This window comes from Pecten maximus, chromosome 10 (genome assembly GCF_902652985.1).
Source record: "Pecten maximus chromosome 10, xPecMax1.1, whole genome shotgun sequence".
Taxonomy (NCBI): domain Eukaryota; kingdom Metazoa; phylum Mollusca; class Bivalvia; order Pectinida; family Pectinidae; genus Pecten; species Pecten maximus.
Window position 1 is genome coordinate 27,936,536 of NC_047024.1, and position 272,110 is coordinate 28,208,645.

The window sequence follows — 272,110 nt, forward strand, 5'->3', positions numbered from 1 at the left end:
ATCCCCCCTCCCTCCAACCACCTCCCCTCCGCCCTTGCCCTCCCCCCCCTCCGCTCCCCAACCCCCTTCGACCCCTCGACAACCCCTCCCCCCAGCCGTCGGTCCCTCCCCCCCTCCCTCGCCCCCCCCTATCCATCGGCACCCCCCCGCCCTCCCGGGTCCCCACGGGCAATACCCTCCCACGGCCCCTTCCTCCCCGGCCCTTATCCTCCACCCCCGCTCCCCCCACCGCCCCTCCGCCGCCTCCCACACTACACACAACACTACATACAACACTACATACAACACTACATACAACACTTCATACAACACTACACGCACACAAAACCCCAAAACTACATACCAACAGCTACCATACAACCCCTACATTACAGAAACACTACATACAACACTTCATACAACACTACATACACACCACTTCCTCCAGACACTCATACAACCTTCACTACCCCACCACATTCATACGCCTACAACCCCCACTACCTGTCCCACCACTCCATACAACACACCACACGCTCCCCAACCCCACCACTCCATAACACTTCCCTCGCCGGCCGCACCACTCCATTCCCACCACTTCACCCCTACGACCTCCCTCCGCCCTTCCGCAATCCCCAGCTGCCCGTACCCTCCCCCCAGACTACCGTCCCTGCATGTCTCCGGCTACCCCCGCGCGTCCTGCCCCATAACGCCCTCCCCCCCCCCCCTACCGCAGTCCCACGCTCCTCCCAATCCCTCCCCTACCCCCCAGCCTCCCCACTGCCCTACCACCCTAAACCACCCTCCCCCCCCTCCCTGCCCACCCTCCCGACCCACCCTCCACCTGACGCCCCTCCCTCCTCCGCCCCCCTCCCTACCCCCACCCCTGCCGCTGAGTAGTTCCTCCACCACGAACGCTCCCTCCCCCCCTCCCTCCCCCCAGTCCTCGCCTCCACGCCATCCATCCCCATACCACTCCCCTTGCCTCCCCCGCCTCCCTCGCCCCCCTTGCCCTCCGCCGCCATACCCGGTACCCCCCGTGCACATGAACAGGGAAAAACAGACATAAGAGCCAACAGCCTATAAACCCCTGTCCCGGGCGCTCTCACCGCCCTTCCCCCGCTACTCCCCTCCCCTCCGCACGCCTCCACCCAAACTCCCCGCCCTCCCTAATGCCCCCACCCCCCCGCTCTCCCCCGCCTCCCGTCCCCCCCCTAGCCCATGCCCCCGCCTTGCGTCTCCACCACAGCCCATGATTAGGACCTTCCTCCCCACCGGGAGCCTCAAACCCTCCCAGATCGCGTAAGGTGCGCCTCACTGGCCCGATCTCCCCCCCCTCACGTGACCTCACCCTCCCGAGCCTCCACCATCCCCACCCCCCCCTGACCTCCCCCCACTCCCTGCCCTCTCCCTCCCTTCCCCCCCTCTCTAAACTAATCAACGCCCGGCTCCCTCCCACCCCTCCCGCCCCCCCCTCCCCTCCCCCCCCGCCCCCTGTCGGCTCCCGCCGAGAAGGCCCCTCCCCCCCAACCACATCCCACCGCCTTTCCCTCCCCCCCGTACTCCCCCCCACCTTCGGTCATACCCCCCCCTTCCCACTCCCATCCGAGGATACACCGACGTCGCCAACCATCCCGACTCAAGCACCGCTCGCTCTTAGCCAATCGACCGGGCCCCTCGCCCTGCCCGCACACCCCCGCTGTTGCCCTTCGCCCGCGCCATACCACTATCCCCCCTTCCTCCGCCCTCCCTGCCCGCGCCCCCCCCCTCCCGGTCTCCGCACGGCTCACCATCCCCCCCTTCCATCACAGAGCCTTCCCCTCGCCTGTGCCCCCCCATTCCTCGACCCCCGCGTCCCCTCAGCCTCACCCCCGCCTTCCGGCTGACCTCCCCGCCCTGCGGCCTCGGCCGCCCAGGGCGTCCCTCCCCCACCCCTAGCCCCTGTCCCTCCTACCCCACTCCGCGCGACCCGATCCCAAGAGCCTCCTGCTACCTGCGCCCCCCCCACCTCCCTACCAACCCACACTTCCCCCCCCACCGCCCCTGGTCCCGCCCGCAGCTCCTCCGACCTACCGCCTCCCCCTCCCTCCCCCCCTTCCATCCCACCGGCTCCCTCAGCCCCCCTCCTTCGGTCCGCGCCCTCCATTCCTACACGCCCGCCCCTCCCTCAGCCGCTCGCGCCCTTGATCCTCACCCGCGGGTCCGCGTCCCCCGCCTCCAACAACCTGTCCCACCCCCCCCTAGACCCTCCTCGCGCTCCCATGTCCTCCCCCCGCTGCCCTCCTTCCACCACTTCCTCCAGACAACCCGCCCACATCCCCTCGCCCTCGGGGAACGCACAACCCCTCCACTCCCTCCGCGCCCCTCCCTCACCCACCGCACACCACTCGCGCGTCCCCCCCCCGGTCCCCTCCCCGCCCCGCTTCCCGCTACCCTCACACCCCAGCCTCTCACCTCCCACCCCTTGCCTCCCCCCCTCACCGCCCCCCCGTCTCCCTCTCCCGCAGCCCTACCCTTCCCTCCCCCCCCTCCCTCCCGCCACTCCCGTGAGCCAACCCCGTGCCTCCCCCCGGCCCGCTCCCTCCCCCCCTCGTACGTCACCCCCCCTCGCGCACCCCCCCCTGTCCTCCCCCGACTCCTGCGCACCCCCCAGCACTCCATACCACGGAAAGACGCCGGCGTCCCTCCCCTACCAATACGACAAAACTGCATCCCAACAAACACTACATACAACACTTCATACATCACTACATACAACACTACATACAACACACGACACTACATACAACACTACACACAACACTACATACAACACTACACACAACACTACATACAACACTACATACAACACTACATAAACCAAACCGACATAGAACACTCCTAAACCCCGCCCCGCACGACACTCCCTCGCCACACTACTACAAACCCTCCCCTGCCGCCAACCTCCCCTACCAACCCCTACCCCCACACTACATACCACCCTCCATACCCCACTCTCTCCCTACCCTCACCCCTCCCCCACTTCCCAGCCGCCCCCTACACCGCGCCCAGAATGACCCACCTCCTACATACATACCACACGCCATACTTCACTTCTACACTACCTCAACACTCCATACACTTCACTATCCACACTACTTCACTATAACCACATACCCCTCACTCAACGAACTTCATACCATATAACTCACACAACGACTACATACAACACTGCATACAACACTTGATACAACGTTACATACAAATTCCTTTTTGCTATTGTCAACCGTCATGTTTTAATCACCATTATCTTTAAATGCTGTCACGAATTGACTTGAGTTCAAGTAACGCATTATGATATGATGGTGTGACTTATCTGTCATGAGTAAAACTTTGGTTTGTCTTACCTAAGGCGTTTAGCCGAACGATTATGATATAATATACATTGTGTATCTTTTACTAATGAGTATGTTAGATACATTTGGTCCAGATCTGGAGATCCTGTCTCTTAGTTTTCAACTTATTTCAACTTGGGAGATAATATTTGTAATTATAATGCGGATAGCTATGTTTTCACAGAAGAGTTTTGTTTGTGAGTCAGGAAATGACGTAATGCTATCACACTCTGTCTGTCGTCACCAGATGACCAGCGTTCGTTATTCGCCGTGCATGCAGTCGGTTCATAACATATTTACATTTTCAATTTCTACACAAACATTCATGAACGAATTCTTATGAAACTTTACAGGAAATAACCAATCTATCTGAGGTGAGGAATCTTAATCACAAATAGTTATCGTTTAACCGTCAAGTCCAAACTTCCATATATGGTAAATGATAGTTCAGAAAAAACCCCAAACCCGAAACAAAAAACAAAAACAAAGGCATATATACATTCAATTCTTATTGACAAATATTTACATTTTATTGATTTGATTTAAACATATTATTATTATTGTTATAAATCAAAGGATAGGATTGATTTCAAGTTATAGCAACATTATTAAAGCCCTTTTCAAAATAACTCAACATTTGGCTAAAATGTGAAAAATTGGAGGTTATCAATTGAATATTTTTGTAACATTGTACAAACATGTAGTTGGCGGATATTTCAACTTGCATGCTTTTTACAAGTATGGTCCGCTTTCCTGTCCTGTATAATTGTGAAAATAAAGTGTCTGAAAAAAGGAACTTTTAGGCAACAAAAGCATATATATAATACACACGCCTGGTCTAAGGGCTTTTACATATTAGTCTTTAATTTTCTATTAAAGTGTCTGGTAACAATTGCTATGTATTGAACAATGCTGATGCTTGTGTTTACCAAGAGTGATCATCACTGTGATGTTCCCAGTTAATTGATATATTCTAAGGTGATTATATGATATAATGAAATGACCCAAAGTCTTTATCAAGTTCGACCCTACGCCCCTTATAAGTGTTCATGTATAAGCAAACTAAATCTACGTTGTATTGAATTGATTGTCATGTTTCTCAATCACAAAAGTACATAGTAAATATTAAGGTATGGAAAACAATAACAATACATCCCGGTGCGGCATTGACACCAAACATTAATCTATATTGGTTCTATATGACAATAATGTTCTCTCTCTTTCCTGTCCTTCCTGGATTTTATTGTAATCAAGAGGTTCATGGGCCTTAACTGTCACCTAAGATTTGAAACATTTTATTTACTCAAATTTGCCAATAGAAATCAAACAAATGATAGTCAAAAATGTGATTTCCCTATATAAACTATTGCAAAATTTACTCCCTCCACAGGGACAAATGTGTGACCTCAGGGTTATAAAATTCACGATTTTGGTAAAGCACCTTAAGACCCTTCCATCTATGAAGAGTGTTTGATTAAAGTTTTAGTCAATTTGACCATTTTTGGCTCCGCCCCTCAGGCCCCTAGGGATTGGGGACCATATTATTCACAATGTTTGTTGACCTCTAGCCATAGAAGCTCCCTGTCAAATGTCATTGAATTTGGTTCCGCGGTTTTGGAGAGGAAGTCAAAAATGTAAATTGTTTACGGACGGACGACGGACAAAAGGCGATTAGAATAGGTCACTTGAGACTTTGTCTCAGGTGACCTAAAACATATTGGTTAATGTAATACAAAACTCATTGGTAATATATTTATATTCATATTGCTTTAACAAGTTGATTAAACACATTATCTTGTGTTTGATAACTTATTCATTTGTATTTGATATAGACCTAAAAAAAGGTAACCTTCATTCAAATCTAAATGGAATGTGTAACACTCAATTGTGTAGTATTACACTACAGTACCTGAATGATTCAAGGGAGAATACTCCAGTATATTACATGACATAAGGTAGCAGTGTACAGTACCAGTAAAAATGCCCAATTCTAAGAAATGAGTCACACGTTTCAAATATGTAAACATAGCTGGTTTACCCTACTCGTTACCTTTACAAAAAATAAATGTATAAGTTAGCAACAATTGTAATACAGCAATGACAAATACATACACTCTTATTTTCACTTTATTTGTGTTTGGCCTGAAAGGTTTTCTGCTTTCTTTCCTCGACTGTTAGGTGCAATTTCTTTGCAAAAGTAAAGTGACATTTTCCTGGTGAACACATTTATGTATAATATTTTTTTGAAACCGGTATATACTACATACTGAATATTCAATACCAAATAGCGTGTACATTTTGATTTTTTTCTCTATTTTTTTTGCATATCATAATACAGGAGCTATCTGCTTAACAAAACTACCAGCGATGGCCAACCTATGCTACTGTGGTCTGCTACAATCAAGTGATCCAAGGGAGATAGCTTAAGTATCATTTTAGTTTTCAAGGGATATAAACAGATTATTACACATCATTGTATTGAAGCTTTTTAGTCTACAATATACTGATAGTTTTATAATTGACTAAAAGTTCTTTCCAACTTCAATTTTTTGTTGTAGAGTTTTCTGAATACACCATCTGAAGTCTACGAATCTGATGATTGCAGAAATTACTCTTTTCCTCAGCTGAAGATTTACAAGCAGTTTGTAACAGTCAGTGTCAATTTCTGATGCCTGCGTTGAAATGAAGTGATGTCATCAAATGATAAGTTGATATAGCAATGAATTGTGCTGAACATTTGTGGTTTCATTGGGAAACCATTAATGTCGAAACATCAGTATAAGTTAAGTGTCCCTTCAGGAATCGAACTGGTATTTACTCCATGATGATTGACCCATTGAATTTAGAATGCTCAAAATCAACATACATAGATACACCACAGCTTTCCTCTGTCAGACCTCTGTGAGACATACTTAGATAAACCACAGCTATCCTCTGTCAGACCTCTGTGAAACATACATAGATACACCACAGCTGTCCTCTGTCAGACCTCTGTCAGACATACATAGATACACCACAGCTATCCTCTGTCAGACCTCTGTGAGACATACAAAGATACACCACAGCTATCCTCTGTCAGACCTCTGTGAGACATACATAGATACACCACAGCTCTCCTCTTTCAGACCTTTGTGAGACATACATAAACACACCACAGCTATATACATACATATATACTTATTACATCCCCTTTTCACTAACTGTTAGTTCTTATTACCTCCCTTTGACCATAGCAAATTAATATATTCATAAAAGATATTTCATCACCATTGACTTAATTTATACACATATTTCTTATACTTCTTCACTATCAATTGTTTTAGTTTAATTCTACTATTGTTCTGTTTATATTGGGGAAGACTTATAAAGGCCTAGCCTGCTGTCTAACCCATTTGTATAAATGTAATACAATACAATATGTTGAAATGAAATGATGCATTCATTTTTTTACATAGAAAGACCAAAGCTATCCTTTGTCAGACCTCTGTGAGACACAGATATATACACCACAGCTATCCTCTGTCAGACCTCTGTGAGACACAGATAGATACACCACAGCTATCCTTGTCAGACCTCTGTCAGAACTCACATATAGACACACCACAGCTATCCTCTGTCAGACTTCTGTGAGACAAACATAGATACACCACAGCTATCCTCTGTCAGAAATCTGTGAGACATTTACACATTGATACACCACAGCTATCCTCTGTCAGACCTTTCGAGACGTACATACACAGATACACTATGACTATTCTTTCAATGGCAGGGTTCCTCACCTGACCTTTAACCTCTGACTGTGCTGACATCCAGTAAGCCCCGATGGCCGCCTCATAGTCATTGAGTGTTTGATAGCAGATCCCACAAAGCGTGTAAACTATCCAATTTCTGTCTCCTCCCTGTTCCTCATCATCCTGAATCTGTATGAGGTGATGTAATGCTTCATCACGCCCACTAGTGTCTCCAAGCTCATGGCAACACATGAAGTTCAGGAACAGGAGATATGGTAGAGGCGGGATATCCATGGAACTTGGACGTGTAACCCTGGACAACTCCAAACTGAGATGAGGAAGATGCATGTCACCAGGATGAAATATGGCATAGGTTGTGTACATTTTCTGGAGTCTCTCTAATGTACAGCCGTGAGATCGATAGTAGTGATGTTTGTACAATGTGCGTAGTTCAGAGTGAAGTTCATACTTATAATTGAAGTATGATGCCAATTTCAATATTCTTCTGCTCATCATTAGGCATCTATTAAAGTTTCCAGTCAGAAAATAAAAAGTTGCCAAATACAACATGTCTGTGCCCATTAAAGCCTTGGGGGTCATCCAGTACTTGCATTTCCTTAGGCTCTGGTACTTGGCTTTGTTACCTGCAGAAGCCCCGTTTTCACATAGTTCTTTGGAGAATATTTGTGATGCACGATATCTGAGGCTGTCCATAACACTGAAATATGTGTAAACTTGTTCAAAATCTGTCTTTGATGTAGATAATAAGTATAATGCCCTAGTGCTGGTGAATGTGGTACCTTTTGGTAATTGACTGAGCATCATTATATCTTCCTCCATAATATTTTCTTGTAAAGTCAATGGGCGTACAAGCTCAGCCTGTTTAGAGGTGTTAGAAAGATCCTCCCAAATTGAAGGTGTATAGAAGTTTCCTACTGAAAGACACATCCATTTCAATTGACAGCAGCTTGTCCAAAATGCCAAGCAGTATCTGTTGATGCTGACCATGAACTTTCCTCTGGAACATGTTGTTGGTTGGAAAGAAGTAATTTGGACAATATCCTGCTCTGACGCATGCAATCAAAATATTGAAGCAAAACCAAAAACAATAGAAAATGTTTTTGTCCTGCCAGAATATTTGACTGGAATTCTCTATTGCATGAAACATGATTGTTTTTAGAAAGTAAGAGCACAATATGTCGTCATCCTCAATTTTTTCTTTCAATGTCTTTTTTATTTGCCTTAAGAAATATTTCATCAGAGTGTATACTTTGACTTGGATGTGACTGAAGGAATGAACTAAAGATCTTTCTGCTACTGCAAATGAGATTCTCCATTGTAATGATGTATCTTCCGAACATTTATCTCCAACTGGGACAAGATGGAATCCACTCTTTACAATCTTGTCTATTAATGTTTGATGTGGCCATCCATACAGACGTATACGTGTGATCCATTCATTTGCTTCCTTTGGCCAACTGTTACAAGCAAAACAATGAACTGTATCAGTTTCACCTCTAATTGTAACACTTGGTCCATTAGATTCAGGTTTTTGACCAGTGATGGTAGCTAAGTAAGTGGAAAATTCCTCTCTGAAGATATCACTGGAAATAAAGAACGATTTTCCTATTTGAACTAAAGAATTGAATAGGGGTTTGTTTAATATCAATGGGCCTTTTATCGGACCTGACTCTAAGTGAACATAGCCGGGGCGGCAGTCTGCCGGTCGAATGTACAGAATGCATTTATGTGTCTCATGTTGAGGAACACACTGATCAGGATACAGTACTGCAACAGTCTTGTTTACAACCATTTGGTCTGAGTCTGATCCAAGTAGAGCGCATCCTTCGCCAAAACTGCCAGTAACAATCACATCATGATCATCAAAAATGGACAAATATTCTTCTAAGGCAATTGCCGTCTTCTTGATGTTAATTATCTCCTTTGTCCCAGTATAAACTCTCTCCAGGTATGTGGACAGGAGCAGTGACATTCGTTTACTCTCCGTGGAGTCCATCATAGTTGACTTCAGTTATCTGTTAAATTATATGAAAAAATAAATCTTTAACATAACGTTGTTACCACAACACCAGCTGAACACTGAACATACATATAGTTTACATTATATAACGCATTAAATTGACATGTAATTTGTTAAGGAATTTACATATTGTTATTAAAAGCCTTTAAAAGGACGAAAACAATCATCAAAACATGTTTATGTTGAAATCGGTGGCCGTGATATATTGTTCTACAAAGAAAACACATGTAAATGTATGTTTTACACCTGTTGGAATGCTTACCTGGATTCATTAATCTAGGTGTGCTGTTTAACTCTCCCAGACTGCATCATGTTAACTTGATCCACGGTTCAAGCCTTCAGTTTGTTCTTGACTGAGACAGCGTTTGGCAGTTTTGATACTTCGGGTGCCTTTGGGCTGATGCTTAATATATTCCATATAAATTTAGTGTACTCTTTAAGTGTATTTCTATAGATGAAAGTTTAAGTTTGCCTAGGGGACTTATATGGTATTACACCAGTCTCATCATGATATATGTAAAGTAGGCTGGTTATACTTTTGCTGCATCAACTTTATATGCATTGCCAACACCAGATAGCGGATTTCCTTGTTTATAGAGACAAGCTGAAGATAGTTTCCGTATCAGTTAAAGCACCAAAAACACTCTTGAACACAATCATGATAATACTTAAGTTATTGAAATTACATGGACTTGTACCAGTCAGTGTAATAACGTCCCTCATCACAGTGTTTCCATAAACATACTCTTATCATCCGGGAAACAGATACTAACGAGATAACTGGTGTCAAGCTGGCTCGCAATAACTCTAGTTCTTCCTTGATATGTGTAAACTTATTCGTACTTCCGGTTCTGTTATCGGATATACTTGTCTGGTGTAGCGTTAACTCGAAAACCAGCAAATGTTTGATACTGAAGGTAAACACAAATTTTAGATGGGATAGTAGTTATAATAAGGATGCGTTGAATGGGTAAAACAATAAGCGATATTATAACATTAGATAACTGCATCTGCATGACTAGCCAATGTATATTAGACATAGACTATAACAATGTAATATTTTATGCCAGTAGTAGTATTCTTGATGCTTTGTGGGGTTCTATTTATTTTTCAGGGTATTGTATACTACATCATATTTCAGCAGGTTGCATACGTGCAGTAACAAATGATACGATGGTACAGATTATAACCTATTGATGACTGCAACTTTCTTTATTATTATATATATCATTAGTCTTTATTGTCATATTTCAATGAAATTCTTTATAACTGATCTACTATTAATGAAACCAATTTATAACTGAATCATTCAGAAACTGTCATTATGTGGTGTGATATTGTGCATTATAATATTTGCCATAATAATTAGTACTTATGGATTAAGCAATTAATACTAAAGGAATATTTCTATGGTCTGTGATTTTTAAACAATCTATATATTACGTTGTCATGTTCAAAATTGATTTGTAACAAAAATCAATTTAAATACCTGGAATTAAGTAAATGTTGTATTTAATGCTTTATTTGAAGAGCAAACTGCGCATGACTACTGTAATATTTTGATAAACTGAAGATGACATGAAAGCAGTGCGACTAGCAGTGAATTACCATATCTACGTGAAGATTGTAGGGTGACTCTTGGACGTTTAGGGAACACATATGGTAATATTACTAATGTTTGGTGCAGTAATTAACAAGCATGCACATTATATATTAAAGTTTACATAGACTACACTTATGCAGTATACATATTGGGGATCAAAATAATTTGTTAAGTTTTTATTGTGTAATGTTAAGAGGGAAAATTACTTTTTTAGAAAGTATTTTACCTATGGAAACAGGAATGGATCTATATTGTATGTGGAAAATCCTTGTCGCCCTCAACATAATTGTATGGCAACACATAACAATGAAATCAATGCAATGCTCCAAGTTTGAATCCATTATAACAAAACCTTCTTTAGGATGATTTACTCTTTCTTGTCAAAACACATAGTCCCATTGATAAACAAAAATCATATTAACATATTAATGATCAACAAATCATGATCTTTCAATTTAAGACTGAAGATTCAAGACATGGAGATGGCATTCTGAGAAACAAGAAATTCTGCTTGATTTGAAGGCAACATCTTTGTTGGTAAGTATTTTTCTTGGAGCAGCCGCTTAATGGAGCACAGTTGTTTATTTAAATGTAGGCCTAGGCAATTCAAACTAGAATCCATATGGTATAGGGTGTCACAACTCCAAGTATAGGGGTCAGAGGTAGAACAGGTTTGCCTCAGGTCATATACTAGTGTATTTATCTTGGATATTTGTTTATGGCTCATAAAATTAAAACGGCTGAGTCGATGGAGCAAAGCTATATACCTAAATGTATCCAATCCATAGTAGTTGAGGACTTTGTTCAGCTACAGTCAGCAATGAAATGTTGACAGTTGAAGAAAAGTGGATTAAAGATAGACAGAATGTTCAAATTAGTTTTATAGCAATTTTTTCATTTCTCTGAGCCTGGCAAATATGGTGGTAGAGGCGTGTAATGTAAGTTTTGATTCTTTGCGATTGTTTTTGAAATCCAAATGTTAAACAGCACCCTCAGCGATATGGGCTTGATGATTTTAATATATTGCCACAGGAAGGGGTCCTTGCTGATCTGTTACTGTTTAGTTATCACTATTTCTTGTAAAGTGCAGAAAGAATTTTTCTCAAACTTCATATGTATGTTTCCATTAGCCAAATTGGTTTTGAGTCTAATCCTGAAAAGAAAATGGTCGACAGTCGAAGTTTTGTATTGCTATTTCTAATTCTCAGAATGTTCTTTTCAGATATCTCTTAAGATTTCATATGTTGGTTCTTATTGTTATCGAATCATTTACATTTACTGTGCCAGAGAGTTAAGAGCGTCCGTCTATAGTTTGAGGGTCCCAAGTTTGAATCCCAGTCAGGTTGTTTCATCTTTCCTCTCTTGTTATATTTGGCATCCAACTCTTTGTGAAATAATAAAACTGTTCAAAATTGCATCAATGACGTCTGATCTTGGTTTTATTTAAAAAGGATATATAGAGCTTTCACATTGTCGTTTAGTGTAAAGACATGGAAAGACACATTCTACAGACACTTTGTTTTTGCCCATATTAAAAAGTTTAAAATGTACTTGTTATTATGATTATTATGCAACAATGTTACAATTTTGGTTTTGAAAAGACTATGGCTGATAAAGGCCCTTGGCCCTAGTACTGAAGGCAATAACTACATAATACAAATGTCTGATTAGACAATATGAAGATCACCAGAGGAATATTTAGCTGAACCATATAGGAATAAAACATTTTCAAGGTCAAAGACATTTCAAAACATACCATTCCTGGCAGAAACCTGTGGACACGGTAGTTAGAATGAAAATGAGTATGAAACTTTATAACATAACTGCCTGATCGACATCAAAAGCAGTCCAAAGTACATGCTCAATTATTATAATGATTGTGTTCTTGTTATTTCTTATTCATATTCTGATTCAATATCATTTTAAACAAAGATGGAATGGAACACGAAATAAAAGAATATTACAATAAAGAAGTCAAGCTAAGACCGTAGAATCCAATTTCATATTAAATGGGGTACAGGTATTGTCACAGAAGAGAGTACAAGGTAACCTCACTAACCCAGATCAGCAAGAACTATATTACACCTATATATATATATGTATTACCTTGTGTAGCGCCATAGCTATTTTAACCGTTCAAGAAAGTTTCCCCTTTGCTCTGACCACTTCTCTTAGTTATTTCTCACCACGCTTTTTCGTTATCATTTACAGTAGATTCTCTCTTTTTTTCTGCGTGTTTTTCACTCTATGTTTATATAAGTTCAAATTTAATTAAAATTGGATGTTCATTATCCACTCAGTAAACTACGTATGGACATGTTCATACGGAGTTTACGAAGTGGATAATGAACAACTAATTTTGATTAGATTGTATAAGTTCGTGCGTGAGTGCAATGCTAGAGTACGAATGTTAAGGAAAATCTGATATAACATGTTTGTTTCCGTATTTTTTTACTGTCATGTAGTATTTTTAAGGTTCATATCAATAGCAAATTAAGTGATATTTTACAAGCATATAAATCACTATTTTGGTTCAATGGAATAGATATTTACTTGACCATTATTTTTTTCATATGCATTAGGTATTTTGACATTAAATTCATTAAGATACCTGTTAATTTAGGTAAAACATGCGTAAAATTCAAGTTTCAGGAGAACACAGAATCAGACATATTCCCAAAACAACCATGTCGTTAATCTCACTAGCATCTATTGCAGGTAGTGCGAGCGTTTGCTTGACCAGATTTTACTTTAATGGCGGCTGTGAATCATATGGCATTATTATGGCATATAGGGGCTTAGGGTAAGAATTATATATTGCATATGTGTACTAGACACCATATAGTCTCGTGATCCTATTTAAAATAGAGAGGTGCTTAGCTTCTAGATATGGTCACCGGTACAGCCTGATAATATCGCGATGTTTTAAACACAAGGAACACTCGCCATCAAAACGACCCATATGTCCCAACTTCCGGATAGCTTTCCTAATTGTATAACAATATTTTGACTTATCATTCTATCTAATTACCGGTTACGCGGTAAATTCGTTTTTCCTTCCAATTTGTAAAGTTGAACAAACATGTCCTATTGAAACGCCTAGGGCGATAACTCCAGCGAGGTCTTCCGAGTGACAACAAAGTAAACGAAAAGGTAAGAGAAGCTCAAATACGCAATATATAATTTGTAACTCCAAGCATATGTGATACGTCCCTGATTAAATCTAGAAGCATTTGACGCGTCATTAATATCTATGTCCCTGAATACATATATAATGTAGATAATAAGACACTATAATTTGAAATACACAGATATATCATAGAATGTTATACATTTAATGTGTTTTACCCTTTGTAGTCGTATTATAAACATAAAAAAATAGGCATATTTGCTGATGTTCAGGCGTAGCTACTATCTTGAATCAAAACTACGCGGTGACAGTAACTTCCGGTGAAATTATAAAAGACTAAACTATTCGATAACCTTATTACGGGGTTCTATCGAGGGCCAGCTTGACGTTAGCAACGAGATATGATATAACGACTGTCTGATTGGTTAATTGTTTAACTTCCTGGCTTGTAAACCTGCGCTCTTGGATATAAACAAGCGTGGTTAGATACTCGCATGGGCGCGTTTCTTCGCCTGTAGACATTCCTGTCTATACCGGAAGAACCCATCTGTACAGTAGTGCGTTCAATACCGCATATAATGGTCGATGACGGCCTGACAAACCAGGGGCGGATCAAGGATTCTATGTTAGGGGGCGTTAGACAAATCATTCAGGCTAGGGGTCTGGAGCCAACCCAGGCCCCCAGAACCATTCAAGAAATCCGATTCCCCCCCATGATAAACTGTTTAGGATGTACTTAACAAGTGAAAAAGGGCGTGGGTATCGACAAAGTGTATTATCATAAAATTCTGGGAGTTTCTGGACCATATATTTCAGGTGTTTGTTTTCAGTTTTTTTTTGTTTTATCTTCAGGATATTATTTTCCATGATTAACTGTTCTAAGGTCAATAAATTAAGGAGGGGGTCTGGGGGCCATGCTTGATTTTTTTCTGATTGATGTTTTTTTTCGGATTTACTATTGAATATGGATCCGCCTATGCAAACCAAACATCAAACATGCACGTGACTTGTACATTTACACACATTTTTGTTACGATATCTGTATGTCAAGTACAGGTGTAATGTAGCTGTGTGATTTGTTTACGTATTTGTCCAGTGCATGTTTCCTATAGAATGTCGACAACCCTGTCCCACGTAACATTTACATGAACTTAGCACTTGGTCAACGCACCTGCATCGCTTGCTTCTCAAGTTCTCGCACCAATCTTCGCCACTTCCTTAGCTTTCCTCTTATCCTCTCCAAACTTAATCCTCATTCTGTTTCAGGACATACGTGTGAGCGGTCCAACAACATTATCATAGCTCTGGTTGACCTGTCGCGTTCGGTGAGTTCCTGTTTTGTTGTATGAATGTTTGTCTTGTCTATTGTAGGTTTTCCTCCCATGTAATAAACTATCAACATCGAACTACGGAAGCCAACTTCATATGTGCCTGTTATGAACGGACCTGTGTGTGTGTGTGTGTGTGTGTGTGTGTGTGGTGTGTGTGTATGTAGTAGCCTTACGTAGGGCCTACATGGCTTACTGTGAGGACTCTGCTGCATTTGGTGGGAGCTCCCTGATGTAAATGTTTGGATTGACTAGGACGAGAAGAGGAACTCTTATGGCGAACCTTTGACTGCTTTTGTGTTTATCATCTATTATAGTATTTGTTTCTTATTTGTTATGAGTGGTGCGTAAGTAGTGTAAAAGTTATCCATGTAAGAGAGTTGTCAGCTTGCTAGGCGTCTTAAATTGATCAGATTAGATAGTGAGATAGCTTCATCATCATACCGATAACTACTCCTGTAATTACTATATTTCACTGCTTACGCTTAATTTGCTTTCTGCAATCTTTTATTCACAAATTAACTGACTTGATGAAGACTGTTGAACATGTTTATCGTCTTTATGTGACTGCCATATGTGTCCTATGTGTATAAGATTGAGCTTACTGTGTAGTTATAATTAGCATATTTTACAGTTACACAACAATACTTTTTAAAGTACGGCGTCGTTGGTCTCGGTCTATGGTGCTGTTGTAATAGAGAGGGTCAGCCCGAATACAGCGTTCCGAGACACCATCGGCGAGACAAAACCCAGTGATCGTAAAGCATTTTAGGTATTTTATTCCACTGGCCAGTGGACATTCCCAGCAAACACTCACTGCTGTTACAGTCAGCTGCAATCCAAACCCAAGTTCGTCGGATGTGGAGGAGTTAACAAGTCACAAACCAATCAACACTAAACTTAAAGTTAACTCAGGTTTATTAAAGTAAACAGATGAAATGGTATAAACACAGTATACGCATATTTGAAGTGGATAGAGTGTTATTTGTACCAAAGCCTTAAGATATTCGACGGTAAATACTACCCCCCCCCCCCCCCCCCTCCCCATACACGCATGTTTCATGGTTACTAATTGAGCCTATAGAGAACAGTTATTAACCTCTGGCCAACACCTCATACAGCAGAGCAGATCCCTAGCCCTCCCACTATCCAAGCCAACTTTAACCTCAAGTAACGTGCCCTACACCCCAATGTACACGAATTTGGTGTGCCACTGTCAGAACATGTATAGTACTGATGGTGAGCCTGGTTGGTGGGGAGGACATTCCCTCTGTGGTGTTGGCCGGTTATCCGGCCATGCACGTCTCCGAGTATAACTGTGTAGCCACTTTTATATCCCAGCTCCCTGGTCCTACATGCAACCAGCATCTCTACATCACATACTCATTTTGATTGGCCAAATCTACGGCATATGCGTAGTGAGGTCAGAACGTCTTCCGGCAATTCAACAAGATCCGGTCGCCTCAAAAGTAAACATCCCTGTAAATCTAGACAGCACCGGTGATAGCGGCTAATACACAACCGGAAGTATACGCGGAATGTGTAACCCCATCGAACTATTTTGTTGCAATAAAAGTATAGTACTATTAAAGGGACACACAGTAATAACGGTATATCTACTAATACTGATAAACTATAGTTAGGCTAATGACCTGTTTTCCCACACTTTGTTCCGTCGTCTTTGGTTTAGTTTAAGTTTCAATTTTAATTGTTGATTTGTTTTGCAAATTTGGCTAATATTCCAAACTGCAGTACCCTGGATGTTTGCTGTAAGTTAATTTTCAGACTTGCGATACAAGACTGCATGAATGCTGTTTATCATTCCCAATAAAATATAGGCCTAAGTCATTGGGGTTATTTATCAGTAAATAAATACTACCCATAGACACAACACAGCTATCCTCTGTCAGACCTCTGTGGGACATTCATACATAGATACACCACAGATATCCTCTGTCAGACCTCTGTGAAACATTCATACAAAGATACACCATAGCTATCCTCTGTCAGACCTCTGCGAGACATTCATTCATAGACACAACCCAACTATCCTCTGTCAGACCTCTGTGTAACATTCATATATAGATACAACACGGCTATCCTCTGTCTGACATGTGTGAGACAAACATAGACATACCTAGGCTATCCTCTGTAATACCTCCGTGAGACATACATAAAGATAAACTACAACCATCCTCTGCCACATCTCTTTAAGACATTCACACATAGATAACCACAGCTTTCCTCTGACAGACCTCTGTAAGACATATATACCTCGATACACAACAGCTGTCCTGTCAGACCTGTGTGAGACGTACACAGTCACACCACAGCTATCCTTTGTCAGACCTTTGTGAGACGTACATAGTCACACCACAGCTTTTCTCAGTCAGATAACTGTGAGACATTCACACATATATACACCACAGCTATCCTCTGTCAGACCTCTGTGAGACGTACATAGTCACACCACAGCTATCCTTTGCCAGACCTTTGTGAGACGTATATACACAGATAAACTATGGCTATTCTTTCAATGGCAGGGTTCCTCATCTGACATTCAGCCTCTGACTGTGCTGACTTCCAGTAAGCCATGATGGCCGACTGATAGTCATTGAGGGTTTGGTAGCAGATCCCACAAAGCGTGTAAACTATCCAATTTCTGTCTCCTCCCTGTTCCTCATCATACTGGATCTGTATGAGTTGATGTAATGCTTCATTACGCCCACTAGTGTCTCCAAGCTCATGGCAACACATGAAGTTTAGGAACAGGAGATATGGTAGAGGCGGGATATCCAAGGAACATAAAATTGTAGCCTTGGACAGCTCCAAACAGAGATGAGGAAGATGCATGTCACCTGGATGAAATATGATAGGGAATGAGTACATTTTCTGGAGTCTCTCTAGTGTACAGCTTTGAGATAGATGATACTGGTGTTTGATGTACAAACAGCGTAGTTCTGAATGAGATAAATATCCGCAGTATGATGCTAGTTTCGATATTTGTCTGGTCATCAGTAGGCATCTATTAAAGTTTCCAGTCAGAAAATAAAAAGTTGCAAAATACAACCCGTCTGTGCCAATTAAAGCCCTGGGGGTCATCCAGTACTTACACTTCCTCAGGCTCCGGTACTTGGTCTTGTTACCTAGAACAGCCCCATTTTCACACAGTTCTCTGGAGATCATTTCTGATGCTCGATGTCTGAGGCTGCCTGTAGAACTGAAATATGTGAACACTTGTTCAAAATCTGTCTTTGATGTAGATAATAAGTATAATGCCCTACTGCTGAGGTGAGTGGAACCTCTTGGTAACTGAGAAAGAATAGTTAAGTCTCTTTCCATAATATTTTCTTGTAAAGTCAAGGGGCGTACAAGGTCAGTCTGTGCGGTGGTGTTACATAGAACCTCCCAAATCGAAGGTTTATGGAAGTTTCCTACTGAGAGGCACATCCATTTCAATTGACAGCAGTTGTCCAAAATGTCCAGCAGTATTTTTTGATGCTGACCATGTACTTTCCTCAGGAACATGTTGTTCGTTGGGATGAAGTAATTGGGACAGAATCCTGCCCTTACCCATGCAATCAAAATATTGAAGCAAAACCAAAAACAGTAAAACAGGTTTTTGTTCTGCCAGAATATTTGGCCGTAACTCTCTATTGCATTAAACATGATTGTCTTTAGGAAGTAAGAACACAATATGTCGTCATCCCCAATTGTTTTTTTCAATGTCTCTTTTATTTGTTTTAAGAAATATTTAAGAAGTGTGTATACTTTGACTTGGATATGACTGAAGGAATGAACTAAAGATCTTTCTGCTACTGCAAATGAGATTCTCCATTGTAAAAATGTATTTTCCGAACATTTATCTCCTACTGGGACAAGATGGAATCCACTCTTTACAATCTTGGCTATTAATGTTTGATGTGGCCATCCATACAGACGTATACGTGTGATCCATTCGTTTGCTTCCTTTGGCCAACTGTTACAAGCAAAACAATGAACTGTATCAGTTTCCCTTACTCTATTCGTAACACTGGGTCCATTGGATTCAAGTTTTCGACCTGTGGTGGTAGTTTCGTAAGTGAGAAGTTCCTCTCTGAAGATATCACTGGAAATAAAGATTGAATTTCCTACTCTAACTGAAGAATTGTAAAGGAGTAAGTCTGATTTCTGTCGGCCTTTTAGCACACCTTTCTCTAAGTGAACATAGCCAGGGCGACAGTCTGCTGGTCGAATGTACAGAATGGATTTATGTGTCTCGTGTTGAGGAATACGCTGATCAGGGTACATTACTGCAACAGTCTTGTTTACAACCATTTGGTCAATGTCTGATCCAGCTAAAGCGCATCCTTCTCCATAACTTCCAGTAGAAACTACATCAATATCATCAGACATGTTCAAATATTCCCCCAAGACAGTTGCCCTCTTCTTGATATTAATTATGTCCTCTGTTCCAGTATAAACTCTCTCCAGGTATGTAGACAGGAGCAGTGACATTCGTTCACTCTCCGTGGAGTCCATCATAGTTGACTTCAGTTATCTGTTAAATTATATGAAAATTAAAACTTGAACATAACGTTGTTGCCACAACTATTTCACCAGCTGAACACCTAAAATTACATATACATGTAGTATACATTACATAAGTCATTATATTAACATACAAGACGTTTAAAAGGAGGAAAACATTATCTAAAATATGTTATAAATAAAATACCTAAAAGTGTATGTTTAACATCTAATGGAATGCTTACCTGGGCCCAGTTGATCAAAAGGTGATTAGCTTAATCACTTGATTAGTGAAAATTTCATGTCTCATTTGTTGCAAAACCAGTGAGTATATCATCTTTAAACTATGCCAGTTGAAAGAGAATTAAGAATTACAGAATTTCATTAAGTTTTGTCAAGCTAGTTCGACCAGAAATTATTTTATCAGGATTTGAAAAATGTTGTTAAAATGTGATTAGCCTAATCACCTTTTGAACAACTGGGTCCTGGATGCATTGATCTAGGTGTGATGCTAAAATCTCCCATACTACATCAGTGTAAACTTGATTCGCGACTCTAGCCTTCAGCTTGATCTTGACTGAGACACTGCGTAGGCTGTTTCGGTACTTTTGACACCTTTGGACTGATGCTTAAGTATATTTCACATGGATTCGGTGTACTTTAAGTTTATTTCTCTATATGTTAGTTTAATTTAACCACGGGGCCTTATATGGTATTAAACTAGTATCCCCATTATGTTATAATAAAGGTCGGGTCAACTTTAAAGTAGGCTGGTTAACCTAATATGTATGACCAACGACAGTGGGTTGATTTCCTTGTGTGTAGAGCCAATCTAAAATCGTTTTCAGGTTAGGTAAAACATGAATTCTCTAGAACACAAGCCTGATAATATTTAAGTCGTTATAAGTACACGGACTTGTACCGGCCAGTGCAGATGTGGCCTCTTCACTGAGTGTCTCCATCAACATGCTCTTATGGGAAACAGATACTTAATGAGATATGTACGTATCGTGAAACTGATCGTGAGTCAGTGTTGATATACATGAGGAAGTATTCTTTCTGCGTCTGTGGTGATGTCTTCCGAGATTTAGACCCCCCCCCCCCCAACCCCCGCCCCTTTATTTTAAGGATGGACATCCCCTTCCCCCATGGGTCCATTACAGTAAGCTGTGTAGCAATATATGAACTGCAGTGAGATATTGAAAGATTGTGGTGAAAGCTGTTCCTGAATTGAACATTTTTCCATGGACGCCTCACTGTTGATGTTGTCCTCCATTATATAAGCACATTGACTTCGACACTAATTTTTCCTTGTAATTATTTCCTTATTTACAATGTTGTATGTGCTCAATAAGCATTTCAAATGAAAGTACACATTGTCCTATGTATAACGACGGCCCTCTCAGGTCACTCGCATATTTAGTTAGATCAACGAGGTATCTTGAATCAATGGAAAAGGTATATCAATATGCATCTGAAAAGTCCTTTGCATCTGATTGATTTTAACGAAAAAACCCGTTGATTTCTTGTCGGGGAAAGACCCAACTGCGGCGTTTTTTGTTTTAAAATCCAACTTTCCCCTATTTATCACGGAAATCATTCAGATGTACAGCAATATCCACATCAATGAGTTAATTTCCTATCCAAAAAGTCTCATTTCATATTTTTTAAAGCTTGATACAAGGTTGCATTTTTGGAAAATCTACGATCGATATTAGGCCTAATATTCCTGTCCCGATATTGGAACTATGCAGTGTTTTAGTGTAGAAAGGCGCCATAGAAACGAATAACATCGAACACGAACGCAACGAATTGAAATTAATTAAATGTAGTATTTGAAGTTATTTTTCAAAGACATGATGTATTACATGGAACGTATAATTTATAAGTATAAGTTTGTACGTCTAATATTTTTTCTAAAACCACGGCCTTTTTCGTTGCCTTGACAGTCCAGTCGATCCCGGCTTCGATCAGGATTGCGGTGACAAAGTGAAAGTAGAGTTCTTACGTTTAACATACAGTTTCTCGTTAAACTTTATCTATAGCTAATATCATATGATGTTGCTGTACTATTTCTCATCAATTAAAACATCGAAAACTGACAAAAACACTGCAAAATACAAAATGTAGCCTTCGTGTCAGGCAGTGTATACACTTGTATAACGCGGAACCTGTAAACAATGTGACGTCATCGGAATGATGCAACAAAGTACACGTACAACAATGTATATTTTACATTATGAATACTCTAACTGATATCTAGGACTAGACAAATTTAGTTAAGTACATGTATTTATTGAAAAGTAGGTTTTGCGTTGATTTTCAAGTCCGTAATACTGTACTTGACAACCTACATTTTTGTATGTATTTGACATACTTTACAGTGTATGTACATGTATGTTAGTGTTTCTCAGTCAAGTAGAGTAATGCAAATCTGTTGTTTGCCATGGTAACCAAACGAAGACCTGAAAATAGGCAAAACGTGTTTCGTGTACTACCTACTATTCTGAACTAATTAAAATGAAACTACACGGGGCTAAAATGGACCGTATGGGGATATGAATGCATTTTGTTTTTGGTGGAAATGTTGCTTGTCATGGTAATATTTGGACACTACATGCAGTCCTTGGATCAGTTTTAGTCGAATGTAAACGAAGCTACTTTGAAAAATTCCCCTATTGGATTATGACCGTTGCTGTCTGCATATGAGATTAGACATCAGAAATGTTATTACTATCTGTATATATAACCATTAATTACAATTTTTTGGTCTATTATTAACATTTTAGCTCACCTAGTCCGAAAGACCGGGATGAGCTGATGGCATACCCTGGTGTCCGTCCGTCCGTTCGTCCATCTGTCCATCTGTCCATCTGTCCATCTGTCGTCTGTCGTCCGTATCAATTTCTTCCAACAACTGTTTCTTTCTGCAAGTAACCACTGAATCAGATTTGAAATATATTTTATTTGACACGAAGCATCCATAGATGATAAGGTTTCGGAATTGTATAAATGATGAGGGTTGATTGACCCTCCAGGGGATGGAGGGACAGGACCAAAAGGGGGCAATTTGGCTATATTGCTATAAACAAATTTCTTCTCATGTATATAGCTCATATTCGATTGGTACATTCCATAAGTGATGAAGACGGGGCTGCGATAGCTCAGTAGGTTAGATCGCCGACAACTTAACCTCAGGTGGATATCCGCGGTGCGTGATTCGACGCTGTGTTTCTCGGGAAGCTGAGAAACGGACCGGTGTGTGCTTTCGTGATTGTGTCCTTTAGCAAGACATTATACTCTAATTGCTCTGAATGGCATGCGACAGGCCTGTCATGTGTTGGTCAGTGAGGTAGTTATAAACTGCCCCGCCTCAAAATGACCCTTGTTCACGGGGCAGTAATAATAATAATAAAAAAAAACCACACAAATAAAGTTGATGAAGATTAAAGATTGTACAAATCATGGAGTAAATCCTCATGGTGTTGAGGGTGAGGCCCAATAGGGAAAATATACAAATTCTTTGAAATCATTCTTTTACTGTGTGAATAGCAGAATTTGTTCAAAACATTTGACTGAAGGGAAACCAATTTTAGGATTATTTTCCAAGTTCTATTTGAGGCAACCTTGTCTGAAAGCCAACCCCCTGGGGTCTGAGGGGCGGGGCCAAATAGGGAAAATGGAGCTCATTGCTTAAACAAATCTTTTGCAAGAATGAACGGATTCTAAATTTGGTATGAAGCATCTAGGGGGAGTCAAAATTTGCTATTAATGTTGAGTCCTTTTCAAATTAAATTGATTTCAATTAAACCTTATAAAATAATATAATTACAAACTTTGCACACATGTTTTTTTTTCATGGCATGTTTTTGTATGTCCCTTCTCTCTGAGAGCCATTAATTTCCATAACTTTTACCAGGGTTATGGCCCTTGATGTCACTTAATGAGGCATATCCATATCATAAAAAAAACAAACAAAAAAACGAATATCAATACTACACAGGAATGTTAGGAAAAATGTAAAGATGTGCATGAAGGCTTTTCTGGGAAATTTTGTTTGTCATGGTAACCAGGTCACTATACAAATGTTCTGTGTAATGACTAATACGTCATCAGTCATTGGACCAATTTTATTCAAACTAAGTCAAATTATGTAACTTATTAATGTCTATTATATAAGATATCAGGTGTTTCCAGGATCGTTACTATGGAAAGCTAATGGAGGCTTCTGTTTGTTCAAAATTGAAATATTGTCCGATAAAGCTGAAAATTGGTATCTAAAGGATTTGAGTGAGGGCAAATATCATGGTACTATTTTCCAAAAGATATATGCCATTTAGTCATGGCAGCCATAAGAAACTATTAAAGACATGTTCTTTTTTCTGGACTACTCCACCAATTTCAATGAAACTAAACAGGGATGTAAGGGACCACGTGTAGATGTGTTTGCGTTTTATTTTTGTTACTATGATAACCAAGTCACTTCACAGTATTTCAGTGTTACTTATGTCTATAATTTTAGTCATCTTATGTTCTAGAAACGTTTCTATGATAGCATAATAGAGGCTTCTGATTGGTCAAAATTGAAATATAGATAATTGAGTTGAAAACTGGTATATAAAGGTTATGAAGGATGTCAAATACAATGGTTGCTAATTTCCAAAACGATACATGTTCTATGGTTGCCATATAACCATAAGAAACTCTTATAAGATATTTCATCTGGACGGCTTCTACAATGAAATCTAACCCTAACCCTAACCCTAACCCTAACCTCTAACCCTAACCCTAATCCTAGGGACCACGTGTAGATATGCTTGCGTTTTAATTTATTTTTAATTTTTGGTCACTAAATACAGTTTTTTCTTTTATTTAAACTTGATCAAGTTGTGTAACTGATTAATGCCTGTTATTTAAGACATCAGGTGTTTCCGCAACCGTAACTATGGAAACATAATGAAGATTTGGTCAAAATTGAAATATTGTCTTATTAACCTGAAAATTGGTATAAGTGTTTTCAGGGATAGCAAATACATTGGTGCTTTTTTCTAGAACTGTGTATACCATTTTGTTGCAAATGAGGGTTAGAGGTGGTATATTAGTTAGCCATTGGCTTACAGTTCTAGTTTTCTTTGGAATCAGAAAGCTTAATGTTAGTTAAAGTATCGATTGCGATGCAACGTAATGAATAGCAAATCATAGACTGAGAAAAAGTGCTCGTAATCATACAACGTAAATATTTTGCCATAATCACTGAGGATCCAGGTTAGTGATACAGACCCTCTGGGTGGCTTGTTTTTGTACATATTTGTACAGATATATACTCATTCAATTCATTTGATGACAAAACACAATAACACTACTTACTACTTGCAATAGTTTTATATTCAATCGAAATAAGATAAACCAAGGTTATCTTTTTGAAGTAAGATTTGAAGCTTATACCTAAAACAATAGCCATCCCGAAAAGGTAGATTTTGTCTCCGTGTTACTAATAATTTTCCCCGACGAGCCGGTAATAACCTGTACAAATACATGATCGCCATAATCCACCGACAGGACAACCACTCCAGTCGCGCTTCCCCAGTCGTATTTGTCCGCGTCCGAATCTATAGCACCAACTGGCGATCCGTTCACCATCAAGCTGGTGTGGATATCATGATTGCCACCATCATTTGTCTCTGAGGTAATAGACCACGTAAAGACATACACACCACTCCGTGGAACTATATATACGCCGTCACCATTGTTGTAGCCAAGACCCACGTCCAAGAGCACGTGACCAAATATTACGGTTTCGTGTTCATGAACACTTACATCGTGTACCATGGATGTACTAAACGCCACATCTAAAATAAAAGAATTAATACGCGCTTACGGTAAAATATATTGACAGTTAAGTTGACAAATAATCGCATCTTCGATAGCCAAGGTTTTATTTCGTATAAGCTTATTTGTGTATATAAAATGAACTCTTGGCTAGCGAAGGCAGATATTAACTGCCGGTTGAAGTATAAATTGTTGTATACTGTATCCATACATTTTACGTATGTTATTGATTTTATCAGTTGTACAATTATCTTCATAAAACAAATAGTAAAATATCTTTATTGCTAAAATGACTTGATATTTTGTTTACTTGTGGTAGAAGCTGATCGTCTCTTGTCCGTTTTTGAATTTAAACCCTCTTTTGGTTTTTGTTTCGCTTCCTCCAGTTCGGTTTCAAGTGTTTGTATTCGTTCTTCTTTCTCCGCTACCGATGTCTGCAATTGCCGAATGGAAACTTCGTGCTTGTCGAGTCTGTCCATCAGTGAGTCGTACAAGTGTTTCATTGCTTCATCTTTGGTTAGATATCTACAAAACACATTAATATAATGTTATTGTTGTATTATTTGAACCAGTATACACAATGTAGAGATTCATTTGGTAAACATCATCGTAAATACATTTTTAAGCATATACTGTTTACTTTTTAAAGTCGCAAAATACCATCGCCTATAAATGATTTAAAATAAAATTGGATCGATGTTGATATATTCCAAAACCCCTCCAGATGGACGCACAATACTTGGAAAAGTGTCAATAGTTGACAATTCTATCTATGATTAACTGCTACCTAAAATGTTATATTTTACTTAATTTGGATATCGCACTACAAGTAATTAGTACGACCTTATACTGTGTCATACACATATTCATTTAGATGCGTTGATATATGTCTTTCAAACGTTTAAAGGACGATAAAGATACATGTGAACGCCACCTTGGTAGGTTTGTGTAACCCGGAAACGACAAATTGCATAACATAGTGTAGGAAGCAGATGAACAACAAAATATTGTCAATCCACTGGTAAATTTGTAAAATAATGGCAATGTAATGGAAAGGTTAGCAGATTTGATGCCTTTTATAAACGCAGGACCCCGAGTGTGCATGGAAAACATTCGAAAACAATGTGGAATTCGTTTTCTGAGGTCATCTGAAAGGTAAGGCGGAAAGAGGAATTCGCATTTCTAAGGATATGGATTTGTGTTTTTGGAAATACACATGTTTAGTTTCAAACCACTTCCGTTCATCAGTAAACTCAGAGGTATGTCAACTTTAATCTTTGCAATAGTAAAGGACATCAATGGCTGTGAAGTCACATTTCGGGAAGACGAAAACTGAACATGATTATTGTCTGCAAAATGTCACGAAATGTGTGTACAATAACAACCTAAAACAATTGTTATTCCAGAAAGAGTGTGTCACATATGTAGGTCACATAATGGCCCCTCAAGGAGACAAGCCGAGTTATGAAAAGACAAGGACTATTCCGAAGATAGAACGACAAAATAATGTCAATGAACTTCAAACATTTGTGGGATTTATCCAATATCTCGCGCAGTTCTTTACTCCGTCTTCCAAACGCCAATGTTCCAATTCTACAGCTAGGCAAACACTGGGGTGAGCAACAAGAGGACAGCTTTGTAAAACTAAAAGAGCTGGTCACACCAATGCTCAGAACCAACAGAAATATGGCAAAGGTGACAAAGAGCCTCTTGCTATTACATTTTGTTGTACGAAATTCTAGCAGTATGTAGTTGGACAGACAGTAAGACTTTAAAGTGACAATAAGCCATAGATATATAATATTCTGAAAACCTCACCTCAAAGTGCCAGCACGATCGGAAAGAATACTGTTGTCAGTACAGCAAGGCAAACTAACGGTATGTTATCAACAAACCGGGCAAAACCTTTTCTTGCACATACACTTAGCCGTAAACTCGCCCGGTGTCAACCGATGCCGTCAGAGAAATAGAATGGCCAGAGACAAAACAGAGCCTGGTGGCATTAAATGACAATGGTCGTTCAGATACGGGTATTCGTGCAATGATGAAATCGTGTTCAAAGGTTCAAAGGTGGTATTGCCTAAAGGACTGCGATAGGAAATGCTTTGCCGTATTTATAGCTGTAAGATTGGCGCACGAGAAAATTTATTTTGCTTGGAATGTAAGCTCGAACCAATGATTGCATCGGTAAGCATGGGAAGTGTGCTTTACTGAATTATACATGCATTATTGAACATCAGCCTAAATGAACCGCTCATGGAATAAACTCTCTAGATCTACTGGAGTTAAAATGTTGTATATCCATTTGTCACCCTTCAAAACGGCGAAGTTATAATTCTGTCAGCAGACAACACAATCACGCAACTGAAAAGCCAATTTGCACATTATATTGGATTAGCGGTAATGTTACAGTGGACAACAATTTGGGGTAGTTGGCAGCTTCGCAGCATTTTCGACGCAGGTTGATCGTCTGAATACATATTCACAGGGGATCGAGGATCGAACAGACATCCCCTCTACAACTCCACTGCTACATGTTAATGTGCCTATCGGAAATGAAATCGCCGAACGACTGAACTACGATCGAACCGCAGAATGACTGCTTCGAAAGTTACATCCAGGATTACAAGTCGTGATGAAACGTAATGATTCTTGTGTTCCTGTTAGCGTTGTCATTAAAACACAAGTGACTTAGATCATACACCATAGAGACCGCCTCAGGTCATTTACCCGGAAAATATAGTGTTCAAATACTGTGAACTGTTTGCACATAATTGACAGGTGTAGCTAATTGAACTGGTTTACTTTTGTTGGAAGTGTATGCTTTTCTAAACAATTTCGGCTTTAAAACACAATGAACATAGAATTGTCTTCACGTATATCATATTACATTGGTTCATGTAAAAAGCTTGTCGTTTTTTAATTTTCAAATTGTTAATCTACCATTTCTAGATTGCAAAATTTCTGCTTCCCCTACCATCAATATTCATTATCATGTCAGACAACAGTAATTTCAGTAGCTGTTTTCAAGGGTCTCCATAAAATTACTTTAAGTAAGAATTACATTTTCGTTATTATTTCGTTTTTATCTGATATGATGTTGACTTTGTATATTCTATGTCTTGACAAAGGGTCGGATTGCCTCGAAAATATGTCAATTTATTTGTCCGCCCTGTTCTGTTACATCATTAATCATACACATATATATCAGTTACACACATCCAAAGGCCATGTGATGTTGGAATGTGGCTTTAGAACAGGGATTTTTTAAATAACGACTATAAAATAATCAAATAATAATAACTAAACAATTAAGTTGGAAACAATGGAGAATAATCTTCCTATTTATTTATTTATTTATTTATTTATTTAGTTTGCTGTGCCAATGTTTCTAAAACATACATGTATACAGGCCAATGTTCAGGTTAAAATTGACTAAAGATGGTACGGTAATCACATAGTTACCTTTCGACATCTTGTTGAGATTCTTGACCAGATTGACCAGATTGACCGCGAGCCGCAATGATGGGGGGAGGTATGACGAGAAGAATAACGAAGACCAAATATCGAGCCATTGTTATTGTCTTGTGTCATCTAGAGGCGATTCATTGTCACACAGCCTTATATATATGGATGGGTCAAATACACCGATAAGATAAAATGATATCTACTGTACTTGTTTTATGCTTAAAATTTTGTTACTAAAAACATGTAACTTATGTCTGAATCCTCCACAAACATTTACATTGCACATTGATGAAAAGTATTCGACCAATGTACCTTTTGGTAAAAATGACATTTTTTTTCAAATATATATACCTTTTTGTAAAATGACAATACATATACCTTTTTGTAAAGATGACAATACGTGTACCTTTTATTCAGGTTCTGGGAGATATGTTGCAGTTTTTTTAAATACTAGTAGGTCAGTGCCCATTATCGGAAATGTTTAACAAGGAAGTAATTTTCACAGATGTTCGGCTCGTTTCTTTTCATTATTACAAACCGTGATATAGTAAGGCTGTGATCTATATCTACTTCAGTCTTACAATAGTTATCTCCCTTACGCTGTATTTTTGCCTCCATACATCGTGCGCGGTGCATATCTAGACGTGTACCGGACGCAGGTTGTTAGACCTCTATCTTCAGACCTTTGTCTTCCAGGGCAGATTGTGTGACGTCACTTTGACCTACGTCGGCCATGTTGTTATAATATAGAACAACGCTTGTCTATCGAGCGAGTCTATAAATGAAAAAATGCATCCCCGACCTTGTTTGATAGGCATCCAGCTGTAAACTACTCTTTGTGTTATTGATGACTATAGTGCGATTGTATAAGCGTGCTTCGCTCTTTAACACTTTTGATTTGGTTTTCTGTTAATGACGTTACGTTGGAAATTTTAAATGTCTTGGGCTTTCTTCATATAGTTAGTTTTTCATCCCTGGTATTTTTTTTAGTTGTTCCCCTTTGAACACTCTCTAGACTGGCCACATGTCTCTAGAATATTACAATTACTAATTAAATTGAGGTTTATGATTTTGGTCCACAGGATAGGTCGCAGTTTCAAACTAGGGGAGATAACCTCGTATTTGAATTTAGTGGAGACATTATGACAAAAAACTTAGGTGTTGGTGGCAAGTCTGAACACTCTCCAGCTTATCGATTTCTGTTATACAGTGAGGGTTTCATATGCTCGTTCCAGACCTAGACATGATCTGATTAAGGCCTTAAAAACAGACATAAATATGTACTATCTTGGTATTCGTAAGATTATCTAATTAGTCCAATAATCTTGTTTCTTTTATTAACATCAGAAAGGGTATGATTTTACAGTTCAATTCATCATCTGTTATGATCCCGAGATCGACCTTCTCGTCTCTACTTTTCAGGAGTTCCACATTTCCCGAGATCCTTCTCAGCTCTAGCTTTCATGAGTTCCACATTCTCTTGTCCGTTCTTGGTATCTTTGTATAGCAAAAGGGGACCTTCACTCAAAGTTTTGCCTATGGTCATAACTTAACATTCGTATAAGTGAATCTGAGTAACTATGTGTTGGACCAGCGTTGTATTCTGTCTAAGTCCTCCTGTAAGTTAACGCGTCAGGAATATCAGTATATCTTAGTCTCGTCAGAAAACAGATATATCGGATGATAATTTTCCATTATTTCTAACTAACACTGGTTAAGCTAACAATGCGTTGATTTCCTGCTGATTTCTTGTCTCCTTTCCTGTATATTGCCAGTATTTGCTATATTTTCCAAGCTGAAGGTTGTTTCCTTTCTCTTTACGATTGGTTAAATAACATACATTGAGGTGTTGTCAACGTTTCTGCGGTTTCCTTTAGTGCTCTAGGGTGCATATAATCTGGTCCAGGTGGTTTAGTTGGGTTTAAATTCAACAGGACGTTTAGAATCTCCTCCTCTGTAATTTTCCTGTTCACAAAGCCATTGTTGATTTCCTTTTCGAGTAATTGTGGAATTTTATCTATTGGGTCGTTCTTATAAAAAAAAACAACAAAACAACAACAAAAACGCTCAAACGTCTGCGAGGGCGTTCGCCTTATTCTCATCCGTCTGCGATCCTGACGTCATTTCCAACCTTTACGCGTAGTACTAATATACCCGACTAAGGTTTGGACTTTGAGCTTGCGTACTTCCAGAACGTTTTGGGATTTAACTTAACTTCCTTCGCTATTGACTTTTCATACTCTATTTTGTAATTCTTTATGAGGGGTTTGACATTGTTCCTCGCTTTTGTACATCCTATCTATTTCTGCTCTATTATTCTCTTCATTTATCTCTGTCAACGTCCTATGCTTCTTTTTCATTGCTCTTGCAATATCTTTACCCAATGGTTCCTTAGCAGAGTTGTTTCTGAGTGGATTTTTCGGGATATTCCTATGCATAGTCTGGGTTAGGATACAAGATTTCATAGCTAGCCTCCACATCTCTGTCTCCTGACAGAGGTTTATCCCAATTGATGTTGAATTCCTGCCTAAGTGGTTTATAATTTCCTTTGTTGTCTGGACAGTTGCATTTTGACGTTTTAGTATTAGCGTAGGATTTATCACAGATGAAATCGAAGAAGATTGTTCCATGATCACTCTTCACTAAACCACTTTTGATTTCCTTGTTTGAGACAATGCCTTTCTCTTTAGTAAGTTCAAGATCCAAAATACTAGGTTCGTTATTTCTCGGGTTGGCTCTGTCATATGTTGTAAAGGTGCGAGTCTTTAATTGATTCAATAAACCCCTTCTCTATTATTTCTCGTTTCGTTGGCGTCTCACCATCCCAGTTGATATTCTTCAAGTTGAAATCACCTATAATGACCAAGTGTGGTGATATTAGCTGGCTAACTATGCTGGTTATCTGTGTAATAATCTTTTGTTTTCGTCCTAACTGTATTTAGGGCTTTTGTAATTATATATATATATACATGTATATCCGTATATTTCTTCGATCAAGATTAATTTTCATCAATAGATTTTCCTGACTAACTTAATCTGTGGCTAGTAGCTTCTTATTCGCTACAACTGTAGTAGCGCCGTTGAAAAACGACAGAGAGAACTATTTTTTTCTTCAATGGATCCCTCAAAAGATGACACACTTGTATTTTTTTTATGAAATTGAATCGCACCTGGTGAGCAGGTAAATCTATTAAAGATCGCACACGAGTCGAAGGCAGAATGGTATTGTATTATTTCTTATGATACATCAATTGTAGATTTGTATGATAAAAACACGGGGACTCGGCATAACCTTGATATTTAAATATTTAAAATTTAATTGGTCATATAGTAATAACGACAGTACAGGCAAGTAAATTGTCGCATTTTCGAGGCAATCTGCACATTTATCAAGATACATGTATAAGTAAATTACAAACGATCACATACATACAACATTGAACAGTTGTTTGTGTTAGTGATCCCCTCGGCCGGTAATTAATTGCAAAACATCTTAGATTTTGTACAGATGGTATGAATAAAGTCATATACACTGTATATAATATATATATCACAAAATAGTACTTCACAATCCAAGGTGTTAAATTTTGTATTCTGTCACCTTCAACATTTATATATATAAAAAAAATTATATAGTAAAACAAATAATATTATTATACCTCATGTTTATAACAGTGCCTGTGATTAGCCGAAACGCATCACGTGGAAGGGGATAAAACATCATATCTCCCTGAGGCGCGTGAGCCAGGGAGATAAATATCATACAGGACCGCGTGCCCCCATGGCGACACCAACATTCTGTTGCGAGGAGTTGTCTCCCTTCCAGTTATTTACAAATGGCAGACGAACAGAAACGCAAACGTTTTCGTGCAGTCGAAGAAGCAGAAATAGATAAAATTATGCAAAACAAGATTGCTCAGAACACGAAAATATCAACAAATGTACACGCCAACTGTTTCAAAGAGTTTCTAAAAGAAACTGTCAATAACACTTTGACTTGGAATCGTATCAATTGAGCGACCGGGATCACAGGGGTTTGTGATAAAAATGATATTTCATATCTTAAGTTTATTTTTGAGTATCATCATTACTGATTATTTTTCCATATGATAAACAATGTATGGCCCTGGATGCTCAGCTCTCATATTTCCCTCGGGCAAGCCCTCGGGGAAATATGATACCTTCGGGTAAACAAACCTTCATATTATCCAGGGCCATAAATGCATAGTGTCCTCATGGAGGAAAATATATTTGAAAATAGTGAAAACCGACACCTGTAATAGAGATATTTTGTGATATTGAGTATTGCAGAGATTCCGTAAATGGCATCACTGGAACAGACTGGTATCATAGTGTGTGGGTGTTTTCTGCTGCAAGAGAAAATTCAATTATTTGCTACACTTACTACATTGTTGTAACATCAGGAATACAAGTAATTGTCTCCCTTATGCTGCAAATTATTGCATGCGATTATTCGTTAATGTTTAACTCGTCAAAGTGAATCAGTACTGTAATGATGGCCACACACAAGATCATAAACCGAGATTGTATCTGTAAAGTAATCAACACAATGTAAACGACGGGGAAAATAAATATTCCATTCCGTTATGATTGATAAACAAGTTAAAAAAACACCAGCAAAATAGAATAGTTACGTCACAATGTGATCATCACAAAGATAAGGACCCAGAGTGGGCGGTTCTATTTTAATTTATTGCAAAAGATCATAATTATTTTGCATATTCGCTGTATATGTGAAATCGTTATAATGACGTCTCTTTAAAATAATGATTTTATCACAGAACGCAGTAAACACTTAAAAATTAAAATTAGATTTGTATAACCTTTTGGTGTACTCTCTGTTTACATGTAGGTGTATATAGGAAGGGAGCGGTTTCCGTATCCGTCGGATCTTCATGCTAGTCTGATCAAAGTCACTTAACAGACGGACGCTAATAGACCAGGCAATGACGTTATCATGGCTTAATCTGCCGTTTTAAAACTTCAATGACCTGAATGGTCACCTAGGGTAATATTGATATCGATCGATAATCGTGTGGGAGAAACCTCAGCCTCTCTATCTTACATTGTTGGCCAGCCCCTGGGGTACCTGTTGTTATTCGTTATGCTATAGAAAATATTTCTGTAAAATCAGAGATGGCAGCAGTGGCGGAGTTGTTAAGGTGTCCCGACACTTTATCACAAGCCTTCCACCCCTGGGTTGCGAGTCCGAAACCTACGTTGGCAGTTGCCGGGTGCTGACTGTAGGCCGGTGGTTTTTCTCCGGGTACTCCGGCTCCCCTCCACCTCCAAAACCTGGCATGTCCTTAAATGACCCTGGCGGTTAAACAAAATAAACTAAACTGTAAAATCATATATTTTTATCGATCTCGTTTGCGGTTATCCAAAATTGATCTTCTCGGGTATACACTCTCATGGACCGATACAGTACTATGAACATACCTATGTTAGAGTTTTAAATATTCACCAATAATCCAATGTACACTGATATCGATCGTAGTGGGGTTGTCATCGCGATACATGCATGATATGTTGGAATCTAGAACATGAACCGTGATGTGAGAAAGGGAAAGAAAATTACCAAGATATTTTAACAATAAAAAGTTGAAAAAATAGATAAGCTTTCCATATTTCACGCGTCTTCCACACCAATCAGTTGATCATTTCCAAACAACAGTAATTGAGTTGGAACTAGAAGGTTTAATATCCTTGTATTGCAAGTACATGAAGTTCAGAAATTTCAGCACCGTCATCATTACAAGGGCTGTCAACGATATTTCTACTGACCGAAAGTATTTGAGGGAGCTGTGATCCATCCTCAACCTAAATGCACTACCACTAAGGATAAAACGTCGTAATTAAATGTATATTTGAACATCTGATATTAAATGCATGCTAGGAATTATAAATGAATACTGGAGGGGTAAATGTGCACGTGTGTAATTGATTTATTAGTGTTATAAATGTTTGTGTGTGGGCCAATTACCTGTACTAAGTTATTTATGATTAAACATGTAGACCTTTATAAATTGTTCGTTTTATCACATGTCAAATGTTATCGCTAATAAGCATAACAATTAATATCTAATAACGAAATTGAATATAACATGTAAATTTGCCGTCATAGTCAAGAGGCGTTTGCCATAGGCCTAATTCATCATCGCGATGATATACTCGTCTATAGTGCACGAGAACACGGGTGGTCCCTTGTCGGTCTTGTCACAATAAATACTTGCAATAATTTCCACGACAATGCAGAGAGTGAGTATACCCGGTGTCAATTTCGTCCGAGTCGGATACACAAACATGTTCCTAGACTTTTAACTAAGTTTTCTGTTAACTCTCACGCTCTCATGGCGATTCGTACCTTTTTAATACCCGATGGATGAAAGACCACCCCATTCAATCGTACATGCGGTGATATTATTTAATAGGCAGTGTTGAAAACTGTGATTTCGTTAATACGAGAAGGTTGACAGTGTAAAACATGCGAGAGATTTCTCCCGATCGTTCCTCCCCGAGGGCTGCTTTAACGACACGCTGACATCGGGTGGTATCGGGTTTCTAGAAGTTAGTTTTGAGATCGAGAGGTGCACACGGGTGCACGGTTACTCTAACAAGAACAATTGTGGTATCCGGCTGTAGTAATTTGTTGAAGAGCACGTGATCACTTACCGAGGAGTATGAGATGCAATGTCATCTACTGAGAAATGTACATGCAATTGCATCTATTGAAGAAAATGTGACATTATCTACAGGAGAGTGTGACGTCATCTACAGAAGAGTGTGGCGTTTTCTGGTTAAGATGTTTGACGTCATCAACTCACCTACGGAGGGGAGTGGTATCATCTACTTAGTAGTCATGTGATGAGGAATGTGACGTCATCATTTAGAGGGTACATGTTAATTAATGAAAATTGGTGATCACCTACTGCGGAGAGTGGACTCATCTACTGAAAATCGTGACGTCGTCTACAAAATGGTGTGACGTCATCTATCGAGGAATGCAGGGGGCGTTGCATACATGTATAACCAAATATCAATATGACGTCGACGTTATCTACTGAGGGGTGTGAAACCATCTGGGGAGTGTGACCTAATTTATGTTGAAGTGTGACGTCATCTACGTAGGTGTTATACAGCATTTACTGTATTTATTGTCGGATCCAAATTAATAGACGAGAATTCAGTTCTGTAATAAACATGATAAATCTTCTACAGAATGGTTTGAATATTGATAAATATAGACAGAGTTTAGGGCGCGTGATATTTCAAAAATATAATCTTTTTTTTGTCCAATACCAAGACCGGAAGGTAGACGCAAATGTATCAGGCAGTCAAACAGATACCATGGTTTTGGGGGCCTATCAATCTTTACATAGTAGATGTAGCATGGCATCAAACAAATATTTCAAGTGGAATATCAAGGAAATAATATTTTATGGACCATGTCAAACAAACAAAGTAGTAAATGTGACATATCAAACAAACCAAGAGTAATTAATGGCGTTTTTCAAACAAATACGACTAATTGGCCATGTGTTGTATTTATTTGGACCTCAAACCTATTATGAAGTTAATGGGCCATATTAAACACGTGCAGTTAATTGAAGCATGTCAATCAAATAATGCATTAACTACGGTTGGACAGAATGATGTGATTAATGGGGCATGTCAAACATAGTATACAATTAATGGGGCATGTCAAATATATATTACAATTAATTGGATACGTCAAACTTACTATTCAATCAATGGAACATGTCAAACATATTAGATAATTAATGGCATATTTCAAACATATTATATAATTAATGGGGCATATCACACATAATGGAGCATGTCAAACCGATACAATTAATGGGACATGCCAAACATATTATACAATTAATGGCGCATGCCAAACATACATGTATTATATAATTAATGGGGCATTTCACACATATTATATAATTAATGGGGCATGCCAAACATATTATATAATTAAAATGAGACATTCAACTAGTGTGTTTTAATTGAAGCCTGTCAACCAAATGTGTATTTAACGAGGGGTTGTAGAATTCATTATTTAATTCATTTGGCATGTCAAATATATTATATTCATTCGTTGATAGGATACATCTATCTCATTTTAAAGTAAAACAGGCTGGTTTGTAATTTTTCATCTGTTATCTATAAATTCCATTTCTGTGGTCGTGGTTGATGTCAAGCATGATATCGCCTCGGGGTTACATAACACAGTTATGACACCAGTTTAATAAATAATATATATCTAACATTCTACAGAAATACTATCACAAAATCTCCCGGTGACAGGTCATTAGTCAGGTCTTATTTAACTTGATACTATGGTGTTGGAAATATCAAGGTAGCTCATAACATACATTCGATCTTAAAAAAAATCTTTACATCATTTCTAAATCATGTGGTTTGTTAATTCAGTTTTTGTGGCGAAATTATTTTTTCCCAAAATGTTGGATGTCATACTAAGCGCAGAATGTGTGTCTATGCCTTAAACAAATTATTGCTTATATGAGTGTATGCTTTCCCATATATTAACGCGCTAGTATACACGTGTGTGTGAAAAAAACCAAACCCATACTATAGACGTGTGTGAAAAATAACCTTACCAATCGTGTACACATGTGTGAGAAATAACCTTATCGATCGTGTACACGTGTGTGAGAAAATAACCTTACCAATCGTGTACACGTGTGTGAGAAAATAACCTTATCAATCGTGTACATGTGTGTGGAAAATAACCTTATCGATCGTGTACACGTGTGTGGAAAATAACCTTACCAATCGTGTACACGTGTATACAAAATAACCTTACCAATCGTGTACACGTGTGTGAGAAATTACCTTACCAATCGTGTACACGTGTGTGGAAAATAACCTTACCAATCGTGTACACGTGTGTGAGAAATTACCTTACCAATCGTGTACACGTGTGAGAAATAACCTTACCAATCGTGTACACGTGTGTGGAAAATAACCTTACCAATCGTATACACGTGTGTGAGAAAATAACCTTACCAATCGTGTACACGTGTGTGAGAAATAACCTTACCAATCGTGAACACGTGTGTGAGAAATTACCTTACCAATCGTGTACATGTGTGTGAGAAAATAACCTTACCAATCGTGTACATGTGTGTGAGAAAATTACCTTACCAATCGTGTACACGTGTGTGAGAAATAACCTTAACAATCGTGTACACGTGAGTGAGAAATAACCTTACCAATCGTGTACACGTGTTTGGAAAATTATCTTACAAATCGTGTACACGTGTGTGGAAACTTACCTTACTGATCGTGTACACGTGTGTGGAAAGTAACCTTACCGATCGTGTACACGTGTGTGAGAAATAACCTTACCAATCGTGTACACGTGTGTGAGAAATAACATTAACAATCATGTACACGCGTGAGAGAAAATAACCTTACCAATCGTGTACACGTGTGTGGAAAATAACCTTACCAATCGTGTACACGTGTGTGGAAAATAACCTTACCAATCGTGTACACGTGTGTGGAAAATAACCTTACCAATCCTGTACACGTGTGTGAGAAATAACCTTACCAATCCTGTACACGTGTGTGAGAAATAACCTTACCAATCCTGTACACGTGTACGAGAAATTTGTAGATTTGTAGAATACAAATGTACGTTGGTTTAAGGTATACACGTACTACTACAGGATGTCTTTCAACACCTTGGTGATATTGTCTAGTTCAGTAACGTAATTACTGTCTGAATCCCTACATGTCATCATTTAAAGTACAGCAATATGTACCGAAAACCAATATATAAATAGATGAATCATTCGATCAACATTCGGTATTTTACGGCTGATGGGGGCTAGCATATTCATTGTATAGGGATTAAGTCGAGGAGACTAGCTGCCAAATACGAAAGACCTGAATTATCCAGAAAAAAGTTTCCCTGTTTAAATCCTAAGTATCTGATGAAATTCATAGAAATCGTTTAAGGGAGTTTGACAATCTGGAAGTAAAATTGAATAAAAGAAAGTAAGTACGATACAATAAATAAACATATGATTAAATTAAATTTCACTACTCTTCCTTAAAACGGATATAACAGCGCACTGGGCTGTCGTACCGTCCGGTATCGTTATGGAGTGTGCTTGAATGGTCACGTGATGAACAAGCTGGTATAAAGACACTTACGAGTATAATATGCTGAAGTCTGCACCTACTGACACCTCGCGTGTGTCTAATTCCACTTCAGCTCGTCCGCTCTTAAAATGGAAACCGCAAAACTAGGATCGGACCACTAGAAATGTCAATACTAGCTGTTGTTAGATAGGTCCTCGTGACAGTTAACTGCTCGTCTAATTTCCTTCATTGTTAATTATTTATAATTCATTAGGGCAGACAATTTGGGATCCAGCCTTTTAACAGGTGCGCCCAGTCGATGTCTGACAGTCGGCATTGTTTGTAGGAGAGGCTGTGAGTAAATCAAGCACTATGCCCATGGTATATCTAGTATCTCTCTCAGAGGTTAAGTCAATATATTCCTTCTTATTCTGCTCCAGTTTGAATTACAATAGATATGCTCGGTACGAAATCATAAGCAAATTTACTATGATCAAGAGATTTGCACTTCCTCGCACTTTGCGCGATAATATAATTATACAAATTATGTGCTACCGCCAATTTCCTAATATTTCACGCTTGTTGAAAAATGGTAAACAGTTTTAAAACTGTTTGGAGACTGCTGCACGTGAACACACGGAGAGTGAATTATATGATTATTTTGGGCAGTAACTCACATGTTGGTCTGGAAAAGATGACACATGGGATCATGTAGTGTGAATTACGTGAGGTATTGAAAGGTGAGGTACATGTACGTGTACACGACTGGTAGTTAGTCACGTGGTCATTTTAAAGGACGTCATACAACATGTAATCATGTAAAGTATGAGTTATTGGAACATTCTAAAATAAGTCAAGTGGTCATGTGGTTGTGATTTTACCTGAAATTTTAGCACGTGAGTCTTTCCCTAAAAGGAGACACCAACGATACTCCAGAACTCCCTATGATATATATGAATGCCAAAGAGAAGCGATCTGTATGTGGTCTAATTGTATTCGGGAAGGCTATTTAAGAATGCTTATTGAATTAACATTGTCACACTGCATGTAGGGACGTAGGAGTAGTATTATCGTTAAAGGCGACCAAATTTGGGTCCTTCTCTTCTTTCCAGCAACTTTTTCCTTCCTAATGTCTCCCTTGACATTGCCTCACTTTCGGCCTTTAGTTAAGAAATCGTTCCTGTGATGAAGGCTTTGAGTTTTGTTCCCTGGCCGAAACATTTCAGAGTCTACAATTAAAATGGTAACTGCTACTCCTGCTTAGCGCTAAGCATTTTTGGGAGTGGGACGACTTGTTCGCCCGTAGTCAGTATAATGTGACCTGGTGAGGTATCATGGGGTATCATAATAAAGTCGACACCCGGAGTTCCACGCTATCACAAGGAGACAACCACAGACATACCACAGCCTTCCACAACACACATTCACCAAACGCATGAATCTCGCACACAGGGGAGCCCGCTCTTATTAACCTTTGGTGTTAATAGGACGTTAAACAATACTAATATATCCATACATGAGCCATATATTTTGAATACGTCCCAAACACATGTACGTATGATATGGAAGTGTTTCTTAGTGGGTCACAGTAATGATACATCATGGCCTTCATATTTGCTCACATCACAGATGACACAGGATGTTTTCCACTCATTAGATGAAGGCTACCCTAACGATGTCTTAATTTATCTGAAAAGCTTCTGTGACCTGATTGACATTACGGTCAGATGTCTAATGCTATCCTGCTGTCTAATTTGTTTGATTAAGGATATGGACACTTTTAGATATCATCGCTACCTTGGTATAACGGGGTGTCGCCTGTTTTACTAACTGCGTACTCGTTTGTAAAAGCTGATGTCACTTCCGGTTTGATATTTCATAATTGGTGTCCTAATAATGTCTTTAGTCGTTTTTATCGGTGATGATTTTTGACATAGACTTTGTAATACATTCTACTACTTATATAGTTTCTGATTGATGAAGACAATATTTTGGATGGCCATCATCGTCATATAATTGGTACTTTTCTACGTCCATTATGATATGAAGTTCGGTTCACGTTCTTTTACCTAGTGGTTATGTAGTCAATATCCCGGTTAACATTTTGAGAACATGGACTTACCTGCATTTGACCTATACACCTGGTGTAAAGTTTTTTTTAATCATAGTTTGCCCTCAATTTATCTATTTTCTTTTGTTTACACAATGCCGTAGTGGTCTCTTGTTGAAGAAATTACATACGAAAATATGGCTAGTGGTGGGATGATGCCTCTGCTTTAAATTATGATGTATACACCTGTACCCGACCGACTTTGTTTTAAACAAATATAACAGAAGTTTCAACAGTCGTCAAATCATTCTGCAACTTTAAGGGTAATGTCTTTAATTACTAACATCAAAGCCATAAATATACGTAAATGTACGATATTTTCATTTTCTAGTAACAATTCTGGGTAAAATCGACGTAAAGATAAAACGTTATCGTTCCTTTACACTGTAGTATACTGCATGAGTTCACTGGAAAACATTGCTGCAAATTAATTTCAGTTGAGGACCACTAAAACAACAGAGCGAAAACACACGACATCAAAAGCGGCTGCTAAAATTATCACCTGACGTGTCGCAGAACATGCACTTGCATTGGCAGATCGTACAGAAATTACAATCTATTTGAATTCGGACATATTCCAACGTGTAAATCTTTGTCATTACATTACTTCACTTGCCCTCGATGAAACTTACGTTTATTGTGGCTTTACAACCCATAGAAACGCTAGCAACATTGGCGTTTTCGTGTTAAGCTATACAATTAAGCGATGGAAGACATGTCCCTTACTAAGATTGATCTTTATTTAAAACGTTAAGATAATATAGCGCTGGTAAACTCAATCAGCCAGCAGCTGATAAAGTTAAGTAATGGTTACTATAATTATTCATGAATGATTTTTTTTTTTTTTTTCAAAATAGTTACACCGCGTATCATAAATTTAATTAATGCCATTGGTTTTGTTTGAGATACAACATAAGCGGAATGATAAATACACGCACGTGTCCTCCTTCAGTTCGTCAGTGATGTTAGCGCAAGTGTTGAAATCCAGAAGTGTATATATGACAATCAAAATTGGCCTAAATACAAAATGCAATGAAATCGTTCAGAAACGTACAGTTAAATATACATGTTCTTCAGGTGACGTTTGGTTTGGTTTGGTTTATTTTGTTTAACGTCCTATTAACAGCTAAGGTCATTTAAGGACGGCCTCCCGTGCGTGCGACATGCATGCGTGTGGCGAGTGCGTATGTATGTTTTGGGAGGCTGCGGTATGTTCGTGTTAAGTCTCCTTGTGATAGGCCGGAACTTTTGCCGATTTATAGTGCTACCTCACTGAAGCATGCTGCCGAAGACACCCAGCAGTACCAGCGAGCAACACGATTACTACATGTATGACTGATACCTAGCAAACGACGAATAACGACGAGAGCGATTTATGGTGATAAGCATGTTGGTGACTGATATGCAAAAGTCTAAAACATATATATAAAGTTATATATCTAAATGAAATTATGTAATGCTACAATAATTTGGGATTGGTAACTGTTGATTGCACGCTTAAAGCTTTGCACGGTATCCATAGTGGTACAAACTTACAACGCGCATGGATATCCGTGATGTCGGAGGACGACGTACAAGGCGCCAATCTTCAAACAACGACAACGACAATGACGACGACGATGACGACGATGACGACGACGACAACAGCAGCAACAACGACAACAACAAGGACGCAACGACGACAACAACGACAACAGCAGCAACAACGACAACAACAGACGCAACAACAACAACGACGATAACAAAGCAGCAACAACGACAATAACGACGACGACAACAACGACAACAACGACAACAACACAATGACAACGACGACGGCGGCGGCGGCAGCAGTGGGGAAGCAGTAGTAGCAGCAACAACAACAACACAAGGATGCCCTTCTACTAAATCTCGATGACTTTTACATGAAGAACGACTGATTTCCATTTATTGGTGAGGTTTATTGGTTTTTTGGTAACTCTAGTTATTCATTTTTTTTATTTGTCCTATCGCTAAAGATGAGATCCACATTGTAACTACTTCTTTTTTAATCTATACACATCCAAACAACGTTAAGTCGGTGCATACCGAATGTGAGAGATAAAAAACAAAGGGATATAAATAAAGATTACAAATATTAGATTTCACTTCAGTGTCACAATTCTTGTGTATCAGGGTTACATATGTTGAGGGTATATCTCTCCTCTCTTTTGAATGCCTGGGAAAGTCGAGTACGTTCCACTGCGAACCGCACTTGTAGATACTGAGATATGCTATCATGTATTAGTCACTTTCATCTCTCAAGTCCATTTAAACTTTGTTAACATAATGCTCGATCTGAAAGTGTCCGTCGGGAACCTCCACAGTCAAATGTTTAAATAGTCATGTTGACATTGTACAATTTGTTCCGAGACAAAAAGACAAAAACACTGAAATGTTTTCTCGCCCCTTTGCCCGTTAGTTTCGAGTGTGTAATCGGCCATTTGTATTATGAATTGACGATTTCTGTACTCATGTGAAATAAGTGTCCCGTTATACGACGGGGTCGCCTTACTTCTATAATTACCCCAACAAATCTAGATCATCTCTAGATCATTCAACAACTTCTTGCCAGTCAGCGTAACATTTACTTTTCCTCATTCATAATGAGACATTTGCATCCTATAATTATATATCTTATGCCCTGGATGATATCTCACAAAACATGTCAACCAATTAAATGTTTTTTTGATTTTATATCGGTGATAAAAATGTTTGGAGGAGTATTTTCATTTGTTGTGTTAAGCTTACAATACTTGTACGATGAGACACGAAGTCGATCACTGATCTGTTTACGAGTCCACTACTATCGTGGACCCATCTTGTTGCTTTCGGCCATTCCCAAGTATCGAGGATACACTTATTACCATACAGTAGAAGGTTAAGGGGTCAGACAATTTTGTCAAACATACCAGAGTGAACCCAAAATTTACTTCTTAAATCAAACAGTCGCATTATCATTGGATTTTCAAAAGAATTGTTTCAAACTGACGCTCGGAGGAATATCGTATACGACTGACAGAGCTTTTGTACACGGATATAGTTTCTACCGAACTCTCTGTATCGCACATTCACGTTCAAGTTCACGTTTTAAAATGACTAAATGGCATATAATTATATCACTGAGCTATGTTTGAAAACAAGGGACAATGGAATAGATATATGCTTGTCTACGTAACATTCGAAGTGTCAAGATCGTCATTTAAAATTGTGATCATTTCATGTTGCAAGTTCTTGAATGTATCCAGCTGAAAAAAAATGAACGAATGAATTCAACATTAATACAACTACAGTGTTTCTCTTGGATGTAAAGGGGAAAAGTCATCATACCTTGGAAGTTCGAGTTCCATACAGTGATGTGAATATGTGATATAGAGATATAATATTCATTTTCTAATTGGTGTTTAAATACAAGATGGATCATTCGAGAAAGTTCAGCACCTCTAGTATTGGTTGGCATGGAAATAAGTTATTCGTGGAGATTTTGTCTGACATTATCTTATCTTAAATATTGGCAATGTTGCCATGACAATAGATGATGCAGCTTGCAGAGTGTTTCGCTACGTTGGAGTTGAAATTAGTGACGTTTACATAAACTAGTGGCAAAAAGGTAAATGGAGCCCATTTTGAAATAGAAATTGTTCTTTATCCTTCATATTTATCTTGGGTATGAATTAATTTTGTTAAACGTATTCAGTAATGAAAAAGCGCACTTTAGAGCAAAAGTTGATTATATTTTAGAAAGCCCGTCTACCTACAGGTTAGTTTTTGTTATACAATGGGAAAAGAGTAATTTTTAACGAGGGCATCAATCCAAATTCTATTTCGTCTTGGAAGGAAGCAAATTGAAAATGAACATTTAAAAATTACATAGAATAAACTGTATACTAGGTTTGTATACTCATCTCAGAAACTGCGGCGACCGGTGCCTAAGCTGTTTGTACATAAAATATAGTTATTGGCAGTATATTCTAAAGATGAAAGATATGTTTAACAATACAGGATCTGTAAATTGTTTTTCATTTCCGAACTAAAGTTTGTGAAAATTAACTACAAGTAAAAACAATGAAATTCCATCTGTACTTGTTAAAACTATCCAACGATATCATGTGGGTCGCGTTTCTAAGTTGATGTAATAGAATTTAGCTTTTTTCCGTTTACATACAGACGGACTTAAAACATGAAGTGTATGACTGGTATCAAAGCAATTTGTGTGACAGTAATGGTTTGTTTGCCCCTAAAGTCTGGCTATTCAATGGTATGTTTTACCATAACTTTACAAGTCTATGATAAGCGGATGAATAAATTTCTTCTCGATTATAGCTGCGTCAATCACCATAATGAACTTCCGTTTGAAAATACCTGGAGTATATTTTTAGATTTCACAGATTTTATAGATGGTTTTAAACATTTCACCTCAAAGAACTGATCTTGGAGCTTACCTTTAATAGAGTTGATGACCCATTGTGTGGCTACTGTGTACAAGTGTAGCAGCACGCTGGCGTGTTAGTCGACAGATTAGGGGCTATGATCAGCGTAATTGTAGATGGTATCAACCCATTAAGGGGAAAGATTTTCAGATTCAAAGCAACCCGTGTGTCTTTACTAGCGTCAGAAATACTGTGGGCGTCCCAAGTTTCACTCCTTTGAAATAAATACTAACAAATAGTCAAAAGTGTTTGATACAGAAAAATAAAGTATAGGTATTTTTCAGATTTTTTGCCCGAATTGAAAACATATTTGATGTAACAAATTGTATGAATCAGTAGTCATTTATCCAGAACAAATCCTGGAGATTTCAGTCAATTGAAAATAAACTTAGCATTCATGGCCGTCTGCTCAGCGCCAGCACGTGGCCACAGCATACCGACAATACGGGAGAGGGACACCGGCGGCGGCTATTATTTTGGTCCTATCCAGGAGACACTAAGGCAGCTAGTCGCATTCACGCAAGTAAATTGGCTTCCCTCTATATTACAAAAGATATCCTAAAACCCAGTTAGATAAATTCCATCGCAAACGAAAAAACTGTTTAGCATCGATAGCTTCTATGTTTGTGTGTAGGTGTCAGTATTTGACAGTAACAACTTATAAACGATTGTACATCAAAGAGAAAATTAAGTCAGAAAAGGAAAAACGGTGTATATTTCTTTCCTCCAATTCGTCTGGGATACACTCTTATATTTCAGGTGGTGTGCAGAGTAAGTCAATGTCTGTGAAGCTACTTTGGATAAACAAATGGAGGGCGGGAAAGTTTGTGGTCGACACAGACAGCAGTAAGGAATAATAGAATCGAGTGTGTTTAGTTCAGCTTCCGATAAACTCTAAGGAATATTATTGGGAAAAAAGTGTTGAACGTATCAACGAATCACTGATGTCAATTACCTTTCTGTCATACACACAGAGGAAATATACCTGCAGTCATCTTCGTTTTTTTCCCTTCTGAACACCCCTTAGGCCATTCAGCGATTGATAACAGAAGAAGACGAGTCATTGATGGACATAGCCCATCATCCTTAGCGAACGGAACGAAACTCAGCAGACGACAGTTCGTTTGGCGGGTAATTAATTCCACATGAGTTCATATTAAAAAGTGCAGAATGAATACAAGCATGAAGTGGACTCTTATTATTTCAGGTGAGTATTTATTCTTTCAAATTTAAATACCAGGAAGAAAATGCCTGATCGTGATGTTTATTTCTACTGTAACAGCCATGGAATAGGAATGCGATTTTAGTATTGTTTAGATGTTTTAGATCCTTGTTGATGACTGTGCCGTGACAATTACTGTCAAACGGTCTGGGGAACTTACTAATGACCCTGGCTTCCCATAAACTGTTAGGACACGACAGTGTACTGTTCCTGAGATAGAATCTTCTAGACAGTAACACAGGAATCAGTTTGTTGTACTACTGATTAATCAAAGATGACAATAATAGTTTTGACGTCATTAATATTATTGCAAAATAATTGTTATTAAGAAAAAAAACCATTTCTGTATACTTGTAAACATCAAATTTCCAAATAGTGATTTTTTGATAAGTTATATCATTTTATGAAAATTGATTGAATGTTTGATTGTCTTTAAGTACAACCATTATGTTCAAATAAGCATTAAACATCTGCAATTCTAAACCAAATATTCAATATTACTCTTATAATTCATCTTTGTTCTGTCACTAACATATATAAGAATTCCGTTAAGCAATGTAAATTATGTCTGATATATTGAGATAATTTAGTTTGATTATGTCACCATTGTTAATCTCATATTTGTAAGCATGTACCTATAATATTTATATATCGACGAGAGAATCTTATTTAAGGACAGTATTTTCATTCTAAGTTGATAAACAAATAAACAAAACAATGAACATTTAATTCTGATATTATTTTATCAAACTGAAAGAAATTATGAAATTATAAACGGATTTATATATCACATCTGTGTAACAGTGTATCAATGCACATGATTTGTTTTAATATCTGATGTATTTTATAACTATAAATCTAATATTAGATAAGACATGATAGAGCTTAGTCCTACTATAGCATTAGTCGCGACATGGCAGAATGTTTTACCTTCCAGAGTTTGATTTCAAAAGATAACTTAGGAAACAAATCGTATCCCTAGCTTCATATTCCCCACCAATTTTACCTTATTTATTTACATTGAATGATAAATTATATCTTTTTCTTATTAAATTATTTAATTTTCATTGGGTAAAGTACGGTAACAGATCTTTGTTGGTGAAGCTCGCTTAACATAAGATACAAGACTGAAATGGATCTGCTTGCTGTCATCTCCTAAGATGTTGTTGTAAGGCAAATAATGATGTCTATCTTTTACACTGGCATAATACTGCGAGGAACAACGTAATATCTATTTTCTGATACCAAGTCAATAACTGTTCACATAAAATAATAATAAATATCCGGAAGTATTGCCTTATCATCATTGATATTTCTCTCGCTAAACCACCAATATATTTGACAAATGTCTGTCGCAGGAAAAAAAAGAAAGTTGTAGGTGCTTTAAAGGATTTTAAGATATACCATTTGGCTGTATTTAACATTTGTATCATGAAATTTTAAGTATGTTTTATATTTATTTTTATCGTTTTTAACACTGATTTTAAATGAGAAAATTGCAATATCGTGCAAAACATATTGCCTGTATATAAATTTCTTCATCAACTTGCTAATCTGGATATATCACTCTCTTACAAGTTTATTCGTAACAGTGAGAAAGTTACATTACTGGTGATAGTGAAAATGATAGCCCTGTTGTATTTTCTTTTATAACCTGAAATAAGGCTCGGAAACGGATATATAATTTTTGAGGACGTTTATTATCATTTGGTGTCCTTGATTTATATTTCTGTGATTACAAAGGATTCATCTAGTTGACAAATGCCATCCGGAAGGTTTACATAGCTTTTTATTTATAGCTTAAGATTAACCTTTTCCCTAGGTTTTTACGAAACTTATAGTCACAAGGATGTTTTTGTGATGTGTATTGTGGATACTGTTGTGAGTAACTGTTCATATCTGACGATAATGTTTGAATACAAGTTTAAGATGTGTTTTTTCTTTCGTTTTGGTATTCCGTTGTTTATGCTTTATTCCCTTGTGCTTTAGTGTTTCCCGGCCAATGTTCATTTTGACTATCACGCTGTTTCAGTATGCTTAAGGCAATGTTTCTTTCCTATTGTTTTCGGTGTATCTTTGGTTCATTTTGACTATCACGTTGTTTCAGTATGCTTTAGACCATGTTTCCTTTGCGTTTGTTTAAGTAATCTTTAAGCACATCCCCTTTGTTTCATTATATCCTGGTTCATGTTGTCTTTCCTTTCGTTTTGGTTTTTTTCTTAGCTGTGGTTGTTTGGCGCTTTTCCTGTTCTTGAAGTTCATTTTTGTTGTCGCAGGCTTTCATTATTGACCAAATAATCTATTTCATTGTTGATTCTATTATATATTTCATTATTGACCCTATTGTCTATTTCATTGTTGATCCTACTGTCTATTTCAATATTGACCCTATTGTCTATTTCCTTATTGACCCTATTGTCTCTTTTATTGTTGACCCTATTGTCTATTTCATTATTGACCCAATTGTCTATTTCATTGTGGACCCTATTGTCTATTTCATTATTGACCCTATTGTCTATTTCATTATTGACCCAATTGTCTATTTCATTGTTGACCCTATTGTCTATCTCATTATTAACCCTGTTGTCTATTTCATTATTGACCCTATTGTCTATTTCATTATTAACCCTATTGTCTATTTCATTATTGACCCTGTTGTCTATTTCATTGTTGACCCCATTGTCTATTTCATTATTGACCCTATTGTCTATTTCATTGTTAACCCAATTGTATATTTCATTATTGACCCATATATCTATTTCATTGTTGACCCTATTGTCTATTCCATTGTTGATTCTATTATATATTTCAGTATTGACCCTATTGTCTATTTCATTGTTGACCCCATTGTCTATTTCATTGTTGACCCTATTGTCTATCTCATTATTGACCCAATTGTCTATTTCATTGTGGACCCTATTGTCCACACATGTCCGAAATTTACTTATGTATAAAGATATTTCCCCTTCAGTTGTTAACATGTGTGTTGGACTTGAATTGGGGTGTGCCACTATGGTACATTTGCATTTAGAGGCGCATACAATATGTAATGGTTGTCTGAATAGCTTTGTCATTTATAACGATCATTAATATCATAGCGAGGCAGGTAAACGCTTATGAATATGCATGACCTACATATTTTGCTGTCTTAAGAAATTTTCGTAAATTTTTTATATAAATAATGTAAGTTATTCATTATCGAAAATTTTAGCAAATTCTACAATTATGATGGCACAATGTCATTTACAGTCCTTTGAATCACACTTCTTTCTGCTAAGTTGATATTTTCGCCTTGATATGGTTTAAATATGTGAATTTAACATTTATCACGAATTACATCGTCAGAATATAAGCAAAATCAGGGAATAGGATTGACATATTTTTGGTGTGTGAAACGGTATCTCCACAAGATAAAGACTGGTAATGTGTAATATTTTAGACGCGTTGATTGGGTAACAGGTGTTGTACATAGAAAACTTACTTTTACTATGTGTGTAATACATGTATAACGCACACTGTTTATATATGCAGTTGCTTCGATATTTAGGGAATTGATCCCGATATTACGGATTATGTGATATATATCGACTACATATAAAATTCGAGTTTTCGAGAAACCAGTTTTATGACGAAGTTTAGAGGTAGTGATCATGATCTCATTAATATTTCTATTTTTAATTTTCTTGCTTGATATAAAGATTCAGACCTTCCCTGCCCTTTAAAATTTCTTTGGTTCCATTGTTACCTATCCGATGTCATTTTAAGAACGTGGCATATTCTTAATTTGACCTACGTTTACGGAAACACGCTTGCTCTTTCGGAACACGTGGTCTTGTTCGCCAATATTGTTTTTCGTTATTCTATTTTGTTCATATTCTGTTTGATATTAAATAAAATACGGGCTTCTTTACATGTATCTCTTCTCCTATAGGCTGTCTCCTTTGTCCTCATTTTGAGAATGTAATAGGACACTAATTTGACCTAGAATTCTATGACTCTTGCGGAACACCAGGTTATCTTCTCATTGTGCTTTTTTCCGTGTTTTCATGCATATACATATTTTGGTAAACATTTTCCCGTCATTTTTAAAATTTTAGTTGTAATAATGATTTTGTTTTTTATTTCGGTATTCTTTGTTTTTATTTTGACTTGTATTACTATTGTCAATTAAATATAATTTATTTAAAGTATCAAATTGTCATTGAGACATGGGCTAGTTAATCACATATTATAATCAAGTTGATGCAGAAGTCAAACAAATACAATACTGCATATTCAGGATATTTCTCAGATGGAATACGACATTCTTTATTCATTAAGATGAAAACAAAAGGCTGTTAAACCAAATCACGATAGACATCAGGATATCACTGACGCCCTTAATTTGACTTGTTTTGTTTGAACTTACTAATCTCAGCGATGTCACATTGACGCACAAAAAAAGGAATTCCCCGGAGAATAGAAATATAAATTACCAATGCTCAGTATCTGAAACTGCACATAGATGTTTATAATAATACAATTTCCGTGATGAAGACTCCCGATAAGTCTGCTCAATGACGACTGCTATTGGCTGATTCTCAATTATTTAAAAATTAAAAATGAGTTGTATTTTCATTTTGCAAGTAATTAACTGGCAGGGAGTATTTAGAGTGATGTGTTATATAGCCCTTGCAGATGTTACCAATATTAGAATAATTCACTCGTCGCCAATAGATTTTTATTTTCTTTCAAAGATACATGCACTGATATTTTACGGAGTTCACCAATGTTCTTAGTTATCTGCTTAAGCGAATCGAGTGTTTTGCTCAGAAAGGTTATATTGTCAGGAAGTGAAGTATTATGATTTTCTCTCGTCTGTTAAATTTTTATATCCGTTGTCCATCTGTTCATTTGTCCATCCGTCCATCGCACTATACATTTGTTTTCTGTTTACCGATAGATTGATGGAACTCCACAGGTATATTGACGTTCGAGATACTTGTTCCTTAAATAACCCTAGATATTGCCTGTTATGACAAAGGTCAAGGTCATTGTTAGCAGAAATAGTAATACTTTAGTCACACTCCGTGTCATCACTCTGTCATGAATTTAACTTCTCATGCGTATTGACATTATACATACCGTCAATAAGCTAAAATATTGGCGTAATTGGTCAAAGGTCAAGGTCGTTGTTACAAAATATCGAAAATTACTATCACACTAACTACTCTAATCACAGTAGCGAAATCATAGTTTCAATATCAGAGTTATCAGATAAATGCACTTTTCCAAAAATAGAATTTCACCTCACGTGCTCCGTCTTCTGCTTACCCCCGTATATGTCACAAAACTGAATACCCGTGTGATTGATAAGAGGTCAAAGATTAAGGTTACTATTATCCTAAAACTCCTGATCATTACTCTAGTGGCTGTATTCATTTACATTCATGGTTGTAAGCTAAACATAATTATGTTTGACAAGTGTAGGTTTCAGCACCAATTGTCAAGGTCTCCATTTCAACCTCGAGGTGATTAACAAAAAGATTTTATCTGACAATTGTATTTGAGACAATGTTTTATCTAACAGTGATTGATCTGAAAGTGATCTACCTGACAATGATTCATGTGACAATAATTTATCTGACAATACTTTAACAGACAAAACCTCATCTAACAGTAATTTATCTGAACATGATTTACGTCAAAGTGATTCATATGACAGAAGTTTATGTGAAAGTGATTTATTTAGTGACTTATCTGGCAGTGATTTATTCAGTAATTTATCTGACAGTAATTTATTTAGTTATTTATCTGACAGTGATTTATTTAGCTATTTATCTGACAGGGATTTATTCGGTAATTTATCTGACAATGATTTATCTGACAGTGACTTATTTAGTGATTTATCTAACAGTGATTTATTTAGTGATTCATCTAACAGTGATTTATTTAGTGATTTATATAACAGTGATTTATTTAGTGCTTTATCTAATAGGGATTTATTTAGTGATTTATCTGAAAAGGATTTATCTGACATGGATTTATCTGACAGGGATTTTTTCGGTAATTTATCTGACAATGATTTATCTGACAGTAATTATCTGACAATGATTTATCTAACAGTAATTTATTTAGTTATTTATCTAACAGTGATTTATCTGACAGTGATTTATTTAGTCATTTTCTGACAGTGATGTATTCAGTGATTTATCTAACAGTGATTTATTTAGTGATTTATCTAACCGTAATTTATTTAGTTATTTATCTAACAGTGATGTATTCAGTGATTTATCTTACATGAATTTATTCAGTAATTTATCTGACAATGATTTATCTGACAGTGATTTATTTAGTCATTTATCTGACAGTAATGGATTCAGTGATTTATCTGACAGGGATTTATTCAGTAATTTATCTGACAGTGAATTATCTGACAGTGATTTATTTAGCAATTTATCTGACAGTAATTTATCAGACAGATATTTATTCAGTAATTTATCTGACAATGACTTATCTGACAGTGATGTATTCAGTGATTTATCTGACAGTGATGTATTCAGTGATTTATCTGACAGTGATTGATCTCACCGTGATTGATCTGACAGTGATTTATTTATTGATTGATCTAACAGTGATTTATTTAGTGATTGATCTAACAGTAATTTATTAAGTCATTGATCTAACAGTGATTTATTTAGTGATTTATCTAACAGTGATTTATTTAGTGATTTATCTAATAGGGATTTATTTAGTGATTTATCTAACATTGATTTATTTAGTGATTTATCTAATAGGGATTTATTTAGTGATTTATCTAATAGGGATTTATTTAGTGATTTATCTAACAGAGATTTATTTAGTGATTTATCTAACAGTGATTTATTTAGTGATTTATCTAATAGGGATTTATTTAGTGATTTATCTAATAGGGATTTATTTAGTCATTTATCTAACATTGATTTATTTAGTCATTTATCTAACATTGATTTATTTAGTCATTTATCTAACATTGATTTATTTAGTCATTGATCTAACAGTGATTTATTTAGTGATTTATCTAACAGTGATTTATTTAGTCTTTTGTCTGAGAGTGATTTATTCAGTTATTTATCTGACAGTGATTTATTTAGTGATTTATCTAACAGTGATTTATTTAGTGATTTATCTAATAGGGATTTATTTAGTAATTTATCTAACAGTGATTTATTTAGTAATTTATCTAACAGTGATTTATTTAGTAATTTATCTAATAGGGATTTATTTAGTCATTTATCTAATAGGGACTTATTCAGTAATTTACCTGACAATGATTTAACTGACAGTGATTTATTTAGTGATTTATCTAACAGTGATTTATTTAGACTTTTGTCTGAGAGTGATTTATTCAGTAATTTATCTGACAGTGATTTATTTAGTGATTTATCTAACAGTGATTTATTTAGTCATTTATCTAATAGGGATTTATTTAGTAATTTATCTAACTGATTTATTTAGTAATTTATCTAACAGTGATTTATTTAGTCATTTATCTAAAAGGGATTTATTTAGTCCTTTATCTAACAGTGATTTATTTAGTGATTTATCTAATAGGGATTTATTTAGTCATTTATCTAATAGGGATTTATTTAGTCATTTATCTAATAGGGATTTATTTAGTGATTTATCTAACAGTGATTTATTTAGTGACTGATCTAACAGTGATTTATTTGGCTATTTATCTGACAGGAATTTATTCAGTAATTGATCTGACAATGATTTATCTGACAGTGATTTATTTAGTGATTTATCTTACAGTGATTTATTTAGGGATTTATCTAAAAGTGATGTATTTAGTAATTTATCTAACAGTGATGTATTTAGCTATTGATCTGACAGGGATTTATTCAGTAATTTACCTGACAATGATTTAAGTGACAGTGATTTAGTTAGTGTTATCTGACAATGATTTATTTAGTGATCTATCTAACAGTGATGTATTCAGTGATTTATCTGACAGTGATTTATTTAACAGTGATTTATTTAGTGATTTATCTAACAGTGATGTATTTAGTGATTTAGCTAACAGTGATTTATTCAGTAATTTATCTGACAGTGATTTATTTAGTGATTAATCTAACAGGGATTTATTTAGTGATTTATCTAACAGTGATTTATTTAGTGATTTATCTGACAGGGATTTATTTAGTGTTATCTGACAATGATATATTTAATAATTCATCTGACAGTGATTTATTAACATGTAGTTGATTTATCTCACAGCTATTTATTTATTGATTTATTGTGCTTTATTGAGTGATGTATCTGACAGTGATTTATTTAGGGATTTATCTGATAGTAATTTACCTGACAGAGATTTATTCAGTAATTTATCTGACAATGATTTATCTGACAGTGATTTATTTAGTCATTTTTCTGACAGTGATGTATTCAGTGATTTATCTAACAGTGATGTATTCAGTGATTTATCTGACAGTAATTTATTTAGTGATTAATCTAACAGGGATTTATTTAGTGATTTATCTAACAGTGAGTTATTTAGTGATTTATCTGACAGGGATTTATTTAGTGTTATCTGACAATGATATATTTAATAATTCATCTGACAGTGATTTATTAACATGTAGTTGATTTATCTCACAGCTATTTATTTATTGATTTATTGTGCTTTATTGAGTGATGTATCTGACAGTGATTTATTTAGGGATTTATCTGATAGTAATTTACCTGACAGAGATTTATTCAGTAATTTATCTGACAATGATTTATCTGACAGTGATTTATTCAGTAATTTATCTGACAATTATTTATCTGGCAGTGATTTATTTAGTCATTTATCTGACAGTGATATATTCAGTGATTTATCTGACAGGGAATTATCAGACAGAGATTTATTCAGTAATTTATCTGACAATGACTTATCTGGCAGTGATTTATTTAGTCATTTATCTGACAGGGATTTATTCAGCCATTTATCTGACAGTGATTTATCTGACAATGATTTATTTATTGATTTATCTGACAGTGATTTATTTAGTCTTTTGTCTGAAAGTATTTATTTAGTGATTTATCTAACAGTGATTTGTTTAGTGATTTATGTAACAGTGATGTATTCAGTAATTTATCTGACAGTGATTTATGTAACAGGGATGTTTTCAGCAATTTATCTGACAGTGATTTATGTTACAGTGATTTAGTCAGTATTTTATCTGACAGTGATTTATTTAGTCATTTATCTAACAGTGAATTATTCAGTGATTGATCAAACAGTGATATATCTGACAGGGATTTATCTGACAGTGATTTATTTAAATATCCGAAAATATATTATATTGCAAAGTTTTATCTAATCATTTATCTTAATAATGCTCTATCTATCTATTTTCTTTCTTTCTGATAACACCTATCCTCCTACCTTTTAAAACAACTACTTACTCACGTAATACTTTCTTGAAACAATGGTTAATCAGGGATATTACTTTATCAGACAAACAATGGTTAATCAGGGATATTACTTTATCAGACAAACAATGGTTAATCAGGGATATTACTTTATCAGACAAACAATGGTTAATGAGGGATATTACTTTATCAGACAAACAATGGTTAATCAGGAATATTACCTTATCTGACAAACAATGGTTAATCAGGGATATTACTTTATAAGACAAACAATGGTTAATGAGGAATATTACTTTATCAGACAAACAATGGTTAATGAGGGATATTACTTTATCAGACAAACAATGGTTAATGAGGGATATTACTTTATCAGACAAACAATGGTTAATGAGGGATATTACTTCATCAGACAAACAATGGTTAATGAGGGATATTACTTTATCAGACAAACAATGGTTAATGAGGGATATTACTTTATCAGACAAACAATGGTTAATCAGGGATATTACTTTATCAGACAAACAATGGTTAATGAGGGATATTACTTTATCAGACAAACAATGGTTAATGAGGGATATTACTTTATCAGACAAACAATGGTTGATCAGGGATATTACTTTATCAGACAAACAATGGTTAATCAGGGATATTACTTTATCAGACAAGCAATGGTTAATGAGGGATATTACTTTATCATACAAACAATGGTTAATGAGGAATATTACTTTATCAGACAAACAATGGTTAATGAGGAATATTACTTTATCAGACAAACAATGGTTAATGAGGGATATTACTTTATCAGACAAACAATGGTTAATGAGGGATATTACTTTATCAGACAAACAATGGTTAATCACGGATATTACTTTATCAGACAAACAATGGTTAATGAGGGATATTACTTTATCAGACAAACAATGATTAATCAGGGATATTACTTTATCAGACAAACAATGGTTAATGAGGGATATTACTTTATCAGACAAACAATGGTTAATGAGGGATATTACTTTATCAGACAAACAATGGTTAATCACGGATATTACTTTATCAGACAAACAATGGTTAATCACGGATATTACTTTATCAGACAAACAATGGTTAATCAGGGATATTACTTTATCAGACAAACAATGATTAATCAGGGATATTACTTTATCAGACAAACAATGGTTAATGAGGGATATTACTTTATCAAACAAACAATGGTTAATGAGGGATATTACTTTATCAGACAAGCAATGGTTAATGAGGGATATTACTTTATCAGACAAACAATGGTTAATGAGGGATATTACTTTATCAGACAAACAATGGTTAATCAGGGATATTACTTTATCAGACAAACAATGGTTAATCAGGGATATTACTTTATCATACAAACAATGGTTAATGAGGGATATTACTTTATCAGACAAACAATGGTTAATGAGGGATATTACTTTATCAGACAAACAATGGTTAATGAGGGATATTACTTTATCAGACAAACAATGGTTAATGAGGGATATTACTTTATCAGACAAACAATGGTTAATGAGGGATATTACTTTATCAGACAAACAATGGTTAATGAGGGATATTACTTTATCAGACAAACAATGGTTAATCACGGATATTACTTTATCAGACAAACAATGGTTAATCAGGGATATTACTTTATCAGACAAACAATGATTAATCAGGGATATTACTTTATCAGACATACAATGGTTAATGAGGGATATTATTTTATCAGACAAACAATGGTTAATCAGGGATATTACTTTATCAGACAAACAATGGTTAATCAGGGATATTACTTTATCAGACAAACAATGGTTAATCAGGGATATTACTTTATCATACAAACAATGGTTAATCAGGGATATTACTTTATCAGACAAACAATGGTTAATGAGGGATATTACTTTATCAGACAAACAATGGTTAATGAGGGATATTACTTTATCAGACAAACAATGGTTGATGAGGGATATTACTTTATCAGACAAACAATGGTTAATCAGGGATATTACTTTATCAGACAAGCAATGGTTAATGAGGGATATTACTTTATCATACAAACAATGGTTAATGAGGGATATTACTTTATCAGACAAACAATGGTTAATGAGGGATGTTACTTTATCAGACAAACAATGGTTAATGAGGGATATTACTTTATCAGACAAGCAATGGTTAATGAGGGATATTACTTTATCAGACAAACAATGGTTAATGAGGGATATTACTTTATCAGACAAACAATGGTTGATCAGGGATATTACTTTATCAGACAAACAATGGTTAATCAGGGATATTACTTTATCAGACAAACAATGGTTAATCAGGGATATTACTTTATCATACAAACAATGGTTAATGAGGGATATTATTTTATCAGACAAACAATGGTTAATGAGGGATATTACTTTATCAGACAAACAATGGTTAATGAGGGATATTACTTTATCAGACAAACAATGGTTAATGAGGGATATTACTTTATCAGACAAACAATGGTTAATCAGGGATATTACTTTATCAGACAAACAATGGTTAATCACGGATATTACTTTATCAGACAAACAATGGTTAATCACGGATATTACTTTATCAGACAAACAATGGTTAATCAGGGATATTACTTTATCAGACAAACAATGATTAATCAGGGATATTAATTTATCAGACAAACAATGGTTAATGAGGGATATTACTTTATCAGACAAACAATGGTTAATCAGGGATATTACTTTATCAGACAAACAATGGTTAATCAGGGATATTACTTTATCAGACAAACAATGGTTAATGAGGGATATTACTTTATCAGACAAACAATGGTTAATGAGGGATATTACTTTATCAGACAAACAATGGTTAATGAGGGATATTACTTTATCAGACAAACAATGGTTGATCAGGGATATTACTTTACCAGACAAACAATGGTTAATCAGGGATATTACTTTATCAGACAAGCAATGGTTAATGAGGGATATTACTTTATCATACAAACAATGGTTAATGAGGGATATTACTTTATCAGACAAACAATGGTTAATGAGGGATGTTACTTTATCAGACAAACAATGGTTAATCAGGGATATTACTTTATCAGACAAACAATGGTTAATGAGGGATATTACTTTATCAGACAAACAATGGTTAATGAGGGATATTACTTTATCAGACAAACAATGGTTAATGAGGGATATTACTTTATCAGACAAACAATGGTTAATGAGGGATATTACTTTATCAGACAAACAATGATTAATCAGGGATATTACTTTATCAGACAAACAATAGTTTACGATATGTATTCTTCATATACTTAATCTAACAATGCTTCTCATTAAGTATAACAACTTAATCACCAGTCATCTAATCAGTAACACTATAAATCCTCTCTCCCCCGCACTGTAATGTTGACTATGCCGTCTGTGGTCAAACACAAAGGCACACGTTTATTGTACAGAAACTCAGTTTGATTATTCTGTTGGCAGACCAATCATCAATTACCGTTTACATCCTAATTAAATCGTACGTAACAGGACAGTACCATTTTTGATGTAGCATTTAAACTGCTCTTGTTTATCCAGGAATAGCAGTTGTTTATGAGTGAGTCAGATAAAAAGGTTTGATATCACAAATGTGACTTAAGTTTAAACTTACATGGAAATAGCAATAAGGCAGATATAAGTATCTAATTGTTTGTGTAGATAAAACTGAGGACGGATCTTGCAAAAATGATTTTAATATTTCTTTTTTTCATGGATCGAAACACAATTTATCATTAACACTACGTTGGAGTATCAATTTCAATTAATTACTTACGTATTATACTATTCATGGTTTAAAAAATTACAAATGAATATCAGTAATATTGTAAATTGATTAAGCTGTCACCTGTATTGTATTTGAGCTTATTCAGTTTGAAAAAAAAAATCCAGTGACATTGAGGAAATCATTTTCAGTGAACAAATATTGAGCAGTGTAACCTATTATTCTGCTATTTTGTGGTATGTTTTACTCAATTCCACGGCGACATTGATGGGTACTCATATTGCCAGTATGTTGACATTAAGAGCTCCTTGTGTTAGAAAACATACAAACACACTTAAAGGCCTTGCTCCATTAGGCTCTGATCTCACGGAGTTATTTGATAACTTGTATGTTGAGCAAAATTGATAATAAATCATCGAGTGACCAGTTTATAAGATATTCACAATCTAAGTCGTTGTTGACTGTACATTATCGAATTCTCAATATGTATAAGTTTACATTTATTCAACTTACATATTCTTAAATATTAATATTGTCATATTTACCTGCATTCATTTTTTTTAATACGACATGGATCTGATGTTAACCTATTTTCATGTTAAGGAAATAAGCGATGAAATGACACGTAGACTGTCAATAATATAAAAGTAGGAATGTGTTTCTGGTTCCACGATGTAAATGGAACGAGTCTAAGATTCTGTTTATCACCTATCAAAAATTTGCTGTAAATATTTAACATCTATGCTTGTATGTCTTTTTGGTGGGTATATATGTTGGCAAAAGAAATTGTGATTTTTTTTTAATACCAGGGACGTAGCTCCACGAAAATTGCATTCGAGAGTATGTGAAAATGTTGATGAAATTGGTTTGAAAGAGAATTGTGCATTTGGAAAGTATTATCATTTACTGGCGGAGATAGGATTAGAACTTCAAACAGAACTGTAAAATCGCTGTCTAAGTTTCGGCTGTAAAAACATCATGGTCTCTGTGTTGACAGTGGGCACTATGTTATCCTAAATAGACAACCTGTCTTTAATTAGATATTTGGCAATGACCGAAGCTCATCACTACACACCGTGTAGTATATTCTTGCAGCGCAAATTACAACAATAAATCTCAAGGGTTAGTGTTATACATGTTCTGTTTACAGATTCTGAAACATGCCAACGTAGTTTAGGGAATGATCTTGGTTATTTACATTAGTCCATTAGCTTCATATCTCACTCCTCGGTCAGTTACCATCAGAGAGATTCAGCATCAAGTCACGAGTAATAATGACATCACATTATCATGACATAAAATGGATATACTTGTTTAAAAACCATTTTCACTTTGACTTCTAATAGATAAATGTTAAAAAACCATGAGAGAAAGCTAAACCAAGAAACATGGCACTTTCGTGAAATGCAAAACATGGCAACGCTTCAATCCTAACGTTGAATACCGACATGTATCTTAATCGTAATTCTAACTCTAATTCCTTGTGAAGTCCTTGTTATGCCATGTCACCAAAGCGACAAGGGTATTCAGTATGAGCATCTATGTAATAAATGACTACAGTTGTAAAGAGTTATGTTTCAATACGTTTTAATGCATCCTTTAGAAAAAGCTCCAGATGAAATGTACTATGATACAATGTTTTTCAATATATAACCGTAACACAAATATCAAATGAGTGTTCAAATGGTTTTCTTAAAACACAATATATACATGTGCCACCGGTTTTGTGCTTCAAGAACATTTTAAACATAGTTTTGGTCTGTTCTCTTTAGACCTATCTTTCGATCCCCCTCTTTGACTAATGTGATAATCTACACTCTTTAATATACGATCTCTTTATAAAGTATAAGTTCCAATGTCTTTGATTTCTGTTTTATTTTCGGGTTCGCCACAATAAGGTCGTCTTCCCGTGTCTCCTAGGGATGCTGTGTAACGTGCCAATTTGTAACAACTGTTTTTGTAATAATTTTAGGATGTTCTTGACAGGATATTATTTGGAAGTATGTTACGATAATACTTATAACAAGTACCTCCCAATTTGTTACAAATTAATTCCAACAAATTTGAACGCTACAGTGCTCGTATTTTCTGTCTATTGTATATCTTACTTTCATGCTTTTTTAATTGTATATATCATTTCACTTTAACGTCCAAACTTGATGTCCCTTCACTTTAAGATCGCACCTATATTTTCCTTCATTCCCCTTCATCCCTCTTCATGTCCCTTTATTTTACTGTCAATGCTCAGTATATGATATACAACAATAACGTGTACACTGTCCGTCCCTCTGTATACCGCTCCTTCAATTTACGTCAAATCTCTGTACACTGTACCTTCATTTTATGTCCGCCCCTGTGACTACAGCGCCTTTATCTTACAGTCGTCCCTGTGTATACAGCCCCTTCATTTTACAGTCGTCCCTGTGTATACCGTCCCTTCATTTTACAGTCGTCCCTGTGTATACAGCCCCTTCATTTTACAGTCGTCCCTGTGTATACAGCCCCTTCATTTTACAGTCGTCCCTGTGTATACAGCTTTTCATTTTACAGTCGTCCCTGTGTATACAGCCCCTTCATCTTACAGTCGTCCCTCTGTATACCGTCCCTTCATTTTACAGTCGTCCCTGTGTATACATCCCCTTCATTTTACAGTCGTCCCTGTGTATACAGCTTTTCATTTTACAGTCGTCCCTCTGTATACCGTCCCTTCATTTTACAGTCGTCCCTGTGTATACAGCCCCTTCATTTTACAGTTGTCCCTGTGTATACAGCCCCTTCATTTTACAGTCGTCCCTGTGTATACAGCCCCTTCATCTTACAGTCGTTCCTCTGTATACAGCCCCTTCATTTTACAGTCGTCCTTGTGTATACAGCCCCTTCATTTTACAGTCGTCCCTGTGTATACAGCCCCTTCATTTTACAGTCGTCCTTGTGTATACAGCCCCTTCATCTTACAGTCGTCCCTCTGTATACAGCCCCTTCATCTTACAGTCGTCCCTCTGTATACCGTCCCTTCATTTTACAGTCGTCCTTGTGTATACAGCCCCTTCATTTTACAGTCGTCCCTGTGTATACAGCCCCTTCATTTTACAGTCGTCCCTGTGTATACAGCCCCTTCATTTTACAGTCGTCCCTGTGTATACAGCCCCTTCATCTTACAGTCGTCCCTGTGTATACAGCCCCTTCATTTTACAGTCGTCCCTCTGTATACAGCACCTTCATCTTACAGTCGTCCCTCTGGATACCGTCCCTTCATTTTACAGTCGTCCCTGTGTATACAGCCCCTTCATCTTACAGTCGTCCCTGTGTATACAGCCCCTTCATTTTACAGTCGTCCCTCTGTATACAGCCCCTTCATTTTACAGTCGTCCCTGTGTATACAGCCCCTTCATTTTACAGTCGTCCCTGTGTATACAGCCCCTTCATCTTACAGTCGTCCCTGTGTATACAGCCTTTTCATTTTACAGTCGTCCCTCTGTATACCGTCCCTTCATTTACAGTCGTCCCTGTGTATACAGCCCCTTCATCTTACAGTCGTCCCTGTGTATACAGCCCCTTCATTTTACAGTCGTCCCTGTGTATACAGCCCCTTCATTTTACAGTTGTCCCTGTGTATACCTCCCCTTCATTTTACAGTCGTCCCTGTGTATACAGCACCTTCATCTTACAGTCGTCCCTCTGTATACCGTCCCTTCATTTTACAGTCGTCCCTGTGTATACAGCCCCTTCATCTTACAGTCGTCCCTGTGTATACAGCCCCTTCATTTTACAGTCGTCCCTGTGTATACAGCCCCTTCATTTTACAGTCGTCCCTCTGTATACCGTCCCTTCATTTTACAGTCGTCCCTGTGTATACAGCCCCTTCATCTTACAGTCGTCCCTGTGTATACAGCCCCTTCATTTTACAGTCGTCCCTGTGTATACAGCCCCTTCATTTTACAGTTGTCCCTGTGTATACAGCCCCTTCATTTTACAGTCGTCCCTGTGTATACCTCCCCTTCATCTTACAGTCGTCCCTCTGTATACCGTCCCTTCATTTTACAGTCGTCCCTGTGTATACAGCCCCTTCATTTTACAGTCGTCCCTGTGTATACAGCCCCTTCATTTTACAGTCGTCCCTGTGTATACCTCCCCTTCATCTTACAGTCGTCCCTCTGTATACCGTCCCTTCATTTTACAGTCGTCCCTGTGACTACAGCCCCTTCATTTTACAGTTGTCCCTGTGTATACCTCCCCTTCATTTTACAGTCGTCCCTGTGTATACAGCCCCTTCATTTTACAGTCGTCCCTGTGTATACAGCCCCTTCATTTTACAGTCGTCCCTGTGTATACAGCCCCTTCATTTTACAGTCGTCCCTGTGTATACAGCCCCTTCATTTTACAGTCGTCCCTGTGTATACAGCCCCTTCATCTTACAGTCGTCCCTCTGTATACCGTCCCTTCATTTTACAGTCGTCCCTGTATATACAGCCCCTTCATTTTACAGTCGTCCCTGTGTATACAGCCCCTTCATTTTACAGTCGTCCCTGTGTATACAGCCCCTTCATTTTACAGTCGTCCCTCTGTATACAGCCCCTTCATTTTACAGTAGCACCTTTATATACCAGTCGCTAAATCTACATTTCGTCCCTCTGTATAATGACACCTCGCTATAAGGTCGCCTCTGTCCAGTATCTCTTCACTTTAAGATCTCACCAGTGTATACTATAACTTAGGTCTAGATTACTCTAATGTTGCTCCTTTGCACATTGTCCCCTTACTAGACATTCATCTCTTTGTAAAGTATCCCTTCCTGTTTCGTTTGGCCCTTTGTAAACTGCCCTTATCTTAACGTTCCCTCTCGCTATAATGTCACTATGCTATCCCCTCTGTACACCATTAGTATGTTTGTAAACTGTCCTTGTTTTAACGTTTCCTCTCGCTACAATGTCACTATGTTATCACCTCTGTACACCGTTAGTATCTTTGTAAACTGTCCTCGTCCTAACGTTTCCTCTCGCTACAATGTCACTATGCTATCCCTTCTGTACACCGTTAGTATCTTTGTAAACTGCCCTCGTCCTAACGTTCCCTCTCGCTACAATGTCACTATGCTTTCCCTTCTGTACACCGTTAGTATCTTTGTAAACTGTCCTCGTCCTAACGTTTCCTCTCGCTACAATGTCACTATGCTATCACCTCTGTACACCGTTAGTATCTTTGTAAACTGCCCTCGTCCTAACGTTTCCTCTCGCTACAATGTCACTATGCTATCCCCTCTATACACCGTTAGTATCTTTGTAAACTGCCCTCGTCCTAACGTTTCCTCTCGCTACAATGTCACTATGCTATCCACTCTGCACACCGTTAGTATCTTTGTATACTACCCTTGCCTTAACGTTCCCTCTCGCTACAATGTCACTATGCTTTCCCCTCTGTACACCGTTAGTATCTTTGTAAACTCCCCTCGTCCTAACGTTTCCTCTCGCTACAATGTCACTATGTTATCACCTCTGTACACCGTTAGTATCTTTGTAAACTGCCCTCATCCTAACGTTTCCTCTCGCTACAATGTCACTATGCTATCCACTCTGCACACCGTTAGTATCTTTGTATACTACCCTTGCCTTAACGTTCCCTCTCGCTACAGTGTCACTATGCTTTCCCCTCTGTACACCGTTAGTATCTTTGTAAACTGCCCTCGTCCTAACGTTCCCTCTCGCTACAATGTCACTATGCTTTCCCCTCTGTACACCGTTAGTATCTTTGTAAACTCCCCTCGTCCTAACGTTCCCTCTCGCTACAATGTCACTATGCTTTCCCCTCTGTACACCGTTAGTATCTTTGTAAACTCCCCTCGTCCTAACGTTCCCTCTCGCTACAATGTCACTATGTTATCACCTCTGTACACCGTTAGTATCTTTGTAAACTGCCCTCATCCTAACGTTTCCTCTCGCTACAATGTCACTATGCTTTCCCCTCTGTACACCGTTAGTATCTTTGTAAACTCCCCTCGTCCTAACGTTTCCTCTCGCTATAATGTCACTATGTTTCCCCTCTGTACACCGTTAGTATCTTTGTAAACTCCCCTCGTCCTAACGTTTCCTCTCGCTATAATGTCACTATGCTTTCCCCTCTGTACACCGTTAGTATCTTTGTAAACTCCCCTCGTCCTAACGTTTCCTCTCGCTACAATGTCACTATGCTATCCACTCTGCACACCGTTAGTATCTTTGTATACTACCCTTGCCTTAACGTTCCTTCTCGCTACAGTGTCACTATGCTTTCCCCTCTGTACACCGTTAGTATCTTTGTAAACTGCCCTCGTCCTAACGTTTCCTCTCGCTACAATGTCACTATGCTATCACCTCTGTACACCGTTAGTATCTTTGTAAACTGTCCTTGTTTTTTACGTTTCCTCTCGCTACAATGTCACTATGCTTTCCCCTCTGTACACCGTTAGTATCTTTGTAAACTGCCCTCATCCTAACGTTCCCTCTCGCTACAATGTCACTATGCTATCACCTCTGTACACCGTTTGTATCTTTGTAAACTGCCCTCGTCCTAACGTTTCCTCTCGCTACAATGTCACTATGTTATCACCTCTGTACACCGTTAGTATCTTTGTAAACTGCCCTCGTCCTAACGTTTCCTCTCGCTACAATGTCACTATGCTATCCCCTCTGTACACCGTTAGTATCTTTGTAAACTGTCCTCGTCCTAACGTTTCCTCTCGCTACAATGTCACTATGCTTTCCCCTCTGTACACCGTTAGTATCTTTGTAAACTGCCCTCATCCTAACGTTCCCTCTCGCTACAATGCCAGTATGCTATCCCCCTCTGTACACCGTTAGTATCTTTGTAAACTGCCCTCATCCTAACGTTCCCTCTCGCTACAATGCCAGTATGCTATCCCCCTCTGTACACCGTTAGTATCTTTGTAAACTGCCCTCGTCCTAACGTTTCCTCTCGCTACAATGTCACTATGTTATCACCTCTGTACACCGTTAGTATCTTTGTAAACTGTCCTCGTCCTAACGTTTCCTCTCGCTACAATGTCACTATGTTATCACCTCTGTACACCGTTAGTATCTTTGTAAACTGCCCTCATCCTAACGTTCCCTCTCGCTACAATGTCACTATATGCTATCCCCCTCTGTACACCGTTAGTATCTTTGTAAACTGCCCTCGTCCTAACGTTTCCTCTCGCTACAATGTCACTATGCTATCCCCTCTGTACACCGTTTGTTTACTCTCCCACAGCCATACACGATTACAGTGGAGGTACGTCCGACCTCCCCTCACGATTCACATAGCACTAGTAACACGTGTTTTCCTGATGGTATCTAAAGTCCCTCCAGCCTTTATACCGGTACATCACAAGACGATTTAAACTCCACATGATCCAATAACAATTGACCCTCAGTGTTCATAACATAGTAACCTCGACAAAACTCTTAAGGGAAGATTTTTGTTTATTTTCTTTTTCTTTTTGTACTCCATAGAGTGCATACTTATCTGATTATAATAGTGGAATATCTTTGTTACTTCTAAAGCTGTTACTGACAATTGTCTTACTGACATTAACAGTTTAGTACTATTTAGTAATAACACGTGTGTGTACTGTATGATATATTTCAAACGTATTATAATAATACGATTTTAATTTGTTACAAGCCATTAAGCTTTCTATGCTTGCTATGGTTAGACCAATGACTTACGGTATCTTTAATATTATTACGTCCACACTTTGAACCGGTGTTTTTTGTGGGGACCGTACCCAAGCGTGAGACAATTGACGGTGAAACGGCCAGACAAACAAGCCTTTGTGTATTACGCATGACGACATGGCAATAGCTTGTGATTTCGATAGCAATGTCGAACTATTATCACACTATTTAAGATCAGATTTTATCTACAAATAATTATCATAAGATGGGGTTACAGGTATTGATTATTTCTACAGCGTTATTTATTCACGAGGAAGTCTGCGGTTTAATGTTAGGTAAAAAGGCGATTTGTTGGAGATAAATAATCCTTTGAAGTTGTGTTGACAGTTTTATAGGTCATTTACCTATTTAACCCAATCCCTTCGTTTGACATTTTAGGACAATCAACACTTTTCGCTTTTATCTTAAATTTGGCATTTTACTAGGGCGAATATTGATATTTAAACTAAAGGGAAGTTAGCAGTGTAAGGTAAGGTATAAGTTACCGATACCCCCAGGCTTGTCAGACTGGACTAATAGACGCATGTGAACTTTTCTATACCACCCAGATGCAGCTATAAGAAACCATACCTCCCAACTTGAAAATTGATTCACAATAAGACTATAATGTCTTTAGAAGTTCTTTTATTGTGTGTGAATAGAAATTGGATTTAATGAAAAGCTGAAACAAAAAATAAAATAAATCCAAGCACCTTTCATACGATAGTTATGTTGTTAGATAAATCACCCAAATCTTTACATTACATAACTACCGGAAAATTTAATTTTGGCAAAGTTTGATATAATATTCACGCAACAGAAAATAACTTGTATCGCCGTGTATGCTGTAGCATTAATTCTATATTGTTCTAATTTTGGATCAAAGAGAAAAAAAAAAGAAAAATGATAAAATAAAATGTAGATAAAATATATATATATATAATCAAAAGCATTTCAATTTGACGTTGACGGCATATTTCTATGTTTAATGGTCTTTAAGCGATGTTGAACATATTATCAAGAAAGAATGAATTTCACATACAAACTCAGATAATTCTGAAATGAGTTACATGCAAAACAGTGGGTTAACCAGGTTTATATTGTTTCAAACATTTTAAAATTTAAAAGTTACTTAACATCATGGAGTCTCAAATCCAGTGTACCGTGGAGCAACAAACACAAGGTCTGTACGTCACCATATTGGTGGAAATCATTAGGAATTTATTATTTAAAAAAATCTTAATAGGTTTTGATTATGAATCATTGGAAAAAGGACATCTAGAGGTGTTCAATTAATAAACTTGATAGATATAGCGTATATAGCTTGAAAAATCAATGCAATGTTTGGAAATAAGTATCATTTGAAGTTTTATAAATTATTATTGATTTATAAATTTTAGTAAGCAACGAACTTCAAAAAGTACTGTGTCTACCAAACTGCATTCCTTTGGAAGTGTGATCATTCAAAACATTATAAAAAACAATGAAAAAAGAGCAAAGCATTTTTTAAAAACAAAATTAGCAAAGGTTACTCAACTTTTTTTTATTATCGAGCAAGTTTTGCGGAAGATTGTTTAAAAAAGTTATTTCAAGAAAAAGAAGATGTCACTATTTCCCTGTTTGGGGTGATATCCGGTTCCGTTTGATTTTCACTTCCGGTTTTGCCCTTCTTTTTAGGAATATATTCTGTTTCACAATTCATTCAAAACAAAATCGCTGAAATGATATGAGAACTTTGATATATCTTCAAATCCGAAAAAAAGAAGCACGCAATCTCCATTTTTGCCAAGTTGTACTTTTAGAATTAAGATGAAGTAAATACTTTAGAATTCCCGCTTGCGCATACATCAATCATCCCATTGTGCTTTCAAGGGTATATCTTGATATAAGTTATTGCGATGCATGACTAAAACTTTCACCCTATATGAGTGGCAGCCCTAAACATATTTGATGATAAGCGTCAACATGATCCAGATCGAAATTCCGAAGAAAGAACGCTAGAGCACGGTATATGCCATTCGTTTTGTAAATACGAAATTTGATTCTTCAGAAACAAAGATAAAGGAAGTTGTAGTGGTGTTCAAATGCTTACAAAACACGGTGTTCTGTCCATCAGAGTAAACATACAAGCCACTTTTTCTTACCAGACGCGAAAAAAGCAAGGGAACTTAGCAAAGAAGTTTCCTGTGTGTTGACAGGCCGAACAGAGAATGTAGATTCTACTTGACTAGATTTAAATTTACGCCAAGATTTTTTTATTTTGACCTGTTTGTTTCAGGATTATGGAAAAGCTGGACTGAAAATATTAGAAACAGCAAATGACCCTGTTAATTTAAATTTGTTATTGTTTCAATTATCGTTCTGTTCTGTAAACATATATCAAAACTATTTGAACTATAATATACCAATGTTAAACTAATTGTGAACAATACCTTGACTGCAAAATATCACTCTTAAACCTATTGTAAACGATGATTGAACTACAATCATACCATGTCGATTGAGCGTCAGTGGTGTTTATTTTACAATATACACTTAAATGAAGATGTATTTTTTTAAATTTTGTTAACAATTACCCAGATATTCCTAGCGAGTCTGTATCACAAAACCGTGTTAGGAATTTGTGTCTGACCTATAATTCATCGCCATGTTTAGACTTTTGTTAAGACACCATCACAGATGTGGGTTTGTATTATATAGGAATCATTTTAATGTTTATATAGTTTTTTTATTGACGTAAAACTACTCGACATATGGATGGACTTTATCTTTGTTGGAAATCGTCCTCACTTGTAGACATAAATGTGTTGACAATGTAATTCCTTCGCTCACGTTTTTCTTTATCTTTCCAATTTCCAATAATTGTACAGAAAAACCTGATATACCAATAATAAATCTGTGATATGAGCCGACATGATAAACTGCCATTATATTACTCTGTAACCAGTCAAAGTTTTCCTCATATCCTTACCATCTATCTCTCTGTTCTAACGAGGTGAGTCGTCCGCTTCAACACGTGGCTAGAAAGAAACCCTTGCTTCTTTCAATTATTTATCAACCCATGTGCTTTCAGTTACATTTTATGGTATACACGTGCACTTGTTAGTTGGTAGGAGACTTTCTTTGAAGGGCAATTGTTTTAAATGATATTGAACCAATCGTAACTGTTATATGATGGCAATGATATATGATGCTGTGCTATAAGAAATTGTTTGAATGACATGTGTCCTGAATCTTGGAAACACAAGTCGATACGGAATGACAAGACTTAAATAAAACAAAACAAAAAACTTTGGGATTTAATATATCGTGCAACAGGTTTCTACTTAAGTAATTAACACATGTGTTGTTTTTTTTTTCTTGTATAACAGTTTATATATCAGATTAAAAATTAAATAAATTCCCAAACTTTACTTACTAAAAGAAATGTGTATGACTTGTGGAGTTTGCTCAAAGCATGGATTATTACTGACGCTAGGACCATACAGCAACTTCTGCTACATGTTAGAATCATCTTTTAACTACATAACAGAAATATTTTAGCTCATATTCCTTGTTAGGTGACAGCATAGGAAAGATGAGTCGTTATATCTTATAATCACCATTTTGTATTTCAAAAATGTCCTTAGTTTGCTAATTGAATATTACTGAAACGATTTTAGATTTTTGAATCTTCATTAAATTATGAAATTTATTGAATTATGGGTCATCATCAAGATCATGATGATGATGATGATGGTGGTGGTGGTGGTGGTGGTGGTGGTGATGATGATGATGATGCAATCATCATCATCATCATATATTTTACAACACGCTAGGTGTTCCTTTAACAACCTTGATAAACCATCCGAGTGGTTTTGTATGTACCTGGCATAGCCACAGGTAGAATTGTACGAAAGACTAACAGATGATATCATAATCAAATACAAAAAAATTGTAGTTTATACAGGGTGTGTCATGAAATTGATAAAACGGTAAGGCTGTTTCCTCCTTCTAGAATTCGTCAATGATGCCAGAGGCCAAAAAAGTGTAAAAATCCCTTAATGTCACTTTATTTATATCAGAAGTATCGCATCCTGTAGGTATTATGACGGTATTATGACATCCTGTAGGATGTAGGTATTATGACATCCTGTAGGATGTAGGTAGTATGACATCCTGTAGGATGTAGGTAGTATGACATCCTGTAGGATGTAGGTATTATGACATCCTGTAGGATGTAGGTATTATGACATCCTGTAGGATGTAGGTATTATGACATCCTGTAGGATGTAGGTATTATGACATCCTGTAGGATGTAGGTAGTATGACATCCTGTAGGATGTAGGTATTATGACATCCTGTAGGATGTAGGTATTATGACATCCTGTAGGATGTAGGTATTATGACGGTATTATGACATCCTGTAGGATGTAGGTATTATGACATCCTGTAGGATGTAGGTATTATGACATCCTGTAGGATGTAGGTATTATGACATCCTGTAGGATGTAGGTATTATGACATCCTGTAGGATGTAGGTATTATGACATCCTGTAGGATGTAGGTATTATGACATCCTGTAGGATGTAGGTATTATGACATCCTGTAGGATGTAGGTAGTATGACATCCTGTAGGATGTAGGTAGTATGACATCCTGTAGGATGTAGGTAGTATGACATCCTGAAGGTATTATGACATCCTGTAGGATGTAGGTAGTATGACATCCTGTAGGATGTAGGTATTATGACATCCTGTAGGATGTAGGTATTATGACATCCTGTAGGATGTAGGTATTATGACATCCTGTAGGATGTAGGTATTATGACATCCTGTAGGATGTAGGTATTATGACATCCTGTAGGATGTAGGTATTATGACGGTATTATGACATCCTGTAGGATGTAGGTATTATGACATCCTGTAGGATGTAGGTAGTATGACATCCTGTAGGATGTAGGTAGTATGACATCCTGTAGGATGTAGGTAGTATGACATCCTGTAGGTAGTATGACATCCTGTAGGATGTAGGTAGTATGACATCCTGTAGGTAGTATGACATCCTGAAGGTAGTATGAAATCCTGTAAGTATTATGACATCCTGTAGGCAGTATGACATCCTGTAGGTAGTATGACATCCTGTAGGTATTATGACATCCTGTAGGTAGTATGACATCCTGTAGGTATTATGACATCCTGTAGGATGTAGGTAGTATGATATCCTGTAGATAGTATGACATCCTTAAGGTAGTATGACATCCTTTAGGTAGTATGACATCATGTAGGTAGTATGACATCCTGTAGGTAGTACGACTTCCTGTAGGTAGTATGACATCCTGTAGGTAGTATGAAATCCTGTAGGTAGTATGACATCATGTAGGTAGTATGACATCCTGTAGGATGTAGGTAGTATGATATCCTGTAGGTACTATGACATCATGTAGGTAGTATGACATCCTGTAGGTAGTATGACGTCCTGTAGGTAGTATGACATCCTGTAGGTAGTATGACATCCTGTAGGTAGTATGACATCCTGTAGGTAGTATGACGTCCTGTAGGTAGTATGACATTGTGTAGGTAGTATGACATCCTGTAGGCAGTATGATATCATGAAGGTAGTATGACATCCTGTAGGATGTAGGTAGTATAACATCCTGTAGGATGTAGGTAGTATGACATCCTGTAGGTAGTATGACATCCTGTAGGATGTAGGTAGTCTGACATCATGTAGGATGTAGGTAGTATGACATTCTGTAGGTAGTATGACATCCTGTAGGTAGTATGACATCATGTAGGTAGTATGACATCCTGTAGGTAGTATGACATCCTGTAGGTAGTATGACATCCTGTAGGATGTAGGTAGTATGACATCCTGTAGGATGTAGGTAGTATGACATCCTGTAGGTAGTATGACATCCTGTAGGATGTAGGTAGTATGACATCCTGTAGGTAGTATGACATCCTGTAGGTAGTATGACATCCTGTAGGTAGTATGACATCCTGTAGGATGTAGGTAGTATGACATCCTGTAGGTAGTATGACATCCTGTAGGATGTAGGTAGTATGACATCCTGTAGGATGTAGGTAGTATGACATCCTGTAGGTAGTATGACATCCTGTAGGATGTAGGTAGTATGACATCCTGTAGGATGTAGGTAGTATGACATCCTGTAGGTAGTATGACATCCTGTAGGATGTAGGTAGTATGACATCCTGTAGGATGTAGGTAGTATGACATCCTGTAGGATGTAGGTAGTATGACATCCTGTAGGATGTAGGTAGTATGACATCCTGTAGGATGTAGGTAGTATGACATCCTGTAGGATGTAGGTAGTATGACATCCTGTAGGTAGTATCATTGTCTGTGAAGGTTTATATATACGAGTGACATCGTAGTCGGTAACTGTTCACCCGGAGCCAAACATAGGCATCTCTATTGAATGGGAGAACATTTCAAATTGGATCTCAAGAATAGGAAATATTTATCAACAGTAGAATATACATAGAATTGTTATCATTGCTATCATTGTTAGTACCTCTTAGAGTTTGTTTTTCATTAGAACTACTTTGATTCTTGTACGACTAGAAAGTACTGCATGTCGGTTGAGGAACAAACAAAGATTATTGGGATGAATTTTATAGGCTTCAAAACACTGATTTATATATACTATATAAAAGTGACGTTTTTTATACATCGTATGTTTAAAAAGACAATTCACTTATTAGAACATTCTGTTTTTGTTTCAGTTTTTGCAGTAATTGAAAGTTTGGCCAAGCGTTTAGAAGACAATGTTGTTCATCTTGACCTTCGTCATGGCGTTGTCAGGGGCTTCAGCAACCATATTTCTTTCATAAGTAAACCCACAACGAGGCCGGGGAGGTCATGTGATAAGCAAGTTGTTCTAAAATTAGATTTCTCAGGTCCATATAAAGAGGCAAAAATTGTATTGGACTATGCTGAGCCCCCTAGATTGTGGACACTCGACATATCGGATTCACCGACAGGCGATGGTTACGGCGATGATAACGGAACAACAAGCAATATGGCGGAGACTCAAATTCATAATAAACAGTTTCGTATTTATGGAAATAATCTGCCTGGTCACATGGACGCTTCCGCAAACGGTGGATTATTGATAACAACAGTGGATAATTTTATACGGAGAGGAAGTAAGACGAAAATAAGTTTTAGTGATGAACGTGTCGAGTGGAAGTCGGGCCCTCACAGAGATAACCTCAAATCTCGTTTCTTATACACGTTACGAGGGCAACAACCCTTATATGGGGAAGTTGATTACAATGTGTATGTTGGGCTCAACCGAGTTGTGGCGGGGAATTTTAGAAGCGGAAGTGGATTATGCAGCGCTACAATTACTATGTATTCATCTGGTAAGTGTTTTTATTTCTATTTTTTTATGATCATTTGCGTTTGTTTATATTAACATTCATACCAAAGTGATCCCATAGTTAAGAACATTACACATGGGTAATATATATATATATATATATAACTTAGCAACAAAAATGACGAACGAAGACAACTTTTTGACTCGTGCCCTGACCGGGCCTCGAACTCACGATCTATGACACCCAATATATATATAGTTCGTGTCATGCACAGATATTGTCCGGATTACACAAATGTATGCCATGGCTGTATAAATGTTTGTTATAGTTGAACCGATCTGTGTAATGTGTGTGCAAACTTTTGTCAGAACGAGCAGATCTTTGTCGTGGTTGTACAAACGTTTGTCCTGAATGAGATCTGTTATATGTTTGTACAAACGTTTGTCATGATGAATGAACAGATTTTTGTCATGGTTGTTCAATCGTTTGTCATAAATGGACAGATTTGTGTCTTGGTTGTAGAAGCGTTTGTCATGAATAAAGCGATCTGCAATATGAACAGATCTGTGACATGGTTGTGCAAGCGCTTGTTATGAATAAACAAATCTGTGATAGGGTTGTACAAGCGTTTGTCGTGAATAAATAGATCGGTGGTATGAACATATCTATATGATAAATACACAGCCGTTTGCAAAACAGGGAGTTGTGTATCACGGTTGTACAAATGTTATCATGACTTTACGATGTATTATAGTTGAAGCTATCATAACAACGGGCGATGACTCATGTTCATCATTCTACTTATCATTGTCCTGATGAACAAGTGTTTAATACACATTTACACGTACGAATGTTTTTGTTGTTAATGCGTGTACACATGCTTTTACTCTACATCTCATTGTTGAGATCAAGCGAATAGGATGTGTTCATACCAAAATGTTCAGTAGATATATAAGTGCATTATAGCCATCTGGAAATTAATGTGCTTATCATGAACTAAAATATAAATTTGAATGCCCACCGAATAGACATGGGAATAAAATCAAACTTTAACCGACTTAACGACAATAAGATAAAATTATATGAAACTGTTGTTAAAATCATCCCAAACTATTTATTTAATGGATGTCATATTATTAGATTAACAAGGAAAAAAAGGTGAATTTTGATTTCCTTTTAAATGTTAGATCCAGGATTCATGATAGGAATATACACGACGTCATTAATAAAGTGATGTCTATTTGATTTACATCGCTCCAGTACATAACCTTACATAAGACAGTAAAATAAATCATTTACATATGTTATATGAGAGACTATAATGAATAATAATATATTTTCATAAAGATATAAAATGTGTACCCCAGTTAACTAGTGACTTAGATTTCCACCAATAAAAACAATTGCTTCTTCTTTGTAAAACATAAAAAAACATGTGTTATACGCCATCACCTAAAATTAATATTAACTTATCTGAATCACCAAGCTCCATAAAATTCAAATATATGTAGGATGCACATGTTCATTGGTGGAATGAACAACATTTTGAGTATATATAGTCTGTGTACCCACAGCTTGGTTAATGTATGCATTTGAAGCATGTATTATTGGAAAGTTCTTAGTGAAATTAATTACAGCAAGTTCCACCGGTTATGTACCGTTGCAATGAGAGACTGTTTTAATTAAGACCAATTTTCAATAGAATGCCAAACGAACACCTGTAAAGATGGATATTTCTAAAAATACAGGAAACATACCAACTCAGACAAAAGTGAAGAAATTATTTTGAAAATTGAAAATTTGGATAGAATTGGTTTCACACTGAAAAATATCAGTGTTTTAAAAACATAATGAGTGACACCTTTTTACTGACGTCAGATAAGTTTATTACTGATTCATTACAATATCTATTATGACTATTTGTCCTTGGCGAGTGGCTGAATCTTTATAACATAGTGACATTAGCTTGTAGCTGATATCGCTACTGCGTTAGGCTAAATTCATTACCTTGATGTCTCGAATATAATAGTAAACCTTGTTCTAAGAAGGCTTGCTGTGAAACACCAGGAAAAAACCCCGTAAGAGTGCAGTGTATCAATTGACGATTATTGCCTTGAATCACAAAATAACGCAGAGTCAATCATTTCTGAAAAGTCCATTTCGTTTTTGTTATTTTTTGTCAAAATGCTAAATCAGAATACTATCAGTCTTCAAAAAGATTGTGTTTCAAACAATATCATAAAATATGAAGCAATAAAAACGAGTACATTCTATATTGAATTGGAATACACATGCTCAAAGTTTAACCTAGATATTTGTGCATTGTTAACCATATCAAAGTAAAACCTAATTATTTGTACATTCTTTACCACATCAAAGTAAAACCAAAGTATTTGTGCATTGTTTCAAATACTGATTTAACTGCTATGTACTTATAAGTGCCTTAGTACGTCAATTAAATAAAGGTTCTATAAAATCTTTATTTTCATTCTACTCTGAAGTTTGGTAAAATAGACGCTCTACATTATCTATCAACGTACTCTTGTACCGACTGTTGTTTGTAAGTACATGTACTTACGGGCGACTGTGGTAAATTATTTAACTTTGAAGCCGGCTGTAGTATGAGTATTTCACAGACTGATGTATATGGTCAACTACTGCACTGGTTCGCAGATCCTAATTTCGTCAAACGTTCGTAGTTTATGAATAAACTTTTTTACTATGTTTACTTTTCTGCATGATAAGAAGTTTGACTTTTACTGTTCTTCTTATACATTTAATGGTTCCTTTGTAATCACCCTATATATATATATATATATATTTCTCATTATCCACTTTAGTCGATCGTTACTTACGAAATGGCCAGAGGAGACAGCTTATAACTAGGCTGTATGATAATCATGACGATTTCAATTTACCAATTAATTTTCCATTTCTAGATTGTAACATAACTGTTTCCTTCCCTAACACATTCTAGGTGATTCGATATTGCAGGACTTGTTCACACTATTACCATTTTTTGACAATGTCGAGTATTGACGGAAGATAAAGGTTGATAAAGACATTTGGAAATAAATTGAGAGTCGACATCAAGATCTCATTGTGAAATATTCTACTTCTGATATGAAGTCAGCCATGTTTGATGCTCGTTGATATTCCTCGTGGTTCCTTTGACCCCATCCTTGTTCTCACTTTGAGAATGTGATTTAATCCATATTTGACATAGGGAGACCTCGTTTGATTCGCCATGTCCTTTTCCCCCTATTCCCATTTTGCCTTCGTTTATACGATTTTGAGTTAGAATATTGAAATATATATATTTTGATGAATTTACCAGAACATGGATTTGACCCAGATTTTCATGGATGGTATCGTTGATGAAGTAGCAGATGCTTATTAGTTCCACTACCGGTAAAACCGGGAAATCATAGTGCTATAGGTTTCCTCTCTGTCCGTGTTGTAAGTACTTACATGTACTTAACGCCAAACTTTGTCAGCGGTCTAGCAGCTTTTTGATTTTTGATCAATTAAGTCGACTGTGATATATAATTGTATCATTATGTCGACTGTGATGTATAATTGTATCATTATGTGGACTGTGATATATAATTGTATAATTATGTGGACTGTGATGTATAATTGTATCATTATATCGACTGTGGTGTATAATTGTATCATTATGTCGACTGTGGTGTATAATCATATCATTATATCGACTGTGATGTATAATTGTATCATTATGTGGACAGTGATGTATAAATGTATCATTATGTGGACTGTGATGTATAATTGTATCATTATGTCGACTGTGATGTATAATTGTATCATTATGTGGACTGTGATATATAATTGTATAATTATGTGGACTGTGATGTATAATTGTATCATTATATCGACTGTGGTGTATAATTGTATCATTATGTCGACTGTGGTGTATAATCATATCATTATATCGACTGTGATGTATAATTGTATCATTATGTGGACAGTGATGTATAAATGTATCATTATGTGGACTGTGATGTATAATTTGTCATTATGTCGACTGTGATGTATAATTGTATCATTATGTGGACTGTGATATATAATTGTATCATTATGTGGACTGTGATGTATAATTGTATCACTATATCGACTGTGATATATAATTATATCATTATGTCGACTGTGATGTATAATTATATCATTATGGCGACTGTTGTGTATAATTGCATCATTATGTCGACTGTGATGTATAATTGTATCATTATGTGGACTGTGATATATAATTGTATCATTATGTCGACTGTGATGTATAATTGTATCATTATGTCGACTGTTGTGTATAATTGTATCATTATATCGACTGTGATGTATAATTGTATCATTATGTCGACTGTGATGTATAATTAAATCATTATGTCGACTGTGATGTATAATTGTATCATTATGTCGACTGTGATATATAATTGTATCATTATGTCGACTGTGATGTATAATTGTATCATTATGTCGACTGTTGTGTATAATTGTATCATTATATCGACTGTGATGTATAATTGTATCATTATGTCGACTGTGATGTATAATTGTATCATTATATCGACTGTGGTGTATAATTGTATCATTATATCGACTGTGATGTATAATTGTATCATTATGTCGACTGTGATGTATAATTGTATCATTATGTCGACTGTGGTGTATAATTGTATCATTATATCGACTGTGATGTATAATTGTATGATCATGTCGGCTGTGATGTATAATTGTATCATTATGTCGACTGTGATGTACAATTGTATCATTATATCGACTGTGATATATAATTATATCATTATGTCGACTGTGATGTATAATTGTATGATTATATCGACTGTGATGTATAATTGTATCATTATATCGACTGTTGTGTATAATTGTATCATTATATCGACTGTGATATATAATTGTATCATTATGTCGACTGTGATATATAATTGTATCATTATGTCGACTGTGATGTATAATTGTATCATTATATCGACTGTGATGTATAATTATAACATTATGTCGACTGTGATGTATAATTATCATTATGTCGACTGTGATGTATAATTGAATCATTATTTGAAATTTGATGTATAATTGTATCATTATGTCGACTGTGGTGTATAATTGTATCATTATGTCGACTGTGGTGTATAATTGTATCATTATATCGACTGTGATGTATAATTGTATCATTATGTCGACTGTGATGTATAATTGTATCATTATGTCGACTGTGATGTATAATTGTATCATTATGTCGACTGTGATATATAATTGTATCATTATGTCGACTGTGATGTATAATTGTATCATTATGTCGACTGTGATGTATAATTGTATCATTATGTGGACTGTGATGTATAATTATATCATTATGTCGACTGTGATGTATAATTGTATCATTATATCGACTGTGATGTATAATTGTATCATTATGTCGACTGTGATGTATAATTGTATCATTATGTCGACTGTTGTGTATAATTGTATCATTGTATCGACTGTGATATATAATTGTATCATTATGTCGACTGTGGTGTATAATTGTATCATTATATCGACTGTGATGTATAATTGTATCATTATGTGGACTGTGATGTATAATTGTATCATTATGTCGACTGTGGTGTATAATTGTATCATTATGTGGACTGTGATGTATAATTGTATCATTATGTGGACTGTTATGTATAATTGTATCATTATGTGGACTGTTATGTATAATTGTATCATTATGTCGACTGTGATGTATAATTGTATCATGATGTCTACTGTGATGTATAATTGCATCATTATGTCGACTGTGATGTATAATTGTATCATTATGTCGACTGTGATATATAATTGTATCATTATGTGGACTGTGATGTATAATTGTATCATTATGTCGACTGTGATGTATAATTGTATCATTATGTGGACTGTTATGTATAATTGTATCATTATGTGGACTGTGGTGTATAATTGTATCATTGTGTCGACTGTGATGTATAATTGTATCATTATATCGACTGTGATGTATAATTGTATCATTGTGTCGACTGTGATGTATAATTGTACCATTATGTCGACTGTGATGCATAATTGTATCATTATATCGACTGTGATGTATAATTGTATCATTATGTCGACTGTGATGTATAATTGTACCATTATGTCGACTGTGATGTATAATTGTATCATTATGTCGACTGTGGTGTATAATCATATCATTATATCGACTGTGATGTATAATTATATCATTATGTGGACTGTGATGTATAATTGTATCATTATGTCGACTGTGATGTATAATTGTATCATTATGTCGACTGTGATATATAATTGTATCATTATATCGACTGTGATGTATAATTGTATCATTATATCGACTGTGATGTATAATTGTATCATTATGTGGACTGTGATGTATAATTGTATCATTATGTCGACTGTGATGTATAATTGTATTATATATCGACTGTGATGTATAATTGTATCATTATGTCGACTGTTGTGTATAATTGTATCATTATATCGACTGTGATGTATAATTGTATCTTTATGTCGACTGTGATGTATAATTGTATCATTATGTGAACTGTTATGTATAATTGTATCATTATGTCGACTGTGATGCATAATTGTATCATTATGTGGACTGTGATGTATAATTGTATCATTTTGTGGACTGTAATGTAAAATTGTATCATTATGTCGACTGTGATGTATAATTGTATCATTATGTCGACTGTGATGTATAATTGTATTATTATGTCAACTGTTGTGTAAGATTGCATCATTATATCGACTGTGATGTATAATTGTATCATTATGTCGACTGTGATGTATAATTGTATCATTTTGTGGACTGTAATGTAAAATTGTATCATTATGTCGACTGTGATGTATAATTGTATCATTATGTCGACTGTGATGTATAATTGTATTATTATGTCAACTGTTGTGTAAGATTGCATCATTATATCGACTGTGATGTATAATTGTATCATTATGTCGACTGTGATGTATAATTGTATCATTATGTCGACTGTGATGTATAATTGTATCATTATGTCGACTGTTATGTATAATTGTATCATTATGTCGACTGTGATGTATAATTGTATCATTATATCGACTGTGATGTATAATTGTATCATTATGTGGACTGTGATATATAATTGTATCATTATATCGACTGTGATGTATAATTGTATCATTATATCGACTGTGATGTAAAATTGTATCATTATGTCGACTGTGATGTATAATTGTATCATTATGTCGACTGTGATGTATAATTGTATTATTATGTCAACTGTTGTGTAAGATTGCATCATTATATCGACTGTGATGTATAATTGTATCATTATGTCGACTGTGATGTATAATTGTATCATTTTGTGGACTGTAATGTAAAATTGTATCATTATGTCGACTGTGATGTATAATTGTATCATTATGTCGACTGTGATGTATAATTCTATTCTTATGTCAACTGTTGTGTAAGATTGCATCATTATATCGACTGTGATGTATAATTGTATCATTATGTCGACTGTGATGTATAATTGTATCATTATGTCGACTGTGATGTATAATTGTATCATTATGTGGACTGTTATGTATAATTGTATCATTATGTCGACTGTGATGTATAATTGTATCATTATATCGACTATGATGTATAATTGTATCATTATGTCGACTGTGATGTATAATTGTATCATTATGTCGACTGTGATGTATAATTGTATCATTATGTCGACTGTGATGTATAATTGTATCATTATGTCGATTGTTGTGTATAATTGTATCATTATATCGACTGTGATGTATAATTGTATCATTATATCGACTGTGATGTATAATTGTATTATTATGTCGACTGTGATGTATAATTGTATTATATATCGACTGTGGTGTATAATTGTATCATTATGTCGACTGTGATGTATAATTGTATCATTATGTCGACTGTTGTGTATAATTGTATCATTATATCGACTGTGATATATAATTGTATTATCATGTCGACTGTTGTGTATAATTGCATCATTATGTCGACTGTAGCCTATTATTGTGCTATTAGGTCGAAATCGACATAAGTGGCTTTCATTATTAGACGATGTTGTCCACAGAAGCTACCGTAGTTAATGCTGAATATCTAGGAGAGTTACTCTGTGTTTAATTGAACTACGAAATGTATCCAACCTGTTCTTGTTTGCATTTACCAGTGTTTGAAAGGCTTCAACCATTGTATAAAAGTGTTAAAACAACTTGAAATATTTATATAACCCACTCAGTGTATACACCGCTTAACCCTGCCTGCAGAGTAGGAACATCCAAATGTTGAGAGCCTAGTTTAAACAATATCTTTGGAGTGTGCATTTGTTTGACGGAACAGATTTGTTTAGTCTGTAGGTCGGGTTCGTTTTCGATAGCTTGCCGATAGACTGTATAAATCTGTTTCCGGTAACTATCCAAAGGATTCGATATGGTGACAGAGCAGTTCAGAAAGTAATAATTTCAATTATATATATATATACCCTGCTGTCTAATAACGATGGATAGAGCAACCCCCAGTAGTTCTAAAGGAACTTTAAGGATGATTATCAACAGAAAGGTCTAGATACTATCTTCGATTTGTACAACGAAATTGTGATGATAATTAATATTTTATCATAATTTACTGATTTTATTGATTACATACGTCTTTATTGACTGGCGAATATAAAAGACTAAATAATATCAATAAAAAGCAAAACACTAAGTTCGGCACATTTTCTCAATAATTGAATCTTTCCAATCTTTCATGTTCGTATTCCGAAATTTTAATTACATCGCACTGCCTCAAAACTATAAATAAACAAATAGATAAGTAGACTAAATATAAAATAGATAAGTCAGTAGACTAAATATAAAGTAGATAAGTCAGTAGACTAAATAGAAAATAAATAAATAAATAAAAAAAGCTCGCCAATGGGAAAAAAAGCCGGGGTTGAAAAAGAAATCACCATACGGACATTTTCAACTGGAGTTTCAATAAAAAGAATCAGTGCAAAGTACAAAATTAGTAAACCCAGCAATGAACAACCAATTATCGTAATTAGTCCTAAATATCCAGTCTTTCACGTCGTCAGGTGTTTTGTTTTACAAATGAATCTTATATGTGTTTATTCATAATTTACATTACATTACATCATATTTCAGGCCTTAATTCTGGTCGATTGCAAAATTGTTTGAAGTAAATAATTGTATCAATTTCTACAGAATGATCGAAGTCCTATGTAATGCGATTCATGTCTCGACACTTTATCACTAGCCCTCCACATCTAGGTTGCATGTTCGAAACTCGCATGGGGCAGTTGCCTGATACTGACCGTAGGTCGGTGGTTTTTCTCCAGGTACTCCAGCTTTCCTCCACCCCCTTATTAAACTAGACATGTCCTTAAATGACCCTGGATGTTAATAGGACGTTAAACAAAATAAACCAAACCAAACGATTAATGTTTTATGAGTTTTAAGTAATGCACTATGTACTATAGCAAATTCAAATCGGTGATTGAATGATTTTTCAAATTACGAATTTTGAAAAATATAAAAAAAAAAAAAAAAAAAAATACAAGTAGTTTTTGTTCTTTTTCCTCAAGTGTTAGCTTGTAATTACTATTCATGAAATTTAAAGCTTAAGTTTCATCCTAAAATATAGCTACAATTGTTTATAGTAAATTCATGTATTTTAATCTTGTTACGAATTAATTTGTTAAAATAAGACAGCATATCAAGCCTAAATTTAAATAATATACTTCTTTATTAATTTAACTATTCCCACATTACTCGTGAATATAGATAAAAGAATGACACAAAACTATACATTCATTTTATTTTACATACATACGTCAAACATCAATTCAGTGTATTGCTTTTACTAGATTTTAAACACAAAAGCGCCATCATACATATATCACCTTCAGGAATAATTATATACTAATTCATATCATACCAAAATAGTTCTTTTGTTTGATGAATATAGATATCCTTCCAACAAAATATAAAGGGTTGGATTTATAACAATGTGTCTTTGGTGGAATACATTCTAATTCCCAAGTAAATCATATTAAAACAACCCCGCAGCTCATTATCATATAAACGCCGTCGCTCTATTTCACAACGTGTGCAAATTTACCAAATCATCACACAAAAAAAAAAAAAAAAATAGATAAATAAATAAAATATATGGAAATAACAATTGAAAATAATTTTGTCGTGTATAATTCAATTAGGTGGAAAATATTTTCGATTCGCTGTTTCAACGGGCATAAATATATTTAAACAATATTTAGTCATTCCGACCTGTTTCTATGAATATAAACACCAATTATATGAAAGACAACATTCCTTCTGTGAAATTGAACCTTCAAAAAACACGTGACCATCACGGTTTAGGGGAAACCAATGTTATTGTGTGGAAGAGATCAAAGGTCATGGTCATTAAGATATTTTCGTACTTTTAGTTGGTATATTTGTTTGTATCTATGATTACTACTATCTACTATACCGCTAAAATTATTTTTGTATACAAAATAATCCAGGACCTTCTAGTTGTACAGGTTGGCGCGTTACTAGTTGATTTATTAATCGTAATGGGCTATGAGGTCAAAGTTAAAGGTCATTTAAAGATATGCAAGTGTGCAAAATTAGTTAGTTGCCAGGAAGCTTAAGGAGATTTAATAATTCCATCAATTTCAGACGATTATTCAAATTGTGTTTACATTGTACATATCGCTGTTTGATTTTCAAAAAATAAATATCCTTATGTTAAAAATTGATTTTGGGATAATTTTACATTATTTTGTTTATTACTGAATGAAAAAATATTTACTAAACGACACATATACTGATAATGTAGTATACTAAATAAAAAAAAGGGGTTTTAAATAGTGTGAAATGTGATGATACAGTGTAAATTCTAAATATTACGGTAGTCTATTTTCCACTTCCTGTGATCATTGTGCTTGGTTCTGCGAGGTTTTGGTTGAAGAGAGATAATCACTATTGGGTTGCTCGACTGTTTGGCGGCGGTACCTCTGTCGTGTATGTGGCGGTAACTCTGCCAGCCTCTGTAACAATCCACCAGTTCTACCGGAGTCTGTGTAGCTAGTGATCGCTACATGTCGTCTCAAACCATTCACGATGGTTTGATGTTTACTCTAGTTACGGAGAAGTCGTGATATATAAATTTAAACTTTATTTATTCTACAACAATTGCGAAATAAATTGTATCAATTTACATTAATCACACTTACTGGCCTGAAATTGGAAACACGCGAGGGGTTTTACTGTGGCAGGAAACCCCCAATTTGCCCCCATACCTTTTCACGTCTGATCGGGGAACTGAAACCCGACCGCCTAGGTAAAAGGCGAGTCCTGTTATCACCCGACCTGTCCTGGTGCCTACACCATTTTTGTGACTCTATTCTAAAGTAATAATATATTTACACGGTAAATTAAATTGTCAGTATACCTAGTTAGGAACAAAAAGTATAATCTAAAGAAAGACACACTCATATTAACATGTATACACATTTATTTAACTGTTGAAATATGTGTGTTTTAAATTAATCAAGCGAATAGGATCGACGAAGAAGACACTAACTCTCTCGGAACACCTGTTTGTATTGATTTTTTTTCAAGGTTTTCCATGCAAATCAACGTAATTGATGATATTTTGCCCTCACTTAATCAATTTCCAGGTTGAATAATGGTTTCCTTATCATGTCGGTATTCTCTGTTGTTTTTATAATACTTTTCTTTAAGACAATATATCAATCAACAATATATACATAATCCTAACGCTAACGCGCTTAATTCAATTTATCTGCAATCATGTGATAATTATTCGATAATATCTTTCCAAAGAAGGCAGTTTGTTGTTCAAGTATTTCTCCTCTATTATACAATTATCGTCTTTTGATAAGGTCAATACATAATTAATTAACCCGAAAAAAATCGTTCGAGATTTATTTTTTCAGGTTAACAAAATATGTATTAACTGCAATCAAAAGGTTATACTAGTTTTATGATAAAATAACTGTTTTGAATTTAGATAAGCATGCAATGAATGAAAGTAAGACTTGTACATATAATTATCGAGACTGATTTGTAAAGCATTTGTAAATATTTGTTATTACATCTTTTAAACACCATACAATCAAAAGCAAACTAATGCATGAAATGCAATATTTAACACTCCTAATCTTAGAAAGTTCAATATTCTAACAATCAAAGTCATTGCTTGTCATGTTTCAAAAGCGTGCAAGATATTTGACACGGTTAGCCATACCGAGGGGAAGTAATTCATAATTAATCTATTTTTAGAAACACGAAGTTAACCAGCTTTTTAATCAGCTTTTTTTGCACGGCCGATCAATTTGACTTTTTAGCAGGAATCCTGTGACACTTTTTAGCCGATAAGAAAGTGTGAAAAATATGGTTTTATAATAAAAGACGAGGTGTCTTTTAACCGCCGAAGAACAGTTTATGTTTCCAATGCTGGTTGTTAGGGATCATTCGGAATACACGTGTAAGCGTTTTTATCGGGTAACATAATGCATAGAATATAACACTTTCGTTATATTGATTTTTTTTCACGAACTTCCTTATTGCTGACGAACTCGTCAAAAGGTAATACATGTTATGATAAATTCAATATTACAAAGCACACCCTTGCTTGATGGATTCATTATCTCGGTCATAGTTACTGCCACGAATAAGTCACATCAGGTTCCTCACATTAGTGCACCGACAAATTTTCCTAGCCGTTACCCCTTGCAAATAATATTAATGATTAAATGAAATAATTCGTTTTGCGTGATAATATAGTTAATATATGCAAATTAGTTAATCAGGATAAAACAAACGCTTGTGAGCTGTCGGCTGTATAATACGCCCTCTCCAGAAGTGATAAACATTTAGCAGAAACTGTAACTCATGTTTACAATGATGATTTGGGTATTTTCGGATCATTGCTGATACACAAACGAGTGACTTCGCGGTAGGTTTGTCTGCTCGTTAAAGAGACACATATTAAGAGGCGTTGGCATGCCTTCCGCTAAAGTGGCTATATGTTCGTCTCCGTAAGGACCAGGAGAAAGCCACACTCGAAGACGAATTACATTAACTCTAGGGCGTTTGTGTTTCATGTTCCAATGTTGGGAAAGAGAGGTGCTCCGAATTCTAATCGGTACTCGCAAGTCTAAGAAAATAGCTTAAACAAAAAACAAAAAAAGAAACAAAAACAAAAAAAGAAGAATAAGAAGAAGGGGAAGAAAAAGAAGAAGAAGAAGAAAAAGAAGAAGAAAAATGTTGTTAATTTTGCTTTTAATTTCAAAATACAGACCGCTAAGAACGAAATGTAACTAGAACTTGCAATGTTGTTATGGTCTATTTGGTTGGTATACAAAACATATATCACGGTTTAGATACGGTTACAAGGCGCTCAATGTAGTATTTGTCCTGTTTCTTTCACTATCATTGTCACGATGATAAAGCGGAAATATCAAATTTCATTATATTATTACAACATTAATTAACATTGTAACAAAAGTCATTCTATGACAAATACTGATATAGATTTGCGGCTATATCAAAACGCCAATATATCTGTCACCGAAGGCCTCTCTGAGTTGTCTGCTCCTGTTTGTTCGTCTGTGAATATATACACAGAGAGAATATATATATTGTAACATGGGTGGTCTATCTTTTTTTAAATGCTAATTATTGAAGTGTATTGAGAAGCGAATTCGTTCAAAACATTTTAAATTCTCATGATAAATGTACCTATTGTCATCGACAGTGGGATGTTTATCAAGATAAAGAAAGATAAAGAAAAAAAATCACGTTTTTTTTGTTCAATGTATGCCTGCTCTTTCGTCATTGAAAGAAAATCTGACATTTGTAATTTCTATTCATAGCCCCGCTTTTTCTCTTTGCACCATGCTGTAGCATCTTCGCTGTCAGATTGTGCAACTCCCATCCTTACAGCTACTAAGCAGTTTTAAGGCGACATATCCAGTATGTATATTGCTAGATTGATTCGGACAGGTACACTCTGAGAGTTCACTCTTGACAAAGGAAAAACATGCCTGATGAAATTTCTATTGGGGTACAAAAGTTTCCGTATGAATCTTTCTTTCTCGTGCAAAGTGTTACGAGTACATTCTCCCGCATTAAAACAACACGTTCTAAATGGAATAAATGATAGCGTGACACATTTTGGTTAAGGACATGCGTCTTTTTCTAATTACAGAGGCAAATTTCTTACAAAAAATATCTGGTTAAGGCGACACGTTTCTTGCAAACTTCAATACGAATTTTCTTAACACTTTCTCTGGTTAAAGCGACAAGTTTTGCCACCATCCTTGCTAACATCCAGGGATTGTATCATAATTATATTGTGGGGATTCCACCTGGATATAAATAGTCAGTTTACTTTGATTGGCTCGCTAGCAATATTTATACGCAGTGATTGGTTACCCGCTGACGTGATGTCATCATTCGTAGAAGTACCATTGGGGTAATTATTTGCAAAGAAAATGTGATTGATAAAACCAAAGAGATCCGAATGTCCATACATGATTGTACGGTGGCGCTCTTGTTTGGTTGTGGTCGGAAAGCGACAGACTCCACAGTGCCACCTGGCCAACAGCTGACATGTTAATTGTTGTTTAACACCAAATTATATCGCTTAGACATAAAATTATCATCATAACTACGCAAGCTTCAACATACCCATCTATCTCAAACTTTTCTATAACTTTTTGCTAATAAATAATGCTGTCGGTAGACCATTTAGATTCTTGGGTATATATAGCTTAATATCAAACTCTGAAAAGTGCCATAATACTTACATGTGCATGTATGAACAATCTTTAAAGCGACACATGCTCTGGTTGCAAAAACATTATAAAGCTATTCATTTACAAAATGCCCCAGCTACAATACACAAACGATAACATCCATCAGTATTGGGTAATGTTTTTGCCAAGTCAGAATGCCGGTAAGACTAGCATTGAATGGCGTGTCATATTTAAGGGTCAAAGCCCTCTGAAGTTACTCTAGCACGCGTGTTTACCACATTGTCTAGTAAATATTCCCATCTCATATTGTTTGTGTATGAACTCATGCAATCTCTCCCATCATGATGTCATAGAAAAGTTAATGCAATGACGTCACAAACTTTCAGATTGTATTTTGACATCATAATGGCGAAGAAATATATCTCCATGAAGAGATAATATGATTGCATATATGACAAAAAACCCGTAGTTTTTGAAATATTAGCAAAAAATGATACATTTTGTTTTAGGGATATCTATCAAAAAAAGTTCACAAGAGTTCGCTTAAATATAAACATATAATATATATAAATCTTTTATAAAATGGAAACTCGTGCAAGATCCTGTATATTTGTATAATTTGTATATTAAATATAAGCTGAGAGCTATACTGGTTATACATAACGGGTATACACTATTCAAATATTCATTGAAATATTTTTTGTGATCTTGTCGTCTGCTTACACAAATACCACCTTGTCGTGTTATAACCGGAACGTATCATGTCGTATTGTTTGGAAAATGCAAAGAAAGTGAGACGGGCCCGTAAATGACACATTCCTTGCCTGACGTGTCTTGGTCGCAGTAACGCTTGACTGGGACTGACGGCGGGGCCTAGACAATGCCGACGTAATATGGAGGCCACGGACAATGAATCGAGCTCATCATATCTTTCTACGTTTACTGTTTTTCTGTTAAACACCGGATGGTTTTTATTGCCTATGTGCCAACATAAGTCAGTCTAGAGGTTCCTATGGGAGAATTGATTACAGACTAACAAATATCCCACACATTAATGGCGATGTTAGACAGCGTTAAAACGTTTTGAAGCATACGTGTGAACGGTAGCGGTGACCGTGTACATACTTGGGATTAAATACCACAGGGATTTTGGAGGAGTGTTAAAAACGGAAATATTACTTATGACACGTCATAGACTTGGGAAGGTGAAGAAAGTGTCTGGTGGTAAGACCTCCGGGTCACTTAAGTTCACAAATGTCTGACGGTATCGCTTCACGTGTAGCTGTGATATGGGGATGTTACTCGTCCTGGTCCAATCTCTAGCCTACATCAGAGACGAATTTGTGAAATATCTTTTAAAAATTTTGATTCAAAAGAAAAAAAAAGTATTCTTAAACATGTACTAAGTCTGTGGAAGGAGGTTTTTCTTTTTCTTTTAAAAACGTTTTGAAATTATTAAAAAAAAAAAAAAACCCCAAAAAACAAACAATATTTACAAAATAATAACGTTGCTTCTGTACAAGTAGATACACTTTGTTTAGGAGGAAAGCATATGATTGTTTCAAGAGTGTTAAAAGCGGCTTCTTAATGTTATCTGCGTCCTGTTGTTGTATGTCCAATCAGTTATTTGCAGTATGTATACATTGTATCATATCTATATTTTCTCATCAAAGTGAGAGAAAAAAACCCAAAAAAACCCCAAAACAACAAACACACAAACAAACAAACGAGAAAAGCAATTTTCCTAAATGTGGCATATTTCCAAGTGTGGAATGTCCAACCAATTACAAATTGCATGCTTATGCAACCCTACGTAAACCTAGAGATGACCTTGAATTTTATCATATTTGCTTTTTTTCTAGAGATGACCTTGAATTTTATGATATTTGTTTTTTTTCTATAGTCTATTAAAGTTTATTTGGTATAATAAAAATATTCACAGTTATGATATAACCATATCTAATTCAGGTGGTATTCATAAAGGCTATGAATGTCATAGACGGCTTTTTGACATCACAGTGATTTTTCCTTAAAATGTGTATTCAAGATTTATTTTATTTAATAAGGAAGTCTTTACTGTCAAGTTCCAAAAGATGAAATATGTCAACACTACTTTTATTTCTATTGTCATAGAAACGTCATAATTGCATGACGTCATTTATATTGTCTTGGTTCTGACGTCACAATTTGTACAAATTAAAACACAAATATACTGCATCTAGGGGTGTGTATTATCTAAGCTGTGAGAAATCATGTAATGTTTGTATGTTGTTTTGAAGTTTTGCTGCAGGTCTGTGTTCCTGATTACATGTGTGGTCCCCAGCTCAGCCTTTCTGTACAATCGAAATTTGTATCTTTAATTTTGTACACGATGCACCTTAGACTGATTTCGTTTTTGATGGGAGTTTTCCATATCTTTGAAAATCAGTTTGGCAATCACAAGTCCATTGTTTTGTCGTTATCAGCTGAAGTAGCCCATTTGACTGTTTTTGTTTGTGGAATTCAATGAAAAAAGCAACCGAATGGTTAGCGTTTTTATTTTTATGTAAGTATCTGTATGAGATTTAATAGTCTGATATGTAGATACGTTTAGTTCATAGTGTGTGTATATACATTGAAATGTAGAAAACGAACTGTCAGAACTCCGGGAGTTTTCCCTACCACAGCGCATATTCTGAAAATACCTAGTTGTGTTTTGTTCGCTGGGAAGTTCACGTTCTTGACAGAAACTTCACGGAGGTCCGGGTTTTTTTCGTCGTTACGAAATGATGTTTAAATCTAATTTTGATGTGTACTTCACAAGATGTTTAACTCATTGATATGTTTCTCCAAACAATCTAAAAACAGGTTGTTTTAACCGTTATATAATCAGAATGTGCAGCACTGGAGGGCGGATATGGGCTGCTCTCCTCCCGGCATAACACCTAACAACATCCCGCTGTAATTTAATTAATTCATTAAGAGAAACATTAATTATCAAAAAGAATTACCTAATGGCATAAATTAATTCGCATTTCACCATAAAACTTAAGGAGGGATGAAATTTGAAGATTTAGAGGGAGGGACCAGCCACTTTTGACTTCAAAATGTCCTTATTTCTCAAACATCCCACCATCAATATAATCTCGCGACAATCCTGTTAGAGTAACGCTTGTGAAATGTATTTAATAAGTAAATGAATTAAATTTCGTAGGATACATTTGCTAAGTGTTTATGTAGTTTTGAACTTTGGTTATATACCGTCGTTTGATAAGAATGTTTTTGTCACAGTGCCAGGAGACCTGCTCACACACGAACACTTGGTCCAACAAGTCTGTAATTCACGTTAGTTTGACCTGGTGTCGTCAGAGTAACGCCATTAGGATGGCTGGCGTGGGTACCCTGCACTGACATTATTACGGGTGGAAAACGTAGCAAAGTTAGAATTGATGGAATCTGTAGGGATCGTTAGGATTGGTGGAATGTGAAGGGATGTTAGGATTGGTGGAATGTGAAGGGATGTTAGGATTGGTGGAATGTGAAGGGATGCTAGGATTGGTGGAATGTGAAGGGATGCTAGGATTGGTGGAATGTGAAGGGATGCTAGGATTGGTGGACAGTAGTTATGTTAGGATTGGTGGACAGTAGTGATGTTAGGATTGGTGGACAGTAGTGATGTTAGGATTGGTGGACAGTAGTGATGTTAGGATTGATGGACAGTAGTGATGTTAGGATTGGTGGACAGTAGTGATGTTAGGATTGGTGGACAGTAGTGACGTTAGGATTGGTGGACAGTAGTGATGTTAGGAATGGTGAAGTGTGTAGTGATGTTAGGATTGGTGAAGTGTGTAGTGATGTTAGGAATGGTGAAGTGTGTAGTGATGTTAGGATTGGTGAAGTGTGTAGTGATGTTAGGATTGGTGAAGTGTGTAGTGATGTTAGGATTGGTGGACAGTAGTGATGTTAGGATTGATGGACAGTAGTGATGTTAGGATTGGTGGACAGTAGTGACGTTAGGATTGGTGGACAGTAGTGATGTTAGGATTGGTGGACAGTAGTGATGTTAGGATTGGTGGACAGTAGTGACGTTAGGATTGGTGGACAGTAGTTATGTTAGGATTGGTGGACAGTAGTTATGTTAGGATTGGTGGACAGTAGTGATGTTAGGATTGGTGGACAGTAGTTATGTTAGGATTGGTGGACAGTAGTGATGTTAGGATTGATGGACAGTAGTGATGTTAGGATTGGTGGACAGTAGTGACGTTAGGATTGGTGGACAGTAGTGATGTTAGGATTGGTGGACAGTAGTGATGTTAGGATTGGTGGACAGTAGTGATGTTAGGATTGGTGGACAGTAGTTATGTTAGGATTGGTGGAGTGTAGTGATGTTAGGATTGGTGGACAGTAGTGATGTTAGGATTGGTGGACAGTAGTGATGTTAGGATTGGTGGACAGTAGTGATGTTAGGATTGGTGGAAAGTAGTGACGTTAGGATTGGTGGACAGTAGTGACGTTAGGATTGGTGGACAGTAGTGATGTTAGGATTGGTGGACAGTAGTGATGTTAGGATTGATGGACAGTAGTTATGTTAGGATTGGTGGACAGTAGTGACGTTAGGATTGGTGGACAGTAGTGATGTTAGGATTGGTGGACAGTAGTGATGTTAGGATTGGTGGACAGTAGTGATGTTAGGATTGGTGAAATGTAAAGTGATGTTAGGATTGATAAACAGTAGTGATGTTAGGATTGGTGGACAGTAGTGATGTTAGGATTGGTGGACAGTAGTGACGTTAGGATTGGTGGACAGTAGTGATGTTAGGATTGGTGAAATGTAAAGTAATGTTAGGATTGATGGACAGTAGTGATGTTAGGATTGGTGGACAGTAGTGATGTTAGGATTGGTGGACAATAGTAATGTTAGGATTGATGGACAGTAGTGATGTTAGGATTGGTGGACAGTAGTGACGTTAGGATTGGTGGACAGTAGTGATGTTAGGATTGGTGGACAGTAGTGATGTTAGGATTGGTGAAATGTAAAGTAATGTTAGGATTGATGGACAGTAGTGATGTTAGGATTGGTGGACAGTAGTGATGTTAGGATTGGTGAAATGTAAAGTGATGTTAGGATTGATGAACAGTAGTGATGTTAGGATTGGTGGACAGTAGTGATGCTAGGATTGGTGGACAGTAGTGATGTTAGGATTGTTGGACAGTAGTGATGTTAGGATTGGTGGACAGTAGTGATGTTAGGATTGGTGGACAGTAGTGACGTTAGGATTGGTGGACAGTAGTGATGTTAGGATTGGTGGACAGTAGTGACGTTAGGATTGGTGGACAGTAGTGACGTTAGGATTGGTGGACAGTAGTTATGTTAGGTTTGGTGGACAGTAGTTACGTTAGGATTGGTGGACAGTAGTGATGTTAGGATTGGTGAAATGTAAAGTGATTTTAGGATTGGTGAAATGTTAAGTGATGTTAGGATTGGTGGACAGTAGTGACGTTAGGATTGGTGGACAGTAGTGATGTTAGGATTGGTGGACAGTAGTGATGTTAGGATTGGTGGACAGTAGTGATGTTAGGATTGGTGGACAGTAGTGATGTTAGGATTGGTGAAATGTAAAGTGATGTTAGGATTGATGGACAATAGTGATGTTAGGATTGATGGAATATAAAGTGATGTTAGGATTGGCGGACAGTAGTGATGTTAGGATTGGTGGACAGTAGTGACGTTATGATTGGTGGACAGTAGTGACGTTAGGATTGGTGGACAGTAGTTATGTTAGGTTTGGTGGACAGTAGTTATGTTAGGATTGGTGGACAGTAGTTATGTTAGGATTGGTGGACAGTAGTGATGTTAGGATTGGTGGACAGTAGTGATGTTAGGACTGGTGGACAGTAGTGATGTTAGGATTGGTGGACAGTAGTGATGTTATGATTGGTGGACAGTAGTGATGTTACGATTGGTGGACAGTAGTGATGTTAGGATTGGTGGACAGTAGTGATGTTAGGATTGGTGGACAGTAGTGATGTTAGGATTGGTGGACAGTAGTGATGTTAGGATTGGTGGACAGTAGTGATGTTAGGATTGGTGGACAGTAGTGATGTTAGGATTGGTGGACAGTAGTGACGTTAGGATTGGTGGAATATAAAGTGATGTTAGAATTGGTGGATTGTGTAGTTAAGATATGATTGGTGGACTGTAGTGCCGTTTAGATCGGTTATCTGTTTAATGACTTTAGATATGTAGGACTGTGTACATGTAGTGATGTTAAGATTGGTTGACTGTGTAGTGATGTTAAGATTGGTTGACTGTGTAGTGACGTTAAGATTGGTTGATTGTGTAGTGACGTTAGGATTGGTTGACTGTGTAGTGACGTTACGATTGGTTGATTGTGTAGTGACGTTAAGATTGGTTGACTGTGTAGTGACGTTACGATTGGTTGATTGTGTAGTGACGTTAAGATTGGTTGAGTGTGTAGTGACGTTAGGATTGGTGGACAGTAGTGACGTTAGGATTGGTTGACTGTAGTGACGTTAAGATTGGTTGACTGTGTAATGACGTTAGGATTGGTTGACTGTGTAGTGACGTTAAGATTGGTTGACTGTAGTGACGTTAAGATTGGTTGACTGTAGTGATGTTAAGATTGGTTGACTGTGTAGTGATGTTAAGATTGGTTGACTGTGTAGTGATGTTAAGATTGGTTGATTGTGTAGTGACGTTAGGATTGGTTGACTGTGTAGTGACGTTACGATTGGTTGATTGTGTAGTGACGTTAAGATTGGTTGACTGTGTAGTGACGTTACGATTGGTTGATTGTGTAGTGACGTTAAGATTGGTTGAGTGTGTAGTGACGTTAGGATTGGTGGACAGTAGTGACGTTAGGATTGGTTGACTGTAGTGACGTTAAGATTGGTTGACTGTGTAATGACGTTAGGATTGGTTGACTGTGTAGTGACGTTAAGATTGGTTGACTGTAGTGACGTTAAGATTGGTTGACTGTAGTGATGTTAAGATTGGTTGACTGTGTAGTGATGTTAAGATTGGTTGACTGTGTAGTGATGTTAAGATTGGTTGACTGTGTAGTGACGTTAAGATTGGTTGACTGTAGTGATGTTAAGATTGGTTGACTGTAGTGATGTTAAGATTGGTTGACTGTAGTGACGTTAAGATTGGTTGACTGTGTAGTGATGTTAAGATTGGTTGACTGTGTAGTGATGTTAAGATTGGTTGACTGTGTAGTGATGTTAAGATTGGTTGACTGTGTAGTGACGTTAAGATTGGTTGACTGTGTAATGACGTTAGGATTGGTTGACTGTGTAGTGACGTTAAGATTGGTTGACTGTGTAGTGACGTTAAGATTGGCTGATAATGTAGTGATATTAAGATTGGTTGACTGTAGTGACGTTAATATTGGTTGACTGTGTAGTGACGTTAGGATTGGTGGACAGTAGTTACGTTAAGATTGGTTGAGTGTGTAGTGACGTTAGGATTGGTGGACAGTAGTTACGTTAGGATTGGTTGATTGTGTAGTTACGTTAGGATTGGTTGACTGTGTAGTGATGTTACGATTGGTTGACTGTGTAGTGATGTTAAGATCGGTTGACTGTGTAGTGATGTTAAGATTGGTTGACTGTGTAGTGACGTTAAGATTGGTTTAGTGTGTAGTGACGTTAAGATTGGTTGACTGTGTAGTGACGTTAAGATTGGTTGACTGTGTAATGACGTTAAGATTGGTTGACTGTAGTGACGATAAGATTGGTTGACTGTGTAGTGATATTAAGATTGGTTGATTGTGTAGTGACGTTAAGATTGGTTGACTGTAGTGATATTAAGATTGGTTGATTGTGTATTGGTGTTAAGATTGGTTGACTGTGTAGTGACGTTAAGATTGGTTGATTGTGTATTGGTGTTAAGATTGGTTGACTGTGTAATGACGTTAAGATTGGTTGACTGTGTAATGACGTTAAGATTGGTTGATTGTGTAGTGACATTAAGATTGGTTGACTGTGTAATGACGTTAAGATTGGTTGATTGTGTAATGACGTTAAGATTGGTTGACTGTGTAGTGACGTTAAGATTGGTTGACTGTGTAGTGACGTTAAGATTGGTTGATTGTGTAGTGATGTTAAGATTGGTTGACTGTGTAGTGATGTTAAGATTGGTTGACTGTGTAGTGACGTTAAGATTGGTTGACTGTGTAGTGATGTTAAGATTGGTTGACAGTAGTGACGTTAATATTGGTTAACTGTGTAGTGACGTTAAGATTGGTTGACTGTAGTGACGTTAATATTGGTTAACTGTGTAGTGACGTTAAGATTGGTTGACTGTGTAGTGATATTAAGATTGGTTGAGTGTGTAGTGACGTTAGGATTGGTGGACAGTAGTGACGTTAGGATTGGTTGACTGTGTAGTGACGTTAGGATTGGTTGACTGTGTAGTGACGTTAGGATTGGTTGATTGTGTAATGACGTTAAGATTGGTTGACTGTGTAGTGATGTTACGATTGGTTGATTGTGTAGTGACGTTAAGATTGGTTGACTGTGTAGTGATGTTACGATTGGTTGATTGTGTAGTGACGTTAAGATTGGTTGACTGTGTAGTGACGTTACGATTGGTTGATTGTGTAGTGACGTTAAGATTGGTTGACTGTGTAGTGATGTTAAGATTGGTTGACTGTGTAGTGATGTTAAGATTGGTTGACTGTGTAGTGACGTTAAGATTGGTTGACTGTGTAGTGATGTTAAGATTGGTTGACAGTAGTGACGTTAATATTGGTTAACTGTGTAGTGACGTTAAGATTGGTTGACTGTAGTGACGTTAATATTGGTTAACTGTGTAGTGACGTTAAGATTGGTTGACTGTGTAGTGATATTAAGATTGGTTGAGTGTGTAGTGACGTTAGGATTGGTGGACAGTAGTGACGTTAGGATTGGTTGACTGTGTAGTGACGTTAGGATTGGTTGATTGTGTAGTGACGTTAGGATTGGTTGATTGTGTAATGACGTTAAGATTGGTTGACTGTGTAGTGATGTTACGATTGGTTGATTGTGTAGTGACGTTAAGATTGGTTGACTGTGTAGTGATGTTACGATTGGTTGATTGTGTAGTGACGTTAAGATTGGTTGACTGTGTAGTGACGTTACGATTGGTTGATTGTGTAGTGACGTTAAGATTGGTTGACTGTGTAGTGATGTTAAGATTGGTTGACTGTGTAGTGACGTTAAGATTGGTTGACTGTGTAGTGGTGTTAAGATTGGTTGACTGTGTAGTGACGTTAAGATTGGTTGACTGTGTAATGACGTTAAGATTGGTTGACTGTAGTGACATTAAGATTGGTTGACTGTGTAGTGATATTAAGATTGGTTGAGTGTGTAGTGACGTTAAGATTGGTTGACTATGTAGTGGTGTTAAAGATTGGTTGACTGTGTAATGACGTTAAGATTGGTTGACTGTGTAATGACGTTAAGATTGGTTAACTGTGTAGTGATGTTAGGATTGGTTGACTGTGTAGTGACGTTACGATTGGTTGATTGTGTAGTGACGTTATGATTGGTTGACTGTGTAATGACGTTAAGATTGGTGAAGTGTGTAGTGACGTTAGGATTGGTGGACTGTGTAGTGATGTTAGGATTGGTTGACTGTGTAGTGATGTTAGGACTGGTTGACTGTGTAGTGATATTAGGAATGGTGAAGTGTGTAGTGACGTTAAGATTGGTTAATTGTGTAGTGACGTTAAGATTTGTTGACTGTGTAGTGATATTAAGATTGGTTGACTGTGTAGTGATGTTAGGATTGGTTGACTGTGTAATGACGTTAAGATTGGTTGACTGTGTAGTGATGTTAGGATTGGTGGACTGTGTAGTGATGTTAGGATTGGTTGACTGTGTAATGACGTTAAGATTGGTTGACTGTGTAGTGACGTTACGATTGGTTGATTGTGTAGTGATGTTAGGATTGGTTGACTGTGTAATGACGTTAAGATTGGTTGACTGTGTAGTGATGTTAAGATTGGTTGACTGTGTAGTGATGTTACGATTGGTTGATTGTGTAGTGACGTTAAGATTGGTTGACTGTGTAGTGACGTTACGATTGGTTGATTGTGTAGTGACGTTAAGATTGGTTGACTGTGTAGTGATGTTAAGATTGGTTGACTGTGTAGTGATATTAAGATTGGTTGACTGTGTAGTGATGTTAAGATTGGTTGACTGTGTAATGACGTTAAGATTGGTTGACTGTGTAGTGATATTAAGATTGGTTGACTGTGTAGTGATGTTAAGATTGGTTGACTGTGTAGTGACGTTAGGATTGGTTGACTGTGTAGTGATGTTAGGATTGGTTGACTGTGTAATGACGTTAAGATTGGTTGACTGTGTAGTGATGTTAGGATTGGTGGACTGTGTAGTGATGTTAGGATTGGTTGACTGTGTAGTGACGTTAGGATTGGTTGAGCGTGTAATGACGTAAGAATTGGTGAACATGATGCGGCTTGGAATTGTGAAGTGTGTAGTGATATTAGGATTGATAGAGTTTGTCGTGATGTCAGGATTAATGAAGTGTGTAGTATTGTTAGGATAGGTCAAGTGTGCAATGATGTTAGGATGACAGGAATGTGTAGTGATGTTTTGATTCGTGTTTTCTCTTCCCAATCAACCAATCTTAAAATCACTGCAAACTCCACTATTTCTAACGTCACTACACAACAACCAATCCTAACATCACTACACACTTCACCAATCCTAACATCACTACACACTTCACCATTCCTAACATCATTACACACTTCACCAATCCTAACATCACTACACACTTCACCAATCCTAACATCACTACACACTTCACCAATCCTAATATCACTACACAGTTCACCATTCCTAACATCACTACACACTTAACCAATCCTAACATCACTACACACTTCACCAATCCTAATATCACTACACAGTTCACCAATCCTAACATCACTACACACTTCACCAATCCTAACATCACTACACACTTCACCATTCCTAACATCATTACACACTTCATCATTCCTAACATCACTACAAACTCCACCATTCCTAACATCATTACACACTTCATCATTCCTAACATCACTACACACTTCACCAATCCTAACATCACTACACACTTCATCCATCCTAACATCACTACACACATCACCATTCCTAACATCACTACAAACTCCACCATTCCTAACATCACTACACACACGACCAATCCTAACATCACTACACACTTCATCATTCCTAACATCACTACACACTTCACCAATCCTAACATCACTACACACTTCATCATTCCTAACATCACTACACACTTCATCCATCCTAACATCACTACACACTTCATCCATCCTAACATCACTACACACTTCACCAATCCTAACATCACTACACACCTCACCAATCCTAACATCACTACACAGTTCACCATTCCTAACATCACTACACACTTCACCAATCCTAACATCACTACACAGTTTACCCATCCTAACATCACTACACAGTTCACCAATCCTAACATCACTACACACTTCATCCATCCTAACATCACTACACACTTCATCCATCCTAACATCACTACACACTTCACCAATCCTAACATCACTACACACCTCACCAATCCTAACATCACTACACACCTCACCAATCCTAACATCACTACACACCTCACCAATCCTAACATCACTACACACTTCATCCATCCTAACATCACTACACACTTCATCCATCCTAACATCACTACACACTTCATCCATCCTAACATCACTACACACTTCACCAATCCTAACATCACTACACACCTCACCAATCCTAACATCACTACACAGTTCACCATTCCTAACATCACTACACACTTCACCAATCCTAACATCACTACACAGTTTACCCATCCTAACATCACTACACACTTCACCAATCCTAACATCACTACACACTTCACCATTCCTAACATCACTACACACTTCACCATTCCTAACATCACTACACACTTCACCATTCCTAACATCACTACACACTTCACCAATCCTAACATCACTACACACTTCACCCATCCTAACATCACTACACACTTCACCAATCCTAACATCACTACACACTTCACCAATCCTAACATCACTACACAGTTTACCCATCCTAACATCACTACACACTTCACCAATCCTAACATCACTACACACTTCACCAATCCTAACATCACTACACACTTCACCAATCCTAACATCACTACACAGTTTACCCATCCTAACATCACTACACAGTTCACCAATCCTAACATCACTACACAGTTCACCAATCCTAACATCACTACACACTTCACCATTCCTAACATCACTACACACTTCACCAATCCTAACATCACTACACACTTCACCATTCCTAACATCACTACACACTTCACCATTCCTAACATCACTACACACTTCACCAATCCTAACATCACTACACACTTCATCATTCCTAACATCACTACACACTTCATCATTCCTAACATCACTACACACTTCATCATTCCTAACATCACTACACAGTTCACCAATCCTAACATCACTACACACTTCACCAATCCTAACATCACTACACACCTCACCAATCCTAACATCACTACACACTTCATCCATCCTAACATCACTACACACTTCACCAATCCTAACATCACTACACACTTCACCATCCTAACATCACTACACAGTTCACCAATCCTAACATCACTACACACTTCATCCATCCTAACATCACTACACACTTCATCCATCCTAACATCACTACACACTTCATCCATCCTAACATCACTACACACTTCACCAATCCTAACATCACTACACACTTCACCAATCCTAACATCACTACACACTTCACCAATCCTAACATCACTACACACTTCACCAACCCCTACATCACTACACACTTCACCAATTCCTAACATCACTACACACTTCACCAATCCTAACATCACTACACAGTACACCATTCCTAACATCACTACACACTTCACCAATCCTAACATCACTGCACACTTCACCAATCCTAACATCACTACACACCTCACCAATCCTAACATCACTACACACCTCACCAATCCTAACATCACTACACACCTCACCAATCCTAACATCACTACACACTTCATCCATCCTAACATCACTACACACTTCATCCATCCTAACATCACTACACACTTCATCCATCCTAACATCACTACACACTTCACCAATCCTAACATCACTACACACCTCACCAATCCTAACATCACTACACAGTTCACCATTCCTAACATCACTACACACTTCACCAATCCTAACATCACTACACAGTTTACCCATCCTAACATCACTACACACTTCACCAATCCTAACATCACTACACACTTCACCATTCCTAACATCACTACACACTTCACCATTCCTAACATCACTACACACTTCACCATTCCTAACATCACTACACACTTCACCAATCCTAACATCACTACACACTTCACCAATCCTAACATCACTACACAGTTCACCAATCCTAACATCACTACACACTTCACCAATCCTAACATCACTACACAGTTTACCCATCCTAACATCACTACACAGTTCACCAATCCTAACATCACTACACACTTCACCAATCCTAACATCACTACACACTTCACCAATCCTAACATCACTACACAGTTTACCCATCCTAACATCACTACACAGTTCACCAATCCTAACATCACTACACAGTTCACCAATCCTAACATCACTACACACTTCATCATTCCTAACATCACTACACACTTCACCAATCCTAACATCACTACACACTTCACCATTCCTAACATCACTACACACTTCACCATTCCTAACATCACTACACACTTCACCAATCCTAACATCACTACACACTTCATCATTCCTAACATCACTACACACTTCATCATTCCTAACATCACTACACACTTCATCATTCCTAACATCACTACACAGTTCACCAATCCTAACATCACTACACACTTCACCAATCCTAACATCACTACACACCTCACCAATCCTAACATCACTACACACTTCATCCATCCTAACATCACTACACACTTCACCAATCCTAACATCACTACACAGTTTACCCATCCTAACATCACTACACAGTTCACCAATCCTAACATCACTACACACTTCATCCATCCTAACATCACTACACACTTCATCCATCCTAACATCACTACACACTTCACCAATCCTAACATCACTACACACTTCACCAATCCTAACATCACTACACACTTCACCAATCCTAACATCACTACACACTTCACCATTCCTAACATCACTACACACTTCACCATTCCTAACATCACTACACACTTCACCAATCCTAACATCACTACACAGTACACCATTCCTAACATCACTACACACTTCACCAATCCTAACATCACTGCACACTTCACCATTCCTAACGTCACTACACACTTCACCATTCCTAATATCACTACACACTTCACCAATCCTAACATCACTACACACACGACCAATCCCAGCATCCATGCGCATTACACTATTTCTAACATCAGAGTGTGTAGTGATGTTATGATTGGTAGGCTGTGTTGTGACGTTTGGATTCGTTGGATCTGTGGTGTTCATAAAAAATTTTGTGACCTTTTTTTAATTGAGTACACTCTAGGTAACAATTATTTCATATCCTGTGGTATATTCATCCGATCACAGACAAGACATTGCCGGTCTACTGATGGTCTGTGCTGCTGTTGAGGGAAAATTTCATTTATTATCTTTATTTTGTTAACGGCCTTGACCTTGACCTGTAGTTGGTGATTTTTAATCAACAGGCGGCCATTCCAATGACCTTTTATCAAAAATTCCGTTGTGACCTTGATCTTTGGTTCAAGTTATATTACGATCGGCCGTGACATCGACCTTTCTTTGATAACCAACAGTTAGTTATAATTATAATGCTGATATTTAAGTAGATATACAGAGGTAACAACACTTATCCTAAAGACAGTTAAAATCAGATGTCGTTCGCTGATGAGGCTGGCACACCTTGCTACAGACTTAGAACTGTGTGCAAAACTCTCGGATCCACAGACTCCGTTTAGCAAGCAGATGTGGCGTTACGCGTTCGTTTTGCGATATTTCTGTAGAATGGCTCCCCAATGACGTCGAGACGTGCGCGGGACGACCTAGACACTTCCCTGGTGCTCCATGTCCGATAATGTTCTCTACTCCGCAAGCTGGTCCCAACGCCTGCTTACGTCTGAACGGCGGACCCAACGATTCCTGGTGTTTTTGATTACTCTTTCATTTGTCTGCTTTACGAATCCACTCAGACGGCCGGGACAGTCTGCTGGAACGAAAAACTCTCTCATTAGCAAGTCAAGTATACAGTGCTCTGTCGGAAACCTATTATTCCTGCGGGACGCTTAAACGCTTGGAATTCATTGCTAATTGACCCAGAATTAATATTGAATGATCATAATCAGTAGCACGTTTGAAACATTGTTGAGCACGAGATGAGGCTGGTGGTAGTTTGGCTTCCGGTACGGTATACAGCAGAACTACAATCTCTGTCGAATGATGTTCAGATATAAATAGGGTAGCACATGTCGTTTCAAACACTTTCCAGATCTAAATAACACGGTCGCTTTTTTGCGCTTTGTAGATCTGTATGCAGACGTAATGCACTTGCCCCTATCGTTTGTTTAATCACGTGTACTTGCATTCCTACCATCTCTTTTTTTCGATTGAAACCTCCTTTTATATCATCGACAGATTAAAATGCCAATGTCAGGTAAGTAAAACTCTCATATATATATAAAGAAGATCGATCAAATGTGTTAATGCAAATATGAACTAAATATGTTCGATCGTACAAACACCTATTTCATAAAACTGAAATGTATATCAATAATTGGAATCAACTTCATCTTTGACACTTAGTTGTCATATGGACGCCTCTTTCGTTTTGTTAATGCATCACAGTTCACTCACCCCTCTCCTTGCCTTCCTATAAAGGACGTCACTACCCTCCGCTCTCAACGACAGTGCATCGCAATAACGTCAATGTTGCATCGTTAAATCAGTTTAAGAGCTTTTTTCCATCATCGACATATATCGAGCAATAACTTTAAATGCAGTAGTTTATTTAAACCGCTCCGTAGTTATTCACCGACAACTATTTATTCATCGACGTCTATTCCGTCATTGAATTTCCCACCAACGTCAATCTTCTTTCATTCCTGGCAATCTTTTCAATGACATCGCTACATTCTCGCCAGAACCCGATGGCTTTCCGTCAGTTTAAGTATTGATCTGTATAATGATATCCATTTTTGACAACTTCGCATATTTATCAGATGTCAATTTTATCACCGGTACCATTCCAAAATCGTCAACGTCGTTTCCCCCTATCACGGACGTCCCAGCCCCTGATTCAATGACGTCACTTCCTTCTGTCCCTTTCATTTTCTGCTTTACTGAGGTCATTGCCCTATATAGCGGTCCCCTAACAGACTCAATCCCCTTCGCGGAGTCATTCCCTCTAACGATAGCTACTTCAGACCATTTACAGGTCAATGAATTCCTCTCCAAGTCATTAACAAATTATGAAAAAATAGATAAACAACCACATCGCAAATATAGATCTTGTGACATGTACTTCTCAAAACCATAACGGGAAGCCAGGCGATGCTATAAGTAGCAAGTGAAGAAATTCTCCAATCCCCAACCCTTATAGTAACCAGACTTTCACGGAAACTTCATACGACTTCAAAGATTTTTATTGTACGACAGATACCTTATCTTTGACACTTGTGGCCATGAATCTGAATTTTTAAGTGTTTCGCTGATTTTCGAGCGAATTTGTGAAAGTCATTGCGTCCTTTTGATTATAAAAAATTTACAACTATAAGCAGCAAACTTAGACCATAGTGTTTAAATTGAATGTCGCGCCTCGGTAGCTGTGTCATGAAATATCACGAATTTATGTTAAGGTTTTCTGTAATATCACACTAACTTTCATAAGGTTTTTAAAACAAATATTCGAGATAGTTTTCAAAATTACCCAATGAACCAGCACATCATTTGAATATTGAGTGATTTGCGAAATTATCTAAATTTTATACGAAGCATAATGGAAAAACAATGTTGATGATAAAGGGCAATTTGAAGGTAAAATAGCTAAATGATAAAAAGCGACACAGCGATAAAGATTGACACAGCGATAAAAAACGATACAGCGATAAAAAGCGATAGAGCGATAAAAATCGACACAGCGAAAAAAAGCGATACAGCGATAAAAAGCGATACAGCGAAAAAAAGCGATACAGCGATAAAAAGCATCACAAGCGACACAGCGATAAAAAGCAACATAAGCGACACAGCGATAAAAAGTTACACAGCGATAAAAAGCGGCACAGCGATAAAAAGGGACACAACGATAAAAAGCGATACAGCGATAAAAAGCGACACAATGATAGATATCTACAAACGAAATCGTAATTGTAACTCAGAATCAATAAAACGAATATCAACATATGAAAAAAAAAATTGTTTTGAGACCGAAGTAAAAGGATAATTAGCGTTTCGGAAGAGTGAGCGTCTTAGAAGAAGAAATGGTTTATATCAAATAAATCAAGCACCACGATCGTCAAACTGTGGGGAAATCACACCACGGAGATACTGGTATAAACGATGAAAAGATTGAAGGAAACTATTTAACTTTTCAATAACGTTTTATTTTGAATTTTGATCTTTTTAAACTTGTCCTAGCCAAACAAATCCATGCGCCTTTAAACTGGAGCTAAAAATGTATTTTAATAAATTGATGAGAACTGCAAATATTCTCTGCACCAACGTTTCATATATATGTAAGCGTATTGAACGAAAGCCAATATAAAATTCACACCTGGTCTTCATATTTGAGTGCGTATTCTAAAATCGTTTAAACATAGTCTAGTGTCAATAGACCGTCAACAGAATCATACAATTACTCTGTGTATATGAAACACCAGGAGAAATTGTGACCGTATACGAACGCGCCTTCTTATTCAGCCACATGCAAACGAGAACTATATATATTATATTGGTCCTAACAATTTGCATGTCACCAATTTCAATAAAGTTTTTTTGCTAAATGCATGACTACGTATTAACACTTTGTTTGATTTCTATCAAATGATATCGATGTTATGCACTTTATATTAATCGAATAACGGGAACCCTTGCCTGAAGATCGCTCTACGGGTTTTCCGCCTCCGTTGGTTTTAAAGAAATAGTATATAGCCATTATTTATGAGCGTTATGTATACAGCATATGTGTTTCAATGTAAAAATATACACAACAGAAAAAAATATTTCAATATATAGAGCAGCGAAACACTCCCCTGAACTTTTAATTACTTTTGTGGGAAGCGCGTTTTTCACTATCATGAATTACATAATTTGGTCATTTGAGAAGCGTGATGGAATTCGATAACGAATATTTATAGTAAGTACACGTGGGCAACGTCACCTGACAAGGCACACGTGTTGTCCATCGTTATTCTAACGATAACGCGCGCAACATTTGCTATATGTTATAAAACACTTGGAATGAAGTCTACACTTAATCTTTTAGTTTAAATTAATCTATTAAAATCGTAGTATACAAGACAGAAACAACACACACTTCATCATTACTTATACGTGGTTTACTTTAAAACAATTTAACACTCATTTAAATAACTCTTTAATTTTTGAATTAAAAAAGAAAGAGTTTAGATGTTAATCATTATAAGTGGCCGATACTCGTGCCACACCGGCCCTGGCACGATAAAGTCGATCCCCAATTATTCCTCCCTTCCAACACAATTAACTACTAATACAGTATTTTATAGCCCCGTAGTCAGCCAAAGGTTATTTTTTTTTCATATCGGACTCCGTAATCTGTCCTTATGCTGTGTGCCAGCTAAAACCTATACACTTGACGACCAGAGCCTGTCGCATACTTAGGCGTTTTACTACATGCATCAACGAACTTGCCTGTTGTCGAGTTTGCGACAGACTACATATTCTCGGAGGATCCTCCTGTTAAGGATGAGCTGCTACCAATCTCTACAGACTTTACACACAATTACGAAAGAAACGTAATTTGTGCAGTTTGGTTTACAGAAAACAAATGAGAATTTGAGAGAAAGCATTTACCTGTTTGAGGTATCATAGAGAGTGATGAATTTGTCTACATAATTTTTCTACCAATGAAGTAAGAGATATCTGTAGTTAGACTTGGTAGGATAGGATGTATGGAGTGTGCCGTACGATTAAGTTGAAGTAAGCATGCGTTTTCTGTGTTCCAATGTAATCCTTACAGGAGTAGGGATTTGGACGTCGCAGGAGAATGTTAGGATTATCTTAATCACGTCAGGAGTCTTGTCATCAGACTAAGGGAGCAAGTGTCGCACAATCAAGCCCGTCAATAAGGGGACCAATCGACTCTCGGCGCCTATGAGGAATCTTTTCATGACATTTATGGGATGTGGAAGTCGGTTGTGCATTGCGTACAGACGAAACAAATTCATCATGTGTACTACTGGTATAAGGGATACGATATCATATAATGTCTGTCAAATACTACGTCTGCTTTGTCTATGAGTGGTAATAGTGCGCGGGATTAAGTCAGACCGAGGTGAGGGTCCCGCGAGGACATGCTACCCCCACGACACGCCCTGCTGATTTGGGGGTGTGTACTTATCATTGTCATGCTTCTCGCCGTCACAGGCGTGGATAGTAGAAAGAAGAAAAAACAAAAGCAGCGCTCAGGTAAGTGGACACCGGTACATATGTGTGTAGGGTATACGAGAGTTAATTAGGAAATACAGGTGTGCTCAGGTGCAACATGATAGGTGATATGCACTTATGGGCTCTGGGGACAATACACGTTACAGGTAGAACGTCAATGCCGGTAATTATAATTAAAAAAAAAAAGCTTTAGTGATATGATGGGACTTTTATCTACCCTGAGAACATTCAGTGAAAGATCAAAGAAATTCTACAACTGATTAAAATTATAGATACGCATATCAATTAATGGCAACTATTGATAGCATGACAGAATTATACAGCAAGTACTTAGTGGTACAGGTATGTCAGTATGATACAGGAGGTAATTAGTGGTACAGGTATTTCAGTATGATACAGGAGGTAATTAGTGGTACTGGTATGTCAGTATGATACAGGAGGTAATTAGTGGTACAGGTATGTCAGTATGATACAGGAGGTAATTAGTGGTACTGGTATGTCAGTATGATACAGGAGGTAACTAGTGGTACAGGTATGTCAGTATGATACAGGAGGTAATTAGTGGTACAGGTATATCAGTATGATACAGGAGGTAATTAGTGGTACTGGTATGTCAGTATGATACAGGAGGTAATTAGTGGTACAGGTATATCAGTATGATACAGGAGGTAATTAGTGGTACTGGTATGTCAGTATGATACAGGAGGTAACTAGTGGTACAGGTATGTCAGTATGATACAGGAGGTAATTAGTGGTACTGGTATGTCAGTATGATACAGGAGGTAATTAGTGGTACAGGTATGTCAGTATGATACAGGAGGTAATTAGTGGTACAGGTATGTCAGTATGATACAGGAGGTAATTAGTGGTACAGGTATGTCAGTATGATACAGGAGGTAATTAGTGGTACAGGTATGTCAGTATGATACTGGATGTAATTAGTGGTACAGGTATGTCAGTATGATATTAGAGGTAATTAGTGGTATAGGTATGTCAGTATATTACAGGAGGTAATTAGTGGTATAGGTATGTCAGTATGATACAGGAGGTAATTAGTGGTACAGGCATGTCAGTATGATACTGGATATAATTAGTGGTATAGGCATGTCAGTATGATACAGGAGGTAATAAGTGGTACAGGTATGTCAGTATGATACAGGAGGTAATTAGTGGTACAGGTATGTCAGTATGATACAGGAGGTAATTAGTGGTATAGGTATGTCAGTATGATACAGGATGTAATTAGTGGTATATGTATGTCAGTATTGATACAGGAGGTAATTAGTGGTATAGGTATGTCAGTATGATACAGGTGTTAATTAGTGGAACAGGTATGTCAGTATGATACAGGAGTAATTAGTGATACAGGTATGTCAGTATGATACATGAGGTAATTAGTCGTATAGGTATGTCAGTATGATACAGGTGTTAATTAGTGGTACAGGTATGTCAGTATTATACAGGAGGTAATTAGTGGTACAGGTATGTCAGTATGATACAGGAGGTACTTAGTGGTACAGGTATGTCAGTATGATACAGGTGTTAAGTAGTGGTACTGGTATGTCAGTATGATACAGGAGGTAATTAGTGGTAGATGTATATCAGTATGATACAGGAGGTTTTTAGTGGTACAGGTATGTCAGTATGATACAGGAGGTAATTAGTGGTATAGGTATGTCAGTATGATACAGGAGGTAATTAGTGGTACAGGTATGTCAGTATGATACAGGAGGTAATTAGTGGTACAGGTATGTCAGTATGATACAGGTGGTAATTAGTGGTACAGGTATGTCAGTATGATACAGGAGGTAATTAGTGGTACAGATATGTCACTATGATACAGGAGGTAATTAGTGGTATATGTATGTCAGTATGATACAGGAGGTAATTAGTGGAATAGGTATGTCAGTATGATACAGGAGGTAATTAGTGGTACAGGTATGTCAGTATGATACAGGAGGTAATTAGTGGTACAGGTATGTCAGTATGATACAGGAGGTAATTAGTGGTACAGGTATGTCAGTATGATACAGGAGGTAATTAGTGGTACAGGTATGTCAGTATGATACATGAGGTAATTAGTGGTATAGGTATGTCATTATGACACAGGGTAATTAGTGGTACAGGTATGTTAGTATGATACAGGAGGTAATTAGCGGTACAGGTATGTCAGTATTGATACAGGAGGTAATTAGTGGTATAGGTATGTCAGTATGATACAGGTGTTAATTAGTGGTACAGGTATGTCAGTATGATACAGGAGTAATTAGTGATACAGGTATGTCAGTATGATACAGGAGGTAATTAGTCGTATAGGTATGTCAGTATTATACAGGAGGTAATTAGTGGTACAGGTATGTCAGTATGATACAGGAGGAAATTAGTGGTATAGGTATGTCAGTATGATACAGGAGGTAATTAGTGGTACAGGTATGTCAGTATGATACAGGAGGTAATTAGTGGTACAGGTATGTCAGTATGATACAGGTGGTAATTAGTGGTACAGGTATGTCAGTATGATACAGGAGGTAATTAGTGGTACAGATATGTCACTATGATACAGGAGGTAATTAGTGGTATATGTATGTCAGTATGATACAGGAGGTAATTAGTGGTACAGGTATGTCAGTATGATACAGGAGGTAATTAGTGGTACAGGTATGTCAGTATGATACTGGATGTAATTAGTGGTACAGGTATGTCAGTATGATATTAGAGGTAATTAGTGGTATAGGTATGTCAGTATATTACAGGAGGTAATTAGTGGTATAGGTATGTCAGTATGATACAGGAGGTAATTAGTGGTACAGGCATGTCAGTATGATACTGGATATAATTAGTGGTATAGGTATGTCAGTATGATACAGGAGGTAATAAGTGGTACAGGTATGTCAGTATGATACAGGAGGTAATTAGTGGTACAGGTATGTCAGTATGATACAGGAGGTAATTAGTGGTATAGGTATGTCAGTATGATACAGGATGTAATTAGAGGTATATGTATGTCAGTATGATACAGGAGGTAATTAGTGGTACAGGTATGTCAGTATGATACAGGAGGTAATTAGTGGTACAGGTATGTCAGTATGATACAGGATGTAATTAGTGGTATATGTATGTCAGTATTGATACAGGAGGTAATTAGTGGTATAGGTATGTCAGTATGATACAGGTGTTAATTAGTGGAACAGGTATGTCAGTATGATACAGGAGTAATTAGTGATACAGGTATGTCAGTATGATACAGGAGGTAATTAGTCGTATAGGTATGTCAGTATGATACAGGTGTTAATTAGTGGTACAGGTATGTCAGTATTATACAGGAGGTAATTAGTGGTACAGGTATGTCAGTATGATACAGGAGGTACTTAGTGGTACAGGTATGTCAGTATGATACAGGTGTTAAGTAGTGGTACTGGTATGTCAGTATGATACAGGAGGTAATTAGTGGTAGATGTATGTCAGTATGATACAGGAGGTTTTTAGTGGTACAGGTATGTCAGTATGATACAGGAGGTAATTAGTGGTATAGGTATGTCAGTATGATACAGGAGGTAATTAGTGGTACAGGTATGTCAGTATGATACAGGAGGTAATTAGTGGTACAGGTATGTCAGTATGATACAGGTGGTAATTAGTGGTACAGGTATGTCAGTATGATACAGGAGGTAATTAGTGGTACAGATATGTCACTATGATACAGGAGGTAATTAGTGGTATATGTATGTCAGTATGATACAGGAGGTAATTAGTGGAATAGGTATGTCAGTATGATACAGGAGGTAATTAGTGGTACAGGTATGTCAGTATGATACAGGAGGTAATTAGTGGTACAGGTATGTCAGTATGATACAGGAGGTAATTAGTGGTACAGGTATGTCAGTATGATACTGGATGTGATTAGTGGTACAGGTATATCAGTATGATACAGGAGGTAATTAGTGGTATAGGTATGTCAGTATGATACAGGAGGTAATTAGTGGTACAAGTATGTCAGTATGATACAGGATATAATTAGTGGTATAGGTATGTCAGTATGATACAGGAGGTAATAAGTGGTACAGGTATATCAGTATGATACAGGAGGTAATTAGTGGTACAGGTATGTCAGTATGATACAGGAGGTAATTAGTGGTATAGGTATGTCAGTATGATACAGGATGTAATTAGTGGTATATGTATGTCAGTATGATACAGGAGGTAATTAGTGGTACAGGTATGTCAGTATGATACAGGAGGTAATTAGTGGTACAGGTATGTCAGTATGATACAGGATGTAATTAGTGGTATATGTATGTCAGTATGATACAGGAGGTAATTAGTGGTACAGGTATGTCAGTATGATACAGGAGGTAATAAGTGGTATAGTTATGTCAGTATGATACAGGAGGTAATTAGTGGTATAGGTATGTCAGCATGATACAGGAGGTAATTAGTGGTACAGGTATGTCAGTATGATACAGGAGGTAATTAGTGGTACAGGTATGTCAGTATGATACAGGAGGTAATTAGTGGTACAGGTATGTCAGTATGATACAGGAGGTAATTAGTGGTACAGGTATGTCAGTATGATATGAGAGGTAATTAGTGGTATAGGTATGTCAGTATGATACAGGTGTTAATTAGTGGTATAGGTATGTCAGTATATTACAGGAGGTAATTAGTGGTATAGGTATGTCAGTATGATACAGGAGGTAATTAGTGGTACAGGCATGTCAGTATGATACTGGATATAATTAGTGGTATAGGCATGTCAGTATGATACAGGAGGTAATAAGTGGTACAGGTATGTCAGTATGATACAGGAGGTAATTAGTGGTACAGGTATGTCAGTATGATACAGGAGGTAATTAGTGGTATAGGTATGTCAGTATGATACAGGATGTAATTAGTGGTATATGTATGTCAGTATGATACAGGAGGTAATTAGTGGTATAGGTATGTCAGTATGATACAGGAGGTAATTAGTGGTATATGTATGTCAGTATGATACATGAGGTAATTAGTGGTATAGGTATGTCAGTATGATACAGGAGGTAATTAGTGGTATAGGTATGTCAGTATGACACAGGAGGTAATAAGTGGTACAGGTATGTCAGTATTATACAGGAGGTAATTAGTGGTACAGGTATGGCAGTATGATACAGGAGGTAATTAGTGGTATAGGTATGTCATTATGATACAGGTGTTAATTAGTGATACAGGTATGTCAGTATGATACAGGAGGTAATTAGTGGTATAGGTATGTCAGTATGATACATGAGGTAATTAGTGGTACAGGTATGTCAGTATGATACAGGTGTTAATTAGTGATACAAGTATGTCAGTATAATACAAAAAGTTAAGTAGTAGTACTCGAATGTCAATATGATGATTAAGTGAATTGTTCCTGTCATCAAAGCCTAATGAGTGATCCCTTGGTGTAGATTTTATCATTATCGTCTCTCAAAGGTTTGACTAATTTGAAAATTTGTAAATTGTTTCTAAATCGGTGATTATCTGATTTATTGTAACATTTTGCCAACATTCCCTAATGGAGTAGACAGAAGCTGCGATGATTGCGATCATAATTGGTATTGCATTTTGTAAAATTTCTCGTGATTTGTAATATAGAACTGCTGATCATAAGACAACCGCTGGAGTAATTAGTAATTTTGATATGCGAGTATGATAATTCTGTATATTTATCTGATATTGATAGCTTTAAGGATGCACGAGTCGATGAAGATGATGTTGACATATAAATATGTCTTTTGCATAATCATTCGTGAAAAAATACACTCCAGAGTGGAACGATGTCGTATTTTGATATACACATGTAATTCGAATAGGCAGGTCCTATATTCAGGCTATAAAGGTATACATGTAGGTGTCATCTGAGAGTACAAATCATGTCAATCAGTTATACACACAGCAAGTCAATTAAAGTTTAAACATATCATCTTTGTAACAACTCAATTTTCTATTATTTACGAAGTACATATGTTTACAATAGAACCAGGTTGTAGAAGACTGTGAGTAAACTTTATGGTTGCTATGGTGATGAGACAGTAATTCATTTCCTGGTTTTACCTGAGATTTTCATGCCCGTTTGTAGTTCACTTAGATCGGTGGTTGCTACCTCACGTCTCATTTTGAGACCGTGCCATTATTCGGATGTGACCTAGATAACATGGTTTCGTTCATGAGTTTTCTTTTGGAACACCTGGTGAAATTTTCGCTATATCAAGGAAGTATAAAGTAATCACATTATCTGTGCGTCCGTTCTTGTGTCCGTGCGTGTGTCCGTCCGTGCGTCCGTGTGCATCTGTCCATGATAATCTTGTGTATACGATATTTCGTGTACCACTAGACATATTTAGTTCATATTCACACTATATCATAAAATTCTACATCTGGTAAGATTTCCGGGGTTATCAGTTCAGGTCAAACGTCAAAGGTCATGACCACGTGGGAAATAGGAACGCCCGGACAAAATTATTTCATATTCACACCATAACATCACAACACATATACACTTTTTACGGCCATCGGTCAAGGTTAAAAGTCAATGGCCACTCTTTTCACTTTAAAAAAGATGGTACATATATTATTTCGTGAACTCCTGAACCGTTTCTTTTACTGATTTAAAAAAAAAATTCTGATATGAACTTTCAATTGAAAGGAAATGATAAATAAAAAAAATAATAAAAAAAATATTAATAACATATCGAGTATCAGAAAAGCTATGGTATTGATTTTCGTATAGCCATACATTTTATAATTTTGGCCATTATATTATTCAAATCACAACAAATCAGCAATACTATCAGCTGCTGTTTCGTATAACCATCATCTTAATTGAAATACCATTTGTTAAAACTGGAGATACTATAATGATTTTAAAAAATCATTATTAATCTGTGTGAATGCAATCGTCAATCATTCATTCAGTCCCTAAAATCACTGTGCTAGTTACTACTCGGTTCGGAAAGTCATGTTGCGCAAAAGTATTTTTCCACAATTTGTTGACTAAAAAATTCGAAAAAAAAGTTTTCAGTACGTCCGCTTGTATGTCATTCATTGACAAATGTACGGTAATTTGCGCTATAAAAAAAGAATTTCAAGAATTCAAACATTTTTTTATGTTTGATTGCATAATTACAAAATTAACTCTGAGATTGAATAGGAATGAAACGTGTTGATATTTGGTGAGATAAAATAATGATATTTTTTTTCAGTTTAACAATGTTGTGCGAGTACTTTTGTGTCTATATCACTAAGGAATTCTTGGTACCGGTATGCATTATGTTGCGACTGTTTGGGGTGTAATCAGTTTTTGTTGTTTTGTTTACGATTCGTGAGGTGTTCTTGGTGCGAATGTTTAACATGCCGGCACACCATGCAGTTACGCTAGTGAAGTATCACTTGCAAGGTACTTGCAATTGTGTTTAACTACCACGCGCATGATGTGGAGACGAAGAGTTGATGTCAATCATGAAAGCAACCTTAATGCAGCGTAAACAGAAATATAATGGTCGGGTCAGGTAGATATTTACTCCAAGGCTATGTAGGGACAGTATCGGGGTTGTGTGGGCTCCAGATGCGATATTTTGGTTACATAAAGGGCACGTGTGTCTTTTAGTTGATATTTTCAGGTCTTTTGGTTTTTGTTTTAAACGACAAGATAATACCTATTGCAAAAAACAACTGTGTCTTTAACTCTAAATTGATAAAATAATAATATGAATAACACATAGATTAAGAAACATTGAGACCAGGAGGTCCAGAAAAGAAAGCGTCTTCTGTCTTCCGTACGGGTTTAGTTGTTGGTGACGATGACCTTGATATTTTGGCTTAAAGAAGACGGGGATATAGAAATGACTAACAAGTAAGCTTAAAATTAAAATGTAAATGAAGAAAAAACATTAAACTTCGACATACCAGCCACCTGTTAAGCAATATGCAGGTATTGCATTTGTGGGAAATAGACGTACATGTATATATAGAGAAGATGACGGACGATAAGGATGAAGAAGTTAAAACCCCATAAATATCTTTATAATTAAGAAGTCATTAGGGCCCCCCCTGACATTATCATGTAAACGACTTTGATCCGCTGTCTGTTAAACAGATTATGTCATCACTCTCTATAAATCCCTCTCTTTTATAAGTCCTTAATTCTCACAAGCGAGGGCCAATCTTTTCTCAGCATCAACATCAGGGCTAATCCTACCTTAATTCACCGACGTTTCATCAGGATGTAATGGAAAACGATATAATCATTTTCTTAACCTGATATTATCACATACTACTTAATACAAACATATAGTAACCTTTTACATTTGATGTAATTTTCAAGATTATTTATGTTCATATAATTTTCAATATCTGGATTTTTATTCGGTTGACAATTATTTTATTGTTTTAAAACATGAAACATGCTGAAACGTTCTTAAGTATATAAGTAGATTGGTCGGTGCTAGCTGTTGTATTTTTGTCTTATCTGCATTTAAAAGATTTGTGGCGTCTACTGCTCTTAATCATCACTTGAAGGTGTTGAAGCGACTATCGAAATAGCTTAGAACACACACAGATATTGAGTTTTTACATATATTGGATATTTTAGTGCGGGACACACATTGAGGTGATACACAGTATATTTGCTTTCGGTACGGTGTGATATTTTGCTGTTTGCAGTTAAAAACTTATTATTATTATTGAAATGCACCGGAGTAAACGTAATGTAAGATGCATTTGGTTTTTATTAAGATTAAGAGGAAACATATGGTTCAGCATAGCACGTGTTAAACCGACATTTTCAGGGAATAAATGTCTCGAGGGAAAGCTATCAACATAATAAACAGAATTTCACTAGTTGTTTATTGCTTGCGAACTTTCTGATTATTACGATTATCATCAATCAATCGACACTTAAAGTTGTTTCACTGTAGGGATAGAATTTCACCGCCTACATATGTGGGTTATTTTTATTTTCATTATTATATATGTCTCGCGGCACATTGGGTAGTACAGGTTTAAAAGAGTTTAATGAATATTGTAGTGTTCTACAGGGAGTTGTGTACATATTATTTTAAAATCGACTTCTGAATCTTTTTGGAGATACATTTGTCCTCGGAATTAAGTTCTACCACTGGTTCTCTAACATTTTGTTATTTTATTTTCATTATAAAAAATCTGATGATCCGCATAGATGGGATTTTTTATTCTTGGTTTCCATCATGAGTAATTGCCATTCTTCCCAACTTAGGAAATAAGGATGCCCATTTTGATGTACTAGTAGTTCTCTTTACAATATCACACTCTCTGAGTTTTGAAGAGAATAACTAAGGTATTTAACGTGTTCTGACCTTTCTAATACTCGTCAACAGGCCTCGTGGTTCTGTTTTCGCTGCCATGGCTCTCATTTTGAGGACCTTACCTGACATGGCGGATGCCGTAGTTGAAAATGTACCTTTTAATTTCTGAAGCATCTTGTCAATTTATTCCAAATCGTCTCATTCGATGTCCTTGTTTTGATTTCGAATTACGTTTTCGTTTGCGTGTTTTTTTTAAGAATGAAAAACATCCTCATTCATTAGGTATTCCTAAACTTTGACACTCTTTCATGTATCGACTCTTTTCTATAGCCATTGTGTATCTAAATACCAGCCCTTTGTAAAGATATTGTTACTGGATCGAGATGCCATTTTCACAGTGCCAATGTGAGGCGGAACGTAAATGTAACCAAAACGGCTACCTCAGCAAGTTCAACCTTCGAACGATTGTTTGCTGTTTTTAATTTTACATCATATTTCGATAACAGAGACCAACAACCAGGTTAATATAAGGATGGGTATCTAAACGGCACCATTAATAGATCAATATAATGGCGTATCTTTATGGGGGCAACAAGAGCCAGGGTGGTTATATAGGAACGATTGTCAAGGGGACAACAACAGCCAGGATGGTTATATAAGGACGATTGTCAATGGGAACACCAACAGCCAGGGTGGTTATATAAGGACGATTGTCAAGGGGACAACAACAGCCAGGATGGTTATATAAGGACGATTGTCAATGGGAACACCAACAGCCAGGGTGGTTATATAAGGACGATTGTCAATGGGAACACCAACAGCCAGGATGGTTATATAAGGACGATTGTCAAAGGGAACACCAACAGCCAGGGTGGTTATATAAGGACGATTGTCAAGGGGAACACCAACAGCCTGGGTGGTTATATAAGGACGATTGTCAAGGTACACCAACAGCTAGGGTGGTTATATAAGGACGATTGTCAATGGGAACACCAACAGCCTGGGTGGTTATATAAGGACGATTGTCAAGGTACACCAACAGCCAGGGTGGTTATATAAGGACGATTGTCAAGGGGAACATCAACAGCCAGGGTGGTTATATAAGGACGATTGTCAATGGGAACACCAACAGCTAGGGTGGTTATATAAGGACGATTGTCAATGGGAACACCAACAGCCAGGGTGGTTATATAAGGACGATTGTCAATGGGACAACAACAGCTACGTCGACCATATAAGAACGATTGTCAAGGTACACCAACAGCCAGGGTGGTTATATAAGAACGATTGTCAAGGTACACCAACAGCCAGGGTGGTTATATAAGGACGATCGTCAAGGGGGCACCAACAACCAGGGTGGTTATATAAGGACGATCGTCCAGGGGGCACCAACAACCAGGGTGGTTATATAAGGACGATTGGCAATGGGAACACCAACAGCCAGGATGGTTATATAAGGACGATTGTCAAAGGGAACACCAACAGTCAGGATGGTTATATAAGGACGATCGTCAATGGGAACACCAACAGCCAGGGTGGTTATATAAGGACGATTGTCAAAGGGAACACCAACAGCTACGTCGACCATATAAGAACGATTGTCAAGGTACACCAACAGCCAGGGTGGTTATATAAGGACGATCGTCAAGGGGGCACCAATAACCAGGGTGGTTATATAAGGACGATTGGCAATGGGAACACCAACAGCCAGGATGGTTATATAAGGACGATTGTCAAAGGGAACACCAACAGCCAGGGTGGTTATAAAAGGACGATTGTCAAGGGGATACCAACAGCCAGGGTGGTTATATAAGGACGACTGTCAAAGGGAACACCAACAGCCAGGGTGGTTATAATAAGGACGATTGTCAAAGGGAACACCAACAGCTACGTCGACCATATAAGAACGATTGTCAAGGTACACCAACAGCCAGGGTGGTTATATAAGGACGATCGTCAAGGGGGCACCAACAACCAGGGTGGTTATATAAGGACGATTGGCAATGGGAACACCAACAGCCAGGATGGTTATATCAGGACGATTGTCAAAGGGAACACCAACAGCCAGGGTGGTTATAAAAGGACGATTGTCAAGGGGATACCAACAGCCAGGGTGGTTATATAAGGACGACTGTCAAAGGGAACACCAACAGCCAGGGTGGTTATAATAAGGACGATTGTCAAAGGGAACACCAACAGCCAGGGTGACCACATAAGAACGATTGTCAAGGAGACAACAACAGCCAGGGTAGTTATATAAGGACGATTGGCAATGGGAACACCAACAGCCAGGATGGTTATATAAGGACGATTGTCAAGGGGACAACAACAGCCAGGGTGGTTATATAAGGACGATTGTCAAGGGGACAACAACAGCCAGGGTGGTTATATAAGGACGATTGCCAAGGGGACAACAACAGCCAGGGTGGTTATATAAGGACGATTGTCAAGTGGACAACAACAGCCAGGGTGGTTATATAAGGACGATTGCCAAGGGGACAACAACAGCCAGGGTGGTTATATAAGGACGATTGTCAAGTGGACAACAACAGCCAGGGTGATTATATAAGGACGATTGGCAATGGGAGCACCAACAGCCAGGGTGGTTATATAAGGACGATTGTCAAGGGGATACCAAAAGCCAGGATGGTTATATAAGGACGATTGTCGAGAGGGCACCAACAGCTAGGGTGGTTATATAAGGACGATTGGCAATGGGAACACCAACAGCCAGTGTGGTTATATAAGGACGATTGTCAAGGTACACCAACAGCCAGGGTGGTTATATAAGGACGATTGTCAATGGGAACACCAACAGCCAGGATGGTTATATAAGGACGAATGTCAAGGGGAGCACCAACAGCTAGGGTGGTTATATAAGGACGATTGTCAATGGGAACACCAACAGCCAGGGTGGTCTTATCAAAGCGGGCATCTAGGGGACAACGATGGTCAGGTATCGAGGGTGATACAAAAAGCTGGGGTCATATACAGACACCGACAGATGAGAGTTTTTGGGGGTTTTATTGATAAAATAATTAATATCCTTTAAAAAATGTACATTTGTATATTATGATTAGGTGTATAAAATTATCATCCCACCGAAGATGATATTGCTCGTTTCCTGTCAACATGATATATATACTTTATGTTCCTAATGTTGGTGAATCATTGTAAAGGTTAACAATTGTATGATGAATGGATAATAACACGAGAACATCAACGTCATCTTTTATGAAAAAACACATAAGAAATATCATCACTATAATATGACACCTTCTTGCAGTTCAGATTTGCATGACATTTGAGACGTTATTTTTGAGAACAAAACAATAAAGCAGTGGTTTTGACAGACTATAACTCTTCATAAGGTCGTATCAGACCACCGAAAGAACTCATTTGACCTCATGAGGACAGCAGGCTACTTGAAGCGTGCAGGTTCCCGCTAGACAAGGCCAAGTGGGAATGCCATTCTGTCAGTCTAGAGAGGAAGTAGCTGGAAAGTGCGACCACGGAGGAAGTATTGCCGATGGAAGATAGACCTGAAACAAAGCAGCGATATCCATAAGACTTGAGATTGAGGACCTACCTCAGTGTTGGGAGAGTAAAACATGGTACTGGCGCTCATGGTCCGTCTACAAAATGAATAATTCATGAACGAGATTAAAGCCCTCAGCCGAACAGTGTTTCTCCCCCAGGGGGTCTGGAAGTAGTGCCCAACCTTTTCGTCATCAGCTTCATATTGTCAGACTTCGAGAAGCATATATATATAATCTTTTGTACAAGAAATTATCAATTTTACAACTAGACATATATATATTTTCAAGACAGATATTTAAACAAGTAGGTTTGATAATAATAATAATGCGTAACGTTATTCGTTATAAAACTAACTGATAACATGCTAGAATTGTATGACGAATTATGTATATTAAGCTGACATATCACTGTAAAAACATCATTGTCTTACTTGACTTCTCATGATCTATGTAATTAACGTCTGTGAGGAGATGGGGTTGTTTGACAGCGGGGAGGACAAACTAATGTAAATCATAATCTGAAAACGAGACATAATAACTTAACTTTTACGCATAAATGATCTATATTTGTACCGAGCTCATGTCTGAAAACAATCCCCGGTACACATACCCACCGTTTCGTGGTGCATTCATCGGTCTCACGAAATTCCAAGGTACATAGTATTTATGTATGCCCACTCGACGTCTCATCAACCTGAATGATACTGTATCAATATTTCATATTTGTGCCCACTCGACGGCTCATCAATACGCATAGTACTGTCATTGTTTCTCATATTATACCCTCTCGACACCACAGATACATGATACTGTCATAGTTTTGCAAATTGTACCCTCTCGACGGCTCATCAATACGCATAGTACTGTCATTGTTTCTCATATTTATACCCTCTCGACACCACAGAAGTATTTGCCCTGCAGGTAGGGCGTAAGAATTGTACCCGCTGCCCCCATTGCATGATCGTAAGAGGCGACTAAACTTGGGATCTTATCTTTTATCTTCTTTCTTAACAACTTTCTTCTTCCTAATGTCTCCCTTGACAATGCCTCACTTTTGGCCTTTAGTTGAGCGTTCGCTATTGTGAGGAAGGTTTTGGGTTCTGTCCCCTAGCCGAGACATACCAGAGTCTTTAAAAATGGTAGTTGCTACACCTGCTTAGCGCTCAGCATATTTGGAGTGGGACGACTGGTTCGCCCGTTGTCAGTACAATGTGACCGGGTGGGGTGTGCTGCTGGTTGTCTTCGGCAGTATGCTTCAGTGAGATAGCACTATAAATCGGCAAAAGTTCCGGCCTATCACAAGGAGACTTAACACGAACACACCGCAGCCTCCCAAAACACACATACGCACTCACAACACGCATGCATGTCGCACGCAGCCTCCCTAAACACACATACGCATTCACCACAGGCATACATGTCGCACGCACGGGAGGCCGTCCTTAAATGACCTTAGCTGTTAATAGGACGTTAAACAAAATAAACCAAACCAAACCAAACCACAGAAGTATACATGATACTGTCATAGTATTGCAGATTAAGCCGACCCGACGACTCATCTATACACTACGCCCCATGTTCTACCGTCACATGCAAACTTCAAATTTCTACTGATTGCTATTTTATATATCGGTTGACTTTAAGATCATGTTTTAATTAACCGAATTATAATTGTGAATTGAGGACAGGGTATTTAATGTCTCCACAAATCCTTTGGTAAGTCCCGGTCATTTATCATCACGAACAGTTGGGCGTGAATATATTGTTCTTTATTAAGCATAAATGGTATTAATACAATGGTTTTAACAGTGCCTATCTTAGGAAAAGTTAAATGAAGTTTAGGAATATTGTACAAATAGACTAAAATGAAATACATGTATAGCTCAACTTAATATGAGAATAAGAAAAACTATATGTGGAAACGATGTTTGGAAAATAACAAAAACAAACGTCATTCATATCTAAATGAAATGCGAGTGTAATGCGAAGATAAATAGGAAGTGTTATTAAAACCGCCTTCAATTCCAATGATTTGCATATCACAAAAAGTACCAGGTATTTTTCTTGTGTGACTCTATGTTGAAGATTGTCTTTTAACGATCATCATACCTGAGAGAAATCTTAAGAATGAGAAGAAACACAAGAATATCTGCGACATGTAGCACCGTTACCAATGATTCTTTAACACTATGTCATTGGTCTATACATATCCATATTGGTATAACAACCATTTCCACAAAGCTTGGTACAAATATATTCCCCTCCCCCCCCCCCCCCCCCCCCCCTAATGTTATTCAAAATGTTAGAATAATAAATACTGTGGTCTTACTATGGGAGGAAACTGGAGTACTCAGGGAAAACCCACGTGGTCGGGCAGGTGACTCCGTACCTTTTCACGTCCGGTCGGGGAATCGAAACCCGGACGCCTAGGTGAAAGGCTAGTATGGTACCACTATGCCAACCGACCATCCTATCTAGGTCATGGATATGTCTGCTGTCTGATTTCATATAAAGCAGTTTATATATATTTTACCTTTCATTTAATATAGTATTATTACGTTGACCTCACCCCTGAATGCAGTATTCACGCCGTTTTAGAAAATAGAACAGGTCGTTTCGTATTCTGTATTTTTTCTGTACTATACGATATCACTGAAAATCCTGATAAGATATTTATAGATTAAGCTGCATGTATGTTAACTTGTGACTGAAAGGTCCCAAAAGTGTTTAAAATAATGTTTTTGATTAGTAGTCTTAAAATAGCTTTGGAATTTCCCGATATGTCTCACCACGCTTGCAGATGATGACTTCCAGATGTATGTTGTAATGATAAAAAAATATTTTGAAAAAAATGACTTTACCGTGATATATTTCTATGAGTTAAAACCTCAATATTCAAACGTCCAATTCACTATTCTATGTAAACCGGTTAATTTCTGAGTCTGAAAGACAATGCCGACAATCGTAATTCTAACTCCAATTCGATAAAATAAATGCAAGCTATGAACTGAAGATAACTTGACATGAAGACCATAGAAAAAGCAGTAAAATGGTGTTCCGGAAAAGTAAGTATCTTGGCTTCATTGTCGACACCTATCATGTGAAGTTATTGTCTTCCCTTACACCTATATTATACTGGTGTATGATTTACAACAGCACACCTTTAACGTCTTCTGCACATTGGTTGCATTTGCGCCATGTTCAACAGAAAAGATGTGACGTCATGTTGCGATAATAATGACGTGACACCAGGCCAATATGGCGTCCTTCAAGTCGACAAATGGCTTGATGCCTGATGACGAATTACTCAGATATAAGCGAATATGCGACGTGGATTTGAAGAAATATGATATTCGTCCCTTCCCTCAGAGTGACAAAATGAAATGTGGGAGAACACTCGTCAGTTCCTCGTGTTTTCCTATGTTTTGTGATCATCGGATGGAACCTCAGTCTTGCATGTTTGCTTTCTCTATCTACACAGCAATACAATCACATTTGAAAGTGTACAGTGTGTTTAGTATGTGAAAGAGATGCTACGCTGCAGTTGTGTATGCAAATGACGGTGGAGGGGATATTGTGAAACATTATAAATATCTGGTTGTGTGTTCGTTTCTGCAATGGACGCCAAGATTAACACCGAATTTGCACAATATGGAGGGTCATTCACTCACACAGATGTGATAAAAGCCTATATTTACATTGTAATATAATTACGTTGTGAGTTTGGTTTCCTCATGATTTAATGTATTCCGAAATCATTGTTACTGACACCTATAAAATGTATATATACATAATATGTCAAATAAACGAATGGAAGAAATCTTCAAAATGAAAAATGAATGAAGGAAAGGATATACGTTTCCTGTGACAATGTTATCTATCAAAGGTCAAAGGATGACATATTTACATAACTTTCAATCATCTAGAAAGTTGATTTTTTAAATCTGCCGGCAGTAGCAACATGAGCTTCATTTAAACTATCAATCATTGTAGTTGAAATGTATATTTTAAGTGCCATTAGTAAACTTGCCTTACACCAAGGTGGCCGGGGTTCGATTCCCAGATCGGACGTTAAAATGTATGGGGTCACCTGGCCGACCACTTTAGGTTTCTCTGGGTACTCCGGTTTCCTCCCACAGTAACACCCCTCGTGCGCTTACATCCGGGCCAATACGCGGGGTTAATATAAGTCGGTATTACTTGTGTAGTAATTTCAGCATCTGATACATGTCTGTTCATGCTAAGATATCAACGCATGTCGCGTCAAAATAATATTGCGGTATAACAAAGGAAGAAGGGAATGGCGTTTCTATTGGAATGTCGTTACTTTTTTCTTCGGTAACGTTTTGCTTACTGAAACTCTATAAATGTAATATTTTTTCAAACTATACATATGTAATTTTTTGTAAGTAAACATGCACTAATAAACAGTACGTAGGCATTTGTTGGATAAGGTTACAAATAACCGCCGATGAGAAGCTAGTACAGAGGACATTGCACGAGGTAGAGCCGTATATCAATCATCACCCCGCCACAACATGGTGGTCCATTTATGATTGACGGCTTACATTGTTATGGTTATTATACATGACACGGACATGTGTAACACCTTCCCGCCGACAGAATACAACGACAGACGGCGCTTCATTAGTCCACACGTCAACACGGATCAGTTGTAGTTACAAAAAGCAAAAGCTAAAAACAAAAAAATGCCTTCTGATGTGATGTTAACGTCTCAATAGAGACATTTTGAAATTTTAAACATGCATGTGAAATTTCAATCATTTTGTTTTTGTAGATATTATGTACACATATAAAGGCCTTCTCAGCAAGTAATTCATGTTTAAAATAGTTTAATGGTTTTTGTATTTACTTCATTGTTAGTTTAATGGTTCTTGTATTTACTTCATTGTTAGTTTAATGGTTCTTGTATTTACTTCATTGTTAGTTTAATGGTTCTTGTATTTACTTCATTGTTAGTTTAATGGTTCTTGCTAATGTACATATAGTGGATGTATACCTGATGTGTTAAAAGATTTTCCCTTGTGAACATAGAATTCATCTTCTTTTTTTCACAAGTGAACATATAGTTAGTGTTTTAATGTTTTTCACTATTGAACATCTAATTCATGTTTTGATGATATTCAGTATTAACCATATAATTCATTTAAATAGTTTTCACTGATATACCTATAATTAACGCTTCAATGATTTTCACTAGTGAACTATATTATTGATGTTTAATGATTTTAAATAATGTACATGTAATTAAGGTTCAGTAGTTTTCAATAGTGTACATTTTATTAATGCTTTAATGGGTTCACTAGTGATCATATGATTAATGTTTGAATGGGTTCACTAGTGATCATATGATTAATGTTTGAATGGGTTCACTAGTGAGCATATGATTAATGTTTGAATGGGTTCACTAGTGATCATATGATTAATGTTTGAATGGTTTTCACCGATGAAAATATAGTTCATGTTTAATTGGTTTTCGCAAGTGAACATAAAAGTAGTGTTTGAATGGTTTTCACAGGTGAAAATGTAATTAATCTTTAATGGTTTTCAACAATGAACATAGAATTAATGTTTAATGGTTTTCACTTATTAACAAATACTCAATATGTAATGGCTTTTCTTTATTATACATATAATAATTGATTTAATGGTTTTCACTTGTGATCATATCATTAATGCTTCAATGATTTTCATTACTGAACGTATAATAAATGTTTTGATGGGTTTCAATTAATGTTTTAATGGGTTTCACTAGTTAACATATACTCAATGTTTTAATTGGTTTCACTAGTTAACATATGATCAATGTTTTAATTGGTTTCACTAGTTAACATATGATCAATGTTTTAATGGGTTTCACTAGTTAACATATAATCAATGTTTTAATTGGTTTCACTAGTTAACATATAATTAATGTTTTAATTGGTTTCACTAGTTAACATATGATCAATGTTTTAATTGGTTTCACTAGTTAACATATAATCAATGTTTTAATGGGTTTCACTAGTTAACATATAATCAATGTTTTAATTGGTTTCACTAGTTAACATATAATTAATGTTTTAATTGGTTTCACTAGTTAACATATGATCAATGTTTTAATGGGTTTCACTAGTTAACATATAATCAATGTTTTAATTGGTTTCACTAGTTAACATATAATTAATGTTTTAATTGGTTTCACTAGTTAACATATGATCAATGTTTTAATTGGTTTCACTAGTTAACATATAATCAATGTTTTAATGGGTTTCACTAGTTAACATATGATCAATGTTTTAATGGGTTTCACTAGTTAACATATAATCAATGTTTTAATGGGTTTCACTAGTTAACATATAATCAATGTTTTAATGGGTTTCACTAGTTAACATATAATCAATGTTTTAATTGGGTTTCACTAGTTAACATATAATCAATGTTTTAATGGGTTTCACTAGTTAACATATAATCAATGTTTTAATGGGTTTCACTAGTTAACATATAATCAATGTTTTAATTGGTTTCACTAGTTAACATATACTCAATGTTTTAATTGGTTTCACTAGTTAACATATAATCAATGTTTTAATTGGTTTCACTAGTTAACATATAATCAATGTTTTAATTGGTTTCACTAGTTAACATATAATCAATGTTTTAATTGGTTTCACTAGTTAACATATGATCAATGTTTTAATTGGTTTCACTAGTTAACATATGATCAATGTTTTAATGGGTTTCACTAGTTAACATATAATCAATGTTTTAATGGGTTTCACTAGTTAACATATAATCAATGTTTTAATGGGTTTCACTAGTTAACATATAATCAATGTTTTAATTGGTTTCACTAGTTAACATATACTCAATGTTTTAATTGGTTTCACTAGTTAACATATGATCAATGTTTTAATTGGTTTCACTAGTTAACATATACTCAATGTTTTAATTGGTTTCACTAGTTAACATATAATCAATGTTTTAATTGGTTTCACTAGTTAACATATACTCAATGTTTTAATGGGTTTCACTAGTTAACATATAATCAATGTTTTAATGGGTTTCACTAGTTAACATATAATCAATGTTTTAATTGGTTTCACTAGTTAACATATAATCAATGTTTTAATTGGTTTCACTAGTTAACATATGATCAATGTTTTAATGGGTTTCACTAGTTAACATATGATCAATGTTTTAATTGGTTTCACTAGTTAACATATGATCAATGTTTTAATTGGTTTCACTAGTTAACATATAATCAATGTTTTAATTGGTTTCACTAGTTAACATATAATCAATGTTTTAATTGGTTTCACTAGTTAACATATAATTCAGGTTAAACGGTTGAACCTAGTGTATCCAGCTTGAATGTTTAACTAGTATGTGTGTTCACTAGCGTTTGCTGTAGTGCGATTTTAATGAGTTTAACTAGTTTACAAAACACTGAAGTTTTAATGCGTTTCACTATTGTTCACAACATAAACGTTTTAATCATTCCACTGATATTCATTATACTAATGTTTCAATGCTAATGCGCGTGTTCAAAACATTATTATTTAATTAGTATCACTACTGTAAACAGTTTATGTACGATGTGCGTGTTTGGTGTTCTGCTGTAAACGACTGTTAGCTTATGACGGTATCATGTTTCGAGGCAACATTTATGTAAAGGTCAAAGCTAGATTGTAATTGTACACGTGTAAGGTTATCTGTTTGTCAGATAAAACATGATTTTAATTATATGTGCATTCCTTCTCGCGGGAGGTCATGTCATCAGACTTTTTCTCATTAGCATGAGACACGATGTTAAACAAGTATAACGTTTATGAGCCCTTTTTGAAACGATGTAAAACGTTTACTTTATGGCTTTTTGATGCTATTTATTTACAAAAAACACACACTTAAGATCCAACTGTCTACATTAAAAATATCCAAAAACTAATTTACATGTCAAATACTGCCTTAGTAAGTTTGTCACTGGGAACATTAAATAATTGAGAGTAACAATCTGTATAAGGTGCGATTCAGCAAGGTAATTTCTAACTTTTGTCTTGTAATGATGCATGACTGACATCACATTTTTAGCATTCTCTTAGGTAGCCAGTACATTTATTGCTGTTAAAACTAAACCTACGTAAGTAAGTTACTAATAAGGAAACATTTTCCTGGAGTTGATATTATAAATTGTTTGTAATGTTCCACATACTTAAAATGATTAATAAACCAATAATGGACAATAGGAACACGACCGATCAGCATATCATAAAACCACAGGAACATATTCGTTTTAATTGATTGGACACCGGTTTTGAGTTACAACAATTTCAAGACCTATCTGCATTACAAGTCCCTACTCCATTTTGTGGCCTTGTCTCCTGCCTCATATCAGCAAGGCTCCTCGGCTAGTAAAATCCTATATCAAGTGTGACGACGTCAGTTTAACGGTCGTTAACTTTCCGTTTCTTTATAGCAACAGCCGTATCCCCTAATATATCTGTAATTAACATACATATCAGGGATAGATCGGTGTTCTAGTGAGCAACTTTTAAATACTGTTGGTCTATTATTGTACAGCATTTGATGGAAGGCGTCATGCTTCATGATATTTAAATTACATTGCCTGAATAAATAAATATCCCAGTTGTTTATATTGTGACAAAGTCATTATTCAATCGTTAAAGATGTCTTGGTAAGCAGGATGTTTTTGTTTTCTTAATTCTCCCTTCACTTTTGTTAATACCAATGAGAACACTTTTCACTCAAAATAAACATAATCTTCTCGCACTAGCTAATTTATAGAAGTATATATGCAAACATTTTATTCCGTATAATACTATTGTACCTTACATGACTTGTTTTCTTTTAACATTCAATTGTATATTACAGGATGGTGATAGTTTTACGTACATAATTGAATAAAAACCTAATTTATATTAACTTACATTGTATATTAATCACGCTTGTTGGCCCGGATGGAAGCGTGCGAGGTTTCTTAGTGTGGGAGGAAACCGGCGTTCCCGGAGAAAACCCATGTGGTCGGCCAGGTGACGCTATACTCTTCCATGTCCGATTGTAGAATCGAACCCCTGTGCCACTCGACCACAAATAATTTAATAGAACATAGATGTAATAAAGAATTCGTTCCCCCATATCCATTATTCATATGGTACTGTACACGAACAACCCCCGTGTGCAATTTACTCTCACGAACGTCGCGATTGCTAAAATTCATGAAAATTAATTACTGCGAATTACATCGTGGTTTGTGAGCATCGTTGTTCATGGTTAAACTGTTGATTGGTAATAATTTTAGCGATACGTACGCTGTATCCTGATTGGTACCCCTGTGTCTGACACACATTTTATCCTGATTGGTATCCCTGTGACTTATGGCATACCTTTTATTCTGATTGGTACCGCTGTCATACATTTTATCCCGTGACTAATGTTATATTGCGAAAATTGTGAAAGTTAAGGTAACCGCGAAAGAAAGATGTTTCAGAGTATTTCGTAAACGCACCAGCACGTGTAGATGATTATCATCCGAGATAGCAGGTCGTAAATACCATATTCGAGAGAATCTGAGCTGAGAGTACAATATAATGCATTATAGAGTTTCAGAAATTACACAGATCCCTGTTATACCACCGTTTTGTATAAGTACTGCCCATGCACTGGTCTCTTTACAGTCTTGTTTATGAAGCTCTGTGTATAGTTCAAAGATAACAAAGATACTTTGAAATTTTTATCACGGATAATTCATGCTTTGTATACAATACTAAAATAGCAATCAAACTAGACATAACTTTTCAAACACGTTGCAGCTAAACGATGTTTTGTTTTTCTAATGATGTTGTTATGTTCAATTTTCTCATAAATTACTTATACTTATTAGTGAAGCGCTTATTGAATAAGGGAACATAAACAAGTTTATGGCATCACATCTAAGATGATTAAGAGATAGTACCAGACCGGCTAATTATTCATTTTTAACTCGGTAACATTGTATGGCCATATAAGAGTAGCTCAATACACCGCATCCCTAGATACTTAAAAATATTGTCTAATATTAATCTGTGCCTTGGAAAATAGCAGTCTTAGTAACTTTGATAAACAACACTGCTTGATCATAAGATCATATTGCAATGTTAACAAAAGTAAGACATTACAACAATACTTTTCTCTGTTAAGCCGATAATTGGCAGAATCAGCGATATGCCGTATAGCTGTCAAAATCACGAAGCTAATATTGTTCGGTGTTCTGAGTAGGACATAGTTCGTTGATATTGAATTTAGCAAAATCTACCTTTGTTAACATTCTGCAATATAGATATTTGGTGGGAAATTATTTTTGCGCTATATCTAATGACCGGGAGTATCGCGAAATTAACTACCCGCGAAGATTACCAAATATACAGTATACAAAACAGTCGCTACAACCGAGTTTTATACACACATGTAACATTTGTCGGCCTATAGACCCTTTAAACCCATTTGAGATTACTATTCGTCCTAAAAGATCAATATTCAAGCAATTACCATCATCTATAACTGTGCAATAGACACATTTCTAATCTAAGTAAAGATTCATACTTCAGTTATTAGCACTTAAATTCACTAGATAGCACAATCTATAGCAAATCGTTAATCAAAAGTTCCTTTATAAATTCGTTGGATTTTTATTTAAAAAAGTAGAGCTAAATTATTTCATTTTGAGACTTGTATCATCACTAATGCTACTACTCCTTTAGCTGCCTCACGTCATCCAAATGTTTGTTGTCCTTTTGATAAGCTCTCATTACACCAAACAAGGGGGTAAACATCTGAATGACGCTGATCTTTGCATGCGTTCATAGGCTTATGAATTTATTTCCTTTTCGTAGTGACCATCCGGAGATTAACAAAGGAGATGTGAGTGTATACAACATCAGACCGGATTGTATTGTACTTAAGCCGTTAGATATTACGTTAGTGTATCTAAGGTAGACAAACCAATACAAGGTTGAGATTTGAAAGTTGTGGCATTAACTTATGATCATATTAAAGTAGTTTCAATTCACTACGTACCTCTTTCTCTTATTATCACTTTTAAAATATTATTCATGGAGGCTATTTCCAGCTTGCCCCCGTCGTCCTAATCTTCAGATGAAACGAAATTGCAATTTCAAATGAAAACGAATGACAGTGTTTATCGGATCAAATATATTGGATGTGAAACAGCGTATTCGAAGGGAAATTTTTCACAGAGACTGCCCGTTATCTCCAGTACATGCATGTAATTGACAATGCGCAAAACATCAAAGGCACCGATTTCACAAATATCACGTGATGTGTGAAGTTACCTCTTATAGAGTATAATTTACATGTAAAATTGAATGTTTGTGATATCAAACAACACCATCTCTGATGTAATCATTTAATACATGCTGAAGTTTATTGAACTTTTTTTGTCAAAGCGAAGTTGCATCAGTACCCTCCTTAACCGTATCAGAACGAAATTCGTATCGTTACGTCCTCCGTAATGAGTTGAATTGGTCGATAGATGATTTCACTTCAATCTATTATCAATTACTTGTCTTCGCAATGAAGTTACGTAATCATAATTATAACATAGTCTTTATTGATAAACCCCGTGTGGGAATTCCATAACCTGGCAGAATTATCTACCGCCATACTGATCCAGTCCCGTGTTGCACAATTTACACATAAATCTAATAATTTTATGGTTTTCATCCCATCTAAACCATGGAGTCCGCTGTAAAATATTGCTGTTACATTTTATTTCAAAATGACAGCGGGATGGCTTTCACCATGATTAATTATTAATAAATAAATTATTAACTTGATTTCTTTTTTTTTGCCGAGAAGTCATTTTAATATCTTCTTTCATTACGTACAACGGGTGATAACATAAATTGGTATACAAATAGACGTATTTTATACATGTGAATATTACCTCAGAAAAATTCATATCTAAATTTCCACGGCCACCCAAATAATGGACTAAGCTGACACTAAGCCGAAGTAGGGAGTCATAATCCTCCGCAAAACATTATCGGGGAAAAGATGAAAACAATAACCACGAATTAAAAAAACAAAAAACACAAGTGATAAATAATATCTCTGTATGTTGCCGAAATTTGCCGAAATTTGACGACAGCCGTCATGACCTGGTTAACCCTGGTTCATGGAGATTTGTTCTTTGTAATGATGCTTGTTTTGCGATTGGTTTTAGCATAACATATTGGTAATGTAGTTCATCACTCGCATTTTACATCCAATGTAAATTTTTTGAGGCACTTATCCATTGCATGACCATTATATTCCAACCTATTGTGATTCTCAATCTTTGCTTTTTTCATAACTACGTTTTAAAGATGTCAACCATTGTTCCATTCTCATGCAAAGATCCTTCACTTTTTACTAAGTGAGAAGGGTTACTTGCTCCCCCCATTCCGTAACGAGGTCGTCACGGCAATCTCCTATCCAACATTAAACGAATTAACCAATTCACGGTATCGCAGGGAGCAAATGATGTATACCTACGCGAACATACATTGCATACGACGACGAATAAAATGTCCTCGCTATATAGTAAGATGTAGGCATTAAGCCAGGGATAAGATATACCATGCTATTCTCGGTCAGCGTACAATACATGTCAGTTGTTAATTACGCTTTGTCGCAATTGTTGTGTAATTATCCAACTGAATCGTTCCTGTAATGATAATAATGATTATGCAAGTTAGCAAAACATGTTATCATTTCTGCCTAATTTCAAAAGTTTTAATGTTGCTTATTTGCAAAATATTGGATTGATGACTTGACGTCACGTTTCAACTTTGATTTCTAAGAGCATGTTAACGATTCTTCTGACGAAGACGCTGTATGTTTCTGACAAATATCGTGTGTGTACATGTGTACTTGTTGAAATTGACTGAAACTTGATAGCTCACTGTAAGCATCATACAACCGGCGCGGTAAACATGATGCTTTAATTGATCGTTCTAGCAAGTGTTATTGTCGAAGGATATTCCCGTTATTGAGTCTCACCATAACTTGATGTCAATGACAACAGCAATGGTTTGTTTTCATGTTTCTATGCAAACTGCAATAAAAATATGTTACGTAATTCATAAAACAACAATTTATCGTTTGGCATGCATTCACAATGTCTCGTTAATTTACTTTTACTCTTCCTACCTTTGTTTTTATACCCCTCCCCCTCCACATAAACACGCACTTAGAAAGGGGATATACATGTATACTATTCGCCTTGTGCGTCCGTGCGTCCGTCTGTGAGTGGGTGTATGCATCCGTCCGTAATAAACTTGTTGTACACGATGTCTCATAAAACCATGGACAGAACTAGTTCATATTATCATACTATCAAGGTCAACACGTGTTCAGATATTGGTGGTAATTGGTTAGGCTTAATTGTAAAAAATCACACTTTTGAGGTTAAGTAAAAAGCTTGTGTGCATAATATCTCCTGTTCGCACCATAACATAACACCATCAAGTTCTACACCTGATTAGAGTTTGGTGGTCATCCGTCAAGGTTAAAGGTCAGATGTCACACCTTTAAAATAAAAAAAGCGTGACATGTGTGCACGAGATCCCGAACATAAAGTGCTGATATTTACACCAAAGTGTTACAGCATGAAAGTTTACCCCTGTTTAGATTTTCGGGATCATCAGTCAAGGTTAAAAGTGAAAAGCCACACTTGATTACTTTAGATAAAACTTGTATTTCTTCTGAATCACTGGCGACCTTAACTTTGTTGATGAGGGAGGTGTGGGTCCCTTTCTCACTTAACATTTATCTTCCATGGATTTCTATATATAGTTACACATATACGTATTTATATAGTGTTAGTAGATTCTTTTATACCATTGGGGTATTGTTTAGGTAAACGGGACTAATAAGCATTCATTTGATCATCTAAATTTTGTAATGTCAGTGTTTTATTTTTGTATTTTTATTCCTCTACCTGATTGGTATGACGTAGGGACCTTCCCCAAACCGTACAACATACTGAAGTACTGTGCGGGTCTTGGAGCTATTTTGTAATTCTAAGAGCTATTTTGTAACTGTAATGGTCTGGTCTTGAGGGGGAGCTACTTTAAAACAGAAGTCTGACATCCATCATCACAATAGGACACTATTTGGTGTAGAAATTACACTTTATAGCACACGACGTGATACATCATGGCGGACTTAGTGCATCGCTCCACGATTACCTAATATCTGACAGAGCGACTCTACAGCAACCAGACCACTGTGTCACGTGATTGCGACTTAGTTTTTTTCATGAAGAGCTTGACTGGTTCGGGCTTCCGCTACTGATGCTATGGCGCGTGCCGCTGTGTTACTCACGTGTTGCTGCATGGTTTCTCTATTTACACTGCTGGGCTAGAAGACATAAAGATAGTTCACGAGATGCCGATGGGTCGTTTTGAACGATTTAATCGGGATAGGATATCAACAGGTTGGAACTGGGACTCCATAAATTATATCAAATTTCCTTTAAAAACGTATAGTGGTTTATTGTAGGAATTGCAAGATTTTGCAATGTAAGGTACAGCGGATAATGGATGGATTGGCAAGGCCTATCTGTACAGGGGTTAAACTTCGTCTCAATGTTAAATGCTTTATAACACACCATTTAACATTGAGACAAAGTTTAGCCTTCTGATACGGCTAGAGTTTGTCAAGGTCGAAGGAGGAGGAGGTACTGACTACACGTAGATTTTTATTGTTATATTATCTCAATTGAAATAATTATTTTCAGACTTGTAAGGCACAAGAGTCTTAGCTCACGGAAAGAGGTAGCGTTATGCGTTTTAGAAGTTAATAGCACGTATCTATGGCACTGCTACACCTTTAAGAGCGAAGTGTTATTTTAGAGATCTTACAAGAACCGCCGTCTGTCTATATATCATTTTACTATCATTACTTACAACCACAAGAGAGTGTTATGTTTCTAGGAAGTGATACCGAAATCGTAGTAATCATTTACTTACAAAGAACAATACTAATACGATTGTGTTTGTAATACGAATCATCAAAATTTTTAAATAGAGTGTTAGATTTCAATTCAATATTACACGTGAATGGTCTTTACTGTACCTTATTGAATTGTATCTGTGATAGAAGTATGACTACATTGTGTTTTTTAAATAATGTTAGTTAAGTGTCGGTAAACCGTCTTGTAATATTTCTGTGAATTGTTTAACCTGCTCTACGTCACTACAATGTTATATTTGATGTGTGAAGTTTGACTATTCTACCAGATACTCTTGTATCAGTTAGGGTCGCTACAATTCATATAGTATAATATCGTATTGATATTTACAGTTAACAACCAGGTAACGAACTGATATTATGCAACCATAACTAAGGAACTTTGGATATAACATGTATATTGGCGGTAATTGATTCTGCCCCGATATTGTACTTATATTCATGACCCTATTGACGGCGACACATGGAATTCTGTTACGATATTGCCATTGTATTCAAGGCCCTATTAACGGTAACACATGGAATTCTGTTACGATATTGCCATTGTATTCAAGGCCCTATAACCGGTAACACATGGAATTCTGTTACGATATTGCCATTGTATTCAAGGCCCTATAACCGGTAACACATGGAATTCTGTTACGATATTGCCATTGTATTCATGGCCCTATAACCGGTAACACATGGAATTCTGTTTAGAACCAGACCAACAACAAATCAATTTATTTGAGTGTAGTATTAACCATTAACTAGTGTTGAATAGAAGAAATTGTCAATACACATTGTTCTGACATATGTATATCAAGCAATTTTCAAAGCCCGGGAAAATTTAAACAAGTGAAAAATACAACATTTATGATATCAATTCATCTGGATTTTTTAAAACGCTATATTCATATCAACTTGCTTATGAGCGCAACATCTGGAAATGTTACTGGGATAGGGTTACCCGTGAACTATAACTGTATCGTTACAGTGCAATTTCCTCCCCTATATCAGTAGGTCCATGTTTGTATATAAAACACCACTGTCAACTAACAACCTGATATTGTATAGACTTAATACTGAGTTATCAAGTTATGTATTTACACTGACGGAATTTTCTACGATACACTGAGTTTCATTTTTAAAAAATGCACTTACTAATTGGAAACAATTTCTTTTCTTCCACTACATATGCAAACATAAATTGCGATGATTGTGCAGGTCACGTGACCCTAGACAATAAACAGTGACGTATTATAACACATTTTCTACACCATACTGTTTCACACGTGGGATTGCGTTTTTTTCCTTCAATTTCAACCGGTCATAAAAGAGCTCATTCTAAATCTTAAAATACTCAAACAGGTGCCCCCTGATGCACTTGCACTTGCATGTTCCACAGTATAATCAGTATGCATATCTGTCAATCAAACCGTTTAGTATATATGTTCAAATACAAATGTTTTTATACCAAATATATTGAACAAATCAGAGATACTTATTCAGATCATCACAACTGCTTAAACAGTAGAGTGTTTCAAACAAGGAAAGAGATGTGACATAGTCTTCTGATTGAGAAGTGATTAGAACAATGCCATCGGGGTACCTTGGGCTTATTCTCAATATGGTGCTGTGTGTACAAATAGCTATAACATGGGAACAGGAGTATGACTGTGGAAAGACTGCCAATATACCTAGCCGAGAGATATGTAAGTTAAAATGGTGGTTTCCATCTGTATAAACTATAAAAATCAATAGTCTGTTAACAAATAATTTATCAAATACCTTTTCATGTTTTCTACAGAGCAGGATGCCATGACAAAAAATAATGTAAGGTTACAGTAGAATATTCCACAATAGCGATAAATTAAGTAAGGTAATTTAATTATGAACTGATTTTTTGGGTCGCGTTCCTTTTCTTTAAATGTATATTTTGGTATATTTTTCAAACAGTGAACATTGTATGTGTGATGTTTCGGTATAGCTTTGATTTTCTAACGTCATGTTTAAGGAAGATAAACAAGTGTAGGAAACGAAAGCATCAAATACGGATTTGGAAACGAGCGCAAGGTAGACATCAGTCTGCTTTTTGTCCTCCCACAAAAGTTGAAAATTTATACATTTAACATATCAGTCTGAATGAGGAAGTATCCTCAAAGACAGACAATTCTAGAGGTCAGGATTGTGAATGCGTAAAAAATAGATTAATTGTGAGAATCGGGCGTAATAAATTATATTTTCGTTTTCATTATTATTATCATTCTATATGTATTTATATAAATAATATATATTGAATTCCTGTCATCCTTAGATGAAATATACATTACTCAAATATGTTACAACTTTTCATAATATTTTTGATAGAATTGGTATATAGTTTTCCCACTTTCATTACGAGCGTGTTGAATGGAATTCCAGTTATATCTAATTTAAAAACAATTTTACTGGGGGTCCGGATGGTACATAGACTGTGAAAAAATCAATGAGGATGATGTCATTTTGAGGAAACGTGATTTTATGACGAGGTTCTTACATAATTCAAATTTCCATTCTCTGAATCAGCGACCATATGGACGATTATTCATCATTTCCGTAAAATAATTTTATTTTCCTTCACTATAAATGCATATTTTATTTGTATACCACAAAACACGCATGTTTACAGCATTTTAGATATGGATGCAATAACAAAATCAAAAGCGCAACATAATCATAAAAAGCTGTGCCCCATTGTCGTTTCATCCTTTACAGAGTCTTAAGTGATACAAAGGATCTATAAAACCAAACGCTAAGCAAATCATAATTGAATTATATAATTGGTTAATAAAATCAGAGGATGTGCATTAATTTTATTAGTCATATAATTATTTGATACTCTGTAATGAACAACAATTCAGGAAAGCTCATGATAAAATTACAGAAAAAAAAAAAAAAAAAAAAATCTTAGAATCTATATTTATGATATAAGAATAAAAATATAATGATCGTATATTAGGAGTTATTAATTAGTGGAATATTTGGTTAGAACCAGTTGCTATGATAAAGGCTTTCCTTCAGTTTTAGTGTTGTGTTCCTCATTCCTCGTTATTAATGACTTATCTTTATTATGATTCCTGATGAATTCATATTTCTTTTTTATTGCTTCGTTTTTATTTCTCATATTATAAAGGCTTTTTACGTTTTAATTACATTATATTATATTATATCATAACTGGTAAACTTCGCAGCTGTTGACATTAGGATTTTTCTCATCTATATTATACGAGAAAAGAATGAATATCCAATTCAGTATAACGTCTTGACCCGGACATTTCATTTCATTTTAGGATAAACACAAACTATAGAAATTAAAGTGTTGTGTTGAATATGAAACATTCACGAGTTCATAAATGTATAATACTATTCGTGTTTTACAATTTCAATTGTCTAAACTGTACGTATGCGAGTATGCTATACATCGTCCGATAAGCGGTGACTCGAGTGGATATATGTTTATAATACCATGATATGTACAACACAATGATAGTCGTTCATGCATAAACCAGGCAAATATACGATGTCTAGACGGACGAGGTGGTATTTGTTAAGGTTATCTAGGGACATATGCCTTCGGCCATTACTGGTCAGCGTGTTTTGTATATACATGTGTGTATCAAAGGCCAACGTATAGTTTGCCTTTGTAACGAGATAATTTCTTTAACTTCTCCACAATTCGTATGTCATAGCTTTTTAAGGGATTCCACAAAAGTCATACATGTGGGTAGCATTTTAAAATGTGAATTAGATAATGGATACAATAATTGTTTATGTAATGTGTCATGAAAAAAACGCATGGAACTACCTTGATTATTGCGGGAGAAATGTGTTTTTTACTTGTATGTTGCAAAGCGGAAGGGAATTATCATCGGTAAGATAATAATGAGTTAGAGGAAAACAGTCGTCAATATCTCCTTGATTACGAATATGAGTGTGTTAACAAACAAAAATGCAAGGTGCTTTTGAATCATTTATTCAACTTGAGAATTGTTTCCCGGAAAACTAGACACATAATGTTCACATGAATATCTTAGATCCCATGACTTTTATCATTACATATTACATTCTTCACATGTTCATATGAGGGATGTTCATAAAATTAAATCATTTCATTTGCGTTTCAAATTGTTAAATTACATTTACTCATTCCACATCACAGTGACGGATTTTAAATCATTCTAACCGTCTGTATATAATTTTTAATGTTTATCCAAACCTTTTATGCTCATCTCTCTCGATATTATAGACGAATTACAACTCGGTCATTGCTACAGTGAAAAGATATTGTGACGTCCCTATATGTTACGTCAATGATGTCGATGCACTTGTGTCGAGCAACATATCTATGACATACTACATGTATAGGACAGACTCAATGTTGATATGGTTTGTCCTGCTTTTCTAGAAAAGGATGTATAGTGCTTGAAGCAGTCATATCTGACCTAGATCTATTTGAAAACATAATTGTATTGCCAAACTCTACTTTTTTACTGTTGGAATCAAGATATAGCAGTATGTTTTAAGACATTTTAATGTAATTGGACATTTTTGTAAATAATCTTTTCCGCAATCGATGTAATACGAGATGGTTTTTATATGAGTTTATGTCGTTACTTAGTAAGATAGCGCAACAAAATCTAGCTATAAAAAATGATTAGGATTTGATTTTGAACCTGGAAAATTAAAAAATGTCATATCTATGGACATCAGTGGCATTAGATGTAATCTTAAAAGATCAATATGTCTACACTCAAGTACATATGAAGGGGACACATACAAAAACGGGACACAGAAAAGGGAGAAGCCAATTATAACATAATCCTTCACGACCATTTTTTATGACTTTAGATAAATGATGCGCAGAAATTCAACATTTTCAATTTCTTATCCAAATTGTGCAAAAAAAAAAAAAATAAAAAATGATGAGTTCATATAATAAATTATGTTCATGTTTAACAACAACTAAAGTCCATACAAAAATTGGAAGTGAATCATACGTGAACAACAGGTAATGCTTATATAATATAAAACATGTAGTGATTTTACTACAAATCGATAAAACTAGGTCAAACTATCAACAAAATCTAGGTCGACAGGGAACACATTTGAAAAAGAACAAGCAGAACGAACAGGAAAATGCGTCAAAGAAGGATAAGCGTCTCAAGCTTTATCGACGACACCCGCCATGTATAGCTTGGTCAAATCCAGGTTGTGTTATGTCCTCTTAATAAGAATGAGGCTGACATCTAGATCGTAATTGCCTTTGTAATATAAATACACCTGTTTCATGTGTGAACATACATAACTTAACGACTAGAAGGATGTTCTGTGGATATCTAAACATATTTTCTGTGAAGTAAATGTTAACTACAAATTTCTCATGACATCACTGAAACAAAATCCCTATTAGGAATTAAATTCGTTTATAGTGTACTATATTATGTTTTCATAAAGAGTCACACAACAGTAGTGAAATACTCAATGCGAACACTACATAGAAAAGGAATTATACCATGGGATTATTTCATGACTCTTCAATTCTTAATCCACATGAATTTTCTTTTTCACTTTTTATTGTCTTTTTGAGTTGGCACTGCGTCATTCTTTATTTAGTACAACTTTCAATAATACGCAGTGCATTTGTTTTTTTTTATATTAACATTTTGAAATAAAGAAACCGAAACTAAATTTCATATGGCTTATTTAACATACGTTATAAGTTACTTTTATACTGTTGAGTATAACACCATTGGTGCGATCTTTTCTCCTTAGACAATTTGAGGTATGCTCACGCGCAGTCAACCTTCGAAGTAAAGCATATAATTGAAAGATGCCTACATCGCCGACAAAGAATATACAATACAATACCAAACATTACTGACGTAACACTATTATCACCCTCTAAAAATGTTTTAAGCTTCTTTTTATTATTTTATCATGGAGTGAATAATTTATCAATTTCACACCGAAGAATTTCTTTCATATTCTGCCCCTATATTTAGTTTTTTCAGTACTTAAAAAATTGACCTAGTATATATAAACAAAATAATTTAAAAAAGCATAACTGATGCAAATATATATTATTCCTTTTAATGGGAAAAGTGTCTTATCCGACCATCATGTTTATCAAAGTTGATTTGACAAACATGTCTCCTATCGTATTTCCTGAAATGAAGTCATAAATGAATGTCGTATCAGACAGGTTCTGCTGTATTAGTTGTCCTGACTGTTGAACGTTCTATATTTACAGGTAACGCATGTGAAACAGGAACACACACGTGTGACAGAGATGCCATCTGTATCAACACCAGACGGCGCTATAAGTGTCGATGCAAACCAGGTTTTTATGGGACAGGGAAAATATGTGTAGGTAAGCAAACCATAATTATCGCAATGTGTATATTTTTTTCGTATAAAATAACAATTTGTTTGTTACAGAATAAACAATCATTGTACATCATATATAAACTGGATGTTTGAGGGCGTGTATAACCATATAAATTAGTAGGGCTACGATTAGGCTTTCTATACATATCAGTGTCTTTGAATATGAATTAGCAGTTTACGATTTCCAATATGAACTAAAAATGTGTCTTACGATATAAACTACAACTGTTTGTCATAAATTAACTTAACATATGGACTTACGATATATACTATCAGTGTTTCCTGCCGTATAAAATAGAGGTGTTTTATAAAATAAAGCAGGCATGTTACCATATTTACTTACATTTGGTGCATTAACGTAGACACTTGTAGTGTGTCTAACCACGCAGACTTACATATTATGTCTTGTGATATGAATTAGCAGTTTGTGTCTTACTCGTTCGATATAAGTTTACAGTGTGTCCTACAAATGTCTTACCATATACGCCCCCAGTGTGTTTTACATATAAATCAACATTGTGTGATTGCTATCTAAGCTAACAGAAGTTTTTACAACATAAACTAGCAGCATGTCTTACTCTATGAATTAGACCTAACAAGTCAGAATCTACAATAATTACTTAATCATGGCCTAACAAGTCAGAATCTACAATAATTACTTAATCATGGCCTAACAAGTCAGAATCTACAATAATTACTTAATCATGGCCTAACAAGTCAGAATCTACAATAATTACTTAATCATGGCCTAACAAGTCAGAATCTACAATAATTACTTAATCATGGCCTAACAAGTCAGAATCTACAATAATTACTTAATCATGGCCTAACAAGTCAGAATTTACAATCATTACTTAACCATGGCCTAACAAGTCAGAATCTACAATAATTACCTAATCAAGGCCTCACAAGTCAGAATCTACAATAATTACTTAATCAAGGCCTAACAAGTCAGAATCTACAATAATTACTTAATCATGGCATAACGAGTCAGAATCAACAATAATTACTTAATCATGGCCTAACAAGTCGGAATCAACAATCAGTACCTAATCAAGGCCTAACAAGTCAGAATCTACAATCATTACCTAATCATGGACTAACAAGTCAGAATCTACAATAATTACCTAATCACGGCCTCACAAGTCAGAATCTACAATCATTACCTAATCACGGCCTAACAAGTCAGAATCTACAATAATTACTTAATCAAGGCCTAACAAGTCAGAATCTACAATAATTACCTAATCATGGCATAACGAGTCAGAATCAACAATAATTACTTAATCATGGCCTAACAAGTCAGAATCTACAATAATTACTTAATCATGGCCTAACAAATCAGAATCTACAATAATTACCTAATCATGGCCTAACAAGTCAGATTCTACAATAATTACTTAATCATGGCATAACGAGTCAGAATCAACAATAATTACTTAATCATGGCCTAACAAGTCAGAATCTACAATAATTACCTAATCATGGCATAACGAGTCAGAATCAACAATAATTACCTAATCATGGCCTAACAAGTCAGAATCTACAATAATTACCTAATCATGGCATAGCGAGTCAGAATCAACAATAATTACTTAATCATGGCCTAACAAATCAGAATCAACAATCAGTACCTAATCAAGGCCTCACAAATCAGAATCTACAATCATTACCGAATCATATCCTGACAAGTCAGAATCCTAAACCATTACCTCATCATGGCCTTGCAAGTCAGAATCTACAACCATTACCTCATCATGGCCTTGCAAGTCAGAATCTACAACCATTACTTCATCATGGCCTTGCAAGTCAGAATCTACAACCATTACTTCATCAAGGCCAGACAAGTCAGAATCTACAACCATTACCTAATCATGGCCTAACAAGTCAGAATCTACAATAAATACCTAATAATGGCCTAACATCTCATAATCATCAACATCCATTACCCAATCATGGCCTGGCAAGTCAAAATAATCTACATCCATTACCTAATCGACGCCAGGCAAGTCAAAATGAATCTACAGTTATTACCTCATAATGGCCTGGCAAGTCAGAATCTACAATCAGTACCTAATTAAGGCCTCACAAGTCAGAATCTACAATCAGTACCTAATCAAGGCCTGGCAAGTCAGATTCTATAATCATTACCTAATCATAGCATAACAAGTCAGATTCTACAATAATTACGTAATCAAGGCCTGGCAGTCAGAATCTGCAATGATTAATTCGTCAAGGCCTGACAAGTCAGAATCTACAATCATTACTTCATCATAGCCTTGCAAGTCAGAATCTACAGTAGTTACCTAATCAAGGCCTCACAAGTCAGAATCTACAGTAGTTACCTAATCACGGCCTCACAAGTCAGAATCTACAGTAGTTACCTAATCAAGGCCTCACAAGTCAGAATCTACAATCATTACCTAATCAAGGCCTGGCAAGTCAGAATCTACAATCTGTACCTAATCATAGCCTAACAAGTCAGAATCTACAATCATTACCTAATCACGGCCTCACAAGTCAGAATCTACAATCATTACCTAATCACGGACTAACAAGTCAGAATCTACAATCATTACCTAATCACGGCCTCACAAGTCAGAATCTACAATCATTACCTAATCACGGACTAACAAGTCAGAATCTACAAGCATTACCTAATCACGGACTAACAAGTCAGAATCTACAATCATTACCTAATCACGGCCTAACAAGTCAGAATCTACAAGCATTACCTAATCACGGACTAACAAGTCAGAATCTACAATCATTACCTAATCACGGACTAACAAGTCAGAATCTACAATCATTACTTAATCAATGATCCAATCATGATATAACAAGCTATTTTCTGACTTTACTGGTAGGCTTTAAGTTTACGCAAACTTGTGTTTACAATCAAAGTAGCATATAGACTTATATGGTAATGCCATCCAAAAAATTGTCCCCATAGCAACATTCAGTTAAAGAATTTTTAAAGAAATTCATATATTTAGTAGTTATAAAATGAAGTGTTAATTTAAGGCAATAATTAGTGTAATAATGAAAACGAGTTAAACGAATAAATAAAAACGAAAGAGAAAAAATTCAACAAACGTTTGAGTGAATACAATTTCCAATGACGATACATTTTTCTAAAAATAGTAACACACGTGGAGACAATTAGACTGCCACTTTGAAAAAGAAAGCTACACATGTGCACAGTTATGTGATGTAGTTAAATGCCAAATTATCTAATGAATAAAGATAAAGAAATATCTACAAAAAGCTAGTATCGGGTAGCTTAACCACAAATTGTCGGTAGCTGTAGGTTTATTAGATCTGGAAACAACATGGGCGAGTAGATGACGTTAGATGAAAGAGAGAATAACAGAGAACAGAATTTGAGGTTTTTATTTTAGCTTGACTGAAAAACATCGCTGACACATGTCACGATTGCTTCTGCTTACAAAATACAGATGTCAAAAATAACAAGGGAAGTAGAATATAGAGTACATTTTTGTCATATAGATTAGGCTATTTAAACAATTTGAACAATTCCTCCATATCATTTATGAAAATAGCTTTTTGTTTCGTAATTGTTTTTCGAAATAATATTTCGCTCGAAAAAAAGCCCCCTATCGCCCCTCCCCCTCCCCACACACACACCAAATGTGTCTTGGTTGATTTACAAAATTCGAATATTAAGAATTTCCCCGAAATGCGAATATAGTGAACTGATTTTAATTTACTTAAAACGACATAAAAACGATATCACAATCTAAGTAGTTTTAGTGAATTGAAATCACATCATAAATGAGGCTTCTATATCATTTGCAGAATTATGGAAACCTGACGCAAAAATATGTATGCTATAAGATCCCATTTCAGATAGTATATGTAAACCTGCAGTATCTCTGTCAGACACTATTCAGTAATTTACTTGGGTGTCATTCCAGGATCTAGCTGAAGAAGCTTGGTGCTAAGCAAAATATTTATCGGATAATTGAAAAGACACTTAAATGAAAAGTACCTGAAATTAAGGATTTAACAACAGATACAATAAATGCTGTATACTATAGAACTGCACCAAAACATTTGAAGATGAAATGTTATGAACACTTTCTCATTTGCTATGCTACAAGTGGACCTGGTTATGTACTTGCGTTTCAATTATTCTTTTTGTTTTGTAATCAAAAGCTAAGGCAGTCGACACACATCAAAAGATTAAAGAATGCTGTGCGATGATTTACAGCGTAGTCTTGTATTTTACTGTTGCTATACGTAATTGCTTAAGACTGATGTGTAAAGTGTTTCTTTAACATTTTGAGATGCGAATGGATAGGGAGGATATGGAAATCTAACCAGACAGGATATCGTAAGTCTGGAAGTAAAAGGTTTATGAGGAAAAGAGAAAGAGGGTTAGCCAAATAATTTTGTTAACCTTGGAATTCCTATTTTTAAATCGAGCATGAGGTTCATGTTACATTGAATTGACAAGATTATCTGTATAGAGGTAATCTAAGACATTTTCTAAATTATATAAAGTTCATGCAGGACAACACGTGAAACATGTGATGTATCGATGACAAGGGCCTTTTTTAATCAATATGTAATTTTCAATATGAAGAAACTGATTCAAAATAAACATTATACAAAGACATGAAATTATACCTTTTGAAATTATTCTTATGTAAGGAGAAGGACGTCATCACACGTGATGATGATTAACCTGATTGTTAAGGAAAATATCTTTACATTCATGTTTTTTGCTTAATGTGTTGCATTTTAAAGATATGCATGGTGCCTTATCTTCCATATACAGTGTTCATACATAACGTATTTTTATACCTAATGTTTATAACAGTGTCTGCAATTAGCCGGAACACATCACTTGGCCGGCAAATAAAACATTAAATTTCCCTGAGCCGCGGTAACCAAAGAAATAAAACATATTATTTTTATTCCATATACAGTAATTATACATAACGTCATATTCCATATACAGTAATTATACATAACGTCATATTCCATATAAAGTAATTATACATAACGTCATATTCCATATAAAGTAATTATACATAACGTCATATTCCATATACAGTAATTATACATAACGTCATATTCCATATACAGTAATTATACATAACGTCATATTCCATATAAAGTAATCGCAGATTAACGTACTATTGTTTTTCTTCACGATGATCTTATAATTCACACTATATTGAGTAATACGTCAGAATCTAAGAAATTTAACATTACATTTGCAATAATATTCCTAAAAAACTCTTTAACTACTGTCTTTTTACATTGCTGTCTAGTTCCATTTTTTAAAAATTTGTTTCCAGATGAAAACGAATGTGATTACGAGAATGGAGGATGTGTTCATTTCTGCCAGAATCAGAGTGGTAATTACACTTGCAGCTGTAAGGAAGGTTTTGTGTTGGACAGAGATGGACACAATTGTATAGGTAAGTTTTTTTGTATAGTTTGGCGCAGTGGTGACAAACTCGACATTCACCTGCCCGACTCCTAGGGTTTTCTACGGCTACTCTGGTTTCTTCCACAGTAATACCCCTTCCCTTGAGACCAACAAAAGTCATCAACATTAGTTTATACTACCTGTTTCACCATTGATGTAAATAAAGTCTATAGTATATAAGGAAGGTTTTGTGTTGAAGAGAAATAAATAGAGATCTAGATAGAGATAAAGAGATATTGTTCAGAATCAGACAGATATGGATAAGGTTGAACATACATGAATATTCATCATATTAAAGAGAAAGCAGCCATGTCGGATAAAACTAAAAAGTTATAGAGAGGGAGTGCTTTCACATATTTAACAAGAAAGAGTTTCATTAGACAGGGTTAATTGGTTTGATTTAGACATTTTGGTAGAAGTGTCCCTGTCGGAGGTATTAACAACTTTTATATCGTAAAACTTTTCATTCGTATATGAAGTACATTCATTTTGTATCTATGTTATTACGAAACGTTTCGTCTACTAGAACTACATTTAAAATCTAATTCATGATAATCTTTTTCAGAATTTATAGAAATAACATATCCACAGGTTTAACCCTATAAATGCTACCCTTTAATTGCTATCGAGTAAACATGTTTATACTTTGAACAAAGCACTTGTCTTGTATGATAAACATCTCCAGCACAAACCGTTTGTTGTTATCAATAATTCATACATAGTATGTGAACTTGCGACAGATTAGACTGCTTAATGTTAAAATCATATAAGACATGGTTTATATAGAGAAAAGTTTAATCAGCGATCACCGGGGCCATTCGAGGTCTTAGCCTTAGTTGATTGTAGGCAATGATATCCGTGTAATTCAGTTTTATAGGGCAATAAAACTGAAATACTAGCCGAGGTCAACTAAGCTGTGAGTGTATACGATATATTTATATGTTTCACACTGTTATATAATATCCTAAAACCTGTAACGTTTACACATGCATCATTGTGGCGTTCTTCAATTCATATGTTTTATTTCTCTTTGAAAATTTATCCGAATAGTTATTTTGTTCGTTATATAAATCTTTCCTGTTCTATTATAAATCGTGTATTGTACCAGTTTTCTTAGCCCTAGCAAGTTCTTACAGTAGTTTATTTACATATTAAGTTTATTTTGAAACAAGCAAGAATGTCATTGATACATACGTTTAGAAATGTCATTAGGTACTACAAGTTCATTCAATACAGATGGTTTTGGTTTTTCAACACAACATGGCATTAATTGTCCGATACGTGTCGGCGCTATCAAATCTTAAAAGATAACAACCCTAGTTGTTGATGTGAAGCAGCAGAATTATTTAGAGGTTGAAGTTTATAACGTTTTATTAATTTCATTGCATTTTGTAGATAGTTGCTGGGGATGGTAATTTTGAGGGCGGTGACACTATATGTTAAAAATTGATTGATCATTTAGCTACAAGATTCCCTTTCTTGTATTTATATCTGAAAAAAATTATCAATACACATTGCTGAGAGTGATTTCTGATTGAAAGACAATTTGAAGAGAAATGACCTTTGTATATAATGTCTATCTTTGATTAAAACTGTTAATCAGCGATCCATCAATCGAAATTCAATCTGAGAGCACGTCCTGTTGGTATCCATTGTTATATGGTATAGCTGTGATATTATTATCAAATGACGTCAAACATCTCAAAAGTACATACAAAACACTATATATGTCTTTTTGATATGACAATGTCATAAAAATTAATGTTCATCTAGCTATCCTCTTAAAATGAAGAAGCGTCATTTTTAATCAATTTTGATTGTTACCCAATGGTTTTGTTTCCGGATAAAAATGATGTCCATCTAGCGACCTTCTTCAAATGAAGAAACGCCACTATCGATCAGTTTTCATTGTTAACCTGTGGTTTTGTTTTCAGATAAGATGATTTCCATCTAACTACTTTCTTAAAATGAAGAAACGCCACTTTTAATAAATGTTCCTTATTGATTGGTCTTTTGTTTTGTCTTCAGATAAAAATGAGTGTTTAGAAAATTTGGGCGGCTGTGCAGCCCAATGTGTCAATACGTTAGGAAGCTATGAGTGTCGGTGTAACCAGGGCTATTCATTGGCTCCAGACGGACGCAACTGTCAATGTAAGTATACAATACGCATGGACTATTTTTTTCAAATTAATAGATAAACTATAACCATGACAGACACATTAAAAATATTATCGTGATACAATTTTGGATTACAATAGGTATTCTATAATATATGAAGGAATGAACAGAGCTTATGCCGTCATTTTGTGATCTATGCTCGTGCCCAAAGGTGAAAACAAATCATATACAAAGCTAGCACAACCAATATATTTTATGCATTGTTTCTGCTCCAAATATCATTCTGTGGAATTATTACGACGAATACGATGGTATGGTAACCAACTGACCTAGGGTCAGTTTACTGTCCACAATGTCTCTCATTTAGGACAATATACAAAGAATGTACATATGATATAACAAAAACGAAAGAAAGTTAGTACATAGTCCTGGGTCCAGTAATTAAACATTAAAGCTTGCTACAATCAAAACTCTGCATTTTAGAATATAAGCCAAACATGTCAAAATATGAACATTTAGATTGAGAGTCATGAAAAATAACTAGGAAAAATGGAAAAGTTACTACTGCGCTATTGATGACATCTCATCATGCAAATGTTGGGCTGATCTAACAGCATATTTCATAAGACAATAAATCTACTCTTTCGCCATGCTGCCACAGCGATCATAAAACATGCAGGTGGTTTTCATCAACTGGCATTTCTCGAAAAGCTTGAACCGTTGCCCTTACTAGAATATCGCAAAGACCTTCAAAGCAGTTCACACAATAAACTGTAAGGTCCCTGTAGAAATCTCATGACATATACAATATTGATATTCGGGAAGTAAATTTGTTTTTATTGAGGTCATGTAGTTACAGGAAAAGGGTAATCTAATTTAAAACTTAAGATTAGAACTCACCAAGAAAATAAAATGCAACGTAAGATCGTTAACTAGGGTTATGTGAATATACCAAAGGTTTCATGTAATGTAACACTCGTATTCCGAAATTTCACAATGCCTGGACAGATATTAAATCATGATTGTTCCGTACAAGTCTACCAATATAGTTAAGGTCACTAAGTATAGGTCTTTGGGTGTCTGATGTAAGTAATGACTTGATGTTTTATATATAATGACCTCACATTACTCGAGTGTTTTAACAAGAGTCGTAAATCGATTACAATCACCTGTACATAACTGACATATTTTAAGGGTGTCGTAGGGTTGGGGCCGTACCAGTGTGTGTGCACAGGTTTAGGATCGTAATCAATTTCACGGCGAATTAATTTGGAGACTTAACACATACGCACCTGTCGTTACTCACAGCCGATAAAGGACTTCAAAATTACACTCCACTAGGCAGCCTCACTTAGCTAATTGTGACTGAGCTGAAAATAGAAATCAACTGCTAACTCGAGACCTCAAAGTACAAATATAGGGTACAAAATACCCGAAATAAATCCGGATCTCTACATCTCGTCTGTTTGGATAAAGTTGACTGCGCAATGAGTGGATGTAGGTAACACTTATATAATATACTATGGCACTGTAAAACTATTTTAAAGGAATTTGCTTTATACCAAGGAAAATATCTTAAATAAAAATTGTTAAGAAGAAATGTATTACGAATAGATATGCCATTAATGCTGTATAGATAGTGTATGTGTTCTGCAGAAGACATAAGACACTTCTAAATTAAGTATTTAGATTAAAACCTTTCTTTTCAGATTTTAGAACTTCCACAGAACAACAAAATCATGATTAATGATGAATACTAGTTATACCATTCATTGAACTATTTAGCTTTATGTTTTGTTCTGTTAACCTATGGTCGTATTGTAATAATGCATACCTCACTCACAGTAGATGAAAATGCATATACACCAACATTGCATATCCAATAACGTCAAATATATTCATAGAAATCTAGCAAAGAAATCTTCAGAATTTTCTAAACTAAACAAGTTTACATTATTTAAAAATAATACCTAATGATTAACAAGGGCATGTTGGTGATGTATATTCACTATTTAATAATATATTGCAATACTTTTGATAAATACCGAAGACTTTAAAGGTTGCTAACATTTTTAATTGATATTCGCAGATGGAACATATTGCAAGGATAATTTACAATGCCAGCATTTTTGTCATACACCTGCCGGAAAACTGGTTTGCGGATGTCGGGAAGGCTTTAGACTCCACAGCAACGCCCTCGACTGCATTCGTACGTAGGTTTCAATCTTTGTAGGGTCATTTTCAGTATAAAAGGTTAGATAATTTTCTCTTCATCGATTGAGATTATTTGGAAATTTCCATTAACTTTTCATCTTTTAAGTTTAATATTTGTTACAGTGATGTCCCCAAACAACATTATATATGAACCTTGGCCGTTGACATACTGCCCCCTCACTGATGTGTTGATATAATGCCCCTCACCGATGTGTTGACACACTGCCCCCTCACTGATGTGTTGACATACTGCCTCCTCACTGATGTGTTGACATACTTCTCCCTCACTGATGTGTTGACATACTGCCCCTCACCGATGTGTTGACACACTGCCCCCTCACTGATGTGTTGACATACTGCCCCCTCACTGATGTGTTGACATACTGCCCCCTCACTGATGTGCTGACATACTGCCCCCTAACTGATGTGTTGACATACTGCCCCCTAACTGATGTGTTGACATACTGCCCCCTCACTTATGTGTTGACATACTACCCCCTCACTGATGTGTTGACATACTGCCCCCTCACTGATGTGTTGACATACTGCCCCCTCACTGATGTGTTGACAAACTGCCCCTAACTGATGTGTTGACACACTGCCCCCTAACTGATGTGTTGACATACTACCCCCTCACTGATGTGTTGACATACTGCCCCCTAACTGATGTGTTGGCATACTGCCCCCTCACTGATATGTTGACACACTGCCCCCTAACTGATGTGTTGACATACTGCCCCCTAACTGATGTGTTGACATACTACCCCCTCACTGATGTGTTGACATACTGCCCCCTCACTGATGTGTTGGCATACTACCCCCTCACTGATATGTTGACACACTGCCCCCTCACTGATGTGTTGACACACTGCCCCCTAACTGATGTGTTGATATACTGCCCCCTCACTGATGTGTTGACATACTGCCCCCTCACTGATGTGTTGACACACTGCCCCCTCACTTATGTGTTGACATACTACCCCCTCACTGATGTGTTGACATACTGCCCCCTCACTGATGTGTTGACACACTGCCCCCTCACTGATGTGTTGACATACTGCCCCCACTGATGTGCTGACATACTGCCCACTCACTGAATTGTTGACACACTACCCCCTCACTGATGTGTTGATATACTGCCCCCTCACTGATGTGTTGGCATACTGCCCCCTCACTGATGTGTTGACAAACTGCCCCTCACTGATGTGTTGACATACTGCCCCCTCACTGATGTGTTGGCATACTGCCCCCTCACTGATGTGTTGGCACACTGCCCCCTCACTGATGTGTTGATATACTGCCCCTCACTTATGTGTTGACATACTGCCCCCTCACTGATGTGTTGACATACTGCCCCCTAACTGAATTGTTGACACACTACCCCTAACTGATGTGTTGACATACTGCCACCTAACTGATGTGTTGACATACTGCCCCCTAACTGATATGTTGACATACTACCCCCTCACTGATGTGTTGACATACTGCCCCCTCACTGATATGTTGACATACTACCCCCTCACTGATGTGTTGACAAACTGCCCCTAACTGATGTGTTGACATACTGCCACCTTACTGATATGTTGACATACTACCCCCTCACTGATGTGTTGACATACTGCCCCTCACTGATGTGTTGATATACTGCCCCCTAACTGATGTGTTGACATACTACCCCCTCACTGATGTGTTGACATACTTCCCCCTCACTGATGTGTTGACACACTGCCCCCTAACTGATATGTTGGCATACTGCCCCCTCACTGATGTGTTGACATACTGCCCCCTCACTGATGTGTTGATATACTGCCCCCTCACTGATATGTTGACATACTGCCCCCTCACTGATGTGTTGACATACTGCCCCCTCACTGATGTGTTGACATACTGCCCCCTAACTGATGTGTTGACATACTGCCCCCTAACTGATGTGTTGACATACTGCCCCCTCACTGATGTGTTGACACACTGCCCCCTAACTGATGTGTTGACATACTGCCCCCTAACTGATGTGTTGACATACTGCCCCCTCACTGATGTGTTGACATACTGCCCCCTCACTGATGTGTTGGCATACTACCCCCTCACTGATGTGTTGACATACTGCCCCCTAACTGATGTGTTGACATACTGCCCCCTAACTGATGTGTTGACATACTGCCCCCTAACTGATGTGTTGACATACTGCCCCCTCACTGATGTGTTGGCATACTGCCCCCTCACTGATATGTTGACATACTGCCCCCTAACTGATGTGTTGACATACTGCCCCCTAACTGATGTGTTGACATACTGCCCCCTCACTGATGTGTTGACATACTGCCCCCTCACTGATGTGTTGATATACTGCCCCCTCACTGATATGTTGACATACTGCCCCCTAACTGATGTGTTGACATACTGCCCCCTCACTGATATGTTGACATACTGCCCCCTCACTGATGTGTTGACATACTGCCCCCTCACTGATGTGTTGACATACTGCCCCCTCACTGATGTGTTGACATACTTCCCCCTCACTGATGTGTTGATATACTGCCCCCTCACTGATGTGTTGACATACTGCCCCCTCACTGATGTGTTGATATACTGCCCCCTCACTGATGTGTTGACATACTGCCCCCTCACTGATGTGTTGACATACTGCCCCCTCACTGATGTGTTGACATACTGCCCCCTCACTGATGTGTTGACAAACTGCCCCTCACTGATGTGTTGACAAACTGCCCCTCACTGATGTGTTGACAAACTACCCCCTCACTGATGTGTTGACATACTGCCCCTAACTGATGTGTTGGCATACTACCCCCTCACTGATGTGTTGACATACTGCCCCCTCACTGATGTGTTGACATACTGCCCCCTCACTGATGTGTTGACAAACTGCCCCTCACTGATGTGTTGACAAACTGCCCCCTCACTGATGTGTTGACATACTACCCCCTCACTGATGTGTTGGCATACTGTCCCCTCACTGATGTGTTGGCATACTACCCCCTCACTGATGTGTTGACATACTGCCCCCTTACTGATATGTTGGCATACTGTCCCCTAACTGATGTGTTGGCATACTACCCCCTCACTGATGTGTTGGCATACTGCCCCCTCACTGATGTGTTGGCATACTACCCCCTCACTGATGTGTTGGCATACTACCCCCTCACTGATATGTTGACAAACTGCCCCCTCACTGATGTGTTGACAAACTGCCCCCTCACTGATATGTTGACATACTGCCCCCTCACTGATATGTTGACAAACTGCCCCCCTCACTGATGTGTTGACAAACTGCCCCCTCACTGATATGTTGACATACTGCCCCCTCACTGATGTGTTGATATACTGCACCCTAACTGATGTGTTGACAAACTGCCCCCTCACTGATGTGTTGACATACTGCCCCCTAACTGATGTGTTGACACACCGCCCCCTAACTGATGTGTTGACATACTGCCCCTAACTGATGTGTTGATATACTGCCCCCTCACTGATGTGTTGGCATACTGCCCCCTCACTGATGTGTTGACATACTGCCCCTCACTGATGTGTTGACATACTGCCCCCTCACTGATGTGTTGGCATACTGCCCCCTCACTGATGTGTTGGCACACTGCCCCCTCACTGATGTGTTGATATACTGCCCCTCACTTATGTGTTGACATACTGCCCCCTCACTGATGTGTTGACATACTGCCCCCTAACTGAATTGTTGACACACTACCCCTAACTGATGTGTTGACATACTGCCACCTAACTGATGTGTTGACATACTGCCCCCTAACTGATATGTTGACATACTACCCCCTCACTGATGTGTTGACATACTGCCCCCTCACTGATATGTTGACATACTACCCCCTCACTGATGTGTTGACAAACTGCCCCTAACTGATGTGTTGACATACTGCCACCTTACTGATGTGTTGACATACTACCCCCTCACTGATGTGTTGACAAACTGCCCCTCACTGATGTTGACATACTGCCCCCTCACTGATGTGTTGACATACTGCCCCCTCACTGATGTGTTGACATACTGCCCCCTCACTGAGGTGTTGGACATACTGCCCCCTCACTGATGTGTTGACATACTGCCCCTCACTGATGTGTTGACATACTGCCCCCTAACTAATGTGTTGATATACTGCCCCCTCACTGATGATGTTGACATACTGCCCCCTCACTGATGTGTTGACATACTGCCCCCTCACTGATGTGTTGACATACTGCCCCCTCACTGATGTGTTGACATACTGCCCCTCACTGATGTGTTGACATACTGCCCCCTCACTGATGTGTTGACATACTGCCCCCCTCACTGATGTGTTGACATACTGCCCCTCACTGATGTGTTGACATACTGCCCCCTAACTGATGTGTTGACATACTGCCCCCTCACTGATGTGTTGACATACTGCCCCCTCACTGATGTGTTGACATACTGCCCCCTCACTGATGTGTTGACATACTGCCCCCTCACTGATGTGTTGACATACTGCCCCCTCACTGATGTGTTGACAAACTGCCCCTCACTGATGTGTTGACAAACTGCCCCTCACTGATGTGTTGACAAACTACCCCCTCACTGATGTGTTGACATACTGCCCCTAACTGATGTGTTGGCATACTACCCCCTCACTGATGTGTTGACATACTGCCCCCTCACTGATGTGTTGACATACTGCCCCCTCACTGATGTGTTGACAAACTGCCCCTCACTGATGTGTTGACAAACTGCCCCCTCACTGATGTGTTGACATACTACCCCCTCACTGATGTGTTGGCATACTGTCCCCTCACTGATGTGTTGGCATACTACCCCCTCACTGATGTGTTGACATACTGCCCCCTTACTGATATGTTGGCATACTGTCCCCTAACTGATGTGTTGGCATACTACCCCCTCACTGATGTGTTGGCATACTGCCCCCTCACTGATGTGTTGGCATACTACCCCCTCACTGATGTGTTGGCATACTACCCCCTCACTGATATGTTGACAAACTGCCCCCTCACTGATGTGTTGACAAACTGCCCCCTCACTGATATGTTGACATACTGCCCCCTCACTGATATGTTGACAAACTGCCCCCTCACTGATGTGTTGACAAACTGCCCCCTCACTGATATGTTGACATACTGCCCCCTCACTGATGTGTTGATATACTGCACCCTAACTGATGTGTTGACAAACTGCCCCCTCACTGATGTGTTGACATACTGCCCCCTAACTGATGTGTTGACACACCGCCCCCTAACTGATGTGTTGACATACTGCCCCTAACTGATGTGTTGACATACTGCCCCCTCACTGAATTGTTGACACACTACCCCCTCACTGATGTGTTGACAAACTGCCCCTAACTGATGTGTTGACATACTGCCACCTTACTGATATGTTGACATACTGCCCCCTCACTGATGTGTTGACATACTACCCCCTCACTGATGTGTTGGCATACTGCCCCCTCACTGATGTGTTGACATGCTGCTCCCTCACCGATGTGTTGACACACCGCCCCCTAACTGATGTGTTGACATACTGCCCCCTCACTGATGTGTTGACATACTGCCCCCTCACTTAATTGTTGACACATTACCCCCTCACTGATGTGTTGACAAACTGCCCCCTCACTGATGTGTTGACATACTGCCCCCTAACTGATGTGTTGACATACTGCCCCCTCACTGATGTGTTGACATACTGCCCCCTCACTGATGTGTTGACATACTGCCCCCACACTGATGTGTTGACATACTGCCCCCTCACTGATGTGTTGATATACTGCCCCCTCACTGATGTGTTGACATACTGCCCCCTAACTGATGTGTTGACATACTGCCCCCTAACTGATGTGTTGACAAACTGCCCCCTCACTGATGTGTTGACATACCGCCCCCTAACTGATGTGTTGACATACTGCCCCCTCACTGATGTGTTGACATACTGCCCCCTCACTGATGTGTTGACATGCTGCCCCCTCACTGATGTGTTGATATACTGCCCCCTCACTGATGTGTTGACATACTGCCCCCTCACTGATGTGTTGATATACTGCCCCCTCACTGATGTGTTGACATACTACCCCCTCACTGATGTGTTGACATACTGCCCCCTAACTGATGTGTTGACAAACTGCCCCCTCACTGATGTGATGATGTTGCTGATGTACCTTCTCTTGCTTTTCTTTGTGTACACTTTGCTTCCTTGGGTCGCTTGGTTGTATTATACTTTATCTTTGTCTCTTTTCGTAATTCTAATTGTTTCTATTGACATCCCTGTCTGCCCTCGTACGGTAGTTAAATTTTCCCGGTAGTAATCGAAGGCTTTGTTCCCAACATCTGACACAACTGGACAGACTTGCACGACTGCAAGACAGTTTTATGGTCGGCCATCATGACATCATATATTCTTTGTGTTAAATGAAGTTCGACAATCGTTAGACAAGGTATGCTTGTGGCTTTCGTTGCTTATTCTACGGACGTCATTTTGAAAATGTGACATAATTTTGAATTTAAACATGGATATCATCGATGCAGGAGGAGATGGCCTTGCTTCCAGAACACTTGTTCTGATTCCTGTTGTTAATGCCAGCTTTATCCTGGTTACTATTTCACTTGATTGGATATTGATTTGATTGGGTTTTTTTTCATTTTGTGTGAAAAATGTTAACGTTGTAATATGTCGTTATCATGATGATAATATCGTTCCTTATGTCCCTTTAAAACTCTGTTACACTCGGACCGTTGTAGATGATGTATCATTCCGTAAATGTTATTTAGTTGTTGATTTACCCATAGTTGTTGAGTGTTTATTTTGTTTACAGTGGTGTTTCGTTATTGTCACGTTTAATGACTTGTTTACATGTATCATGGTCCTTATTGGTCAGTAGTTTACTTGAGTGATAGATATTCCCTATTTTACCTTTGTATATTTTTGTATTCCATTTTCCTTTACGTTGCTGATATCACGTCTATTTCCCGTGGTACATTTTTTACCTTGACTCATGTTGACCCAGTTTTCATTATGGTCTGTTTTATGAACTGGATGTTGTTGTCACGTATTTTACTGAAAATAACACGATTTAAGAAGTAACCCTGTTTTAGCGTACCATGTATGAGACTTTCCTCTATTGCTGAAACATGTCTTTACTCTGCTCTACTTGACCTTCGGTTTTAGTGTCCTGTGTAGTTTAAACACCTCTTACCACTCTGGGAAGTTTACTCCCCGCACCTATTAAACTTCCTGTGTATGTTGATAGGATAGGCGCTTTAATTGTCCTGGCTTCTAAGTGAAAGTGCACATTAAAAAACCTTTGTTTCTCTGCCAAGCTATTTATTTCTTGCCTTTTATCAACCTTTCTTTGACGTGCTATGATAAAAAATATTGGCGACGAGACTTACGGCCGTAACATTTCAGAACATAAACCTCAAAATGTTGCTATAGGGGAAAAGTGGGTACTGCACCAATCACAATCGATGTATCTATACGTTTTTATAACAAGGATACAATCCCGAGTGAAATAAAGAAAATCTTAGTTTACTAATAACCGCCTGTTGAAAGGCGACATGTTGAATGCTGCACTGTGGGTATTTTTATGATCGCCTGTGTTTTTCATACGACATGTTGACTGTTGTACCCTGGGTACATTTTTGATCGCCTGCGTTTTAAGGCGCCATGTTAGCTGTTGTACTGTGGGTATTGATGTACTGTTTTTATGTGGTAGAAACGTGCGCAGCCGGAAATGGTGGATGTCAACATAATTGCACGGACGGGCCTCTTGGCCCAATATGCTCGTGCGCTCCAAAATACATTCTGAGGGACGACAATCATACATGCATAGGTAAGTGTGTTATTAGGGACGTGAAAGGTAGGTTTTGTTCCATCCTACAATAAAAATAAGTAGTACTCTATTTTGAGCATTTTTTCAATTTATTTAAGAGTGGCCGATTTATAAATGTTGAAAAAAAAAGAAAAAAGACCGAACACTATTTCGAAAATCAAATATACATGTATTTGAATCAACACACCTTTATAGAATTTGACATATCATTTATCAAGTAGCTATAAAACCATTGATATTGAAAAATCACATATTATTATAAAATAGATCAAAACAAAATATCAACATAGTTATCATGTTACTGTAGCATTGCGTGCACGGAATGTTATATCTTATGGAAATGAAATAGCTTCCTTCATATTTGTTCCATGGACTGTAAATCCTAAAAGCAATATAAAATTGGTTGGTTTAGCCGAGGCAACATTGCCAATCTCTACAATGATCGAAGGGACATAACTCCGATAGTGTCTCGTAGCATATAAATCTTTGATACCCTGTTTGACTATTACATTTTTTCACAAACTGTTATTTTTCAGCATCTTGTGAAGTCAACAATGGCGGATGTGACAGGAAATGTATAGACACAAAGGCTGGCCCTCAATGTTCCTGTCCACGGGGTTTTAAGTTACACCAGGACGATCGAACGTGTCTAGGTAGGCTGCCTTACTTTTATTTTTAAATAGATTAAACTAGTTCTTGTCCAAAACTTGTTGTCCATAGAATGCTTAATTAGTGCCCAAAGAATTTGATGATATAATTACTGCATTTTCTACCAAAAGGGGAAGTTATTACTAAGATAGAAATGGGTGTATTTATGCAATCCTCTGGTCAATATATTGACGACATGAATGGTTTAAGTACAGTTCTTTTATTGTATATTGTATATGTTTAATGTATATGAAAAGGTAGTTAAGTGGACAATTGATGTTTACTACGCCATAGCATGTTACATTTCTGTATAAGCGATGAAGTAGGTACATGTATATATGTAATAGCTTTCGTTACACAATATATGAATGAGCATTGAAATTAAATTAAATCTATCTCATAATCATCTTAATGACTACCTCCTAGATTTTTCAAATTTAGGTTTTATTTATACCGTAGTATTTTGTCAGAGATTCAGTGAAAGCAATAATGTGATAAACATGCATGCTGATTACGTTCAATTTTTTTCTAAAATAAGTTTATTATCTGTTTGACGACAGATATAGACGAATGTCAGATTGCTAACGGTGGTTGTAGCAACAAGTGTGTTAACACAAAGGGAGGTTATGAATGTGTCTGTCCTAAAGGATTCAAGGTGCAACCGGACCATCACACCTGTACAGGTAACACAATAGCTAATTAGTATATAAACATATTGCAATGAGTAACTTTATTGATGTTTAACTCCGTAGGTGTCTCGATCTTAACTTATTCGCGGGTTTTAAATTCCGCGTAATCTTACATTTTCTATATTCTGTAATAAAAGGGTAATGTATCAATTACCATGACAAGATAAGATATTTTGAAATAATAAAAGAAAATATTTTTAGTGTATTGTTCGGAAATACACATAAATGTTAGCATGTAGAAGTAAGACATAAATAAGTGATTTCCATGAAATTGGAAATTAAGGAAAATTAAAATCTAATTGATATAGACAGACGATATCATTACTGTCTTATTTCAGATGTTGACGAGTGTGAACTAAACACCACGTGTGACCAACGGTGCGTGAACACGCCAGGCACGTTCCACTGCACGTGCAAGTCAGGGTTCCAGCTGTATGGGATCACACACTGTGCAGGTACGTAGATAAATAATACAGTAAGAAACCAGAACAAGGACATATTGGTGTATTAAAGATATAGAATATTTCGGCAATTATTAAATGTGAGAGCAGTATTAACGGAGCAAACTGCATTGGACGCCTTAATCACGCGAAAGTAGATAAACACCATCGAAGGTTTTCATCACTTGTTTTAGTATCAGAGCATCAATTTTGATTTTCTTTGATGATGCTGGAAATTGTCAGCGAGTCTGATTAATTAAGTAAAGGAAATGTAACAAATAGTTTGTAGATATGAATAAGTCAAGTTGCAAATAGTTTCTAACACATAAAGGGATAAAACCTGCGCTTTTGATGTTTTGTTTACATTATTATCAATATAAGACATCAATTACCATTGGCATCGTTTCAAAAACAAGTCTAGATCTCTGGTCTTAAATAATCTAGAAACAGCAGTGTCAACATTTCAAAATCCAATTTAAAGAAATATTTAAATAAATTGCTATATAATTACATCTTTATATATATCAAATGAACAACAGACGGCATTATATTTTGCACTTAGCGTTTTTACTCTATTAGCACTTCAATAGATATGCAGCATCTGTATATTGATTTTGTCTGCAATTCATTTGAAAATTAAAATTGATTTCGTCATTTGATTTTTAGATATGAATGAATGCGCCCAGAATAATGGAGGTTGCCAACACTCGTGTGAGAATACAGAGGGGGGCTTCAGATGTCATTGCCCAACCGGTTTCAAACTCCACACCAACCGGAAGGACTGTGTGTGTACGTATATCACCTCCGGTTTTTAGATCCGACCTGTAGTACACCTACATGTAGACTTGTATCTGTTTTATATGGAAATCTCAGTACTAAGATATTGGTATAAGTCCAAGCTAAGAACGACATTGGATATCTCTATTCGCAGTCTCTAGAAAAAATAATAATGTGACACATCGCTCCTTAGGATTTACTTGTATGTACTGCTAAACTTTGAAGAATGCTATCTATTCTGTGTGCAATATTTCTTTAAGCGCTCCATAGACATATTGAAATAGAATTTTGCATGGATACATCAGCGGACATTTCCACTCCCCCAAATGTAATCACGTGAAAGTATTTATTTGAATTTATGTTATAATGTCCTATACATAATCATAATCTTACAGTTGCAGTATATTGATGATATTTTAAACATATATGCTTTAGCTGACCAGACCTGTCTACCCATCCGTACACCTGCCAAATCAAGCATGGCTTGTGTCCAGCAAGACGGCGACCAGGTGTGCACTGTCAGGTGTGACACACGAACCTATTCCACTAGTCCGAAGGGAGAGAACGTTTACAGATGTGGGACGAGCACGGGCTATGAATGGTTACATAGACTCTTGAATCAGACGTTATCATCGTGTTCAGGTACGACATCAAGGTCATGCAAATATTCTTATGAATTTGTTATATAATGATACAATAATCTCGCCATTTTCGAACTATTGCATCAATATTGTGATTGATAATACTAATATTTTATATTTTAGAATCGGCGGAGGTTCCCGTTGTTAGGAAAACAGCAAGAATTTTATTCATGGCCAGCAAATGTCGAGTTCGGCGAAGTATTCGAGAGGAGGTTCGGCGAAATATCACTGCTCAGCTTGGTAAGATCTAGAAACCAATGAATGCAACACGTGTTAACATATTTTCGGCACTCTCTACTGTCAATGTCTCTGATTATGTCGCATACACATGTTGTCATAAATCATGTAGCAAAATGAATAATTCCAGGTTGTTTTAATATTGAGTATGTATTTCAGAGCTGAAAAAGTACCGTTGCCGTCGAAAATGCAGTATAAGTTCTGTCAACATTGACTGTGATACCCGGAAGTCACGTCGACTGGTCCAAGACCTCAAGGGGGCGCTCGTAGCGGCCGATATTGAAATAGAGGTGGCACCACTAAAGACAAAAAGTATATTTATAATTCTTTGTTTTGATTACGTTTCCTCTAGTATGACCTACTGTAGCGTTGTTAAATTTTATTGGCAATTTTTTTTTGCGTTCGTCCAGTCGGAACTATTTCGTTGGTATTAAATTCGCCCATCACCGATTTGAAAATATTTCCATACATGTGAGTATACAAATATTAGATTGGTATTTATTTTTGCACTTTATTTAATGAACGCGAATATAGCGAAATTAAATTCTCCTTTCACAGATGATTATCTTGACTTTTGCTATTTGCATACTTACATTACTTGTGTTCCCTTGCAGAGAAATGTGATTTTAAATGTACGAAAAAGCGGACTGAACGACGACTGAAAAAATTATTAAAGAGAATGAAGAAATTCATCAATAAATCTCAGTTTGTGGTCAGGTATGTACGATTTATTGATGTTGAGAAGAGAAAGTGTTTTTACACGTTGACAGATTCATTTCCGATAAAACACTATTCTTACTCAAATTACAAGTGCCGAAGGTCCGTCAAAGTCAATACTTACAAATGTGTTAACATACACAAATGTATGTTCATTCGGTAGATTAGTAATAGAGAACTATTTCAAATAAAGCTTATAGATTCATACATCCCGATTCCACTCGAATATGAACTAGCGTTGACGATCTAACCCTGAACTAACTTTTTTTCAGCTACGATGGAGACGGCCGCGTTGTCATAAAAAAGTCGTTTAAATACAAAAAAACTGTATCATTCGTCTGTCCAGAAGGCAAAGTAATGGCTGGCGACCAATGTGGTAAGTACCAAATTTTAAATCGTTATTCCCTTGTGAGACTTCGGTGCAATTATTTTGAGACTGATGAATGGAACGTTTTGCTAAAGAATTTTTCTGACCCAAGCGTTTGCTGTACCATAGAAGGAAGAATTTGTCTGGTGCCGTTTTTGTACTCATAAGATTCACAAACGTATCTTTTATACAGTTTGTAGAATTCTGTTATTTTTCATGTTGTACTGCTGCATGCTGATCTATCAACTTTTTTCTGTTGTAGTTGCCTGCAGCGTTGGGTCGTACTTCAAGCGGAAGTTAGCTGCATGCTCGCTGTGTTCCAGAGGGACATACCAGGATCAGGAGGGTCAGACGTCCTGTATAAAATGTCCAAATCGCATTCCTGGTGTCGGTATCCTGGGAGCTAAAACTGCAATGGAGTGTACAGGTAAGATGTGACTGTGTTGAACATTATTATTGAATAATATTTGATACTGGACGGTTATAAATATTCGCGATTGTATGATCGCTTCAGGATGATTCCAAATAGAAAACTCGTCTCCGGATACATCTTTATATAGATCTGTTGAATACTGATATTGCATTTGGTTGTACGTGATATTTTCTTATTATGATAAAACATCGAATGAATATTTGAAAATAAATAATAATTGTTTTAAGGGTCAAAGTAACACGTTTGATATGGTCGCTAATGGCTTAACTTGTTATACCCTTTCAGTGCTATGTGAACCTGGCACATTCTCTCATGATGGCCTCAAACCTTGCACCCCATGCCATGCGGGAACGTACGGACCAGAATACGGACGCACATCCTGTTTTCCATGCGGAGGCGGATTGACCACGAGTAGCAACGGAGCGACGACCTTCTCAGAATGTTCTCCCTAGAGGTAGCTTAATATATAAATGTCTTCGACTCACATCATTTTGACCGTTCATGTATCAAACGTGTTAAATACTGTTCCTGTGCATTTTGTAATTATGCTATATTTTACAATAATTTTTTGATATGATAAAAACTTAAACCTACGGTTTAGCTGACATACCTGTCTACCCATCCATACACTTTAAATTAAGCATGACGTACAGCAAGACGGCGAACAGGTGTGCACCGTCAGGTATACGCACGACCTTAACATGTTACAATGATGCAAATTAATTTGTACTGACAAGTGTATATTCTTTTGTTTGTCTTTCTTATCCTGTTTGCAATTTTCTAAGAAATAATTGTGTCGTGTTAATAGTCAAAAATCATTTTTCTCCAAATGTGCACGATGACAACCACATTGAAAAACATACCATGGCCTGTCGCAGTTCTATCTAAATCAACCGATGTCAAGTTTCTTGCTAAAGAATACAACCACAACAACACATGGTAGTCAATGATGTCAGCTTTCTACGAAACACAAATGCTCTAGTGGACTTAGCAATCGCGTTCATTAGTTTCAAACAGTAACACCACTCTTTAAACATTAAATAGCAACATACTTATACTAAGATACATTACGTTTGAAATTACGTTTAATGTCTGTTTATGGTGTTTAACAATACGCTATCATTTGATATTCGCTGTATTGTAGTGACGTGCTCTCCTGGTCATTTCTACGATGTCCAGAGTCACACGTGTCAGCAATGTCCGACTGCTAGCTACCAGCCTGATTCAGGGCAGACCTTCTGCTACGCATGCCCGGGATCCACCATAACCGACTCACCGGCAACTACAAACAGCTCTGAATGTAAAGGTGAGCTCGATCTTATTATTCAGTTTATCTATTTACGAACTTATTTCAAAAATTCGTTTATCTGCACATCATCTAACTATTGAACATGGAAGATTAACAGATATGCCGAGGCAAGACAAAAATGCATTTTATGTGATGAAAATGATATCTTTCAATGTAAGTGAAGTGTTACGCATACATTTGTATCGATTTGATCAAACCATATTATTTTTACAATCCTAGGATGTCTAAATTAATTCAGTTACTAAAAGTAGAAAACATAGCAAAACTTAGCAATTTAATAAAATATCTATCAATAGCAAATAAAGGCAGGAAAATATTTGTTATCAAATTTCAATTAGAGTATGTTCATTTTCAACTTATTAGATTAATAATATATGAATTTTTAATGTTGTTTTAGTAAGAATTATTTTTGATGAATGTAAATGTAGGTGACGACAGTAAGAACTATTTTGTAGAATTAATGATTAATTATGTAACATTGGGTGACGTTGTCCTTTTATGTATAAAATTTTTGAAAAGAATAAGCTCGCTTATTACGTGTTATGATTTATAATGAATTGTGATATTCCCATACATTTCTGAAATTGTCAGTTTTTCGTGTTAATTAGCGGCATTCCAGTTAAGGTCATATCGTTTCACCTCACCTGGTATTGTGAAAAACCACACGTTGACACAAAACGGTTCAGTTAATCCCCAGAATAACGTTTTCTAAAATGGAAGAAACAGGTCACCTAAAACTCGTTGTTTTTGTATATGGTCTCGTTAGTTATTTTTCCAGTTACTCAAAACACCTGCTACAGTTTGCGCTTTTTGTAACTTTTGGAAAATAGCTTAATCGAGTGAAAACAATTGTTTAGTGTTTAGAATTGTCGTACTGTATAGAATTGCATTTGAGGTGTGTAGCATGGATTAAACTCAATAAAACATGAAAGTATGTTTATCACAAAACAAATACTTTATGACGTCACATTGTATTATGACGTAGTGTGGTTTTCTCTGCAAAGAAAAACATACCGTCCGAGTCGAAATTTGCATTATGAAATTACCTAGTTCGCGATCAAGAACTTTATTTCCATTTTTGCTATTTCATAAATGGTGTGCAATAATAAATAATATTTGTAAAACAAGAACGAAATCATAAACAAAATATGGATTTATACGAATACCCCTGAAAACCTACAAGGAGAATGACAGTGTATTAGGAAGATAAGCATCATCTGTTTCATCGATGATAACATCTTTTAAGCTTCGATAGTTACACATGTGCATTTTTTCATCACTTAAGAATTATATCCCGTATTTCTTTATCAACCCCTAGTGTGTGCGTACCGTTACAATAAAATGACATCACGGCGACAATAGAATGACGACACGTCCATATTTTGTTGCATTACACTATTTTAAACATATTTGAACAACTGGACCCTGTACAAATGAAATAACCATCATTTACCTTAAGTATGTAACATAACAGAGAAATCTTGAGCTCTCGGATGATATAATTAATGGTCTAACCCTCGGCAGAGTCATTGCTTAGCCAACAAATAATATCACCAATCGGGTAAGAGATCTATCGTTCACACCTTCAGGGGAGTAGAAGATTCCATTAATCTTGAGGTATAATAAGTATGGTAGACTTGCTATCACCGATGAGGTAAAATATGCTACTATTGCTAAAAATATTGCATTTTTATCTGATGATATAGATGCTTCGTGCGGAGGAATGATAGGGAGACTACAGGGATTCATACAAAGCCCCAACTACCCAGGAAATTACCCTAATAATATCGAATGCGTTTGGAGGATAAAACCTAGTAAAAAGCGCCGGATACTTGTCATTATACCGGAAGTGTTTCTGCCAAGAGAAGACCAGTGCGGCGATAGCCTCGTTATGAGAAAGTCAAGTATGTCAATTACAAAACATTTGTTAATGGTCTCATTACTTATTTACTCTAGGCTTCGTATATTACAAATATATAATTAATGTTAATATTTTCTTATACATGTATATGGCTTCTTGTGACGTTCTCACACATACGATGTACCTAACATACTGTAGTCATCATGAACAATATAACAGATGCAATTCAGCCCACTTAATCATGATAACGGAATAAGGACCTCCAAACACTAAAAATATCCATGTCATCTTCACCAACGCGTAATGCTACTCTTGACCATGCCTTACGAGCACACCACCACACACAATCCCTCATCTCCCGAGAGCACAACATGAAAGTTTGCACCATTAGACAAAAAGGTGGTCGGAGTGCACCACACAATCTTCCGCCCCTACAGAGAACACCTTCAAGTCAAATTGGTCCCCTTGAGAGCACAGCATATCATCGAGAACACTGCAACAAAGACGTGATGTTTCTCAGCAACATAAAATACTGGCTTTATTTGATACGTCATAATCCTCAGAAGAAAGACATAACCCCGTTATATTCGAATTCATCATATCTAACAGGTATAGCAATTGGTTTGTCTGGTTAAGGTGTCCCGACACTTTATCACTAGCCATCCACCTCTGGATTACGAGTTCGAAACCTACGTTGGGCAGTTGCCAGGTACTGACCGTAGGCCGGTGGTTTTCCCCCGGGTACTCCGGCTTCCCTCCACCTCCAAAACCTGGCACGTCTTTAAATGACCCTGACTGTTAATATGACGTTAAACAAAACAAACCAAACCAGGTCTCTCATTATCTTGTAATAGGGAATATCTATTGATCATATGAAAACGCTATTAATTATTGTTTTGCAGAGAAGGCATCCTCTTTGACAACTTATGAAGCTTGCGAGAGTACGGAGAAACCTATAGCATTTACCTCACAGACACACAGGCTTTGGATAAAGTTTAAATCAGATGGACAAAACTCGGCAGGCGGATTCTCCATTCCATTTGTAACCTATAACGGTATGTACAGGCATAGACAATTTCATTATCGTGTGTATTCTCAATATAATACGTGTATATCCTACTTCCGTTTGGGTCTATTGGTTTATGGTTATTACACAATTAAAGGCACTTTTTATACTTAATTGTCCTAAATGTACATTACGAGGGCTGGTTGATAAGTTTTGATCCTTACATCATAAGCGTTTATCAGCCCGCCTCAACGCCAGCGCTAAAGACCGTCAAGAAACGGGTTTCATTTAAAGGGATATTGAGGCTATTCAAAATCGCTGGCAGAAGCGTAGACATTGAGGGAAATAATCTTCAAATAATACATACAATCAGCCCTCGTATAGTGATTACGATTGTTGTATATGAAATGAAATCTGTTATTTAACAGAGGATTATCAGCAGTTAATAGAAGACATTGTCAGAGATGGACGCCTCTATGATTCTTACCAGCATCAATCCATCCTAAAGGTATGTTAAACACTTAACTATACCGTATGCTTGTGAATTTAAATGTCGCTTTTAAAACCAAATTCACTGACGTTCTTGATTATGAAAAATGTGGATTATCTCCCTTTAAACACATTTCTGCATTTTTGTACCGCTATTAATTTAAGAACAAATGATTATTTGTCACGCTGTTGTACTGAGAAATATTTCTTTAACAATATCTGTCGATTAAAAAAATGTCTGTAGTATTTAGGAAACGAACATGTATATATTTAGTTAAAATTTCCACTGTGGTAGTGTAAGTGTTCACTAAATGTGTTCGCTATTTCGAAATTTTGAATGAACTGTTCAATGTTTTCAATAATAAAGAAAAGTTGATTGGAAAATCAATAAATTAAGAAAATATTGATCACTAAAAAATAACTTTTCGCATGCGCATGCAAGAAAAGTTGTGCATATTGCGATTAAGAAAATTTGCTCGTATTCAAAATATTAAGACAGATTTGTAAAATAATTATTTTTTTTTTCCATTTTTTACTCGGTCAAAAAAGTACACATTTGCATTTTGTGAATTTCTATTGTGGTTTTCTGCAACACGAGACTGTAAGCATCCTGATTTATTTGTTTTTTTCTTTTGATAATTTAGGTTTTGTATAATATGTTTTGCAATATTACTTTTTCAGGACAGGAAGATGTTAAGTGTTCTGATGGAGGTGATCGCCCAGCCGTACCATTACTTCAAATACGCCAACGCATCTCGTACGATGATGCCGGAGTCATTTATAAAATTATTGACATCTAAGGTTACTCGTTTCCTTAGAACTTAATTGGTTTTTCAGTACCGTACATACGATTTGGAAAGGTACACGTATAATTACGAGAGGTGTGGAAGGTACCGCTGTGTAAGTCACGAGGTGTTCCGAAGGTATCACAGTGAGATATCACGCGAGTTGAATTGAACATGAAACTGTGGAACTCATTAAGTGCTATCATATTTGTGCATGTGGATCATGACTTACAAACTTAAAAAGACATCGAGTTCCTTTTATTGTTTTCTTTTGAAAATAGAGAGTGAAGGATAAGGAATTGGTTTCGATGTTTCATTCGAAGAATACTTTTGTTGGATCTTCCCATCCATGATGTAAATACTCGTACCTTCTAAAGGATCCATAAGTCGATTAGTGTAATAGCACGTAACCGTGATTACAAGGTATAGAAAAACATATCGATGTGTATATATACAGAAACTTCACTTTGTAAGACAAAGGGATGTTTTATGTCGTTCGCCAAGTAGTGGTTATAAACCAGCAGTATGGGTTGGAAGCCGCCACAGACTAAAGGAAGGATCGTTCACACATCAGATTCGTTTAATAAAGTATTCCAATGAGTTATATATATCATTTCCGAAATGATAGGTTGTAATTTATTGCAGTCAGATGGAACAGTGCAATAATTTATTGTTTTACTCTTGGACCGAAGCGCAGACGGTTAGTGGCATGGCACATCCCTCTGGAACTGTTTTTCATCAATGGATGGGATCCATCATTTAGTTTGGTACGTTTCATAAAAAAGTGCTGCACAAAAAGTTGCTCTAGAACAATGCTTTAAAAGTAGTGTTGTAAAATAGTTGTATGGTAAAGGAAGATGGTTTGATGATCATGCAAGTTAATCATTCTCCCGATTTTTGTCGTTCTGAAAAACAACGTGTGTTAAAACTATATAACTAGGTTGTGTATACACATATGCAACTCCAGCAAAATAAGCATTCATCTTGTTTGTACCACAGCAGATACCCAATTGTATGTACTATTATAGCATTGTCTTACAACTGTCTTAGCATTAGTATGAAGCATCATCACAATATATACTGATACCGATAATACTGACAGCATTGGCAATAGATTTTATTCTAATTCTGCGGTACCATTGTTGTACCTTATTTAACAATATAAAGCTTGTCTAGTACCGATTTGTGTCGTTTCGGAAGATTAAAATCAATTTTAAAATGGCGGAACACTATAAAACAAGCGATGAAATTAGGAGTTATATATCAGCACATTTGAAAATGATTATCAAAAGCATGTTGATATGTTATTCAAAGATTAAGTTGATTGGTACGAAATCATGAAACAAAACAAGCATACCCAAAGTCATAGACGTTTATAGTTTGTCAGAACATCCTCCTGAAGACATCCTAGCCTCGTAGTCAGTTTGTCAGAGCGACCTCCCGAAGACAGTCCGGCCCCGTAGTCAGTTTGTCAGAATGACCTCCTGAAGACAGCTTGGCCTCGTAGTCAGTTTGTCAGAACGACCTCCCGAAGACAGCTTGGCCTCGTAGTCAGTTTGTCAGAACGACCTCCCGAAGACAGCTTGGCCTCGTAGTCAGTTTGTCAGAACGACCTCCTGAAGACAGCTTGGCCTCGTAGCACGTTTTGTCCAAGTGAAGTTTTGTATAATATTAGTAAACTTTATGTACAGCTGCATACAATTAAAACTATTTTTCTGACAAGGGAGATCACTAATTTACGGACGGGTTCGGTCTTGAGTTAAACATTTCCTAGACTGGTTAGTCATATCATATCAAACTCAAAGTATATGTTGTATTGTTTTAATTTATTTTACTTTTGTGAGTTCATCTTCCAGTGTCGAATTGGTGTATTTTTTGTATTATTGTACTATGTATTTTTGTATTATCACCACAAAGCTACATTATATGCCATGTTTAATTTATGTGCCGATTTCATAAAATGTATATTATATACTTTTTATGAAAACAAACTAGAACAAAGAAATATTTAAAATTATACATTGATTTTCCATGTTGAATTCTATTGCTTTGCTTTTTTTCCAAAAGTTCAATGAAATTAATTTCAATCAATATTTAGTAATTATAATGATTAAATAAAATCAGTTTAGCTCCATCACAGTTTTAGCAAATTTTAATTGTGTATACATCTTAACGACAATATAGGTAGGTAAGATATGAATGCATGTACTTATCAATAATATTTTTAAATTCAAAATTTAATATATAATATGTGTGTAACGTCAGTTTCTATTGCTTTAATTCATTTTGTTGAGTTTATAATTGTGTATATATATTATGTGCATATATAGACAGTTATTTATCATGATTACATACTGTATGTTTACAATAGTTATTGTGAAACAGAACCAAGACAGGTAATAAGGGCCTGAACGACATGTAAAAACATTTTCGGTAGGTGCTTTCTGAGTAGTAGATATTGAGATGCGTATGTACTTACTAGAAAATATTAAAGAATGCCATATAAACATTTAGCAGTGATGCATTGACTCTGAGATAGAAATTTCATATTCAAAATGACATAAACTTACTCTTCATAATAAATGCTTGTCAAGAGTTTTATAACTTTTCTTGTTTTATATCAATGTATTATCTTGTATGCTACTTTAAATGTTGTGTTTTATTTTGGTATTTCTACTCATGAAATATTATCATTCAAACGTCAAACGTCAGTGGTTCCATCCCTACTTGGGAGAGTTTGTTTCTTAGGAAGCTGTGAATATGATTTCCCATGTCCGTGTGCAAGATACTTTTCTCCCAATACCCCTGATTGACTGCAACGAGCGTTCCGTATGATATTCCACTACAGGAAGACCACGCCCCCTCAAAACGACACATGGCTTTCCAAGGGATGTTAAACATGGCAAACAATGAAATGTGAAATTAATATTAATATTTCACGAAGCCGGATTCCAATCCTTTTGGTGACAGGGTGTCGTGTGTTTTGATTCGTTTACTTTACGATGTCAAAAGAACAGTAAGAAAAAAATAAGACAATAATCCTAGGAGTGAAATGGTAAAGTCATAGATATTATAATTCAAACGTTTTATTTTATTTTATTCTTATTATTGTTTATAAAATTCAAGCATTCATCCTACTGCATGATGAATTGCTAGATATTTTCAAACAAATCCAACTGGAAGGTTCTTGTTTAACATGACATCCCGGATAAGTTAGGATTTCGTAAGATGATTTTTTTTTAAAAAAGTGAAAAGACATTGGTATATTACAACCATGCTTGGATTTAAGCGTGTCTACATACTTCAATAGTCTGATGAAAGTAACAGAGTGGTCACCGATACGTCACGCTTAAATCCAACACTGGTTGTGATATTCATATTCACAGTTATAAACGTATTTCAAGATATTTTTTTATGAAAATTCTGTACAACTGTTCACTTATGTTCTTATGGAGATAGTATATTAATTAACATATAAACGTACCGACGGTATTTAATTTGTAGACATGGTATTTAGATTTATCTAGATCGATTGTCATATGCCCCTTGTTGCCTCTGCACTTACACATGCACTGTAAACAGAGTCCGGAACTGCAGCGTGACAGACGATAACAGTCATTATGTGGCAACAGGCGAGTTTCCTTTTAATCATCTTTCCTGGCACATAACTTATTTATATGTAGTATTTCATTTTCTGGAGAAATGTTATTTATTGTTAGACATTATGAGTGTTTTTTTCAGATTTATTAGAGGAAAGATATTGTGATGGTGATAACACGTAAAAAGCTCATTTTATGTACACTCGACATACAGAAAAACAAAGATTTATATGATTTGAAAATCATGACCACCAATGACCACCAGAAGGTGACAAGTTTATTGCAACATGATAAAACACATATCAAAATATCAGAACAAAATCATTACCTAAATTTGACATATCAGTAAGTATGATAAGGTCATATATAAGAATTATAAAAAAAATTACATACTCCCTATCATCTCACAATTAAGATTAATGGAAAGGGGGAGGGGGGGGGGGGGGGGGGGGTCGATAGAAGTTCAAAAGTACTTGGAGAGGAATGAATTTATGACGTTACGGAGGAGTCAGATGTTTTTTATCCTGAATATCCCTGTAATTTCCAAATACATTGTTACACACCTCTATGCTTTACGTATGAAATCTGATATCCGTCTTTTATTGATGTTTTTAATTGTAAACATGGTACAGCAAAAGTTAGGTTTTGAAATTTTCGTAAGATGTCTTTCAAATGAGTTAAATAATCTTTATATTATATCATTACGCGAGTATAGCTTCAAACATACAGCTGTGATTATTTGCCATCCTTTGTCATATTCAGTAGACAAATGGCCGATTAATCGTACCGTGTATTTACATATGTCGAATATGTACCATATGATAAGCAAATAGTCAGTTCGATTCAGCTCCGTATTAAAAAGTAGCCAAAATAACGTATGAAGTTGATTCAGTTACAGTATATGCAAACGCTCTGTTTTAGGAGAAATTATTGTTTATTGTCAGAAATAATACAGTATGATGTTTAACAGAACTCAGGATCGACACGACATCTTGCAACGCAGCAAATTATGATTTCTTGTTACAGACCAATAAAATGTAAAATATCATGTTCAACATAAAACTCCAGCAAGTGGTAGATGGCAATTTACTATAAAGTATCATTAGATTAATTCAGATATAATTAAAAGGCCATTCATGACAAATGTAGTACTGGTATCATGATAAAGCCTGATACTTAATGAAAATGTCATCATAGGATGACTTTCATAAAATCATAATGACAAAGCCGAAAAATAAATATACATTTGCATGCTTAGTTTTAGATTAGATTAATTATGCATTACTAAATGAAGAAAACAAATGAAAAAATATATTTAAGAGCGATACGTATGATGGATTTTCAAATGAAATTAAAACATATACTGTGGAATCTACCTAATGAAAATAGAGCCGATTGAAATGTTTTCAAAGCTGCAGTAGCAAATCAGCCAATCCAATCGACAAGCGGCAAAGGCATGTAAGCCAATGAAAAACAACTATGGGGCTCCAACAGGGCAGCAAGGCCCACAGTGGGTTACATATTAAAAACTTACCCAATAAAAAATCTATAGGTTTACATTGCTCTCCACAAGTTGTGGAATTGAAGGGGGTCTTATATTAAAAAAAAACACACCATAAAAACATAAATTTCCTCACAGGAATATCCTAAAAAGGCTATCATAAAACAACTGTTATACAAAATTTGTGAAAACAATAATGAAATGCTATTAAATAGAATCACCATAACAAAACGACCTTTAAAAGGGATATTACTGAACAGAGTCGTCATTAAACTTGGTCGCTATCTCTGTATTATGACTAGTAACACCATTCAGCTTATATTGGCTTTCTCTTTGTAAAGGCATCTTCAGTACAGAAGCGGACAAATGATACCTTAATGATACTTCGATGTAGGTAGCATGGAATAATTATCTAAATCTAGCAACATGTAATATGATAATTACCTATGGTTAAACATATACTCATTAAGAATGCCTTTTTGTACTTTTTGTGTTGTACATCAAATGAATGTGGTGTTGTCTCCACTGTCAAGTGAGGTTTACTATGTTACACATGATCATTTTCAATCGTCATTGTCGTATAAAGTTTTACAGAAACTTTATCTTCACAATGAATTATTGTCTTTCTATTTCTATATTCATACATAGTGCATCTTCAAAGCACACACTTTTACGACTTTTCAGCAACACTATATCCATGGCAATTTTCGCATTGAGTATGTCTTATTTCCATATGTATTTCCTTTGTAGAGTCAGGGTCCTATGTCCAGATGTACTTTCTTTGTATAGTCAGGGTCCTGTGTCCAGATGTGCTTTCTTGTAGAGTCAGGGTCCTATGTCCAGATGTACTTCCTTTGTAGAGCCAGGGCCCTGTGTCCAGATGTACTTTCTTTGTATAGCCAGGACCCTGTGTCCATATGTACTTCCTTTGTATAGTCAGGGTCCTGTGTCCAGATGTACTTTCTTTGTATAGCCAGGACCCTGTGTCGATATGTACTTCCTTTGTATAGCCAGGACCCTGTGTCCATATATACTTCCTTTGTATAGTCAGGGTCCTGTGTCCAGATGTACTTTCTTTGTATATCCAGGACCCTGTGTCGATATGTACTTCCTTTGTATAGCCAGGACCCTGTGTCCATATATACTTCCTTTGTATAGTCAGGATCCTATGTCCATATGTACTTCCTTAACGGAATACCTTGTGACCAAATGAACACTCAGGGAAGTAATTATGCATCGTAACATTTAAGTCTAGTGTTACATTCATCTCTCTAACGATAAACAGTATATTCTAATTACAGGAATTGGATTAAAACTAGTTAAACCACGTTTGTTTAATTATTGCGAATCCAAACCTAACAGTGTTGTGTAGGTAGATAATGCGACATAATGGCAGTGCTGTTCGTGAACCTCAAATTGTGTACATTTACATGGAATTAGAATAATTTCGTTACAAAAACATTTTGTCATGTTATTACAACAATGTCGTGAACAAATATCCGTTACGAGCGAGCACTTCCAACACGGATTCCTCTAGTGAATATCCGCCGCCTTGGGCTTCCGAGTGAGGACTGGAAAAAGAGGTATACATTCTTAATTAAGAAATGAATTTATCTACCGACAGTTCAAAACCAGAAATGCCTATATCAAGGCTTTGTACAGTACATTCTCTTCCGATGAAATGGACTCGTAATAGATTTGTAGATACACTCCTCGTGCATTTGAATAATCGAGATTTAAAATAGTCATGGGCAGAACTGGCTAAAGCAATACTTTATTGTATTTTGGGAAGTCGAATTATACCCTTCACTACGCACTAAACATTATATATAAAGCAAAGTGACTCGGCAGAAGTTCTAATCAATCCGAAGGCCATATAAATGCACTTTATGTACACATACGTGTATATATATAACGAGATTCGGGAAGTTGTGCTACGTCCCTATCGTTCAAAGACTGTCGTTATATTTAGCTACATAATTCATATAAAAGCAGTCAAGGTAGTCATTTGTAATATAAGATAGCATTTAAAGTTATCGATCTGTTTATAAAATTGATTTAAAACACAACCTTTTAGATCATATGATTAGTGTAAAAATCTGACAGAATATTTTTTTACAGACTAAATACAGACTTTTGACCACACATCTTCAGATACAAAAAGAACTAGTGACAGACAACACCCATTTATGTCGTGATGTGATGTGTGCACTGTAGTAGTTATATCCCCGTCTGTGATGATATTAATACTGTAGTAGTTATATTCCCTTGTGTGTGATGATGTTAATACTGTAGTAGTTATATCCCCGTCTGTGATGATATTAATACTGTAGTAGTTATATCCCCCTGTATGTGATGATGTTAATACTGTAGTAGTTATATCCCCCTGTATGTGATGATGTTAATACTGTAGTAGTTATATCCCCCTGTATGTGATGATGTTTGTACTGTAGTAGTTATATCCCCCTGTATGTGATGATGTTAATACTGTAGTAGTTATATCCCCCTGTATGTGATGATGTTAATACTGTAGTAGTTATATTCCCTTGTGTGTGATGTTATCATTTCAACGTAAATTTTCAAAATCTATTAAGAATCCATGAATTCATATAATTGGTCAACCCAAGGAAATAATTACTTCTTTAAATGCCAATCTTTGAATTAACAAACATGTATTGTTCTACCAAAGGAAAACTTCTACATGAAGACATACGTTGAAGTATAGATTACGTGTACTAAGTATTCTAGTCAACGTTCTAAAAAATGAATGATACGTTTACTTTAAAAGTGATACTGTTAATGTAACCTTGTCTGACTTACTCTGAACATTTTAGATCTGTTAGCTCTGTCTGACTTATGAACATTTTAACCCTGTCTAACTTACTCTGAACATTTAATCTCTGTCTAACTTACTCTGAACATTTAATCTCTGTCTAACTTACTCTGAACATTTTAACCCTGTCTGACTTACTCTGAACATTTTAACCCTGTCTGACTTACTCTGAACATTTTAGATCTGTTAGCTCTGTCTGACTTATGAACATTTTAGCCCTGTCTGACTTACTCTGAACATTTTAACTCTGTCTGACTTACTCTGAACATTTTAGCCCTGTCTGACTTACTCTGAACATTTTAACCCTGTCTGACTTACCCTGAACATTTTAACTCTGTCTGACTTACTCTGAACATTTTAGCCCTGTCTGACTAACTCTGAACATTTTAGCCCTGTCTAACTTACTCTGAACATTTAATCTCTGTCTAACTTACTCTGAACATTTTAACCCTGTCTGACTTACTCTGAACATTTTAACCCTGTCTGACTTACTCTGAACATTTTAACTCTGTCTGACTTACTCTGAACATTTTAGCCCTGTCTGACTTACTCTGAACATTTTAACTCTGTCTGACTTACTCTGAACATTTTAGCCCTGTCTGACTTACTCTGAACATTTTAACTCTGTCTGACTTACTCTGAACATTTTAGCCCTGTCTGACTTACTCTGAACATTTTAACTCTGTCTGACTTACTCTGAACATTTTAGCCCTGTCTAACTTACTCTGAACATTTAATCTCTGTCTGACTTACTCTGAACATTTTAGATCTGTCTGACTTACTCTGAACATTTTAGATCTGTTAGCTCTGTCTGACTTATGAACATTTAACCCTGTCTTACTTACTCTGAACATTTTAACCCTGTCTGACTTACCCTGAACATTTGAACCCTATCTGACTTACTCTGAAGATTTAAACCTTTTTTGACTTACTCTGAACATTTAAACCTTTTTTGACTTACTCTGAACATCTGGCGGCTGGCATCGTTGGTACTTGCCCTGTAAGCATCGTCTGAAAAACGGAAGTAATTATAGATATTTCATCAGACCATTATTCCTTTTGACAAATAATCTCCGTTAAATGATGCATGTGATTCATTATAATTATTAAATTCAAACCTTTCACCTCCAAATCATTATTTTTTATGCGAACTTTGGTTTTGTACTCCGTGACATAGACATCATGTATATCTAATCTAATCTCTATTTGTCACATTGCTCTGTTACCGCTATCATGTAAACGAAGTAATACCAAAAATGTTTGAAACTGTGTCACCCCAAACTTTGTTTTAGAAACATGACTTACTGGCCACAGACTGTACAGTAGACTTGGGAGTTAGTGTCTGCCTGAAGTTGAACTGCAATTTATAAAAAAAAAATAGGTATGTATGAGTAGCACTTAATAATTCTTTTGATAACAACACACACAGATAATCTATACACCAAAGCTTCATTCACTTTTGCACTCTACACCGCTAGAATATGTAATGACAAAATCCAAGGCTCAGTGTCCGCCATCTTGTGGACTTAACAAAGCGGCTAGTTTGATATTGTGATATACATCAGGCGAATCTGGAGGTCACCATACTGTAAAACTTGACTGGCTTGTAACTGGGTTGTCGCTCCTCTATGATCTTCAAAACAAATGCATCAGCTTATCAAATAGTCAGAATTTTGTCCTGACAGCAATCAAAGAACTAGTCTTGTGTCTTTGATTGTGTCATATCCTAGGCGTGCATAGCGCGAAAGTGAACGTAACCCTTGGAGTATCCTGGATGTCACAAACATACACGTTCTTATTGTTTTAAACAAGTCTAAGCACCAGGCATTGACAGCGAATAATACCCTCACTGTTTTCTTATTCCTCTTATGATATCACTCACTAATATCCTTTATTTAAGATATTGATCAGCTGCAAGTGTATATATAACATCACTAGACAACAACAATCCACAATCATATGCAAACATCATCAATTGAACATGTCTCACACGAAAATAATTAAAAACACAATATAGATTTGCATGGAGACTGAAAAAAATACAAGGAGACTAAGACCAGGTGTTCCGGTAGAGTTTTTAAAGGGCCTTCTGTTTCATAGACGACACCCGTCATACCAATCTAGGTCACGACGACACCCGTCATACCAATCTATGTCAAGTCCGGGTTCGATCACAGTATCAATTGGAAGTTCGAAAAGTGGCAGCGGAACAACTAGTTATGGTCGATAAAAAGATAAAAGATAGTTCTTAGAAGCACAAAAACGTTTGGTACGATCATTTGAATTAAATGTTAAAAGCGAATGAAGCGTAACTCAGGTCAATTTCCGTTTACAGATGAACAGACAGACAAACTGACGGACCTTTGGTGTCAGAATAAATTCGTTTCGGTGTATAGAATTAGTTGCGGCCTGTACTTACACGTTCATCCTTGCCAAAGTAAAACTTTAGTTCTGTCATCATTCTATCCCGGATGTCAAGGCTGATAGAGGGCCGGGCCGAGCATGCGCGTGACGACATCACAGATATGCGTGGTGTGGATGATCGGACAGAAACTGACCGTGATGAGTTAGCGGACATTGTGCGGAGATTGAAAGTCCTTTCTTGTAATACTGGTGATGCGCATACGCGGTAACATACAGATACGTCTCTTAAATACTGGGGCTCCATGTTGTCAACTGTGTCAAACAAAATAGTGCACATTTGTAATGAATAGCAATGGAAATATGATGGCTTTGTTTCATGGCATACAACCGGGCGGTCATGTATCATCCTATGGTATGAAATGCAGAATTTTCCTTTTCTTAATTTGCCAGAAACTGTAAACATTACAACAATTAAACAATAACATCACTTTGTAAACATAGTGAACCATATATTAGAATATAAGATGATATATATATATATAAACACACAAAAAAAAAAAAAAAAAAACATCTTATGGCTGCAGGAATAAATGGTTTATATTCGGCATGTAGAAACTGGTAACATTGTTGTCCACAAAACAATACTATTAACGAGCAATGTTTGACAACATTATTTTTTATCCTCGTGTTACCAAGAGAATATAGTAAATGTTATACTTGACTACTGGCTGTGTAAAGAACAATTACCAGGAAAGTGTCAAAATGATATCAAATCATAAATAAACCACCATTATATCGTGTTTAACAGTACGCAGGACTAAGATAATTAAATGACAAGAAGATTAACACTCACTTAGTATTTTATAACTGAACAGTTAGTTTGAGAATTTTGATTACTATCTCATGAATAAGTATGGCTCTTCTATCTGATAAATCACAATTCATACCTAATACCACAGAATGATTTATATTCGGTGTATAGGTCTTATCTTTGAGGTAAACCATAAGGGCGTGATTCTGTTCTACATCTGAACAGAGATACTCCAGCACCTTTAAATGAAAGTCATATGGTGGTAAAAAGTTGGTTCTCTATTCAAAGTGGAACCACCCTTTAGTTAATAAATAAATGTAACGATGACCATACTATAAAACGGCTATAGTATAGTGACTATCACTAGAATAGTCATTTTGCTACACGAGGACAGAACTTGAGGAAAGAGGGTATGTTTAAATTAATAGGTTGTATCTAATCCTGAACAGAAATTAACCCTATCCACCCTGGTAATACATCTAGGTATGATAGATCTATATTGGTGATTGTACAATGGACGGTTGTTTGCGTCCGTATACAGGACGGGAAATGATATGCCAATCAAATACAACTTAGCATTGAAGACGTGCGTCTTTTTAATGGAACATAAATATTATTTAAACTCAAGGTGAGGCTGTTTAAATATTTAATCGAATCCGTTTAAATATTTCTCTTATAAACGTATGGCTTGTGTTGGAGCATAAGCAAACACACAGTGAACATATTTTTCTTAAATCCTAAGATTTTTACGATACGATTTCTAATGTAAAGAACGAATCAGCGATTGATCAAAAACCGATCATATAGGTTTCCTTTTACAACATATTGGTATGATAAGCGTTTGAAAACAAGGTACTAGTATCAGATAATAATGCCCTAGCGCTTGTATATACAGCAATGGGGATAAAACATACAACTTATTCAGATGTACATTTGTATAGTCAATTATCAATGTTCAAACATCAAATTAACTGATGTATTAAACGATATGATACATTTATGTCTATTTCTAAAACTGACAACTTTTTAAAAACATTTAATACATTGTATAACTCACGTAGCAAGACAATTTAATAAGTTTCCAGCCATTGTTACTAATTACCAAGTAATACTTATTCAACGACATGAAATACAATTCTAACATATTCCCATTGCTTAATTATGATATACAAGTCATTTGTGAAATTAACACATTTACAGAACCAATACAACTATTCTTCTCATATTACTAACAGACAAACTGGGTAATGAGCCAAGCAATATTGGACCAAATTCACCACAAAAATAGTCAATAATAACGATTTTTCTAGCAAACTGTATACCACATTATATCCACACTTTAAAAGAAATCAATCGGTCCTGGCGACACAATGTCTTGGATACATATATGGTCATTTAAGACATATGTAGTATATAAAGAATTTACCTAGCATAGAACGAATACTGACCTCCCGTGTTGTGCTATGGCTAACGGTCTGCAGCCGATCCTGATCGTCCCCTCCGGTGGCTTTTCTGAGTCAAATCATACCAGTGAAGATTCTTCAAGGAGGTCCAATAGATGTACATGAATGATCTTTTTCAGTTTTCAATTTATGCTGTCACGAACATCATTAACTGTAGAATATAAACTTAACCACTGCTGGAAATCGGTATCCACTCTCTCTGTACTATATATATTCTCAATGTAATAGTATCGCTTACAATTTAGTCCTGACACATACGGAACATAACCAAATACAAGGGATTTAAAGCTCAGTCAAACTCGAATATGATTTTCACGGCTTTGCGTTTTAACCATAGCGGGGGTCTTTTCGTTTAGATTGACATCTTGACCCCGTTTTTCGTCGTCGTTTTGTTGGGGTATGATTGCCCTGTGTTATCAAGTACCTGAACACATAACTGGGATAATACGTCGATATGTTTACATAATACCATATATATCCGCTTCAATGGGTGGGTTTTGTCACCCCTAGTGGTTTAAATACCACCCCACCACCCGTCAAAACAATGTAAGCTTTCTACTTAACGTTGAACAACTCTGTCCATTTTAGTGTTGCTAGAATGAAAGATATAATTAAATCAATAAATCTTATACTGAAAATCGGTTCATTGAATCACTTTCAATTGCATCAAAATCATTGTTTACCTGTGATTCACTTACCTGTGATTGTAGATGTCATGTTACCTTACCTCTTATTCCCAATAAAAGGTTTCGTTTTGGGCCTTTTTAGGTTTTTATTTGTTTGTTTGTTGTTGTTGTTGTTTTTAAAATTCTTCTTTTTGTTTCATTTTTGTGTTTGTTTTTTTGTTTTCTTTTTTTTATTCAATCACATGCATTTGTAAATACTAAAATATGTTTTCAAGATACTGAAAACCTATTTTGAATTTTACCTTATAGTTCTGAATATAGTTTCTATAACACCTGTTCCCCATGCCCCCTTGTTATTCAATGCAACAAGTGTTTAATGATTTTCGAGACCATCCATTTACGTTATATTCCTTACCAGATACGAATATGATATCATCACGTTGTATACTGTAGAAAGAGTGTTTGAACTGATTTTAATATCGGCTTATTTACAATCTATCCAGCTTTGTACATGCTCAGTCAGTCGTCTGTCTCTCGATCAGTCAATGCTCCATATACCGGATTGACTTGTCGTTTAAATGCACTTCATTCAAAGCGATTTTACCGGGATTAGTGGTTGTATAGTGTGGTATATAAATTTAGTAGTGGTAGGAATTATAGTGAGAGAACTAAAGGGTAGAACGCCACAATTTGGCTCGGTGTTTTGGCGATCGAATGCGTTAGGTGGTATTTTAATCTATTAATGTTTATTTTTTACCATGATTATTTTTAGATTTATTTTGTCAACGTTGGTGTATATCGAACTTAATAATTGTTATATCTTCGCGCAGCTATTACTACTCGCCGTTCAGAGGATAGATACGAGATGTGTGGATACTTTCAGAAGACATGGTGTGGTGTAATTATTGTTTGTGTATGTATAAGCTAGGGTCAATTTTTTTTTATCAAAATGAAAGATAACAGTGAAGATTTTCACCGATAAATCTAAACATATTTTTATTTGTAAATTGAATACTCTAGTTCTTACAATTTATTGTATATTGTATCTCGGGTGTGGAAGTTGTTCCGAAGATTTTTACACCCCCCCCCCCCCCCCCCCCCCCCAAACAAAAAAAACAAATAAAAAAAACAACAACAAAAACAACAACAAAAAAAGTAGTAACTGAAAGCAGGAATTACTAAGAAACAATAGTTATGACGTAAGGCTATCGTTTTCAATGATAAGTGATAAATGTTTTAAGTCTGTTAAATTTGTTGATTTGTCTTGCAATGATTTATTACAACTTATTTCCATTCTCTCAATTTTACGAACACAACTAATGAAATAAAACAATTTCTTGATTACTGAGTTACCTTCAATACTGAAAAAATGAGTGAAAAAAAAAATTACTAACTTTCTTTCCATAATTCATTTCATTTCCGCGTGATAAATAGTGTTAAACGAAATTTTCTGACACTTAATTTGTTTTTCTACGAATCATTTTCCTTAGTTATTTTGATGCTAGATTAGGCCGATTTCTAGTTCAAAACTGACGTGTTACTTGGTATATGTTTGTTGGCGTAACCGACAGATTAAACTGTCCTAGATTAATATCAAATAGTAACCTTATGTATACAACACATATGGACACCTAAGATGGGATCTGGAACAAGTAATTGTGTTCTGAAATCTTACAACATATGTTTAATAGTAGTTTTACATTTGTAGGAGTTGTCTCTCTTAACTTGTTAGATGTCATTTAACTGAATTTATCCTAGAGACAATATCAAATTAATAAAAAAAAAAAAAAAAACTTGCGCCATACACCTGTGAATAAAGGGGGGTGTTAGGGGAATAAAATAGGCCCTTCAAGAAATCATAATACAAATTATAAAGTACTATGCATAATGTAAGTGTATCATGCAATCTTTTTGGCCGATCTCTGCTGTGATTGTATCCTTGGGCAAGACAATTCACCCTTACTGCTCTGGATGGCATACGACATGCCTCCCGTATGTTGTTCAGTGAGGAAGTCACCAGTTTCTACAAGGAAGCCACACCTCAAAATGACCATGGCTGTTCACGGGGCGATAAAACAAATTTGGGAAAGTAGATGTCATTGTTCTGGTGAATGAATCCTAATTCTGTTCATACTGAAATGTCTGCGATAAAACCCCAACAATATGAGTATATCTATTAACAGAATAAAATAACTTATATACATTTCGAAGGCGCGAGCCGATTTTTTTTTTTTTTTTTTTTTTTTGCGAGGGGTCTGGGGGCCGCCAAGGCTTCCAGCGGGTCCAGGGCAGCGAAGACCCCCGGCGGAAAATGAATATAGCAAAATTGCAATCATTCGGGATCGTTTTCTAGAGAGTAAGTTATATCTGACGTAACTTTCATGTGCGAGAATAATATCGAAAGTTTGTAACTTGCTCGTGTAGAGAATCCTGAATCCCCCTGGATCCGTGATTTAGTTTATCGGTTTAATTAAGACTAATGGACATTTTGATCAAGGTTGGTTTAGGAAGGTTTTATTGTACGTTATATACGGAATACCAAACAAATCAGTTCAGAATATTGCTTTAATTATCCTCATGTTTAAACTAACCTGGACCTATAGAATATCCAAATACATCGTCTGATGCAAATGATAGTTCTAACAAGGGATATTTAGGACAATCCTATGACACATTTCCCAAGCTAAGTTTATCTATCGATATACAAATTGTAGTATTAGAAATAACCAAAATCAAGCTAATATTAAGATATGCATATCAATATACATTGTACATGTACAGTGAAATGTTTAATAACATTAGCAGATTTGTCGTTTTATCGAGCGACAACTCAATCACTTGACTATCTGTAAACAGGTTGACCATAACCTTATGGGAGTTATCGCCCCTTTAGCAAATCTATCTATCACCCTAGTGTTTCTGACGTCTTATCACAGGAAGACGAATTGATTTATTGTTAATAACCAGTAACTCAACATATCCTTTTTTTACTTTATACATGAAGCGATGTATATTACCTTGTTCAATATTAAGTCAAGGCACATTGTATAAAGTGTAAACTTTTGACATACAAAATCTCTGTTAAGGAGAAAATAAAGAATGTCTGTCTATCTGGCACCCTTTAGGGTGTGATTTCTCTGTCATACACCAGGGGCAGCAATACAATAATATCACAGGAACAATATAATGACGTCATGGTGATAATACAATCATGTTACTTCAACAATGTTTCGCATTAGATTTTTCTTGAATATTTCAACAACTGGAACACAATAACATATTATAAATGTAGAACAATAGTCACCAAGACACTTTTGAGGAGGTGACAGAAATATTCAACCCTTGGGTTGATATTCCTGATTGTCTAGCCATTGGCTTAGTCAACCAAGACTGTACCGTTGGGTTGGAGATTTATTTCAAGTAAAAAAAATACACATTCATTATTTTATTTTAACATTGACCTTATAATGTAAGCATATGTAGATTTGAAAAAAAGGACTTGGCGCAATTTACTAACCATCAGACAATGTAAACGTACCATACGTATACTTATAAATACACGCGTATGGACAATAGGTTGGAGTGAACCCATACAATTACCGGGGATTGAAGTGTATGTATAGTGACGTCTTTATCTTATATGTCCGGTTTATGTATTTATCTTTTTTAATGGAGAAACATAAACAATCAAACATGTGTTAAATCAAGTTAACACCGTTAGGCCTAATTTAACTCAACCACAGCAAAAGCTATCATCTAGATTTAAAAAAAATAAAGTTGCCAAAAAATGGTTGATTACGAAATTGAAAATTTCAAAATTTCTAATTGATCGAGCATCAAACATTCATATATTAATACTTAGGGCAATGCTACTTAAGTCAGAGTTGATTTAATAAATGAAATGTATTAATTAATATTATAAAGAAATATTCAAATGTCCTATAAATCAAACAGAAAGATGACACAAAAAACTGACATTGTTTTCTTTGATGTTTTGAAAATGAAATCAAAAATTGAAATAAATCTGGTAAAAGTTGTGATGGTGTGTAACAGTATCATTGAGACATTAACTTAAATTACTTGTATCATGGAAAATGTAAAAAAAAAAAATGAAACTAAAAAAAAAAAAAAACTAAAAAAACACCGACATAATAAGGGAACCATAATTCCGACTCTAAATCGAGATAACGAGGTTAAAATATGGCAAAAATATAAGACTTGCGTAGGGACCCTCGAAAAAGTACAAGATAAATAAGACCAGGTGTTCCGAAGGAGTAAGCATCTTCTGCTTTATCGACGACATCCGTCATATACATACAGAAGCTACCCATCACCTAATATAATTTTATTCTACTTACCACTTTTTCTTTTTCTTATTTGTATTTGTTATTTGCTAAATCATGCATATTCACGAGTTTGTAGGATAATATAACCTAAAGTGAGGGTTGAGGGCGAGCGGTTTAATTCCTTCTCATCAGGACGGTTTTTGCTTCGCTAGCAAACCGAGGTCACCGACCGTCCTGTGCTGACATAGCTGTGCCCTTGGGCAAGACATTTTACCAGACTTTATCGGAATAACTCGCAACATGGTTCCCGCATGTTACTCAATGAAGTAGCCACCTACTACTACCAAGAGACTCTGTCTCAAATTGATCCAGGCTGTTCACGGGGCGATAGACCTACCAAATCAACACGCACTTGCTGCTATAGCGTTTTCTTTACTATGTTCATTTTCATATTCAAATTATTTTTGGAAAATATGTTGGGTTTTTTTTCATTGCAAATACAGGGAAAATGATAAGTATATATTTCTATTACCTTAACGACAGATAGATGAAAAAATAGGGAAAACTTTTTAGACAATATTCTTAGAGTTTAAATGGAATTCGTATCTCTATAAGCACACGGCACAAAAGAAGCATTAGATTTTGGAGGAACTCAACATCATTCACCGGTCATGATAACAGGGAGACATATCCCCCCCCCCCCCCCCCCCCTTAATCATCAGAGGTAGTAAAGCACATACATTGGAGACACTTTAACTCCTAACCAACCTCCTATTTTGCAGCAACTCCATCCCCCCCCCACCCCCGATATAAAAATGAAGACTAAGCCAACAAGTTTCACATTACGTAGAGGACACACTAGAAATCCTGAGATTCTGCAGATGTTGCCTGTAACAATAACATATCTGGGAGCTATAAACTTGACACATTTCCTATCCGAACATGTAAAGGCGATATGATTGACTGCTAAAGACATAGATAGTGACTTATCCAGTTAGACAGAACACGTTCAATTTAATCCGTTATCTAGACGTAACCACTTCCTGAACATGTAGGAGCTATGATAAACTTCTAAGGACATACTGAATGTAGATTCAGTTTGATACTTCATATCGTATATTCATAAGCTCCCTGAACACCCGAGGCAGTATATTATACTGAATAAGACCTAATCCATACATAAAGTAGACTTTGACTTGTTTAGTTAGTCAGAATACTGTAACATTCTGTTTTCTTCTTAATATAGGCCCATTCTCTATCTGAATATGAAGGGGCAGTATGTTATTCTGTTAAAGACATACCGCATACGTAAAGTAGACTGTGGGTTGTGGTGTCAGTCAGAATACTGTAACATTCAGTTGAATACCACATATAGGTCAATTCTCTACCTGATCATGTCGGAGCATTATGATAATCTTCTAAGGACATACTTAAAGCCGATTGTGACTAGTGCAGTCAGTCAGAATACTGTAACATTCAGTTTACATATAGGTCAATTCTCTTCCTGATCATGTCGGAGCATTATGATAATCTTCTAAGGACATACTTAAAGCCGATTGTGACTAGTGCAGTCAGTCAGAATACTGTAACATTCAGTTGAACACTACGTATAGGTCAATTCTCTCCCTGATCATGTAAGAGCAGTATGATAATTTTCTTAGGACATATAAGTAGATTGTGGCTTAGTTTGATACGTTCTATTCCCGTCCATGATCGTGTATTGCCAGTATGATGTACTGTTAATTACAAAGAGAGTGACTTGAGTAGTCAGACAGAATACTATAACATTAACCTCTATTGTTGTACTTACTACCTTCCAACCGGTATGTTTTTGTCTAAATGAATCACATTGTTAAACAGATTGTACATTGTTTTGTTGTAAATTAGCGTTAAACACGTGCGGCGGATATGTGATTTCCATACGAATACTATCTATCACACTGGCACGATGTCGCTCAGTCTGTTATATTTTAACGTCAAGGGATATGAAGTCTTATCCAGACTCATGTTGTGACATATTTAGAATAAATTTAACATTGTGTTTCAGTTAGAAAGTAATAATATTATGATAAAACAACTCTGATTGATCTCTTTTGATGTAGATCAATGAGCAAATGTATTTTTTTTTTTTTTTACATAATTGTCAAAGTAAATTTAATTCCATTACTTTTCAATTATTTCCCGGCGACATGACATGATGTGCCAAGTTAGCACATGTCTTGTCAATCAAAGACTTGCTAAATATGTTTACACCGTTATAGATATACTGCGCATGTCTCGTGCATATAATTAGGACATTATCATGTCACGATACAGTGAGTGTGAAATCCACAACAGCAGTTTTTATTTCCGTTTCATTTGCATTTTAATGAAAGTTATTGCCAACACGTTAAGTGTCAATCAGAGATGTATTACAGAATACACTCCAGATTCGATGACGTCATCTGTATTATGACTTTCGAAGCATTTAGTAAGCATATTTCGTTACTTATATAATGTCAATTTACTTAGATATATGGGCTGCTGTGATAAGATTATTCCCTGTATAATTGGCTCCCATATTTGTGTTATACAATGGAATATGACATAATATTAACTTTATCACGAATTGAATCCTGAATACATTTTTATTCTAGACATCGGTAAAGATTTCTTGAAGAACAAAACCGCTGTTTTATATAACTTTGTTCAATAATCGGAGAATTGGCCTATCTATAAATCTACACAAATATTGTAAACTAGCCTATCCTTGCGCGCGTTTAATTTTCGCGTATTTCGCGAGCGATTATAATTAGTAAAAAATAAGCACCGCTAAAAGTTTTAATCAAAAGTACAGCAAGCCTTTTATGCTGTAAATCGTGAAAATAAATCATCGCGAAAAAATCGTTCGGCATGAAAACGCAAAATTAAGTCATCACGAAAATACGTGTTTAAAATATACATCTATATTTAAAGATGATGTCTACCTGTGTCTTGTAAAGATCGTTACTGACTAGAACTATCTCTTCACTGCCACAGATGAATAGCTCCTCAAATAAAGTTTTGTTTGCTTGAGGATGTCATTGTCACTACTCTATGTGATGGCGATATTTGTTGGTAGTGGGTCTTCTCCCTGGTGTTATTCTCCGATTTTTTAACCAAATTTCCCATTTTTTATCGACTAGGGGTTTTAAAGTTCAATTTTAAAGGTTCACTCCTGAGTATTTGTAAGGAATTGTACAATGCTATATTGCACCACATATTTCCGATTGTGTTAAGATCGAGTCGGGTTTAGATTTCTACAATCCTAATTCGATGGCCACAAAAATATATAAATATAAAAACACACGAAATTAATGGCATCCTATAGATCAATTTTAAGCTCCTGATTCTGCGAGATTTCCCAAATTAGTTGCCTTCCACGATTGTATTCCATGTAATACAGACCGTACTTATAAGGTCTGTGATGGTCCCTAAATAAAGTCACTATAAAAGTACATTTGAGTCGGTAGGAGATTGGTGACAATTAGAGTGTATTTTAGTAACCGGAAAATGATTGCGAATATGATAATATGAATATGGACTTATAATAGTATAATTAAAAGCGATGTATCTTGTGGTAATTTAAAATTGAAATTTCCTTTTGTCTCCTTTTGTTTCAATTTGTCATTCTTTTCATCACAAAAATTCTTATTGTTCTTATTTTTCACAATTGAACAATCAATACAGACTTGTTGCGTTCTCATTGCAGGCAAAATATATGTAAGAAAAAAATTAAAGATTTTTTCATTACTATTATCATACTGTTCACTCGTCTGGTACATTTCAGAACATCGCATTTAGGATCATAACACTTAGAGATCAGAATAACAAAATAAATTAATGAATTTAACCTTTCTAACCCATTGACCTTTAATGAACATATCGCTATTCTCGGTATGCTGGAATTATTAGGGGATTAAGTGTCAATTAACGCGACGTCGAAGACAAACCCTAGCTGACATTTCGTCATACACTTTACGCCTACTGGTATCTGTCAAAATATCAGGTATTTAATTGCTTGAAACAGTAATAATTATTTATGCTTACGAAAGTACTAAAGATGTCTATTGGTCATTAATGGGTTTTGTTAATTGACATATAACATGCAATTTTATCTTAATGACATACAATTTCGGATTTGTTTTTAGATTTTTTTCCGTGCGATTTCATTTAGGCAACCGTTTTACTTATTCTTGGCCTATATCCATTTAGACAGGATGTGTTGCGGTTGGATGTTGATGATAAATTTTAGTCAGGATGTAGTACTGAATTAGGAGTGCTAAGAGTTGATCTATATAAATATATTATACAAATATATACATACCTATGTATTGTTAGACATCCTATGACGTCCATCATTAACATATTTACAGCTTCCAGCGTGACCCAGATCTAGCATTTCGCTGGCCTGTCATCGTATAATAACGATGTGAATAGGAGCCATATAGCAAATAGCATATGTTCTGCATAAAAAAGGAAAATGCCAGTCGGAGTTAAATACCAAAACACAAAGAAGTTTGATATCTATATCTGGTTGTGTTAACTTGAAGAGAATAGTCATTTTTGCAAATGCTTTTAAATAACTGGCATTTATTTAGATGTCAGTCAGAAAACAATGTGTTTTCAGTACGTATTTACACTCCCTGACAACATCTACAGTATTCTTGAACACACCATGACGCCATTGCTGAGGTAAATCGTATTCACGTTTTTAATGTATTTTTGAAATCAAACATTAAAACCATGAAATTAGCTGAAGAAATTCCTATGATCACTTTAGGAGCAAAGCATCACCAACAGGTCCTAGAATGACACAGTTTGTGTTATACTTGTTATGCTATGTTGTATCTCACTCTAAAATTGTTTCGGAACGTACAGATATCATTGTTTGTCCGGAGTAAAGAATCCTAGACAAAATAATTCCTCTATGAACGCTTCATGACCAGATATATTCTTGCGCCACACTCCCTGACAAAGTCTACTTAATCGTGAAGGTTGCATGGCAAAATCTACTGTAACGTGAAGGTTGCATGGCAAAATTTACTGTAACGTGAAGGTTGCATAAAAAAATATACTGTAACGTGAAGGTTGCATGACAAAATCTACTGTAACGTGAAGGTTGCATGACAAAAACTACTGTAGCGTGAAGGTTGCATGAAAAAATATACTGTAACGTGAAGGTTGCATGACAAAATCTACTGTAACGTGAAGGTTGCATGACAAAAACTACTGTAACGTGAAGGTTGCATGACAAAATCTACTGTAACGTGAAAGTTGCATGACAACATCTACTCTAGCGTGAAGGTTGCAAGACAACATCTACTCTGGCGTGAAAATTGCATGTCAAAATCTATTCTGACGTGAAAGATGCATGACAAATTATACTCTGACGTGAAAGTTACATGGCCATTTTTCTATTTCCAATATAACATCAAATACATCTCTACTAATATTTAAAAAAAAAATCGGAAAATGTACTTATGTCAATTCGTAATTCCATTGGTCAACGTCGGTCACTAACAGAACCATCTTGCAAATAAATGTCAATATTTATCTCAATAAAACTCAGTAAATCTCATAAACTAGGGAAAATGAAACCGTATATTCAACAAACAAGGCAAAATATATATAAAAATATTTATCTTTAAGTAAAATACCTACCGTAACTTCAGCAACGCCAGAGGACAAACTATCTAACTTTATACGTGGTGGGCTTCTCAAGAGCTCAATCTGCCAACATTTACACAGGATCAATTTTTATTGCTGCGTGGTTGACTCCACTTTTTTAATTCCTACTAACACATTGAAAAGGAAAACAGCTTTGATATACATGTTAATTGGTTTCTTTGTAGTTTTATCGTTCTAAATTTAGACCGTAAATAAGAATTCCGTACACTGTTAGGGTATCCGATAGACGGTTCTAAAATTAACAACTGTGAATAAAATCAAATATTTTGTACAACTAAAGTGTCAAGGACATCAAGCTACACAAAACAACGTCGCCATCTTTGTTAGAATAGAGACAAATCAAATTCTTATCAAGAAAGGATTTCACGGAAGCGAATCAGACTCACAGGGTAAAATCTGTTTTAAGTTTTCTTCATCATCATAAGTATTGCTTCAGGCTGGCACATGAATATTTGGGAAAGCCAAAAAATATTGTTGGACACCGAAAATTATAGGTTTTTGACTGGACAGACAAAATGCAGTAAAAAATGAAAAAAAGTTTCACATTACAATAATAAACACTAGAAAGATAATGATTGTACATTTTTTTGTAATCACCTTTATCAACATTCTGAAAAAAATGTTTTACAGTAAAACATGTTGTACGGAGTGTTATTGACTTTAACGGTTGCTTCTCTGCAGGCATGACTCACGACTCCTACCTGAAGGTTGAATGGCTTGGTTCTCAGGGATCAAATAATTCATCATGTATGATTTGTGAATATGATCACAATACTTTGAAGACATTTCATCAAAACCAGGCTACGTTAACCTTATCGCTATAGAGAGATAATTACCGGGAGACGTTTTGGTACTTCAGGTAAGTAGCCATTATATCATTTTAACTGAAAGGTTATCATTAATATGAGATGTAAGCACTGTTACAACTCAAATTAATTAGGTGTGATTTATTCTCTGTTAATTATTCGTGATTAATGTTTATTAGCTCATCTGTAAAATATAATATGGAGATGTCTGTCGCAGTCATATTTCATTTCGTTTGATGGTGAATATCAGTACATTTTCAACAAAATTTCAACCAATGAAAATAAATGCAAATTTTAAACGATATTGCAAAAAAGATGGATAGAATTGACTAAAGCCGTTTATACAAGAGGACTTCTTCACTATGAATGTAAGATGTCAACACGATCGGACTGTTTTATACTACCAAGGTAATAATGATGTCAACACGATCGGACTGTTTTATACTACCAAGGTAATAATGATGTCAACACGACCGGACTGTTTTATACTACCAAGGTAATAATGATAGGATGTCAACACGATCGGACTGTTTTATACTACCAAGGTAATAATGATAGGATGTCAACACGATCGGACTGTTTTATACTACCAAGGTAATAATGATGTCAACACGATCGGACTGTTTTATACTACCAAGGTAATAATGATAGGATGTCAACACGATCGGACTGTTTTATACTACCAAGGTAATAATGATGTCAACACGATCGGACTGTTTTATACTACCAAGGTAATAATGATGACAACACGATCGGACTGTTTTATACTACCAAGGTAATAATGATAGGATGTCAACACGATCGGACTGTTTTATACTACCAAGGTAATAATGATAGGATGTCAACACGATCGGACTGTTTTATACTACCAAGGTAATAATGATGTCAACACGATCGGACTGTTTTATACTACCAAGGTAATAATGATGTCAACACGATCGGACTGTTTTATACTACCAAGGTAATAATGATAGGATGTCAACACGATCGGACTGTTTTATACTACCAAGGTAATAATGATAGGATGTCAACACGATCGGACTGTTTTATACTACCAAGGTAATAATGATAGGATGTCAACACGATCGGACTGTTTTATACTACCAAGGTAATAATGATAGGATGTCAACACGATCGGACTGTTTTATACTACCAAGGTAATAATGATAGGATGTCAACACGATCGGACTGTTTTATACTACCAAGGTAATAATGATAGGATGTCAACACGACCGGACTGTTTTATACTACCAAGGTAATAATGATAGGATGTCAACACGATCGGACTGTTTTATACTACCAAGGTAATAATGATAGGATGTCAACACGATCGGACTGTTTTATACTACCAAGGTAATAATGATAGGATGTCAACACGATCGGACTGTTTTATACTACCAAGGTAATAATGATAGGATGTCAACACGATCGGACTGTTTTATACTACCAAGGTAATAATGATAGGATGTCAACACGATCGGACTGTTTTATACTACCAAGGTAATAATGATAGGATGTCAACACGATCGGACTGTTTTATACTACCAAGGTAATAATGATAGGATGTCAACACGATCGGACTGTTTTATACTACCAAGGTAATAATGATAGGATGTCAACACGATCGGACTGTTTTATACTACCAAGGTAATAATGATAGGATGTCAACACGATCGGACTGTTTTATACTACCAAGGTAATAATGATAGGATGTCAACACGATCGGACTGTTTTATACTACCAAGGTAATAATGATAGGATGTCAACACGATCGGACTGTTTTATACTACCAAGGTAATAATGATAGGATGTCAACACGATCGGACTGTTTTATACTACCAAGGTAATAATGATGTCAACACGATCGGACTGTTTTATACTACCAAGGTAATAATGATAGGATGTCAACACGATCGGACTGTTTTATACTACCAAGGTAATAATGATAGGATGTCAACACGATCGGACTGTTTTATACTACCAAGGTAATAATGATAGGATGTCAACACGATCGGACTGTTTTATACTACCAAGGTAATAATGATGTCAACACGACCGGACTGTTTTATACTACCAAGGTAATAATGATAGGATGTCAACACGATCGGACTGTTTTATACTACCAAGGTAATAATGATAGGATGTCAACACGATCGGACTGTTTTATACTACCAAGGTAATAATGATAGGATGTCAACACGATCGGACTGTTTTATACTACCAAGGTAATAATGATGTCAACACGATCGGACTGTTTTATACTACCAAGGTAATAATGATAGGATGTCAACACGATCGGACTGTTTTATACTACCAAGGTAATAATGATAGGATGTCAACACGATCGGACTGTTTTATACTACCAAGGTAATAATAGGATGTCAACACGATCGGACTGTTTTATACTACCAAGGTAATAATGATGTCAACACGATCGGACTGTTTTATACTACCAAGGTAATAATGATAGGATGTCAACACGATCGGACTGTTTTATACTACCAAGGTAATAATGATGTCAACACGATCGGACTGTTTTATACTACCAAGGTAATAATGATAGGATGTCAACACGATCGGACTGTTTTATACTACCAAGGTAATAATGATAGGATGTCAACACGATCGGACTGTTTTATACTACCAAGGTAATAATGATGATGTCAACACGATCGGACTGTTTTATACTACCAAGGTAATAATGATGTCAACACGATCGGACTGTTTTATACTACCAAGGTAATAATGATGTCAACACGATCGGACTGTTTTATACTACCAAGGTAATAATGATAGGATGTCAACACGATCGGACTGTTTTATACTACCAAGGTAATAATGATAGGATGTCAACACGATCGGACTGTTTTATACTACCAAGGTAATAATGATAGGATGTCAACACGATCGGACTGTTTTATACTACCAAGGTAATAATGATGTCAACACGACCGGACTGTTTTATACTACCAAGGTAATAATGATAGGATGTCAACACGATCGGACTGTTTTATACTACCAAGGTAATAATGATAGGATGTCAACACGACCGGACTGTTTTATACTACCAAGGTAATAATGATGTCAACACGATCGGACTGTTTTATACTACCAAGGTAATAATGATAGGATGTCAACACGATCGGACTGTTTTATACTACCAAGGTAATAATGATGTCAACACGATCGGACTGTTTTATACTACCAAGGTAATAATGATGGATGTCAACACGATCGGACTGTTTTATACTACCAAGGTAATAATGATAGGATGTCAACACGATCGGACTGTTTTATACTACCAAGGTAATAATGATGTCAACACGATCGGACTGTTTTATACTACCAAGGTAATAATGATAGGATGTCAACACGATCGGACTGTTTTATACTACCAAGGTAATAATGATAGGATGTCAACACGATCGGACTGTTTTATACTACCAAGGTAATAATGATGTCAACACGATCGGACTGTTTTATACTACCAAGGTAATAATGATAGGATGTCAACACGATCGGACTGTTTTATACTACCAAGGTAATAATGATGTCAACACGATCGGACTGTTTTATACTACCAAGGTAATAATGATGTCAACACGATCGGACTGTTTTATACTACCAAGGTAATAATGATAGGATGTCAACACGATCGGACTGTTTTATACTACAAGGTAATAATGATAGGATGTCAACACGATCGGACTGTTTTATACTACCAAGGTAATAATGATAGGATGTCAACACGATCGGACTGTTTTATACTACCAAGGTAATAATGATAGATGACAACACGATCGGACTGTTTTATTCTACCAAGGTAATAATGATAGGATGTCAACACGATCGGACTGTTTTATACTACCAAGGTAATAATGATAGGATGTCAACACGATCGGACTGTTTTATACTACCAAGGTAATAATGATAGGATGTCAACACGATCGGACTGTTTTATACTACCAAGGTAATAATGATAGGATGTCAACACGATCGGACTGTTTTATACTACCAAGGTAATAATGAGATGTCAACACGACCGGACTGTTTTATACTACCAAGGTAATAATGATAGGATGTCAACACGATCGGACTGTTTTATACTACCAAGGTAATAATGATAGGATGTCAACACGATCGGACTGTTTTATACTACCAAGGTAATAATGATAGGATGTCAACACGATCGGACTGTTTTATACTACCAAGGTAATAATGATGTCAACACGATCGGACTGTTTTATACTACCAAGGTAATAATGATAGGATGTCAACACGATCGGACTGTTTTATACTACCAAGGTAATAATGATAGGATGTCAACACGATCGGACTGTTTTATACTACCAAGGTAATAATGATGTCAACACGATCGGACTGTTTTATACTACCAAGGTAATAATGATAGGATGTCAACACGATCGGACTGTTTTATACTACCAAGGTAATAATATAGGATGTCAACACGATCGGACTGTTTTATACTACCAAGGTAATAATGATATGTCAACACGATCGGACTGTTTTATACTACCAAGGTAATAATGATAGGATGTCAACACGATCGGACTGTTTTATACTACCAAGGTAATAATGATAGGATGTCAACACGACCGGACTGTTTTATACTACCAAGGTAATAATGATAGGATGTCAACACGATCGGACTGTTTTATACTACCAAGGTAATAATGATAGGATGTCAACACGATCGGACTGTTTTATACTACCAAGGTAATAATAGGATGTCAACACGATCGGACTGTTTTATACTACCAAGGTAATAATGATGTCAACACGATCGGACTGTTTTATACTACCAAGGTAATAATGATAGGATGTCAACACGATCGGACTGTTTTATACTACCAAGGTAATAATGATAGGATGTCAACACGATCGGACTGTTTTATACTACCAAGGTAATAATGATAGATGTCAACACGATCGGACTGTTTTATACTACCAAGGTAATAATGATGTCAACACGATCGGACTGTTTTATACTACCAAGGTAATAATGATAGGATGTCAACACGATCGGACTGTTTTATACTACCAAGGTAATAATGATAGGATGTCAACACGATCGGACTGTTTTATACTACCAAGGTAATAATGATGTCAACACGATCGGACTGTTTTATACTACCAAGGGAATAATGATAGGATGTCCACACGATCGGACTGTTTTATACTACCAAGGTAATAATGATGTCAACACGATCGGACTGTTTTATACTACCAAGGTAATAATGATAGGATGTCAACACGATCGGACTGTTTTATACTACCAAGGTAATAATGATAGGATGTCAACACGATCGGACTGTTTTATACTACCAAGGTAATAATGATAGGATGTCAACACGATCGGACTGTTTTATACTACCAAGGTAATAATGATAGGATGTCAACACGATCGGACTGTTTTATACTACCAAGGTAATAATGATAGGATGTCAACACGATCGGACTGTTTTATACTACCAAGGTAATAATGATGTCAACACGATCGGACTGTTTTATACTACCAAGGTAATAATGATAGGATGTCAACACGATCGGACTGTTTTATACTACCAAGGTAATAATGATAGGATGTCAACACGATCGGACTGTTTTATACTACCAAGGTAATAATGATAGGATGTCAACACGATCGGACTGTTTTATACTACCAAGGTAATAATGATAGGATGTCAACACGATCGGACTGTTTTATACTACCAAGGTAATAATGATAGGATGTCAACACGATCGGACTGTTTTATACTACCAAGGTAATAATGATAGGATGTCAACACGATCGGACTGTTTTATACTACCAAGGTAATAATGATAGGATGTCAACACGATCGGACTGTTTTATACTACCAAGGTAATAATAGGATGTCAACACGATCGGACTGTTTTATACTACCAAGGTAATAATAGGATGTCAACACGATCGGACTGTTTTATACTACCAAGGTAATAATGATAGGATGTCAACACGATCGGACTGTTTTATACTACCAAGGTAATAATGATAGGATGTCAACACGATCGGACTGTTTTATACTACCAAGGTAATAATGATAGGATGTCAACACGATCGGACTGTTTTATACTACCAAGGTAATAATGATGTCAACACGATCGGACTGTTTTATACTACCAAGGTAATAATGATAGGATGTCAACACGATCGGACTGTTTTATACTACCAAGGTAATAATGATAGGATGTCAACACGATCGGACTGTTTTATACTACCAAGGTAATAATGATGTCAACACGATCGGACTGTTTTATACTACCAAGGTAATAATGATAGGATGTCAACACGATCGGACTGTTTTATACTACCAAGGTAATAATGATGTCAACACGATCGGACTGTTTTATACTACCAAGGTAATAATGATAGGATGTCAACACGATCGGACTGTTTTATACTACCAAGGTAATAATGATAGGATGTCAACACGATCGGACTGTTTTATACTACCAAGGTAATAATGATAGGATGTCAACACGATCGGACTGTTTTATACTACCAAGGTAATAATGATAGATGTCAACACGATCGGACTGTTTTATACTACCAAGGTAATAATGATAGGATGTCAACACGATCGGACTGTTTTATACTACCAAGGTAATAATGATGTCAACACGATCGGACTGTTTTATACTACCAAGGTAATAATGATGTCAACACGATCGGACTGTTTTATACTACCAAGGTAATAATGATAGGATGTCAACACGATCGGACTGTTTTATACTACCAAGGTAATAATGATGTCAACACGATCGGACTGTTTTATACTACCAAGGTAATAATGATGTCAACACGATCGGACTGTTTTATACTACCAAGGTAATAATGATAGGATGTCAACACGATCGGACTGTTTTATACTACCAAGGTAATAATGATAGGATGTCAACACGATCGGACTGTTTTATACTACCAAGGTAATAATGATAGGATGTCAACACGATCGGACTGTTTTATACTACCAAGGTAATAATGATAGGATGTCAACACGATCGGACTGTTTTATACTACCAAGGTAATAATGATAGGATGTCAACACGATCGGACTGTTTTATACTACCAAGGTAATAATGATAGGATGTCAACACGATCGGACTGTTTTATACTACCAAGGTAATAATGATAGGATGTCAACACGATCGGACTGTTTATACTACCAAGGTAATAATGATAGGATGTCAACACGATCGGACTGTTTTATACTACCAAGGTAATAATGATAGGATGTCAACACGATCGGACTGTTTTATACTACCAAGGTAATAATGATGTCAACACGATCGGACTGTTTTATACTACCAAGGTAATAATGATGTCAACACGATCGGACTGTTTTATACTACCAAGGTAATAATGATGTCAACACGATCGGACTGTTTTATACTACCAAGGTAATAATGATAGGATGTTAACACGATCGGACTGTTTTATACTACCAAGGTAATAATGATAGGATGTCAACACGATCGGACTGTTTTATACTACCAAGGTAATAATGATAGGATGTCAACACGATCGGACTGTTTTATACTACCAAGGTAATAATGATAGGTCAACACGATCGGACTGTTTTATACTACCAAGGTAATAATGATGTCAACACGATCGGACTGTTTTATACTACCAAGGTAATAATGATGTCAACACGATCGGACTGTTTTATACTACCAAGGTAATAATGATGTCAACACGATCGGACTGTTTTATACTACCAAGGTAATAATGATGTCAACACGATCGGACTGTTTTATACTACCAAGGTAATAATGATAGGATGTCAACACGATCGGACTGTTTTATACTACCAAGGTAATAATGATAGGATGTCAACACGATCGGACTGTTTTATACTACCAAGGTAATAATGATAGGATGTCAACACGATCGGACTGTTTTATACTACCAAGGTAATAATGATAGGATGTCAACACGATCGGACTGTTTTATACTACCAAGGTAATAATGATAGGATGTCAACACGATCGGACTGTTTTATACTACCAAGGTAATAATGATAGGATGTCAACACGATCGGACTGTTTTATACTACCAAGGTAATAATGATAGGATGTCAACACGATCGGACTGTTTTATACTACCAAGGTAATAATGATAGGATGTCAACACGATCGGACTGTTTTATACTACCAAGGTAATAATGATAGGATGTCAACACGATCGGACTGTTTTATACTACCAAGGTAATAATGATATGATGTCAACACGATCGGACTGTTTTATACTACCAAGGTAATAATGATAGGATGTCAACACGATCGGACTGTTTTATACTACCAAGGTAATAATGATGTCAACACGATCGGACTGTTTTATACTACCAAGGTAATAATAGGATGTCAACACGATCGGACTGTTTTATACTACCAAGGTAATAATAGGATGTCAACACGATCGGACTGTTTTATACTACCAAGGTAATAATGATAGGATGTCAACACGATCGGACTGTTTTATACTACCAAGGTAATAATGATAGGATGTCAACACGATCGGACTGTTTTATACTACCAAGGTAATAATGATAGGATGTCAACACGATCGGACTGTTTTATACTACCAAGGTAATAATGATAGGATGTCAACACGATCGGACTGTTTTATACTACCAAGGTAATAATGATAGATGTCAACACGATCGGACTGTTTTATACTACCAAGGTAATAATGATAGGATGTCAACACGATCGGACTGTTTTATACTACCAAGGTAATAATGATAGGATGTCAACACGATCGGACTGTTTTATACTACCAAGGTAATAATGATAGGATGTCAACACGATCGGACTGTTTTATACTACCAAGGTAATAATGATAGGATGTCAACACGATCGGACTGTTTTATACTACCAAGGTAATAATGATGTCAACACGATCGGACTGTTTTATACTACCAAGGTAATAATAGGATGTCAACACGATCGGACTGTTTTATACTACCAAGGTAATAATGATAGGATGTCAACACGATCGGACTGTTTTATACTACCAAGGTAATAATGATGTCAACACGATCGGACTGTTTTATACTACCAAGGTAATAATGATAGGATGTCAACACGATCGGACTGTTTTATACTACCAAGGTAATAATGATAGGATGTCAACACGATCGGACTGTTTTATACTACCAAGGTAATAATGATAGGATGTCAACACGATCGGACTGTTTTATACTACCAAGGTAATAATGATAGATGTCAACACGATCGGACTGTTTTATACTACCAAGGTAATAATAGGATGTCAACACGATCGGACTGTTTTATACTACCAAGGTAATAATGATGTCAACACGATCGGACTGTTTTATACTACCAAGGTAATAATGATGTCAACACGATCGGACTGTTTTATACTACCAAGGTAATAATGATAGGATGTCAACACGATCGGACTGTTTTATACTACCAAGGTAATAATGATAGGATGTCAACACGATCGGACTGTTTTATACTACCAAGGTAATAATGATAGGATGTCAACACGATCGGACTGTTTTATACTACCAAGGTAATAATGATAGTCAACACGATCGGACTGTTTTATACTACCAAGGTAATAATGATGTCAACACGATCGGACTGTTTTATACTACCAAGGTAATAATGATAGGATGTCAACACGATCGGACTGTTTTATACTACCAAGGTAATAATGATAGGATGTCAACACGATCGGACTGTTTTATACTACCAAGGTAATAATGATGTCAACACGATCGGACTGTTTTATACTACCAAGGTAATAATGATAGGATGTCAACACGATCGGACTGTTTTATACTACCAAGGTAATAATGATAGGATGTCAACACGATCGGACTGTTTTATACTACCAAGGTAATAATGATAGGATGTCAACACGATCGGACTGTTTTATACTACCAAGGTAATAATGATGTCAACACGATCGGACTGTTTTATACTACCAAGGTAATAATGATAGGATGTCAACACGATCGGACTGTTTTATACTACCAAGGTAATAATGATGTACATTAAAACACGATCGGACTGTTTTATACTACCAAGGTAATAATGATGACAACACGATCGGACTGTTTTATACTACCAAGGTAATAATGATGTCAACACGATCGGACTGTTTTATACTACCAAGGTAATAATGATGTCAACACGATCGGACTGTTTTATACTACCAAGGTAATAATAGATGTCAACACGATCGGACTGTTTTATACTACCAAGGTAATAATGATAGGATGTCAACACGATCGGACTGTTTTATACTACCAAGGTAATAATGATGTCAACACGATCGGACTGTTTTATACTACCAAGGTAATAATGATGTCAACACGATCGGACTGTTTTATACTACCAAGGTAATAATGATGACAACACGATCGGACTGTTTTATACTACCAAGGTAATAATGATGTCAACACGATCGGACTGTTTTATACTACCAAGGTAATAATGATGTCAACACGATCGGACTGTTTTATACTACCAAGGTAATAATGATAGGATGTCAACACGATCGGACTGTTTTATACTACCAAGGTAATAATGATAGGATGTCAACACGATCGGACTGTTTTATACTACCAAGGTAATAATGATGTCAACACGATCGGACTGTTTTATACTACCAAGGTAATAATGATGTCAACACGATCGGACTGTTTTATACTACCAAGGTAATAATGATGTCAACACGATCGGACTGTTTTATACTACCAAGGTAATAATGATAGGATGTCAACACGATCGGACTGTTTTATACTACCAAGGTAATAATAGGATGTCAACACGATCGGACTGTTTTATACTACCAAGGTAATAATGATAGGATGTCAACACGATCGGACTGTTTTATACTACCAAGGTAATAATGATGTCAACACGATCGGACTGTTTTATACTACCAAGGTAATAATGATAGGATGTCAACACGATCGGACTGTTTTATACTACCAAGGTAATAATGATGGGTGTCAACACGATCGGACTGTTTTATACTACCAAGGTAATAATGATAGGATGTCAACACGATCGGACTGTTTTATACTACCAAGGTAATAATGATGTCAACACGATCGGACTGTTTTATACTACCAAGGTAATAATGATAGGATGTCAACACGATCGGACTGTTTTATACTACCAAGGTAATAATGATGTCAACACGATCGGACTGTTTTATACTACCAAGGTAATAATGATAGGATGTCAACACGATCGGACTGTTTTATACTACCAAGGTAATAATGATAGGATGTCAACACGATCGGACTGTTTTATACTACCAAGGTAATAATGATGTCAACACGATCGGACTGTTTTATACTACCAAGGTAATAATGATAGGATGTCAACACGATCGGACTGTTTTATACTACCAAGGTAATAATGATAGGATCAACACGATCGGACTGTTTTATACTACCAAGGTAATAATGATGTCAACACGATCGGACTGTTTTATACTACCAAGGTAATAATGATAGGATGTCAACACGATCGGACTGTTTTATACTACCAAGGTAATAATGATAGGATGTCAACACGATCGGACTGTTTTATACTACCAAGGTAATAATGATGTCAACACGATCGGACTGTTTTATACTACCAAGGTAATAATGATAGGATGTCAACACGATCGGACTGTTTTATACTACCAAGGTAATAATGATAGGATGTCAACACGATCGGACTGTTTTATACTACCAAGGTAATAATGATAGGATGTCAACACGATCGGACTGTTTTATACTACCAAGGTAATAATGATGTCAACACGATCGGACTGTTTTATACTACCAAGGTAATAATGATAGGATGTCAACACGACCGGACTGTTTTATACTACCAAGGTAATAATGATATCAACACGATCGGACTGTTTTATACTACAAGGTAATAATGATGTCAACACGATCGGACTGTTTTATACTACCAAGGTAATAATGATGTCAACACGATCGGACTGTTTTATACTACCAAGGTAATAATGATGTCAACACGATCGGACTGTTTTATACTACCAAGGTAATAATGATGTCAACACGATCGGACTGTTTTATACTACAAGGTAATAATGATGTCAACACGATCGGACTGTTTTATACTACCAAGGTAATAATGATGTCAACACGATCGGACTGTTTTATACTACCAAGGTAATAATGATGTCAACACGATCGGACTGTTTTATACTACCAAGGTAATAATGATAGGATGTCAACACGATCGGACTGTTTTATACTACCAAGGTAATAATGATGTCAACACGATCGGACTGTTTTATACTACCAAGGTAATAATGATAGGATGTCAACACGATCGGACTGTTTTATACTACCAAGGTAATAATGATAGGATGTCAACACGATCGGACTGTTTTATACTACAAGGTAATAATGATAGGATGTCAACACGATCGGACTGTTTTATACTACCAAGGTAATAATGATGTCAACACGATCGGACTGTTTTATACTACCAAGGTAATAATGATGTCAACACGATCGGACTGTTTTATACTACCAAGGTAATAATGATGTCAACACGATCGGACTGTTTTATACTACCAAGGTAATAATGATGTCAACACGATCGGACTGTTTTATACTACCAAGGTAATAATGATAGGATGTCAACACGATCGGACTGTTTTATACTACCAAGGTAATAATGATGTCAACACGATCGGACTGTTTTATACTACCAAGGTAATAATGATAGGATGTCAACACGATCGGACTGTTTTATACTACCAAGGTAATAATGATAGGATGTCAACACGATCGGACTGTTTTATACTACCAAGGTAATAATGATAGGATGTCAACACGATCGGACTGTTTTATACTACCAAGGTAATAATGATGTCAACACGATCGGACTGTTTTATACTACCAAGGTAATAATGATGTCAACACGATCGGACTGTTTTATACTACCAAGGTAATAATGATGTCAACACGATCGGACTGTTTTATACTACCAAGGTAATAATGATAGGATGTCAACACGATCGGACTGTTTTATACTACCAAGGTAATAATGATAGGATGTCAACACGATCGGACTGTTTTATACTACCAAGGTAATAATGATAGGATGTCAACACGATCGGACTGTTTTATACTACCAAGGTAATAATGATAGGATGTCAACACGATCGGACTGTTTTATACTACCAAGGTAATAATGATAGGATGTCAACACGATCGGACTGTTTTATACTACCAAGGTAATAATGATAGGTGTCAACACGATCGGACTGTTTTATACTACCAAGGTAATAATGATGTCAACACGATCGGACTGTTTTATACTACCAAGGTAATAATGATGTCAACACGATCGGACTGTTTTATACTACCAAGGTAATAATGATGTCAACACGATCGGACTGTTTTATACTACCAAGGTAATAATGATAGGATGTCAACACGATCGGACTGTTTTATACTACCAAGGTAATAATGATAGGATGTCAACACGATCGGACTGTTTTATACTACCAATGTAATAATGATGTCAACACGATTGGACTGTTTTATACTACCAAGGTAATAATGATGTCAACACGACCGGACTGTTTTATATTACCAAGGTAATAATGATAGGATGTCAACACGATCGGACTGTTTTATACTAACAAGGTAATAATGATGTCAACACGATCGGACTGTTTTATATTACCAAGGTAATAATGATAGGGTGTCAACACGATCGGACTGTTTTATATTACAAGGTAATAATGATGTCAACACGACCGGACTGTTTTATACTACCAAGGTAATAATGATAGGATGTCAACACGATCGGACTGTTTGATACAACCAAGGTAATAATGATGTCAACACGATCGGACTGTTTTATACTACCAAGGTAATAATGATAGGATGTCAACACGATCGGACTGTTTTATACTACCAAGGTAATAATGATAGGATGTCAACACGATCGGACTGTTTTATACTACCAATGTAATAATGATGTCAACACGATCGGACTGTTTTATATTACAAGGTAATAATGATGTCAACACGACCGGACTGTTTTATATTACCAAGGTAATAATGATAGGATGTCAACACGATCGGACTGTTTTATATTACAAGGTAATAATGATGTCAACACGATCGGACTGTTTTATATTACCAAGGTAATAATGATAGGGTGTCAACACGATCGGACTGTTTTATATTACAAGGTAATAATGATGTCAACACGACCGGACTGTTTTATACTACCAAGGTAATAATGATAGGATGTCAACACGATCGGACTGTTTGATACTACCAAGGTTATAATGATGTCAACACGATCGGACTGTTTTATACTACAAGGTAATAATGATGTCAACACGATCGGACTGTTTTATACTATAAAGTTAATAATGATGTCAACACGATCGGACTGTTTTATACTACCAAGGTAATAATGATAGGATGTATACACGACACAAGATAAATGCTTCCAAATCTGCCTCAGTGTTACGTTTTTTATTTGGACCGCGCTCCAAATATCTGGAAGCACGCTCCGCTTCGAAACTGTCTGGACGTCTGCTCCGCTCCGCTTCGAAACTGCACGTCATACGGACGACTGACACTGCACCTTGGCATAAGCATAAGATCACCGGTTCTTTGGACCAGGTTAGCCATTAACTATAAGATGTAAAAATGATCGTACTATTGTAGTACCATAACTATAAATTGCAATCGTGATCCAAATAGTTTACAGTCTGAGTTATCTGCCCCTTGTAGTTATAGCAGGGATTACCAGACCTCTGCTGCTGATGTGAAATTTGGTATCTTAGTGCCCAAGTTTTGTGGTGGAAGTTGGACATGTGAAACCCAAAGACTTGTTGATCATGATGGATCTTCTATATAACGTAAAACATTGGTATTAAACTGTTTTAATCAGCTTTAACTTGTGTGTTACGTATGCTCACCGTCACGGTAGATTTACGCCTATTGAACTCATATTTCACGAAGTATACGATTTGTTTATTTACATTTTGAACTGCTACTATCTACTTTGCTATAGGTGCCTTGGTTGACATGTCCAGTTGTGATACTGACAGTTCCAAACGAACAAGAAGTGACCTGAATTTAGATTCCTTATCAGAATTGCCTGACTGTTAAAAATCATCAAATTTCAATTACGTTTTCGATTCACCGGAGTCTCCCGAAGCTTAAAAAATGTTTATTTAGGAGAGGGTAGTGTTCCTGTTTTCCAAGCTAGAATGGATATCCAATGTCATTTCCTCTATAATTCTGGACAACTACCGCCACAGTTTCAGCAACAGTCTGATCCTGTAGGTACCATACTCCGCACTTTCTAGGCCTATATCAGTGTCACTCTCTGATTATAAGATAGAACGGATAACGGACAGAGTTAAAAAAACGGCAATTGATACTAAATGAGGTATCGCCTATCAAACACAGGTTGGAACTCCTAGAAAAGGAAAATGCAGTGCTCCACTTGGCTATTGACGAAGTAGAACAGCACGGCGCCCTCTGGTTCACTTCTCTGGTCTTACAGAACCTACTCCCATTAACAGTAATAGTAATACTGGCCAGAGACAGGAAGTTGACACGACCACTCACATATTGGAGATATGTGAGAAACCAAACATTCACATCACGCGAAGGGATATCGAACGTTCGCACCGTGTCGGAAAGCCGAGACCCCAAAACTCCAACGTCCCTCCTGCCAAACTACGCCAGATAATTGTCCGCCTAAATTCCAAATGTTACGGATCAAAGTTTGAACAATGTTTATTATTTCTCATGAAGAAATTGTGGGTAATATTCACTTCCTTGATTGGTCCTGATTTGATAAGCCCTCGTTCACTGAAGGAAGCGGTATATATTTTGTGCTTTCCGCTCCAAAATATATTCAATCTGTAATTATCGAAATCTATATTTCCAAGTGAATGTTTCTTCCATATACAAACAAATGATAGGACACTTTGCAAAAATTATCGGCCTGTATCTCTTTTATCCATTGTTGGTAAATTAATGGAAAGATGCGTATACAAACACATCCATCATTTCTTCCGATGTCATCATTTGTTATTTTCCAGTGAATTTTGTTTTAGATCTGGGGACTCTCCAATCAACTGCTTAGTATATCAAATGACGTAGGAAATGCTTTGGATAATGGCAAAGAAATAAAACTAGTTTATTGCGACATCAGCAAGGCGTTTGATCGTGGTTGGCACCGTGGTCTTTTATCTAAACTACTATTTTGAATATCTGATAAATTGTTGTCATGGATTTCAAATTACCTGTTGGATCGTAAACTGCGAGTTGTCATGAACAATAAGTATTCGTCTTGTCAAAAAGTAAATGCGGGCGCACACAAGGTTCCATATTAGGTCCGTTGCTATTTCTAGTTTCCAGCAATGATACATGTATAGCCGACAGTATCCAATCAATTGTAAAGCTATTTGCCGACGATACCTCTTTATATGCTCCAGTTGACTCACCCATTCCTATTTCTGACGCCCTTTAATCAACCTGGAATGTATCTTTTTTCGAAATTACAAAAAAAAAAATAAAAATAAAAAAAATGATGATATGCTTAGCTTTCATATTTGCTCTAATTAACCTAAGTATTAAATTTTTTACCCTTATTACATATGTGCTGCATGTTTGTTAATGTAAAAACTCGTGAAAAAGAGATGAAATGTGTGGCTCTGTTGGCAGCTTTTATCTTGCTAATTACGACTCTGACAGATTGTTGGCTTTTTTTTTACACTTTCAGATAATGTCAAACTGTCGCCTTTATTTCAAAATATAATGAGTTTTATTTTTACTTTAACTTACATAAAAATGTATCTTTGTCCAGATTGATGCCAGTAAACGTGCTTATTTTTCAAAATATATGTTGTGTGGTTTCCATTTGCATATTCAAGTTATGCGGAAATTGAGCATTCCAAATAAATCAGTATATGCTTCTGCTGTTTTTGTTGTTGATGGCAATGACCTAACATAAAGTACTGTGATCCACATTCGATTTTTTATTTATTTATTTATTTATTTATTTGTTGTTGTTGTTTTTATGTTTTTAATTTTTTTAGTATCTAACGCGTTCAGAAATTGTATCTTCTGAAAGGCAGCACAACTTTTATTAAAACGAAGAGGTAATTCTAACTCCACACAAAATGAGGGAAACACGACCAAAGATATAGTACGGTATGGTGGTAATAAGACCATTGACCCCCTCAAGCTTCAGTGGCTCCTGCCTCATTGACAACATCAACTAAAGGTTTACTCAAACGCTCTATTCTTTGGTGAAATTTATGATAAAATTAATAACTTTACAAAAAGCTTACTGTATATGTCCTTCCTGGAATCAATATTGAAATTTAAACTGTTTTGAAAATAGTCTTATCATGTTGGTCCTTGATATTGCATATGCAGCTCTCCCCTGAATCAGTTTCATAAGAAGAATTTTAACAATTCACACCACACTTAATATAATAGAATTCATTCCCAGCAGTGTAATTATATTCCTTTCTTGGACAAGTGTATTCAACAACTGCGTTACGGCACTTTCGATGTGAGTTTTACTAAGATTACGAATAATGTTAAGTTTAATATGGCAGCTGCATGACTATGGGTAAGTTTAAGGGACGAATTTATAGTAATTTTGTTTTCTATCAATAATTCATCATCAAATCTATCTGCGTATTTGTCTCTTTTTAGAGACAGAATGAACCGAAATTGAAACAGACTTTGAAATTACGATCGACTTAAGGGTTGCACCCCACATGTTTAAAGACCAAACACTACCACCCACAAGTCGATATCGGCGGTTCGTCTGGGCGAGGCCAATCACTATGAACAATCTTGCCTGAAACTACATAATAAAGGCACATCGTGTGGACTAAGGATTTCAATAAAACTTGAATATTCCATTTGAACAACAAGTGCTCCTTTCTGAAACCATTCAACGTGTTCACCTTCATTGAGACGCACGTTGACAGTCCTATACAGTGAAATCCGGCTTTACCGACCACTGATTTTAACGACATTGATTTTATAGACACACTTCCGTATCCGATACATCGACTCGATCCGATATAGTGTCGGTAACGTCAGGTTTCACTGCATACATGTGCAGATTGCAAATAATTAAAGTTGCATTTTGTTGTTTTATTTCTAAATTGATCACTATTCCCCCAAGTTAATTTACTATACTTATATTACTGATGGTTGCATGTTTGCGTTAAGTAAAAAGTAAAAAGTATATTATGTTTATTGATATTTTTTTCATTTTAATACTTATAATGTTCGGTAAGTTGTTAGAGAACAGGCTTCGTATTGTCTTTGAGAACATGTGTCCTTAGATGGTTATTTTTAAACCGATAATGTATGGTAAGTCACTTTCGGCTAATGTGGACTACTTACTTCAAATGATGTCCTGTCATCGTCAGAACCCGGAGGTCTAAATTGTTCGCGGTGTCTGGAGTCTTGACACATAGTTTTTTTTATAGCCGAACAGTCTATGATGATGTACAATGTGTTTCGTCTTTTATACCAGGTGTGACATGTCGAAAATTATCTAGAGACGATGAATAGCCTATCATTTATGTTGTTGTGTCTTGGAAAGAGAGTCTAACTGCGGATTAACTGCTGTGTGTGCAAGTGTCACCGTAATCATCCAGTTATAAGGGGAATCCGTAACTCATATATTGCTTTAAAGAAACTTCATCCTACTTATCACATACATATGAACAATACACAGATCTGTATTTCCTAGTGGGAGAATAGCGGTAGAGCAACAAATAAATCAACTCCTTACAAGTCACAATCATTGGGGGGGGGGGGGGGGGGGGGGGGGGGGGGGGGGGAATGGGATACATAGAGGTTACACAACGAGTGGTTGTTGGATATGGAATTTATTTCACACGAGTAAGTTATTTTTTAAAAGTTACAAAAGACACGAGCTTTAGCGAGTGTTTTTTGCAATTTTAAAAAATAACTTACGAGTGTGAAATAAATTCCATATCCAACAATTTCGAGTCGTGTGACCTGTTTCTACCACAATAATATCGGCTTGAATCAAAGGGAAACGTGGCCAAGTATAATTTCGCGTATGCAAATAAAGTGTACCGGTGACGTCCGGGACCCGGTGATGTGACGTCATTAGATTATTGATGACGTCAATAACAATTGCAGCTTGGGTCAAAGTTCACCGTGTAAGCCAATCGAAATGCGTACAGAGTTTATACCACGTGTGGTATAAACAGATTGTTAATCAACAGCTGTGATGATTAACTGATGGTCTGAGAGTTGAATAACACGGCGTATTGTGGTAGAAAATAGAAAAACTCATTCGATAAAACTTCGGATGGTACTGCATGGAGACCCTTGGCAAAAAGAATAATGAGGTAAACGTCTTCTTTGCTTTATTGGCGACACCCGTCATAGACATCACTTTCCCCTGAGTTAGATTGAGAACTATGGCGATGACAACAGAAGTGCTAGTGGTCAACAATTACTAAATCTATCCGTGAATTAAAACCAATCAGGAGAAGAAGTTGAGACCTTCAAAAATGAACAAGCATGTGTTTAAAGCTTTCGAAATCTACATGTATGACAGTTCGGGAGATGAACATAGGTAAAACATATCACGTGATAGCTAACATTCTTTCCGGCGGGAGGGCTTCGTATAGTTGTATACCTTATCTCGAAAGTTTCTAGGTGATTCTACCTATATATAAATAGGGTAGGTCTACTCATTAAAAGGGGGTAAACCTCATAACATTGTTACCAACTAAAAAAGTGAGGGAATTTGGGCGATTTCAAGGAATTGTAACATACAGGTACAGGTGGGTGTTTGTTTTGATTCTAGGGGTATAGGATTTAGGGGTACAAATACCATTAGAAGAAACAAAAGTACAGAAAGTACAGAGAAAATAGCAATGATGAAAGAAAAGGAAAGATTTATGATTCCAAGTGTGGCAACGGGGGTGGAAGATCTACCTTGGTCGGTGTAATGACGTCAAAGCAAGGTTACCCGATAAAGGAAATTTACGTCACATCAAGAACTCATGTATTTATATGAATATCTATATTTTGTAGTTAAGCTTTGGTTTGGTTTGTTTTTGTTTAACGTCCTGTTAACAGCCAAGGTCATTTAAGGATGTGCCAGGTTTTGGAGGTGGAGGAAAGCCGGAGTACCCGGAGAAAAACCACCGGCCTACAGTCAGTACCTGGCAACTGCCCCACGTAGGTTTCGAACCCGCAACCCAGAGGTGGAGGGCTAGTGATAAAGTGTCGGGACACCTTAACCACTCGGCCACCGCGGCCCCTTGTAGTTAAGCATATGAAGATGTAAATGCTGATAGCCTAATGCTAAACCAAAGCATCGCTGTTTGTTGATTTTTCTCAATGTTTGTATATATGTATACAACATACAAAAAGCAATGACGTCAAAGTACTCTAGAGATCCTCTGTAACCAAGCGGTATACGTCACACATACATAACTCGCGTAATATCGTTACGTCATTGAATTGTGTAATGATGTGATAGGTTATATCGTATTGACGTAGTTCACTGAAAATTTAAAGCATCAAAGACAAAAAAACATAGAAATCCCTATTGCCATAATTATCAATAGCATCACGACATTACAAAATGACGCCATTTTTAGGAAACGGAAAGTGAACGCACATGTTGTCACGATACGTGTTTGTAATTTTTGTATAATATATTATTAACTCAGGTAAAAAATATGTCCCTATGGTAATTAGTACGATAAAGCATTGCCAAAAATGTTTTTTTTTTTTTTTCTTAAGAATTCACATTTATAAAACTAGTAAAAATATGTCGTCCCTAATGTGTTAATTAAGTTATTTCTAAACGTCGGTTTTTTTATTCCTTGTTGTTTAGAGCAGCGCCAGTAGGTTATAAGGCAAAATAGATGCTACGCATAGCTGCTAGTATATGATTATATTCCTTAGGTTAACTAAAAGTGTGGTAATTTCTTTATTGTATCAGCGATAAGTACATATAATTTTAGAATATCCAGCTTTCTTAAAGTTACGACAGTCAAGGGAGGTACTTTTCATAAGTGTTCTAAAATCAATAAAAACGTTAGTTTTGATCGTGTACGATATTATACGGCTTGATGAGATTGATTTACAAACCTTCATTTCTTCAATGAAAAATGCTGTCAAATTAAAAATAAATAGAGGATCTGTCATGAGTTTCCCTTCATATTAGATTTATGATACGAGTTTTGAATTTTTTATTTTTGCGAGCCTCTGGCGAGCAAAAATAAAAAATTCTAAACGAGTATCATAAATCTAATATGAAGGGAAACGAATGACAGATTCTTTTTATCATATGACGTTTTCTTTCATCGATCCCCATCAAAAACTGATTTTCTCTTTTGCCTTGAATCGTCACATCTCAACCAAATTACCCGAACCTTCGAAGTAGGTCAATTATACCGACGAGAGAAGAAATAGTTCTAACACAACTGACTCTTGAAAAGGATTCATTTTATTAAATACACGTCTCAAAACAAAATTTCAGCATTTTTTCATTTAATCTATAATAGATAAATTGTCCTTGGTGTTTGAAACAATGAGGAAAATATTTTAGTTTGAAAGTTCATGAGCGACTGTTTTTGATGTGACGAAGCCGTGACGTCACTTGGCGCGATAATGGAGGCTTCGTTGTACAAATGTCTATTCGCTGTCGCTGTCGTTCAGAACCATTGTACGGCGCCTTTTCACTGCTTTGTGTTTATCCTCGTCCTCGTGGGAGTTTATGGAGATGTGAAATGTTCCACCGTGAATATTCCCACTGAACATTGTGTTCAGACTGCCGTGAAAAGCGACTTTGGATGCCGATTTGTTGGCAGTGTTGTTTGTTTTGACATTACACGTGTTTGTCGACGACAGTGTCAGCATGTTATTCTGAGTAACCGTTGAAGGCAAGTTGTAACAAACTACATTGCCGTTTTTCATGAGGATTTTATTAAATAATGTTATTATTTGTTTATTTGAAAAGAATCTAGACTAGATATGTCTCATCGGACAACGCAACCGCAATTTTCTATCGGAGTTGAAATATGTTACTAGGGGTCATAAAATAGATGTTTGCCAGGCCTAATTAACATCTTATAGTATAAATATAATTAAAAAACTTAGGATGTTTATCTTGGATTTTATCTTTGATTGTACAATATGTTATGTTGATAGACCAATTTGTCGTTCAGTTAATTTTTTTTCAAAGTTTACAAGCACTAGTCGCCATTTTTACGAGTCGTAGTAAAAAGAAGTAGGTCGTTCCCACGCGTATGAATACAGTTCTCACGGAACCAGCCAATCAGCGTAGCGAAAGGTGTTATTACACTAGTGTAATAAAGAAAATTTATGTGATGGGTTTATGACACCGTATATAACGGTAGTCATGTGATAAACGAAGATATTAAACGATATATGACATTGCAAAAATTTTCGTTTTTCATTTACCGATATCCATTATCATTTCACATTACAGAAGTGTATATATATAAAGTGTAAATATATTTAATATAATGGAATTTTCAACATTGATGTTTACAAGGTTTTCAGAGATGAAGTTTGATTACCACGGGAGAGTTCAGTGGTCTACATCATAAAACCGATTGGAAATAACTTATTTCCTTGTGATATTTAAAATAAAACGTGTTGGGTGCTTGTTGATGTACTTATTGGTTCCCTTTTCACCATCCTAACTTTCATTTCAAAAATTTTACCAAACCAGGATTTGACCTAGATTTTTAATTATATTTTTGTTTGTATTTTACACTTGTTTATTTACTTAAAGTTGTGACTTCGTTATTATAGTCAGGGTGTGAAGAAAATTATACATTGTTTTTGAAACATTGTTGTAAAAAAATAATGCATAAATACACCCAATCTACTTAAAATTAGACTTGTAATTTCCGTTCCTCTACGATACACTGTAATACAAGTTAGTGTATTATAGATTATCGTAGGGAAGCGGAAATTACAAGTCTAATTTTAATTAGATTGAAATACACCATGCTTTGCAAACAATTCATTTTGCGTGTGCAATTTACATGCCATGGCTGATTAACGTATTTCGATTCTGTACTTATTATTAGATCGTCTACATAGTAGCACTATTTTGACATGAAAGATATAGAAAACAAAGTCAAAGTTGAGAATTCATATAGAATTGTTACCTGTGGTGGCTGAATAGGACTATTTTCACTTTTTTTCGCGATTGAAAAAAAAGTAGTTATCATATTACAAAATATTTCCCTTTTTTAATTGTCATTTTCGATTTGCATCTTTTTAAAATCACTGGCTAAAAGTGAAATACTAAATGAATCTATTACATTGACACTTGTTTCACGTTTGTGATAATCGCTATCAATACCACTAATTAGTATATCACTAATCAATTATTAACAGGATTGATCAGTTTCCTTATTTCGACTGATAACGTTGATACTATAAAACGGGGCAAGAGTAATACTACCTTGTGTTACCGCGTTCTCTTCTGTTACATCCATTTTGTTTTCGCATGAGTTTTTTGTAATTGAAAGTGTCTCCTTTTCTGAAGATATTACAAAAATAAGGAAAATAATAGAACAAATTACCCCCGGCTCAGGGGATGCCACATAACAAGGTGCCCATTACAATACACCGTGATGCCATAGACATATTCTTTTTATGTTCCCGCAACGATAAAATTCTGCTTTCAAAACACAAGAACTGCTGAAAAACAAGGGATGAAAAGAAGCTTAAATTGTAACTACCGGTCAGCCTCATTCCCAAGTAGATCATGGCATTAGGATATGGTTATATTAATTGCTGCTTTTTGCAACAAAACTTTACGTGTGTATTATGTCAGATTTGTATATGTTAAAAAGCGTTATATATTTGCTTTACAGAATGATATGACATGAAAGCCGTCTATAAATCAGTCGAAGTATTTCCGGAATAAAACATATGCTGACAAAAACAGAATAAATACGAAACTAAACGTAAGAGTAAGTCACATGTCTGTTTCATTTATCGAAATGATAATTGTGCATCAGATCGTTAACGCCAAGCATGTGTGGAGCTGAGTACGCCACACATGTATGTTATAAGTATAGAGCAGTTCTAGAGATTTCAGGACTTACAAAAGAAATACGAAACTAAATGCTGTAGTTCAACATGCTAAGGAGACAACCTATATAGCACTATAAACTTAAGTTATAAAGTGAAGATTTCTCAATTACTTATAAAAAAAAAAAAAAAAAATAAAGGTCGTTTTCGCTTATCCTGACCTAGGTCACGTACAGCGATTGTCTAAGCTAAATTTAGAGGTAAAGCATCACGTGACCTATTGTGATTCCCACATAACCAAAATTAAATCGCCATTATCCATTGGTACGCTGTGCATGTTATCTACTGCAGTTTGTTTGCAGTTTGTTTAGAAACGAATATGGAGTTATTGGTTATTTTATCAAGGTGAAAATTTGCTATCGCGACATTCCTTTCTTTACACTAAACACTTTATATGAAATATACTTTTAATGTTGAAAATATCTTTCACAGATGAACAAGAAAAATTAAATGGTAGTAAGAAACGACAAAATATAGATATAGAAATATTGGTGATTCGAACATTGAACCTTAATGTTGCTAATCGGTGGCTGTACAATATGAGCTAAACAGACTTCTTGGCAAATGAAGTAAATATCGTCATTAATAGTCTGTCTCGCTAATGCAAAAAATAAAATATTTCATCAACAAGTTTTGTTTTGTTTTTGTTTTGTTTTATTCTAGCGAATCAGAGGACCACTTTTCAGGAATAAGATTTTCTGGCATATGGAATAAAAAGGTGGTGCTCCGACGCACTTTATGTAAAAAAAATGATTTGAATTCGGGAAAAAATCTTCTAAAGCCCGATGCTGCAATATTACGTTCATGAAATAAAATATCCATTGCAGTGCGTAATTTCCGAGTTCTGATAAAAAAATAATTAAATAAATAAATGCAAAAATACCATCTGGAGACTAAAGCTAGCAAACTCCATTTATATATTCGATAAAGTACACTGAGAGTTAGATTATCATCAAATATGGGGTTTTATAGACATAGTGTGACCCAATATTGACATTTTAGAAAATATAGGATCAAAATGCAATAAGAAGTCTGAAAAAAGAAAAACAGAAAATTGATCGAAGGGGATACTTTTACGCAATTAATAGGGAAAAGACTTCAGTATGAGCCATTCCTGCGGGGTGGTTGAATGTGATTTATGTTTAAGTGATGTTTTATATCATTATTTTATGTATACCTACATTTGCCTTGTTTGATTTGGAGTGTGTTTTCTTTTTGTTTGCATTGTTGAAGTATTCAATATCGATTCAAACCTTTACAATTGTATATGCTATATCAACAGTCGTATTCTGCTAATGTGTATGTTGCAAATCGAAACATCTAAGAACAATGTATCTTTCACTTAAGAAAAAACATTCCTAAGTAGGAAGAAAGAAGACAGGTAATGTTTAAAAACATACCTTTTTATGCATTAAAAGTGTCAAGAAGAGAACATTATGTCACAGATGCAATTAGTGTGATGAAGGATGTCGGCAGAAATATTTCAATGTTGAAATATACATCAAAATCTTCTTTCACAAATGGTTTTATAATTATGCCAAAAATAGCACACATAAGAAGAATTTAAATGATAGTTATTCAGAAAATTTTAATCGTGCATATATTTAGATGTTGCATTATTTGTATTGCATACCAAACAAACAAAGCTTATGTGACGTCATAATTACCCTTTCCCTTTCTTAGTAGTCATTTTCTCCTCACATGATACGTGTTGTGCTAATATGTTTCCCATGTCGATGAATACGTTTCTAGTTAACAGTGCCTATAGTTTTCGATGACCTCGGTTCTTTTTTTCTTTTATTAATGAAAAAGGGAAAGCTTTCTTTCCAAAGCACTGTACATAGTCTGCTCTCATATGGGTCCTTGGTGGTTTCTTTTCATGCTTTTGTATCTCAGGAATGGAGGAAAGAATGTTGTCTTCACATCGCATAAGAGACGAATAGATTAATAATGGAAGTCTCATTAAAGCTAAGAATCTGAGGAAACAATCTGATGCAACCATCGCGATATTTTTGCCTTTCAAAGTTATATTGGGTAACACCAATAACATACACATGTCACACGTATGATTTTACGGCTAATATGTGATTGTTTTCCTTGCTTTTGTTTACTATTGGTATAGTCCTAACACCCGTCTTCATATGACATTGACATTGGGACCATGAATAACTAAAATGCGTTTATATGAAATATGATCTGACGATCTACAAATGTAACAAAAATTGCAGGTGTTGTCCAAAGTTGTATTTCTGATGATGATAGCTGTCAACATTGCCACACATTGTGATGTTTTGCCAAGACTTTCATATAAGGAAAGCATTTTAATCATCTGTGCAAAATGACGTTTAACTCAAGGTTAATTGTGACAAGCTTGAGCAATGCTAAAAAAAGCTGATGATTATTCTTCATTAAAAAGGAGCTAAACAAAAACACAACATCAAACAATCCAAAGGATAAAACGGCGTATAAAACGGTTTGAAGTGTATAAGACATATATTGAATACATTAGATAGTTATGTCTTGTAGATCAGAAGGCGGCTTTCAAATAGTTGGTATGGAACCTTATATACCGCTTAGCATGCTAACATGTTTTGCCGTACATCTCCTTAACTGTATCAGGTGAATGTCCTCGTTTACATATTATGAAAATGCATTGCGTTCCAAAGGAAAAGATAATGGCGATAATATATTTTTCAAAACCCTACGTACCAATAAAGTGCTAATCTGAAGTATACTGAGACCGATATCAAGATAATTATTTTCTTATTTGCTATTGAAATCCCTTCCACATGTTGTCTGTGTTTCCTTCTCTTGCACATACTTGGCAGACTAAATTGCGATTAATGCAATCTTTCTCTATAATAAAAGTCCACTCTACTCCTAAATAACCCTTCTCAAGAAACAAAATCGTTAAACAATATACACGAGAGAACAAATCGAGTGACGTTTACAGTCGATTAAACCATTAACTTGGTGTTTTGGTTAATATCAGTCTTCTGTAATGACCTATTACGCCACAATTCTTGTACACATTACAAAGAAAAGAACAGGTATGTAAACCCCGCCTCTGGTTCGGATCAAGGTAATTGATTTCTCACTAAACAAATCTATGAACCAACTGCTTTTTCTATGTAGCGATAGCTACCTGTTATATATGTTACATAAGGAACATGACAGGCGCCTTGTACAAGATAGTATCTGATGATCTAACATAAGTTTCAGGTGTAAGTTAACATCCAGACATTGCTATACTAAGAATGATGGTAGTTGTCAACAATGATATATTTTGCATATTTTCTTTTACATTCGCAAAACTATTTTAATCATCTCTCTTTTATGGTATTTAACTTTTAGGTTAATCACGACAAGCTTGAACAATGAAAAACACCTGATGAGTAATTTGCATCATTACCAAAATGTACATACTCATTTATTTTATGTAGTCAAGGAAATCATCAGTTACCTTACTATGCTTTAGTCCCCCTTAGAAGGTAAAATCGCTGTGCCTAACGTCCCCTTGGGAAGGTAACCTTACTGTGACCTTTATCCCACCTTTGTAAGGTAACCTTACTGTGACCTTCATCCCATCGTTGTAAGGTAACCTTACTGTGACCTTTATCCCACCCTTGGAAGGTAACCTAACTGTGACCTTTATCCCTCCCTTGGAAGGTAACCTTACTGTGACCTTTATCCCACCTTTGTAAGGTAACCTTACTGTGACCTTTATCCCACCTTTGTAAGGTAACCTTACTGTAACCTTCATCACACCTTTGGAAGGTTACCTTACTGTGACCTTCATCCTCCTTTGGAAGGTAACCTTACTGTGACCTTTATCCCACCTTTGGAAGATTATCTTACGGTGACCTTCATCCCCCTTTGAAAGGTTACCTTACTGTGACCTACGTCCCCTTTGGTAGATAACCTTACTGTGACCATTGGTTGGCCACTTCTTACTAAAACATTGCCTTTAGAGGGAAACTTTACCGTGACCTACGCTCCCACTGGAAGGTAACCTTACTATGACCTATATATTTAAGATATTTCTCAAATGGTAGCCTATCTTATTGGGTTCATTTTAAATGACCTCGCCAAAGATTGACTTCCTGCGGATAAGAAAGTTAAACATACACAGATTAATTAATCGAAGCAAGCATTGTATGATAGTAATTAGATTAAAAATCCTTTAATATATTCTTTTGGATGTTTTTTACGACTTTGTAGATGTAAATTAGGAAATCAATAATTGATGTCTAATAACTTTTCTTACCAAGGTTTTTTTTTTTTTTTTTTTTTTTTTTGCGCTTTTAGTTTCAATTGTAAACCTTCCAGAATAAAGCCAGGCCAAAATAGCATTTACAGTACTACACGATTAATAAGAAGTCAGATATAAAGTGTTTTTTTGACATAAACATTTTTTAAAAGTGATTTAGCTTGTCACACCCGGTGTTAAACGAACGACCTACATATTTGGCAGAGGTTACAAACGTCATTTTCCTGAAAAATGCAGCCAAGAAGAGTACATTGTGTAATTTCAAAAGTACACTTTACATATTTAGCAAATCAAACATTATTATGCTATTATGCACAGAAAAGTTGAAATGTACTCTTCCCTCCTTACGTTCGTTGTAAATTCACTAAATCGGATTTAATAGGTGGATATAGGTAATTTTGTCTGATAATTTCTCATCATTTTGTTTAGTCTAGCAATACGTATATTGATAAAAAGAGTATGTCAGTCGATTTCTTACAGTACTTCATACTTAGGGCATGTATTTACTTGCGTTTGTGGGTCACGTAACACACGTAGGTCACTCTCAACCACAGTTTGACCTTCGATCTGAATTGAAGAAAATGAATATCCGGGCTCATGCACTTCTAGTCACTGGATATATTTATAATTGAGGCATATGTTCACGTAGGTGAAGCAGTGTGTCATGTTGCAAAAATAGATCACTTTGATTTACATTTTGACCTTTGATCTACATTAACGAAAATGTTTGGCCATGCTCCAGTTCCTACAGTACTGGTCAGTGGAATTAAATACGTTGAGCATGGATTCACCTGTGTGAGGGGCCGCTGTGGCCGAGTGGTTATGGTGCCCCGACACTTTAACATTAGCCCTCCACCTCTGGGTTGCGAGTTCGAAACCTACGTGGGGCAGTTGCCAGGTACTGACCGTAGGCCGGTGGTTTTTCTCCGAGTACTCCGGTTTTCCTCCACCTCCAAAACCTGGCACGTCCTTAAATGACCCTGGCTGTTAATAGGACGTTAAACAAAAACAAACAAAACAAACAAACCTGTGTGAGGTGGTGGTGTGTTGTGTGTCAAAACTAGGTCACTTTGACCTATATTTTAAATTTTAACCCACTTCTAACTGTTCTGCCATCATCTCCTGCACTTGTCACTCGAACTGCATACATGTACTTTGGTTGGGGATTCACCTGGGTGAACCCATGAGTCGTGTATGAAACAGGGGTCACTCTTACATACATTTTGACCCCCGACCTTCATCAAAGAAAAAGATTATCCTGGCTTAATCTCCTACACTACCTGAAACACTTTACCTGGGGCATAGGCTTACTTGCACTGGACTTTTGGTATTGCCTACTTAGGCATATTCCTAAATTCATTCATATTTACAACACTGAGTGCAATCATTTAATGATATGATAAGTTCGGTGAGCTGAAAATATTGAGTGTGTAGATTTGTTTGTAGCATGTACCTCTCGATTCAGATTTTGATTTTTCTTTCATACCTCTTTTTTTTGTATAGCCTCCTTTGACCAACATTCAAGGCCTTATCGTCACTGACTGGTCGTAGAAGGACAAACAGTTGGATGGCGCAACTTTATTCATTTTGACGCTACAGTATCCAACACTCAGTTTATTTTGAAAGGTGCAAATAAATTGTATTTGTCTTGTATACAATCCTGCCTACACGAATTCATTACCTGTGCATCCTTGACATGTAATATCATATCCTGAGAAATTGTTCTTTTTTCTTTATTATACTCCACATTACTGTTGCGAGCATGTCCTTGAGGAAGCATCATTTATATGAGTGTCCAGGAGAATTATGAATATTCATGTCCATGTGATATTTGCATGATTCACCATATAACCTAACTATGACGTAATGATAATTTGTCCTCTAGATCTCAGAGTGAATTCCTCTTTGATACACTATTTTTATTAAAGATGGGTCATTGGTAACGATTTTTTTGAGTATTTAATGGTAGAGCTAACGGCAAACATTGATGAAAATTACTATAAATAAATTTCGGATATAACGAGTAATATAGTTTCATCTAACGACTTATACTTTTTGTGAAGGTTAAAAGTACACTAGTAATTTTTATGAAGTTTAATTATGCACCATATATTTTCAGGAATGACTAAGAACAAAACAATGCTAAATTTGCAATTATGATAATAAATAGATTATCAAAGATGGAACAAAAAAAAGGAAAATTGCATTGCGTTTAATCATTTTACTTCAAAGTTTAGCCTTAAATAATATGGAAATGCCGTAACCATATTTTTCGATCATAAGTGAAAATTTAATTTCTCAAAATATCGTCGGATTGTGTCTAGGATATAAATATATATAACAATGCAATTTATATCGGAACACAAAATCATTGTCATAACAATGCTTTTTATATTGGAACCCCATACCATTGTCATAACAATGCTTTTTATGTTGGAACACCAAACCATTGTCATAACAATGCTTTTTATGTTGGAACACCAAACCATTGTCATACCAATGCTTTTTATGTTGGAACACCATACCATTGTCATCACAATGGAACTTATATCGGAACACCGTACCATTATCATAGCAATGGTTTTTACATTGGAATACCATATCATTGTCATCAATATAGCTGCCACGGGATATTTCCGTGTAACGGAATTGTACAACGATCTTAGATTTGTTTCTAAGTAAGTAAGCCCTGAAATAATTCATATGAGTTGGTGTAGTAGAGTAACACGCAGCCAACCATACACAACACTCGAGTGTTTTCTAGATTTAGTAATTGAATTCCCGGAAATTTGCCGACACACGTGACATTTACCTTTCTTATCATCTCACCTTACTATGACGTAAACACATTTGATTTACCTTTGAAGACGCATTCCTAACGACAAAGAGAATGTACATTGAAATTATTGAAAATGACAATAAGCTAATGTAAGCAATAGTAGATATTTGTTCATTGATATACATACATAATGATTAATATCATATACCAGGTATACTGAGTATGTTTTATCATCGAACAAACGACCATTTGTTTAATTATGATTGATCATTAATCTAAATAAAATAAAAAGTGCACATAATCTGTCATAATTGCATTTGATTTAATTTGGCAATTTCTATATGATATATTTTTGCGTTTGATTTCAATTACGTTCATGCCATGAAATATGATGACGTAATCAAAACACTCGGCCATATAATTCCATCTGAACACAAAGACTAATAAACCCAATGAGCTAATTAACACTGCATAACATCTGTTTCCCTAATCGGTAATTATTACTCTGATATGGAGATTTTATCTGTATCTTTTTTTCTGATTACATAAAGATATCGTACGGTCATGACGAATACGGATTTGCTCTTCTGTGATGATAAATGGTAACAATCACAGATGTGAAAACTATTGACTTCTTTTGCAGTAGTTACTTATATTTATTCAATATTGCAGTTAAAAAGATGACGCTTGTCTTTCAGAGGAGATTTTCGCCAGTGCAAGACGACCTTGTGAAGGAAAAAACCCACGTCAAAGGAAGGTAACATTCCATAGTTGTTACGTCACAGAAAAAAAAAAGACAAATAAAATTACCTTCTAAAGGAATAACATTAATTGATCAATCATAACTGGTAGAACACAGATAAGAGGTACTGCATGCTATATAGAAATCAACAGGTTGGTGAAGGGCGAAATACATTATTATTCTTTCAATTATTCATAAAATAAAGACAAATTTCATTGAAAATAATTGTGATTTTTTATATAACAATTTCTAAGCCTAAAGTCCAAGCTTCAGCCATGTTACCACGCTTAATTTCACTTACTTGGTTTTTACTATAATATTACGTTTTGGTTGCATAGAAAGTTGAATGCTATATTAAATACTTGAAAGAAGTACCACGTGACTTTAGACGTTATATTACAGATGCAGGTACTCAGCTTCCACAACCAACTGCCGAAAGGAATTTTCGCGGCAGTTAAAAATAACAATGCGTGTGAGTAGTAAATTGTTTTCAATTTACACTGCCTTCCGTAACATGTCTGTATTTAACAGCTGTCTATCATAGTTTGTTTATAGTCTATGAAAAGTGTATCCTGGATTCAGGAGTTAATCTATGTGTCTATGATATTGAATTTGTTTTAATAATTTATAACTTATCCCCTTAACCTGAAGAAAATGGTGTATACGTTAAGGATTTGACAATCGTTATTGGAAATTCGATGACCTCTCATCAAAAGACAACAGTTTTAATTGTATTAAAGCCTTTTTTTTGTATAATAGCAAGTACTCTTCTTTTCAGATGACAGGTTGCTTAAACAGCATACATATACCTTACATTAATATTCTGTCGTTTCGTGCTTAAGTAGAAAACATACCGCTTTCTTAGTTTACTTAGGCATTTGGCAAAAACGGAGAAGAAAAAAGCTTAATGTTCACTTGTGTTAGAAATTAAAGAGAGTTAAAAAAAAAAGATCTTCAGTCTTTATATCACATAACTTCTTCCTTAAAAGCAAGTTGTCACCAAAACAACGGCAACAAACGTATCTTTATCGGTATACATAATTAAAGACCATGGCACAGTTGTTGCAAAGGTGATTAGGCTAATCGCAGTTTAACAACAATTTTAAAGCCCCCGATAAAATTATATCTGGTATAACTAATTTGACAAAATTTTACCAAACTATAGCACTCCTCAGTCTTTTCCTGCCTGCTTATTTTAAGGAATATATATAAACAGGATTTGAAGTAAACGACAAATGAAATTTTCACTAATCAAGTCATTGGACTAACCATCTTATGAACAATTGGGCCCTGGTTGTGTCAATATTTGTGCATGCATATCAATTTTAGTAACATGTTAACATAAGTTCACGTGAAACCGATTTAGTTGTGACATTTACTCTACGGGGATATCTTAATGCTAACCATCTTACTGAAAACGTTTCGATATTTTATATGTATTTGTTGTTGCCGCTGCTGCTGCTAGTGTTATTGCTTGCTGCTGCTGCTGCTGCTGCTGTTGCTGCTGTGTTTTACCCTTGAATGGTCCTTGATGTTGTTTTTGACATAAATACATTAAACATTATCCTTTATTTGACAAATTATTTGCAGAGGTTTCACAAAAGTTGCCGGGACGTCAAGTGTTGAACTCTCACCTTCGTGTACCAGGACACTGGGTTTCTGTCTCTGTCCTACTATACCTATGTCTAAACGTCCCTGTCTACATAGACTGGTGTATCGTAAACAATGTTGATGTAGGCCCCGTAACTACTAACTATAAGACTGCATTTGGGTAATAAAGAAATGATGGAATACCATCAGCTGACATTTTAACAAGAAAACGCAATATATATACATGAAGTCACGCTTTTAAAAGTTGTATTTGACCACAAGCTGACAAGACCCATCAAAACGTGAATGTCTTAACTTTCAAGACAGTCCCGTGTAATAAGCTGTCAGCGGTTCTATTGAAAGTCAGATCCGCTATTATAATTATGCATCAAATAGACAACGTTACTTTCGGTTTAGCACGATTCAGTTTAGTTATATGCAAGACATGAGGAAGAATGTATTTTGAAATTAAAATATCTTATATTAGAAAGCATACATTATACATCCGCTAATCTTATTGTACATTCTAAATGACTAGAAATGTCCAGTACGGTTGTAGTAAGTGTCTATACAATGTCTTATTACCTCATAAAAAGTATTCCGACCTCACATTATGGTAGAAATGCCATTTATCATTGTTGCCACAACTTATTTTGTTTATGATGACAGGTTGTGTTGTGCAAATTGGTGGAATATTATAAATCGTGTTCACTTTGTTCCTAATTATATCACAGAAATAGAACACTCTAAAGATAAATTGTTAATTGTTAAAAGGAGTTTATTTTTTTTTGGGGGGGGGAATGCCTGGACTTTTCCTCAAATTCATATTCATCAATACTATAAAATATCCGCTATTAACACTATTATTGTATATTGGAAATCAATTATACAAAAAAATTATCTACCATGTCAAATACTGAGAAATCTTATGATCATTATTACACTCCAGTTTATTAGAAAATCGTTGATAATTCATATTGGTTCTTTAGAACTTTTCCGTTATAGGCGATATCATCAATCTACAGAAGATGAATTGCCTTGCCAGGTTCAATGAGTCGTACAGTCTGGGCAAATCAATTGTTTTTATTAAAATACTTTGTTTGAAGTAAGGATGAAAAATTGATCGGGATTCTGTCATTTCTGAAATAGATCTCAAGAGACTTTATTAATGTAATTTACTATAATTAAACAAGGGATCTGATCTGTATGTTTTTTGTTCATGGTACATGTAGATCTACAAACAACAGTATTACAGTAATACACCACAAAACATCAATTTAAAGCGAAAATGCATTATTATGTGTATCATTTAAAAAATGACGGAGCCAAAACAATTGTTTAATACGGACTGAGGTCGGTGGAGTTAACTGCTCTCTGGTAAACTTTCCGTTACTTCCGCATGATAAAAGTCGTTTAATAACATCTGTCTAAATTGATTATATATAGCAGTTTATTTGCCACGAGTACAAAGCAGGTGACACTTGCAAGATATCAATTAGCATTATAAAGATATAACTTGCTTATCGAAAAGCGTCTTTTCCTCAACAAAAACAATACATCAACTTAATATTGCTTTGTTTGCGATTTCCCCCTCACGTTATATTTTATCATTCACACTGTATTCGTTATTTTACAAAGTCTCGAGTTCATTTCGGTCATAACAAGTGGTGACCAAAATTCATTGCGTTACCTTTAGAATTTGAATGAAATTAAAGTGCAACCGTGTAGTCCCCAAACATATACTTATATAAGGTAAAGAAAGTTATGTAAAAATATATCTTATTTATAAATGTTTACACTAGGATCCTGTAGAAATAACATATAACCTTCTATGGATGACTAGGTCCTTATAACATATATAAATTGACCGCACTGTGTAGCCAATGGTATGTCAGTATAACATGTGATGTTTTAATGTATTAGATTGTATGTGTGACATTATCCGTATATCAAATATCAACTATCCGCAGTTCCCTATTAGTAGTGGTTACAGACCATTACATCACTGGCACTTAGACCAATGACAATGCTGTGAATTTGTTGCGCCTTTTTTATCTTAAATTTCCTTCCTAATTTACACATTTTTTTGTCCACAGCGTCAGCTATGGGACCTTAACCAATATATCATATCTATTATGCAGATACATTATTTATGTGACATGTTCTGTATCTATATATAACATATATTCCTTTCTACAGACGCTGCTCAATGTTATGGTTGATTTACTATATCATCTATATATTCCATGACGAACACAATATTATCACATTTTTGAGCCGTCACAGGTTCGGTGTATCGACAGATGTTGTATATCGATGATGTCAATATTTAATTTTGTCAGTCTGAACAAGTCATTACGTATATATACTCACATACTACGTGACACACACACAATGCAAAGCAGAAGATACAGTAATACATACCATGCAAACACATCTGTCAAATCACAACAAAATATTATAACTATAGAAAAACCTCACTCACTGGAACCTGCACTCCTCGAATACCTTCTATTGTCAAACTGTTGTCTTTGTCCCGACAACCTGCTTATATATCGTTTGTAATGGATGTGCCTATTATGATATATGATCAATACATTACGATCTTAAACTAACTTCTCATAACTCGAATACCTCATATTCCTCGAACTATTGACATAGTCCCTTGGAGTTCGAGTTAGCGGAGCTGTAGTGTATCTAGATGTCCAAATCTTATCAATAAAGATGCAAAGGTTGAAATTCTTATGCTAAATATTCGAATGATAATAACCGGAATCCCATGTATCTTACGACCTCATTAGTTTAAAAGTTGTCCCTTTGTTGTGGTCGCTTCCTATTATATCGACGTCTCAAATCTCCGTCAGGTCCCAATACTAATACTAAAGTTGTATTTCCATCAATTGACATACAACATAGTATTGTAATATTTATCGTGATGTAATCAAATAATCCAAAGATTCGTCAGTGTCTATTAGCGTATTTATATTCAATATAATCCCCAGTCCTTCCAGACCACAGCGGTATTTAAATACCAGAACTAATTATATGGTTACTCTTTTCCCCATGTTGATTACGTTATAAAACACGTCATACCGCCGCTACCTTTGCTTAAACTGTTCGAGGTTATGTATTTTTACCAAGATTATGTATTTTTACCAAGATTATGTATTTTCACCAAGAGTATGTATTTTTACCAAGAGTATGTATTTTTACCAAGAGTATGTATTTTTGCCAAGTTTATGTATTTTTGCCAAGATTATGTATTTTTGCCAAAATTATGTATTTTTACCAAGATTATGTATTTTGCCAAGATTATGTATTTTTACCAAGATTATATATTTTTGCCAAGATTATGTATTTTTGCCAAGATTATGTATTTTTACAAAGATTAAGTATTTTTACCAAGATTATGTATTTTTACCAAGATTATGTATTTTTGCCAAGATTATGTATTTTTACCAAGAGTATGTATTTTTACCAAGAGTATGTATTTTTGCCAAGATTATGTATTTTTACCAAGAGTATGTATTTTCACCAAGAGTATGTATTTTTACCAAGAGTATGTATTTTTACCAAGAGTATGTATTTTTGCCAAGTTTATGTATTTTTGCCAAGATTATGTATTTTTGCCAAAATTATGTATTTTTACCAAGATTATGTATTTTGCCAAGATTATGTATTTTTACCAAGATTATATATTTTTGCCAAGATTATGTATTTTTGCCAAGATTATGTATTTTTACAAAGATTAAGTATTTTTACCAAGATTATGTTTTTTTACCAAGATTATGTATTTTTAGCAAGAGTATGTATTTTTACCAAGATTATGTTTTTTTACCAAGATTATGTATTTTTACCAAGAGTATGTATTTTTGCCAAGATTATGTATTTTTACCAAGATTATGTATTTTTACCAAGATTATGAATTTTTTGCCAAGATTATGTATTTTCACCAAGATTATGTATTTTTACAAAGATTATGTATTTTTACCAAGATTATGTATTTTTATCAAGATTATGTATTTTTACAAAGATTATGTATTTTTACAAAGATTATGTATTTTTGGCAAGTAATTATCTACCATGATTATGGGGTAAGTCTTGATATCCCAGATCAGCCTTTTTTCTCCAGCAAATATGTGAGATGAAAAACGTGGTACTGAGAGAAATCAAGTAAATGTTGTTAGTGCCGCCTTGCTACTGATTACGGTGAACAACTTGTACACTATTAGATTAGGAACGTTGTACGTAAACCTCAATTCTTCCTGTCTGGTCAAAGTCAAATCAAATAAAATCGGAAAGTTAAACAAGCCAGAGTGGCTGTAACAAGGCGAATACACGAGGGTTGTAAACTTGCTCCTACCAGATTCCTGCAAATATCGCGTTCTGTGCTGCCAATGACAATATCATTTTCTAACAACCAGTAAACAAGTTTTGAGATAAAAACTTTACATACTCATCCCGCTATAACTTCAAACACTTAATAACCTAACAAATCAAAACATTCGCATTTGAGATATTCACTAAACAAAAGGTGAAAATAAGTAAAATGTTATAATTTACTGATGAAAGAGTCCGACCCAACATACTTCGATTGACGTTTTAACATCCCAATTTATGATCAAGTCAGTATTATTAGCTCAGCTGTATGTATTTCAATTGTCCACAACTCTAGCAATATCACTAATTTTAGTTACCTGAAAGCTGTTGTTGCCAGAAAGACGGACGCCTGATGATGATGATGATGATGATGATGGTGGTGATGATGATGATGATGATGATGATGGTGGTGGTGGTGGTGGTGATGATGATGATGATGATGATGATCTAATGTGATTCTCATGATATTATTGAGAACGATTACGTCATTCCCGGTGTTTGCTTTTCGTTGAGGCTCCATTGAGTAGCTCTCATATCTGTGACATCTGTTACCAACTGCTTATAATTAAACATGTACCCGAAAACAAACATGTAGATACGGTCATTTTTGTAGTGATATAAACTTCTTTGTTGAGAGTACTGTCTTCGGTTTATGTCGATCTCCTTGGTAATCCTAGATTCAATGAACCTTTCGCGAAAGAGCAATGTATACTACATTCTCCTTACATCCCCATTTGATAATGCAAACTGTGGCTTTTAATATCACTCTTTTTACTACTTTTCCAAAGTTGCTGGTAATTGTGGCAATATTTTCACACATTCAAACCTTACTGCTATTCAGAGCTGATCCCAGCTGTCTTCTTTCCATCTTAATAAAAAAAATCGTATTTGTACACAAATGAGCTTAGCGAACAGCGGACATCAGTACTGTGTTGGTGTAACACGACAGTTGGCGACCAAGGTTAGCATTCTCAGCATCAATGGCTGTTTCATTATCATCCTCTACCTATCTGTCGCTATACTTAACCATTGACATAGTAATAACATATTATAATTGTCAACACTAAGTTTCCATTCAGTCAACATAAACAGTACCAAATACTTAGTAGAGCAGAAGTTTGAAGAAACAAGTGTACAAAATTGATCAACAAATAGATATGCGTGGTATGAAACGAACTGTGCGTGTTTCAGCTCACCGAAAATAAGCACATATATTTAAATTTGGTAAAATACAAACTTTTAGGCGTGCAATAACTTCCACATGTGTGAAAACAGGTCCCAACAACAAGGTCAAAGTGATTTGGTGGTGATAATCTTTACCCGAGTTTGGAAACTCCTGCTCCATAGGCCGAAACAGCCCCTTCAAAATGTGACAAGCAAAACAAATTTCTTCTAAATGAGACATTTTTTTGGAAAGAGATGAAACCACAATCATAACAATAGCATGTTTGTTTATTCTCAGTGTCCCGGAAGCGGAATCATCCAAGGGAATTTCCGTGACGTCATACTCAACGAGCTGTGTTCCAAGCTCCTAGGTGCTTCAGATGTTCGGTTCTAGAATTCATATACCAAATTATAACTGTCTGAAAAGCCTCGTACCAGACCACGGATCAAAATGTATGAACTCAGAGAGCTTTATTTATGTCTCAGAAAGGACCTTATCCAAGGGCCAGGAATCCAGGATTATAATTATAAAGTGACATGTCGTTTCTGTTTATATAGTACTTTTCAAGGTAGCGTCGGCTGGGCGTCAAATCAATCAGATCGGTAATGAAGGTGACAATTCAACAACACTCTCGGGATAAAAACACAAAGGAAAACAGGTCACTAGATTAACACGGCAGACAAACATATAAAAAAATACACACCTGTCCGACATAATGTAGCCACAAAACATTGACTACTTATGATAAAAACACGTATTACCTAATTAAGAGATTATATCATTAATACCTGTCATTTTAGCTATATACAATGTATATACAGGTATATTATAAAAATATCATACGTCACAATACCATAACAGCAACAATGCCATATACACATGAAGTTTAATCTATCACTCTCGGTGAACATTACTTGTCAGAAAGCAAAACTGTTAACTTGTCAGTTTGGAACTAAGTAATATCGTGACCAAGCCTAATATACAAAATTTAAAATCATTTTTCTTTCCACTTAGGACGTAGAAATAATATATGTTATAGTATATAAACATTAATAACGTATATCTTACAAATATATTAAACGCGATTTCATTAGATTGTCCGACACATCATGTCAACATTCCAAACTGGCAACTATACTCGGATCAGCGAGAGTAAACAGGGAATGAATTATGCAATAAAACAATTATTAAAATAAATTTATACAATATCAAAATATCCCTCGGCGAAACGTGATGTTCTTAATTATATCATGCGTACAGGTAGCATTATACATGGCCTGCCATTTCAATTGTGTCGAGGAGTTGTAATAATCTAGTCAGACGATACTTGTTTAAGCTCGGAGTCATTAATAATATTTATACATGATAATTGGGTTCTATTATTCTTTGTATATTCGGATAATAACTTGAAACTGCTTTGAGTTAAAATAAGTATATCAAAAAATAGTAATTAACAATCTAAGGCGTTACATTTAACACAACCGATTTCACTGTTTAGATTCTCAATTACTATGTTTTGATATACATTACATGTATTATGTGACCTTCAACATTTTTGTATATATGTGTGTGTGTGCGTAAATAAAAAATAAATACCGGAACTTAAATTAATTTCAGAAAGGCAATAAAAATTGCAGACAAAAATAAGCGATCAAAGTAAAACATCAGGAGCTGGAAAAGTAAATACTTCCCAGACCATTGTAATATTGTGACTGCGTTTTCCTTTTTATCATGTACTTGATATTTTCCATATGCTTCAATAACTATATTTAGACAATTTAATTACATTATGTCTGAATTGACAATAATGTGCATTATATATTACAAAAGACCTGAGATCACTGCTGTCATATGCAGATGTAGATCAGCAGCGATTTAAAAAAAAAAGATACATGCTGATTTCATTTTGGATGTTGGGAGAGAGTGATTATTGCTGAGGAATTCTGTAACATTTATAGATAAAAAGTAGTGTTATGATGTAATTATATAATGGACAGTTTACAAATTGGATATGTATGAAGTTTAAGGGAACTAAATTGAAAATATCTGCCTGGAATGGCAAGAACCTTGCTCTGATGGCGTGATTGACTTCTAGATAAATGGGATGTTGTATATTGAAAATTCCACCACAGCACATCTAAGGGTTTTTTCACAAAAATACATAAAATGGCGCCATAAATGGCGCTCATAATACAGAAACAAATTATTATGTAACTTTTGGAGTGATAATATCATACATTATGTAACCTTTCGAGGACGGTGATATCATAAAATATGTAACGTTTGGAGGGTGGTAATATCATACATTATATAACTTTTGGAGTGATAATATCATACATTATATAACTTTTAGAGTGATAATATCATACATTATATAACTTTTGGAGTGATAATATCATACATTATATAACTTTTGGAGTGATAATATCATACATTATATAACTGTTAGAGTGATAATATCATACATTATGTAACTTTTGGAGTGATAATATCATACATTATGTAACTTTTGGAGGATGGCAATATCATACAAGATGTAGTGACAACATACATTTTGTAACTATTAATCTTTATTTTTTATTTTAAACAAAGCACAGCAATTTCTTTCTTTAAATCAAACATAATTACTCTTTGTCGGTGATCTATCTATAAGTCAGGGTTTTCAAATAAATCAATGACATTTTCTAATTTACGCTTTAACATAGTTATGCGACAGAGTCAGTCAACGATAAACACCATTCTGCTGCAATTTGGTTAAAATATTCTTCTGTCAAGTGTTTTGCAATGGTCTGAGAACTAACGTCATTCTTACTGGGCGCCAATTAACATGTCTCTAGTTTCAGTATTAATGGTCAGATATCAACGTAAAAGGGATTTGTCAGGTATTCGTTTATCATATCTGAAGTTCTAAATTCTAATCTTTTTTTTAAATGTGTAATATATGCATTAACTTTGAGATTAATGGCACAGAGAAAACATATTCCGCTCGTAATTGTGATATTTTGAATATTCAGCAAGGGTAAGTTTATTATAAGTGGTATCTTGATATTCATTTAGGGTTTCATTATCTGAAAAACAGAACACGATCAATGAATGTAGTGTATTTGGTAATTGGCCCGATATAACATTATTACCCTAGTAGATCAGAAATATGAACATGTGTGTTCCTTGCATACACAAAAGCAATACGCTTCTTGACAGATGAATTAGATATTCATTACATTGTATTGTCAAACAAGCGTCAGTGCATGTAGGTAAGTTTGACAAGAAACGTTTTACCAAAGTGTGAAACTTGTCCTCTTATCAGAGAAAACTTATCAAACAGGTTAATCAGAATATCACAGCTTGTTGTATTTTTGTTGTTTTTCCTGTGTTTAAGAACAATTTTTAATCAATTTTGAAAATATCTGAAGAAAATTATGAAATAATTGGTGAGAAATCGATCTGGGTCAATTCGGTAAAGATATATTTAGATGATCTCCTTATTTTGCAAAGAGATATTGGACAAGATCTGGAAGACCCTATCTGATGTCTGTTGTATTGATTGCTGTGGTGGTGTTGGTGGTGTTGGTGGTGTTGATGAAGGTTGTGGTGTTGGTGGGGTTGGTGGCTGTGGTGGTGTTGGTGGTGTTGGTGGCTGTGATAGTGTTGGTGGTGTTGATGGTGTTGGTGGTGTTGGTGGTGTTGGTGGTGTTGGTGGCTGTGGTGGTGTTGGTGGTGGTGTTGGTGGTGGTGTTGGTGTTGGTGGTGTTGGTGGCTGTGATAATGTTGATGGTGTTGGTGGCTGTGATAATGTTGGTGGTGTTGGTAGCTGTGATAGTGTTGGTGGTGTTGGTGTTGTAAGTGGTGGTGTTGGTAGCTGTGATAGTGTTGGTGGTGTTGGTTGGTGGTGTTGGGTTGGGGTTGGTGTTGGTGGTGTGATCTGTGGGGTGATGGTGTTTGTGGTGGATGAAGTACTGTGTGGTGTTGGTGGTGTGGTGGTATTATGGTGTGGTGGTCTTGGGCTGTGATGTGTTGGGTGGTGTGTGGGTTGGTGGTGTTGGTGGTGTGGGGTGGTGTGGTTGGTGGTGTTGATGCGGTGGTTTGGTGGGTGATGGTGGGTGCTGTGGTGTGTTGGTGGTGTGATGGGTGTGGGGTGGTGGTGTTGTGAGGTGGTGGCTGTGTCAGAGTGTGATGGTGGGTGTGTTGGTGCTGTGAGGATATGTTGGGTGTGTGGTAGCTGTGATGTGGTGTGTTGGTGGTGTTGATGGTGTTGGTGGGTTGGTATGGTGATGTGATGGTGGTGTGGTTTGATGGTTTGAGTGTTGGGGTTTGTGGGTGGGAATGTGGTGGTTTTGGGGTGGTGTGAGTTGTGGTGTTGTTTGGTGTTGCTGGTTGTTGGTTGGTGGTTGTTGATGTGTTTGGTGGTGTGGTGGTGTGGTGGTGTGATGGTGTGATGGTGTGGTGGTGTGATGGTGTTTGTGGTGGGTGTTGTGGCTGTGTGTGGTGTGATGTAGTGGTTGATGTGGTGGTGGTGTGTGTGTTGATTGTGGATTAGGTGTTTGGTGGTTGTGTGGTGTGCTGTGATGGTTGTTGGTGGTGTTGGTGATGGTTTGGTGATGGTGTGGTGTTAGGTTGGTGGTGTATGTTTGTGGTGTGTGGTGATGGTGTTGTTGTGTTGATTGGTGGTTTTGTGGTGGTGTTGGTGGATGTGTGTGTTGGTGGTGTTGGGGTGGTGTTGATGTTGGTTGGGTTGGTGTTGGTGTGTGGTGTTGGTTGGTGTTATAGGTGTTGTGGTGTTGGTGGTGTTGGTGGTGTTGGTGGTGTTGGTGATGTTGGTGGTGTTGGTGTGTGATAGTGGTGTTGGTGGTGTTGGTGGTGTTGATGGTGTTGATGGTGTTGGTGGTGTTGTGGTGTTGGTGTTAATGGTGTGTTGGTGTGTGATGTTGTGTTGGTGGTTGTGTTGTGGTTTTAAGGGTTGTTGTGGTGTTGGTGCGGGTGATAGTGTTGGTGGTGTTGGTGGTGGTGTGTTGATGTGTTGGTGTTGTTGTGTGGGGGTTGCTGGTGTTGAGGTGTTGATGTGTGGGGTGGTGGCTGGGGTTTTTATAAGTGTTGGGTGTGTTGTGGGTATGCTGTGATAGTGTTGATGGTGTTGGTGGCTGTGATAATGTTGGTGGTGTTGGTGGTGTGATAGTTGTTGGTGTGTGTTGGTGGTTGTGATATGTTGGTGGTGTTGGTAGGTGTGATGTGTTGTGGTGTTGGTGGTGTGATAATGTTGGTGGTGTTGGTGGTGTGATAGTGTTGATGATGTTGGTGTTGGTGTTGGTGTTGGTGGTGTTGGTAGCTGTGATAGTGTTGGTGGTGTTGGTGTTGGTGTTGGTGGTGTTGGTAGCTGTGATAGTGTTGATGGTGTTGGTGGCTGTGATAATGTTGGTGGTGTTGGTAGCTGTGATAGTGTTGGTGGTGTTGGTGGCTGTGATAATGTTGGTGGTGTTGGTAGCTGTGATAGTGTTGATGGTGTTGGTGGCTGTGATAATGTTGGTGGTGTTGGTAGCTGTGATAGTGTTGATGGTGTTGGTGTTGGTGTTGGTGTTGGTGGTGTTGGTAGCTGTGATAGTGTTGATGGTGTTGGTGTTGGTGTTGGTGTTGGTGGTGTTGATGGTGTTGGTGGTGTTGATAATGTTGGTGGTGTTGGTGGCTGTGATAGTGTTGGTGTTGGTGGCTGTGATAGTGGTGGGTGAGTGTGTAGGTGATGGTGTTGGTGGTGTAATTTGGTGTTGGTGGTGTTGATGTGTTGGTGGTGTGGTGGGCTGTGATATTGTGTGTTGTTGTGATTGGTAGTTGGTGTGGGGTGGGTGGCTGTGATAGTTGGTGGTGTGGTGTTTGATAGGTGTTGTGGTGTTGGTGGCTGTGTGGTGGTGTGGTGATGGGGTTGTGGGTGTTGGGGGTGAATAGTGGTGGTGTTGGTGGCTGTGATGTGGTTTGGTGATGTTGTTGGTGTTGGTGGTTGGATGGGTGGTGAGTGTGATGTGTTGTGTGTTGGTGTGTGATGGGGGTGGCTGGTGGTTGGATGGTGTTGGTGTTGATATGTGGGTGGTGTTGGTGTGGGTGTGTGTTGGTGGCGGGTGATGGTTGGTGGTGTTGGTGGGGTGTGTGTGATGGTGTTGGTGTGTTGGGTTGGGGTGGTGTTGGTGTTGTGTTGGTGTTGGTGTTGGTGTTGGGGGTTGGGGTTGGGTTGGTGTTGGTGTGGTGTTTGGTGTTGGGTTTGGGTGTTGGGTGGTGGTGGTGGTTGTTTGGTGTGGTGTGTGGTTGTGGTGTGTGTGTGTAGTGTGGTGGTGGGTGGTGGTCTGGTTGTGTGGTTGTTTGTGGTTTGGGGTTGGTGGTGTTGGTTTTGGTGGTTGGTAGTGTGATAGTGGTGTGGCGGTGTTGGGCTGCTGTGATGGTTGGTGGTGTTGATTGGTGTGGTGGTGTTGGTGGTGTTGGTGGTGTTGGTGGTGTTGGTAGCTGTGATAATGTTGGCGGTGTTGGTGGCTGTGATAGTGTTGATGGTGTTGGTGGGTTGTGGTGTTGGTGGTGTTGGTGGTGTTGGTGGTGTTGGTGGTGTTGGTGGCTGTGATAGTGTTGGTGGTGTTGGTGGTGTTGGTGGCTGTGATGGTGTTGGTGGTGTTGGTGGTGTTGGTGTTGGTGTTGGTGTTGGTGGCTGTGATGGTGGTGTTGGTGGTGTTGGTGGCTGTGATGGTGTTGGTTGGTGTTGGTGTTGGTGGTGTTGGTGGTGTTGGTGGTGTTGGTGGTGTTGGTAGCTGTGATAGTGTTGGCGGTGTTGGTGGTGTTGGTAGCTGTGATAGTGTTGGTGGTGTTGGTAGCTGTGATAGTGTTGGCGGTGTTGGTGGCTGTGGTGGTGTTGGTGGTGTTGGTTTTAATCAGCTAGCTAGATTGATTATTGATGACAAGTTACCATGTCAAAAATAGTTCTACGTGAATTTGAACATAAATCAATATTTTTACAATGAATGGTAACGGCAAAGAATAATATGATAAGAAATCGGAAAAACCTGTGATAGGTCCTTTTAAATTTGGTCTGCAATACAACTAAAAACGATAGATAGATATTTATAAATTTAAATGCATTTCATGCAAATATTATGTAAAATTTTGTGGTATAAAATACGAATATTGCAGGAACAAAATGTGAAGAAGTTTGGAATCTTATACCGGATGTCCTTGAGCAAGCATTCTTGTCTGAACAAATAAAAGTCTAAGAAATGTCTGACGCCAAAATGTTTCAAAATAATGAGATATGTAATGAAGTGGCACAAAAAGAGGGAGAGGGATCAGTGTCGAGTTATTACTATAGTCACGATTCCAGGGCTCTAATTTTATAATTAGATTATGCAATTAGTCATGTTTGCCGTCTGATAGCCACATGAAGAACCCTGCATATTATATCAGTATATCCTGAGACAATGATTAATATAACTACAAAAACACAGTCTGATTATTGATTGGAATACCATTTTATAATCATTCCCTTTTCACATTCCTTACATAACTAAAGCATCTACTGATTTACTGTTTTTGTTTTCATTATTTATTTATTCATTAGATAATGACATTTTATTATCCATGGAAGCACACAGGTTTTAAGGAAGGAAATAACTTAAGTAAAGAGATTGGCAGTGCTTCATAATGTTTAATTTTGGTGTCAAAGTGTCTAGTATAGCTAAATCTAGGCCAAGAAGTCATCTGTAAGCGCTCTGTTCAATTTTATGCAAAAGTGTTTCTTATATATCTCACTCGCACTCACGTGGCCTCACCAAGCTTTGTCCGTATAGCATTCTTTACAAATATCGGCCGAGATAAATTGTGTTTTAAAACTCCTAAGTATGTATTTAAAGAACATTTCACGGTATTGGCTCGGGTATCACTATTTCTTAAACTTGTTTCACTATTTATTAGTAATCACCGAGAGTCCGCTACATACTGGAGTTAAGTGAATAGTATTGTCAAAATAGTGTAAAGCATAGCAGATAGGCCTCTATATACTGGCGATAAGCGGACAACATTGCAGATTGTCCGCTATATGCTGTAATAAAGTGAAATTACTGTCGAAGTAGCGGACAACATAGCAGATTTTCCGCATATGCTGTAATAAAGTGAATCTTATTGTCAACAAAGCGGACAACAGAGCAGATGGTTGGATATATGCTATAGTAAAGTGAATCTTATTGTCAAAATAGTGGACAGCATAGCAGATTGTCCGCTATATGCTGCAATAAAGTGAATGTTGTTGTCAAAGTAGCGGACAACAGAGCAGATGGTTGGATATATGCTATAGTAAAGTGAATCTTGTTGTCAAAGTAGCGGACAACATAGCAGATTGTCCGCTATATGCTGTAATAAAGTGAATCTTATTGTCAACAAAGCGGACAACAGAGCAGATGGTTGGATATATGCTATAGTAAAGTGAATCTTGTTGTCAAAGTAGCGGACAACATAGCAGATTGTCCGCTATATGCTGCAATAAAGTGAATCTTGTTGTCAAAGTAGCGGACAACAGAGCAGATTGTCCGCTATATGCTGCAATAAAGTGAATCTTGTTGTCAAAGTAGCGGACAACATAGCAGATTGTCCGCTATATGCTGCAATAAAGTGAATCTTGTTGTCAAAGTAGCGGACAACATAGCAGATTGTCCGCTATATGCTGCAATAAAGTGAATCTTGTTGTCAAAGTAGCGGACAACAGAGCAGATTGTCCGCTATATGCTGTAGTTGAGATATGTTTCGTGAAACACATTCGTCATACACGTCGTACCTTTCAACGTATAATTTAATTACACACGCTTTCTTGTCATTAATAAGAAGTGTGCTCATATGCGATTACAATTTCCTTCCATTCAGTATTCATACATTCAGACATTAAAATGTATAGGAGTTCTGATTCTCCGTTCACATGTTAATTCCAAATGACATTCTCGAGCTATGAATGGACACATGTCCATTGTAACTTATATAACTTGTCTATGGTCTTATGTTAACGTGGTATTTTCGTTTCATTAGAAGTTTGCTGTACTTTATAAATCACCTGTATTCCATTTTATATAACATTACTGAATATCCGTTTTGCCATACTATAAAATGGAGTACAGGTGAGTTATTAAGTATTGACAACAAGTAAGCTAGGTTTGAAGTATGTTTGCTGGCTAAAATTTGAAAAATATTTTGTTTGAGTAAATCGTAATTCGATATGGAATTGAATCAACTCAAGACAAAATATAAAAAAAACGAATAATATATTTTGCGATGATTCTTGTATCAAAGAAAGTAAATGTAGCTACCCATCGTATCACATAGCAACACAAAGTACCAGACATTTACATACAGCTACCCACCGTATTATATAGTAACACAAAGTAACACAAAGTACCAGACATTTACATACAGCTACCCACCGTAACACAAAGTAACACAAAGTACCAGACATTTACATACAACTACCCACCGTATTATATAGTAACACAAAGTAACACAAAGTAACACAAAGTAACACAAAGTACCAGACATTTACACACAGCTACCCACCGTATTATATAGTAACACAAAGTAACACAAAGTAACACATAGTAACACAATGTACCAGACATTTACACACAGCTACCCACCGTAACACAAAGTAACACAAAGTAACACACATTTACACACACCTACCCACCGTATCATATAGTAACACAATGTACCAGACATGTACACACAACTACCCACCGTATCACATAGTAACACAATGTACCACACATTTACACACAGCTTCCCACCGTATCCCATAGTAACACAAAGTACCAGACATTTACACACAGCTACCCTTCGTATCATATAGTAACACAATGTACCAGACATGTACACACAACTACCCACCGTATCACATAGTAACACAAAGTACCAGACATTTCACACAGCTACCCACCGTATCACATAGTAACACAATGTACCAGACATGTACACACAGCTACCCACCGTATCACATAGTAACACAATGTACCACACATTTACACACAGCTTCCCACCGTATCCCATAGTAACACAAAGTACCAGACATTTACACACAGCTAACCACCATATCACATAGTAACACAAAGTAACACACATTTACACACAGCTACCCACCGTATCCCATAGTAACACAATGTACCAGACATTTACACACAGCTAACCACCATATCACATATACACAAAGTACATTAGAACTTAACACAACAACTTCCACCGTTATCACATAGTAAACCAACCATGTACCAGACATTACACACAAGCTACCCCCCGTCTTCAACATTCGTAACACAAAGTACCAGACACATTTACCACACAGCTACCCACCGTATCACATAGTAATACACAATAGTACCAGTACATTTACACACAGCTACCCACCGTATCACATAGTAACACAATGTACCAGACATGTACACACAACTACCCACCGTATCACATAGTAACACAAAGTACCAGACATTTACACACAGCTACCCACCGTATCACATAGTAACACAGTGTACCAGACATTTACACACAGCTACCCACCGTATCACATAGTAACACAATGTACCAGACATTTACACACAGCTACGCACCGTATCACATAGTAATATAATAATATGGAGAAGGTGGTTGTCATATTTTTGTTATAGCGGACCAACCATAAAATATACGTATATTCATTCAATAATTGCCCTGCTCTGTTTTCCAGATAGTGAAATCCTACAATGCAACAATTACCAGTTGTTTTATTGCCCCTTTATTCGTAAGCCTGTTATGACCATTGTACTTTTTGTTACAACCAACGTGATAGAGAATGACAGTCAATACAGTATGTATTATGGTAACGCTGCCTCTAAGAAATCATTTCTCTTGCTTAATTACCTTATAAATAATCAAAGATGCAAAAACATAAAAATGAATCCATTGATGTGATATTTATAGTCGTTGTAAACGGTATGACTTCGAAAAAAAAATTACATTTCACAGCCTACTACGGAAGCCGTTTCTACTGACGATACCCTATTAACAGAATCTAGTATCATAATATGGTTATATTGTTTTCTCGTCTAATAGAACACAAATAACGTGAACCATCGTCGTTTTATTTAAAACTGACTTTAATTTTCACATTTATTTACATTTGAAATGACATTTGTGCATTATAGAAATCCAAAATCATTAACACAGTGATCGACCGAATTAAACGGGTTATTTCTTACTGACCTGCCATATTGGAATAAACCACACAATGTTCCTAATAAAATATCTACGCTGAATGTTCTCAAACAAGTTATAAAATAATGATATGAAAAATAAAATATTTACCAAAATGTCTAAACAAAAGTGCATAATTTGGACAGGGAATAGGACAATTAGCGTCATTGTTATTCCTATAAAAGAGAAGTCGTAAAATGTCCTAAGAACTTGAATTTAAAGTACAATTTTTATTATGACAGAGACTGGTGAAAGTCTTTTTTGGAAATGTTACCTGTATTGGTGTCGCTTCAACACTTATCCTCTGTCGTCATAGGTAAAACAGGAACTCATTCAGGAACTGTCGTTGTTAAGTTCTGAATAACAGAAATATATATGTAATTAGTGATCGTTGTAATGCTGCATGTGGTGGTGAAATATTACATCACATAAAACTTGTCAATTTCAAAACAAATAAAACACCACGACCAATTTTTTGCTATTCAACAGGTTGACTCATGGAGATATGTTATACAGCATGAATGTATGTAGCGTGTGAATATGTTACACGAAGCCGTCAAAGAATTTTGAAACAGAAAAGTACAATTTAATAAATTTCTTTATTACCGGAAGGAGTCATTCCATGCTGAACAGAATGTCATCACTGTAAAACTAAAACAAAAAGACAACTGCTTTGTAAATATAAACAAGTGATCAAATGCCTACTTAGAAGATGTTATCGTTTTAGAGTTCCGCTCATAGAGAAAATGGCTCTGAGAATACATCAGTAACATATTTACATTTTACATATTTTTACTTTTTTTTTTTACTTCGAAGTTTAAACGAAAGTATGTATGTAACCAGATGCGTTAGATGACTCTGGTAAAAGTTATAGCTACTTTAATAAACTAGACAAGCACAAATAATACTGACATGCAAACGAAACATAATTCTACCTCATCATCAATATAATACGAACTAAATATAGACTTGAAACCCTTGAAACAATACTCAACCTGATTCTCTTGAAACTCTATGCCGTGTTTGATATTTTTGCTTATATAACGGCTTTCATATTTAGATAATTACCAAAGTGTTTGATATTTTTACTTTGTTTTGTATAAAATATAACGGCTGTTATATTTAGACAATTATCATTAATTTGACAGGGATTTCCAGAGAACTGTATAGAGCGGTCAACAAAGGCGAGGCCGAACTTGCATTCATTTGCCATTTATGTCGTTGGTATTGGTTATGTAATAGAACTTTAATTCGTTTCTTCCCTTTACAAGGAAATGATGAAATTTGGCATTGAATGCAACTATTCCATTATACATGTGAAAGTCAACGCGATGGAGCAACTAAGGACTAAGGTTTTTTTTCCGCCAGTAGTCGTCAACATTTGTCACGGAAATCATGATGAGGAGAGTAATCAGTTGACTATCGAATAAAATGAGACATGTAAACACCTCTGGTAGAGGAAGCAGGGTTACTATCAAGAAATAGGAAATTCAAATCACCATGCTTATGCAGCTTGGCTGTAAGTTGCGTTTTAGGTTAAGGTTTAGGTTTACTTTAATTAACGTCCTATTAACAGCTATTTAAGGACGTGTCTGGTTTTGTAAGCTGTCCCTGATGGTTACATTGTAAGTATCATTCAAGGTAAGCAGCTGGTGATGAAGAGTCTGTAGTAACTTCAAGTTCTACGGTTATACGCGAATGACCAGGCCAATACAGTCTTACACAATTCATCCTCACGATTTCATCCTCAATGTATGTTCTCAAACCCTTGATAAAACACCCTCCATTATACAGTATCCGATTGACATGACAAAAACCAGTTTGTTTGTTTGTTTGTTGGGTTTTTTGTTTGTTTTAATTTTGTGTGTTTTTTTTTGTGATTTAAAGACAACTCATCGCGATAATATATCTTTAGGTTGAAAAACTTGAAGGACAGTACAAGGTTTCTCAGTAACCAATCCTGATAAGCTCTTCAATACAAAAAGCCCTGTGTTGCTGAGGGCCATAATTTGTTCTCATGGGTAAGCCAATAGCATGTTTGAAGATGCTGTCGACCAGACTGGTGTTGGCCAATACATGCGTATAAGGGTCAACATTACTATATTTAAGCATTGAACTGTTACCAAATGGTAGTATACAATTATGAACCTTTGGTGAGGTCAATATCTTATTATATACCGACCTTGTAGAATCGGATATTGCGAGTGAAGCCCGAGGTCAATATTTAAGATTTTACCAGGTCGGTACAACACCACATTGACCAAGGCAAAGGTCCTTAATGTTTAAGTTGAATAAGAGAATTATTTCAAAAAGTCTGGAATTGCATAATATTTATCATGATAACAGGAAATGTTCATTTGGGCATTGTGACATCATAATGATAATGACGTAATAAACGCAATATTGACCAGTTTTTTTCTTCAAATAGAAAAACCAGGTTAATACCTCAAAAATATTAACCTAAGGTAAAACTGGCCGTTTCTAATAATTTACCCTGCTAACAATTTAAGAAGAACATCAGCATTGTCACTTTCCAATTCATGTCAGTTGACAAGAATAGCTAAAATGTCGATTTGTGTATACCAGCATTCTTTATCAAAAACTTCCAAAACGTCACAGGTCAGGAAACAAATATGTTAGTATCTATGTTCAAGTAGAGTAAGGTCAGGCAGCTATTCACTATACTGAATAATGAGTAAACGTATCACTTTGCTTTGCTCTAAATTCAACCCATACACCACTCTCTTGTTTGAGAGTCGAGCATTAAATATTTAACGACAGTTATAAGACACGACATGATAATACTTGTTATTAAAATTCATAGCGTATGGCTGTTATAAATCAAATTTGCATCAGTTGTGCATGTACGTTATTAGTCATGATAACTGTGTCGTTAGGCGAAAGCTTGTCGGAGTCTTACGTAGAGAAGTGACACCAGACACAGTTAGATATATTATTACATTCATGAATATATTAAAGAAGTTTTCGTAATAAACATTACGTTCTCTTTATTGAATTTTCTGTCATAAAGTGAAGCTGTTTTATAAATCATTTCATTTGTTAAATGCATATTAATTAGATATTACAATGGTTAATCAACGTTGTTTGCTGTCAAATTAAAAGATATTTTATGCATGTTTGTTAAATTCGTTATGGCCAATTAAAACTGACATAATCAATTTTAAGGTAAATGCAATTTTTAAGCCATTTCATGTCTTTTTGACAATTCCAACTTAATCGAAGTTTGACCCAAAAACCAAGCAGCAAAAAACTTTCACATACCTTGAGGAAATTTACGTACACAGAACACCGGGGTTAGAAACCAGGTATTCTGTGAGGGTATTTGTCTTTTTTTTAAATTTCTTTTTTACAATACGTCCTGTCTTTTATAAAACACAAAATAATATCAATGGTTATTAAAAACAATGAATATAACTGGAAAACCTGTTGGTGTATACTGAAGGTTTTTTGTTGGAACAACTTGTCTGCAGCAAAATGATAACTAGAAATACGAAATACAAAAATATGTACTTTTTACGTGACTACTTCACCTGTTTAAAATATATCGTTGGAATTAAGAAACAAAACACTCGCTTATATGAAAGGTATACTCTTATAATCCGTATTTAAAGTGCAGTGATCAACTCCCTCCCATCCCTCCCCTCTTTTTATATCAGTTAGGGGTCCAACAATAATTTGTTGTTGACGATAGCTACTAAAGATTGGTTGTAAAGTCATTAGATATATATTTGATCATCATGACAACAACAACGTTATATATAAATTAGTAAACATTTATACCGACAATACTATAGTCATACAAGTATTGAATATACGTTTGGCTATGGTGACATCAGTGCCATTAAATAATTTTTTTACGAATAAAATGACACCAGTTAACATAATCAATGACAACGGTAAGTTGACATAGTTATGTTGATATCCGAAAACGTTTGAATATCTCTTACTAATATGAAACAACGAAAGAAATGATACAATCAGCCTTTGAATCATGCTTAGCAAAAGTTTCTGAAATTACAGTTTACAAGTGGATGAGGCAATGTAATTACAGAATGTTGTATGCCTATTGTTGGCGATTCATTATGTTTGGAAAGGTTCGTTGGCTATTTCAAAATTCATATTTGAATGACGTGAATAGTTAGTAAAGAAGTGAGCATACCCCACAGATAATGCCAAGTAATAAAGTTATTGTCAACAAAACTAGAAAACACCTTCATGAGCATAATGAAAGCATAAACAATTATCAATTAACAATATCAAATGCGGTATTCATTACACCATCAAGATATGAATGTTGATTTATTTATCTATTTATTGTTTGTTTGTTAAAACAATGATACACGCAGTGGATATCGTATTAACTGTGACATGCAGAAACCAAATTATAGAAAGCAGGTATGTTACTATCGCGAAAGGTAAATTCACAACACCAAATTCGATGTTATCACAAATGCCATACAGTTTAGTGGTTAACCATCTGTGTTAGTCATATTATAAATAATTATCAAGGAAATACCTGTTAAATGAGGGAAGTACGTATCACGAAAGTTCAGGAGGATATTCACTGAAAATGTGCAAAATAAATGGGATCATAAAAGTTCGAGAGCGTGCACACTATCGACGTAGGAGATTAATGAGATTTAGAGTTCTTCAATCAAACGTATATATGAGGATTACGTCATAACTAAAAAGTTAAATATCCTTATTCTGAAGCTCACATTTATGAAATACACATGAGATTTCTTGCTGGGGATTTTTCATTGGTTTGTTCCATTAGAATATCCTGGAGTCAATCCCACATATGCATGATACACAACACTGGTAACGAATCTCATATGTGAGTGTACACACTGAATGATGTCGTTTATGTCCTGCTGGTATCGTGAGGTGTGGGCGATGACCTTTTGCTTGAATGTCAATGTACCAGTGGCTTCCTTCATCATCATGATGCTTGCTTAAAGTTGACCTCATTAGTGTACATTAGGAGTAAACTATGTTGTGGATGGGATCGTGATTTTCATTCATGTAACAATTCAAAAACGTGTGATAAAGTAAAATATGTGTTATTCTTTAAGATATAGTATGTCACATACAAACGTAACGCCTCCGGACAATAAACATCTAAACACGTATATAATGTAATACAAACGTGTATACAGAGGAGTTCCGTAGATAACTATGTATGAATAAACAATCATGTGAGCAAACAACATTGATCTTTCATTTATAAGACAGTTTATCTAGTGGAACTGAACTGATGTTGAATGTATGTGTCTGAAATATAGGAATACCCATGTATCAGTTGCTCCCACTTGCGACAACCAACACATTCAAGTTTTTTTTTATAAAAGCGGTTACACTTATCTAATATAGAACGCTCATTAACGATATATTATAATGATTGTGTTTAGATTGAATGGCACAATCTGCATTGAATTAAAACTAGTGTATTTGTAACTGAGTACGAATATTGTATTTGTGATTGAGTATAAATAGTATATTTGTAATTGTGTACTAACTAGTGTAATTATAACTGAGTGCAAATAGTATATTTGCATCTGGATACAAATTAGTGTATTGTAATTGAGTACAAATAATTGTATTTGTAATTGAGTACAAAAATTAGTGAATTTGTAATTGAGTACAACTTAGTGTACTTGTTATTGAGTACAACTTAGTGTATTGCGATAGTTTAGAGGAACAAGGACGTATCTCTAACGATAGATTAGTGTTGGAGACACGTTCTTGTGGTAATTGAGTACAACTTAGTGTCTTTATCATTGAGGGCAAATTATGTACTTCAGTGTCGATAATAAAACCTCATTTTACGAAAGAAAAGTCAATGAATGTAATTATTTCGATTGGCTGCAAAAAGGTGATTCATTTAACGGCATCTTGTTGTATTGTGTTGCCATTCACGATTGGGGAACAAAGGACTTGATGCACATAACACTCTTGTGTTCATGTATATTTTATATTTTTATGTAATCAGCTGCCGAATGATCGAGACGATTGGCATAGCAACATGAAATAATTATTAATTAAACTAAACTAATACTTTACAAACATTATTCTCTAATGTGTCTTATGGTCAACGTCAAATGTTCCTGTCACTTTTTGCATCGTGGCATTGCAAATTATCGGGGCATCAGACAAATATTTCTAATGAAATGTTCATTTAACAACAAACATGTTACTTTAAGCCCACTGTGACATGACAATTGATAATTACATGATTTCTAATACATTTATTTTATTTTATTTGACAATTTCGATTAACGATTTATATGTATATATACAGGTTACATATAAATTATACCAAACGGAATCAGAACAAGTGTCAAGACCCTTATATAAATCGGACACCTTTATATATACATATATATTGACGTTATTGACTTTGTTTGTTTTTGTTTGTTTTTTTGTTTAACGTCCTATTAACAGCCATGGTCATTTAAGGACGTGCCAGGTTTTGGAGGTGGAGGAAAGCCGGAGTAGCCGGAGAAAAACCACCGGCCTACGGTCAGTACCTGGCAACTGCCCCACGTAGGTTTCGAACTCGCAACCCAGTGGTGGAGGGCTAGTGATAAAGTGTCGGTACACCTTAAGCATGACGTTATTGACACGACATAGAATACCAATATTAATATAACATAAACTCATTCTTATTTAATGGACAAAGTATGATTTTTTTTCTAATTGAAACGAACAAATTAGAAATACAACATGAATCGTTCATATATTTTAAAATTAAAGCAATAAGTTGTCTTTTATTGCGCTGTCAATTTAATTTATTCATCAGCATACAATTTCTTTAAACCTTTTTGTTTTTACAAATATTCATGATCCTAGCGATTTGATTTAATAAAAAAAACTTGGATATAATGTACATTTATAATACGCATGTGCTATAAATTAAAATACATCCTTGTTCAAATGCGAAAGATCTATTGCGAAATTGCCTAAAACGCCTTGCTGAATTGGCAACATTAAAATGTATAATCTAGTTTTTTATAAAACATATTGACGTATTTAGTCACGTATTCCATTTATCCTTGACTTCGTGATGAACTCCCAAAATGTGAAATGACCTTTCTTTCCAGGAATTGATGAGTTTATTTTAGACAAGGTCCCTACAGCGGTACAAGGTATGAATACACTTCATACCATATAGTACGTTATCCCTACGGGTTTACACGCTCTCTACCACGCCTAGCTCAACACATGCTTCTGTATGTATCACCAAACCGTCAGGTCTGTTTATTGAATAATGTATGATAAATAATATATAATATTCATTATTTATATCATCTAAAGGATCCATAAAACAATATAAAACCATACTTCATATAGTTTATTCTGCAGTTATACTATGGTACGAAGTTTTATTGTTAAGTTTCGTGAAACCTACTCTTCAATTCGAGAGTTCATTAATTACGGTCTGACGTTGCATGTTGTATTCATTATTCGTCAGAGATGTTAAAATATAATATCGTGGAGATTTTACCTAATGATATGAAATGTTCATTTCATAAAAATGAAATGTGCAGACAAGAACAATGTCAATTAAAGTTGTGTGCATTATTCTTGAATGTCACCGAACCAGACAAAACATATCTATTATGCAAATTTATTCGTCATAGATAAGTATATATCTTATATTGCTAGTTCCTGATAAATTGATTATAAAATCAGACTGCATTGTTATTCTTTAACCTTCTATATCTACATTGTATATCACGATTTTCTAGCAGAAAGATTATATCTATAGAAAATAATGCTTTAAAGCAAACGAAATGTACAAAACGTCACACACAAGAAATGGGGAAAACAAAAGTACTTTGCCAAAAACAACAAGTGAGAAGACAAATGTAAACCATTATCGGAGCAGAGACATTTTGACACCGTCCATGTAAACTAATAATAAAGCCAGAACCAGACGTTCTGGCAGGTCAAGCGTTGTTTTTATCACATGTTCAATCCATCTTATTTGATAACTCGGGAATATTTGTAGGTTAAACTACTACATTATCTAGGTGTTTAATATGTTATAGCTAGATATCAAAATGTGATAATTACCGTATTTGTTGAAATAATATGCTCTGAAAATGCAACTCATCAAGTATACATGCAAGAACGTTTCTTCAGAGTAAAGTTTATGACAGTGAAATCCGAAGTTGTTAAATTGCTCGTAGTGTTTGATATTGATGAGACCACCACTGCTTCATGATAGTAAACACAAGGAATTTGTATTACAGGAATCAAACATCTGATATATACACGTACTCTTTTTCTTATTTCGGGATCATGAAATTACCAGAATTTGGCATGGCTTTACATGTCGGGTATCGACAATTAAGCAAAAGGCGCTTACCCTTCTGAAACATCTGGTCTGATTCTATTTGTATTTAATGGTATCATTTTCAAGTTATGCATTGTTCTGTTAATTATTCCTATCGTGATATCTATTTTGAGCTAGAGATGCAATTTCGTATATTCCTTATTTTCCTTAAAGGAGTCTTAATATGGTTTATAAAGACGTGCGTATTTCTTCCAGTTTGAATAAAAAGAAATCGTATGTAGCTTGAAAATATCACTTACGCTTATAATCTAACTAGTGTAATACACAAATCGTCTCCCCTTAACGCCAAGGTATATTAATGGTCACGCTGACATACCTGATGACTTATCTTGACAACCACTGACCTCAGATACTTTTAAATAGCGGTCATGCTCAACATCACCATAAAAAGAGTCCCCTGTCCTGTTATATATTCAGGTGAAACAAGTTAGGCGACAAAAATATTTTCTTCGTTGTTCACAAAATCTGTGAATAGACCTTGGTATATATCACAACCAGTGTATGATTTGAGCGTAACGTTTCGGTAACTACACTGTCACCTTCATCAGACATAATGTATCTAATTATTCAAGTTCATGATTTATAAGTTAGATTATTATTTCCGGTAAAATCACAATATAGATAATTCTTGTTACATGTTCCACTCTGAAGAACGTGCACAGGTAACAGTTTTATCTAATAATAAATAAGACTGTATCATTCATTTATTTCATCCTTGGAATACATTTCAGTGTTGCTGGGGGAATAGTGTTGAAACCCAGAAGGGAAGTTTGGAATATCAGAATGGCATGGATGTTTTTTCTGGTGACATCGTATGCATAGACAAAGTATACTTTTAAGAACGCATGCACCATCCTTAAAATAATTGTGTTTTAAGGTGTAAAATCTCCCTCAGTTGCTAAAATGTGAACTTATTATACTTAGTAAAATATAAAATTCGAATTTTTTTGATAGGGGTCGATATTGCGATCAGTTCTACCATGCTATTAGTCTACAGAGGTTTTACTGAAACTAGTGAAAATCTGTCGTTATATTTCAACATGGTTTTCAATCTTTTGTAGAAATATATATGTGTCAGATATATCATAAATGGCTAATATCAATATAGTACAATATTACCAATTTTAAATGTTGTGAAAAATCTTGCTTTGCCTTTTCAACTTATGAAGTATATAAATGTCTTTTCATTTTACATATGTCCTTCATCCATTTTCCTTTAAGAGATCTCTTAGCAACCAAAAAGACATTAAATTTTCATAACTTTAATTGACATTATTGCATTTCCATATGTTTTGATTTCTTTTTGTAAATTAGTCTTGTTATCTATATCAGTATATGAATCGATTCACAATAACTAATTTATGAAAGAAACATCAAGACTTTGGTGTCAGACATACAATGTTATAATTAGGATGTATTTTCTATGACGTCATAAAAGCTTTATCGTCATATCAGTAGCAAAAGTAACACTAATTCTATCAAGTGAGACTGTGCATTTCCGAAATAACATATCACTAAAGATACTAAGATCCAGGAAGAATATCGGTCCATAAATTTATTTCCTGCAACTCATTTGTATAAGATATATGGTAGATATATCATCTCCTATAATAAATCATGTGACACAATTATGTAAATATTATATTAGCATATGAAGTAATCACATGCATTGCCCAGTCATGTTTAAATGGACAATGACTTATTGCTGAATGCAGACTCGTGAAATCCCAAAAAACTGCCGCATAGTCTCCCTTTTAACATTTCGTTACATATTATGAAAGAGCATATGACACATTTCCCCCATAATAATAGCACCAATATCATTACAGAGAAATTTAAACATACTAAGTAAAGAAAATCCTCTAAAAAATCATGAATTGACCAAAGTTGCATTAATGCCATGGAAAATGTAGAGCGATTAAATCGCAATTTTAAATAGCAATATGATATGAACCGTCTATTAGTTCAGAAATTTGACTTTACACATTCATACGTTGGCTTGGATGACACTCATTCCTAAGCCTTATTTGGTGTTATCATAACAAACATTAATATATAATGATATCCAACGACTGATTGTTAATATAAGAAAGAAAATAGCACACTTACAATGTACTTACTGAGTGAAATAAACCTTAAAACTGTATAAACAACAATAAAAGAAAGACTGACCCGAAAACCCTTGAATATGAACAAGGTGAATAAGACCAGGTGTATCCAGAGGGTTAGCGTAGAACCATGGAAGATACCACGAAACTACGATAACATGGTCATGAAATCAAGTCAAGTGATATATACCTTATTTCACTTCTGAACTATCTCATTGTTTTCCTGGTTTTGTCTTAAAACAATACTATTATATCAAAAACAAATTTCGAGTAATACTGCACTGAATTGAGTTTAATGTAGTTTTAATATATATAAATACATACCTACAAACATGACTTACTCTTCTGTAACGAGTGATAAAGTTTCATGGCAATTAAGCAGTAAACTAAATCTTAACCGCGTTCGATAATTTTGGAAATGTTTACACCAGAATGCCAGCGTTTCGTTAAGAGCTCCATTTGTAGAGAAAGTTTGCTCCAAATGAAAATATGAGTTATCCTAATCCTCCATACATAAAACATGCTTAAACATGACATATGGAAGCGGCATCATGATAATTCGTTTAGGATGGTTCTTCACCAAAAATAGAGAATAATCCACACACGCAAATATGATATCGCCATATTATTTTGGCATGGTCGAGTTTCATCAAAAAGAAAAACGTAGTTCATTTGAAAACCACACACTCTTATTTGTCACAAGATAGGAGTAATGCATTCAAGATGCAATATTTCCTCATTTTTCTGTATTTGCTGGACACAGTATTGATATCAATTTACATCTTCACTCCTGCTGACGTCGTCATACCTTGTTTTTCCTCCATCTTCTGTTGCTTAACAGAATGTTAAATGACATTGAAACAAATTCGTCTTTCGGTGATACGTTCAAGGTCACTCCTGATTTCAGATTGGGTATATAGTCCAAATTAATTTCCCCTTTTTTTAATTAATCAAGAAACGTGATTTGTAATTTAAATAATGCATGTTTAAATACCGAATTAGCATAGTAGACTGTCATTAAGGCGCATAAATACTGCTGTAAATTATGAAACGGTACGTGTATATGTACTCTTTCATTGTGTCATTAGTTAAGTTAATTTAATCTTTTCCGGAAATGTGGCAGGCTGCGGTCTGTTTAACTCATACCTATATTACATTGGCCTACCTTAGATTTACAGAGACACTAGGCCGTGATTGTAATTGTATGCAAATTTAGATCGTGCCGATTTACATTACCGAGTGCCTAATTGTTCGGCGGATGACTTGATTGAAGTATCGTGACGCAACAATGTAGGAAAATGCTCGGGACTATATAAGGCCGGTCTCGACGGAGGCTTAATCAGAAATCTTTTCTCCAAACTTTCGGCTGGTCATCGGTAACGGACATTAGCAAACGAGAATGATGAACATGAAGCTGATCTTCGGTCTCGTTGTCCTCGTGGCACTTGCCGTTTCTGGTGAGTTTTATATTTATTTTATATTGACTTTTCATACCTGCAGGATGATATTCTGTTCTATACACTGCATAGCTTGAAACATTATGAGGATCTTTGATATTGATAAATGTATCATAGTAAAAATTCTAGTCTTCAAATACTAACTGGATATTTGATGTATATCAGTAATAATATAACACTTCAAAATTTAATTTACCTTCAAATACGAACTGGATATCTGATAGTATATCAGCATAAAACTGTACAACCTAATTATCCTTAATATGCTGGCTGGATATTTGATATTTATCAATCTAGCTATGCTTATCTTCAAACTGGTAAATCAAAATTATTTATTTTTATGAAATGAAATTTATCTTATTTTAAATGAAAATATGTTTATAGTAGGTTTCCTCAGTGCAGATGTAGACTTTGTTTTAGTAATCTATTAAATTTAGTCTTTAATAAAAAATTCCTAAGGTCACATCAATATGAAACATTGAGCATGGATAATAAAAACTCTTAAACATAGAATGGTATTTTAAAATGAGTTTAACAGATCTAGAATAAAAGTTTTATGTAACTGTTACTGAACAATATCTTTTTAGTATGATATGCATTTGTGATTATATATTTCAATAATAAACTATTTAAAGATATGTTATATCAATGAAGCTGCCCTTGCTACAGTTACGGGATCATATTAACATGTTAAATACTGCTACCTGGTATGATTTTAGGCCTTTGTTTTGAAAACAAAATTACTGAAACACTTTAAGAATTATTCAATAGACAGGAAATAATGTGAGAAAACAGTACATATTGTTGCTGGATACATTAAAAACAAATTATGGTTTGATATCATACATATGAAACATGTATATGGAAATAAATGCAATGAATTTATTAAGTTATTTTTGTTTATTAAGTAATTTCCTTGGGGCAAGTTCTTCTTGTGGTTTCCGTTAGATTTTTTTAATAACTTGGGGCTATTTTTACTTTATTTTTACTTATTGTGCTAGATTTTTCTGTGTCAGATTTTGAAATAGTTCATTTCACAAGTTCACATTATTTTCTAGCTATTATTATTAATACTTATTCCCTAGCATAACGTGAATGTCGAGCTCGGTTGTGTCCATCAAATGACAGATAACTCTAGGCTTTCCTTCATAGAATAAAACAAACTACCTTAATGAAGTAGTGTCAAAATTTGATAATCAATTATACCAGGTAATTAATTTATATTTAACTTGACCTTAATATAACCTCAAACTGACATTGAAAGTCATCACAGTGATGCTACAATTTAGCATGTATCTTAATCTTATAAATAACCTTTAAAGATGTTTGATGAAGGAAGAAGAATTGTGGGTAAAATTGCTATCAAACTTTTATATGATTTAATTGAAAAAATCAATCAATTATCATAGCGAGGAAAATGATACTTCAAATGTACAAAGATATAAGTATTTTAAACCAAAACATAAAAAAATAGTTTAGAATATTGATAAAAGATTTTTTTTCTATGAAATTGTGATTTCTTTCTTTCTTTCTTATGAAAAGATTAAATTATTGATATCTATGCATGCTTTAAACCTTATCATATTTATTCAGTTATTGTAAAAATATCATTGTTTTCACCATGATCGCTAGGATTCTGGAAATAAGTACAAATGTGTTCACATAGATAATCAGCCAATGAGAATGGATCACGTGACTGGATCACATGATAATTGAGATTTCTGTGGAATGCTATGGACTTGAAACTTCTTAAGTCTTTTATCAAGAACGAAATTTGAAATATTAAACTGCAATGAAGAGCTGTTCCGTACTTCTTAAATACTCATTGATAAGTGATAAAATCCTAAAGGATACCAGGAAATTTAAATGACCCTAAAATAATAAAATGTAGAAAAGAATTCCTACGTATTTTACAACGCAATCAAATTTATAAATCTTGATACTGGGTTAGTGTATTCAACCATTTAAAACCTGGGAATATGCTGTTCCGGTGCTTCGGAATATAGCAGTTTAGACAGGAAATATGAATGGATATATAAATCGTTTCAACAAGTAATCTCACAGAATTATACAAATAACACCTAGTCAAACCCGCACTAAAAGATACAGTGGAAATGGTATACATAACACCTACTAGAATTATGTAAATTTGAATACAATTAGCAGTGTGCATTCTTTAATACAGCCCTCTCTCACTCTATCTCTCTCTCTCCCTCTATATCACAAAGCTAGGACTTTTATAAAAGATAATTTAGGATACATATAGTGGGGGGAACCTTTAGTGTGTGGAATTACATACGTGAAAACTGACATTGTTTTAATTAAGTAGAAAATATTAATATGCCAAACTTGTTATTTTGACAACAAGAAAATAAATATCATCCGCTTATTAAGATCCAGAAAAGCCAAAAACTTAAATGGCAGACAATCTTTTAAGGAATAAAATAAAATACACGAAACATTATCGAAACGGTTAAGTCTAAATCAGCATAAATGATATCGCACAAATTATCATTGGGTCAAGCTGTACCTGAAACATTGTCATTGAATCATATTGTACCTTAAAAACAGTGGAAAACAAGCTCTTCAAATTCATATATTTGAACTTGAACTTAAGCAGGTTCAATGCAATGTATCAATTGACATAAAAATGTATTTATATATACTGAGTATGATAATGAATCTGAAAAAAGAATTTCGTCCATGATCCCGCTTTTAATTCAACAACAAGTGATTTAATAGTTCAGGTTCAAATAAAGATGAAACGCCGAGTTTGCAGTTGTGAACAACAATAAATTCAGATTTTGCTGTATCCTTTCGATTTTTGATACAAGAAGAAGTGACTGCCTACTTTATATAAACTTTTTATGAATTTAACTGACCAAATTATTCTTTTTAACAACATATATACTTAATTCAAAACCATTTTCATTGACCATGTCGTCAACGTTTTCTCTTTACAGCGCCGTTGGATACAGACAAGGATACGGACATGGACTTAGAAAACCATTTGAACAACCTTTTGAACGAAGCTGCCGGAGCTGATGCAGCTGCCGATGCTGCCGTCGAGGAGGCTGCCCCTGCAGCACCAAAAGCAAGCAAGAGCAAGAAATCAAGCGGTGGTGGCGGCGGCGGCGGCGGCGGCGGTGGCGGCAATAATGGAGGAGATGCTGACGATAGCTCTTCCAGCAGTGGAAGCGATTCAGGTAGCTCTAGCAGTAGTGGATCTGGTGAAGAAGGTGATGACAGCAGTTCCGATTCCAGCTCTGATTCTGGATCATCCAGTTCTGGATCCGATTCCGGCTCCGACTCTGGATCCGACTCTGGCTCCGACTCTGGATCCGATTCTAGCTCTTCTAGCTCTTCCAGCAGCAGTGATGGCTCTGATGATGGTTCCGATGAAGGTTCAGATTCAGGTGATGATGCTGACTCCGATGATGATGATGATGACGATTCTAATGATTCCGATGATTCTGATAACTCTGGTTCCAACGGCGAGTCTGACTCCGATAACTCCTCATCTGATGACGGTGATGGTTCCGACTCCGGTTCCGATTCCGGCCGAGACAGCCAATCTGATGATGATTCTGATAATGATTCTGATGACTCCGATGACTCTGATGATTCATCCAATGATGTAAATGAATCCAACTCTGATGAATCTGATGCTGGAGCTGGTGGAAATGGTGGTGATGGTGATGGCGACAGCTCTTCCAGCAGTAGTTCCGACTCTGGATCCGACTCCGGATCTGACTCAGGTTCCGATTCTGGATCCGATTCTGGCTCCGACTCTGGATCCGACTCTAGCTCCTCCAGCAGCAGTGATGGCTCTGATGATGGTTCTGATGAAGGTTCAGATTCAGGTGATGATGCTGATTCCGATGATGATGATGATGACGATTCTAATGATTCCGATGATTCTGATAACTCTGGTTCCAACGGCGAGTCTGACTCTGATAACTCCTCATCTGATGACGGTGATGGTTCCGACTCCGGTTCCGATTCCGGCCGAGACAGCCAATCTGATGATGATTCTGATAACGATTCCGATGACTCAGATGACTCTGATGATTCCGAAGGTGATCCTGATGAATCCGATTCTGATGAATCCGGTGCTGCTGGTGGTAATGGAGGTGATGCTGATGGATCCAGCTCAAGCTCTTCCAGCAGTGGAAGTGACTCCGGCTCTGACTCAGGTTCCGACTCTGGATCCGATTCCGGCTCCGACTCTGGATCCGACTCTGGCTCCGACTCTGGATCCGATTCTAGCTCTTCCAGCAGCAGTGATGGCTCTGATGATGGTTCCGATGAAGGTTCTGATTCAGGTGATGATGCTGATTCCGATGATGATGATGATGACGATTCTAATGATTCCGATGATTCTGATAACTCTGGTTCCAACGGCGAGTCCGACTCTGATAACTCCTCATCTGATGACGGTGATGGTTCCGACTCCGGTTCCGATTCCGGCCGAGACAGCCAATCTGATGATGATTCTGATAACGATTCCGATGACTCAGATGACTCTGATGATTCCGAAGGTGATCCTGATGAATCCGATTCTGATGAATCTGGTGCTGCTGGTGGTAATGGAGGTGATGCTGATGGATCCAGCTCAAGCTCTTCCAGCAGTGGAAGTGACTCCGGCTCTGACTCAGGTTCCGATTCTGGCTCCGATTCTGGCTCCGACTCTGGATCCGACTCTGGATCCGATTCTAGCTCTTCCAGCAGCAGTGATGGCTCTGATGATGGTTCCGATGAAGGTTCTGATTCAGGTGATGATGCTGATTCCGCTGATGATGATGATGACGATTCTAATGATTCCGATGATTCTGATAACTCTGGTTCCAACGGCGAGTCTGACTCTGATAACTCCTCATCTGATGACGGTGATGGTTCCGACTCCGGTTCCGATTCCGGCCGAGACAGCCAATCTGATGATGATTCTGATAACGATTCCGATGACTCAGATGACTCTGATGATTCCGAAGGTGATCCTGATGAATCCGATTCTGATGAATCTGGTGCTGCTGGTGGTAATGGAGGTGATGGATCCAGCTCAAGCTCAAGCTCAAGCTCCTCTGGCTCTGACTCCGATGCCGATAGTTCCAACTCAGGATCTTCTTCTGGTTCTGATGAAGAGGATGATTCCGGCTCTAGTTCTAGTTCTGATGGATCCTCTGATGGTGACGCCGATGGTTCCTCCTCTTCAGACTCCTCTTCAGAAGAAGACGCATAAATTAGATATATCAGAATTAGACATTGATTTAGATTTGAATACATGAAATAATATAAACGGTGTGTTCGCGTGATGTGTGAGGAAAGACAATCAATACTATGGCAAAACTAACGCACTTTAGGGATTTCATAAATGTCCTAAGTATCTTCCTTAACTTGCCGCGATGTAATTTACTTGTAATGATATGATTTGTACTATTGTTAATATAATTTTTTAAAACAGAATTTGGACATCATTATTCACAATGCTATCTTATGGTGTCAGAGGTCATTCTAAATCACCTGCAACAGTGCCAGTGATCATGGGCTATCCACTCCGCGTCTTGGTGTTGTCAGCAATCTACACAGACAGCTCATCAGTATACGTTTTCTTGTTTTATTTGATTAAAACGTATGTTAACGTATGTTTCGTTTCTGTCAAGTTGTGAAAAGAGCAATATTTTTCCAACGTATCTAAACATGCACATCTTGCTACCAACGGCACAACAGGTAGTTTTTTTTTCTATGAAAACGCATTTGCCAACCAACTAGGCTATCCATTTTGATACGACATATGAATGTTAGCTTTTCGTCAGGGAACTGTATCGATGCAAGAATCACGTAGTTATCATACTATAGTGATATGACTGAATGATGTAGTGTTTCACTATTAAAGGCACATGGATGTGTGGGTATTAATTAGTGTTTCACCATTAAAGGCACATGGGTGTGTGGGTATATAAAGGTCACAGGCGATGCAAAATAATGGAAGATATTCGTAGCATTCTAATATAGTACATACGTTAAATTATTAAACCAATTGATCTATCTCGTTAATTTACCCATCATTCTCAGATAGATAATGTTTCTGTTGTTGAATAAAACATATGTCACTGACAAACATATTATTACCCTTTGTTATTTTTACAGTTGGCATTGAAAGTAAAACAAGCAAAAAAAATGTCTGAAACTTTAAATCCATGGTTACTGTCTTGGCGAGTGGTTTTAACCACAACGACATGTGCTTTTCATGGTGACGTTAATGGACAAAACGTCATAAGCAGGCTTTGATGACGTTTACAGACAGAAAGTCAGGTGTTGACGTTTCTGTCCAAAACTACCGTGAAATAGAACATTAGTAAGACGAGATGGGATAGTCATAACTAGATTCTTTGCATCTGATGAGTTTCCATTATTTTGGTATCGCCTGTGGACTCTCCATTATTTTGGTATTGCCTGAGTATTCCCCTCTATTTTGGTATTGGCTGAGGACTCCCCTCTGTTCTTGTATTTTCTGGAGACTCTTATCTTGGAATATGACATTTCAATAGTATCTACATTGCGCATCGATACACCTTTAACGGAACATTATTGATCATACGGCAACCCAATTGCCGTGTTACTTACATTCAAGACGATGGTCACGACATCTGTTTCTGTTTCCGACAGTGGGAATATAGTGATGGCATTTAGATAAAGATAACCAACATTTAATTTCTGTTGTAATTTGTTCCTATGGAAACGAGCGTTTCGATTCTAAAACTATTGATTTTTTTTTACGTGATATATAAACCTGAAAAACTGTAATACTCGAAGAATTCTTTGGCTCTATCACTTTGTATAAATAGATATTTACATCACAGTAGAAAAGGGCATACTGAATGTAAAAGACCTTGCAATCTTTCACCACTGTTTAACTTACAGCACGCTTACTGACAGACAAATATATAACAGTACCCATCAATTACACCGGATCGTATGCCAAAGTGTCCGAGTGACATACCGAAACATTGGATAGAGAGGTTGATTTTGACCTAGTCTAAATGATTGACTGGTTATACAAGCTAAACATCTACGCAGGGGAGATACCGGTTAAATAGAAAAAAAATACGCATATATCAAACAGTCAAAACATAAAGAAGGTCACAAGAAATATGAAAAAATAGACTCCATAAACGCCTATAAAAATGACCAAAAACATGCGCTCTTGAACAATACCCTTGGTATCCTTTTACACCCAAACATAACAATTTATTAACAACACAAGATTTCGAGAAATCCAGGTTGGTGAAGATCACGTGGGGAAATATTCGACATATATCACTATCTCATTTGGAAATACTCTTATTTCGATGAGCGATATGTGGATAGGCTTGTCTTATATGCCTGGTGGTTCCGTTGTCATTACCCCAGTTGTCTTTTTGAGAACGTGACATTAACTCGGATTTGACATAGATATGTGTATCCTATTCAGATTGGATAAATATACACGATACACATTTTCAGATTTGAAACCTTTTGACGGCCTCTGCAGTGTTAGACTTTTCTAGATGTTTCTTGTCGTCAGATATACTTGGGGACTCCGAACTAATGATATGCTACCACGCCATGTTTGTGATACTAGTATGAAGATTTTATTAATATATATATTGTCTACCGGTAGTATTATAACAAGGCCAGGCTTGCATTGATCACTACACCATGATGTAAAGTCATTTGTTTATCTATAAACACTCTAATCTTTGTCATAGTATTCCTAATACTGATGTTTTTATCGTTCCTTCTAACGCTTTCTTGATATAGGTAACTTTCCAAAATAATATGCATGGCAAAGGCACAAAATATTAAGTAGATCAGATAGTATACTTAGATATATAGGCCTATCTATAAATGTATACATAAAGAGAGTACGGAATTCAATAGTGCATTTACGTATAATCTTATTAAGACAGATACATTATATGTTGAATGATGGGTTTAAAACTGAATTTGAACTAAAGCATATAAATACGACTGTCCTATAAAGTATCCATTGATTTCATTATTTTGGATCACCTAAACCCCCAAAATACTTGTTACAGAGATATGAATTTAACAGGCTTATTCTACGAATAGACGAAAGTGAAATCACTACTGCCAACTGGTTTTACATTTTAATGGAGGAAAAGAACAGACTTGTGAATTTAAATCACGATACTAAGTTATTCAATTTCCTGTTAAGTTGATTTACAGTCGAACTTTCATTACCAAACTCTGGTATCGTATGACATTTGAGAAGAGACACCTAAGGTCACGAAACAGAAACATCCACTAAATAAATTTCATATTTGCAAATGCTTAATATTACGACGTTACAGGCAGTTCGTTACGACATATGTCAATGTAGCGTGTCAACTCCACCATTTACAAGTGTTCTAAATGAGATAGAGGTCATAGTTTGTATTAATTATCATAATTCGGAGGACTAATTTGTAATTTCAATGCAAATTTATTTTCGGTGATGTTTGACTGACATTCTGTGTGTTATTTTGACAGGGTACAAAATTAACAATTAAGTATGGGTACTATGTAGTCATATAAAAAACAAATCCGAAAAACGAACGTTAAACGTTAATTACTCCCCGAAATAAGATAGAACTATTCTTTTTATTTAATCTTCTAACTTCGAATTTATTTTCGATGATGTTTGGCTGACAAACTACTTGCTTTTCTGACAGGAGTACATGTAGACCTATAAAACTGACAAACTAAACATGTACGCGTTATATTGCTATATCAAAAAGCAACACGGAAACTTATGTATCCATCTGAGGCAGGATAGATAAAGTCTTCGACACAGATCGCAGAAGCGCGTAAGAGCTAACAACATCTACTATGTTGACCCTTCGACATCTAGGAACTTATTCATTCCATCCCTGTTGTCCTGAAGTTTGCATTTATTCATTCTTTGCATATCTACATGAATACCAACATAATTCAGATAAGTATACTAGTAGATATTACACCTATTTCTCTGACCGAAAGGTATATAGAATTTTTGTTTCCCGCTATGACAAAAATAAACTAGATGATTATAAAAGATAAACATATACGATAAACAGTTTGGCACGGTGACACAACACATAGAATTAGACAAAGGAAAGGATCACAACGCGGATATATAGAGAATACATACTAGTAGTCAGTGTCTTAAAATATAAGCTGTATTTTGGCGAAGGTAAAGAAAAACAAAAGTGACGAGCCTTGCAATTTGGCGAGCCACTTTTGTCTTTCTGCCCCGAGCCAAAATACAGCTTATATTCTAAGACACTGACTATGTATTCTATTTATCGTGCAACAAAATAAGCATTTTTAAGTGAAACGGTATCAACAATGTCCCAAATATGTTCGCCTTTTTGTTGTTGTTTCACTTGGAAGTAGGTCAGTCGCACGTGCTAAGATTATAAAATACAGCTGTTTTCTGTCACTGCAGTATACAGCAAAAATACATATTTGGTGGATGTATTCCGACAATGCGGTGGCAGTTGCAGGATAAACACCGATACAGGAACAATGGCTGCCGTAACAACTTAGACATACCGGATAACAATGCACATAGATTAGATGATGACGTGCATTACTATACATTTGTATATATATTTAGTAATAGGCATGTTTAGTGCTTGGTTATGAATAAATAACTACACCGCATAGCTGTTTCTTCCTACGACGACTGTTCAGTGATGTTAGGGCCCAAAGATGTATGTGGAATTAGAGAAGAGAAGTTTGGAAAGTCAGAATTGTTTTACACAAATGTTAAATCATTGAGGTAAAGGTTATATTAACCCAATAATTTAGTTACTTTCATAGTTCCGCGATATTGGTATGCTGAGGTGCACGTGATACTTATAGAGATGGGCCACGAGACAGTATATATTAATACGATATCCTAATGTCACCGTTGTACTGTTAGGGGTATACGATATCCTAATGTCACCATTGTACTGGTAGCGGTATACGATATCCTAATATCACCGTTGTACTAGTAGCGGTATACGATATCCTAATGTCACCATTGTACTGGTAGCGGTATACGATATCCTAATGTCACCATTGTACTGGTAGGGTATACGATATCCTAATGTCACCATTGTACTGTTAGCGGATATTTTATGTCAGTTTTCCTAAGTTTCCTTCTGCGATTTCCTTACGTTTGGTTGATACCATCGCGCTGAAGGTAAACAGTTTTATTTTTGTTTCGTTGCTTTTCTTTCTTTTTCTTTATTGTTTGTTTACTTTGTATTGTTGTTTTTTTTACTTAAACCTAGAATAGTTACCCAGCTGCATGGTGTAGTTTTATTCATTATCAGACGGTTACTGTATATTTTACTTCAGACACTCTAGGTGTTTAAAAGTGTCATTATTCATTTGTGTCTCCTATGTATTTAGACAGTTACCAGCATGAAGAGACATAAAGATGACATCAGTGTTATCATTCTCGTCTACATGCTCTGCTTAACGCGAGGACAATAATTTCACGATCGTTAGCTTCGGTTTCCACAGCAATAAAATACTATCATAACATACAAAGGTCACATTTGCTATTTTAAATATGTATTCCAACCAGAGTAATACTATTATGAAGGATTTAAGAGACAATAATAAGCAGGGGCAACCAGCATTGTAACGAATAATGATTTTACCTTAAAATTGATAAAAAGCGAGAGAAATATGAACGAAATCAAAGTTTACACAGATGTGAAGAAAGGTCATACAGAGAGGTCAAGTATCAGCCTCCTTCTGATCAATTCATATTTTTGACCCCAAGGTTAAGGCCTAGGGCACTATTAATATTTCTAAAACTACATTTATATATATCAACCACTGAGGTATGTATGTTATGCAGATGATCTTGATCAAACTCTCAGTAAATATTAAGTTTTAGTAATAAATGTTATTCGAATTTCATGATGGGATGATTTCAATGACGTTCCATATAGCAATACAAGGAAAAACAATCGGTTATTCTCATCTCTCTTATTCATTATTCTATTTTTATTTATTTTTAAACGACCAGAAGAAAATTTTCATGGCTAAAGTTATAGTGATTAATAAAAGCAGGAAATTCTATCATGAATACTTATAAGTATATATACATGTTCTGTATGCGCAGATACAATATGTAACACTGGACATGCATTTTACATGCAGGAATTGTTATCATTTTAGAGCACGTTGTTAACCTATCGGTCCAAAGTGACGTCATGTACCAAAACTATTGTTAAAAAACACATTTCTTGTTATGTAGTTATGTAATTAAGTTTCCGAAAAAAAACCCATTATTTTCCATCGTGGCAAAGATATGCATGATACGCTACTCAAGCACTATTGAAACACCATGTAATCAGGGGTTCACCATTGTTGTCATTGAAAATTGAATGTCTGATCTATTTCTATAGTATTACAAATATAATATATATATATATATATTTGATTAGATACATTGTTAAAAATAATGGTTATGCGAATCGTTCGCATCAACTACAAAATATCGAGGAATTAACGACATTTACGAAGTGATAGATTTGCATTAGAGGCCAGAGATTTGTATGTATGAGAGAGGCCAGAGATTTGTATGAGAGGCCATTGATTTGTATGTATGAGAGAGGCCAGAGATTTGTATGAGAGAGGCCAGAGATTTGTATGAGAGGCCATTGATTTGTATGAGAGAGGCCAGAGATTTGTATGAGAGAGGCCAGAGGTTTGTATGAGAGAGGCCAGAGGTTTGTATGAGAGAGGCCAGAGATTTGTATGAGAGAGGCCAGAGATTTGTATGAGAGAGGCCAGAAATTTGTATGAGAGAGGCCAGAGATTTGTATGAGAGGCCAGAGGTTTGTATGAGAGAGGCCAGAGATTTGTATGAGAGAGGCCAGAGATTTGTATGAGAGAGGCCATTGATTTGTATGAGAGAGGCCATAGATTTGTATGGGGGCCAGAGATTTGTATGAGAGAGGCCATTGATTTGTATGTATGAGAGAGGCCATTGATTTGTATGAGAGAGGCCATTGATTTGTATGAGAGAGGCCAGAGGTTTGTATGAGAGGCCAGAGATTTGTATGTATGAGAGAGGCCAGAGATTTGTATGAGAGAGGCCATTGATTTGTATGAGAGAGGCCAGATATTTGTATGAGAGGCCAGAAGTTTGTATGAGAGAGGCCATTGATTTGTATGAGAGAGGCCATTGATTTGTATGAGAGAGGCCAGAGATTTGTATGAGAGAGGCCATTGATTTGTATGAGAGAGGCCATTGATTTGTATGAGAGAGGCCAGAGATTTGTATGAGAGAGGCCAGAGATTTGTATGTATGAGAGAGGCCAGAGATTTGTATGAGAGAGGCCATTGATTTGTATGAGAGAGGCCAGATATTTGTATGAGAGGCCAGAAGTTTGTATGAGAGAGGCCATTGATTTGTATGAGAGAGGCCATTGATTTGTATGAGAGAGGCCAGAGATTTGTATGAGAGAGGCCAGAGATTTGTATGTATGAGAGAGGCCAGAGATTTGTATGAGAGGCCATAGATTTGTATGAGAGAGGCCAGAGGTTTGTATGAGAGGCCATTGATTTGTATGAGAGGCCAGAGATTTGTATGAGAGAGGCAATAGATTTGTATGAGAGAGGCCAGAGGTTTGTATGAGAGGCCATTGATTTGTATGAGAGGTCAGAGGTTTGTATGAGAGGCCAGAGATTTGTATGAGATAGGCCATTGATTTGTATGAGAGAGGCCAGAGATTTGTATGAGAGAGGCGATTGATTTGTATGAGAGAGGCCAGAGGTTTGTATGAGAGAGGCCATTGATTTGTATGAGAGAGGCCAGAGATTTGTATGAGAGAGGCCAGAGATTTGTATGAGAGAGGCCATTGATTTGTATGAGAGAGGCCAGAGATTTGTATGAGAGAGGCCAGAGATTTGTATGAGAGAGGCCATTGATTTGTATGAGAGAGGCCATTGATTTGTATGAGAGAGGCCAGAGATTTGTATGAGAGAGGCCAGAGGTTTGTATGAGAGAGGCCATTGATTTGTATGAGAGAGGCCAGAGATTTGTATGAGAGAGGCCAGAGATTTGTATGTATGAGAGAGGCCAGATATTTGTATGAGAGAGGCCAGAGATTTGTATGAGAGAGGCCATTGATTTGTATGAGAGAGGCCATAGATTTGTATGAGAGAGGCCAGAGATTTGTATGAGAGAGGCCATTGATTTGTATGTATGAGAGAGGCCATTGATTTGTATGAGAGAGGCCATTGATTTGTATGAGAGAGGCCAGAGGTTTGTATGAGAGGCCAGAGATTTGTATGTATGAGAGAGGCCATAGATTTGTATGAGAGAGGCCATTGATTTGTATGAGAGAGGCCAGATATTTGTATGAGAGAGGCCAGAGGTTTGTATGAGAGAGGCCATTGATTTGTATGAGAGAGGCCATTGATTTGTATGAGAGAGGCCAGAGATTTGTATGAGAGAGGCCATTGATTTGTATGAGAGAGGCCAGAGATTTGTATGAGAGAGGCCATAGATTTGTATGAGAGAGGCCAGAGATTTGTATGAGAGAGGCCAGATTGATTTGTATGAGAGAGGCCAGATATTTGTATGAGAGAGGCCATAGATTTGTATGAGAAAGGCCAGAGATTTGTATGAGAGAGGCCATTGATTTGTATGAGAGAGGCCAGAGATTTGTATGAGAGAGGCCATTGATTTGTATGAGAGAGGCCAGAGGATTTGTATGAGAGAGGCCATTGATTTGTATGAGAGAGGCCAGA

General features: G+C 36.2%; 7 protein-coding genes across 7 annotated transcripts; 2 read left to right on the forward strand and 5 right to left on the reverse strand.

Moving 5' to 3' along the window:
• Positions 1 to 6,382: 6,382 nt before the first annotated feature.
• On the reverse strand, positions 6,383 to 9,912 carry LOC117335384. The gene is made up of 2 exons (XM_033895344.1): positions 9,388 to 9,912; positions 6,383 to 9,120 (listed from the first exon to the last, which is right to left on the reverse strand). Exon 2 carries the CDS (start codon positions 8,090 to 8,092, stop codon positions 7,016 to 7,018), a length of 1,077 nt encoding a protein of 358 aa, XP_033751235.1. The 5' UTR covers positions 8,093 to 9,120; positions 9,388 to 9,912; the 3' UTR covers positions 6,383 to 7,015.
• A 6,174-nt stretch (positions 9,913 to 16,086) lies between these two features.
• Positions 16,087 to 19,715, reverse strand: LOC117336776. The gene has a single exon (XM_033897414.1). It carries the CDS (start codon positions 19,708 to 19,710, stop codon positions 17,662 to 17,664), a length of 2,049 nt encoding a protein of 682 aa, XP_033753305.1. The 5' UTR covers positions 19,711 to 19,715; the 3' UTR covers positions 16,087 to 17,661.
• Positions 19,716 to 25,140: 5,425 nt separating this feature from the next.
• On the reverse strand, positions 25,141 to 31,430 carry LOC117336619. The gene is made up of 5 exons (XM_033897231.1): positions 31,233 to 31,430; positions 30,833 to 31,022; positions 30,408 to 30,528; positions 25,835 to 26,049; positions 25,141 to 25,544 (listed from the first exon to the last, which is right to left on the reverse strand). Exons 1-5 carry the CDS (start codon positions 31,428 to 31,430, stop codon positions 25,141 to 25,143), a joined length of 1,128 nt encoding a protein of 375 aa, XP_033753122.1.
• Positions 31,431 to 44,143: 12,713 nt separating this feature from the next.
• Positions 44,144 to 174,616, forward strand: LOC117336620 (signal peptide, CUB and EGF-like domain-containing protein 1). Its single transcript, XM_033897232.1, has 24 exons — positions 44,144 to 44,873; positions 46,453 to 46,900; positions 74,489 to 75,130; positions 143,840 to 143,959; positions 149,307 to 149,429; positions 151,469 to 151,591; positions 153,648 to 153,767; positions 161,500 to 161,616; positions 162,153 to 162,269; positions 162,825 to 162,947; positions 163,292 to 163,408; positions 164,060 to 164,182; positions 164,606 to 164,812; positions 164,935 to 165,051; positions 165,208 to 165,360; positions 165,663 to 165,765; positions 166,038 to 166,141; positions 166,395 to 166,559; positions 166,851 to 167,015; positions 167,710 to 167,871; positions 169,581 to 169,778; positions 170,638 to 170,790; positions 171,170 to 171,249; positions 171,912 to 174,616. The coding sequence occupies exons 2-24, from the start codon at positions 46,864 to 46,866 to the stop codon at positions 172,053 to 172,055; spliced, it is 3,513 nt and encodes a 1,170-aa protein (XP_033753123.1). The 5' UTR covers positions 44,144 to 44,873; positions 46,453 to 46,863; the 3' UTR covers positions 172,056 to 174,616.
• A 1,913-nt stretch (positions 174,617 to 176,529) lies between these two features.
• On the reverse strand, positions 176,530 to 185,062 carry LOC117335647. The gene is made up of 6 exons (XM_033895786.1): positions 184,572 to 185,062; positions 182,368 to 182,624; positions 181,254 to 181,305; positions 180,910 to 180,959; positions 178,133 to 178,686; positions 176,530 to 177,837 (listed from the first exon to the last, which is right to left on the reverse strand). Exons 2-5 carry the CDS (start codon positions 182,614 to 182,616, stop codon positions 178,618 to 178,620), a joined length of 420 nt encoding a protein of 139 aa, XP_033751677.1. The 5' UTR covers positions 182,617 to 182,624; positions 184,572 to 185,062; the 3' UTR covers positions 176,530 to 177,837; positions 178,133 to 178,617.
• A 53,558-nt stretch (positions 185,063 to 238,620) lies between these two features.
• Positions 238,621 to 242,363, reverse strand: LOC117336621 (extensin-like). The gene is made up of 4 exons (XM_033897233.1): positions 242,343 to 242,363; positions 241,636 to 241,860; positions 240,193 to 241,189; positions 238,621 to 239,711 (listed from the first exon to the last, which is right to left on the reverse strand). The coding sequence occupies exons 1-4, from the start codon at positions 242,361 to 242,363 to the stop codon at positions 238,621 to 238,623; spliced, it is 2,334 nt and encodes a 777-aa protein (XP_033753124.1).
• A 15,828-nt stretch (positions 242,364 to 258,191) lies between these two features.
• Positions 258,192 to 264,442, forward strand: LOC117336299 (dentin sialophosphoprotein-like). The gene is made up of 2 exons (XM_033896787.1): positions 258,192 to 258,322; positions 261,286 to 264,442. The coding sequence occupies exons 1-2, from the start codon at positions 258,265 to 258,267 to the stop codon at positions 263,559 to 263,561; spliced, it is 2,334 nt and encodes a 777-aa protein (XP_033752678.1). The 5' UTR covers positions 258,192 to 258,264; the 3' UTR covers positions 263,562 to 264,442.
• Positions 264,443 to 272,110: the final 7,668 nt, after the last annotated feature.

Bases quoted from the DNA above. Each gene is read 5' to 3' on its own strand.
- LOC117336299 (XM_033896787.1), top strand. From the start codon at position 258,265: ATGATGAACATGAAGCTGATCTTCGGTCTCGTTGTCCTCGTGGCACTT. The intron at 258,323-261,285 runs GTGAGTTTTATA...TTCTCTTTACAG, and splicing joins CGTGGCACTTGCCGTTTCTG to CGCCGTTGGATACAGACAAG.
- LOC117336776 (XM_033897414.1), bottom strand. From the start codon at position 19,710: ATGATGGACTCCACGGAGAGTGAACGAATGTCACTGCTCCTGTCTACA.
- LOC117336621 (XM_033897233.1), bottom strand. From the start codon at position 242,363: ATGCTTGCTCAAGGACATCCG. The intron at 241,190-241,635 runs GCTACCAACACC...TCCAACCACCAG, and splicing joins ACACCGCCAACATTATCACA to CCACCCCCATCACACACCAA. The intron at 239,712-240,192 runs GCAACCCCCACA...CAACCATCACAG, and splicing joins ACATCAACACCTCAACACCA to CACACCACACAACCACCAAA.
- LOC117336620 (XM_033897232.1), top strand. From the start codon at position 46,864: ATGAATACAAGCATGAAGTGGACTCTTATTATTTCAG. The intron at 153,768-161,499 runs GTACGTAGGTTT...TTTATGTGGTAG, and splicing joins CAACGCCCTCGACTGCATTC to AAACGTGCGCAGCCGGAAAT. The intron at 166,142-166,394 runs GTAAGTACCAAA...TTTCTGTTGTAG, and splicing joins AATGGCTGGCGACCAATGTG to TTGCCTGCAGCGTTGGGTCG.
- LOC117335647 (XM_033895786.1), bottom strand. From the start codon at position 182,616: ATGGAGCCCCAGTATTTAAGAGACGTATCTGTATGTTACCGCGTATGC. The intron at 181,306-182,367 runs GTAAGTACAGGC...TATAAATTGCAG, and splicing joins ACTTTGGCAAGGATGAACGT to TTCAACTTCAGGCAGACACT. The intron at 178,687-180,909 runs GTAAGTCAAAAA...CTCTTTTTCCAG, and splicing joins CCAGCCGCCAGATGTTCAGA to TCCTCACTCGGAAGCCCAAG.
- LOC117335384 (XM_033895344.1), bottom strand. From the start codon at position 8,092: ATGGTCAGCATCAACAGATACTGCTTGGCATTTTGGACAAGCTGCTGT.
- LOC117336619 (XM_033897231.1), bottom strand. From the start codon at position 31,430: ATGCATAGGAATATCCCGAAAAATCCACTCAGAAACAACTCTGCTAAG. The intron at 30,529-30,832 runs GTATGTTATTTA...TTATGACCATAG, and splicing joins AACGTTGACAACACCTCAAT to GCAAAACTTTGAGTGAAGGT. The intron at 25,545-25,834 runs GTAAACAAAATA...CTTTTATTTTAG, and splicing joins ACGATCAGCTTCTACCACAA to ATGTGGCGTTTAGTACATCC.